This window comes from Lagenorhynchus albirostris, chromosome 3 (assembly GCF_949774975.1).
Source record: "Lagenorhynchus albirostris chromosome 3, mLagAlb1.1, whole genome shotgun sequence".
In the NCBI taxonomy this organism is placed as follows: domain Eukaryota; kingdom Metazoa; phylum Chordata; class Mammalia; order Artiodactyla; family Delphinidae; genus Lagenorhynchus; species Lagenorhynchus albirostris.
In genome coordinates, this window is record NC_083097.1 from 160376535 (window position 1) to 160599135 (window position 222601).

Here is a 222601-nt window from a genome sequence, read left to right on the forward strand (position 1 = left end):
CCCGGGCCTCGTTCTGCACTTCTTTCTTCACCCTAAGGCACAGGCATCCTAGCCTCGACCTCGACCCCGAAGGGGGACCCTTTTAACTTCACATTCCGCAGACCTCCCTCCAGCCCAGGATCAAGTGGGCATTGTATGTGCGCGCTGACAGAAGAACCTCATCCGCTTGGGTGCAGAGTTCCCTTCAGTGCCCCTGGATTTGAGTTTTCATGCGGTGGCCACAGACAAATTTAAATGTGTCCAGGTGTGAAGTTTTAACTGGTCCCGGGGGCCAACTCAAGGCAGACGGTCAGGGACCAGGGTTGGGGACACCTTGAAGGACTCCATGATTCTCTGCTGTCTTCCTTCCGTGTAGCCTGAACCCCTGCTCATGCGGGCGAGGTCCAAGGGATGGGGTCCAAGGGGTGGCTGAGATTATAAAGTGGGGATGGAGTCAGTTTGGTGAGGAGTTTCGTAATGGTGCTCCCGGCAGGAAAAAATAGCTCAGGCTTGGGGATGAGCTGCAGAAAGGAAGCACTGAAGGCTGGGGTTGGTGGTGGGGTCATGGAGCAAGGTGGGGTGGGCTTGGGAGCGTTCTGAACAGCCTGGAGGAGGCTGGGCTCCATTCGGGGGCATATGCAAGGGGGCAGGGCTGGACCAGGGAGGGGGCTGCAGGGTGGAGAATTAGGCGGCAACGTTTTGTCAACCCCTCCAAGGAGCCTCGGATTCTTGCCCACGTGGTACTTGTGGGTGCAGGAAACAGGGTGAGCGGTGCCCACCTGTTTCCTGCCCTAGGGGGCCCAGTTTTTTTTTCTGGCCGTGCCATGTGGCTCGCGGGATCTTAGTTCCAGGGATTGAACCTGGGCCACAGCACTGGACCACCAGGGAATCCCCTGGGGGGAAATTCTAACCCTCACATCCCCGCAACTCCCACCGGGCCCAGCCCCCGCCTTCTCCATGGGGCAGTTGGGTCCCATCTCTGAGCCTGGGTGACAAGATGATCTTCTGGCCACTGACCTGAGAGCCTCCTTCCTCAGGTGCCTGTTGCTCATGCGTGAAGCTCAGGTTTCTCTGGGCTGATCTGAATCTCCAGCCTCATTTCTTGACTTTTCTCAATTCTTGTGGTGCCAATACGCTACATGCCTCTCTCCTATCTGCAATATGGACCCTCTCGTATTTCCTCACCCCTTAAAGCAGGCCCCAGTGTCCCCTCCTCCAGGGAGGTCTCCCTGCCACTCCAGCCCCACTTCTCCCCCTGGAGGGCCAGGGGTGTCTGGTGCAGCTCTGTCTACGGGTCTGGCCTCGCATCCTGTATCTGGGAGATACCTGCACACCCACACAGCATTTGGAAGCCTCCTCTTCCAACTGCCCCCGTGGCTGGGGCTAAAGTCCGTGGTCTGAGTCTGGTGAGCCTTCTGGTCACTGAGAATTAAATGGAGGGGTGACCTTGACTTAGTGAGGTGTTTGGGACCGAGGCCCAGGGTCCCCATCACTGGGACCTCTGGCTGCCCAGACCTATACGCTTGTGCTCAGGACTCTGGCTCCCCAGGGCAGGCTCCACCTCACCCCCTTGCCCTGACCTGGGTAGAGCGTCCATGGTGGGGAAACAGGGTAGTACGTGTCATGCCAGCCAGGGGTTTGCTGCTGCGACTTCCAGACCCTGAACTCCCTCACTGAGACACCCCCCAGGCCACCTCCACCACAGGTCCCATTTCCTCTTTATGGCATTTATCAGTCTCAGATTGTGTTAGGGGTTAATGGCCACAGCCCCAGCAGACTGTGGGTGCCCAGGGGCAAATCCCATCCATGTGATTCAGTCAGTGCTCAGTGTTTGCTGAATGACTGTGTGAACTGCAGGCTGGCCCAGGAGCCTGATGCCAGCTTGAGTCCTCAGACCCCATAAGCTCACAGGGGTTGAGCAGGACCTACTGGGTACGTGTATGAGGCAGGGGGATGAGAGGTAGGGGCTCCTCAGTTTGCCAGGCCCTGATACTCCAAGCATGGCTCACAGATTTCCGAGACCCTGCCCAATCTGCTCACTCAGCAGCTGCAGTTGCACAAGATCCCCAGGTGGTTTCTGCACAAGTGTGACGCACAGGCTCTGGAGACGTGGCAAGCTCTCCTTGGTCTGGGCTACCCACTAGCCTCCCCTCCTCCAGGAGGCGTGTGATGTCTTAGTACAGTGTATCCGTCCATGAAGCTGTCCCCCAAAGGCACGAGCCCTAGGGACTCGTGTGTCCACTATACCTGTAGGACCCAGGGCAGCTAGGGTAGCCTGGGCTGCAGGCATCACTAGCCAGGTTTGTTGTGCGTGTGTGTGTGGGGGGCCCTGTCAATGCCACCTGTCAAGAGACGTTGAGGGGCACAGGTGTGCCCTGGGTCCACCTGCCTTGTGGGTCTGAGGGAGGAATGGGCCCTGCCTGGAGACCCCTCCCCAGCCTCCTTCTGCAGTGCAGTGCGCTAGGCTAGGAGGGGAGTCCCTGATGCCCCTGGCCCAGGTGCAGCCAGGTCTTGGCCAGCTGGCCACCCCTCCCCTCTCCAAAGGTCCTCCCCTCAACTCCAACCCAGGCCGATGGGGGACCCCATAAGCAGACAAAAGGTCCAGGTGGTTTTCCAGGATTCCTTGGTGCTGGGCAGCCTTCAGAGCAGCATCCTGTCCCCACCTGTCCAGCCTGGCCCTGATAAGGAACAGGAGGGGTTTCTGGTGATGGCAAGACCAGGCTGCCGTGGCAGGCAAGCACCGGGATTTTAATACACAGCACGACACTCGCAACAATGGGAAGGGCAGGCAGAAAAGCAGGCCAGAACATTCCACAGTCCAGGAATGGTCGGTCTTTTGGAAAGTACATTTGTGCATTTTTCCAGAATACTCAGTAGTAAGGCCGTCTGGGGTTGTTCTGTGGGAAGCAAGAAAGATAAAAGGGGAGGTGGTTATGCTGTGCTAAAGGGAGCTAGCAGTTCCTCCCGTCTAGAACCTAGTGGGGGCAGCTAGCCCACATCCTCTAGAAGGGAGGGCAGGCTTTGGGGAGGCGAGGCAGGCTCGAACAAGGTGGAGAGGTGGGGTGGGTCTGCTGGAGAGCCTAGCCGGACTGCGGAAGGAGGGACACTTCTGTGACCAGCACCACCACCCGCCTACAGCGAAGGAACTGCGGCGGCCCGGCCACAAGCAATATAGGGGGATAGGGACACACGCACCAGGGGGTTGGGCCGGAAGCGGTAGGCCAGCATCATCCTCTTGCGGAAGGCCTCGTACTCGTCATCTTCCTTGGAGAGCTCGGCTGGCCGGTCAATGCCAAAGCCAGCACCATCTACCGTGGTGGTGCCCCTGCATTGGGGCAACGGGTGGTGTGAGCCGGGGAGCAGGCTGGTGCCGGCAAGAGGGGGGGTGAGGGACCTGAGCTTGGGGCAGGGAGGCTTCACCCGCCGTGGCTGGGCTCAGCAGCAGCACCCCAATGCAGCTCAATGTGGGGGCTATGCTGGGCTGGGTGACATCTGTCTGGGACACTCCTGGCACTGTGGGAAGGTGGAGAGCCTAAGACGGCCCAGCCACCAGAGTCCAAATCCCTGACTCCCAGCTCAGTGACAGGGCTGGACCCAGGCCCTGGGCCTATGTCTCCGTGTGGGACTTCTCCTCTCCCCCCTCCCCCCTGGCATGGGAGGCCACACTCACTTATTGACTGGGTTCTTGATGCCCTGGCCTTCTGAGCCCAGGCCATCGCCCTCCTTCCAGCCCATCTTCATCAGCATCTGGTAGCCGATGTTCTCTATCGTCAGCTTGAACTCCTTGTACTCTGAGTAGTCAGGCTCACGGCCCTCCTGCAGGGGGAGGAGGTAGCCGTCATCCACCAGGGCTGCAGCCATCCCCAGTCCCAGCTCTGGCCTGAAACCCCACCCCCACATGGCTTCATTGGCCGCTGGGACCACCTGCCCACCTGCCTCCCCACCACTAAGTCAGACTCCTTGAGAAGAGATCAAGCTGCCCCTTCTCAGAGGCCCCAGGGCCAGAAGCAGTACTGAGCTCCCTGGTGGCCAAGTCAAAGAGGGTAAGGTGACAGGTCACACAGGCCTTGTCTACCATGAGAAAGATTAATGGTTCACCAGTGAAGAAAAATGCCATGTTCCAAGAGCAATTTGTTACACAGAGTGCTAAAAGGAGTGCTGTGGTCACATGAGGTGACCATCACATTGGTGAGATTATGTGGTACAAAGCAGTTTAAAAAAAACCCTCAAAAGACTATGTGGAATGTTCTGTCAGCCCTCTCCTCTTGAGCATGAAAGCAGCATGGGAAGAACAATTTCACTCTGGAGAGCCCAACACATGGGGGCGTCTGCCCGAGAAATGCTTTGCCTGTAAACTGCACATAATTGGCTCCACTGGAAGCAGAATTTCCCTAAAGCCCCAGCAAATGTCTCTAAAGCGGCAGTTGAGATGCTATTTGCTAATTCCCTACACAGATGGCACCTGTCATAAGCAGGTGCCACCCGTGGCAAGAGGGTCCTACCCCTCTTGTGAGCGAGCAGGCCCCTGAGGCCACCGCAGGTGCCTGCCACCTGAGGAGGCTGCAGGAGGGGCTGGGACACTGCGTAGGCTGCCTGCTAGACAGGCTCACAGCAGGGGCTGGTGCCTGGGGCCTCTCCCAGCCTACCTTCAGGGCCTTGAAGGTCTCCATGAACTTCTCCAGCTCATCGGGTGGCAGGAAGTCTCCGATGAAGTGTTTGCCCCGGCCCATCTTCGTCAGCTGCTCCGCCCATTCTGCCCAGAGATGGGGTAAAGGTGAGAGGAAGAAGGAGGGTGTGGCAGCCCCACAGCAGAAGTATGAGTCCCGGGGGGAGTCTGGGGCCGTGGGGAACGAGGTAGCTGGTTGAGACCTCGAGCCCTGCTCTCCCACGCAGCCCTTGTGTACCGTGTTCAAACGCCAGTGAACACTCAGAGGACCATCCTTTTGCCACTGAAGAAACAGGCACGAAGAGGCCAAGTCTCTTGCTCAAGGCCTTACAGGCTGGATAGGTGGCTTAAGACCCCAATGTGGTGTCTCCAGGCACTTCCTGGGCCGGTGAGTGGGCTTCCTGAGCCCACAGCACCCTGAAGAAAAGGGCACCCTCCACCCACCCCTGTAACTCGCTCCTTGGCCCACCCCGAGTCTTGTCCATCTCCATGCGCCGCAGCTGGTGCTCCCAGGTGCCCAGCTCGCTGTCCACCTCCTCGTCGCTGTCGTAGCCATGCTGGTGCTGCTGCAGCGCCTTCTCCCACAGCAGCTGCATGTCCTGCATTGCTCGCTTGTGCTGCATGATCATGTCGTACATCTGTTGCATCTGTGGGTGGCACACGCCAGTGAGCAAGGCCGTGCACTGTGCGTGCAGGAAGCTAGCCCCCTCACCTCCCCTGTGCATGCTGGGCACCCCTTTTCCCCCCTCCCTGGAGCAGGCACAAGAGCAGGGCTCAGAGCAAGTGTTCAGGAAGGCACCGAGTCCTGTGTCAGGACATGCCCTGGGTTCCCTGAATCTCTATTTTGAGCAGGGAGGACCCCGGCCTGGAATCTGGAATATCCTGGGTACCATCACTGTGGACCAAATGAGGGTGACGTGGGCTCCTGACCACTGGGAGGGTCGAGGGTGATGTGATGGGGCTGCCAGCCTGGAGGAGGTGGCCCAGGTAAGCTGTCCCAGCTGTCCATATCCTGGCCACAGAGCTCCCTGCTGAGCCAGCCCTCACTCCCAAACTGCCCAACACCAACTGAACAGCTGTCGCATCGTCCAGGGCACCCAGTGCCAGACAGGCTTATCCTGTACTGAGTGCTGCAGGGAACTGTAAGGAAAACTTAAATGGAGACTATCCAGTCAGGACCAGCCCGCGAGCGCAGTGGGAAGTAGCTGTGGAGCATCAGCTGAGAAGGCTGCCCAGGCAGCATGAGAAGGCTCTGGGCCCAACTGTGGGCTTGGGAGGGCCCTCAGGGGGTGGCTTGCCATTGATGGGGGACCCACCTGCCCAAGAGCCTCTCCCCTGACTGTGGGATTCACCCGGCACAGGGAGGCTCAGGAAGAATACACGTGACCACTGCACCACGGGGCAGGGTGGGAGACGATACTCCACCAGCCCCTCGGAGCCTGCCTGCCCTGCCCCCCAGGGCCTTACCTCCTGCTGCTCCTTCAGCTGCTTCTTCTGGGCATCCGAAAGCTCTGTGACACCCACCAGACCCACGGGCTTCCCCTTCTCGTAGCCTAGACCCTTGAGGTCCTGAACTAGAAACAAGACACAGGCTGGTCAGCAACAGACACGTGGGCTTGGCCGTGCATCTGTGTCCCAGGCAGAGTCCATGTGCTGACGACACCTGACGCACGTGGCCCATGTGGCAGGACACTTAAGTTGGAACAGTTAGTACGCATGTCACTTGATGACCTCGGGGGGCTTTGCTCCGCTCTATCGTGTGTACTCAGTTCCATCCCCACATGACTGCTCCAGGCAGGCTCTGTGACCCCACACTGCAAATGCTGACACCAAAACTCAGGAGGTCTGGGGCCTCACTCAAGGTCACACAGCTAATGGGTGACAAGGCAGGGAATCTGCAAAGCCAGAGATGCTTGCACACAGGCTCTTGGAAGTAAGCCCCACGGTGAGCAGATACCTTATGTAGACACACAGGTCTGGAGTCTGGCAGAAGACTCAGCTGCGTGGTTCTGTTAGCTCCTTCTGGGGAAGCAGCCAACCATCTTTAAAGCAACTGACATTTAAGCTGGCATCCCCTTTGGAGCTTGGCTGGAGCCTGCAACGCTAACTCACATCAAGATGCTGCAATGGCCCCATCTGGGTGGTGGAAACAACCACCCCTCAGGTGGCGGCTTCCTGGGGAAGAAGCCAGGCAGAACGGGGTGCAGAGGCCCCTCTGGGGGGATGGAAAGAGCCAGGTCTTCCCAGCTCAACGGGACTGGGTTGTCGCCTGCAAGAACCACCCGCAGGTTCTCCTGGACCCTAAGATTGCACACCAATCCCTCCTCGGTCTATGGGGGCTCTGAGAGATGTTGGAGAGCCCCATGGAGAGAGCAAGGGAGCCAAGGTCTGAGCAGCCTGCTGTGTGCCTGGATCACGTCCACAGTCCCTTTCCTCCTTGGGCGACTTCACCAGTGAGCAGGCAGGTGGGGGCTGCCCACGCTCCCCTGAGGACAAAGTGGGCCAGTGGGGCTTGAATCTGAGCCTGAGACTTCGGAGCCTGTACTTGTCCCCTAGAATGTGAAGGACCTGGCAGCTGGGGCTGGACCTTGCGGACACGATCTCAGAGGCGGGGGTGTGCGTGCGTCAGAAGAGCCCTCACATCTGAGCACCCTCCTTTACTGCGGGCACCAGGTTTGGCACTTGAGCAGCAGTCCGACCCTAGGCACCCTCAACCCCGGGTAGAAGTGCTATCTAGAGCCCCAGGGAGTACCAGACTTTTCAGTCAGCAGCTTTTCTCTTTGGCCAAGGGAGGCACTCAGCCAGAGACCACTCTCAGAGCTGGGCGGGCAGGGCCAACAGGCCAGGCCAGCCCTGTGACCTGGGGGAGATGCCTTCCCCCTCAGCCCATCCTTGTGTGGCAAATGTGGGTGTTGGCGCCAGGGCATATATGGCTCTTCTTTGTGCCTGTGTGTCCAGCTCCAGTGAAGTCAGGGGTGAGGGAGGTTGAGAGAGTTCTGCCCATGGTGCAGGCTGCGTGGTGAGGAAGTCAGACAGACGGCATGAGACGGCCAATTAACAGTCACCAACATCATCTGCAAAATGTGATGACAACAGACCCCCACCCTTATGGGTTTGTGGTAGAAAATGAGAAATGAGGCCACACATTGGCTGTCCCTGAAACTGTTGTCAAGGAGGGAGACGCTGGAGATCATTGTGCAAAATTGACTGTAGCAATAATTGTTCTTATCACTGTGCGTTTCCTGAGCTTTCTATGACAAAACTGAATCCAAGTACTTTAAAGCTTAAGGGAGAAAACAGGACTATCTATATGCTGTCTGTAAGAGACTTACTTTAGATACAAAGACACAAGTAGGTGAAAGTCAAAGGAAGGAAAAAGAAATTTCAAGCAAATAGTAACCAAGACAGAGCTGCACTAGCCATACTAGTATCAGACAAAATATACTTTAAATCAAAAAAGGTTTATGAGAGACAAAGAAGGATGTTATATATTTACAAAGATTTGATACAGAAAGAAGATATAACAATTAAATATACACACAGACTTAACAACAGAGTCCCAAGATAAATGAAGCAGAAATTGACAAAACTGAAGGGAGAAATAAACAGTTCCATAGTAACTGTTAGAGATTTCAATACCCTATTTTAAATAATGGACAGAAAATCAGTAAGGATATAGAGGACTGAACAACACTATAAACCAACCAGACCTAATAGATATCTTTAGAACATGCAATCCAACAACACCAGAATACACAGTATTCTCAAGTACACATGGAACATTCTCCAGGATAGATCATTTGTTAGGCCACAAAACAAATTTTAATAAATTTTAAAAGACAAATCATACCAGGTGTCTTTTCTGATCACAATGGAATAAAGCCAGAAATCAGTAATGGAAGGAAAACTGGAAAATTCACAAACATGGAAATTAAACACACTCCTAAACAACAAATGGGTCAAAGAAGAAATCACAAGAGATCAGAAAATGCTTAGAGATGAATGAACACAACAGCGCAGCACACACCAAAACTTCTGGGGTGTAGCAAAAGCAGTGCCAAGAGGGAAATGTATAGCTGTAGATGCTCACGTTAAAAAAGAAGATAGGGCTTCCCTGGTGGTGCAGTGGCGAAGAATCCACCTGCCAATGCAGGGGACACGGGTTCGAGACCTGCTCTGGGAAGCCCCCACACGCTGCGGAGCAACTAAGCCCGTGCACCACAACTACTGAACCTGTGCCCTAGAGCCCAGGTGCCACAACTACTGAGCCCGTGTGCCACAACTACTGAAGCTCGCATGCCTAGAGCCCGAGGTCCAGAACAAGAGAAGCCACTGCAATGAGAAGCCCGTGCACCGCAACAAAGAGTAGCCCCAGCTCACCACAACTAAAGAAAGCCCACGTGCAGCAACGAAAACCCAATGCAGCCATAAATAAATAGATAGATAGTTAAATAAATAAAGACCTCTGATCAATACCTAACTGTACATCTTAAGGAACTAGAAAAAGAAGAGCAAACTAATTCCAGAGCTAGCAGAATGAAGGAAATAACGATTAGAATGGAGATAAAAGAAACAGGAAATACAAAATACGAGAGAAAAATCAATGAAACCAAAAGTTGGTTTCTTGAAAAGACCAACGAAATGGACAAATCTTCAGTTAGACTGCCTAAAAAAAAACAGAAAAGACTCAACTACTAAAACAACAGGAGGATACAGAAGTCCACTTTATCTGCAGGGGATACATTCCAAGATCCCTCTAGTAGAAGCCTGAAACTACACATAGTACTGAACCCCGTGTATACTATATATACATACATACGTATGATAAAGTTTAATTTATAAATTAGGCACAGTAAGAAATTAATGACAATAGCTAATAATAAAATAGAACACTTATAACAACATACTATTATAAAAGTTATGTGAATGTGGTTTTTCTCTCCCTCTCAAAATATCTTATCACAAATGTAATGCCTTTTCCATTTTAACTAAGTACTCAGCACACACTGTGGCCATAACTTTCGCAGTTTGAGGTACGACAGCAAAACTAGCACAAACTTCTTTTTCCTTCTTCACAATTTCACGGATAGATGATTTGTTCTCACCATAGATCTTGGAGACTTCAGCTTAAGTCAAGAACTTTTACCCTTTCACTTAAAGGAAATACTTGATGGCTTCTCTTTGGCATGTCTCATTGCCAGCATCACTACTCTGTGCTGTGAGGCCATTATTAAGTAAAATAGTAAAATAAGGATTATTTGAACATAAACACTGCAATACCATGACAGTCAATCTGATAACCGAGTGACTACTGGTGACTAACGGGTGGGATATGCTGGTCAAAGGGATGATTCACATCCCAGGCAGGGTGGAACAGACAGCATGAGATTTCATCGCAATACTCAGAATGGCACAAACTGGATCACCTAGAACGGCACAAACTACCAAAACTAACTCAAGAAGTAACAGAAAACTTGAATAGACCTATAACAAGTAAGAGGACTGAATCAATAATCAACTCTCCCCTCCAGCCCACCAAAGAAAAGCCCAGAACCAGATAAATGCACTGGTAAATTCTACCCAAGATTTAAAAGAGGAGTTAACACCAATTCTTCTCAAATTCTTCCAAAAAGTTAAAGCAGGACACACTTCCTAACTCATTCTATGAGGTCAGCATTATCCTGATACCAAAAGCAGACAAAGACAATATAAGAAAACTACAGACCAATAATCCTTATGAGCATAAATGCAGACAGAAATCTGCAACAAATTATTAGCAAACCAAATCCATCAGCATGTAAATAATTAGTAAACTAATTATTTACTACAACGGAGGGGGATTTATTCCAGGAATGCAAGGGTGGTTTCATCATACAAAAATCAATCAATGTAATACTCCACATTAATAGAATGAAGGGAAAAACCCACATGATCATTTCAATTGATATAGAAAAAGCACTTGACAAAATCTAACACTCTTTCATGATAAAAACACTCAATAAACTAGGAACAGAAGGGAACTTCTTCAACATGACAAAGGTCATCTATTAAAAACATACAACAACATCATACTCAATGGTGAAAGAACAAAAGCTTTCCCCCCTAAGATCAGGAACAAGGCAGGGATGCCTGCTTTCACCACTTCTGTTCAGCACAGTACTGCAAATCCTAGCCAGAGCAATTAGGCAAGAAAAAGAAGTAAGAGGCATCCAAATTGGAAAGGAAGAAGTAAAACTATCCTTATCTGCAGACGACATGATCTTATGTGTAGAAAACCCTAAAGACTGTTACCCCAGTAAATGAATTTAGCAAAAGATAAAAGATACATAATCAACACACAAAAAATCCGTTGTATTTCTTATACTAACAACAAATAATCCAAAAAGGAAATTTTAAAAAAATTCCATTTGCAACAGCATCATAAAGAGTAAATCACTTAGGAATAAACTTAACAGAGGTTCAAGACTTGTACAACAGAAAGACAAAACACATTGAAAGAAATTAAAGGAAACCTAAGTAAATGGAAAGCTGTCCCATGTTCTCAGATTGGAAGACTTAAAATGTTGTTAACATGTCAATACCTCCCAAAGCAATCTACAGATTAATACAGTCCCTATCAAATCCCAACAATGTTTTCTGCAGAAATGGAAAAGCCCATCTGGAAATTCATACAAAAATTCAAAGGACCTCGAATAGTCAAAGCGTGAGAAAGAGGAACAAAGTTGGAAGACTGACACTCCCGATTTCAAAATTTCCCACAGAGCTACAGTAATCAAAACAGTGTGCTACTGGCATAAGGATAGATATATAAACCAGTGTAATAGAGCAGAGAGCCCCAAAATAAACTTTCTATGGGATTTTTGACAAGGGTGTCAAGAGACCATTCAATGGAGAAAGAACAATAGTCTCTTCAACAAATGGTGCTGGGAAAATTGGATCTCCACATTTAAAGAAATGAAGTTGGATACTTACCTTATAACATATATAAAAATTAATTCAATTTAAGAGCTAAAACTATAAAACTCTTAGAAGAAAACATAAGGGCATATCTTCAAGACTTTGGATGTGGCTACGGTTTCTTAAGACCAAAATCATAGGCAACAAAAGAAAAAATAAATTGCACTTCATTAAAATTTAAAACTTCTGTGTATCAAAGGACATTAAGGGGATGAAAATACAGCCCATAAAACTAGAGAAAATTTTTGCAAATCATGTATCTGAATGGGGGTTAATATCTAAAACATTTAGAGAACTCCTACAACTCAATAACAAAAAGACATACAACCCAATTAAAAAATGGGCAAAGGACTAAAACAGACATTTCTCCAACTAAACTATAAACTGACCAATAACACATGAAAAGATGCTCAACACCATTAGTCATTAGGGAAATGCAAATCAAAACTACAATTTGATTTCACTTTATACTTATTAGAATAGCTATACAATAAGGCGAGAATGAGAAGAAACTGGAACCCTTGTGCACTGCTGATAGGAATGTAAAATGGTGCAGCTGCTGCAGAATGCAGTTTGGCAATTCCTCAATAAGTGAAACAGAATTACCGTAAGACCCAGTGATTCCACTCCTAGGTATATACAAAAAAGAATCAAAATCAGGGGTCCGAACGGTATTTGTAGGCCAGTGTTCACAGCAGCACTACTCACAATCGCCAAAAAGTGAAAATAACCCAAGCTTCTAAACAACTGATGAATGGATAAACAAAATGCTGTCTATCCGTACACTGGAATTCTATTCAGCTGTGGAAATAAATGAAATTCTGGCATGTGCTTCAACACAGATGAACCTTGAAAACATTACGCTCAGTGAAAGATGCCAGACCCTCCCCAGGAGGCTGAGGGAGGGGGTCGGCCCACCTGACAGAGGTGAGGGAGAAGCATCCACGTCCCTCTGCACCAGCTCGGCAGGCGGGAGCTCCACCTTGTCCTCTTCAGGACCCCACCGGCTCTTTCGCTTCCTCTTCATGTTGGCTGTGGTGGCTGGCTTCCCTGGGGCAGCTGAAGATGGGTTGACGTTGGGCAAGGGGGCAGATGAGGTAGGGCAGGCAGTGGCGGTGGGCATGGACCCCAAGGGGGTCTCAGGAGGAGATCTGCGCTTCAGTCCGAGGTCAGGTGCCGTGGGGGTGCCCGTGGGACCAGCCTTGGCTTTCCTGAACTCCTCCAGCTTCTGGCGGTAGTACTTGTACCCTTGGCTGTTGGGTTCATACAGAAAGCTGCAAAAGAGAGTGGGGGGCACACCGTCATTGGGCCTCAGCCCCCTACCCCTGATTTAGGGCAGAAGAAGCTTGGGCCTTGTGTAGGCACACTGGGGCCAGCTAGGTCACTTCGGGGTCATGTTAAGATGGAGGTCTCTGTCGTGACCCCTGCCCTGCCAGGCCTCAGTGGCTGCTGGTGCTGGTGGCCCAAACTAGAGGAACAGTGTGACATGGCCACAGTCTGTCATGATGCTGTTCCTGTGAGCTGAGGGCCACTGCAAGCCCCTACCCCATCTTTATTGGATGCCCATCACAGTATCACTGATCCCCTGCTTCGAAGGAAAAGGAGCGGGCTCTCTCAGACCTTCCCCAGGCTCTGCCAGGCTTCTTCCCCTGCTGTCCTAGATGAGTGCACCAGTGCCTACAAACCAAGAAATCCTGAGTTGCGAGAGACACCTGGTGCCAAAAAGGGCAGGATTTGTCCCAAACCTGACCGCTGGGCATATCTGTGCTCCTTTCTGATGCACCCTTGAGAGGCATCAACAGTGGACAGAGACAAAACAAAGACACTAAACGTCAGAACAGACAGGGAGCTCACTAGCAGCCTTGCTGGTACCTGTTGGTCCCCAAGTGCAGAGCAGGAGGTGCTGGGTTCAGAGCCGGCAGAGGCTGCAGCTCCTTCTGCACCTGCCCAGCATCTCTCAGGCTATGCATGTACTGAGCCAACAGTCCCACTTCTAGAGTGAAGAGTCACAGCCCAGTTCCACATAGCAAAACCTGTGCACGGCAGAGATTACAAAGCCCTTGACAAGAAGGGGCTAGACTTGCACTCATGAACCCGGAAAGACAGTCATGGCACAATGCTGTAATACAAAAGCAAAATGCAGGTTCGAGGATGCTGTAAATTCCTTTTGTATAAAAGGAAGTTAGCAGAAAACAAATCCACATACTATTTCTACATGTCTACGTCAGAGATGGGAGAGGGATGGAGGACTCCCAATCCCGCTAACATCCTAGGGTGGGATGGAGGGATGGGGAGACTGTGTCATCTTCTTTGTATTCCTGGGTCATGGTACAAGCATGTACACCCTTCAGAAAACCCAGTGTGGAACATTTGTAAAAGTTAAAAGAAACAAAGATCAACAAAATCGTTAAGCCTCTAGCCAAGCCAAGAAAAAAAGAGAGAGGACACCAACTACTAACAACAGAAAAGAAAGAGGGGCCATCACTACAGATCCCACGGACATTAAAATTACTACAGATTACTATGAACAACTCTATGCCCACAAATTTGATAACCCAGATGAAATGGGCCAATTCTTTGAAAGGTACAATCTGTCAAAACTCACACAAGAAGAACTAGACAACCTGAACAGGCCTATTTTTATTAAATAAATTGAATCAGTAATTAATAACCTTCCAAAAGTTCACTGGTGAATTTCACCAAACATTTAGGGTAGAAATTATACCAATTCTGTACAATCCCTTTCAGAGAATAGAAGCAGAGAGAATACTTCCTAACTTACTCAGTTACCCTCATACCAAAACCAGACAAAAACATTACAAGAAAAGAAAACTATAGACCAACATCTCTCATGAACACAGATGTAAAAATCCTCAACAAAATATTAGCAAACCTAATCCACTAATGTATAAAAAGAATAGACACCACAACCAAGTGGGATTCATTCTAGGCAGGCAAGACTGCTTCAACATTTGAAAATCAAGTAATGTGGGCTTCCCTGGTGGCGCAGTGGTTAAGAATCCGCCTGCCAATGCAGGGAACGTGGGTTCGAGCCCTGGTCCGGGAAGATCCCACATGCCGCGGAGCAATTAAGCCCGTGCGCCACAACTACTGAGCCTGCGCTCTAGAGCCTGTGAGCCACAACTACTGAAGCCCATGTGCCACAACTACTGAAGCCCGCGTGCCTAGAGCCTGTGCTCCGCAACAAGAGCAGCCACTGCAATGAGAAGTCCGCATACTGCAACGAAGAGTAGCCCCTGCTCGCCGCAACTAAAGAAAGCCCACGTGCTGCAGTGAAGATCCAATGCAGCCAAAAACCATAAACAAATGAATAAAATAAAATAAATTGAAAAAAAAGAAAATCAAGTAATGTAATCCATCAGGTCAGCAGGCTAAAAAAGAAAAATCACATGATCATATCAATCACTGTGGAAAAAGCGTTTAATGAAATCTAATACCCATTCATGAGAAAAACTCTCAGTAAACTAGGAGTACAGGGGAACTTCCTCCACTTGATAAAGAATATCTATAAAGAACCTACAGCTAACATCATACTTAATGATGAGAAACCTCAAGCTTTTCCACTAAGAACAGAAACAAGCCAAGAATATCCCACCTCCCCAATGCTTTTCATCATCATTCTGGAAGTTCTAACTAATGAAATAAGATGAGAAAAGGAAGTAGAAGGTATACTGAGAAGAAGGAAATATAACATGATCGTCTACATAGAAAAAACAGATGAAGGACTTCCCTGGTGGTCCAGTGGTTAGGACTCTGCACTCTCACTGCTGAGAGCCCAGGTTCAATCCCTGACTGGGGAACTAAGATCCTGCAAGCCACGCGGTGCGACAAAAAATAAAAATAAAAAACACAGATGGAAGAATAGACCAAAAAACCCTGGAACTTAATAAGGTATTATAGCAAGGTTGCAGGATACAAGGTTAAAATACAGAAGTCAATCACTCTCCTATATACCACCAATGAACAAGCAGAACTTGAAACTAAAAACACAATACCATTTACATTAGCATTCCCCCATATAAAATACTTAGGTAAAGGGTAACAAAATATGTACAAGATCTATATGAGGAAAACTAAAAAACTCTGATGAATGAATTCAAAGAAGAACTAAATAAATGAAGAGCTATTCCTTGTTCAAAGATAGGAAGGCTCAATGTTGTCAAGATGTCAGTTACTCCCAACTTGATTTCTAGATTCAATGCAATTCCAGTCAAAATCATTTATTCTGTGGATACTGACAAACTCATTCTAGAGCTTATATAAAGAGACAAACAACCCACAATAGCCAACACAATACTGAAGAAGAAGAACAAAGTTGGAGGACTGATACTACCTGACTTCGGGACTTACTGTAAAGCTACAGTAATCAAGGCAGTGGGGTATTAGTGAAAGAATGGACAAAGAGATCAACAGAACAGAATAAAGAGCCCAGAAACAGATCCACATACATATAGTCTGTTCTTTAACAAAGGAGCAAAAGCAATACAATGGAGCAAAGACAGTCTTTTCAACAAATGGTGCTGAAACTGGACATCCACATGCAAAAAAACCACAAACAAACAAAGAATCTAGAAACAGACCTCATAACCGTCACAAAAATTAACTAAAAATGTATCACTGACCTAAACGTAAAACATAAAACTATAAAACATAGAAGAATACCTACATAACCTTGGGTATGGCAATAACTTTTTAGATACAACACCAAAGGCATGATCCATGAAAGCAACTGATAAGCTGGACTTCATTAAAATGAAAAACTTCTGCTCTGCAAAGGACAACATCAAGAGAATGAGGAGAAAAAGCCACAGACTGGGAGAAATATTTGCAAAAGACACATCTGATAAAGACTGTTATCCAAAATATACAAAGACTTCCCTGGTGATGCTATGTTTAAGAATCCGCCTGCCAATGCAGGGGACACGGGTTTGATCCCTGGTCCGGGAAGATCCCACGTGCCATGGAGCAACTAAGCCCGTGCGCCACAACTACCGAGCCCATGCACTGCAACTACTGAAGCCCGCACGCTTAGAGCCCATGCCCTGCAGCAAGAGAAGCCACTGCAATGAGAAACCCGCGTACTGCAATGAAGAGTAGCCCCCGCTCACCACAACTAGAGAAAGCCCACGTGCAGCAATGAAGACCCAACACAGCCAGAAAAAAACAAACAAAAAAACAAACAAAAAAATCCAAAATATACAAAGAACTCTTAACACCCAACAATAAAAAAACAAGCCAATTAAAAAATGGGGGCTTCCCTGGTGGTGCAGTGGTTGGGAGTCCACCTGCCGATGCAGGGGACACGGGTTTGTGCCCCGGTCGGGGAAGATCCCACATGCCGTGGAGTGGCTGGGCCCGTGAGCCACGGCCGCTGAGCCTGCGCGTCCGGAGCCTGTGCTCCGCAACAGGAGAGACCACAACAGTGAGAGGCCCATGTACCGCCAAAAAAAAAAAAAAAAAAAAAAAAATAGGGCCAATGACCTTAACACATGACTCACCAAAGATTTACAGATGGCAAGTAAGCATTATGAAAAGATACTTCCCTTCATGTCATCAGGAAAATGCAAATCAAAACAATGAATATCACTACACATCTATAAGAACGGCCAAAATCCAAAACACTGACAACATCAAATGTTGATATGGAGCTACTGAAACTCTCATTCGTTGCTGCAGGGAATGCAGATGGTACAAGCCATTTTGGAAGACAGTTAGGCTGTTTCTTACAAAACTAAATATACCATATAATCCAGCAATCACACTTCTTGGTATAAAAGAGTTGAAAATTTATGTCCACACAAAAACCCTGCACACTGATGTTTACAACAACTTTGTTCATAATTGCCAAAACTTGGGAGCGACCGAGATGTCCTGCAGGAGGTGAATATTAAATAAACTGTGGTACATCCAGACAATGGAAAATTATTAAGTGCTAAAAAGAAATGGGCTATCAAGCCAAAAAAAGACTCAGAGGGCTTCTCTGGTGGCGCAGTGGTTGAGAGTCCACCTGCCGATGCAGGGGGCATGGGTTCGTGCCCCGGTCCGGAAAGATCCCACATGCTGCGGAGCGGCTGGGCCCGTGAGCCATGGCCACTGAGCCTGCGCGTCCGGAGCCTGTGCTCCACAACGGGAGAGGCCACAACAGTGAGAGGCCCGCGTACCACAAAACAAAACAAAACAAAAACAAAAAGACTCAGCGCAACCCTAAATACATATTACTAAGTGAAGGAAGCTAATCTGAAAAAGCAACATACTATGATTCCAATTATATGACATTCTGGAAAAGGCAAAACTACGTGGTTGCCAGGGGTTAGGGAGGAAAAAGGGATGAACAGGCAGAACACAGGGAATATTAGGGCAGTGAGAATACTCTGTATGATATCATAATGATGGATACATGTCATTACGCATTTGTCCAAACCCATAGAATACGCAACACCAAGAGTGAACCCTAACTATAGACTTTGGGTGATCATGATGTGTCAACGTAGGTTCATCAGTTGTAACAAATATACTATCCTGGTGGGGGATGTTGATAATGGGGGAGGCTGTGCATGTTTCGGGGAAGGGGGCACATGGGAAGTCTCTGTAGCTTCCCCTCAATTCTGCTGCGAACCTAAAACTGCTCAAAAAATAACATCTTAAAAAAAATTAAGAGACGAAAGCAAGAAGTCGTTCAAAGAGGGAAGGGAGCAGATGGCTGAATTTAAAAAAGACTCGTAGCAACCAGGACATGGATTTAAAGTGATTTGGTTCCTCCAAGAAAAGCAGACTGGGGAATTCGCCCACTGGGGCAGGGGGGCAGCTCCTAACGGGGTGGGTCTCCTCTAGGCTCACAAGCTTGCCTCTTCCTGGCCTCAGCTGCTGATTCATGCTGATTCTCTGAGAGGCAGCACCCAAGAGCCCCCCATGGGTATACCTGTCTGCGAGGAGCATAACAGCCCACTATGGGCCCAGGGCACAGGTGCAGGGGATTCTACAACGAAGACCCCCTCTGACTGGTGTAATCCCACCCACAGGGTTAACCAAAGTTATCACTTTAGTGTCTTTTCCTTCCAGACTTTTTCCACTGCAGATTTATTTGAACAGAGCTGTGATTCTATTTTCCGTATCCTGATATTTTAAGAATTTCTTAACCCGACAACATAAGGCTTTCCTGTCAGAATGCAGTGTAGCATGGTGGTAAAGGCATCTCCACCAACTGGCCTCCTTGCCTTGCTCACCTGTTAAAGGCCAACACGCCAGGCTGTTGTAAAGAACAACATGGTTCACCCGGGTGATGTGTTAAGAGTCACACGTGGCTCGAGGTGTGCTGGTTGCTACCACCTTCAACAACTTGCCTTCCGATGGCCACGATTCCACTGGGGAGATGCAGTTATAGGAGTTTAGCCCACTGGGGCTGGACTTTCATTGTGTTACTAATTTTTCAAGACTATGACAGTGCTATATATATAACATTATTTCTGGGGATGGCATCTCAGAAGTAGAATGACTGGTCAAAGGAACAGACATTTCCAGCTTCTTTACGGATGAGCACAGCTATTACAATTGTTTCCCAAAACTCACAGCTGCTGGGAAATCAGAAGGGAAGGGTCCAGAGCGGCAGGAACACGGGTGGCTGTTAGATTTGGGGTGAGAGGAGCTGCCTTGCACCTGACCCCATGTGAAGATGAAACAGTCTGCTTGGTATGAACCTGCATGCCTTGCCCAGGTCCAATGTGTGGAGTGCCACCTGTAGTTCAGCTCTGGTGTTGAAATGAGCTCCCCCAGACCACGCTGGTCACCTTCAGCTACTTCTCTGCCAGACACCCCCAGGCTCTGTCCTCATCCGTGGCAGTCACCCTCTAGCCTCCATCAAAGCCACACCCAACAAGCTGGATGCCTGCCAGTAATGCCCCCACAAGGCGCAAGAGCTGCAGGGAGGGCCTGGAGTCACTTGTGGTGATAATGTCTCTTCGCTTTGACCCCAGGGAAAAGGCTCGGCTGGAGCTGCTGAGCCCTGGACCCCTGTGACCAGGGAGAGCCACTTGCGCTGGGGGTTTTGTACAGAATTCCACTACCTCGCCCACTTTGCCTGAGATAGATTTTTTGTCAACTCTTGTCACGCTAAGTGACAGTACATTAAGTTTCCTGTTTAAATAAACTTACTTAGGTAAATGAAGAAGAAAAAAAAAAGACGTAGTGACTTATACCGTAACACTGCAACACTGGTTTGGGTAGTGCAGAGTGGTGGCCGATATCACTACTTTGTGAGGAGATCCTGGGTCTCCTGAACTCTAGACCCAAACACCCCACAGCCCCCATGAAAGCTCCTAGCTACCCAGGTACCAGACACAGGGACACCTGAAACCCTCAGCAGCCCTTCCCCACCCCCGGCCCCACGCGATGGTTCCCTTCTGCCCCCATGTGCCTCAACCTGGTGTGCCTGACCACCCTCCACAACTGTGGCCAGATGATCCTGGAAGAACAGCTGACCCTGTCACTCCCTATGCAGACCCTCCAAAGGCTCTCAGTGGACACCTGAGCCCTCTGCGACCCAGCCCGGCCCGGCTCCAAGGCCCATCTGCACTGCGTCAACGCTCACCCTGCTCCCCCGCCAAGGTGGCACAGCGCCCGCCATCTCTGCCACTTCACTCCTGCGTGGCAGTCCCTCCAGACGCCCTTCACTTTGTTCCATGTCTAGCTCAGGCTGGCTCACATGTAGTAGATGCAACTGGCCGCCTGCCCGGCATCCACACCTTCTTCTTTCTTCCTGAGTCCCTGATGGTGTCTAGAGCTGCAGAATCGACCAGCCCAGATGGCTGCTGCTCTAGCACATTCGTTAAAAGCGCCATCGCATCTCCTCACTGACTGAATGGGGACTTGGGTTACTCGTGGCCAAGTGTCCTCATGGGTGCATCACCTCCACAACAGGTTCAGCGTCCACCTCACAAACCTCTGCCGGCCCCCGCCCTGCAGCAGTGACCACCCCTCCCACACCCCAACATCCAGCCCCCCGACCCGCCTTCCCCCACAAAGAGCTGGGGCTGAACCCACCCAACGAATGACAGAGCGGGGGGAGCACAGACCCAGCCTGAGGGAGTGGTGTGTGACTCTGTGGCTGGGAACAGCAGGGAGGCCAGGATGCTTGTCCCACCCACTCTGTGGAACCTGCACACAGGCTGTGGGTTCCCCCTCCCCAGAGCCTGAGGTATCACATTGCCTGCTTTCCTGCCATTTCCCTTGTCGTAAAGATGAGACCCTCAGGATGCAAACAGTGAACAACAATTCTGTGAGTTTCTGCTCGAGAGCCTGGCCTATTCTGTTACAAGGGAGCAAGGCAAGTGCTAGAGACTTTCTCCATGAGGCACCTGGAAAACACAAGGCCCCAAAGGTCCACACACCTGCCTCAGAGATGATTCAGGGCACCGACGTGCACTTGGGGAATGCCTATGCAGTGGCACGCCTAAACTCTGTGGCCAGAAACTCCTGGACCTGAGTCCTGGCCCTGCCAACTTCTTGCCATGGGACCCTAGCACGTCTCAATACCACACCAAGCCCATTTTCTCAGCGGGGGAGCTGTGACTAGGGTGAGAGGTTACCTCTCCAGTGGGTTCCCCCCCACCGCTTACCTGAATGCCTGGTTCTCGCGGTTGTTCTGGAGGGCAATGGTTTCCACCTCAGGACCCCCATCCGCTATGAACCTGGCCAACTTTTCTGCGAGGTTCTTGACCTCTTCATCCTCTGGGGGTGAAACTTTAAGCAGGCTGTCAGTACTGAGCTCAACTCACCACACCCAACAGCCTAATTTCTGCTAAGAACCCCGGGCAACAAGAGGGGTTTATTTTAGGAACAATACAAAGAAAAACAGGCAAATGGGAATCAGATTACTGCACTGGAACCAAACACCTGAATTAATATAATAATATATCTTGAGCTTCTGCCCCCCACACCCGACCCCTTCCCACCCCATATGTCTGGGGGTTTTGGACCCACACTGGGACATGGGAACAGAATGTGAGGGAGAGTCTGGGTCCAGGCTGGAGGAGAGATGGGAATCCCCACCTCAGTCTTTCTGCTGGCAGCTGTCCCCCCAGGTCACATGGGGAGATGGGCCTGGCCCACCTCTCCTGGGAAGAAGGTCAGGGCAAGGGACTGCAAGTGACAGACATGATGAACCAACGTCTGTGGCCCACATTTGGCTTAAACATCAATCCCCCTGCTGCCCACCAGCACCTGGCTGGGGTTTCACTTCATTACAGCTGGAGACCAGGCAGCATCTTACCCTCCCGACACTCATCCCACCAGCTGACCGTTTTTGTCTCCTGGCCCCCCTCGACCAGTGTCAGTCACTGCATTTGTCTCTAGGTGTCCTCAGTGCCCAGCATGCATCAGGTGCTCATTAGCACTTGTGAAAATGACCATGAACCAAGGGGCAAATGTTCCTCCCCTGTGCCCCGTTTACATGCACAGGGCTGAGCTCCTGGACATGACCTTGACCTTTACCTTGACCCTTAGATTTCGTCTCAGAGCACTGGCAGGGAGGGCAGTGCTGGTCCCAGCATGACCCCAGCTCCCTGGGAGGGCATAGACCTGCACTGTCAACGCCACCCCACACCACGACGGGTTCCAGGAAAGGAACCCCGATTCCACCTGGGGCGTGGTTTGTCCACACGCCTCCCTAGAACCTCCCACCCCCTTCAGCCACCTACCTTTCTGAGAGGCTGCCTGCAACTTCTGTGCTTCCTTTCTTATCTCAGCCACCTTCTTTCTGTAGTAGAGGAATTCCCTGCTATTCTTATCATGCAAAAACCTGGAGAGTTTTGTAAAACAAAGAGTGTAAAATGAGCAACGGGGATGGGTGGACCCATGCAGCTTCTGAAGACATACTGTGCAAAAGCAAGCTGGTGAGCAGAGACACCTCGATGGGGCCCAAAAATAAGTCTCCACACCACACTGGGGCCCCTTGCTACCTCTGGTGTGAATTAGAAAGCTCTCAGAACAGTATCTGGCCCACGCAAGTAAGCACCCAGCCCCGGGCAGCTTCAGTCACCACCAGGGTTTTACAAGAACATTTGCATGTACTAACATGTGGCAAGAACATTAAGTAGCAGTGGTCTTCCCCTCCCAGAAGTACTTACGAAAATGCTGGGTTATCCTTGTAGTTCTCCATAGCTACTTTTTCTAACTCGGGGCCTCCTTCTGCCACAAAGCGGGCCAATTTCTCTATCACTTTCCGAGTCTCGGCTCCCTCTGGGGGTGAAACTTTAAGGAGGCTGTCAGTACTGGGGTTCAACTCACACACCCCACAGTCAACAGGCACACTCTCTCTACGGACCACAAGGACAGAGGGGTCGGGGGAGAAGAGGGTGAAATGCGGGAGGTTGTCGGGCGTCCCGGGTCCATGCACAAAGCACCATGATGAGGGGTGAGTCGGTCTAGACAGCCTTTGCGAGACATGCTGGAGGGAGAAAAGTGTGTGAGCCTCCCAAAGGCCAAGCCAGTCCCCAGGCTGGCAGGGAGATGTTGGAAAACATAGCCACCCTCCCCCTCCTTTTGTGGAATGCTCAATCCCTTTCTTTACCAGTGTTCAGTACAATAAATCAATTCCCTTTCATCCTTCAAAGACAAATTCTTTTTTTTCAAATATCATTACAAACTCTGATTTTAAGATGTCAGTGGGTTTCAATCCAACACAATTAATATCATCACAGAAGCTCAATCACCCCCTCTGTGGCCAGTGGAGCCTCTTCAAGCTGGCTCCCGAGGCCTTTGGACATGACCCCAGTCTCTGATGGCCTCCTTGATACCTGCTGGGACAGGGCACTTCAGGATCATCTCAGACGCTTCCTGCCCAGACCTAGAGCCAGCCATTTCTCCAAGAAGTCCTGGTTTCCATGAGTGAGAACATGTGTTTCCAGACCAACATCTGGGCGCTAGGGACACTCATTGCAATGGGTTTAATTGTTACCTCAGAGCACTTTCAGTGAACACCACTAAAAAATATATTTTGGGGGCTTCCCTGGTGGCGCAGTGGTTGAGAGTCCGCCTGCCGATGCAGGGGACACGGGTTCGTGCCCCGGTCCGGGAAGATCCCACGTGCTGCGGAGCGGCTGGGCCCGTGAGCCATGGCCGCTGGGCCTGCGTGTCCGGAGCCTGTGCTCCGCAACGGGAGAGGCCACAACAGTGAGAGGCCCGCATACCGACAAAAAAAAGAAAACAAAAAATACACATATATGTGTGTATATATATATATATATACACACACACACATATATATGCGTATATATTTTTTTATTAGCCTCCACTTTGAGCCACATGGAACTTGCTTTTGTATTTACTGCTGGCCTGTTTCTGAGACTGTCAGCCACCATACAGCTCACATCCCTCATGAAAACTCCCAGAAGAAATTTCTTGATGTCAGTCAGTGCTTAGGAATGTTTGCTCCTCCTGGCAATGGGGCCAGACACTGAGCCTGTGGCCACTCTTATTCCCCCTGCTGCTTGTACTGCCAGGAAGCTCGCGGGGTTGGGGTGGCGGGGTACAACATGTGGCCTAAGGAGGACCTATAAGAGGTCTCAGAGACATTCTGTGTCCACCTTTTTCCTAAGCCTCATCCTCCTCCCACATGCCTGGCAACGACCCTGACCTGGTCACTTTACAAGCACAGGTGCTTTTCTGAGGTTGTATCAACAGCAGGCCATAAAAGCCTCAAGGGCCTTGAGACACCCACTGCCCCTCATAAAGTAGCAGTTCCCAGCAGGGTACCATTGAACTGCCAGGGCCCCTCTCTGAGGAAACACCACACTCACTGACTCCATTCTGACTAATGCTCCAAGCTTCGAGGTTGGCCCCTGATCTGTTTAGATGCACGGCCTGAAGCCGGCACCCTCATCCAGAACAAGAGGCCTAGAGGCTGTCATGGCATGATTATATGGTCGCTTCAGTCTGTCCTGTCAAGGAGACATGACTGTGCTAGCCATCCTGGAGCAGAGGTGGCCTAGGGCCAGGACTTCACACAGCTCGTTCTCCACACAGCACCGAAGTCTCGTTCTGAATATGGTCATGGCTGGATGCACTAGGAGTGCCACCATCACCACCCTCCTCCGCCCTCCTCCACCATGGGGCTGGAACTGGCTCACCCAAGGCCAATGACTGTCCTTCCCTGGGCAGGAGAGCACGCCCTCCAACCGGCACGCTCATACCTCTGGCCCAAACTCGTGGAGACAAGTACTCGCACTGAGGAGCTCCTCTTCTAGTACTGGATGAGGAGGGCACAAGTGAATGCTCCCCTGAGAACGCCCCCCCGGAGGCCAGCCCCCACACAAGTGGACAGTGGGTCCCACAGCTCCCAGGATGAAGCCCACACTCTGCAGCCCCTCCATGCTCCCCATGCTCTGCTCCCCACCCCTTCCTTCACCTCGCTCATCCTGAAGGCACCCCCTGACCACAGCCCCAAGCACCCCACAGCCCTGGCTGCGCTGTCCCCGGTGCCCGTGGACCCTGCTGGAGCAGCTGGAGGGGCAGCCGTGGAAGGGGGGCAGCAGCCCCGGCCCCTCACCTTTGATCTCCAGCCACTGTTCATAGTCCTCCTCCTCGTCCTCGTCAGGAGACTGGAAGACGCTCGGGCGGCTGGCCACGGGCAGCTGCTTGGCATGCACGTAGTTCTTCATCTGGCCCGGCGGGCTACTGATGAGGGGGGGCCTCTTCCCGGTGCGCGGGAGCACACGAGGCGGGGCAGCGGGCGCACTCGGGCGGGCATCTTGGGATACAAGGAAGGATACCCACACTCAAGGTCTGTGGTGCAGGTTTCCTATCTTCCTGCCTAACCTGCACACCCTGAGCCCCAAGTGGCTGGGTTCTTAACTTCTCGCATAGCACTGGTAGGCAGTGGGTGACCAGAAGCACTCAGGGAGGACGCCACCCCCATTTTACAGATGAGGACCCCTGAGGCGCAGAGAAGAACCTACCGTGGTCACCCAGCCCGGGACTCTGCAGGCGGCAACTCTGGCAGTAGGTGCCTCTGATGCCTATATCCATAGACTAGGGATGCTGCAGCTCTTCCGGATGAGACCTGAACCCCCACGTCCAGCTTACACTCACTCCCTCTGCTTGCCAGTAGCGGGCTGGAGCCAGTCTATTTGGGACTTTTCAAACACGACTCATGGCATGAGACCCTGCAGTGAAGAGCTCATATAGCCCTTTCTCCCTCTCTGTGGGCAAACTTGGCCTTGGGTTAACTGTCTTCACTGTTACCTGGGAAACCTGACAAAGGTTGAAGGTCAGCTGTTTCACCAGTAACTTTCTTACAGTAAAAATGAGACTGGTAAACTGCACAACCACAGATACAGGTGGGCTTCCCACAGGTGGTGATTCTCACACCTGGCGTGTCCCATGGGGCTCCTGTGGGCCAAGCGCACCCGCCCCCCGCCCCCGCCCGAAGAGGGTCCTGTTCCTTGCACCTGGGCTGCCGCTCTGACTCAAGCCTCAGTCCCACAACCCTGGGGCATGCTTAGTCCTGGCCCCTACCCCCTGGATCGAAACCTGGCTTCTTTGTCTCCACTTCTTGGGGGTAAGCATCTAGAGGGCAAGGTCTGCACTCTCCCCTTGGGCGTTTAGCGTGAGGACGAGTAGAATGAGGGCGCTCAATGAACGAGGGGTGAGAGGAACAAGTCTAAGGTGGGACCTGCCATTTCTGAGGTGCTGAGGGACCCTTGGGAGAGAAAGCCAGCAGGGGGAGCTCTAGGAGGAGGTGAGATGGGACAGGGGGGACTGCACTCACCTGTGCTGGTCTGTGCCTTCTGCAACTTCAGAAACTGCTGCAAGAAGCTGCCGTCGTTGGCAAACTTGTTGGAAACATTAGAGTTGTGTGCGTTTGCAATTCTAGACCCGAGACAGAGGACAGACAGCGTAAGCCTTGAGAAGATGGGAGGGAGCACGCCTTGCCGGCCTCAGTCCCACCCCCACCCCTGTATTCTCACCTAAGGGGACCCAAAACAGGCCCCCAAAGATGCCAGGGAACAACTGAGTGCACAGAGCAGTCTTCAGAGTAGTAAGATGGAACAATCTTGTTCTAGTCAAAGCAATCCCACCTGTGCTGGTGTTCTCTCTACCCGCATGTTGACCTTCCAGGTCCAAAGGGCCTCCCCAAGAAGATGGCTCAGAACCACCTGCCATACTTATTGTTAACAAATCATCTGGGCTATCACTGATGCTTACGTCTGTTTTCCCAGCTAGACTGCAGAGTTCTCAAAGGCAGGGCCTATGTCTGTACCTGCGTGTGACTGCAGTTCCATGCCTGGGTCAGCCAGCGCTTCTGTGGGTTTCACATGTGCAGAGGAAAATACCCAAAGCAATTTCTTGGTGGGAGAATTACAGGGGAATTTTATATTTTTATTACTTTCTCTTTTTGAAAAGAATATGTTTTATTTTGAAATAAGAAAAATTTATTTTTAACGAACACAAAAGCAAACCCAGGGGCCTAAATGTTTAATTCAAATTCATCTTTCCTTATCAAAAAAGTGATAGAGGCTCATTATGAGCAAATGGGAACGTGGAAAAAATCAGAAACGTAGAAAGCAAGGAGAAAACCCTAAAAAAGTCTCCTTACCTCACAAGAGCCACAATTAATACTTTGATATACTTCTTTGATTTGCCCCTTAGATTAGAAATAGAGGAAATAAGGCTGTGATCATAGCGTACATTCTACTTCTTTCATCTTTTCCTACAGCATACTATCTTGCTCTAACCTCAGAAACTCCTCGTATGTGCTGCTTTTAGGGGCACATCCATCATACCGACACACCCAATAACTGAAAAAGCTCAGGGAGCCCATAGGTCTGAACTTTTTCCTTTAAAGTAAAGTTTTATCCTCCTAGAAATCCGTTCTAATGAAGTAAAAGTGGAAAAAAACCTAAGTAGTCAACAAGGGGCACTGGTTAAATAAATTATGAGACATCCATAAGGCAGATGGAGTGGCCCTGAAAAGTTAAATTCTTATAAATAAAGCAACCAAGCACAACGTTAAATGAAAAACAAAAAGGCAGGATATAAAACAGTACCTACAGGGTGGTCCTACTTATGTGAAAATATATTTGACTGAAAAATTGTTACAAAAATCCATCAAATGCAACCAGCACTTGCCTCTGGGTTGCAGGGTTACAACTGATTTTATTTCTTCCTCATTTTCTTCTCCTCTACTTCCCAGGTTTTCTACCACATATATGAATTATCTTTAAATTTAAAAAACAAAAGAGAGAGAGAAGGCAGTAAAAGTTATTTTATATGAAAGAGAAAGTTCTGCTGATAACCAGCCTTGGCATTAAACAAGCAGGGCCTTCTAGTGACCCTGGCCTTGTCCTCATGCTGTGTGCACCTCCCTCAGGAGGGACAGAAAGAAGGCAGGGACAATGAAGGACAAGAAAATACTTTGGGGGGAATTCTCTGGCGGTCCAGTGGTTAGGACTCCACACTTTCACTGCCAAGGGCCTGGGTTCAATCCCTGGTCAGGGAACTAAGACCCCACAAGCCACACGGTGCGGCCAAAAAAAACCCCCCAAAAACCACTTCGGGTCAGCAGCATGTCAGCACACGAATCCCACTTGAAAACCACCCATAACAAATGGCAGAGGCTTCCCTGGTGGCGCAGTGGTTAAGAATCCACATGCCAATGCAGGGGACATGGGGCCCTGGTCCGGGAAGATCCCACATGCCGCGGAGCAACGAAGCCCATGCGCCACAACTACTGAGCCTGCGCTCTGGAGCCCGGCCACAACTAATGAAGCCTGCGCCTGGAGCCTATGCTCTGCAACAAGAGAAGCCACCGCAATAAGAAGCCCTCGGCAACTAGAGAGAGCCTATGCACAGCCACGAAGACCCAACGCAGCCAATAAATAAATAAATAAATAAATTTTAAAAATTCATTTTTTTAAAAAATGGCAGGGGTTATCACACAGCTGTTAAATGATGGCTTTTGATGAACAGATAAACAAAACATGGTCCATCCACACAATGGAATATTATTCAGCCACCAAAAAAAGGAATGAAGTACTGACACATGCTACAAAGTGATGAACCTTGAAAACATCACGTCCAGTGAAAACAGCCAGACACAAAAGGCCGCGTATTACATGAAATATCTAGAATAGGTAAATCCACACAGACAAAAAGTAGATTAGTCGTTGTCAGGGGCTGAGGGAAGAGGGAATGGGGAGTGATTGCTAATGGGCATGGGGTTTCTTTCTGGAGTGACAAAACGTTCTGGAATTAGTGATAATAGTTGCACAATGCTGTGAATATACTGAAAATCACTAGGTTGTATAGTTTAAAAAGTCAATTTTATGGCATGTAAGTCATATCTTAATATAAATAAATAAAACTTTAACACTGTGGCGGTTCTAAAGAGTTGTAACGCGGGGGGTTGGGGGGAAGCTTTTCCTTTAAAAAGTGGGGGGCGGGGGAAGCGACATATGAAATTGACCACAATTTAGTGAAACAAAGCAATGACATGGGAAGGGAATATATCAAAATGGTTCTCTTGAGGCAACCTGAATGTTTCTTATTTCTGCAGCACGAAATTCTAAGGTGTTCTAAGCTTTTACAATGGGGAAAACAACCTTATTTTCAAAGCTACCTGTACTCTGCACCCACCCGATGTTCCTTTTTGGCTGCCTGATCCTGGCGCTGAGATCCAGCAGCCTCCAGGGGGCCCTCTTGGAAGCAGTCCTACAGGCCTTTCCCATCTTTGTGCAAGTCCTTCCATAACCCCAGGGGTGATAGTCCACAAGCCCACCCACAGATCACTCAACATCCAGTCCCCATGTTCCTGAACACCCTGGAGGTTCCAACAAGAATAAAGTTTAAGTCCCGCCCTCAAGGAGAAGCCACGGACTCTTAGAAAAGGTGGGAGCTGGAACAGAGCCTTAGTGGAGGGCTAACATGCTCCACACTTCAGACCGCAGAGGAAGGGGCTTGTCTCTGTCAACCTCCAGCCTGAAATTCTTGGATCTTGTCATCCTGATCACACCACCCCTGCTCAAAACTCTTGGGTGCCCTCAGAGCCTCTCAGGACAGTCAGGAGGAAACCCTCTCTCCTGGCTCAGAAACAGCCCCTTTGGTGCAGCAGCTCGAGCTGCCTGACACACAGGGGCTCGCCTCCCTTCTGCCCTTTGCTGTCCTTTCCTGCTTCCTCAAAGGGCTGGCTCTGCCTGGGGCCTTCAGAATGCAGAGCCTCTTCTGCATCCCTACGGCAGCTGCTGCATCTGGGAGCACACTGCCTCATGTTACCTACCAGAGCATCCCTTCACAAGTAGACTGTGAGCCCCGTAAAGGCAGAGATGGAATCTGGGTTTTTGCTCCGTGCTGTATTCTTGGTCCCTGGCCCACAACAGGTCAGCAGTAAATAACCACTGAGTGAAAGAGTTGGCAGCCATCCTCTGGGCTCCCATACACCCCTTGTTTCTCTCCTGCCACACAGCCTCCTGAAAGTGCACCTGCGTTCCTCCTTGCACCATCAGGCTGTGGCTAGATGCAGAAACACCTCGACTACTCTCGCAAGCAAAACCCTCTGTTGGTGACCCTCAAAGACCCTAATCCAGTCTTGGGGTAGACTTACTCGCCAGGATGCCGGGGCTGAGGGCTGGCCACCTGATTCTGCTTGGCTTTCTGCTCCATTTTGGCTTCAATTTCCCGTTTCTTCTGAGCAATGAGCTCCTCCTGGTGAAGAATGTTCATGTTCATTTTTCCAGACTTGGGAGGAGCAACCCCAAACCACCGGTTAGCCTTTCCTGGGGAGGGAAAAGAAGTACATCAGAAATCACCTTTGCTCCAAAAACATGCCCAGCAGCTGCTATGGGAGCAGCCCAGCTGCTATGGGAGCAGCCCAGAGCTGCCCTCTCAGGCAGCAACTAACATTCAGATTGACATTCACACATCTGTTCCTTCATTTATTTAGCAAACATTTACTGAGTTATGCACCAGATGCTGTATTTAGCAAACATTTACTGAGTTATGCACCAGATGCTGTACTTGGTGCTAATCAAGACAGAAGGGGCCTCTGCCCATGTGGGATTCACCTCTGGCTGAGGAGACAAAAGACTTGTAACAAAAAAGTAGTTGCAAAATCATGATAAGAGCTCTCTGCTGGAAACAAAAAAAAAGATGAGAAAGCATAACAGAGGACCACCTATACAGCTAGCCAGAAAATAACCGTTAAAAAAGGGGACATTTAAGCTAAAACCAGAAAGATAAAGAGGTGGCTTCCTGAAAAGCCACATGGGGAGTGATCTGGGCAGAGTAAGAAGCAGAGGTCCAATGTGGTCAGAGCAGGCGGTTCCAGGGGTGGGGCTAGCGGGGGTAGGGCAAAATAGGGAGTCTGAGTTTTACTTAAAGGGTTTTAGGTAGTGACTGGGGAGTATTAAGCTGATAAGATCCAACTGGTATTTTTATTTTTAAGATCATTCTGTCTACTGATTGGACAGACTGCATAGGCAGCAAGGAGACCAACAAGGAGGCTTACTGGCTCCAAGCAAAAGATGATGGTGTCTTCAGACAAGGGTGGTAGTTGTGGAGATGGAGAAGACACCTCGAACGTTCCCCCATGGGACTCAAAATAAAATCCAAATTCTGAAAGCCGATTTTCAAGACGCTGCCAGAGATGGCTCCCCTCCCCACTTCCACTTCATCCCTGACATTCTTCAAAATGACAAGCTCTCAAGGCTTTTGCACTTGCTGTCCCCCTCTGCATAGAAGGCTCTGCCTTCCAGGCCTTCCGATAGTTGGCATCTTCTCATCTCAAGTATCTTCTGCGCAAAAAGGCTTTCTTTGACCACCCAATATCAGCAACCTGCACCTCCACTCTCTCATATCATTATAACTCACTCTCTGTAAATATTTCCTTTTTTGTGCATTGTGATGCCCCAGTAGAAAGTAGCCTTCAGGAAGGCATGGCCCCGTTTTGGTTACACTACATCCTCAGCAACTAGCACAGTGCCTAGCACACAATGAATATTTCTTCAATGTATCCCAGTCTGGGTGAAGGGCTAGGGCTGGGGTGGGGGAAGAATAAGGCTTGTGCTAAAGTAGGGGCTCTAAAGACCCAGGAAAATGTGTACAGGGAGGCCAAGTGCAGTTCGGAAAAACAGCTTTTCCAGAAAGCGGGATACAGGCCAGTCAGGAGCTGACACGAAGAGAGGCGCAGGACAGCCCAAGGTTGCCACTGGCTCGGGGAGCGGAGGTCTGAGCAGCCCTGAAGGCGGTTATTTCGGAAAGCAGGCGCAGGGCAGATCCCGGTGGCGGCCTTTAAGGAAAGCCTGGCGTCCTCAGCAAACCAGCGGTTGGGGGGTGGGGTGGGCGGGGGCGGGGTAACTGGGTCTGGGGTCTCGGGAGACGGGGGTGGTGCAGAAGCCGCCTCTTCCAGCCACCGGGAAGCTGAGGCTAAGGGCCGGCGGGTTGAGGTAGGCCCGACGGTAGGGCTAAGCAAAGACTCATAGCCCGAACACCCAGGCAGACGCTTGCGGGGAGGCGGGGGCTGTTACCTGCAACATCCCGGTTGTCCATCTTGAGACTCATCCAATCCCACAATGCTCCGGCGCCACCGGGGGCGGAGGGGTGGTGGCGGCGGGGGGCGCTTGTTATAATACGCATGGCCTGATGGGAGATGTAGTCCACGTCGTCAAGCCACGCCCTGCCATTGCTTGGACACCTGGGGTCTTCACCCTAGGAATGCAAACCTCAGCCCATCGGAAATCTCCGGTCACAGTCTCGCGGACCAGATGGTGTCGCCTTTTCTCAGACCTTCCTGGAGCCGCGGCCACTCCAAATACAAACTACATGTTCCAGGATGCTTTGTACAGAAGCTCTCGCGAGAAACGCGAGGCGCTCCCGGCCCCGCCCCGTGCGCCTGCTTCCGCCTCCCTGTGGCGGCAGTTTGTTGTTGGGGAGGCCAAAATGGCGGCTCAGGCGGCGGCGGCGGCTCAGGCTGCGGCGGCCCAGGCAGCGCAGGCCGAGGCGGCTGAGTCGTGGTACCTGGCGCTCCTGGGCTTTGCCGAACACTTCCGCACTTCCAGCCCGCCCAAGATCCGCCTGTGTGTGCACTGCTTGCAGGCCGTGTTCCCCTTCAAGCCGCCGCAGCGCATTGAGGCTCGAACACACCTGCAGCTCGGTTCCGTGCTCTACCACCACACCAAGAACAGCGAGCAGGCGCGCAGCCACCTGGAGAAGGCGGTGAGCGCGGGCCGGGCCGCAAGGGTGGAGGTGCAGGCTCTTTTCCGAGCTTGGGCTGAGGGGTCGCGACCCTGGCGGGCGGGGGCCGCCGGCGCCGCTCCTCCGGGACCTGGGGCGTGACTTCCGCACCAGCAGCAAGACCCCGAAGACGTGAGCCTCTCAGGGGACCCGAGGGAACTCGCCCCGTACCGTACTTAATGTTTCTGATGACAGGCAGAGGCCTAGGACTCCGGTCCGGGTACTCCGAGAGTTGCGTCTTTCAGGAGCAACAGGGTTGTGCCCCCATCAATGATGAGGGGAGTCATAGGTGAGAGGCAGAGGCCCAGAGCCTAGAGGCAGTCGTTTGAAGTCCTGCAAAAGGCAGAACTGGGCGGGGGGTGGGGGGGGTGTCTGGATTCCAGGGCTCAGGGCTCCTGCTTTCTCCGTATCTACCTGTGACTTCTTTTTCTCCCACCATCCACTCAACCGTCCCCTTCAGAGGGCAGGCCCTATCTTCCCATGTTGACCTGTGGGATCTTGGTGCCTCAAAAAATGTGGGAAAGTGGCCATCATTCTGCCCTTTCTGACTGTGCAGTTGTTTCTACTCAGAGCAACACTGCGCTCCTGTCATACGATGTGTCCAATTGCCGTTCACCCAGCTTTATTCTGCTTAGAGGAAGGACTTTTTTTTTTTTTTTAATGGTTACTTTCCTCTCTTCCTGCCAGAGGTATGAGGTGAGTTTTTTCTTGTTTTTTTTTTTTGATGTTGGGAGTAGGAGTTTATTAATTTATTTATGTATTTTTGCAATGTTGGGCCTTCGTTTCTGTGCGAGGGCTTTCTCTAGTTGTGGCAAGCGGGGGCCACTCACTATCGCGGTCTCTCGTTGCAGAGCACAGGCTCCAGACGCGCAGGCTCAGTAGTTGTGGCTCACGGGCCTAGTTGCTCCGCGGCATGTGGGATCCTCCCAGACCAGGGCTCGAACCCATGTCCCCTGCATTAGCAGGCAGATTCTCAACCACTGGGCCACCAGGGAAGCCCAAGACTTCTTGAATACAGTCAACTTCGATTTTAAAAATGTGTTGATCCTGAGGTAAATCTGAACCCACCGGTGGCTAGTAACAAATTGCCTTTGGTAGGATAATCAGATCTTTGTTTTGCAGACTGTAAAGAGTTGGAAGGGGACTTTAGTTCTTTCTTGATCCACTTCCTTGTTTCACGAATGAGGCAGTATGGGCCCAAAGAGGTAAAGTGATTTGCCCAAAGCCACACAGCAACTTATTAACAAAATTGAGCTCAAACCTAGGCTCAAGGGCTTCCCTGGTGGCGCTGTGGTTAAGAATCCACCTGCCAATGCAGGGGACACGGGTTCGAGCCCTGGTCCGGGAAGATCCCGCACCAAAGCCGGTGCGCCACAACTACTGAGCCTGCACTCTAGAGCTCACGTGCCACAACTACTGAAGCCCGTGCACCTAGAGCCCGTGCTCCGCAATGAGAAGCCACTGCAATGAGAAGCCCGCGCACCGCAACAAAGAGTAGCCCCCTCTCGCCGCGACCAGAGAAATCCCGTGCGCAGCAATGAAGACCCAACGCAACCAAAAATTAAAAAATAATAATAATAATAAATTTACAACAACAACAAAAAATCTAAGGTCAAGATCGCCAGGGTCCATGCCAAGACGATAAGTCGTGGGTGGTGGTTGTTTTTTTTTTTTTAATTAATTAATTAATTAATTTTTGGCTGTGTTGGGCCTTCATTGCTGCCGCGGGCTTTCTCTAGGAGCAGTGTGCGAGGGCTACTCTTCGTTACGGTGCACGGGCTTCTCGTTGCAGTGTTGTTTTTTTTGTTTTTTGTTTTTTTTTTTGCGGAACGCGGGCCTCTCACTGTTGTGGCCTCTCCCGTTGCGGAGCACAGGCTCCAACGCGCAGGCTCAGCGGCTATGGCTCACAGGCCCAGCTGCTCCGTGGCATGTGGGATCTTCCCGGACCGGGGCACGAACCCGTGTCCCCTGCGTCGGCAGGCAGACTCTCAACCACTGCGCCACCAGGGAAGCCCCGCAATGTCTTCTCTTGTTGTGGAGCACAGGCTCTAGGCGCGTGGGTTTCAGTAGCTGTAGCACATGGGCTCAACAGTTGTGGCTCACAGGCTCTAGAGCGCAGGCTCAGTAGTTGTGGCGCACGGGCTTAGTTGCTCTGCAGCATGTGGGATCTTTCCGGACCAGGGCTTGAACCCGCGTCCCCTGCACTGGTAGGCAGATTCTTAACCGCTACGCCACCGGGGAAGTCCAAGTCGTTGTTTTTGTGAAGTTCTTTTCTTTCATTCATTCAGCAGATATTTAATCAGCTCACACTGGGTGCCAAGACCTATTCTAGGTGCTGGGGATCAACAGTGACTAAAGCAGTCCTTGCCCACAGAAGCTTATGTTTTTGTGAGGGAGACAAACAATGAATATATAGTAAAAGGTTAGGCAGCGATAGAAGAACCATGAAAACCAGGGTGAGGGTTGGAGTTGACAGGGAGCTATTTTTAGCAAAGGTAATGAGGGAGTCTCTATTTGTGGGAGTCACATTTGAACAGAGTCCTGAATGAGGTGGGGGAGCAAGCCTTGAGAAGCGCTCAGAGTTTCAGGTCAATCCCTAGGAGTGCCTGAGCTGTTGGTGACTGGTTGATATCAGGGTCTCTCCTGAGCAGTGATGAGGCTGAAATCAAACGAAGTGTCAAGCTTCCTTGGGTGTGGGAAGGGTGGAGGCTGTGACTGCCCGGGCCTGACTCCCAGTGCCTTTAGTGGATGTGCTGGTTCTGAAGCTCTCCCTTCGCTCAGTTAACAACAAATCCTGCCACCTCCTTTCCCTTGTCTTCAGGCCATTCAGCCTGTTTCTTTTTTGTTTTCTTTTTTTAATTTGAAATATTGTAGGGTCTTTTTTAATTTTTATTTAATTAATTTATTTTTGGCTGCATTGGGTCTTTGTTGCTGTGCGCGGGCTTTCTCTAGTTGTGGCAAGCGGGGGCTACTATCGTTGTGGTGCACGGGCTTCTCATTGCGGTGGCTTCTCTTGTTGTGGAGCACGGGCTCTAGAGCACAGGCTCAGTAGTTGTTGCGCACGGGCTTAGTTGCCCCACGGCATGTGGGATCTTCCGGACCAGGGCTCGAACCCATGTCCCCTGCATTAGCAGGCGGATTCTTAACCACTGCACCACCAGGGAAGCCTTATGGTAGTTCTATTTTTAATTTTTTGAGGAACCTCCATACTGTTTTCCATAGTGGCTGCACCAATTTACAGTCCAACAGTGCACAAGGGCCCCCTTTTCAGGGCTTCCCTGGTGGCACAGTGGTTAAGAATCCGCCTGCCAATGCAGGGGACATGGGTTCGAGCCCTGGTCCGGGAAGATCCCACATGCCATGGAGCAACTAAGCCCGTGCGCCACAACTGCTGAGCCCGCAAGCCACAACTAGTGAAGCCCACGTGCCTAGAGTCCATGCACCACAACGAAGAGTAGCCCCCGCTCGCCACGACTAGAGAAAGCTCATGTGCAGCAACGAAGACCCAACACAGCCAAAAATAAAATAAATGAAATAAATAAAATTTTTTTTTAAAAAGGGACTTTAACTTAAATAGACGTTTCTCCAAAGAAGATAGCCAATAGGCGCATGAAAAGATGCTCAGCATTGCTAGTTATTAGAGAAATGCAAATCAGAACTACATTGAGGTATCACCTCACACCGGTCAGAATGGCCATCATCAAAAAGTCTACAAATAATAAATGCTAGAGCGTGTGTAAAGGAAAGGAAACCCTCCTGCACTGTTGGTGGGAATGTAAATTGGTACAGCCACTATGGGGAACAGTATGGAGGTTCCTTAAAATAGAGTTGTTGGGCTTCCCTGGTGATGCAGTGGTTAAGAATTCACCCACCAATGCAGGGGACATGGGTTGGAGCCCTGGTCCGGGAGGATCCCACATGCCTCGGAGCAACTAAGCCCGTGCGCCACAACTGCTGAGCCTGTGCTCTAGAGCCCGTGAGACACAACTGTTGATCCCACGCGCCACAACTACTGAAGCCTGTGTGCCTAGAGCCCACGCTCTGCAACAAGAGAAGACACCACAATGAGAAGCCCGCACACTGCAACGAAGAGTAGCCCCCACCTGCTGCACCTAGAGAAAGCCCATGGGCAGCAACGGAGACCCAGTGCAGCCAAAAATAAAATAAATAAAATAAATAAAAATTTTTTTTTAAATCTAAAAAAAAAAAAACGAAAGATGCCGGCAGCAATGTATATATTAAACAACAAAAAAAAGTGGAGTTGTCATATGATCCAGCAATCCCACTCCTGGACATATATCGGGAAAAGATGAAAACTCATTCAAAAAGCTACGTGCGCTGAAATGTTCATAGCAGCACTGTTTATAATAGCCACAACATGGAAGCAACTTAAATGTCCATCAATGGATGAATGGATAAAGAAATGTGGTATATATATACATAATAGACTACTACTTATCCATAAAAAAGAATGAAATAATGCCATTTGCAGCAACATGGATGGACCTAGAGATTATCATACTAAGTGAAGTAAATCAGACAGAGAAAGACAAATAGCACATGAGATCACTTATATGTGGAATTTAAAATATGATACAAATGAACTTATTTCAAACAGAAAACAGACTCACAGACATAGAAGACAATCTTATAGTTACCGGGGGAAAAGCAGTAGGGGAAGGATAAATTAGGAGTTTGGGATTATCAGGTACAAAGTACTATATATGAAACAGATAAACAACAAGGTATAGCACAGGAAATTATATTCAGTATCTTGTAATAAGCCATAATGAAAAAGAATATGAAAAAGTATATGTATGAATATATGTAACTTAATCACTTTGATGTAAACCAGAAACTAACACAGCAGTGTAAATGAACTATACTTCAGTTAAAAAATAAAAATATATAAGCGCTTGAGCATTTGTGGATTTTGGCATCCTCAAGGGCTCCTGGAACCAATCCCCTGAGGATACTGAGGGACAATTGTATCTTCTCCCATTCTCTCCATTCTGCCTTTTTGTTTTGTTAATAGTTTCCTTCCTGTGCAAAAGCTTTTTAGCTGGGTGTAGTCCCATTTGGTTATTTATTTTTTAAATTTATTTATTTATTTAAGTTTGGTTGCATTGGGTCTTCGTTGCTGCGTGGGCTTTCTCTAGTTGCAGCGAGCGGGGGCTACCCTTCATTGCGGTGCGCGGGCTTCTCATTGCGGTTGCTTCTCTTGTTGTGGAGCACAGGCTCTAGGTGCGCGGGCTTCAGTAGTTGTGGCTCGCAGGCTCTAGAGTGCAGGCTCAGTAGTTGTGGCACACGGGCTTAGTTGATCCGCGGCATGTGGTATCTTCCCGGACCAGGGCTTGAACCTGTGTCCCCTGCATTGGCAGGCGGATTCACAACCACTGAGGCACCAGAGAAGCCCCCATTTGTTTATTTTTGCTTTTGTTTCCCTTGCCTGAGGAAACAGATCCAGAAAAATATTGCTAAGGTTGATATCAAAGAGTACACTGCTCATGTTTTCTTTTAGGAGCTTTATGGTTTCAGGTCTTTAAGTTTTTCATCCATTTTAAGTTTATTTTTTTATATAGAGTGAGAAAGTAATTCAGTTTGATTCTTTTGCATGTGGCTGTCCAGTTTTCCCAGCACCATTTTTTAAAAATATTTATTTATTTATTTATTTATTTATTTATGGCTTAGTTGGGTCTTCGTTGCAGCACGCGGGATCTTTCATTGCAGTGCGTGGGCTTCTCTCTAGTTGTGGTGCTCAGGCTTCTCTCTAGCTGTGGTGCGTGGGCTCAGTTGCCCCACAACATGTGGGATCTTAGTTCCCCGGCCAGGGATCGAACCCACGTACCCTGCATTGGAAGGCTGATTCTTAACCACTGGACCACCAGGGAAGTGCCCCAAACACCATTTATTGAAGAGGCTGTCTTTTCCCCGTTATGTATTCTTACCTCTTTTGTCATAGATTAATTGGCTGTATAAGTATGGGTTTATTTCTGGGCTGTCTGTTCTCCATTGATCTATGTGTCTGTTTTTGTGTCATTACCATACTGTTTTTATTGCTGTAGGTTTGTAGCATAGTTTGAAATCAGGAAACATGATACCTCCAGCTTTGTTCTTTTTTCTCAACATTGCTTTGGCTACTCACGGTCCTTTGTGTTTTCATAAAATTTTTAGAATTATTTGTTCCAGTTCTGTGAAAAATACTATTGGTATTTTGAGAGGAATTGCATTGGATCTGCAGATTGCCTTGTGTAGTATGGTCATTTTAACAATATTAATTCTCCCAATCCATGAGCACAGTATAGCTTCCATTCGTTTCTGTAGTCTTCATTTTCTTTCATTGATGTCTTAGAGTTTTCAGAGTATAAGACTTTTACTTCCTTGGTTAGATTTATTCTTAGCTACTTTACTCTTTTTGATACAGTTGTAAATGGGATTGTTTTCTTAATTTTTTTTTCTGATAGTTCATTATTAGTGTATGGAAACACAACAGATTTCTGTATATTAATTCTGTATCCTGCAACTTTATTGAATTCATTTATAAATAATATTTTTTGGTGACATCTCTAGGATTTTCTGTATATGGTATCATGTCATGTGCAAACAGTGATAGTTTTACTTTTTCCTTTCCATTCAGCCTGTTTCTAGCAGTGGTTCATAGTCACTGTATATATATGTATATATATATATATATTTATAAACTTACTTAATTATCTTTGGCTGCATTGGGTTTTCATTGCTGTATGCAGGCTTTCTCTAGTTGTGGTGAGCGGGGGCTCCTCTTTGTTGCAGTGCATGGGCTTCTCATTACAGTGGCTTCTCTTGTTGCAGAGCACGAGCTCTTGGTATGCAGGCTTCAGTAGTTGTGGCTCACAGGCTCAGTAGTTGTGGCCTACAGGCTTAGTTGCTCTGTGGCATGTGGGATCTTCCCGGACCAGGGCTCGAACCTGTGTCCCCTGCATTGGCAGGTGGATTCTTAACCACTTTGCCACCGGGGAAGTCCAGTCACTGTGTATATTGTCCTTATCATATTTTGCCCACTCAGTGCTGTTAAGGAGAAGCAGCCATGCCTCAGATTGCTTCCTTGTAGCTGCTTGGCTTTTGGACCCATAATTTAAATCCTTATCATCGTGGAGAGTTTTCCCTCGATTTTACAGAACCCTAAATCTTGTGGGGTCTTCCATAGAGCCACAGGGTACCCTCCGTAGGTCGCACTGTCGTTACACCTGGAAATACCTTTCTTTCTGTCAGGTGCATCCCCACGTGCAAGTTTGTCCAGATTTCAGTTAAAGTGCCATTCTTTGTAATGTTTTCCTTCTTTGGTTGTTTCTGATCTCCTTTTGTGTTGCAATGCAAGCATGCTTTTTTTAAACTTCATTCTTTATTAGCTGTGCATTTTCTCCAAATCACGGAGCTGTCAACTTTTATTCTTTCCTTTCCTTTCATTCTTTACTAGGTAAAGAATCATATAAGTGCTATAGATAAAACTTTTAATTGACCTCTGAACTTAGTATTACATTCATCTTCCTTAACTATTATTTTCATCATCTTTTGCTTTCCCTATGAGAGACTCTAACCTCGTTTGTAATCACTTTTTTATATATATATGGGTAGATTATTATTTCTGTTTCCTCAACTGTATTTGTAAGCTTTCCAGAAGGAATGTGTAATATACTCACCCATCTGCTTCATCAGTTCATTTGTTAAGGGTTCCCATCAGAGGGACGGAGGGTATTTCTCCCTTTCCTCAGCAGCTTTATCCAAGTTGCAGCCATTGGTCTCTCAGTCATACCTGCCTCTGCAGGCCTTCGGAGTACCTGCTGGCTGCCTCATTCCCTGGATCTGTTCAGCAGGTCCTGTAACTATTACAGTGCATGACAAGACACTTCACCAGAGAGCCTTCTCTTTTTGCTTATGGTTTTGGCAGGGATGGGGATGTATCTACAGAATTCTTCTTTTTTTTTAATTTATTTATTTTTTATTGTGTCAGGTCTTCATTGCTACACACGGGCTTTCTCTCGTTGCGGCAAGCAGGGGCTACTCTTTGTTGCGGTGCGAGGGCGTCTCACTGCGGTGGCTTGTCTTGTGGAGCACAGGCTCTAGGCACGTGGGCTCAGTAGTTGTGGCTCACGGGCTCTAGAGCGCAGGCTCAGTAGTTGTGGCGCACGGGCTTAGTTGCTCCACGGCATGTGGGATCTTCCTGGACCAAGACTCGAACCCGTGTCCCTTGCATTGGCAGGCAGATTCTTAATCACTGCACCACCAGGGAAGTCCCCTCAACAGAATTCTTGACTCCTTTGGGACTCTGACTAAATCATTCATGATTATAAGGAATGTCGCTTTACATCAAAATCTCTTGGCTAGATACTTTGTGAAGCTATTTCTACAGGTTTTGTCAGATTGTGTTCTTTTTAATTTCAGTTTTGCCTTGTTGTCTTTCCTCTTGCTACATACTATTCCTGTGTAAATTTTCAGTCTTCTCTTATATTTTACTGTTTTTCAAACAGTTCCATTTCAGTCATTTGTGCTTCCACTGTGGAACTGAGAATCTTTATATCTGTACTTAGATGTGTATTTATTTCCCCCTTAACTTTCTTAATGTATCTGGAAAGTGCATCATCATCCTTAGATTTTGCTGATTTGAAAGCCACAGAGGAATAAATGCTACTTCTCTGGAATGGATTGTTCGTTATTTGCTATAATCCAGACAGTCATTCTTTGGACAGTGGTCTTTAGTGACTGCAGCATCTGTGTTGATGCCATGTTTGCTTTCTCTGTGTGTTTGCAATGGGGCTACTTTTTACTGGTTGTTCGTCTGACTTAGAAAGCAGCTCCAAACTGCCAGTCAGATGCTCCTTAATTGTGCTTCCAGGTTTAGCCCGAGAGTCTATGGCTACCTTCCCAGCAAGTGATTAAAAGCTTCCCTTTCTTATTTTAAGGCCTAAAAGGGCTCAATTCTGGGCCTTTCATCATCAGGCACAGATGGAGCATATCTTTCATCCTTTAGGATCATGGCTGTGTCCTGGTAAATTCCATGCCACATCAGCTGGGAGCAGAACCTGGTACAGAAGCTGCATTTGCAGAACTTGCTGTTAAGCATTTTCATGGAAGAGTATCTGTGCTTCCTCCTGTTCGCATTTCCATTTTCTTCACTCATTCTCTGAGTCTCCCCTGACTTCAGGAAGTGAAATGTGTTTAGGAACCTTTACTTCATGATGCTACCAACTTGCCCCCTGTCTCCCCTGCAACCCCTACTTCTTCCGGTTCCTGCCTGGGAATTATTATAGTATTCTTGGTGCTTTCCACATGCCAGGCCTTGCGTTCATGGTTCTTGGAGCACTGTCTCTTTGGATCCTCACCAAACCCACAAGGTAGAGACCACTTCCGACTTGCCAATGGCAGTACTGACCGGGATGCTTGTAGCCGTGGTCACATGGCAGAGAGAGGCAAGGCTGGCTCCTAAATGTTGTGCTTCCATCCCAGAGGAGTTTCAGTTGATAACTATTTTTACACATTTTGGTGACTTAAAAAAACCTGATTTTTAAGAAAAACTTACCTTGGTTATGAGGTACAAGAAGGCTTGAAACACTCAGCCCTGAACTGAATGCCCTAGGAATGAGAAGTGTGCTGATCCCAGCCCTTCCACCCCTCAGGGTGCATACTAGCCCTGTGGTGACCCTTGCTTTTCCTGAGAACCCCAAGGTGACCCCAGAGGCTTCTGGTAGGGTCATTCACATCTCTGCCTCACACCTGCAGGCTTCCTGGCAGTGACGGGACTCTCACTTTGGCTGCTTTCGCATGACAGGAAGAAGACATAAAAGCTATATTTTAATGTTACGAAGTAAAACATAGGTTGAGGTAGCAACCTTGGGTAATTTGTGAGATGGACGTATTTTCTAATATCTAGATTTCTGATTATGAATTTATGTTGCAAGTTAAAAAAGGTACAAAAGCAAAGTGATTTGATTGGCTTCTGACTGACAATCCTGGGGAAGTGACTGGCTCTCCATGACATGGAGCTAGTCCTACAGCTTCAGAAATGGGTCATCTTGGGGACGGCTCAGGTGTCACTGACACTGATGCCTGAGCAAGAAACAGTGACGTTTAAAGACAAGGAGATGTCTGATGCCACTTAGGAATTAGAATTTTGTGTTTAAAAGACATAAGCCTGGGCTTCTCTGGTGGCGCAGTGGTTGGGAATCCTCCTGCCAATGCAGGGGACACGGGTTCTATCCCTGGTCTGGGAAGATCGCACATGCCACAGAGCAACTAAGCCCGTGCGCCACAACTACTGAGCCCACATGCTGCAACTGCTGAAGCCCGAACGCCTAGAGTCCGTGCTCTGCAACAAGAGAAACCACCACAATGAGAAGCCCACACACCACAACGAAGAGTAGCCCCCACTTGCTGCAACTAGAGAAAGCCCTCGCGCAGCAACGAAGACCCAATGCAGCCAAAAAAAAAAAAAAGGGCATAAGTCTCAGTTCTGTGGCCATTTGTGCATGAGGAAGCCCTCATTTCCTTGTGATGATAGATAAAGTCATCATTCGTGCAACAAATGTTTCCTGAGAGCCTCCCATGTGTCAGCCCCTTCTAGGCACTGGGGACACAGAATCATGATGAGGCACATTATGGGGCTTTATCCAACATCCCCAATTTGTGTGCGTGTTGGGGGCTGGTGCCCCACAGTGCATGCATGAGAGAATGGTGGCAGATCATGGCTCTGGGAAATGGATGCTAAGGACCACTAGGATCCAGCTCCTCCAGGAGTTGGAGTGTTGCTAACTCCCATGTGGGTCCACACCTCAAACTTTGTCCTCTGGCCCCTAGAGCAGCGCTCCTGACAGCCTCTCACACTGACAGACAAGGCCTTCCAGAAGATTTGAGTCTTCAAACTTTACACGTTACTTTACAGCTCTCCCCGTGGTCACTAAAGGCCCCAGGGGGATGTGATGCTCTTTCTCCAGCCCTCAGGTCAGAAAACAGAACTGTCAGAGACAGAAACTGATCATTAACAGACACATCTGACTTATAGAAAAGAGATGTTAGTGGGGTCCAGCCCAAATGTCTACTGAATAGATGTTAACCACATAAAATCCCCACATGAAGAGACATTTGATGGGCCCATGTGGGCCTGGGCCCAGCAGCACAGGCCAAGGCGCTGGAGAAGTCGGCATAGTGGGGCCCTCCCCAGGCAGTAGGCAAATGGCTGTGTCCCCTCACAGTCTGCCCACCATGGACATACTTCTGTGGACTGTCCTCACGTGAATTTGGAGTATGCCTTGTGCAGTGGGGAGAGCATCCCTGGGCCACAGACTCATAAGGAAGGCTTCTTCGCCCCACTGGAGGAGTTTCACCTCTTGTTGCCCTCTTCACCTCTGTTGGGGAGCAGTGACACACAGATGTAGTCAGCTTTACGCCAGGTCCTGAGGCATGGCCAAGCTTGACTTGGAAACTCAGCTGTAGGTGGTGGATTTACTGAGCCCACTCCGCCTTGGCTACCAGGCTGGGTTGTTGAGAGCAAGCCACACGGCGCTCCGAGTGGAAGGCAAATGCTTCTCATGTGTGTCTTTATCCATCCTGTACACTCTCTAAAGGGCTCCCCTTGAGTATGGAGGCTTTGCCTGAGATATGTCTTGCATGTGGAGATTAAGTCATGGAACTACAGAATCTTGAGGTGGGACCAGGTCTTAGCTTGTCCCTAACCCAGCTTTTTAGTCACAGTTTCCTACACGGTATCTTGTCCCTTCTCCCAGTTGGTGGCCTTCAGGAGTGTCTCTAGCTCGACTGCCCTTCCCAGTGAGGAGGAGTGGCTTCTATAGAAAGCAAGCCCCTACTTATGTGTTTACCAGCTTCATGACGTCACACGAGGCTGGAGCTAGGCCTGTCCCCACTGTCCATGTAGGTGGTATTCAGCCAAGGAGCCTCACTTGGGGCCACACTCCTGGCAGCAGGCACTGGCCGTGTCCCTCTTGGGACCCTGAGCTCCTCCTGACCCTGTTGCAGGGGAGCCTTGGGAGGGGACACCCAGGCTGGCTGCGGAGTGCCTTTTGCCTGGGCTCTATGTGCACGTGCACTTGTATGTGTGTATGACAGACACAGGAGCCTGGTGGCTCTCCATGTTCCCTCTTTCTCTCTGTTCTGTCCCTCTCCTCTACTCGCATAGCTCCCCCTCCTGGCCCACCTGTGTCTCTGAGGCAGCTGGTCTCCAGACCAGCTCCAAGTCTTGCCGAGCCTCTTTGGTGACTTCCCTGGCCACCACTCAGCCCCAGAGACATCTCGAGCTCCAAGGCTGTCCCGCTGGCGTCACTGGCCTTTCTCCCTGGCGGCCAGCAGACCGATGGGCCTTCAGCCTCTTTCCTCTTTCTCCTCCCTCTGCGTCCTTTGCTGCATATAAGTTGCTCTTAAAACTTGGATCTGATTGGGTGCTTTTGTTTTATGCGTCTGACTGGGTCAGGCTCCAGGGGTGACATCAGGGCATTCTTACCCACAGTCACATGAGTGGCACAGAGACCAAATGGGCCTTCCAGCCTCACCTCCCTGGCCCTCTGCTCTTTGCCTGGAGCACCTCCCCTTCCTTCTTTGCCTGGTAACACCCATACTTACATCCTCATCCTTCAAGGCCCAGCCCCAGACACCCCAACCCCCACCACCTCCCTCCACATGCGCGTGCGTGCACACACACACACCATACACACACACCACACACACATACACACCACACACACTGTTCTCCCACAGAGCATGGCAAGTAAGAGTCTTCTTTTGGGCTCTGGATCTGCCTTCCAGCAACTGCTGAGGCTCTGAGAATGTTTGCAGGACGAGTGGGTCAGCAGGAACAGCGTCAGGTATATGCTTGAGTCCTTGATAGTCTGACAGACTGTGGTCAGTGTGGTGGTGTGGCGGACTGTCCTGGGACCTCACCACCTCCTGTTGGAATGTGAAACTCCAGGGCACAGTTATGGCCAAGTGGGAGCATGTCGTTATCTGAACCATGTCCCAGCCTGTGTACTAGCAGAGAGGGATGGTGAGCTCAGAACTCAGAATCATCCCTGCTACCCCTGGCCAGGTGCTGCCCACACCAGTCCTTCCTGGAGTACTCTTCCCTCCCCTCTGAGGCTAACTTTGCTCATTTCCAAACATCTTTTAAATGTCACTTCTCCAGGAAGGACTGACACCCACAGACCTACTCTCTAATTGTAATTAATTCCTCACGTCATGATTTGCTCTTGGCCTACTACAGTGAGTGTCATGTGGTGGCCCCTCTGTGCTCCTTCCTTGTGAAGCATTGCTGCTGTAGTGGGAGAGGGCTCCAATTCTGACTCCGGAGCCTGGCAGGACGGGAAGCCTGTGAGTGGGGGAGCAAGTTCCTGTTCCCTTTCCCCCAGACACGCCCTGGTTGCTGGATTAAAGGAAAAGCAAGCCCACCCTCTTAGGCTGAGCAGTCCATCTTCCCACTTAACCGAACACCTGCAGCCTCTGGTGACAAGGCAACCTGTGTAAACCCCAAAGTGGAGCCAGTTAAGCAGGTGCAAAGCGTATGGTTGAGAATTAATGCTTTTTTTCTTTCTCTTTCAGTGGTTGATATCACAGCAAGTATCCTTTTCTTGGTACTGTTCCCTTTAAGGAAAACTCTTTCTAAATAAAAAAAAATGTGTTATAAACTTGATTCCTACCTATAATGCACACCTTGGGTTTGGGCTTTGCCCCACAGATTACCTGGAGCATCCCTTCAGACCAGTAGCTTCTCCCTGGGTGCTGTGCTCCTCTTCATGCCCCAGCCTCTAGCTCCACACCCAGCCAGCAGCAAGCTCAGGGATTACTGGGGGAATATGTGAACTAGGGGTTTTAGAGCGGGTGGGGATATGCCCGTCCGGCCAGCCTCTGCAGTGTAAGAACGCTGAGCTGTCTCCGGACGCACAGGCTCAGCGGCCATGGCTCACGGGCACAGCCGCTCCGCGGCATGTGGGATCCTCCCGGACCGGGGCACAAACCTGTGTACCCTGCATCGGCAGGCGGACTCCCAACCACTGCACCACCAGGGAAGCCCTGTGGCCCTTTTAAACTGACCATTTTGCAGTGTCTCTACTTCCTTAACTGGACGTCATTAGATCCCGCAGTTTGAAGATGTTAAATTTGAAGCAGCAAGTCTTTTGTCTGAATTATACTGTCAAGAGGTAAGAACATGTGAAGGTTTCTGAAAGCAAACTCCCTCTCCCTGTAGCAAAGCACAGTGGCAAACTGGGACTCTCAGGAGTGGATTCCCTTCCGGCTTTTAAGACTTCTCATAATTTTCTTATCTCCCACGCCTGGCATGGGGCAGCCATGGGTGATCACTTGCTAACAAAGACTAGCAGAATCTTTTTCTACCGAGGACTGTTGGAAAACAGCCTTGTTCCTAGGCTAAAGATGATTAGTTCCTGAACAAGTTTATATAGTTTAAGCTTAGACTAAAGATGATTCCTAGGCTAAAGATGATTAGTTCCTGAACAAGTTTATATAGTTTACCTTAAGCTGGTTCCTGATGTCAGGTGTAGCTGAAAATTGCCTTTCCCAGCTTTGAGCAGTGACCCCTTTTCACGCCCCTGACCCCTCTCTCTGGTTGCAGAACAGGAAAGACAGCAATTGTTATCAATTTGACTATTCAGGATTTTGAACTAAAGCTAGTTTCTGTTTAGTTGAGTGGGGAGTTATTTTAAGGTCGATACAGAAACTTCCCAGCCAGTGAGTCTAATAAAATATCTTTTCTTCTTTAATCAAGCACATTGGCAACCCACAAATCCTTTGGTAAGTGTGAACAGGAATGGCCGCCTGGCTCCGCAGCTGCTGCATAAGGAATCCAGCTTGTTTTTTCCTCCCCAAACTTCACTGTTTCCTTTCAGAATTCCGTTGATGCAGCAAAGCCACTGCTGCGGAAAGCAATCCAGATCTCACAGCAGACCCCGTACTGGCACTGCCGCCTGCTCTTCCAGCTTGCTGTGAGTACTGCGGGCCTGGCTGAGATGCGTGGGTGCCTGTTGGGGGCCGTGACCTTGGGGCACAGCTGCCTCAAGTACAAATAAGCAGACTCTGGGACACACGGGTCTTCCTCAGGCTGCTGTACTGAGCGGATGGGGACACAGGAACGTTTCTTTGACCTGCTCACAAGTCCCCTCCAGACTGTCGCCAGGAGGCGGTACTCCCAGGGTGGGCCTCTCACTCAGCAGCACCTGGGGTGATTGGTGGGAGTGTCCTTCCCCTGGAGCTGACTTGGGGCCTAGTCTTCATGTTCCCCTCCCTCCTGTTGCTCCCTTTGGCCTGCATTCATCAAAATTTAGGGAGCATTTCTTGCCAGAGGTCCACTCTGTTTTCTGAGAGCTGCTCAGAGATTCCAAGGGACTGCCTATTGGGCAAGAAATGCTGGAGTCAAGCCTTTTCTCCTAGAGCCCACTTTTGGGGCCTGCTGGGGTATAGCCTCACCCTGGTCTCCACACAGCCCCTCTGCCCTCAGCCTCCCTTAAGCTCCTCAGATGTAGGTGGTGCCTCGTCCCTGCACTCTGAGATGCTCAGGTGGTGAGGGGCTCTCTAGGCTGGGCTTTCCTGGCTACAGTGGAGGAGTCTGCAGGCCGGGGGCTGGGTAGACTCCTTCATGAGGAGTGCCTCTTCATCCTGGGGTCTGCCCACACCTCCCCAGCACTGGCCATCCTCTATCCTCTCCTGACCCTGACACAGCCTACCCACCAGGCCACCTCTCGCCCATCCTCCATGATAAAGCTCCATCACCTGCCTGAACACACAGTGGGTGCTGGGCTGCAAGTGTCCCCTGCTCCCTGGGGGAGCATTAATGCCAGGAGGATTTGGCTCAGAGGGTCCCCTGCTGAGAAGAGCTCACCTAGCCTGGGCCCCTGCCTTCCCTCCAGGCTTTTTTCTGCCCTGCACGTGCACTGTCCTCCTTTTATCCTCCATATGCTTTTGTGCCTGCTGGCAGAGGAGGAAGCAGGCCAGGCAGTGAGTCACCTGCCTCAGGTCACAGTATTGGTTTGTGCTGTGAGCACGGATCCCAAGATCTCAACCAAGGCTCCACAGGTGTCCCTGCCTTTCAGCCTGTCAAGGCTCCTGGGTTTGAAACTCCCATAGGTACTTACCCCTGAAAGAGTCCCTCCTTGTTTGAGGCTCCTCTGGCTGCTCCCCTAGTGACCACCCCCTGAAGGTGACCTGGGAAGCATTCAAACATACTCGCACAGCCTTGGAGGGGTCTGCACCTGTGAGTGTTAACTGCTGGCTGTATGCACCATTAAGCTTAGATGATGTACACTATAAACGAAGTGGAGTTCTGTACCCAAACACTGTTGATGAGATAATATGCTTAGTTTAGCTGGAAACTGACACTGAGGCAATTTTGTTGATGTAGGGAGGTTCAGTTTAACTCGCCAGCCATAAGGTCAGGTACTGTAAAGCAAGTGGTTTGGAAATGAGGGTCATTGTTCTTTCTTCTTTTCAGCAACTGCACACACTTGAGAAGGACCTGGTGTCAGCCTGTGACCTCCTGGGTGTGGGGGCCGAGTACGCCCGGGTGGTGGGATCTGAGTACACACGGTAGGCTCTCTCTCCCTGGCCCCTCCTCCTCTTACTTGGAAAGAATTTGGCCATCTTGATCCTGGACAACAAATAGAAATGACATTTCAGCATGAAACGATGGCCACCCTTATACATAGTAAGAGACATGCAAATTAAGGCAGCACCGAGATGCTGTTGCCCCATCGATTCATGAAGTAAGAAGTTGAGTTGACTGTGAGGGTGAGGGGCAGCTGGCATTTTCAGCACCGTCAGCACTTGCACGTTTCTAGTATCTCTTGAAATAAAAAGGGCTCGTATGATTTTCTGGGTTGATCCCCTTCCTGGTGCAGTGCGAGAGTGGTGCTTGCAGAGAGTGTGGGCAGCGTGCTTGGCAACCAGTGTCCCCACTCAGGGGACACCCAGGAGTTTTTAGATACATAACAGGAGACAGAGTAAGTGGACATTTGTGTAAAAGAAGGGACATCGGTTCATGTTATGCGTGAAACTGCTTAGACTACCTGGAGGCTAATGCCCTGGGGTTGGGGTCAGGGGTCAGAGGCCACCAGTGCTTCACTGTGTGCCCTCTAAGAGAGCCTCCAGTCTGTCTCTTTTTCCCCTAAAGAGAAGAATCCTCTGTAGTAGGATTCCAGACTCCAGGTAGCAGCGCTCTTATTCTATTGTGCATTGGGATTCTGGAAACACAAAATCTAAGCTTGTCCCATGGGGTTATTGGGACAGAACAGTCCCTAACTCCATTCTCTAAGCTCTGGACTTGCAAGTGCTCACAGGGGTCCACACAGTTCCCCACAGGCTGTCATCCCTCGACCAACCTGCCCTGGAATGGACACTGTCACACAGTCTGATCTGTGTTCCTGGCCCGTCTTATCCTCCTCGTGCTGTGGCCATCACTGGATTCAGGGTGACACTCATGCCTTGCAGGGCATGGGGATGGCCACACACTGCACATGTTCAGTCACAAGTGTCCTCAAACAGGTCTCTGTACCACTGTGGGCGGGGGACCTGGGTGGGCCTCACTAGGGCATGACGCCTACCGGTCACCTGACACAGAACTTCTGATCTTGCGCATATGGCCTAGTGATGTGACAATATGGGAACCTTGACGTGAAGTTCGAGACCTTAGATTTCAGCAGTCAGACAGTAGACCCTAGAGTGTCCACACCGTGAGGTAACAACAAGGAATGGCGAGGTGGCTGGAAGTATAGACATCTCTCACTGTGTGACTGGGACCCCCCTCCACCTCAGTCTACTCACCTGGAATGATGCCCATTTGACGGGGTGTCAGCTGCAGCACATGGGGACTCTGCACAGACTGGCAGGACAAAGACTTAGATGTTGAACAAACTGACGACAGCCCAACAGCCAATCCTAAAAGCCTGTCCCAACGCCAGTGCCGTGAGCAGCCCCTAGGCACTGGGGTGAGGCTGGGCTGCCCTCCTCTGTCTTTTGGCAGTCTCGTAAACCTTTTAATGTGTTCATTTTATTATTTTTCTTGCTGATGACAGCAGTACGTGCTTGTTTATTAGAACGTGCAGAAAGATTTAAGAGAGACAGTAGAAATCTCCTGGCCACGCCACCCTTGAGGGTGGGGACGGCGGGCAGCGAGGCTGCTGACATGCCTAGGCTTCCTGAGTTTCATCCCCTTAACCCTCAGGAGAGCCCAAGGGGGCTTGGCTGGTTATAGGCAAGGAGGTGGGGGCACAGAGGGGCCACGGTGAGGTGCAGATTTCGGTTCGGGCACCTGAGACTGATTACTTACCCCCCCCCTCCTTGCCTCACCCTGTGCTGTCCCCAGACATGGAACCTGTGATCTGCTGTGTCAGCGAGAGTAAGGTTATGGTGGATGTGCTGTCCTGTACCCTGCCCCTCTGTGCTTTCTGAGCACATGTTTCTGCTTTCTGAGCTTTTGAACCACATGAGTGTCTAAACGGGAAAAAGCTAAAGACAAATAGAATAGAACAAAATAGAGCCCTCTTATAAATAAAACAGACCTAATTGGCCAGGGTCCATTGTCATCCATTTAACTGTCCCAGAGGTGGCTCGCTAGGTTCCTGTGAATGTTGAGATGGCACAGTCATCCCAGGGGGTGCCTGAGTCTCCCAGACCTGACTACCCCTCTCTTTTCCAGGGCACTGTTCCTGCTCAGCAAAGGGATGGTAAGTGGAGGCTGGATGGGATGGGACTGGTATGGTGGACGTGAGGCCGGGTCCCCGTGAGGTCTGCCAAAGCCTCGCCTGCTTGCCATGTTGTGGCCCCTCAGGCGCCCAGACCCTCACGCATGCCACGAGGGGCAGGCCCGTGTCCCCCAGCTGGATTCAGAGGTAAAACTCAGGTTCCAGGTTGTGGGATCTGTGCTGATGGAAGAGCAGCCTGGGTTGGAGCTGCCTAGACCTGGGTTCCAGCCTGGCTATGCACCCTCCCTTCGTGGTGCCAGCAGTCCCACAGCGCGTGGGCAGGCGGGTGGCAGTCCTTCGTACCAGGAGGGTCTCCCAGCACGTGCACCTCTCCCTCCCCAGCTATTGTTGATGGAGCGCAAGTTGCAGGAAGTCCACCCACTACTGACCCTCTGTGGACAGATAGTTGAGAACTGGCAAGGGAACCCCATCCAGAAAGAGTCTCTGCGTGTCTTCTTCCTGGTGCTCCAGGTGACCCACTACTTGGATGCTGGGCAGGTATGTAGTGCCTCTCACCTGAGGGCTGCTGGGGAGGAGGCAGGTGGTGGGTGGGCCTGTAAGCTAAGACATCAGCTCTGTGATTTCCTCCTGTCCCTCACCACTGGGCACATCTGTCATTCAGGGCTCGATTCCCCCACAGCCCTGTCGTGCTCTGGCATGAGTACTGTGCCTCTGTGGACAGAGGGCACTCAAGGAATGGGTCTGTCCCATTTCTGCCCTTATAGCGGGAATAACTGTGGCCTCACACACATCTACTCAGTGTGTGAATGGTCAAATGACCTTGAGGGCAGTTTGGGGAATCCAAGAAAATACACTGGGGATTCTGGCATGGTGCCTGGCATACAGCAGGTGCTCAAGCAGTGTCTGTCCACCACCCCCCAGTTAATGACAGCTTTGTGGGAGTTGAGAAGGGACTAACAAAATCAGCTGTGTTTGAGGCACATACACAAAAAGCCCATAACCCTCATATGGTTGAGGAGCAGCTGTACCTGTACGTGGGGGAACGTCTCAGCCTTTTGGACAGGTGCTGCTCCACGCACCCTCCCCACCCTGTCACGCTTCCTCAGTTCCCCCACGCGCACCCACCTTTGCTTGTTGGGGCGAGCACTTCAGTCAACACATAGGAGCACAGTGCAAATTCTCACAGGGTGCTGACGGCTGTAGAGATGGCCTGTAGGGCCTCGGGATGGGGCTTCCTGGTGCAGAAAGGCCAGTCTGTATAAACCACGGCACCTGCAGGACTCCGAGTGGCCATTTCACACCCCCCAGGATAACCAGCCGTGTCCTCCTCTCTTGGGGTCACTGCAGGAAGGAGAAAATGTGGCTGGAGCAGGGTCTTTGAACAGGCCTTTCCCAGGCCTCGGTGTTGGGCCCTGCGCTGGGGGGGGTGGAGCCTCAGTGCCACAGATGACCCTCCTGGCCCTGCCCTGTGCCTTGAAAGCTGGCTGACCCATCTGGGGGGATGGGCTTCCTGCAAGTGGTGGGTGTGGTAGGAGTTCCCGGGAAGGAAGGGCTGAGGGGCCGATGGGCAGGCAGGACCTGGCTAGCTGCCACTGTGGGGATCTGCCTCCTAAGGGTGGTTGGCACCTGATAGGAGCAGACGGGTGCTCAGGTGTGCATTGCTGTCTGCCTGCTGCAGGTAAAGAGTGTGAAGCCATGCCTGAAGCAGCTGCAGCAGTGCATCCAGACCATCTCCACACTGCACGATGATGAGATCCTGCCCAGCAACCCCGCTGACCTCTTCCACTGGCTGCCCAAGGAGCACATGTGCGTGCTTGTCTACCTGGTGAGTCCCTGGAGGGGCCGGGGCCTGGTGGCCCAGGTGAGAGAGGAGAGGGCCCCAGTGACCACCACCATCTGATCTTGTCACCAGGTGACTGTGATGCACTCCATGCAAGCCGGCTACCTAGAGAAGGCACAGAAGTACACAGACAAGGCTCTCATGCAGCTGGAGAAGCTCAAGAGTAAGTCAGGCTCTGTGGGGCTCAGTGGGTCAAGTAGCCCCCTGGTGGGCGGCCCGATCACCACCTCCTATGCTGGGCCTGAAGGACCTTTAAAGACTGCAGCACAGGTCCCTGCCCCATGGGTCTTGTTACGCCAGTTGGCAGATGGGGACGATCCAGGTTCGGGCAGAGCAGGCCAGGCCTGGACTGGATCCTTGATCCCCAAGGGGTTGTGTTGTGGGGTGGTTGTGCCGTCTCTGTCCTGTCCCCCTCACTGCGCAAGATAGCCACGAGGGTTAGTGGGACTCCACTGGGGGCTGCTGGGGCGGCAGTGCTCAGTTGAAACAGGTGTTGGCTGCTTTTGCTGTCTATTATCAGTATCGTGATGTAGATTGTGTTCAGGGTGAGGTTGGGATTGGAACTGACTGACAGCAGGTCCTCTGGAGGCCCTGGGTTCTTCCTGGATGCTTGACTAATCCATCCTGTGAGATCAAGGACCTTTGACTAGTAGGAACCCAGGGCCCCACGCATCCCTGGCTGGCTCGTGCGCCTGTTAACCTCATTCATTCCCTGTGCCCTTGTCAGTGCTGCTGGGGAAGAGCCTTAGAGCCAGAGAACCAACGACGCCCGCGAGGGCTGTGGTTCTTTCCCTTCAGATGAGTTGGGAAAGTGCTGTCTGGTTCCAATGTGAGGACAGCCGCTTGGGGCAGCCAGAAGCTAGGGTCCCCCCACTGTTGCCTGAGGCCTATCACGTGGTCTCAGTCTCCCAGACAACTTCAGCATTTCTAGAATGTGTTGTGTCCAGAGTGCCCTTGAGCACTCAGCTGGGTCTGGGTGTGGTGAGGATGGAAGACAGATCCCTCCAGAATTTCTTGCTCTTACCATACTCTGGTCACCAAAGCCTGCTATGAGCCTGTTTCCTCACCTAGACAGGGAGATGCACCCCCTCGCTTAAGGGTGCTGTGGACACCGAGCAAGGTGACAGACTGGGTGCTGGGCCAGTGTCCAGCGGAGCAAGTGGGCTCAGACCCAGGTAGCTATGGGCCCGGTGTGGCCGGAGGGCTCGAAGCCCCTAGGAGGCAGGGGTCAGTGTCTCCTCAGTTGTCTCCTCTGCCCACGCTTCGAATGCTCACCCCTGCCTCTCACCCCCAGTGCTCGACTGCAGCCCCATTCTGTCCTCCTTCCAAGTAATCCTGCTCGAGCACATCATCATGTGCAGGCTCGTCACAGGACACAAGGCCACAGCGCTTCAGGAGGTGAGGCCACTGGGGGCTGCACACACACAGGGTGGGAAGGCTGAGGGGTAGAGTGGTTTGAGTTTGCTGGATCTCGGAGGGTGTCATGTGGGAGAATGTAAATGTGTCGCCAGTGCGTGTCAGCAGGACGTCATCTGTCATATGACTATAACTTGGCAGTCCACGACCCTGTGTGGACACAACTGATCAGAGCCTTTTACCTAAAAGTTGGCATGCCAAGGAACATGGGGTCTGGAGTTTTAGGGTCCCCTGACGGCAGTTCTAGCACTCCTCCTGCCCTGTGATCTGTAATCCCTTATGCCCACCTTCCTGAAAGGGCATGGGGGCCTTGATAAGGGTGAAGGTACTGTACATCTGAGACACAAATTGGAAAGGGAGACGGTGGGTAATGGACAAGGGTCACCATCCTCAAAGAGGTCAAGGCTGTGCCTAATCCTCACAATGGGCACATCCGCTGGGACTTTGTGCCCAAGTTACAGTGGGCACGACATGGGCACACCCACCGGCTTTGGGGTCTCTCCTCAATGCTACGGGGACACTGGCGCCCACATTACAGGCCAAGTGATGTCAGACATGCTCTCTCCCGGCAGATCTCCCAGGTCTGTCAGCTGTGCCAGCAATCCCCCCGGCTCTTCTCCAACCACGCAGCACAGCTGCATACACTGCTGGTGAGTGCATGAGGGCTGCCCGCCCCCAACCCCACCCCTGCGAGTAACCCTCTGACCACCACCCCCGGCAGAATTCAGAACCTTCCCTGTGGACTTCACTCTGACAAGCATGTCATCAAGTCCAAGTTGACTTAGGTCCCGGGAGGCAGGAATAATTAAGCATGCCATCTTTCTCCCTGTTTGTCAGGGTAAAGCTCAGATATAGCCAGCTCAGTAGAGTCACTTGTCAGGCTCGCCTGGGTGCAGCTGTGCAGCCCCGGGCAAGCTGCATGTGGCTCTGAGCCCTCAGCATCTTCTTCTTCCAGGGCCTGTATTGTGTCTCTGTCAACTGCATGGACAACGCTGAAGCCCAGTTCACCACAGCTTTGCGGGTAAGGTGCCGGCCCTCGCTTTATGGGGCAGGCAGTGCTTCTCAGTAAGGAGTCGGGCGTGGTCTGTGATGAGGACAACAGCCATACAAAACCATGGTCAGCGGGTGACTCCACCAGCATTCAGCCTGATGCCAGTGGTGACAGTGATGCACCATTTATCCAGGGCTTTCTGTGTCACGTCTTGTGCTGCTCAGCTGCAGACAAGGCCAGCACTCGCAGCACAGTTTAATGAGGGATAGCTGTGGGCAAGGGGGCTCCTGGCTAGCCTGCAGCAGGGCTTCCCCAGCTAACTCAGGGCTGGTGCCATGGCCTGTTCAGCCACTTTCGCTCACGATTCCCAGTCTTCCTGATAGCCTGCCAGGTGGCGTTGACTTGTGTCACAGCTGTGACTTGTGTCACAGCTACTGGTTGGCTGGTGCTGCTCACTACAGTGGTGCCAGGACCACCCCACCTTGCCCGCGGCCCTATGGAGGTCTCTTGGACCCTCCTTCCCCATCTCAGTTCCTACACAAGTGGCTGCTGCTTGTTTGGTTCAACATCAAAATTCCCGACGGATGGTGTGTTGTCCCAGGAAGTCCTCCCCACTGGCTGGGAGAGGGGTGGTGGTGCAACCAGGACTTGGGCCCAAACCCCGCGTGACCCCCAACCACACGCTGTTCCTGTGGTCCCATGACAAACATATTGGAGCATCTTTGCTCAGATCAGATGACCCTCTGGACCTCCTTGGCACCTGCCAGGGGCCTCCAGGTGGAGTTTGTGCTTCCCAGGCACCCTTGGCCTCCTTCACAGCTGCGCTCCCTCAGCCCCATTGGGAATGCTCAGCCTGCTCAGCTTGGTCCCTCTTGTGGCCGTTCTTGTTCCCCCAGAAGAACTGGGGATCAGGGTCTGTCCACCACCAGCCGTTAGAAGCATTTCTGGTCTCTAACAGCTTCGGCTTCTTCCAGGCAGGATCCCTGCCTCCCCGAGGATCAGCATACTCCTCTGCTGTGTCAGCACACGGGTCCTGGGGTTACCACTTGTGGCGTAGAGGGAGGGCCCAGCCAGGTCTCAGACCGAGAGACAGCAGAGAATAGACCAAGCTGTGGTGTGTTCTGAGGGCAGGATCAGTGTGACTGGCTTTTCTTTTCTGTTTCCGGAATTTCCCATAACGTGGGTGATTGTTTTATAATGAAAAGAACTAACAGTTTTGTTGTCCTTGGGTTTAGGAGGCAAGGGGTGTGTGTTTGAATGAAAATAATAAGGAGATTCCAAGGTAGCCACTGTGGAGCGTTTGGGTGGCTCTGATGCCGCCAAGCGGCCCCCATGTGACATGACTGCCCAGCCCAGCCCCCTAATGCCCTGTGTCTCCCATTCCAGCTCACCAATCACCAGGAGCTGTGGGCCTTCATCGTGACCAATCTGGCGAGTGTGTATATACGGGAAGGAAATAGACACCAAGAGGTAGTAGGTGACATGCTTCATGTTTGGTATCCTTTGTTTCAACTCTTACTTGGAGGGGGGCGTGGGGGGAGTGTTGTCCTGGGCACCAGCAAATCTCAGCAGCCCTGGCGTATTTGCCCTCCAACAAGGTGTCCCACGCAGCGGAGTGTAGGCATGGCTGGGGGAAGGCCAAGTCTAGGACAGAAACGTTCCCATAGCCAGTTAGCACTTTTCCCTACTGAAAACGAGCCAAGCTTTACTGAATCCCTCAGAAAAAAAACCCAATTTCTTGTACCCTGAGATGTCTGTTCCAGAACATTGGTGAGGCCTCATGGCTCAGTTATGAGGAGCAACAGCTTGGGCAGCTGTCTGCACTAGGCCCCTAGGTTGTTCTGGTGCCCCAACCTGCTGAGGCGGGGAGGTGGGCCAGAGCTTGACCTCGCAGGATAAGTCCCTCCCACTAGGTTCCCCTTGCAACACCCCCTTATCCCTGCAATCCCCCCCAGCCCTGACTTCTCTAGAGTATCTCAGATTCAGCCGCTTGTCTCCACCCCTGTGGCCTTCATTTCTTAGTTCAGTCCACTATCACCTCTTGGCTACAAAAAGCCTAGCTGACTTCCCAGGTGATTGGTTAGCTTGAATGCTTTGGGTAGAAAGCCCAGTGCAGGACTTCCCTGGTGGCACAGTGGTTGAGAATCCGCCTGCCGATGCAGGGGACATGGGTTCAATCCCTGGTCTGGGAAGATCCCACACGCCACAGAGCAACTGAGCCCGTGTGCCACAACTACTGAGCCCACCCGCCTAGAGCCCGTGCTCCGCAACAAGAGAAGCCACAGCAATGAGAAGCCAACACATCACCATGAAGAGTAGGCCCCGCTCGACGCAACTAGAGAAAGCCCACGCGCAGCACCGAAGACGCAACACAGCCAAAAAAAAAATAATTAATTTTTTAAAAACACCTCATTTATTAAAAAAAAGAAAGAAAGCCCAGTGCAGTTGCTCCAGTAGTCAGGAAGCACAGTGGGCAGGGTCATGAGGGCCTGGTGTGGCCTTGGTGGTCTCGGAGGAGTTTGCTTCCCTTGTGTCTCCTCCCCACCCCCACCCCATTGTCTGCCTCCTGAAGGGACTGTGTGGGTACTGGGTGAAGCCTCAGCCCACTTCAGCCCTCATCCACCAGCACACCCTCCATATGACAGCCAAAGGGCACCTAAGATGTCAGTGATGTTGCAGGTCCTGCCCCTTCTCCCGGCAGGTTGCTTACAGGCATGGGATTTGGGGTACGGGAACGTTCCTCAGGAAGTTGCAGGCAGCCCTAGTCAATTTACTAGCATATCTGGGGCCGAGCTCTCATATTTAGAAATGTGGAATTATCCTAACTTGCAGACATTTCTTTCACAGCTGTACAGTTTGTTGGAGAGGATCAATCCAGACCACAGCTTCCCTGTCAGGTAGGCTGCCCCAGGCCCTGAGTTCTACTTTACTAGCTATCTTATGTTTTCTCTGCTCTTTGGGGTGGCGTGAGCACCTGTGGGGCCCTAGACTGCCCCATGTACCCCAACACCTCATACACCCCCACCCACTCCCCTTTTGTAAATCTGCTGCTTTCACAAAAACCCCACCAAGGTGTGACGCTCCGCTCTCCCCTCAGCTCGCACTGCCTCCGAGCAGCAGCTTTCTACGTGCGTGGGCTCTTCTCCTTCTTCCAGGGACGCTATAACGAGGCCAAGTGAGTACTGGGAGAGGGCAGGTGGCCTCGTGCCCGGCACCTCCCGGTGTTTCTCTTCCCCCAGCAGCATGTGCCCAGGTCCCCTGTCCCTGCCCTTCCCACCCACTGCCCGATGGGGTGGGTGGCCCTCTGCTCAGGACCTCAAGGCCACTGCTGCTTTTTCTTCCCCAAAGGCCTCCCAATGGGGCCTCATCATCTGTTCTTCTCATGAAGGCGATTTCTGCGGGAAACCCTGAAGATGTCCAATGCAGAGGACCTGAACCGGCTTACAGCCTGCTCCCTTGTGCTCCTGGGCCATATCTTCTATGTGTTGGGAAACCATAGGGTGAGTGTCAGGGGTCAGGCTGAGGGGCATGGGGCCAGGGTGGTGCTTAGTGGGGGGAACCTAGCAAGGAAGTGCCTCCCATTCTGTGCCCCACAATGATCGCGTCTCACTGACCCCTCACCCACCATTGCTCCGTGAGGCTCAGCCAGGGCAGAGGCACTCTGGCTCAGCCAGCCTGGGCAGGCAGGGCTGGGGGAGCTTTGGATCCCTGGAGGATGCATCTGTGGGGCAGACAGGGCCAGTGTTGGTCATGGGCAGTCGTCAGGCAAAGCCCCAGGGCTCAGTGGAGCTAGAGCTGGTCAGGCTGCCCAAAACTGGCAAGGCTGAGGGCAGGTTCCCTTTCCTGTTAATACTTGGGGAGAAGGAGTGTGTCCTCTCAGTCACAATCCCAAGGATTCCATCTCTGCCCATCACACATGGTGTCTTCAGTGCACTCTGTGTTTTTACCCTCACCAACAGTGCCCCCCTAGGCCTGGTCCCCACCCATGCCAACTGGTCTCTGGTGGGATCAGTTGACTCCGAGTCTCCCCATCTGGGGGTGTATGTATATCTCACCTGCTCTAACCCATCGACCATACAGGGTCTTTAATTTTTTAAAGAAAATATTTGTCAGTATAAAATACGGCATGTATTTTATTTCTCATAGAAAGTCTGAGAAGCAAAGGAGAAAGTCATCGCATGTCTTGTGTCTTCCAGCTCTTTTCCATTGCCTGCCTCTGCCCATGCATAGGTTCTGTTTATCAGGCTGTTTTATAATTTTATGTCTGGTCTTTCTGTGCACCACTGTGTTGGAGCTTTTTTCTAATGGCAGTGAGAATTTTTAAGCTGCATCAACTCCGTAGTTTAGCCAAATGCACTTCAGCTGTTTTTTGGGGACAGATAGTGCAGGGTACTTGTCTTGGCCCATAAAGTTCTATCTGATCAAGCCCCGGGGCTTCTGAAGGGTGCGTGCTTTTAAGGAGCCTGTGCATCCCCTTCCCCACAGTCATGTGGTAAGCATTTGCCAGGCCAACATGCCCTGTAGCTGTGGCCTGAACCCTGTGGGGTATCATCACCCTGAAAGGAGGAGGACCAGTACTAAGTTCTCCCTTCTGAGTATAGCTCCACTCCTTCTACAATACCTGTCACACTACTCACTGAGCACAGTGAGGGCAGTGGCCTCAGTGTGTATCTGGGGGTTAGGCAGGGACAAGGTGCTCAACGTGAGGCTCCACTGAGTGTAGGCCAACTGCCTTGTGTCTTGGTGCAGTGGCTGTGATTACCTCGTTGCCAGATGGGGAGACTGAAGGCACAGAGCCCCAAATTTTAAAAAAATAATAAAAATTTTTAAAAAGGGACTTCCCTGGCAGTCCAGTGGTTAAGACTCCACTCTTCCACTGCAGGGGGCACAGGTTCAGTCCCTAGTTGGGGAACTAAGATCCCGAATGCCGCATGGCGTGGCCAAAAAATAAATAAATAAAGTTAAAAAAAAAAAAGTGACACAGCCCCAAATTGCAAACCTAGGCTTAGAACCCAGACCTTGTTGGCTCTTGTTTGTCCAGAAGCCGCCTTTAGGATGGGCAGAGCAGCTCTTCAGCTGCAGCTTCTGGTTCATGTTTGGGAAAGTCCCGGAGGAAATTATAGAGCTTATTTGGGAACCTCTGCTGCTCCCTTTGTGCCTGGGCCCACGTGGGGTAACATGGGGCCACCAAGAGTCCTCAAACCCAGGTCCCGCCTCAAGCAGCTCCAGGTCTGGGGGAGACACTGCCTGCCCCGGGCCTGCCAGGCCAGAGTGTCCTTAGGCATTACAAGTTTGCGGGTGGTGTCATACAGGACCGCTCTCAGGATCACACCGCTCTTCAAACCCAGGTTTTGTGGGGCAGCCCCAAACTGTCATGGGGGAACCTGAGCCAAGGGGGACTCTCCCTCCTAGAAGCTCCCTCCCAGCCCCAGGCCTAGAGGAGGAGAGTAGTTTTTCCTGTTCTGTGCATTCTGAGGTCTTAGAAGGGCTTGGTTCAATTTTGAAAAGTTTTGAGACCCACCTGGAGCTTATCTTCAAGGTGCTGGCCACAGGGCAGCATAAAGTCACTGGGCTTTTGTGTCTGTGTGGTGGCATGTCCTGCACAACCGTGGCCATGTTGAATCTGGGCCTCAGGAGTTGGTTTTGAGGATTTGTACGTGTCTGGGCTACATGCCAAGTGTCCCCCAGGCTGCAAGGTATTGCTGCATTGGGAGTTTTCCCAGTGTCACCCTGAACCCAACATTTAGGCCAGCAGGCTGTGGTCTCTGGACTGGGTGGAGTCAGAGCAGTGCTGCTGGTCACTGTGGGGTCAAGGATGGGTGTTTACAGCCCCCAGCGGCTCTCACTCAGCTCCTCCTGGGGATTAGGGGCTGGGGGCGCTGTTGCAATCACGTGGTGGAGTCAGGGTTGGAGGGTTTAAACATCCTGCTGCCTCAACAGCCCTGTGTGTCCCAGGTGACGTCGCACAAGAGCAGGCTCGTACATAGAAGAGAAACTTCTCTTCCTGTCTCTTTTGTCCGTTCAGCCCTTGTTGCTCCTGCCAGGACAGACTGCTGCCTTTGCCCAGCCCTGGGACCCCTGAATCTGTATTTCTAATCAGCTCCTGATATGGGTCCAGGGCTGACTGCCGCCAGTGCCTTTTCCTCTGGCTAGAAAGACAAAGGCACATAGAGTTGCCCATGGCCGTACCCCAGGGAGGAGGCACATGCAGAGCTGAGGCGTGGGGGCAGTTTATTTTTCCAAGGTGGTTGAGGAGTACTTCGGAGAGGGTTATTTGAGATAGGCTCTGAAGTAGGAGTGGGTATATGCCAAGCAGCAGGAGGTCACAGATGGGGCCCACGCTGTCCCTGCCACCAGCCCTTTCTACCACCAACCCCCGCCCTTGACTCCTCTACTGCTCTCGATCGACAGGAGAGTAACAACATGGTGGTGCCGGCCATGCAGCTAGCCAGCAAGATCCCAGACATGTCAGTGCAGCTGTGGTCATCGGCCCTGCTAAGAGGTGAGTAAGAGATTGGGGCTTCTGGGTAGAGCCAAAGGCTAGAGGATCCTAGGTAAGCCTTGCTAAGCCTCTGCTTCAGACTGGTCCTCTGCAGGCCATAGCCCCAGTTCTAGCACATTCTCAGGCTTCTCAGGAGGCCCTGTTTGAGGGCAGTGGGCTCGTTCACATAGATCTATGCAGAATCTGATTCTGTCTCTCTGGGACCCACAAGGCTAGTTCTTGGCATCTGAGTGAAGAATTGAGCTGTGAGCCCTGGCACTTGGCCTCAGTTTCTTTCCCATGAATGGGGATGGCAGTCATTTCTGTCAGGCAGGACGAGCCGGGGTGCTCAGCAGGTGTCATTGTTGTTACTGCTGCTCTCCCATTTACAGGTTGTGAAACTGAGGTCCATAGACTCACCCAGGGACCTGGGGAGGAGGTAGAGGGCAGTGGACTATCCTATCTGCAGTGGACTTCATGCACCCATTCAATCCTCCTGCCTCAGAAGTGAGCATTGGGTGCCTTGCTCCCGGTTGGCTCCTGGGTGCCCAAGAGCTAGCTGGCCGGGAAATCCCTGGGAGTGCTGAGTGCTGCATCCACAGGGAGCCCCAGGGACTTTCAGTGCCCTACCAGCCCTTATATATGCCCCTATGGGCCTTGTTGCTCATCCACCTCCAAGGACAAAGGACTCAGGAACATAGGAGGGCACATGTGAGGGCTGCTGGCAAGTGGGCTTTGCTGACCTTGACACAGGGCTCAGGGCAGGTGATGTGCCAGGCACACAGCAACCCACTGGCAGAGCTGGGGTTTGACTTTAGGGCTCCACCCAAGGGGAGGATGTGGGGGCAGTGGCAGGCCAAAGCAGGCCCATCCGTTGTGCATATCCCACCCTCAGACCTGAACAAAGCCTGCGGGAATGCCATGGATGCCCATGAAGCCGCCCAGATGCACCAGAACTTCTCGCAGCAGCTGCTCCAGGACCACATCGAGGCATGCAGCCTCCCTGAGCACAACCTCATCACGGTACGGGCATAGGGTGGGAGAGACAAAATGAGGGTGCTGGTTGGCTCCTTGGGGCCAGCTCACCTGGTCTGTAGCCCCTGGGGGACACGCTTCCTGAGGAGGGAAGTACACACTTGGCTACCATTTCCTTCCATCTCTCCAACAATCCCTAACTCAGCCTGGCCTCAGGAGCCCCCTTGGATGGGCAAGATAGCACCAACCCAAGTGGGTGATGCAGGCTGCTTCCTGGGGGCCCATCTGACTCAAGTGTGGAAGACGCAGGGTCGTCGCTGGTGACCAGCCCGAGGAGGGCAGCATTCCAGGTGCAGACATGTGGCCCAGCACACCCCTGCTTCTCTCTAAGAAGGACCTCACTTGTGTGTCCTCTTCCCCAACAGTGGACAGACGGCCCCCCTCCTGTGCAGTTCCAAGCTCAGAATGGACCCAACACCAGCCTGGCCAGCCTCCTGTGAGACCCCTGGACAGGGCCACTCAGCTTCTTTGGGCCTCTGTGGGGCCTGGTGTGTCCCCGACTTCCACCCAGATGGCACTTGAGCTTTCCTTAGAGACGTGCTGGCGTGGCTGTCCCCAGGCTTCTTTCCCGACTGTTTCCAGAGCTTCCAAGTCCCTGGGGAGTGTGGAGGGCCAATTCCCATCTTCCCAGGAAGGGCCGGCTGGCCGTTCTTGCCGAGTACCAGGAGTCCAGGTGCTGAGGCTCACAGGTGGGATTTTGGAGCCAACTTTCCAGAGCCATCCTTCAAAGTGGACTTGAGCTGCCAGTCCTGCTTCCACGACTGAGACATCTTCAAGAGAGTGTGTCTGGGCGGGAAGTGGAGTGCCAGCCACCGGCCAGCTCCTGATTCTGCATGCAGGGGTGGTCCTTACCACCGAGGTGCCACATGACTTCCATCTCCTGGGCCTCTATGCTGCGCTGGAGTGTTTCCTCTGCTCATGGCAGCTTCCAGTGCCCAGAGGCAAGACACCAGTTTCTGGCCCAAAATTAGAGGGAAGAAGTCGTTGCTCATGTCATGGACAAAAAATGCACGTCCTGCCACAATGCTTTTCTCAGCTTGCCTTTCTGTCCAGCATCCATCCTTTTGGCAGCTGGGGCCTCTAGCTGGGGGCCCTGGGGGACCCAGGAACTTGGCTTCCAAACATCTGAGCCTTGACTGGATTCACTGTCCAGCCGTGGGGGAGCACGTGTGTGCATGCGCGCGTGCGTGTGTGTGTGTGTGTGTGTGTGTGGCTTCACAGAGCTGGCGCCCAGAGCAGAAACTCCTGTGTTTGCACCAGCCACCCTCCCCCTGTCAGCATCCATAGTGCGGGGCAAGAAGCAGGGCAGAGGGACCTTCCTCAGCCCAACTCAGGGTGCCGGATCATAGGGGCTTGCTTCCTGGCAGCTCTGCAGCCTCCTTGGCGGAGAATGTTTGCAGACACCTGAAGCTCCACCAGCCTGCAGGCAGCCATTCCCTTGGCCCCCTGCCCTGTTTTCAGAGGGAAGGAGGGGGAAACCTACCTGCCTTGGGTCTCAGAACAGCATTGAAAACTTTTCCTGAGCTGGACCCCAGGAGGCTCTGCCAGGCCCAACCAGCCATTCTTGGTTCTGTGCTCCTCTTGCATAGTTGAAGAGGTGCCCCAGGTGATGGTGACGTTGGGGGTAGTCAAAGCATCTGCCGCCTTTAGCTTCCGGCACCTGGGATCATCTCCCTGATGAGGGGTGGTGAGTGGTTTTGCTAGTCACACCTGCTTGTTGGTTCAAGTCTAGTCACCCAGCACCGTGAAGGCTGTTTCTCGAAGCCTCGGTGTCCGTGAAGGAAGGAATGTTGGGATCGCTCAGGTCAGCTGCCTGGGCCCTGAGGCCTGGGTGTGCCGTAGCCATAAGCAGGCCTGTCAGCAGACCTCCCTGCTGTGGGCCACTGCCCTCTTGGGGGCCCGCAGCAGGCATGCAAGTGAGCTACTGGTTGAAGGGACAGGCTGGTTGAAGGGACGGGCTGGCAGAGTTTTGTCCTAAGAGGACCCGTCCTCTCTGTGTCATCCTGCGTCACTCGAAAGAGTCTGGTCCTCTCCCATGCTCCCTGGGGCTGCCCCCTTGATGACACCACTGGGCCAGTGAGGTCTGCAAATGTGGGTCTGACATCTGGTCATAAGCTGTCCACATCCTGTCTTCCTCCCCGCTCAAGGGTGCCCCCCAGGTCCTCCCCTCCACCCGCAGGACAGAGCACCTGTCTTGCTACAAGCTGCGCCTGCAGGCCAGGACCCCACACTGTCGAACCTCTCCAGACCCACATTTCTTCAATCACACTTTACATCATGCTTGTCTCTGTGTATTTATTTAAACCTTTCTTTGCTTCTAGGACATTTTGTATGTAGAGCAGTTGAAATAAGAACCTCAAGACTTAAAATCTGTCCTGATGTTAAAGTGCTTTTAGTGACCACTTTGTTATCTATGTATATGTAAAGTTAAGGTTAAGTTCTTAAGTTTACAGTTAAGAATTCAGTACTCGATGTTTAATATTCCACTCTAGCTTTATGGAAGCCAACCCGCGTGTACTGCTTGCGTGCGTGTGTGTGAGCTTTGAATGTCCCCTTCACTGCAGCACCTTTCAATTACATAAAGCTGTCATAAATACCTTCCTGTGAGTCCAAATTCAGTGCCTCACAGTTTCTCAATCATAAGAACTCAAGACAGCGCAAACAAGCCCCCAGGGAGACATTATAGCTAGTGTCATATAGCTAAGTGTTCAGGAAAAAACAGATAAATAAAACTCCAGGGCTTCCCTGGTGGCGCAGTGGTTGAGAGTCCGCCTGTCGATGCAGGGGTCACGGGTTCGTGCCCCGGTCCGGGAAGATCCCACATGCCACAGAGCGGCTGGGCCCGTGAGCCATGGCCCCTGAGCCTGTGCGTCCGGCGCCTGTGCTCCGCAACGGGAGAGGCCACAACAGTGAGAGGCACACGTACCGCCAAAAAAACAAAAAAGCTGGTCAAACCCCTTGTGTGCGCCTCCCACTTCCTCCTATGAGCAGTGGTGGCCCTCAGGGCCTACGGTTCTGGGGACGTTGGTCCAGGAGTTGCCAGCTGCCTTCCCCTGTTGGATCCCCCCAGTCGCCCATGGGTGAGGCCAGGGTCCTCCCCCTTGGGTAAGCACTCCCCATCCCATTTATTGGGAGCACAGGCAGGGAAATCGGAAAGGGCTGCCTGGCACAGTTGGTAAATTTGTTGGTTGCATTGTCTTTGTTTCCTTAAAGGGTTTTCAGTAAGTATGTTTGGCATACCGTCTTTTAATGGGTTTGCAGTGTCTTATGTTTTTAGCAGCCTGTATCTTCAGCTGGTGCTTTTAATCAGGAAAAAAAATTCTATAAATACAAGAATTGTTTAAAAGACATAACCGTAGAACATAGCTTCTCGTTTGTAGATTTCTTTTCCTATATATTCAAAGTAAAATAACTTGCGGGAACCATCACTCACTGTGTCTTTGTTGTGCCGTCTGCCCCTCACATGTGCCATCCCAAAGACTAACCTTCCCCGCCCAGCCAGTGGGGCCACAGAGACTTCTGCTATAGACTACAGAGTGTGAGGATGCAGAACCCGATGCCCTGGACTGGAGGACCTGGTGGAAACCTGCATCTTTTCCCCTCTAATGATGATGTTCCTCAGTCCAGCCCTGCCTAGAGGGGAGGAAACCCCTGAGACATGGCATGCGAGGCCCACAGCACTGTCTGTCTTGGCCCTCACTACAGGCAGACTTTCTTGCTTGCCTGGTGTTCTATTCCCTGTGTTCTTAGAAAACTCATGGGTCAGCCTTCATGTGCCTAGGTTTTTTTTTTTCTTCCTTTTTGAGGTGAAAGTCACATAACATAAAATTAACATTTAAACATCTACAATTCAGTGGTACTAAATAATTCACTATGTACAACCAGCACCTCTGTCTAGTTCCAGAACTTTTTCATCACCCCAAAAGGAGGCCCCATCTCCATTAGCAGTCACTCCCCATTCCCATTACCCCAGCCCCAGAAAACCACTTATCTACTTTCTGTCACTCTTGGATTTAGCCTCTTCTGGGTATTTCATATAAATGGAATCACGTATCATGTGTCCTTTTGTGTCTGGTTTCTTTCACTCAGCCTGACGTCTTCAAGGTTTTTCCACGTTGTAGCGTGTATCAGTGCTTCATTTTTATGGCTAAATAACGTTCTGTTGGATAATGGATGGACCACATTTTATCTAGTCATCCATTGACGGGCTTTGGGTTGCTTCTCCCTTGTGGCTGTCGTGAGCAGTGCTGTTACGGATGTGCCTGTGCATTTTGTTTGAACACATGTTTTCAATTCTCTTGGTTTGTGCCGTGCTTTAAGGTGCTTTTAAGGTGCACAGGCTGCCACTCATGCTGCATGAAGGCCCTCGTGTTGCTCTTGTCCCTGTGACCCGAGGTGATGCCCACGTAGCCTTGACTGCTGCCTTCCAGGGGCACTTCTGAAGGCTCCTTTGGGCCGTCATCCCAGGGCAGAACTGCTGGCCACTGGATGTGTGAGCGATTCCACACAGTGACACAGTGCAGGGAACATACTTGGGAAGTAGATGACAGGAACTCAGCCAGGAGGCCGCCACAGGACTGAGGGGAAGACAGGAATGGGCCTCACAGAGGCTAGCAGGTGGCCAGGGCAGCTGGCCCGAGCATCAAATGCCTGGGGAAGGGGTTGTTACTAGCCTTTGACACCTACATCCCCAATCCTCAGAAATCCTGCCGGTCACTCTTCCTATTCCTGGCCATCTTCTCCGTCTGTCTGAGGCCCAGTCATGTCTCCCACTTGGCTGCTGCCCAGCCTCCTCCCTGAATGGTCTCAGAACATTGTGTGCTCACTCCCACCTGTCCCCCTGCCAGGGGCACTCTCCTTGTGGCTGCTGGGTTTCACTGGGGAGACGTCCTGGCCCAAGCCTGACATAGGGTGTGTAGGTCCATGGGGCATCCCAGAGGGAAGAGCGCATGGGCCAACCCTAGACAGGTCCAGCAGATGCCACTGTGGACACCTGCCCACAATGTGCCTGTGTCAGAACACCCAGTCACTGTGGCCAGTCCCACCCCTCCACCACCAAAATGCCAACAGCGGGTCCGTGCTGTCCTGCAGGGGAGCCTGGACCCTACACCCCCAGGCTGATGCGCTCCTGGGGGCCTGGGAATTTAAAGTATTCCCCGTGTGTATTGGCTTCCCCCTTGGCTTCCTTGAGCTCTTTGGGTTTACAATTCCCCACAAAGAAAGCTATTCAGGGAGATTCCTGCCATGTTTAGTCTGTGCAGCACCTTGCATCGCTTCTTCCATTTGAACCACGGTGGCTTCTTCCCCTAATAAAATCCCAGTCAGCTCAGAGGTGCCCAGTGGAGGCTGACCCCAGGTCAGTGGAGGCCCCTCCCTCCCAACCCTCTCTACTCCCCACCGCCCTCTCTGCTGGTCCTCAGAGGGTCTGAGAGGGGAAGGGGGGATTGCCGACAATTTAAAAAGTATTTCACCACACATTCATGCTCACTTGATGAGATTACAATGCAGTTCGTTCGGAAAAAAAAAGGAAAAGATTTGTTTCTATGTGAATTTGATTTTCTTAGCACTTTGATATTCTTTGATACTTTTTTTCAAGGGATATTTTTTGATACTTTTTTCAAGGACTCGAAAATAAAGGGAGTATTACAGTCCCTTTGTGAAAAATATGATACTCTCAATGCATTATGGCTGCTACAACAAATGTCTTTTTTTTTTATTGGGGGCTTGATGTTTTTAAATTAATTTATTTATATATTTATTTTTGGCTGTGTTGAGTCTTCGTTGCTGCACGCAGGCTTTCTCTAGTTGAAGCGAGCGGGGCACTACTCTTTGTTGTGGTGCGCAGGCTCTAGAGTGCAGGCTCAGTGGTTGTGGCTCATGGGCTTAGTTGCTCCGCGGCATGTGGGATCTTCCTGGGTCAGGGCCCGAACCCGTGTCCCCTGCATCGACAGGAGGATTCTTAACCACTGCACCACCAGGGAAGTCCAACAAATGTCATTTTAAAAATCACAACATTCTTACACTAAATTAGGAGTTTGTGGGAGAGATCAGCACTCGTTCGTCCTATCCCTGTTGTGTATGCAGAAAAGCTCTCTAAGACAGATCCTTAGAAGAGGACCACTTTGTCAACATGTGTTTGTTTTGCTTTGCGTGTTGTTTCTAACCACAATTCTGAGCATCATGTGTCTGTGCAGCTTGGAGTTCAGGCTCCATCTGCAGTTAGGCATGCTCCGCCCAGAGCGAGTGTCTGTGTGGCCCTTGGAGGATGTCCTGCTACTGCAGGGTTCTGAACGCAAACGCTCCCCTAAAGGGTTAAGTACAAACTGCTCAGAAGTAAAGTGAACCGGAAGTAAATCTCCCACTCTGTCATCTGTGTGTCACCAGCAGCTGCCGGTGGCCCAGCCTGCTCCTCAGCCGCCAGGGGGCGCAGACACCCCGGGCAGTGTTCCCATCAGGCAGGACAAGCAGGCGGGGAGGGCTGGACTGGATGTCACCAGACCCCAGTGTACCCTGGCTCTGTCCTTATCTGCAAGTATGTGGGCTGACCTTTACCTCAGGGCCTCTCAATTCCCCTCCTGTAACATGTAGGTCAGAGACGCTGATCCCCATGGTTCTCTAGGTGTCAGGGCTGCACCATTCATTCCCTCATTTACTTGCCAGGCATTTATTTGGCACGTACTGGGTGCTGGGAACACAGCAGGAACCACACCAGATAAAGTCCCTGCCCTCAGGGAGTGGACATTGTACCAGGAACTCTATGATGGACCTCAAATAGGAGTGATTGCTGTCCTGCCTGCGAGAGAGGAGGAGTGCACTGTAGGATGGGACAACCAGGGGACCTGGGGGGTGGGGGAGCTCTGTGACAGGACACAGGGGAGAACTCCCTCAGCCAAGCCAATCAGAGCTGGGCAGCTAGACGGCGTTTCCAACTTCTGCTTACGTGGCCACCAAGACTGTGGGAAGGGAATGGGCAGCCCTCATGTCTGGCCACCCCAGAGAGGATGCTGGGTGGGCATCTGGGCTGCCTGTGGCATTCTGGAGGGCAGCGGCTGCCACCTGTGTCCACCACCACCTCAAGCACAGCTGACACCTGGGTCATGTCCAGGAGGACATTGATGGATGGAGAAAGTGACTGAGCCCCCCTAGTCCAGGGGAAGGATCAAAGTCTCCCGGTCTCCTCAGGTTCTTCTCCCCCTACCACACTTAGGCCTACATCCCAGAAGTGAACTCGGGTGGCGGTGATGCAGACAGGGCTGAAGTGAGGCAAGGGCACGGGTCAGAAGGTGACAATGACAGAGGTGGGGTCACTAACCCCCTTGGATAACATGGACTCCAACAGCAGGTGACCAAGGGCCAGATCCCTCCTGACACCACCACGAACTAACCAGAGTAGATCCCTCAGAGCTGGGTCCCCAGTCCAAGTACTGTACCCCCTACCCAGCAGCCACCACGATGTTTCCTGAGGCACCCCCACCCCAGGAAAAGGGACTTCATCTCTCCAAGAAGTCCTTCATGCCTCCAGAAAGTTCTGTCTTCTGGCGCCAACAGAAGGAAGTCCCCGCAGGACCAGGGCCACACCTGAAACCCTCATTCACAGGATCTGTTTCTCTCACAGCATCTAGTTTTCCTGAGACCCAAAACTTTGACTTAGGGAGGTTGTTTTCCAGGGATTATTTGCCCCTGCCTGACTGTGTTCTGGAAAGGCCAAAGGCCATGCCCGGGGTTGCCCTGTGGAAACACCCACATGCCTTGTCTGCAGAGTACAGGGCCAGGTGGGCTTTGCACACCGACAGACCCCCTGGCAGTGTCAACTCAGTCCCCGTGATGGGACGAGGAGCCCATGGCCACATCATCTCTCTCTGGATCCTTCCAACGTTCAAATTTCACCTCAGGTCTCTCACAGCCACACCCTCGGTGAGGATAATGGGTGAGTGCCGAACACGTTACCCTCCCTTCTCATAATTCTCATGAAAAAGGCCAGAACCTATATCTGGCCACCCAAATAACCTCCCCACACAACACAATACATGTTTGTGATGCAGGGGACGTCGAAAAGGCATTTTCATCAATGCCATGTGGGCATCTAACAAGAGTTGGGGCACCCAAAGGAATCGCCAGTTCAAGGTCACAATTTGGGGCCAAGGTGGATTTTTGAAGCCGGTTAATCTCTCTCTCCCAAGTCACACCAGACTCTAGCCTTCATGTCTGACCAGTTCCTCCGAAGGCAGTAGGCTGTGGGGTTGTGTGAAGAAAATCGTTCAAAGCTGAGCTGACTCCTAGCGGGCCGTGGCACATGGAAGATACTCTGACGCTGTGGGATAGGCTTATACTACATGAGAATTGGTCATTAACCTGAAATTCACCCTAACTGGGCATCCTAGGTTTTCTTTTTCTTTTTTAATAAATTTTATTTTATTTTATTTTTGGCTGAGTTGGGTCTTCATTGCCGCACATGGGCTTTCTCTAGTGCAGCGAGAGGGGGCTACTCCTTGTTGTGGTGCACAGGCTTCTCATTGCAGTGGCTTCTCGTTGCGGAGCACGGACTCTAGGCACGAGGGCTTCAGTAGTTGTGGCACGCAAGCTCAGTAGTTGTGGCTCGCGGGCTCTAGAACGCAGGCTCAGTAGTTGTGGCGCACGGGCTTAGTTGCTCCGCAGCATGTGGGATCTTCCCGGCCCAGGGCTCAAACCCGTTTCCCCTGCATTGGCAGGCGGATTCTTAACCACTGCGCCACCAGGAAAGCCCCATCCTTTGTTTTCATTTGCTAAATCTGGCCACCCTGGAAGCTCAATAACATCTTTGAATAAAAGAACACAGGCATGAAACCAGAGAGCTGGAAGATTACCGAATCCAAACAAGGAATTTTACCAGTGGGAAACAGAGCTCACAGAGCTTTGTAGCGTGCTTACTTCTTCCCATTGGAATAAAATCCAGCTTCCTCCCAGGCCTGCAACATCAGCTCTCCCACTTCATCCTTGCCCACCAGCTCTCCAGTTGCTCTCTGCCCCATGGTCAGTGCCCTCAGGGCTGTGGCATCCACTGCTCCCCTCTGCCCAGAATGCTCATCCCCAGGCTGAGTCCTTGTTAAGATTCAGTTCTCTCCTCAAATCCACCTGCTCGCGAGCTGCCAACTCCTGCCCTGGCCGGAGTCCTTTCCAGTCACTGTGTCACATCCCTGGTTACTTTTCTTCATCAACATCACCAGGGGTTGAAATCACCTTGGTCACTTTGTTGTCAGTCTGTCCCTCTCCATTCGACTTGCTCACTGCAGCATCCAGAACGGTCACTATGACCACAGGTCTCTGACGGCTCCAGTGGAGAACCTGGGCCCTTGCACTGAAATTCCCGCGACAGCCCCATCTCCCCCTAAGCTGCAGACCCCTAGCTCTCAGCATCATTTGGAGCAGGAGTGAAGGTTTCCAGACCCAGGGGCACTAGTGACTCCTGCACTAGGAAGAAGATAAGTTAGTTTCCAGATCTAAGCAAAAGTAGTGATTCAGCCTTTCCTAACCCAAGACACGTAGAAATATGCCTACTCCAAGGATCCAAGGACCTTTTCCCCTCAGGCCCCAATGCGGGTGTTTCTAGGGCTTTCTATACCAAACTGCCATGTTGGGCTAAGGATGCTCCATTCTTAGGAACATTCTAGAACAGTCCCGGTCACTGATTGTGGGTGGCAACTTGCCTCCATGGTGAGAATTGCCCACCAGAACATTTGCTTTCAGTTTAAAAGATGAGAGCACGTGCGCCATGACTCTGTGTGTGCACAAAATCAAAGTGGACCCCATGCATCTGCACATGGAATAGAACCTCTCTGGAGGGACATTTGAGAGTCTGGTGATGGTGGCTGCCTGTGGGGAAGGGAACAGCAGACCTGAGGGTCAAGGTGAGAGAGAGATGCCTCATCCCCGGCACCTTCGCCCACGGCGCTCTACCCCACAGTGCCCAGCCCTCCTTAGAGGCCCATTAAATATTTGTGGAATAAATGAATATATCAATGAATGAGGGAAGTTTTGAAAGGTTACTCGTACAAAAGAACAAAATAAGATGGAAGCACTAAGTATCCTCTTTCATTCCATCCTCACCACTCACCCTGCTACCCACCCAGTGCCAGCCCCATGCCCACCACAGGGGAGGAAGAGGGGAGAATGGTGCTGATCAGACACATTTCTATAGTTTCTATATGTCTGGGGGGATGTCCTTCTCTCCTGGCTCGCTTGTCTATGCTTTGGCAACAATCCAGGAGAAAATTCTCATAAAGAGGACCAGGGTCTTGGTGAGCAGATGCGTGAGAGGTTGAACAGCAACAGGAAGGACGAGCCTGGTCTGGTCTGCGTGGAAGGCAAAGGCAGAGAGCCCTGATGGCTGCTTCCCCACAGACTGGCCTGGAGGCCTTAACATGGAGGCAGGAAGCAGCTGGGCAGTGACAAGGAAACTGCCCTCACAAAGGCACACGAGTGACCCACGGGGCGCGGCCCGCGACTGCCCAGAGCTCCCTGGGGACTCCTGAATTCCACTCAAGACAGGAGACAGGATGCCGCCTGCTCTGCCACTGGGGTTTAACAACCACGAAAGTGCAATGAGTCTCTGTGGCCTTTGAGATTCGGGCTGGCTTTGCCAAGAGACCAGCTCGGCTCTCGCCTTGATGCTGGGCTTGCTCAGTCATACCCTCTCTGCATTTGGGAAATGTTGAAGATGGACTAGCTGATTGCTTAACTTCCTCTCGGTTCTGACAGTCCTTAACACGCTATTATCTAAAAGAAGAGGGGATGTGAAGGGGAGAGATGAGCAGGCATTCAGAAAAGGAGGATGACCCAGGCATGTATGGTTTAAATGTAGTCCGCTGTGTATATATTAAATGTGTGTGTGTATCTACTATGTGTATACTGAAGAATGTAGTTCTATCCTCTGGGAGTGTATTATCTAGTGGAGGAACAGGGGAGAAAGGGAGGGAGGAAGGAAGGAAGGAAGAAAGTAAGAAAGGAAGGAAGGAAGGGAAAGAAAGAAAAAGAGGAAAGAAAGAAAGGAAGGAAGAGAAAGAAAAAGAAAGAAAAAAGAAAAGGAAGAGAGAAGGAGGGAGGGAGGAAGAGGGAAAGGAAAGGAGGAAGGGAAGAAGGAAAGAAGGAAAGAAAAACAATCCAGCCTACCCACTTTGTGTGGTGACTTAATACAAAATGCACAAAAATGAGGATTATAAACAGAAAATGTTAGTTACCAACATGCTCGTAGCCCCAGCAGGTGGAAAGGCTGTACGGGAGTCGGATTTTGTTCAGAATTGGAATTGAAACCTAGGTTCTGGTTTTATTTATTTGTGACCCTAGCTGAATAAAACACCCTGAGCCTCAACTCTCTCCCCTCCAAAATGGGGCAATGTACCTTGATCTCACAGAACTCCTGAGAGAGGGAGATGCAATAAGGGAGGCAGAAGCTGGCTTAGACAGGGGCAACATGCCAAGCCAGCCCCAATCAAGCCATGAACCACATTCTACTGAATGTGAGTTCACCAGGATTTTTTCTTTTTAACTATTTTTTATTGGAATACAATTGCTTTACAATGTTGTGTTAGTTTCCACTGTACAGCAAAGTGAATCAGTTTTATGTATACATATATCCCCTCTTTTTTGGATTTCCTTCCCATTTAGGTCACCACAGAGAACTGAGTAGAGTTCCCTGTGCTATACAGTAGCGCCAGGATATTGATGGGTGTTCTTAGAAAAAAAGGAAACATCATGTGCTCAAGGGAGGGGAATTGTAATATAACATAACAACATGTATTATCAATATTAAACGTTTAGCGAAATCTTCTGGTTGAAAACTTTTTTTTTTTTGGCCATGCCATGTGGCATGTGGGATCTTAGTTTCCTGACCAGGGATCGAAACTGCACCCCCTGCACTGGAAGTACGGAGTCTTAACCACTGGACCACCAGGGAAGTCCTGAAAAAAATTTTTTTAAGCAGGGAAACTCATCACAGAATCTCTACTGATATCTTGAGTCATTCTGATGCCTTGTGGAATTCAGTGTAGGAAATTTTGCACTAATCAACATAAGGTATCATTCCTGAAGAAAGCATCCCAGGAAGAAACTGTAGCGAAGGGAGGGGCAAGGAGAAGGCTTCAAACGTTAGGCCAAGATTCAGTCTTTACATTTTGGTGATGGAATTCTTTTTTTTTTTCTTCCTGATTACAAAAGCAATACAATACAGCCTCCATAAAAATTGAAGTTTTTTTGTGTAGGGGTGTCACATGGTCCATGATTTAAGAGAAATCAGTCTGAGATTTGCACATAATAGTCCAGGCATGGGTGGTAGCAATGGAAATTGAAAAGAGTAGATAGAAAAGTGAGCAGGCGAATCACAACATTTAGCAACTAAGTTTGAGCTTGAAGAATGATGTTAAAACTTCCAAAGATTTAAGAGCTTTCATCCTGGAACACTGGGAAAGTGACATTGGTGCAAGGAAAAAAAGAAGGAAAGAAAGAAACAAAGAGCAGCTAGTTTAAAGAATGGGAGATGGGTCAAAGAGGGAGCTACCAAATTTGGTCCGATATTTGGTCAGGTTTGAGTCACATCTTCGTGGAACCATCTGGAGGCAAAGGAGACCCTGGACAAGGAACTCCAGAAGACTGGAAATACAGATCTTAGAGTTCTTATATAGTCCCACTCCACAAAGGGATTTATTCTCTGATGACACATAGAGGGCAAAGAGTGGCAAGAGATGAGCAGCCTGGCAGAATTTCCAGGTAGAATTTGCACAGAGACTGAACAGGAGACCAGAAAAGTCAAGTTCCCTGAAAGCCAATGGAAGATATTTCAAGGAGGAGGGAGTGTCCTCTAGATGCTAGAGGTTAGAGAAAATACACACCAAGAAGAGTTCCTGGAATGGGAATCGTTAAGTTCTCAGAGAGAACTTAAGTTGAGAGAGAGATTTTAGTGGCAGGATTAGACACCAGCCTGACGAGGAGGAGAGAATGGTGAGGGAATGAAAGCAGTGGGCTGTGACCACAGGCATGACACACATGCCACTTGGAGTCACTTAAGTCCCTGGGCACAGGGCCGTTGTCTCAAGGCAGAGAAAGATCGAGGGAAGGGTACGAAATGCAGCAGGATGAAAGCCCTGACCTGGGTTTTAGGCTCAGGTGTAAATGCATGTCTGGGATGCTAAAGGCCTTCAGATCCAACAGAATCTCAAGGTGAATTCTCTGAAGGCAGCAGTAAGTCTGCGTTCAGCTCCTCCTTTCTGCATACAGAGTGTCTAAGATGAACTCTCCTATTCAGAAATGCTTTCCTTCCTGGTTGGGGAAGTCACCGTTTTGATTTAGAAGTCTTCTAGGCTGTAGGCATGTAGGTGTAGATAACACTTTTTGTCTCAGAAAAGGGTTATCACTAATTTCACTTAATTGTGTCAGTACAAACTGGGTAAGATTTGTTACTAGAGTCCAGCTTTTTGACCCAGAGATCTATAAAAAAAAGTCTGACTGAAAGGACTCCTGAACTCCATCTGGACTTGATTCTAGACTTTCTAGCCAACCAACACCAATAAAGCTACACCCTGCTCCCCACTCCTGGATAATTCAGGTGCTATATGAGGACATATACGCCAACCTCCTGATTTGGTGGTGTCTATTTCTCTCTGGAAACAGGCACTGACTTTTTTTTTTTTAATTGAAGTATAGTTGATTTACAATGTTGTGTTAGTTTCAGGTATACAGCAAAGTTATCAAAGTGATTCAGTTATACATACATATATATCAGGGTTTTTTCAGATTCTTTTCCCTTAAAGGTTATTACTATATACATATATTTAAATATTTAAATATTTATTTATTTATTTGGCTGCACTGGGTCTTAGTTGCGGCATGTGGGATGTTTAGTTGTGTCATGTGGGATCTAGTTCCCCGACCAGGGATCGAACCCGGGCCCTGTGCATTGGGAGTGGAGTCTTAGCCACTGGACCGCCAGGGAAGTCCCTACAAAATATTGAGTATAGTTCCCTGTGCTATACAGTAAGTCCTTGTTATTTATCTATTTTATATATAGTAGTGTTAAATTAGGAGTTTGGGATTAACATCCTCCTAATTTATCCCTCCCCCCAGGCACTGAGTTTTTACCGCTGACAAAGGATGCAAATTTCAGTAGACTAGCAATTCACATATGTGAAACTCACAGTGCTTGTCAAACACAAATGAATTAGGCAGTCCAAGAATCTTAGGAGGCAATGATGGAGGGGCACTTTACTGTTTGTACCTGAACTTCAACTATCATTGAGTGACACTACTGGGCTTTCATATTTGTGCTTAGTATCCTTTCCACTGGTGTTAACAAGCTGTCATTCTTCATTGTCAGTGGGCACTCTTCCTTGTCCAAAGCCAAAACACCAAGAGAATGTCTCTGCAGGCTAGCACCCATCAGGTCATCATTTTTCTAACTACTGTTGAGGCCCTGCCTTCCTTGCTGCCTGTGCATTCACCTGGCTCAGTTCCCATTTCCCTATTTGGATGTGAATGTCACTTAGCCAGTTTGCCCACATGATTTCCCAGACCAGGAAGGGACATGCCTTGATGCAGAAAGATGCAATCGCTGCTACCACCATGGAGAGGAAAGCCCATCCTTGGAATGGGTCATGTGCTCTTCTTTCCTTTTGTTTCTTTTTTTTTTTTTTTTTTTTTATGTCAGAAGCTGTGCTCCTGTCATCCATTTTGGTGGGGTATTTCACTCTCTCTGACAAATGCCCATTTGCCTTTGATTCTTCAAGGATACAATTTTCCAGCCAAATGGGACTTCTGTTTATGCTTAGGATTCTAGACTTCATGGACATCGCTTAATCCAACATCTCTGCCTCCAGGCAATGCTTTTTTCCAGAGAATCAGAGAAATTCTGTGCATTCTTAAAATAAAAAGTGAGATCTAATTATAGGTCCTGACATTTCCAGGGATCAGTCTGGAAATTACATAGAGTAGCTCTGAAATAACCTCACTTCATTTGCAATTTCCCTTTGATAAAGTTAATTTAGGTGGCCTTGACCCTGGTCAGGGACCCCACTTGCCCTTTGCTCTTGAGTTTGAGGACTGTATTAGAGCTGTATCCAGAACCTTCTCCCAGCTTGCCTGAGAGAGACATAAGTAAGGCTCAGGGAATTTGGGGTTCTTACATGACTCTGCTCTGCATGACTCAAGGGCACAGGTCTCCTTCCTTCTTATCTTTCCTGCACAGAGGCCAAAAGTGAGATTAAGACAATGCAAGTTTAGGATCCAGCCATAAAGTAGCAGTAGGATGTGAACAAGTCACAGTTGCCCTCTGGGCCCCTCAGTTTCTCATGTATAAAATGAAGGGGTTGGACAACAAGCTGCTCTTTGATCCCAGTTCAATTCAGAACTATAAAAGCACTGAGGGATTACTTAAATGAATAAGGCTGGATTCTTTTTTTTTTTTTTTTTTTGCGGTACACGGGCCTCTCACTGTCGCGGCCTCTCCCGCTGTGGAGCACAGGCCCCGGATGTGCAGGCTCAGCGGCCATGGCTCACGGGCCCAGCCGCTCCGTGGTATGTGGGATCTTCCCGGACCGGGGCACGAACCCGTGTCCCCTGCATCGGCAGGCGGACTCTCAACCACTGCGCCACCAGGGTAGCCCTAAGGCTGGATTCTTGCTCTCAGAAAGCAACCTAGTTAGTGACTGGAATGAAACAAAAAACTCCTGAGTCCTAATGTGTACCAGGTACCATGCAAGGCACTTTGAGCTCACAATCCTCAGTGCAACCTTTAGAGACTGGTGTTCTCACTCCTGATATGGCTAAGGAAAGTAACTGGCCTGGCTAGGGAGTGGCAGGCGTGTGTTTGACCCGAGTTCTGCCAGTCACCAAAAGTCCAAGGGTTTATTGTCCACCCAGACTGCCTCAGACACTTGCAGAATGTGGCAAGTGCTACAACAGAGGTACAAACAAGGCACTCCGGGAACACAGTGTCTATGTTTCCAGTGGCTTCTTTTCCTATCCAAGGACTCCGTGAGTCTTGCCACTTGGGTCTGGGCTGAGATCACTCAGGGAGTCAGGCCCCACGGGGCTCTCTGCCAACCTCCCATCACTCTGACTCTCAGAATTTATTTTTTACTTTTCTTCCAGGAATGTCAGCCCACTTGTAAAAATAACAATAATTCTTTCTACACAGGAACACTGCTTCAAGGTTTATGAAGCACCATCACATCCATTACCTCAATTTAAAAAAAAAATTTATTTATTTATATTTTTGGCTGCGTCGGGTCTGTTGCTGCACACGGGTTTTCTCTAGTTGGGGCAAATGGGGGCTACTCTTCGTTGTGGTGCACAGGCTTCTCATCGCGGTGGCTTCTCTTGTTGTGGAGCACGGGTTCTAGAGCACAGGCTCAGTAGCAGTGGCTCACGGGCTCTAGAGCATAGGCTCAGTAGTTGTGGCACACGGGCTTAGTTACTCCGTGGCATGGGGGATCTTCCTGGACCAGGGCTCGAACCCGTGTCCCCTGCATTGGCAGGCAGATTCTTAACCACTGCACCACCAGGGAAGCCCACATCCATTATTTAATTTAATCACTTCCTCCTCTACATTCCTACAACATATTCTGGGTATCTCTTTAGTATAACAGTCTGCCTTGTCTAATAGGCCTATTTCCCTTTATTGTGCTCATCTTGGTTCACAAGTTCCATCCTATAATTCCGGTATCTCAGCAACTTGCACACTTCTGTGCACAAAGTGGGGGGAGATAAAAGTTTGCCATATTGAATCCTCAGAGTGTTATGGCTCTTTCTCATTGCTGCCTTCTTCACCCCTTCAATTCAGTGGATGTCTGGTTGCCTGTGAAGGGTATAACTGGGTTCTTCGGGGGTAAATCATAGGAGCAGTTCAGACCAGCTGGGGGAAGACAGAGGTGAAGGCCTCTGATGCCTGGTAGGCCATGGTGGATGCTACAGCAGAGTTTGGTGACTACTTAGTTTTGTCTCAGGACAGGTGGGAAGCAGGACTACTTCTTGGAAGGGGCCCACTCAGAGAAGAAAAGTGGGACTGAAGAGCCCGACAGGGGACAGAATTAGGAAGGGCCACGGATTTGACCCTTGGGAAAGAGTGGACAGCTGCTTGGAAAAATTCTCCTCAAAACAAACAAACAAACAAAAAACAAAAACAAGGAAGGAGAGCTAAATGGGTAACTTTTCTGGGGCACAGGAATTAAATGGTTGCCGTTCTTAGGAAAAGAGGAACTCTTCCTGCAACACTCAAACACTGCTTAGAAAAAGCGCAGGGAGCATAGCTCCCTGGCAGTTCTTGACTAAGAAGGGTGAGGGGCCATCTGTTTCCTGCAATTCCTCTCTGGAGAGAGGAGAGGTGCTTTAAATCCCAAATTTCTCCTCTGGTTGGAGGAGGTACATGCAACTTAGAAATTTCCCAAGTTATCTTTAGAAATGAAGGCTAGGGCTTCCCTGGTGGCGCAGTGGTTAAGAATCCGCCTGCCAATGCAGGGGACACCGGTTTGAGCCCTGGTGGGGGAAGATCCCACATGCCGCGGAGCAACTAAGCCCGTGCGCCGCCACTACTGAGCCTGCGCTCTAGAGCCCGCGAGCCACAATTACTGAGCCTGTGAAGCCCGTGCTCCTAGACCCCGTGCTCTGCAACAAGAGAAGCCACCGCAGTGAGAAGCCCGTGCACCCGCAAGGAAGAAGTAGCCCCTGCTCGCTGCAACTAGAGAAAGCCCACGCAGCAAGGAAGACCCAACGCAAACAAAAATTAATTAAATAAATAAATATTAAAAAAAAAAGAAACATAGGCCGGGGACATGCAGCCCCCACTGCCCCCCAGATCAGGGAGGAACAAGGCCAGTGGCTCCCACTAGGGCTCAGAAAACAGGCAGGGTATGTTCTCTAAATACTCTCCAGGAAAGGCAGTGGACCCTGAGCTCCCCAAATTCTCCTTAGTAAGGCGGACAGGGGCCCGAATCCCGTCAAATCTTCTTTGAACAGAGAGCGGTGGTGGAGGGTGGTCCTGAACATACAAAATCATTCTTTTCCTGGCAATTCTCAGAAAAGTGGGCAGGGCAAGAATAGCTAAAACTCTTCTCAGAAAGAGGGGTCAGGGGCAAGATTCCTCAAGGTTTTCCTTAGAACGGGGGCCGGAGGCAAGAAACCCAAGATTCTCCTCAGAAGAGAGTCGAACCCGTGACTCTAGTCAGAAGAGAGCCCAGGGCCAACGAAACCCCTCGGAAACAAGGCCGCGCCGCAGCTCGCCCAGTGTCCTTAGAGCGCGCCTCATGAGGCCCCGCCCACTGCCCGGCGTAACCGCCCCACGCCCGCCGGGCCCAGGCCACCTCCGATGCATTGTGGGTGGGGCGCCCCTGCTGAGCACTGCGGGGAACCCCCTGCCCATCCAGTTGTTGGCCGCCGGGCAGCCCGGCGTAACCCCCCGCCAATGTCCGAGCGAGCCGGCCACGGATTAACGCGTCCTCATGCCCCACCCCTCGCGGTGTTCCTACCCTGAAGATAAGCCCCGCCCCCACAGCACCCTGACTGGACCTGAGGCCCGCTACACTCTCCCATTGGCAGGCCGCCTGTCAGTCACCTCGTCCCGCCTCCTTGGGCCCGCCCAGGCCCTCAGCCTTATCCCGAGGGCCAGCCGGCCAGCGCGCTCATTGGCCGTCGCCTGCTGTCCGTCATGAGTATGGCCACGCCCTCTTCGGGGCGCGGATCCCGGGAACCCTGGCTGGACCTCATTGGCCTGCGGCGCCGCCACTCAGTGAGACGCGCCTCAACCCGGAAGTGTGCGAGGCGAAATCTGCCTAGCAACCGGGGAAGCCGGGCTGCGAAGCGGGCAATTTCAGTGTGAGACGGAGCGGCGAGACCGAGCGGCGGCTTCGAGCGCTGTGCGGCGGCTCCTCCCGCCCGGGGTCAGCGCCCCAGCGCGCGCACGCGCACCCCCGCCGCCCGAACGCGCTCCGCGCCGCCCGCTCGGTTAGTCCGTCGATAGTCCGTCGTCCTGTCGCCGCGCCGCCGCCACCGCGGGCGCCACCTGAAGGAGCTGCCGCCGCGGAACCCGAGCGGACTGGATACGACCCTGCCACCCGAGGCCGCCCAGGGCCGAACAGCCGCCCGCAGAGGCGCCGAGCAACTTCGGTGAGTGAGGGGCGGGCGCCGCTGGTGGCGGGTCCCCGGCTTCCGGTGTCCCGGGCTTCTCTGGGGCTTCCGCTTCTCTGAGGGGGCCGCTTCCATGCGTGGACCCCCTTGTCTGAGGAGACGTGCTTCCCTAAACCCCGCCTCTCTGATAGGAGCCTCCCTTCCCTGAGGGTGCCCCATCTCTTTGAGGGACCGCCTGCCTCCGTGAGGGGCGCCTTCTCCGAGGGCCCCCGCCTCTTTGAGACTACTCCTCCCAACTTCTCTAAGGAGATCCCTGCTTCTCCGAGGGATTGCTTTTTGAGGGATCCCCTGCGTTTCTGGGACCCCCATGTCTTCCTTGAGGGACCCCCACTTCTCTCAGGGAGATATCCCTGCTTCTAGGGCACACTTCCTCTCACTTCTCTGGGGGACCCCCACCTCTGCGAGGAGATCCCTGCTTCTCTGAGCTGTTGTCCCACTGTTCTGTGTTCCTTTTTGGCCCTTGCCTTTTTAAGGTGTCCCCCACTTTTCACAGGTCTCCCTTTCCCCCTACCTTTCTGCGTTGCTCTCCCTGCTTTTCTGTCCCCACTTCTTTGGGTGACTTCCTCCTTTTCCCAAGTGCCCCCCAACTAATCTGAGGTGTTCCTGCTTCTGTCAGAATCCTTGTTGGAGGTGTTCCCCACTTTTCTGATTTGACCCCACTTTTGATGGGACCCGCTACTTTTTGATGAGTACCTCCATTTTACTGAGGGGACCCTCTACTCTGAAATGCCCATGCGTCTGACTGGATCCTTATTTACTTGAGGAAATGTTCCCCACTTTTCCAAAAAAGTTCCCATTCTGGGGGGGACTCCTACTAATCTGTGGATGCTGCAGTGTTTGGAGGGGTCCCTGGCTTCTCCAGAGGTCCTCCCCGTAATACGAGATGTCCCACTTCTGTTAGGCTCCTCACATCTCTGAAATGTGCCTGCACTCTTTCAAGATACCTCCTCTCTGATGGAGGACACAGTGGATTTCTTCACTTCTCTAAAAGGTCCCCCTGAATTCCCAGGGGTTCCCCTTCCACTTGCCTGAGGACATGCCTCCTTTCCTGAGGTTTCCCTCCTGATTTGCTAAGGGAGAAACTCTTCCGTCATTTTTCCTTCGAGCCCTCAACTTCAGGGTTCCTGTATTCCTGTTTGTGGTACCCACTTCTCTCTATTCTGGAAGGAGAGATCAGAAATATACCCCTCCCATCTTCAGTCTTCTTTCTTGCCGGATTAGGGGTATTCTCTGAACTTTTACCTCAGCTTCCAGGGACCTGGAGGAATTTGTGATTGGAAGGGAAATTGGGAGACAGGCAAAAATAATGCTGTTTTCTTTCATCCTTTAAGACCTGCTAGATTTGGGGGAGCAGGAGCTGTTGTCGAAGGACAGTCTTGGTTGCTCCATTTTTGAGTCACGGGGCCACCGGAGTGTTGTCAGGCCAGTTTAGAGGCAGGAGGGACAGGGCTGGAGCATTGTACCCCATTATCACACTTTCAACTTCCTGTCCCATTCCTCAGTCCTCCCTCTGCATAGTATAACTCACCCCCCCAAAAAAAGAAAAAAAAAAAAAAGAAGAAAAACGCTCTTTCAGTTCTTCCAGCTGTGTTTTCTCTCCCTAGGCCCTCTGATTTACCCCTTGATCTCCAGTGGATCCTCAATTTGTGGGCCACTCGGGTTTGAAAGGCAGAGCAAGAAGCAGGAAATGGGTCACCTTAGATCCCGGAAGGGTGGAAGGGAGGCAAGGAACAGGGGATTTGAATTCATTTCTCTAAGTTTTAGGTGACTTCAGCTTGGCTCAAAGGAAGTTTTTACGTGGCTTTTACAAATCTCATGTGTACCTTTTTTTTTTAATGGCCCACCCTGGATTCCAAGTTCACTCCAGTAGCTAATTTTATCTGTTTTGCCAAACGCAGAGCTCTCTGGAGCCCAAGTAGATGAATGCTGGCATTGAGAGATGGTCCAAAGGACAGGAATGAACTCAGTTTGAAACCTGAGTAACTTGTAACCACTTCGTGTCCATGCACAAGTCTCAGGCTAAAAATGTGGGGAAAATGTTCCTGAAGTGGAGTTCTGAAATATAGGCTGAACTTGGTTGGTTTAGCATTTCAACCAGTTCTTCCCTCTGATTCTGCTAGAACTGCAGTTCACTTTACAAGTTTGACTTAAGACTGTCTCTCTCCTGTTCATTTCCATCTGGGTCTTGCTTAATTTGAGTCCTTTGTGAAGACTCCTGCCGAGGCTATAATTTGAGTTCTAAATCTGTCGGTGGACCATGTGGACACAAGTTTCAACTCGAGCTATTTTCTTCTGTGGAGAAGCGCTTGGAGAGTTTCCTGGGCCCTCTGCTCCTGGGGTAGTCAAGTCCAGGCAGGAAGCTGCTACAGACCTGGTTGCTCCCCTACTGCCTCTTCCTGGTCAGCTTGCCCTGAGGGGAAGAGGAAATTTGGTGGGGAGCTCGGGGCTTAAGGTGTCCTGAGACAGGGCAGAGAAATGCTGGCACATGTTTGTTATTTGAAAATGAAGCCCATAGGACCAGCAAGGTGAGGTGTTAGGGAAGAGGGAACTTTGAAGTCAGAAGGACCTGATTCAGATTCTGGGTCTGTCCTTCCTAGCTGTGTGGCCTTGGATAAGTTATGGCACAAGATCAGCATGTTACTAAATATTTGAGGGGGTCACATCTCTGTGAATGTGTGTAAAGGCGCCTACAAATGGGAAGTGCTTCCTAGATGTGTGAATGAATGAATCTGAGATAACAAACAGGAGGCAGCCAGCACAGCGCCTAGCACATGGTTGGTGTGCAATAGGTTGGTTGTTGTGCTCAGGAGATTATGGTTCTGGTCTGGACTCCCAGACAGGAAGCACTTGACATTTTGCCAAGGCCAAATATGCCCGCAGAGCGAAGAGAAAGAAACTCGGAGTGTCTCGTGCAAAACCCACTGCCCACCTGGGTCTAGTAGTGTTTTTCTGTGTTCAGATAGCAGACGTGAGATGGATTTGCTGTGTGACAGGGGTTTGTGTTTGCCTTCGCCTTGCTTTCTCCCTCTGTAAAATGGGGTAATTTGTGAGTTAAGGCCATGGAGATATATTACTATAATTAGACCACAGGCGAGATAGAAGATTATTACTAGCTTGAATTGTGGGAAGAAAAAGAAGGTGAACCATAAAGGATCACGGCCATATTTTGGGACTGCTTGACTGAGCGATATGCAGCAGTTACCTGATGAGTGATCTCTTCTTACACGTTAGAACCTTGGAAGAAGAACCGTTCTTTTAGGGTAATGGATCAGATTTGGGGACAAAAGACTGGAAAAGTGATGTACAAAGGCATTTATTGGCACAAAAGAATAGTACATTGAGTGTGTGGCTTAGTGCCCATGAGGAGATCAGGATTCACCTTGAGTTCCCAAGGATTCAGAGAGCTGTGAAGATGCTAACTCAAACTCTGGGGATGGAGGCTGGGGTGGGCAGGACACTTTTTATCTTTTTTGAGAGGGTTTTGTCTTAGCAATTAGTGAAAGCCTTAACATCATGGCTGGTGAGTTGGGTCCAGCCTTTTTCACTTATTCATGTGGGGACAGATGGCACTTGCCCTTGATAGCTAAAACCCGGGTTGCGGGTGAATAGTGGGTGAAAAATCTGAGCTAGGCCCCCACTGCACTGCTTCCAAGTTTGAAGAAAAGGGTTTTTCCCCCTCTCTTGAAATATCCCCTTTCCCTCCCTCTGCCCCCATCCCCCCCCCCACAGAGTGAATTTACTATTGAAGCCAGGAAATATCTGCCAGTCTTAAATTTCTCTTAATTCTTTTAAGGACATTTATTCCATTATATGGGAAAGGAGCAAAGTTTATTATTTTTAAAATATAAAACATAGGGTAAACAACTTTAAGGGGATTATTATCCCTTTCGAAATTATGATGTCCCTTGTGTGCCACAGACTTCACTCTGGTGGATGGTGGCGCCACCACCAAGTCCCTTTTATCTAACGGGAAGTTTTTTAAACTTTTTTTTGAATTGAAAGATCCTTACAGCAATAAAAACCCTCGGATAGTTAGAAACGATATTGATCTAGGTACATTTATTAGATGTAATGTAACGTGGTTATCCGTTGGTGGGCAGCTCTAAAAAGGTATGTGGGTCGCAACACTGCCCAGCTTCTAACTGGACAATAAACTGTTGATTTATGTAACTGAAATAGCTGGGGAAGTCAGGGTTTCCTTCCTGTTGGAGACAGCACTGGGGGCATTAAATCCCTGTGGGATTTTGATGATAAGAAAGAAGCTGACCTCCCTCGGAATTGGGGAATAATTACTGTATGGAGTCGTTCCATCCAAATGAATGGATGTTGTTATTTTGAATTTCTAGTATTAATTTTGGCTTTATCCTCTCTGCAACCTGGCTGCCTTTGTTTACACTGGTGCATTGTTTGAATATGAATTTGTCTCTCCAAACTGGCCTATAAGGGACGTTTAAACACTCAAGTAAGGGCTTAACTTGGCACAAGTTTTCCTGTGTGGCCATAAGGTAGGGTTTTTTTGTTTTTTAATACAACTAAAATTGGATTGAAAAATAGAAAGTGTTAGATTTTCTGGCTCATATAACTTCCTATGCCAGCAAATAATTCAGCAATAAATGTGTGCCAGTGATGTGCTAGGCATACCATGCTGGGTGCTGGGGGCCTAGCAGTGAGCTGGGCCCCCAGGGACAGATGCAGTCAGCCCTCAAGGATCTTACATCCCAGTCACAGACAAGTAAACAAATGAATGAAAGAATATCTCAGGGCTTCTTTGGGCATATTCCTGGATGTTGGGAGTTTGGGGTGGAGTTTCTTGGAGGTTTGGAAGTGAAACCTTACTACCCTTCTAATTTCCTCACTGGACTCCTTGCTTCTGTTTCCTCCTTCTGAAAGGAAGCAGAAATTATGGTGTTTTCCCGGTTGATTGTTGGCTTTTGGCACTAGTTGATCCAGGATGACTGTGGCTGTAGTCTTGGAGAAACAAAAGAGAGTCTGGAATGGTTATTGCCAGGAGCATTTTCAGCTTTACTTTTCTTGAAGTTGGTAGCAGTGTGTTTTTGGAATCCTGTGGCATTTCTTCATGGCAGTGCATATTATGCAAAGAGGTAAACAGCTATTAAAGCCCTTCTCGCCTTGTTTTAAATCTTAAAAAAGAAAAAAAATCAGACAAGGGTAGTGCTTGGCTGTTGTTTATGGCATAGGAAAAGTGAGATTTCAAATAGGTGGACTGCTTTGTCATGTATCAGTAGGTTCTTGGTGCACAGAGTTCCCTCTGCCCTAGGGTTCCCTCTTGTATTGGGACTGGGGAAGCACTATTTTGATCTTCCTATGTTGTGGCCCGGATTTGATGTTAGTCCACATAGATCAATTATGTGACAGGTGCTTTTCTTAAGTAGGTGTATTTTTGAGGGGTGGAGCCGGAGAGCCGGGGTGGATATTCATTCAGGGCCCAGGGCCCAGCAGGGGAGAGAGAGCATATTACAAGGAGAGTTTCTGGTAGTCTGTCTTCTTTTCCTTTCCCTTCACCCAAGTACTGACTCATGAGGTGAAGCGGAAGGCCCAGGCCGGAAGTGGGCGTGGACAAGCAATGCAGCTGTGCACGTGACCAGACTCCCACCTCTGGGCTCTGTTGCCCTTGGGAAGTGGATGCATGCTCTCTCTTCATTTCCTGTTCCCCACACTCCAGGCTGAGTTCTTGGGCTCCAATTTGAGCATAGAAAACATGTTCAGGTTATCGTTTTTTGCTCAGTAAGCTGCTTTGTCAGAACTGGGAGCCACCAGTGGACCTGCACCTAGCAGTTCTAGGGGCTCAGCTAATGTACCCACAAACTCAGGACTATCTGGCAGGGTGGTTAACAGGATGGTTTCCTATTGCATTATCACAGTGTTCCCTGCAGGAGCTTGCCTGCAGAGGGCTGCTCTGGAGATGTGTATAGAACTAAAGGAAGCAGACAGTAGATAGATCCTTCTGCAAGAGTGTGCTCTTGAAGAATTAATTTGTCTTTGTTGCTTTGTAAAAGTGCCCTGTGTGCAGTAGAAACTTTGGAGCCAGAAAGCCAGATTCTGCCACTTGCTGGCTCTGTGACCTCAGGAAGGTGGCCTAACTGCAAGTGGCCTAACCTCTTTGAGCCTCAGTTTCTTCATTTGTTGGGTGGGGATGGTAAGCACGAAGCAAGCAGCTGGATTGTTGTAGGTGCCTAGTAAAGGTAGTTGTTAGCAGAATCATACCAAGGCTGACTATTCCTCTTGAGGTTGGCACCCAAGTTTGGATAGCTATCTATGGCAGTTAATACTGCCCAAGAGCAAACCAGTCCACGTTGGGGCCACAGGCTGCTGCGTATGACTGAGGGCTGATGATCTAGAGGTTCCTGGATTGGCTGATTTTTGACAGTGGGTTCCCTTAGTTCATCATAGCCTTACACTGCTGCTGCTGCCGCTGCCACTGCACCACCTTGGTGTACCATATGGACTTGCAGTGCCTCCTGAAGCATGACAGGGTAACTAGGAAAAAGGCTCAAACCTACACTCTATGTGGCTATAGTATGTTGTAGGAAAAGCCTTACTTTTGAGTGTGATGGAAATATTCATTTAACTTGCTAAGGGTCAGGCACCTGGCTGGACACAGGAGCTCATATGCTACTAGGAAAAAACAAGTTCATGAACTGATAACTGCAGCAAAATGCTGCAGTTGGATTGTGGAAGGAGAGCCTGCAAAGGAAGGGGCGATGGGGAGGGCTGCTTTTTAGGTGGCTACTCATTCCCAGGAGAGGAACAGCGTGGGCACCGTCAGGGACCTGGAGGTAAAGAAACAATCTGGTGAGTTCCCTTGACCTGAGGAGGTTATGCTCATCTAAAAATCAGAGTTTGAACTGAGCACCTTTGGCAAGAAAAGCCCAAAGTTACCTTCAAAGGTAGAGAGTCTTATAAAATGTGCCATAGTAGGATTCAAGATTGAACTCTAAAATAATATTTAAATTGAGCTCTGAATAAGTATTTTCAATCAGAAACCAATGATGGCCAGTGAAATCAGACCATGCAGACTCTATTTATAATAGTATGCAGTCTACATGGAGTTTCAGGAGGACAGATAATGGGGGCTGCTTCTGAATTTTTTTCCTTTGAGAATTGTCATTTAAGCTGGTCTAAAACTCTTAATACAGCAGAACAGTTTTTTTTTTTGGCTGCGTTGGGTCTTCGTTGCTGTGCACAGGCTTTCTTTGCTCTCTGTGGCAAGTGGGGGCTACTCTTCGTTGCAGTGCACGGGCTTCTTATTGCGGTGGCTTCTCTTGTTGCAGAGCATGGGCTCTAGGCGCGTGGGCTTCAGTAGTTGCAGCACGCGGGCTCAGTAGTTGTGGTGCACGGGCTTAGTTGCTCCGCGGCATATGGGATCTTCCCCGGCCAGGGATCGAACCCGTGTCCCCTGCATTGGCAGGCGGATTCTTAACCACTGTGCCACTAGGGAAGTCCCCAGAACAGTTTTTTAACTTGCATGACATTTTCAAGGTTTAGGCTTTATATTTATACTTAACCTCTTAAAGTATCTCTATTGAAGGTTGATTTTTGAGCCAAATTTGAAAAAAAGATTTTACTGCTCCCAAACCAGGAGTTGGTAAAATTATAGGCCTGACTAGGTCAACATGCAAGAGGACATGGTGTTTGTTATCAAGCTGTGAAGGAGAAAACTAGAAAGACCCGCCTCCTGAATTTCCTATAGTGAAATGCTGGGCACCAGTGGAGGAGGGGAGTATTCATCCTATTAGGAAAACTTTGGGGAGGAATGTTTTCCTCTTTCCTATGTTAGGTTGGAAGATCTGCCATTTAATAACTGGGGAGGGGGGTGTGAACTGGATACCAAGTTTTTAAAACATGTTTTTCTTCATGTCTAAACCAAGGATGTTTATTAGCAGGCCACTGATGTGATTAATACTCTTTCTTTGTTAAGCAGGTTTGAATAGGTTGATCTCTAGACTTAAGACTGTCATATAGCATTTTTTTTTTTCTGGTAGTTTTCTGATTTTTTTTCCTGTTAATTCTTTAATTCATAGAAAACATGGTTCACTTACTAACTTTTCAAAGACTTAAAATTGACCTAAATTAGATATGCATATTTTTTTTTGTAAGCCATATATAGACACAAAAGAGATATTCCTTGCCAACTGGTGACACATGCAGATGAAGACAGAGTGGGAGATACACTTCCGGTTCACAATGATACTTCTGAGCAGTTTGTATTTAACCCTTTAGGGAAGCATTTGTGCTCAGAGCCCTGTAACAGTGGGATATCGTCAGGGCCACACAGAGACTAACTGCAGATGGAGCCTGAACTCCATGTTGCATCTACACTAAGCGTTCAGAATTGTGGTTAGAAACGATACTCAAAACAAACACATGTTGACAAAGTGGCTCATCTCTAGAGAGCTGTGCTTCAGAGAGCTTTTCTGCATACACGACAGGGATGGGGCAGATGGGTGCTTATCTGTCTCCCACAAACTCCTAATCTAGTGTAAAAGTGTTGTGATTTAAAAAATGACATTTGTTGTAGAAGCTGTAATGTGTTGGGAGTATTGTATTTTTCATAAAGCATAGTCCCTTTAACTATTTTCTGGTCCTCGAGAAAAGTACCAAAAATATCAAAGTACTAGGGAAATCGAATTCACATAGAAATGAATCTTTTCCTTTCCTTTCCCAACCAATTGCTTTGCAATCTCACCATCTGAGAGTGAATTTGGGGTGAAATAAGAAACTTTAAAATAATCCTCTTAGAGATTGTGGTTATATTGTCCCTAAACTCAATGAAAATAGTTTTAGACTTTAGAGTACTAAAAGTGCAAAGTGTGGAAAGTAGCGCTCTTTTTCATAAAGGTGCTTTTTTTTTTAAACTTGGTACACTTTTGTAAATTAATTAATTAATTTATATTTTAAATTTTTGGCTGCACTGGGTCTTTGTTGCTGTGCGCGGGCTTTCCCTAGCTGCGGTGCACGGGCTTCTCATTGTGGTGGCTTCTCTTGTTGAGGAGCACGGGCTCTAGGTACACGGGCTTCAGCAGTTGTGGCTCGTGAGCTGTAGAGCGCAGGCTCAGTAGTTGTGGCACACAGGCATAGTTGCTCCGCGGCACGTGGGATCTTCCCGGGCCAGCGCTCGAACCCATGTCCCCTGCATTGGCATGCGGATTCTTAACCACTGTGCCACCAGGGAAGTCCGAAACTTGGTACACTTTTGAATGAACAACTTGTTTATTCTTTGGAAAGCTTCTCAGAAAACAAGAGGGAGCCTAGTGTCACTGTTTGATAGCAGTAATCTAAAAATTGGTTAAAGTCTACATAATTAGGTCTGCTTAGCTTGTGAATTGAAGTGGTCCACAGTTCATTCCGTGTTCTGAGAGAGAAAGCCACCTAGAAAGTTTAAAGGTTAATGAATCCATCCCTTTGCAGCCCTGTCTGCCCCAAAGCCCTCACACTCCAGGAGTAGCCAGCTCTGGCCCTTGCTTCTGCTGTTCTGGATGCCTGGGATGTTCATCCATTAAGAGCTAGCTCAAATGTCACATCCATAAAGATCTCCCAGACCCCTCTCCAGGGAGGGGAGCAGCCTCTTCCTTTGTGATTCCTGTCTTTTCTATGAATGCATTTTCTGCATTGAAAGCATTCTATGTCTTTCTGTGCCACCAGCCTGTGAACTTTTGGAGGTGGTGCCTACAGGCTCCCCAGCCTACAAAACCCTTGTGATGAGAGGTCTCTTAGACGGTTCTTGTTGACCGGTGTTTATAATGTAAGATATCTTAAATTTTGTCCACCAGGAACTTTAAAGACATTTTCTGATTAAAACCCCAAAAGTATAGTACCTTAAACATTTAGTAGGTGATGCTACTCCTTTTCAGTTGGTTTCACACTATTGTTGAGCCTTTGACCAATTTCTACTTTATAAAAGAGGACACGAACATGGATTTGGCCCAAATTTCTTTTCTTCAGTCCCTTCAGTTGTACAGGAATTAGCTCAGTTGGTTTTTGGAAGTTTATCTAATAGTACATTAGAAAGATAATTAGAATATTTCTGCAGTGGTTAGGGTGGAAGGAGGCTTGGCTATTATTAGCAAGGATCTGGTCTGAAGGATATGAAGTGAATTCGGCAGAAATTTTTGTTTAACTTAATAACAGAAGTGTTTTTAGAGTATCATGTTAACTGGTACCCATAACTATTAATTGACTGCCTTGTTCTTAGGGCAGAGGGGAAAAACTTCAGGAGAAACATGGTTCTAGCCCTAGTTGTCTCTTAAATTAGGGTTTCTTCAGTTTTAGAATGGCATCTGAAGGTGATTGCATCATATTTCATAATCACCCAGCTGAACTATTTGCTGTTTAGTCCAGTACTATAGGCACAAGGTCTTTAGGCCAAGCAGTCTCAGCATTCACCCACCTGAGCATCTGGTACCCCAAACAGGTCTGGATTCACTATCGCTTTTTCCATCTACACACTTGGCCCTCTCTTCCTATCACAGAAGTAAACTCTATTTCACCCTTTCCCAGCTGGAGAAGTTGGCACTGTCCCCTGGAGCAGCCCACCTGTCACCAGTGCACACCTCAGTCCATGGGGGTGTGTGTGTCATTAATATGTCACAGCTGATGCCTCCCTCTTTATTTTTTTAAATAAATTTATTTATTTATTTATTTATTTTTGGCTGCGTTGGGTCTTAATTGCTACGCGCGGGCTTTCTGTAGATGCGAAGAGCGGTGGCTTCTCTTGTTGGGGAGTGCGGGCTTCTCACTGTTGTGGCTTCTCTTGTTGCAGAGCATGGGCTCTAGGGGAGCTGGCTTCAGTAGTTGTGGCGCGTGGGCTCAGTAGTCGTGGCTCGCGGGCTCTAGAGCACAGGCTCACATGTGGCGCATGGGCTTAGTTGCTCTGCGGCATGTGGGATCTTCCCGGACCAGGGCTCGAACCCGTGTCCCCTGCATTGGCAGGTGGATTCTTAACCACTGCGCCACCAGGGAAGTCCCATGCCTCCCTCTTTAAAACAGGATGGTTGTCACCTTGGTGACTCCTACGGGGTTTGCCAGCTCAGATTCTGGAATCCCTGTGTCAATCTCAAGTCTTGGGTCTCCCACCTGACCACACTTTGCTCTGTTTATAGTTAATTAAGTTGGCATTAATCAAGAGCCAGGTGAGGAGCAGTGAGGTAATATTTTGCTTCTATTGCTTTAATATACATCATCTGATTAATCGTCCAGTAAAGCAGTTCTCAAAATAAACAGCTGCCGAATTAGAGTGAAAATCATTTGCTTTAAACTATCTTTGCATATGGGATTAGGGAGTTTCCTGCATTCCTATACCAAGTTACCTGTTTGAGAATAAACTGTTTTTGTTTGGTTTTTGAATTTGAACATTCGAATTTCTTAGTAGCAAAGCAAATTGCTGACAAATCTGGGTCAGGGAAGGTGTTTGGGGGTCAACAACTTGTATTTTGTATCATTTTTAGTTTAAGGAATGCTTCTTTTTTGGCCCTGGGGAAGTTGTGCCAGACGTTGGCATTAAGCCCTTGGAAGATTTTGGGGGTAGGATTGATTGGGGGTGGAATCAACAACAAAAAGTTGCCAGTTAGGTGTGGAACTCAACACAATTAAAATGGGCTTTCTTTTAACTTCTTATTGTGGTGGGGGCACATAGCAGAAAATTTTACTTGTAAAACTTATTCTGCATTAAGTGTTTTTAAAGTTTGGGGTCAAGACTAACAGTGGGTTAGAATTACATTGATTCTTTTTAAAAAATGAAATAGAAAATATCAGTACATTGCAAGGTATGTTTGGTGAAACTTTTGTTTCACTTGTATTAGGATATGTTATCTAGGTGTCTCATCATGAATTATTTGTTTTAACGCTGTAAAAAGAACATGGAAAGGGCCTTTTCTGGTGATTCTTCAGAACCTAATCTTGATATTGAGAGCTTCTTGTGATACTAGATATTTTATTTTCCCTATTAAAACTGTGTTTGTTTTATGTAGTCGAACATCTCCAAAGCCCATCCTCTCTCAGGTTAGACTGTTTCCCGTGTTTCCTCCAAGTCACTGGAGAGGGAAGGGTGCAGATTTGCTTTCTTGGGGGGTTTCACCTTCTCCCAGAGGCACGGGGGCAGATTGGGAGGTAACTGGAGAGGGAGAGCAGTCATCCCTGAAGTGTCTTTGAAGTGGGTGGGTCTGGAGCTTACTTTGTAGAACTCTCTTTACTGCGCTGTAAGAATTACGGTTTCGCCTATCCCCTGGAGGGGAACTTCTGTGTGACGACCCCGCCGGGGGTGGCATTCTAACCTTGGTTTTCAGAAGCAGTTGCCTGAGGTCTCGCAGCTCAGTTGGAGCGAGGTCAGCAGTGAGCGCGTCATGAGTCAACCCTGGGCGCGGCCCGCCCGGCTCTGCCGCGGGTGAGCTGGCGACGACCCCCCTAACCCTGCGGCAGGAGCCCGCCCGAGCCCTCGTGGGAAACCGGCGCGCGGGGCCGGGCGTCCAGTGGAGTGCGGTCAGGAGGGGCGGTGCTTCCGGGGCGGTGTCGGTCTGCCTGACCCCGCCCACCACTATCAGGCCCCGCCCCAACCGACTGGCCCCGCCCATCCGGGCGCGGGCGGGCGGCGTCGCCTTTAAGAGCTCCCCGGTGTTTTGGGGGCCGCGGGCCGGGCGCGCTGACCTGGTGCGCATGTCCCGGGCGGTGACGCCGGCGCCGGGCTCCATGTGTGCGGCCGAGGGGCGCATTATCTGGCCGGCGGCGCGGGCGGGCGGGCGGACCGGCGGAGCGAGCGCCGCGGGCCCGGGCGGCCCCACAGGCGGAGCGAGCGCGCGCGGCCCGGCGCCCCCAGCCCCTCGGCCGCCCGGCCCCGCAGGCGACCCCGACCCCGGCCCCGCGGCCCCTTGAACCTGCGCGCTGTCCTAGGGCCCGGCCGGCCCGCGGCCCGGTAAGTTCCGGACCAAACTTGGCGGGGGGCGGGGGCTGGGGTCGGGGCTGAGGTCTTGCGAGGGAGACTGGAGCGGCAGGGGCGGTGTGGGTTGGGCAGGGTCGGAGGGTCGGGGGGCTGTGAGGGACCCCCTGTGTGAGCATGGAAAAGTGAGAGCGAGCGAGTACTGCTTTTATTCTGGGAGCGTCTTTCTTGCGCTGCCCTGGAAAGTTCCGCGCTCTGACGCCGCCCGGGCACGTGGGGGCCGGGCCGGGCGGGGGTCCTGGAAAGTCGCGTCGTCGCCCCTCTTCCTCCTGCGCTTCCTCTGGGGTCGGGGGAGGGGTCGGGCCGAGAGGCGCAGCTTCCTAGAGGCCGGGACGGGCTGGGGGGCGGTGGCACGTGGGCGCGCAGGGCGAGGGTCCCGGGCGGGGGTCGCGGGCTGGCCGGGCCGCGGCGCTGAACCCCGCGGCGACGGCGACGGCGGCTGCGGATCCCGTGTCAGAATAAGAGTCCCCGCGCGCCCACGCCTGCAGGGCTGGCCCTCCCCCCGCTCGCGCCCTTCCTGCCTGACCCCCGGGAGCCGCGGGACCCTTCCCCCTCTGTGGGTTCCGGCCTTTCACAGGGCTTTACACTTTAAATTTGCCTCCCCATCTAGGCGTTGGCTGTATTGATTTCTTTTTTCCCACCTGGAATGGGTCGGCATCAGTGACTAGACAGCAGCAGCTGGCCTTTTAAAGGGATTATTGCCAAGAATCGGAATTGATCACTTCAACAAGGAAGGGCTTATGGGCAGGGCCCTAGCCTAGAGCGTGATTGACACTTGGTGTGTGCGCAAACACTGGGACCCAGAAATGAATGGGGATCCCTCCCTTAGGAACTCAATGACACATTGGGTGCACGTTTCTGCCCTGCCCTGGGAATTTTGCAGGGACTGCTTAATTTTGTGTATCCGATCCTATGCCTTTAGGTGTGTAGTTCATCCTTATCCTTAGAGCTTTGGATTCTTTAGATCAAAGTCCGAGTGAGTCACTTGCGACTTTAATTTCCTCTTCCTTACCCTTTTACTTCTTTCAGTTTTCTTGGAGTGCACAGTACTGGTTAAGTCTCTGGTTCTGTATGTCCATTTCACACAGTGACACCTTCTGGCTGTGGTAGCACAGAGAAACTGAGGGACAGACAGCCTTCTGTGCAGTTGCTTTAGTCTTGGACCCACTGTCCTGTTGACGTTTTTCTTTCTTTTGGTAGTGGTTACAAGTTTTCTTTTAAGTTAGATTATGTGCAGTGTTTGCTGGCACCAGATCAGTATGCTGAGTAGCGTGTTAGGCCTGACAGCAAGCTGTGGAGGAAGGCTGAAAGATCACACCGGCCCCGATTTGAATGCCCACTGTGTGCTAAGCTCAGTGCACAGACATATTTCAGTGCCCTTAACAATACGATGGAGGAAGAGAGAGTATAGTCCCCACTTTACAGGTGAGGAAACTGGGGCTTCTGGAGGTCAGGCTGCTTGCCCAAGACTGCTTAGTAGAGAGGCAGAGCTGGGCTTGCGCCTGCCCTGTGGGGCACCAGAGCCTAGGAGCTCCTGTTTGCAAGCCCAGTATGTGAGTATTTTCTGGGAGCTCCTAAAACACAAGGCCATTTATTTGTCCAGGCTCCAGTACACCTCTGCTTGGAGTTGGGGGATGACCTGGTGACACCATTTCTAGCCCTGCTTTGTCCTCGGAGAGCAGAGTTACCAGCTGGCTTTTAAGAACCAAGCCACAGAGTCACCCCTTTGCCTTGCTTCCATAGCCTGTAACTCAGAAAAGTTGGTCCTTTTCTAGAGGAAGCAGTTTGGGTTGGGGATTTTGAGAGTAATTTGCTAGACCCTTTCCTTAGTTAGTCCCCCACCCTTCATCTTTCATCCCCTATTTCTCCCCTAAAATTCTGAAGCTGGGTTTTGCAGAGGATTGCCTCTCATCTTGGATGTGGTGTAGAGAATGGGATTAATGTATTAATGATTTGAATGCATTGTTATTTTCATTCAGATGATGTCATTTTTTTTTTTAATGTCAAGTCATCTCTATTAATGCAGTATCATTTGGCGGATCTTACAATTTTATATTTTGATAGAGAGGAAAGAAATAATGCTGCTTTTGGTAAAAAAAAAAAAAAAAAAAAAGTCCTGGAAGGATTTGTACCAAGATTAGGGGTAGCAGTAGTTTGTTTGTTTGTTTGTTTTCTTAACTTTTTTTCCTTAACTTTTTGATACTTGTGTTTTATGATTTTTTTTTTAAAAGAAGGAACATTTTATTTATTTATTTTTGCAGTACGCGGGCCTCTCACTGTTGCGGCCTCTCCCGTTGCGGAGCACAGGCTCCGGACGCGCAGGCTCAGCGGCCATGGCTCACGGGCCCAGCCGCTCCGTGGCATGTGGGATCTTCCCGGACCAGGGCACGAACCCGTGTCCCCTGCATCGGCAGGCAGACTCTCAACCACTGCACCACCAGGGAAGCCCGAAAGAAGGAACATTTTAAATTTAAGTAAAAAATGACTCCAATTCTCAACTGTTTAGTAGTTCTTCTCACTTGTTTTGTATCACTTATTTTGTGACTTTGTGGCATTGCGAGTAGTGATTTCTGTATTGATTTATTCAATAAATATCAATGTGCTTACTGTGCCTCCGGCACCATGCTAGGAATCCCTGCTCAGTGGAGTTTACTGTGAGATTAATGGGAGAGAAATCGTAACTAATCTCATAAACTTGGGGAAACTTACAAGGGCCAAGGAGAGAAGGATGCTGTGACATGGTGAGCAAGACTTGAGAGGGTCTTTTTTCAGCTGGGATCAGAGGACATGTAGGAGCTAAATAGGTAAAGTGAAAAAGGGAGAGCATTTCTGGCAGAGAGAGTGCTTGGGACTGAAGGAAGATCAGTGTGGTTGGAGCAGAGAGAGACAAATGCGCAGGCTCCAGGGCTGAGGCTTCTGGAATTTACCTTGAGAACAGTAGGACCTCATTGAAGAGGGTAATACAGGGACCCATGTGATGAGGCTGCATTGGGCCTTAGATAGCAGAAGACTGGAAGATGGCGCCTGAAGGACATGAGGGGGAGAGTAGCGAAGCCATTCTGAAATGTTGGCATTTTCTTGTGGTCTGTTGGGAGAAAATCAAGAATGACCTTCAGAGTCTTGAATGTGTCTGTTTCCAAGAGACAGAAATGTAATGCCCTTACCACTGAATCCATTAAGGACTCTTGGTGTGGGTGTGTTAACCTCTGAAAGCGTAGGCAACTCAGATGCTTACCTGGAGAACTACCTGTTTGGACTTGGTAGTCCAAACTACCAAGTTTGGACTTTGGGTGTTTCTGTGGCATCAAATGGAATGGAAAAGATTATTTTCCCTAGGCTTATTTTTTTCTCCCTGATGATTGAGTTAGTTTATGCTCATTGTAGAAAACTAGGAGGATTATGAAACAGGTGAGTAGGTGAGGTCTTCATGAGCAGTCGTCCTGGGGTAATAGAGTATCATTGCGATTTCCTTGTAATAGTTGTCGGGTTAGGAAGTGCAGCAGAACCAGAAGAACGAGTTGGCAGTGTCATAGATTGAGGCTTACAGAACTGTGCAGCCTGCCAAGTGTGGTTGTTTGTTAGAATGGATGCTCTTGAGTTATTTGAACTGTTTTAGGAGGTGAGTTGGACAGCCTGGCCTCAGATTGCTTTTCTTTCAGGTAGTGAAACTTACTTTATGTGCTAACTGTGCAAAGCTACATCTTTGCCTTGAATTAGGAAGGCAACGTGTTAAGAAGGTTGACGTAAAAAAATACAGGGGACCTGAAGTGGTGGCAGTGAGATGGAAGTAGTGAGACTGGTGTTATGAGAAACAAAAGTACCAGCTGGGGACAGATCTTACATACTTGTGGATTCCGGCAAGCAGGATCCAGGACTTCTTAGTCAAGAGGAATGTTAGACCACGGGGTTCTTGCCCCTCCTCTTGCTTTCTAGGCTGTATTTATGACCTCTTTTTGTGTGTGATGAGAATGTAGGTTAGTCTTTTAGAAGACAGAAACTTACTCTAATTGAATACCTGAAGGTAGCTGTAGGAAGTGACTTGAAATCCTCTGGAACCCTCCAGGGTATGTGGGAAAGGGTCTTTGCGGCTTCAGTGCACTGCACTCACTTTCTCTCTCTTGATTTTCACAAAGGTACTTGAATCCTTCAGCCATTCCTTCTGCATCTCCATCTCTAGCCTTGAAACCACTTGACCTGCCTTGCTAGTCAGGTCTTTTGGTTTGAACCTTCAAACCTAATTCATCCTAAATGAGGTAATGCCTTTGAGTACACTTTTAATAAATAGTGCTGCATTATAGGGGCCAGCCAGATCCTCCTGGTGCCAGGGAGGCTGTTGCATATCCAGTACCGCCTGCTCTTTACCATGTGAGGCCGTGGGCCTGTTCCCAGGTAGCAGGTCCCTGTAATGGTGTCATGGGTCAGCCCTGGCTTTGCCTTAGGTTGGGTGTGAGCTCCACCCGGCCACTTCCCTGTGGCTTGACCTTGGTGAACCTTGTCCTCTGTTTCCCATTTCTAAAAAGGGGGTAGTAATGTCTGCCTTAAATGGCTTAGTTGGGAGTGAGATAATAAATGCAAGTGGCATAGCACAGCACCTAGTATGTGTACCTGCTCAATAAATTGGAGTTCAGTGAGTGTACCATCATGACTTTAGCAGATGAGGCAGAGCCCCAAAGCATTAATGACTGTTCTGCTTCTCATGTGTGGAGCACCTCTATGTTTGTGGGACAAACCATCACTGTCTCTGCCCCTTGGAACCACAACCTTGTTCCCACATTTCAGATGGAAGAAGGTGAAGTCCCTATAGAGGGTGATACTTGCCAGAGTCACCTTGCTGATTTTTCTACATCTGGGACTGGGCCCCAACCTTTCCGATTTCAGACTATGAATGTTTTTCCCACCAGCCTTTGTGCCTCCCTGGTGATACAGAATAGCTAGGTTGGTGGTGCCTCATCAGGGCAAAGGAGACACAGCCCCTTTTCCTGATCCTGAGCTTGCTGAACCCCACATTCTGATTTTCAGGGTCAGCCCTTCCATTTGTAAGATGTTTGCCAGGCAGATTCTCATGGGGTCCTGCCTTTGAGAACCCAGAGGCGCCCCTGTACCTCTGGCTTTATCACTGAGTGGACTCTGCTCAGGGATGAGAAGTAGGTTGCTTGATGGTGCTTGCAGTGGCAAACAGGAGAGTTTGTTCCCGAATCCTGTCCTCCTTCCGCACTTACAGCTCTCTAGCCAGTTTGGGAATTTGACAGATCTGACTACAGCTTACCACTCTTCAGCATTGGGCAGGTTTTCTGGCCACCTGGCCTCAGCTTTCCCATCCATAGACAGGGACTGTATCTTAATCTCATGGGATGGCTGTGAGGGCAATTGGGAAATGTTTAAAAGTAGTCAGGGATATCCTAGCCCTTGATCCTCCATTTACCTCTGAGACAGAAATCCTTCTCTGGGGAAATTCCCTGGCAGTCTAGTGGTTAGGACTCCTAGCTTCCACTGCAGGGGGCACAGTTCTAACCCTGGTCGAGGAACTAAGATCCCGCGTGTCTCTAGGTGGGGCCAAAAAAAAAAGAAAAGTAACCAAAAAAACAAAATGCTTCTCTGCCCAGAGGACAGCTACGTGATGATCCCCCTGGGTCTTAACATCTCAGTTATCACGCACAATGAAACACTCAGATTGAGGAGCTAGATTTTCTTTATAACAAAATTCCACCACAACCTAACAATTTGGAGGTCTTCAGAACTTATTGTAAGGAAATCTAACCTAAAAGATCAGTCAGGTTATCCGGAAGGGAAGTGAAAAAACCTTGTGGTCTTAAATCTGCATATAATCCCAATATAACATTTCCTACAATCGCAGTTGTTCTGTGCAATTAGCCTTTGAGTCAGTAGCTGTTAAACTTGACTCAACACATTCTTACCTTAGAGGCAGCTGCTCACCATGACCTTGGAGGTGAGCAGGTTTCAGGCCAGTATCTTCGTCACTTGAGTTTCCATTTGGTGGACTTTGTGGCAGTGACAGCATATTTTTAGCTTTCTTGTGTGTTTTGGGCAGGCTCACTCTGCCAGCCAGTTCTGAAAACTTTGCTGCTACAATCTTCATTCATCCACGGAGGAAACACATTTTTTTCGCAATTGCTCAGTGGTGTGGGGAAAGTAGGAGCATGGCAAACTGAATCCTTGGTTTGAAGGTGTTGATTGAATTGGTTGAGTCACTCCAGACCTGTGATATTCTCAGGACTTGCATATCATTGACAACACCTGAACCTCATTTTGTCTTCTCTCCTGCATGTAAAGGGTTAATGCCCACCCCCTTCAATGGTGGGCAGTTCTTTCAGCGGATTCTGGAGTCAGATCCCTCCCTGGGACTCTCTTACACCCACCGGAACCTGGGGAGATTTCGAGGGTTTGATTAGTATTTTCTTTAACACTTTTGTTTGATTAGCTGACCTTCTCAGCAGTTTGTATGTTGGTCATCTGTCTCTTGCCTCTCTCTGCAAACCTTTAAAGTTTTTATTGTTGAGGCTTTTTGTTTGTTTCAACCTTACAAGTGACATTTCCCGATGCCAAAGACTGGGGAGGTGGTGGGAGCCTCAGGTGTCAGTAGTAGGCATTTGAAGTTTTTGAAGTTTGCTTTTGAAGTTTTCTTGGTTAAGGATATTAAGGGACTGAGTCTGGATTAAAATGTAATTGTAGCCTTACTGTCAATTTATATTTGTCAGGCAGAGCATTAGAAATGTAACTATTTTTGGTCCTTGGGCAGCAGACAAATGTAACATTTACCTGGGACTAGCTTGCTTCTGTGTGCTGTTTTGCTGAACCCAGCAGGCAGCATACAGACTTCCAGATGAACAGGACAGCCCTTGATGTTGCAAACTGGAAACGGAGGCCTGAGAGGAGGAGTGGCCTGCCCTGGGTTGACTTGCAGAAGACAGAACATAGATCTCTGTTCCCTTCTAGTGCTTCCTGGTCTGATCTCTGTTATCCTTATTTCTTTATGGCCTGGTTAGTTTAGAATTTTTTGTTTTGTTTTAGGTTTCTCTTTTATTTATGTAGTGTAGGTCCATTGGCAGGTTTCCTTCCTCAGGGCTTTGTTTTTTGAGGTCATCATGGTATCTCTGGTGTGAGGATGGGACAGGACACAGGGAAGAAGAACTCAGGGCTGCTTCTGGAGTCTCAGGGCTGCCTTCAAAACAAAACAAAACAAAAACTCTAGCTGTGTTTCCTGTTCTGGAATTTAGTGGTTGATGGCTTTCAATTTTAAGAGCATTAAACTGCTTTTCCCCATCTATTAATAAAAAGTAATGACACTTATTATTTAGTCATCCTTCGGGTGATCCATTTTGGGTGTCCATTTCAAGATTCAAAAAAGCTAGCCATCAGATCCTGTACGAGGCTCTGATGATCAGCTGTGCTAGTCTGGGGCAAGAGTGAAGGACCTTAACACTCAGATAAGGATGAGTCTAGGACAGCACAAGCTGGCTGCTAAAAAGCTTCGAGGGAGGTTATTTTTTGCATATCCTTTATATGTGGGGAAGTCCATTCTGCCTGCTGAAGTAGTCTTTAAACCATTTCATAGGAGAACTGGTTAGAGGGATTGATCATGTTCTTGGAAGAGAGAAGATTGGGTCGGGGGGGGGGTGACGAGGGGTTCCAGGAGACCCATTGGTGAGTTGGGATCTCAGCTCAGGATTGGACAGTTGGCCTTTCCTGCTGTTGGTGCCATCAGGTACCCACTCACCCCCCTCAGGGAGGATGGAAGGGGTTCCTCTTACTTTCCAGAGATAAGATCAGGTGACCCTGACACAAAAGGCAGCAAGAGTGGACAGGTCGCCACCTGGGGAAGGTACTTAGCATTGGGTGAGCAGATGAGAAACATGCACCTTCTGTGAAGTTTAAGATGGTGGGAGCATGCCCACTTCGTTACCTTGGTTTATTGCAGAAGGGAGAAAGTAACTTAAATTGCTTAGAAAAATTAGGGTCACTTTGAATCAGTTTAACCAGTCTTCTAAGTCTATGAACTAGGGTTGGCTAATTTTTCTTTTAAGTTATTTTAAAAAGTTAACCCATTGACGTAGAAGAGCCTAAGCTACTCCAGTAGGTGGCCTATGGAGTGAAATGCAGTACAGGTGTCTCAGGCCCTGAGATAGTGGGTCTTCGGTTTTAGGGGTGCTGAGTATGAGCAAAGGTGAGGTGAGCTGGGCCCTAGAGAAGGGTGGTCTGAGATCGTGTTTACTGCCTGGGAGAAGGTGGGCATTGGTGAGACCCAGGGCACAGCCTGTGAGCCTGGATGGCCACTTTCTCCTTCGCTAGGAGAACGTAGTGTGTTGAGGTGTGGCGGTCCTGTGTGACCATCAGGGCTCAGGACCCTCATGAACAGGAGGCACGTGTCTTTGACCCTGACAGATCTCGGCTGGCTCTGGGGGCTAGGTGCGGAACTTGATTTGTCCTTGTGTCTCTTCCTCCCCAAAGAAATAGTGCTTTGTGTTAGATGAAAGTGTGATAAATAATGGGTAAAAGAATAAAATATTTGAGGGACTGTCTTGTATATACGAGTTTGTTCTGCTCTGTTCCCAAGAGTGAAGTAGTGATGGATAGGTAGAAATTAGAAGGACGTGGCCCTTAACTTAGCCTGAAAAAGAGCTTTGTAGCAATTAGAGGGACCAGGAAGAGGCTCCATGTGATTCCTGTGCCCCAGGAGCTGGCTGGTAATCAGCATTTTTTTTTTTTTTGATGTGGACCATTTTTAATGTCTGTATTCGATTTGTTACAATATTGCTTCTGTTTTATGTTTTGGTTTTTTGGCCCTGAGGTATGTGGGATCTTAGCTCCCTGATCAGGGATCGAACCCACACCCCCTGCATTGGAAGGCGAAGTCAACCACTGGGCCACCAGGGAAGTCCCGGTAATCAGCATTTTCTGGATTCTGAGAATTTTCCAGCTTGAGGTTTTGGACACTTTTCCAAACAGACCTAGGGCGATTAAGACACTTCTCTGAAACATCACATGAATTTTTCCAACAGCTGCGGCTTCCTAGTTTGAGAATGTTTCCCTGTTTCATGCATTGCTCAAATGTTTCCAAATCCTGACTCTTCTTGTAGAGTTCAGGGGAGAAGACAGGTGGGTGTCTTACCCAATGACAATACTGGTTTTGAGAGTAGGGAGAGGGGTTGTGGACACAGGAAGGAAAAGGGCCGTGGGGACCTGGCACTTGGAAAAAAAATGACTTGGGTCTGAGAGTGACATCTGCCTGATGATGACCAAGACACCATCAGGGTCCTGATTTTGAGGTCATGGGTGGGAGTGAGGAATCAGGTGAGTTGGGTGAGGGCAGCAGCCTGGTGCCTCATATGCAGAGCTGGGAGGGCCAGCACATGCCCTGGCCACCACCCACCTTAGGAAGCGCTCCCACAGGGCCTGGGCTGTCCCCCAGCTCCATGTCCCTTGGCCATGTGTCTTCTGCTGTCCTTGCACTCTCCTTGCTGTCTTTGGTCAGAGGACCTGTCTCCTTCCCAATGGTCTGTGTCTGCTCTGTTCCCTACCTCATGCATGAGTGCTGTGCTGTTCTGATGGAAGGAAAGAAGATAATTCTGCACATCTGTTCCTTGCCAGGGACCCCCTGGTCTGCTCTGTGGAGTGCTAAGAGTGGTTGGCTTGTGTGTACATCTCACACAATGGAAAAGAAGATGAAGAGGTCCTAGTTTATGACCTAGGCTGGCAGTGTTTTTTTTTCCCTTAGTTTTTTGCTGCGCCCCGCAGCATGAGGGATCTTCATTTCCAACCAGCATCAAACCCATGCCCCCGACAGTGAAAGTGCAGAGTCTTAACCACTGGACTACCAGGGAAGTCCCTGGTAGTGTTGATCAAGTCCTTTAAGCCCCTTCCCTTGACTTGTATGTACCCTGGCATGTAGGGGCTCAGAAATATGTGCTTCGTCAACCTCTGAGGGTTTTAGTGCCTTTTGCAGAAGGTGAAGATGCACACGAGTTATTGAATTTGCTGTATGGTCCATGGAATGAGGGTTTGCACAACAAGGCTCATTCCTCCGGGAGGTTTCTAGCAATTCAGTAAAGGGCTAAGTTAGTGTGCTCTTGTAAGAGGGAATCGAGGGGGTGCTCATCTTTGCTTTAGGAAGTCTTCCCATAGCCTTGGGAAGGATCCAGCCTTAGGATGGCCTTAAGAGTCCGACTTCCCTCGAAGGTGTGGTGGTTCAGATTTGAGCCTGGGTCTGGGAGATGGCTGACCTGCATCTGGATCCCCATTTAACTTCTTAATCCTGTGACCCTGGCCAATCACCTTGACTTATCTTAGCCTCTGTTTTTTTCACCTGTCAAGTGTGGGCATCAATGGCAGTCCCCTGTGTGAAGTGTGGGTGACAGTGACAGTCTCCCAGTGTGAAGTGTGGTTAGTGTTGGTAGTACCTCATTCTGTGGTTATGAGGATTAAATGAAATCAGGTATGTAAAGTACTGGCACCATGCCTGGCACCAAATAAAGAATTTAATAATCATTATCCACTGTTGTACTTTTCTTTTCCTCCTTTAGTAACAAAATCTCTTGTCAACGTGTTAAAGGTGATTCTTTGGATGTTCCTGCCTTTGTCAGCAGTGAGCTTTTTTTTCTGCAGCAGTTTGAATCTGTGTGCCCAGTGGTAGCTTTCTCAGTGGAGAATCAGGCCCTCCCCTTTCCGTGCCACCAAAGTCCGATGAACACTGATGAGTCCTGGACCATGGGGGACAGTGGAGCCCCCACTCTAGCAGTAGTGTGACTGGGGTCTTGGGGACAGACCTGCAGTGCCTGGGGCTCAGGCTGGATCTTGGTGCTGGATGGTTAGGTAGGACCTAGGTCTGTGTTAGGTGGCTGGTGACAGAGCATGGCAGTGGGATAGGCCTCGGAGGAGGACAGAGGGTCCCTGCAAGGCTGGCCCAATAAAGGTGAGGTGAGTGAACACCCCTACCCTTGCCCCTGTGGCACTACTCCTCCTCTCTCCTCCTCGCCCCTTTTGATCTGGGAGGGCTAGGGCTGGGACTCGAGGCGACTTCCCAGGGGATTTCGTGCTTTGGGTTGGGTTGTATTGGCAGGACTGTGCTTTGAGAATATTGGAATGAGGTGGACTTTGTGGACTACTTGGGAGCCTGACCCTACTTAGGACAGTGTTTCTCTGGCATGTGTGGTCTACGTTCTCAACAACTGACAGTTTAGAAGTATACCTTTGCCTGGAAGATAAAGTGTGTGCTGGCCTCGTGTGTGCCCATGTGGTGTCCTGTATATATTGGTTTTGTGTGCACCCTTGTGTGTGCTTGTGCACATGTGCTTATGCACGTGTGTGATGGCTCTATAGGTGCTTGTGCGTGTGTGTATGTGTGCAAATGGAGGAAAGACATTTCAGTCCGTGTTGGACATGGGCTTCGTGTGGCAGAGTCCTGCCTTTTGTGGGGTCCCCGGCCCACTCTGGGGTGAGTCTCAGGTAGAAACAAAGTCCCACTGAGGGCACAGCCCACAGGTTTCTTTGGGCTTCTTATTTTAAGTCAGAGATTCACATGACGTTCGCATTGTACCTCATAGCGCATCAGGTTTAGTAGTAAAATCTGCTACCAGCAAGGAAATCTCCAACTTGCAGCGGAAGCCAAAACAAAGTGTATTTCAAAATTCTGGTGTCCTTGCCGTTGCACCCCAGGAAGCAGGCCTTTCACTCTTCTAAAGCTTTGGTAGGGCCCGGGGATTTGGTCTTTGCTGCCTCTCTCCTCCAGTAGCGGGCTTCTCTATGTGTCTGACTCTCTAGCACGGTTTCCTTCCTGCTTGCTCCCTAGATGCTGGCTCTTCGGCTGAGTCAAGCAGAACTCTTCCCAGCCAGCAAGGCCCTGTGTCTGCCCAGCACCTCTTCTCCCCAGTGGGCCTTCTGTGAGGATAGAGTGATGGGAAGTGTCTGTGCAAGGTGCTGGGAAGCTCTGATGGCCTAGAGAAGCCTGGTGTAGCCCACCCTCCCCTCTTCCCTACCTCCTCTGAGACCTTGGGAAGGCTCTGCTTCTTCCATCTTGGGCTCATTTTACCTTATAAGGGCTGGGGGCAGTGAGGACAGTCCGATGGTTCTCTGAAACACCCTCCCTGAGGAGCCCCTCTGTTCCTGACCTCCTCTGATCATACTTTTATCGTTGGGTACATTGTCAGGAAGATGTGGTGTCTGTTCATGTCATTTCTCAATTTTCTTTTTTTTTTTTTTTAATATTTATTTATTTATTTGGCTGCACCGGGTCTTAGTTGAGGCACATGGGATCTTCGTCGCGGCATACAGGATCTTTTTTTAGTTGGGGCATGCGAACTCTTAGTTGCGGCATGTGGTATCTAGTTCCCTGACCAGGGATCGAACCTGGGCCCCCTACATTGGGAACGTGGAGTCTTAGCCACTGAATCACCACGGAAGTCCCTCTTAATTTGTTCTTAATTGGCTTATGTAGTGTAAGCCACAATTTACTGATAAATGTTGCCATCGTTGCAGTTTCTTCCTTGGAACTTTGCAGCATTTTAATCACTCATGCAGTTTTTGTGATCCTTGTGATACATCATGAGAGTTTGTGGCAATGATGAAGTGTCTGGGGCTGGGAACTGGCTTGTTGGCCTGGACCTTGCCATGAGGCCTCGGGACTCCTGGGCTGAACACGTGGCCTCAGTCACGGCCATCAGTGCTGTGATGTGGTTGTTGGATGGCTCCAGCCATGTGTCAGAAGTTACTAGATGGTTTTGACTGTTTGACCTGGTTCCTGACAGATAGAGAAACTGAATTCTCCCTCTTAGGAAAGCTTGGTTGCTCAGATGGTTGTAGCTTGTTTTGTATTTGAAGACCCAGCATCAGACTGGATTTCCAGAATTCTACCAAGGCCACCCTTCTGTCCAAAACTCAGCTAGGGGGCATCTGGAGGTTTGTGTGTGAACAATGCTGACCTTGCCGCCTGCCTGGGTACTCACTAGCTGCTCTGGATTTGGATCTAGGCGGACCCTTTGGTGTTCTGGAAAGTACCACCTTACATAGACCTCAGTCACTTGTTCTCAGTCTCCTGTTGCCTGCCTGGAGGATGGGACCCTTCATGAGGATCAAGGTGGCAGAGGCCAGCTGAGGCTCCAGGTCCGTCCAGCAGTAGTGGGACAGCTGGTGGGTGCTTTCCTTGGTAGTGAGCAGACAGTAGCCCTGCCTCCCAGGAAGTGCCCAAGTGCCACAGGGGCCCTTCTGGGCAGGGGTGAGGGGATGGGGGAGTAGGGGAGTGCGTTTTAGAGGTGAAAACTGGAGGTCCTCTCCTGGACTGTGTGGTCTGCCAAGTTTACATTTCTTTTTTTTTTTTTCTTTATTTATTTATTTTATTTTTGGCTGTGTTGGATCTTCGTTGCTGTGCACGGGCTTTCTCTAGTTGCGGCGAGCGAGGGCTACGCGTGGGATTCTCATTGCAGTGGTTTCTCTTGTTGTGGAGCACGGGGTCTAGGCACGCGGGCTTCAGTAGTTGTGGCACTCAGGCTCAGTAGTTGTGGCTCACAGGCTCTAGAATGCAGGCTCAGTAGCTGTGGCACATAGACTTAGTTGCTCCTCGGCATGTAGGATCTTCCCGGACCAGGGCTCGAACCCATGTCCCCTGCATTGGCAGGCAGATTCTTAACCACTGCACCACCAGAGAAGTCCCCCTAGTTTACATTTCTTTGGTGATATTTCTGCCATCCTACCTGCTGCTACCTGACCAAAATAGTCTTATCTTGGACCTTACAGGGATAAGCTTTGTGAACTACTTTTAGACTTTGTTTGGATTTCAAGACCATGAAGTTTTTTCCTTTAGGCCCAGGTAGGTCTTCATTTATATACAGTGGGGCCAGCACACAACACTGCTCCCTCCATGCTCCTGAACAGGTTTTCCCTTCTCTATTCCAGTTCTGGAAAGTGAGATACCGGTTCTTAAACTTGTGGGGAGCACCTGCCCTAGTTACCAGCTTGCGCCAGATTGCTGCTTGTTCACCAAGACTGCCTGTTTGAAGATGGCCGGTGAGGAAGTATAAACTCTGGGCTCAGCCTGTGGCCTTCATGTTGCTCCTCAGAGAGACTTGGGGTGATGTGCAGGTCTTTGCCCTGTCCGTGAATATGCAGGTGATGGTTGGTGCCCGTGTCATCACAGAGTTGGGGTCTGTCTTTACGGCATAGAGAAGGTGCTCAGCTGGTGGCTTTGCTTCTGCTTTCTCAGCACACACAGGCCCACGGCCACAGGACCTGGGTTGAGGCAGCACATGGCGCCTGTGGCCAGGGCCGGGACCCCTCAGAGTCAGTGGAGGACACCTAGTCCTCCACTTGGTGAAAAAAGGATTCTTGCTTTTCCGGGAGATTGTGTGATAAATAAGGTGTTGCTTCTTTAAAAACAAACTCAAGAAAACTTGCCACAAGAATGGAATGGCTGGAGGTTTTATTTCTTGACATGAAAATAAATACTGATACAGCTGGTTGACATGCTTTGTGACGTGGAGGCCACCTGGATGGTGCCTTCTTGGCAGTGAGGCCCGCTGCTTTGGGAACCTCCTGTTCAGGCCACCTGCTGTAATGGAGATCTTCTGTGGTTGGGGCTTTTTGTGATCCTCACTCTCAAATTTTTCTGTTCCGAGTGGTCCTGGAGACTCAGTTACCTCCTCAGCCTCCCCCTTGTTAGTCGTCCCAGGAGGACACTATATTTTGCAGTCACAGGCCACACAGGGACATGTCTGTTTGGAAAGGAGACTGCCTGTTTGCCCAAGCCAAACTAGGTGGGGAAGCCCAGAAAATCATTTTTGCCCTTCTTATTCTGGAGCAGTTAACCAAAGTGATAATTGAGGTGCTATGGGCGTTTCTATCTGAAATTATTGGTAATGAACCAAATGTCCTCCTCCTGTTGGAGTTGGGTACCTCATGTGGGGTCATTTGGTGTCACTGTTTTCCCACATAGCATCCATGGACTTGGCCAGTGTGGTGACTGACTCCCCTGGGCCTGGCTTTGTGTCAGCCTCACAAGATAAGTGGGTTTGGTACTCAGACCTTGAGGAGGGGATGCAGTGTTTTCCTCTTCAGTGACATTGATTGCTGAGTGCATTGTTGGGGCTAGTTGTCTGTGTCTCTGTTGTCTTTTGAGTTTGACGTGAGTTTGATGTGTCTGGAACTCAGGGCTCACACCGCCAGTGGGCCTGCGTAAGGGTTTCTGAGTCTGGCTCAGGTGCTCCAAGGAATAGGTTTGGGTTGTGCTGTGATATCTCTGGCTTCCACATATAGGAAAAGATTGTGCCCAAGACGAGTTAGTTATCTTTATCGTTCATCTAACAGGGGTTTCTTGACTCCCTTGGTTCATGGCTGTGAGATGGGGCTGGAATAGGTGTGTCCTGGGGAGACAGAGTGCTCTGGGAGGCAAGAACTGGGGTGATGAGACTTGGCATACTTGAAGTCCATCTGAGGTATAACATTAGATGCTGCTTTCATCTCACTATTGTAAGTCTTTCCAGTATCTTTTTGTGCAATTTATTTGGGGAGTGGAGGGAAGGACTGGTTGATAGTAGAACATGTCAGGGACATGGCTGGTCTGGGAAACAGGGTTCTAGAGCCATGCTTTTTGGCTGTGGGTGTACCAGACCCATGGGCCTCGAAAGGTTAAAATGATTTGTTGTTCTACCTCAAAGAGACATTGTACTGAGTGAAATACGCCAGACAGAAAAGGACAAATACTGCATGATTCTATTTATATGAGGCACCTAGAGTAGTCAGATTCATAGAGACAGAAAGTAGGATGGTGGTTGCCTGGATGGGCATGGGAGGGAGGGAAAAATGGGTAGTTAGTGGGTAGTTAGTTAATGGGGACAGAGTTTCAGTTTTGCAAGGTGAAAAAGTTCTGGAGATGGATGATGGTGATGGCTGTACAACAGTGTGAATGTACTTAATGGCACTGAACTGTACACTTAAAAATGACTAAGGCCAAAATATGATTAAGACAGTAAATTTTATGTTATGTGTATTTTAGCACAGTAAAAAAAAAAAGGAAAAAAACCCAGAACCTTTCTGAATTCAGAAATAGCCTGCATCCTTATGAGAGCATGCATGCATTTTTAAAAATAAATTTATTTATTTTTGGCTGCATTGGGTCTTTGTTGCTGCACGCGGGCTTCTCATTGTGGTGGCTTCTTTTGTTGCGGAGCACAGGCTCTAGACGCGTGGGCTGCACTAGTTGTGGCATGCAGGCTCAGCAGTTGTGGCCCACAGGCTCTAGAGCACAGGCTCAGTGGTTGTGGTGCATGGGTTTAGTTGCTCCGCGGCATGTGGGATCCTCCCTGACCAGGGATTGAACCCGTGTCCCCTGCATTGGCAGGTGGACTCCCAAGCACTGCGCCACCAGGGAAGCCCGGCAGGAGGATTCTTAACCACTGCATGACCAGGGAAGCCTAGAGCATGCATTTTTATCCTCCAAGAGTTAGCTTAGGGAGAAATGAACAGAGACACTCACATTTTGATGGTCTACCTTATGCCAGATACTAGGGGCTTTAAAAAAAAAAAAAAGATATACATGGTTCTAGAAGGCTCATTTTAACATCATCTTGGGAGCGTAATTCCATGGGTGTTCTTTGGTCCCTAGAGCGGTGGGGCCTGGATGCACTTCCTCCCCTCAGTAGAGTCACACAGAACTAGAGTCTGCAGGAGATTTAGGAGGACAGTCCAGGAACATTTGAGATCTTCTCTCCTCCAGTGCTCAGCACAGAGATTGAAGGTGTTCCTTGGTTTTCTGTGGCTCTTTGTTAGAGAATTCCCTTAGTGTGGCACATATTGATGTGTATGCACAGAAGGGGAGACTCTAGTTCGTAGTTACTCGTTACTAACACAGAAGTTATTTCCTCTTTTGTTCTTGTGACATTTTCTTCAAGGTATCCTTTAATATTGTAATGCCCTAATGCTAGACATTTCAAACACCTACCAAAGTCTCAGACTTGTCTAGATGTGAACATTTGATCCCTGGGCTTTTTAAAATTTTATTTATTTTTTTTTATTGTTTTATTTATTATTATTTTTGGCTGTGTTGGGTCAGTTGTGGCACGTGGGATCTTTGATGAGGCATGCAGGATCTTTCGTTGCAGTACGCGTGCTTCTCTCTAGTTGTGGCGTGCAGGTTTTCTCTTCTCTAGTTGTTGTGCGTTGGCTCTATAGTTTGAGGCATGTGGGCTCTGTTGTTGAGGCGCACGAGCTCAGTAGTTGTGGCGCACAGGCTTAGTTGCCCTGTGGGATCTTAGTTCCCTGACCAGGGATCAAACCCGCGTTCCCTGCATTGGAGGGCGGATTCTTTACCACTGGGCCACCAGGGAAGTTCCTGATCCCTGGGCATTTTAAGTATGGGGGTTTATCTGAAGTTCTGAACTGCCGAGTGGACTGCCTGGGCAGCTGCTAGGGATCGAGGGTGGAAACACTGAAAGGAACCTTGTTATAAGGAATCAAAATATTTTGAGGAACAACATTAATCATAGTAGTCAAAGTAAGAACTAGTTGCTTCTCTTTGAGAGCCTGCCTGGAGCCAGGGCCTGCCACTTGGTCCTCAGGATGGTCTTGAGTCCTAAGGGGCTAGGTGGGCTCCCAGGGGCGCAGTTGGATTTGGTCCCAGGCTGGATGGACTGTTTAATTATCAGGAGGGTCGTGGCTGGGCAGCTAGCTGTATGATTCATCAGTAGGATTCTGTTCATTATCATCAGGATGGTCTGATAGTGTGAAAGGGAGGGATGCTCAGAAGAAAGGAGGGTGATGCTGGAGTCAAGCCTTCGAGAGGGCAGGGCCTTCTGTTGGAAGGATTGTTGATGGGTTTTTTAGGGAGGGATATGGAATCTTGGCAATAGAAATGGGGAGGGGAGTGCAGGGTGTGGGTGAATGGGTGCTGGGGTAGGTCACACTTCTTAGTGGTGATAGGGGAGGCCCTTCCAGACACAAGGCCATTGAGGCCTAAGGGAATCTCCAGGCGCCTTTCTCCAAACAGCCATGTGAGGGAGTTGGGGAGAGCTCCCCCCACTCCAAGAAGCTCTGGGCTCTGCAGGGGCTGTGGCGACGCTGTGGCCTTGCCTATCTCCATATTGTTTCTTCCTGATGTTATATTTATATTGTTATGTTTTTGCATCAGGTTGGTGGTGAAAACATAGTGGTTGAGTATTTATAACTCACAGAGGATGCCATTTTGTCATTTCTTCTCCATGCCTCCTTGGGCCTTGGATAAGGAGATGAGCAAGCGCCCTTTCTCTTGTGGAGTGTAGAGCGTTTGGGGGAGAGAACCTAGTGGGATGCTTGATGTCAGATGTCAAGATCAGCCGTGCCACGTGATGGGGCTGTAGTCCTCGGGGATGGAAGCAAGGAGAGGGTGCCTGAGTAACACATGTTTTGAGTTTGAAAGGTGAGTGGGGGGAAGGAAGGACTTTCATGGCAGTGACAACAGCATGTGCAAAGGCCCAGTGGTGGAGGAAGGCAGATATGGTGGGTAAGATGAATTGAAACAAGGCCTGTGTGGTTGGAGCCAGGAGCATGGTGTGTGTACACGTACTATGTGCGTCCCAGATGACTTCATAGGGTCACCTGCGCCTAAACAGTCAGGGCCTTAAAGGCTGTGGTGAGGTGTTGGGGGTGTTGGGAGGTTTTAGCGAGCTTTAGGAACAGCTGCATTGGCATAGTGTGGGGAGTGGACAGTCTGTCTCTTGGTGAGGCCGTGGTTACTGTGGCTGAGGGAGGAGAGTCAGGGGCAGACCCGGGGGTCTGGAGGGCACATACTGGTTGTTACCCTGGTAGATGCTTTGGCTTGACAGTGGAGACCGGCCAGCTCTGGTTGCCAAGGATAGGCTTGTGCAGCTGGCCTCACTGTCGGCTCCTTGGCCCTCATGGGGTTGGTTCTTTGCCTCTCGAGTCTGCCTAGTCATGCTCTCCCTCACTCTGTGGGGATATAGGGTTAATGAGGCTCTTTGCTTTGGGGAGAGCAGGTACTGCTTGGTCCCCTGGGGCTGACGTGGAGCTGAAGCACCCCCTTGCTGTGCCTCTGCCTTGACTTCTTGTCTCAGGCATGCTGCTCTGCCTGAGTCATCTCTGTCCCTTTAATGCTCAGCAGAGCCTGTTAGGGCCATGGTTCCCTCCTGCTCTCAAGGATCAGGTAGTCAGTATTTTCCACCCTTACTGTCTTTGTCATTACTACTCAGCTCTGCCCTGTAGGTGAAAGCAGCTGGAGACAGTGCAAACTTGAGTGGGCGTGGCTGTGTCCCAGGAAAGCCATTCGCCAGAACAGGCCCAGGCAGTAGTTTGCCGACCCTTGGATTAGGGAATTGACTCTGACCCAAGTTAATCTTTCCCTAACCAGCCAGCGCATGTTGGAGCAGTGTGACCTCTGGGCTTCCTTGAGATGATCCACTGTTGCCCTGCCTCAGTTTCTCCCTTTCTCATAGAGCTAGCTGGGGACTTCCTCTCCTTGACAGTTAGCAGTACAGTCGCTAAGACTGTTGGCAGAGAGGGTCTGGGTGGGGTGCTCATTTTGTGTGGAACAAGTGGACTTTGTGGACCTAGGGGTAGGAGAAGGTGAATAGTATTATTGCTGGGTTTCATCTTGGAGGTTTTTTGGCTTAATATGTTCCCGGGATTGGATTAGAGCCAGAGTGGTAAAACACTGGGCAAGTGTTTGGTGAGTGCAGACGGTGGTAGGAGATCAGAAGTGTGCAGCTTCCATAGGGCCAGGCCTCGGAAGGGATGATGGGGCCCTCTGGGGGGCACCTTGGAGAGCCCAGGCTTCCCCATCAGGTGCCCATGGCCTCTGAGAGCTGTCCCTGGGCTGGCCATGGGCATTGCAGCTGAAGCGTCTCTAAGGAACTGGAGCTCCCTAGACAGCAGCCAGTGTCTGGCAGGAGGCTCCTCCCCTCAAGTTAAAAGGGAGCGGACCTCTCTTGCCTGAGCTGGAGAGGATGAAGTGGCAACAGTGGACTTTTGTTGCCCAAAGTGCAGCGACTTGATTTCATGTAAACCACCAATCACTGCCTCCTTACCAAGTGTGATCTCCCTCAGATTGGGAAATTGTTGTTTGGGTAGGTCGAAGATTCGGGGTGTTGTGTGTGTATGCATGTAAGTGGAGTACCCAGGTGCAGGGTCAAAGCCAAACCATAATGATTTATCAAGGGAGTGGAAGAGTCTCTTACGAGTTGGTAATTGTGTACTTAAGGGTTACTTGATACTGTTTTAAATATATGGGTTGGAAATAAAAACAGTAAAAGCTCTCTAAACCCAGCCAGTGTGGGGTAGATGGCACAGCAACCCAAATGATATACCAGTGGAAAGTGATTACAGTTTATTTTAGAGAAATGCTCCCAATCCTGATGGTGCTAAGTGGTCTCTGCTTGGTTTCTGCTCCTTCGTGAATTTTGCTCTAATTGTATCAAGGGGTTTTTGGGGTGTGAACTCCTCAGATTGGTTCTTTCTGCCTCAATGTTAAACCATCTCTGCTCATTAATTCTATAAATATTTATTGAGCACCGGACACTGTTGGAGGTGCTTGAAATGATATCAGGCACCAGGCAGACACCCTTTTCCTTGTGGCATTTATGTTCTTGCCGGGTGAGAAAGTCCATAGATACAGTAGCTGTGTTGTGTGGAGTTTGAGGAGGGGCCAGGGCTGTGGCAGAGAAAGGGCAGGGTGAGCAGGGTGGGCCTCTTTGAGGGAGACATTTGAGCAGTGACTTAGGGGTACACGGAGGAGATAGCCATGGTGGGGGAGAGTGATGGAGGCAGAGAGCAGCTAGCACAAATGCTAGCACAAAAGCTAGCAACTACTGTTAGAACAGGCTGTGTACAGACGTTTTTGGGAAATTGTGTGAAGCTGAATATGGACTGGGCATTTGTTGACATTTAGAGATTATTGTATGGTAGTTATGTTTTCAAAGGTCATTTTCAACTTGGGATGCAAATTGAAGAATCGATTGTTAAAATTACAAAGTATCGGGGATTTTGTTGAAAACCTTGAAGAACCCCAAGGTGGGAGGGTGCCTGGTGTGTTGAAGGCCAGCATGGCTGGAGGAGGGTGGACATGTCAAGAGAGGATGGGGCTTCACTCTGAGCGATTGCAGGGCCTTTGGAAGGTTTCGAACTGAGGAATGAAAGCAGGGGGTCCAGTTTGCAGACCTCCGTCGTATTAAGGGAGGATAGTGTGGCAAGTGGAGGTGTGAGAAGTGGTGGGACCCCAGATGTGTTTGACGGCAAAATCAGTAGGATTTCCTGGCAGACTGGATGATGGGTAGTCCTATCAAGAAGGCAAGTGCAGCCAAAAAAAAAGGGACTTTCTGGCGGTCCAGTGGTTAAGACTTCTCGCTCCCAATGCAGGGGGCACAGGTTTGATCCCTGATCGGGGAACTAAGATCCCGCATGCCTCATGGCGCACACAAAATAGAAAAAAAAAGGCAACTCCAGATTTTAATCTGAGCATTTTGAAAGACTGAATTTACCATGAGCTGAGGTGGGGAAAGCTGTGGTGGAGGGTGAAAGTCTGAGGTGACCTTAAAACTTCTTGTATGTTGCATACTGCCCCATGATGCACTGTATGCATTATGATAACAGATTAAGGTCACCTTCCTCGCAGGTTAACCCTTCAGGAAAATGTCCAGTGTGTCTTGTGGTCTCACGGAGTTAGGGTACTTGGATCTTTGTTGAAAATCATTTGTCCACGTGTGCATGGTGTATTCTGTTCCATCTGTCTACTTGTCTGTCTTTACGTTCATATCATACTCTCTTGGCTACTGTTAACTTTACATACAGTATGTCTTGAAATCAGGTTAGGTAAGTCTTCCAAATTTGTTTCTCTTTTTCAGTATTTCACTAGTCTAAGTCCTTTGCATTTCCATATAAATTTTGGAATCAGTCTGTTTTTTCCGGCAAAACATGCCTGCAGTTTTTTTTCTTAATAAATAAATTTATTTATTTATTTAATTTTTGGCTGCGTTGGGTCATCGTTGCTGCACACGGGCTTCTCTATTTGTGGCGAGTGGGGGCTACTCTTTGATGTGGTGTGCAGGCTTCTCATTGTGGTGGCTTCTCTTGTTGTGGAGCAAGGGCTCTACACGCGCGGGCTTCAGTATTTGTGGCACGTGGGCTCAGCAGTTGTGGCTTGCGGCTCTAGAGCGCAGGCTCAGTGGTTGTGGCACACAGGCTTAGTTGCTCCATGGCATGTGGGATCTTCCCGGACCAGGGCTTGAACCCGTGTCCCCTGCATTGTCAGTCAGAGTCTTAACCACTGCACCACCAGGGAAGTCCCATGCTGGCAATTTTTGATTGGGGCTTTGAATCTATGAATCAATTTAGGGGAGAATTGACACCTTCTGACCCATGGAAAAGTCATATCTCTCTGTTTATTTAGGTTTTCTTTCATTTCTCTTAGCGACGTCTTACTGTAGTTTCAGCTTACAGGTCTTGCACATTTTTTTGAAAGATCAGATTTATCCTTAAGTATTTCACATTTATGGTAGTATTAATTGATTTTTTTTTAAGAGCTTTGAGTTTTGGTTGTTTGTTGCCATTTGGAACAAATGGCATGTGGAACAACATTGCCATGTGGAAATACCACTGACTTTTGTATATTGCCCTTGATCCTGAAGAGAGTAGGTGCTTGGAAAAGCCCAGGACCCCTACTTTCTGAGGCTTCCCCCTCCATGGCAGAGAGAGGCCTTGGCTTGGGAGGTAAAAGAACTCTGATCGCAACTTCCCTGGTGGTCCAGTGGGTAAGACTCTGCGCTCCCAATGCAGGGGGCCTGGGTTCGATCCCTGGTCAGGGAATTAGATCCGACACGCATGCTGCAACTAAGATCCTGCGTGCTGCAGCTAAACGTGCTGCAACGAAGATCCCATGTGCTGCAACTGAGACCCGGTGCAGCCTTACTAACTAAGTAAATATTAAAAAAAAAAAGAGAGAGAGAACTAAGATTCATGGCATCTACTGCATTTCCCAGCCTGAATGGGGCCAAAAAGAGTGGCAGAAAGGGCCCCTCTCCCTAGGAGCTAGCCCTGGTGGTGGCTGTAGCCCTGGCCCTCACTGAGGAGGATGCTGTGTGCTCCTTGGTTCCCAAAGGTCTTTGCATAGAGTTCACTGATACTTGCTTATTTTGCAAGTTCTCCTGTGGGAGTGTTTCTCGCCATCCATGAGCTGTGAATTGCTGTGAACCCAGCTTAAAAATAAAGTTTTCATATCAGAGCAAGCTCCTGATAGTCATGTGGGTGCAAAGAATGACAACAGAGGTGATATTGACAATATTTGGCAAGCTACAACTGACAACTGCCTGGGAGTTTGAGATTTGGCTGGTTCACTGGGTTCAATCTCTGTGCCCAGCGGCCTGGACATCTGATGTCACAAAGGAGGGGAAGTTCTGGGACCATGCTATCTCTGGGACCTTGGGAGAGTTCCTAAACATTCTTGAGCCTTAGTTTTCCTATCTGTGAAACAGGCAGACTCTTTCTGCCTGGGCAGTGTAAGACCTTTGGAGTTGATCCCTGGGTGAAACTTCTAGTTGCCCTGTGGCGGTGAAGCCGCCTCCATGTGGGAGATGAATTTTGTCCATCCCTGGGCACCTCATGCCCTCAGCTTCTTGAGGGCAAACGCTGCACTGCCGGTAATGGTGGGTGGTTTCCTTGGGGTCTATGTTGGGGAGTGCGCACTGGGGAGGGGAGAGGTCATCTCTGGAGAGGGAGACCTGGGTGGCCCTGGGCAAGTTCCTGAATATCAGACATGTCAGGTCCCTTATGTGTAAAATGAGGGTGATTGTGTAATTTATCCCTAAGATTGTCCTGGGGATTCAGAGATACTGAATTGTAGCATAGTACCTGGAACTCACTACTAAACATCTATTAAATGCTAGTATTTCTATTTCTGCTGTTAATGTCATTACCATTATCATCAAAACCTTGAAGTGTTTTCTGTGTGTTCAGTATGTTGGCTTGTGGTTGTGTACCACCTCTTGTCTCCATCCATATTGCTAAAGATGAGATTTGTAGTGTTGAGATGTTAGTATTTATTGGTTAGTGCACCTTATTGGATCATACATCAGAGACTGATAGAAATTGATTTCCTCAGCTTGCCCTCCCTTGGAAGGTAGCAGACACAGAGCTCTGTTTGAAATCTAGAATTTTGCAATTCCAGGGATTGGAGACATTTAAAACTGTCTGTACATTCCAGAAATTTTCCTTGGAAACTCAGTGTTTCTTCCTCTGTTCTTTGCTTTAGGTTGGCCAGCACGTTGACGGAGTTGCCTTTTGACATAGCTCCCACCATGGCCGGCTGGTAGGACCACCGTCCCATGCCCAGAAGCCAGGTGAGTGTGTAGTATCTAGTATCTGTGGAACGGAGGCACTGACTTACCCAGTAGGCCTTATTCAGGTCCTTGGACATTTGAAACAGAGCACTGCTTTAAAAGCTGATGGCCATCTCCTAGAGGAGAAGGAGGAAGACAGGTACCTCTGGGATTGCACATTGGGCCATCTCCACAGGGCTGCCCAGGCCCTGCCTCCTCCAGGATGGCCGTTTGCTCTCCTGTTGCATCTCAGGGGTCGCTCGTTTGAAAAGGCCAGGCCCAAGTAGGATGAACTGTCCTCCGTGAGCATCAGGGGCAGAGGATAATCCTGGCCAAGTGACCTTTGCCCTCTGGCCATTCCTGTGATTTCCCAATGCTGACAGAAACCGTTAGAATTTATCCTTAACCACCAGTGCTTGGAGCTCATTGCTCTTACCGCACCCCGTGCCTATGGGGAAACTGAGCCATCCCCTACTGCTTATAGGGCTCTCAGGTGGAGACTCTGTCCAGGGCTTTCGGGACCCAGCAAGACAGAGCCCAAAACCCAGGTGGGATTTTGTCTGTTACTGTCAGACCAGTGATGTTTTGGGCCAGGGCTGCCTACCTGGAGAAGAATGTAGGACTGAGAGACGTCTCAGAACACGGAGATAGCTTGGAGACCTCCTGGGTTGGTTAGCTGCTTCCTCTTATAGGCCAGCTGGCTGGTGACTTTCCAAGGGGTGTATGCCCTTCAAACAGTGTCACAGCTGCACAGGGTAAGAACTGGCTGCTGGGCTGAGCAAGGTATGTGACAAGGGTTGGGGGTCGGTTTGTGAGGTTTCAGCTCTTATCTGCATATAGCGAGATGATAGTATGGGCATGGTCAGGTAATCCTGGTGTCAGGAAAACATTTCCAGAATGTTTACCCAGCAAAAACAAACTTTACTGGTATTAAAAAAAAAAAAAAAATTTTTAAATTGAGATAATTTGCATACCATATAATTCACCCATTTGTAGTATACAGTTTAGTGATGTTTTTGTATATTCAGGAGTTGTACAAATATCACGTCTATCTAGTTCCAGAACACTTTCATCACCTTCAAAAGAAAGCCCACACCCATTAGCAGTCCCTCTCCAATCTCCCTTCCTCAGCCCCTGGCAACCACTAATCTACTTTCTATCTCTATGGATTTGCCTGTTCTGGACATTTCATATCAATGGAATCACATAATATCTATGACCTTGTGTGTTTAACTTCTCATACTCAGCAAGTTTTCAGGGTTCATCCACTCTGTAGCATGAGTCAGTGCTTCATCCATTTTTGTGGCTGAGTATATTCCATCAAATGGATAGACCACATTTTGTTTATCCATTCATCTGGGATAGATTTGGGCTATTCCCACCTTTCGGTAATTATGAATAGTGCTGTGAACATTTATGTACACAAATTTGTGTGGACTTGTTTTCACTTCCTTTGGATATATACCTAGGAGTGGAATTGTTGGGTCATGAGTCTTTAATATTCTGAGGAACTGCCAGACTGTTGTTATTGTGGCTGCACCATTTTACATGCCCCCCCAGCCCTGCCCCAGGCCCCCAGAGCTCTCTGGAGACAAAAAATGACTCAAAGTCTGTGCCGGTTTCCTAGGCTAGTTGAGGATCATCGGTGTTGACAGTGCTCGTTACCTGGTGCTGGTGGCAGCATGCAGTGAGCCAGCCACCTAGAAAGTGGGTTTGGCGCTTGATTGTCAACAGGCTCTCTTTGGACGTTAGTGTTGGAAAATCGTACTTTACGTCTTGACAAGGTCTTACCTGCAGCCCAGAGGGGTGAGTGATCATCCCTTATCCTATAGCCCAGGGCATTGTCTGAAGGCAGTGGGCTGGCTTAGGGTTCTCTGAGGTCCTCGGCTGGGTGACCCCACCTCTGCCGGGCCCTTTGTTAACTAGGAAGTACATAGTCCAAGCAGTAAGTACTTGCTGAGTGAATGAATGAATGAATGAAAGAAAACTGCTCCTTTCCTATCACAGGGTCAACAAGGAAGACACAGCCAGAGCATTACAAAGCAGTTAGTTTGGTGATTCCGGAGGGAATTTCTGGAAGCCCCCTCAGGTGTTCCCTCTGGCCCTGCCTCTCTGTACCCGGTGAGTGAAGGGGCTTGACGGGAAAGGATGGTCTGTGAATGGTTGTGGCAGATGGTGGTCGATGTCAAACAGGCAAAAACACCCTTGAGCAATTTTATTTTTTGGCTGCGGTGTGGGATCTCAGTTCCCTGACCAGGGGTCGAACCTGGGCTCTTGGCAGTGAGAGCACAGAGTCCTAACCCCTGGACCACCAGGAAATTCCCTGAGCAGTTATTTTTAAGAGATGTATAAATATGTCAGCTTGTGTACTTTTTGTTGTGGGTGTAAGTCAGCTCAGCAGATTGATTGATTGTTCCACTTTCAGTTGAACCATGGCCTAAAGTCAGCTGAGGCCTCCCCATTCCTGCTGCCCAGGACTCTGGGCACAGAGGAAGAGCAAGGCAGGAGGAGGACTGGGTCCTGGGGAGTCTTGAGGCGCATACACAGCCCCCACACGATGCCCCCACAGTGTATGTGGCTGTCAGTGTGAATACTGAGGGTCAGGCTGCCTGCTTGGGCTAATGGAATTGGTGTCCACCCTTGAATTTTGCTTGTCGGGTCCTGTTCGTTCAGCAGCTACGTATACTGCTCGCGTGCTGAGAGACTGGCCTTGTGCTTGGTGTTAAGGATCAAAAATGGGTGTGACTTACAGAAAAGCAAACAGGAAAAGCAAATGCAGATGACCCTTAACCAAGGCATAAAAGATACTCAGTCTTTTCTGATACTAAGAATAATGCTTTTTGGAGCTTCCCTAAGATATTTCTGACCCTTTGTCCTGAAAGGTGGACACCATTCTCTTGGTGGGAATCACGCAGCACCATATGTTGCTTTTGGAGGTTCACAACTCCTCGGAGGGGGATTTGCTTACCCTTTGCTCCAGCAAGTCCACTTCTAGAAATGTATGCCAAAGATAGACTGTCAAAAATAAGGTTTGTGACAAGACTGTTCATTACAACATTCTGAAGTATAAAACTGGAAATAACTTAGATGTTTGTCATTTGGGCCTGGGACTGATGGGGCTGAATCGCCAGTGCGGTGGAGCCGAGCCCCTGAGCAGAGGAAGGAGGGGTGTCTTCTTGTCATGGTGATGGGATTTCTAGGGTGAAATGAGTAGAAAAAATTATAAGGTGAAAGATAAAGAGATGTACCGCACTCACTTTTATCCCTCATAAGGAACGGTGGGGGTGGGATATAGACATGTGTATTTGTTTATATTTTATTTTATTATTTTTTTAAATTTATTTTATTTATTTTTTGCTGTGTTGTGTCTTCGTTACTGCGCGGAGGCTTTCTCTAGTTGTGGCGAGTTGTGGCTTTCTCTAGTTGTGGCGAGTGGGGGCTACTCTTCCTTGAGGTGCGCGGGCTTCTCATTGCAGTGGCTTCTCTTGTTGTGGAGCACGGGCTCTAGGCACACAGGCTTCAGTAGTTGTAGGATGCAGGGTCAGTACTTGTGGCATGCGGGCTCAGTAGTTGTGGCACGCGGGCTTAGTTGCTCCGTGGCACGTGGGTTCTTCCCGGACCAGGGCCTCGAACCCTTGTACCCTGCATTGGCAGGTGGATTCTTAAGCACTGCGCCACCAGGGAAGCCCTGTATTTTATTTTTATTTTTCCTTTTTTTGGGGGGGCCATGCCATGTGGCATGCGGGATCTTAGTTCCTCGACCAGAGATCGAACCCAGGCCCTCGGCAGTGAGATTGCAGAGTCCTAACCACTGGACCACCAGGGAATTCCCTAAATCATAGTAGTTTGATTGTAAGATATGAGATATGCCATAAAGGCAAAAATTAGAAAAAAATCTTTAACTGTTTTTAGGAATCATATTTTTGGTTTCAGGTCAACAATGCCCATAGTCTTACTGTTACATATTGTAGGAGGAAACAAGTAATTGATGTCTTTAAGAACCAAAATTGGGAATTCCTTGGTGGTCCACTGGTTAGGACTCCACGCTTCCACTGCTGGAGGCCTGGGTTTGATCCTTGGTTGGGGAACTATGCCTCCCCCCCAAAAAAAAGAACCAAAATTTTTAGGATGAAAGACCTATGCAAATAAAAGATCAAAATACTTAAGTGAAAATGTTTTAATTCTAAATCTGCATTGGGAATGTCCCAGTTGTATAAGATGGTACCAGGGTTGTGTCAGAAGGAATCCCCCCTTCCACCCCAAGGGTGGGGCAGGTAAATGTGAATGAGAATTAGTCCCTGAGTTGGAGCCTCAAATGTATTAAAAAAATCCAGTGTTCCTATTGGTGCTCAAAGGAAAGGAAGAAACTCACTGGTGCCCTTTGGAAGGTGTTAGGGAATCAACTCATTTTGAAAATTGGTAGATAGAAGGAAAGAAGCAAGCATTTATCTTGCCTCTACTCTACAGACTGTATTTGCAAGGAACAAAAAAGGGGGTAAGAGCTAGTTTCCTTCGAAGATAGATCAGTGCTGCCAGAATTTTCCGGAATGCTCTACTCGCACTGTCCAGTGTGGTACCTGGAATATCGTGATTGAGGAAGTCAAGTTTTAATTTTATTTGATTTAAATCTTTTTAAATAGCCACATGTGGCTAATGGACCGTGTAGCTGTTAACATTCTGGCTAATTAATATGAAACGATGGGATTATAAATTCATACATTTGCAGGCATCTGATGAAATGGTGGGTCTAGACAGTGGACCTCAGTGGCTTCCAGCCCCCAAGGAAGGGTGCACATGCTTCCAGAGGGATGTGTGCTTGGTTGGACCTCAAAATCTTGTTTTGGGACATTGGGGTTGTGTTACATTATACCACAGGGATGCCAACTGGCAAAACCCAATTGTGGGAAACAGGACAAATGGCCTGATTTCTTCAACATATGATTGAAAAGAAAGTGGCAGGGGAACCTGTAGGTTTCAGCCAAGCGTGACTTCAACAAAGATTGAGGAATGATTGTTTAATTGTTGATGGTGTGATCATGGGATTGTGGTTTTGTGTCCTTGTAGTGATAAACGCTGAACTGTTCATAAATGCATGCTGTATGGCATTTGCTTCTTAGAGGCTAGTGGGCGTGAGGTGTGTGAAAGACCAAGGTGGTCGTCTGACAACCATGGAAGCTGGGTGGTGGGCATGAGCAGTTAATTGTGCTGTTCTCGCTGCTTCTTTGGGTATGTTTGCAATTTTTCCGTAATGAAGTTTGGAAGATGGTGTTTGACCCAGGCATTCCCTCAGGGAGCTTTATGATTCATGTCACCCAGGGCAGGGGAAACACTCGTTTACAAAAGTGAGGATGGTGGCCGCTTGTGGTTAAAATTCAAGCAGAAAACCTTCAGCAGAGATTCTGGAATTGCTGTGAGGGGCTGTGGCCAGTAGTAGCCTGTTAAGCGGGACAACCTCTTGTTAACAGCATTCTCATTTTCTGTAATAACAACCCTTACAGTACCTTCATGGAGCCCTTGAAGAACCTTAGTGATAAAGTGGGCGCTGTTCTCATTTCACAGGTGAGGAAGCTGAGGTGTGCAGAGATGAACCAGGCATTCTGGTTTTGACCTAATGTAGTGTGATGCTGATGGCACCTTCTGTTCTGGGAGCACTCCGCCCACCTCCCCCAGTACCCACAGTGCATTTTATCACCACAGTGCATCAACACCCTGATGCTGTAATGTCCCATATGTTGTTTTCTGACATAAATTAATATATTATTCATTAGAAATCAATCTCACCTCTATTGGTGTGGTCTGTACATAGCAGCCATAGCCAATTAAGACTGGATAAAGTAGGTAGTTAGCTGGTCTTCAGTATGACTTCGTCTTATAAAAAGCACTGCTTTGCAGATTTGATCCTTATGTGTGATCTAGGGATTACTGCAACTCCCAGTGTGCGAGGGACCTCAGCCCCATGTCTCAGCCTGCTCTGTCCACTGCCTACCCCACACATCTGTGTGTGTCCCCCCAGTGGCCTACTGGAGCTATGCTGCTATGGGTGGGAAGCCTTTTGTTGAAACCCCAAGGGTGTCCCTGGGGCCCAGTTAGCTCCTGCTCCCTGGTAGAAACTAAGCAGGTGTTTGGGTGAATGCGTGAGTGAAATGTCTGTGAGACTGAGGCGTCTGGCACAATCCCAGTGTGAAGCCTGTGACGGACCTGACTTGAATCCAGATCTGCAGTGCTGGCCCGTGTGACCCCTGCCATCAGAGGTCTTGCCCTCTCTCCAAGTTGGCTCCCTGTTGGTAAATTGTCCCATTTGTGTCCCACGTGGTCACACTCCCATCTGTACCGTGGGCTTGCTCTGGTCCCCTTGGTTGCTGTGAGAAGCTGACAGTTGTTGCTCGTGGAAGGACTGCATCCCAGTGGACAATGGCTCTTCGATTGTTTGGGATCTTGTTACACAAAGGAGTCTTTCCTTGAGGACCCTGTTCGGTGCTCTTGGGGGTCATAGTAAACCTGCTTTTGCGTTTTAGTAGTTTAGCAGCCGTAGAGGGGTTGTGGCTCTTGAGGTTAAGATTATTTTGTTTTTTGTTTTCCTGCTTAAAAAATAATAAAGTAAAATTCACACATTTAAAGTGTACATTGGCATTTACTACGGTCACAACGTTGTGCAGCCATCACCTCTAGTTCTAGAACATTTTCATCATCCCAAAGTGAAATTTGTATGTATTAGCCTATACTCCTGCATTCCCCTACCTCTGTGCTATCCAGTCCCTAGCAACCATTAATCTATCGATACTTTCTGTCTCTATAGATTCGCGTGGCTCTGGACATCTCAGATAGATGGAATCATATACTGTATGGCCTTCTGTGTCTGGCCTGTCTCACTTAGCATGTTTTCATAGTTCATCTGCATTGTGACATGAATCAGAAATTTATTCCTTTTTAAAAATTTATTTATTTATTTATTTATTTTTGGCTGTGTTGGGTCTTCGTGCTGCGCGCAGGCTTTCTCTAGTTGCGGCGAGTGGGGGCTACTCTTCGTTGCGGTGCGTGGACTTCTCATTGCGGTGGCTTCTCTTGTTGCGGAGCACGGGCTCTAGGCGCATGGGCTTCAGTAGTTGTGTCATGCAGGCTCAGTAGTTGTGGCTCACGGGCTGTAGAGCACAGGCTCAGTAGTTACGGCGCACGGGCTTAGTTGCTCCGTGGCATGTGGGATCTTCCGGGACCAGGGCTCGAACCTGTGTCCCCTGTATTGGCAGGCAGATTCTTAACCATGGTGCCACCAGGGAAGCCCGATTCCTTTTTATGGCTGAAAAATATTTCATTGTATGGATATACGACATTTTGTTTATCCATTCACCCATTGATGAACATTTGGGTTGTTCTTACTTGTTGGCTGTTGTGAATAGTGCTGCTTTTTAACATTTATGTACAAGTTTTTGTTTGAATAAATGCACATCTCTTGGGTATATATCTAGAAGTAGAATTGTTGGGTCATATGGTAATTCTGTATTTAACTTTTTGAGGAACTGCCAGACTGTTTCTCACATTACTGCACCATTTTACCATTTTACATTCCCACCAGCGATATGTGGTGGTTCCAATGTCTCCACATCTTCAACAACGCTTATTTTCCTTTTTTTTTAATAGTCATCCTGGTGGGTGAGAGGTGGTATCTCATTGTGGTTTTGATTTGCATTTCCCTAATGACTAATGATGCTGAACATCTTTTCATGTGCTTATTGGCCATTTGTCTGTCTTTGGAGAAATGTCTTTTCAAGTCTTTGGCCTGTTTTGTTGAATTGGGTTTGTTGCTAAGTTTTAAGAGTTCTTTATATATTCTGACACCAGACCCTTATTAGAGATACGATTTCTAATGTTTTTCCCGCTCTGTTGATCTTTTCACTCTCTTTTGCACAGAAGAATTTAGTTTTGATGAAGTCTAATTTATCTTTTTTCTTTTGTTGATATTGAGCTTTTGGTGTCATATCTAAGAATCTCTTGGCAAATCGAAGGTCATGATTCACCCTTACATACTCTTCTAAGAATTTTGTAGGTTTAGCTTTTAGTATTTAGGTCTTTGACCCATTTTGAGTTGATTGTCATATATGGTATGAAGTAAGGGTTTTGTTTGGTTTTGATCATTATGTTTTCTATTGACATGAAGACTTTTTGGCTTATGTAACGAGGAAGGGGAGTGCCATAGCTGGAAGTTCTGAAAGTACTTTTTCTCATCTGTTTAACAAATATGTATTGAACACCTGTTCTGTCCTGGGCCCTGGGATGGTAGCACTGAACAAAGATATATATTATCTGTTCTTGTGGGGGATGGGGTGGGGGGGACAAACACGTAAACGGAGAGATGAGTAAATAGAATGTCAAGTGGTGATGAAGTGGGAAAGGGGTAGAGACCCACCAAAGTGCATGGAGGGGAGATACATGTAACTTTGCTGTTTCGGCTGAAGAAGAGAGTGGTATACAGAGACGTGGGGGAGGACCTTCCAGGTAGGGGGAGCAGGAAGTACAAAAGCTCTGAGGTGGGAGTAAACTTGGTTTTCAGAGAAGCAGCTGGAATGTCAGAGTGGCTGGAGCTGAGAGAATAGGGTCGAGGGGTAGCGGGGACGTGTGGGGGAGAGCAGTACACAGGTCAGAGAGGCCGGCAGGACCTTGGCTGGGGTGAGGCCTTGCTTTTACCTTGAGTAGCGTGTTTTACAAAATGACCACTAATGTGATATGCTCTAGGTCAGCTTGGCTATTTCCTGGAGGTTGTGGTAGGTGTCTATACCCAGAACAACCCCCTGCCCAAGGGGAAGATTTCCACTTACAGGGTGGAGGAGAGAAGCAGGATTTCTGTTCCAGCTCTCACAGCTGTGCAGGAAGTGCTGCAAGAACTGTGCATCAGTAGAAACTGTTTCTTAGGCCCATGGGCTTCTTTGAGACCAGAAACTTATTTAGTCCTAGACGTAGGTTTCCCTGCTGGCTCTGAGCCTTTTGGGGCGGCCTCTGGCCCTGCCTGCTGCAGGATGTGTGCAGGGAGGAGCTGACAAAGGAGCCCAGGCAGTGCTTCCAGGCAGTGGCGTCACCACATTGCTGGGTGTCCTGTTGAAAATGATGAAAGATGCACATTTGGTTCTCCCACTTTCCACTCACATTTCCTCCCAAGACTGGAGAAGGCTTTTCTGGCCCTTCCTGGAATTTTCTGTGTAAAACCTCCTGCCATTTCCAGCTCGATGAAGCTGGTGGTCAGGGCTGCGTTCTTGGCCAGGCCCTGAGGGAGTCAGCCCTGGAAGGGTTAAGCCCTCCCATTTTTGATGTGACGCCCGATTGGCACATTGCAGGTGGCATGGAAATGGCAGGCGTAACCCTTTGTGGGCCGAGGAGGCTCAGCCTAGGAGGCAGCTGGGAGGGACAGAGGACTGGTCCTTTCCCGTGGGAGGGAAACTCAGCCAGACATCCCTCACAGTGACGTCCTACACCAGAGGACTCCTGGTCACCATTTCCCTGTGGACATTTCATATTTTTCAGATTCCCCTCACAGGTGGCACCTTTATTTCTGTGTCCCGTTCTCTGGCACCATTTGTTTCTCTCTCTCCGGGGCTGCAGGGGTTGGGCTTCAGGCACAGGCCACCGCTTTCAGAGGCTCAGACACCCATGTGGAGTCGCTTCCAGATGGGCAGTGTTGGGTTGCTTACTGAGGACTTCTGAGAGTGTAAACACAAAATCCAAGTCCTCATGTGGGGGTGAGCCTGGGGGTGCTATCAACAGTTTTAAAAACACTCGTTACCCATCTCTCTCCTCCCCTCTTAAAACGTGATCAGTTTAGGTGTACTTTGTCCTACTGTGTGCTTTGACTAGGAGGTGTAGACAGGCTTTCATCTCATGTCCCTGGGAAGGGGCACTCAGAGGCCAAGGCATGAGGCTGAGGGGTAGACAGAGCTCAGTGGAATCTGCGTGGCCTGTCTGGTTAGTGGTGTTCCCTGTTTTCAGAAGTTTTTAGGAGATTGTCTATGTCTGGGGGAAGATAAAAACATACTCCCTACTTACACCATCTTCCCCAACAGGATCTGTGCTTTCTTTAGCCACCCCTCCCCCATGACTCCAGGGAGGGAGGATGGTTGTTGAGGTCAGGGGACTTGGCTGTTCCAGGCCAGGCCCTGCATGTCCCCAGGTGAGTTTGAGTGGCCGGGCATGCTACCGGAGGGCTGGCTGTTACTGTGGCATGAGCCTCATTGAAGGCAGTGACCACTGATTTTTCTGGAGGTGACTTGTCCCAAAACCTGCTCTGTTCCCACAAGCGGTACTGGGGTGAGGTGCTTCCAAGCGCCTTTCTCCACAGTGCACGTCTACATGCGATTTTCCTTTAGGAATCTGAAGACCATTCAGGCTTTATTTTTAAAATGTTGGGTGGTTACTACTTGAGTACATTAAAGTTTCTGCTTTCTAGGTTAATTTTATTAAATATATCCCAAGAAAGCATTATTTCAGAGGCTGTATTTACATGTCCTCCACCTTAAAAAAAAATCAGATTGTAAATGTGTGTTTATTTGTAAATGTAAAAGCCTGAGTTTCTGTGTGTGTGGTTTTTTTACTTTATTTTTTTTTACTCTTTTCAGTCTTAACATTCTATATACCTACATATCTGGGTGGTTCTTGAACCAAGGACTGAGGTGACTTTCATAGGATGGCTGATTTGGTCTGACTTTATCTTGCATGACTCCTCTGGGTGGTGATGGCCTTTTAGATGGGTCATTAGCATTTCAGATGGAGTGTGGTGTTTGGGCGCACCGGGCATGATAGAAGTGCCCTGTTAGGAGGAGGTCGAGATGCTCCTGAACTTAACCTTCCCCTTTGACTTCTGTGTCTGAGCTGAGCGCTGCATTTGCAAATGGTGTCTCTCTCTTCCCTGAAGGGTTAGGTAGAGCGCACCTCTGGGGGCTGAGGGCAGAGAGCTCCCTGTGGAGAGCGCCAGTGCTCAGATTGATTTGTTTGATGGAGTGACTGGAGGCACTTCATTTAAGTTGTGTGCGTGCATGTGTCTTTTTGCAGCATACTCTGTGCCGTTTCACAGGTCTCAGCACTCCCCTCCTCTGTCCTTCAGGACCTAATTAAAGGTTCCAGCTCTCCTCACTCTCACAGGCTGAAGGCGGGCTGGTCAGGGCCCCTACCCCACCCCCAGTCCCTACACTCCTGCAGGGCACCCTGAGTCAGAGAAGTCTCTGGGAGGCCCGATCATCACTGTTTAGCCTCTTAAACTGAATATAAGTGGCCTCACTGTAATGGGGGAATGTTTTTTCCTTTTTTTTTTTGCAGTACGCGGGCCTCTCACTGTTGTGGCCTCTCCCGTTGCAGAGCATAGGCTCCAGACGCGCAGGCTCAGCGGCCATGGCTCACGGGCCCAGCCGCTCCGCGGCATGTGGGATCTTCCCGGACCGGGGCACAAACCCGTGTCCCCTGCACGGCAGGCGGACCCTCAAGCACTGCGCCACCAGGGAAGCCCTGTTTTTTCCTTTTAAGCAACCTCATTCCATTTTAAAAAGTTGTTAAAAGTTTTGATCTCCTTTTATTTGGTTTCATCTACTTACTTTGGAGATGGGTTTTCATGCGCCTGTGTATTTCTGCCACTTCACCTTTTGTGCTACCATTTCTTTCTCCCTCTTCCATCTCTATCTACAACTCCAGATTCTACTCTTGGGGCCTAGCTCAAATGAAGCTAGATCCTTAGCCTCCTCCTCTGGTCGGGCAGGGTGGATTTCTTTTCCAGTGTTGATTTGTAACAAAATGGTGATTGACACACATATCTCATAGCCCTTACTGGGTCTTTGCTCCCATGAAGGCGGGGATCCCCCCAAGCTGCTCTTCCTGCCCTCCACAAAGGTGGTACCTGCAGGTCACTGGCCCCTTGGAGGTCACTGTCTGGTTTAGAATCAGTATTTGGAGACTGTCGACGTCCACGTCCTGGGCCAGATGGGCTGTGAACTAGGAGAAGGGTGTCCCTGGTCGTTAGTAACTGACCAGGCTCCTCCCTGCTGCAGAAGTTCCCTTCTGGGTTCAGGCGTCACTCAGATAAACAACAGTAGACAAAAGTCAGTTCTTCGCCTTCTCTGGAAACTTAAATTACTGTGTACACAAAGTAGTAGAAATGAGCATGGTTGCAGTGCTAGTGATTTTAAAATGATCGGCTGTTCCACCCAGGTGCGAAATGATTTGTCTTGGAGGAATTGTGGGTTGATGTGGCGGAGGTGTGCACAAGGCCCTGCAGGTCTCTCTGCAAGGCCCTCTGGGCTCCTTCACTTGCTTTAGAAGTTGGTGATCCTGGACCCTGTGTCTAATCTTATTTCCATACTTAATAGTTTTGCTTCTTCTTGAGATAGTTGGACACTGATCACCCATAAGAACTGCTGTTCTTTTGCTCATAAATGAATAGAGAAGACCCTTTGTAAGGTAATTGGAGAAGGTTTGGAGGTGGGAGGAGGGGATGAAAACTGTGCACACATATGTGTGTGGTGTTCATGTGTACGTGGGCACATGTGTTTGTGTTTGCACGAGTGTGGGTGCACACACACGTGTGTATTTGTGTGTGTGGCGCAAGGTTGCTTGGTGTTCAACTAGCCTGGTGTGCTGCATTTTGGGGAGCAGGGAGGTGTCTGCCGACACCCTGGTTTCCTGCGTCCATCCTCTGCCAGTAGGGTGTCCATCAGGTGGGGTCAGATGCTCCCAAGTCTGGAGCACCCTGTGTTCCTCATCCCTTTTTTACTCCCTTCTCATTGCCTCAGCCTACCCAGAGCCTAGGCACCGCTGGCCACCTTTGGAGGCCAGCAGTGAGATTGCCCACCTTATGAGAAGCCTTTGAAAGAGCAAGTGAGCACCTTCAGCAGGACAGAAGAATTTGTTGGTCAAGTCTTTTATTTTTGTTACGTGGCTGTTTATCTGGCGAGCCAGCATCGGCTTCTCTTAACGCTAGGAAGAAGGCTCAGAAAACTTGCAACAAGTCCCCAGGTCCAGGGAGCTCCTGTGTGGGATGGACACGACGCCACAAGGCTGGGGGTGAGGTGATGTGCCTACCAGTCAGGCCTAGCGTTCACATAAAGGTCAGGAGAATTGAAGGACCAAGGTGCTGACCAGGTGGAGGCTGAGCCTAACTGCTGTTCCCGAGGCTCTCCTGGTGTCCCCAGGCTGGGGCTGAGCTGTGGAGCTACAGTTGCAGGCAGAATGCACTGAGGTTCATTAAGGATACAAGGTGCATGGCTGTGATGGCACTGGAGTGGGACAGTTGGGTGCAGTATGGTGTGAACCTGTGTCCTCCCAGATCCCAACCCCTCCAACCAGGTAGAGTGCACTTCTTAGGGTTTCTGTAGCACAGATGACCCCCCTGTCCCCAGCCCTCAAGGGCAAAGGTGATTTCTGGTTACCTGGAGAAGCCTGGCCCTGTGGCTCTTCCCAGGACCCCCAGGTCTCCAGCAACTCAGCCCTAGTGTGCTTGATTCACACTTTCCTTCCTGGCTTAACCCCTGCGCCCCCTCCCCCCTACCCAATCAGGTCGTTCTCAGCTCCTGTGCTTTTCCTTAGAGCTTTGGTCTGATGCTCAGGCACGTGTGCTTAGGACCTGCTTGTTTCTGTAACTGGGTTAAAGTTTCATCCACTGCAGCAATTGAGTTTATAGCATGTAATTTCCCTCTACGAGGGACCTATTTATCTTGAGAGTGTGTAGGGCTTTTAGGATGGTATAAAATAGACCCACGTAGTGGGACAGACTGACCCTGAAGTAAGCAGTCTGCAGTCAACACTTTTTGAAACTAAATTTCTTCTGACTTGTCAAAAGGGTTAACCTTGAGTTCTGGGCTTGGATTGAATTTACACATTCAGGTCCTTTTTTTGAAATCGATTTTTCTCTGTTGTCAGTTCTGCTGTGAGGCTTGTTTGGAAAAGCAGGTTTGTTCCAACACTATTAATATATTGGGCACACCGTTTGGTTATGTGCGATTTTGTCCAGGAGAAATGCTAGGTCTAGGGGTTGGGAAGCTATGGCCCACAGGCTGCTGGCCTGTTTGGGTAAATAATGTTTGATTGGGACACAGCCGTGCCCCTTCGAGAACGAACTGTCACAGTTGCAGAGCTTGAGTAATCAGGACAGAGACTGAATGACCTGCAGAGCTGAAAATATTTACTGTGTCCCTTTTAAGAAAAAGTTTGCAGACTCCTGTACTATAGGAATCCGGAAAACTGCTCCTAGCTAAAAGAGCGCCTGCTGGTACCCTAAAGGAAAATGCACACGCCTCACATGGGCATCTTGCCCCCTCTGGGCCACACACATCCCCTTCTGGGGTCAGACAACCTCCTTCCAGCATGTCACAGTAACTCAGAAACTGCATCTCACCCACTGTCACAGCAAACACCAGATCTTCCCTCAGGTGAGGCATAAGGCTTCAGGCAGCATTTGTGTATTTCTTAGCTGTTTAACGTGCTGCCATTTAAAAATCAGGTTCCTGTCTTTTTTTTATGGCACTAATGAAGTTTTAGGGTATTGTGCCCTAACCCCATTGTTCCTACAAGCCCTGTGTTTTTTGTTTGTTTGTTTGTTTTAATTAATTTATTTTTGGCTGCATTGGGTCTTCGCTGCACAGGGGCTTTCTTTAGTTGCCACGAGCAGGGGCTACTCTTCATTGCGGTGCACAGGCTTCTCATTGTGGTGGCTTCTCTTGTTGTGGAGCATGGGCTCTAGGTGCGCGGGCTTCAGTAGTTGTGGCACGCAGGCTCAGTAGCTGTGGCTCGCGGGTTCTAGAGCGCAGGCTCAGTAGTTGTGGCGCACGGGCTTAGTTGCTCTGCCGCATGTGGGATCTTCCCGGACCAGGGCTCGAGCCTGTGTCCCCTCCGTTGACAGGTGGATTCTTAACCACTGCATCACCAGGGAAGTCCAGCCCTGTGTTTTTATTGAATGATTTTGCACCATGTGGCAAGTTTTGGGAATGCATATGTTGAGCTCCAGCAGAACTTACTGTACTCTGAAAGCAAACAGCAAAAGGTGTGGTCTCACTCATAACACTCAATAAAATTGTAAACACTTAATATCTCGTCTGGACCCCATTGGGCCAGAGCGAAACTTCCTGCTTGTGAGGAGCTTCCTGTGTCCTTTGGAAACCACGCCTGACTCTAGGTAGTTGACGGGGGTGTTTCAGTGGGCACTGTCTGGAGGAGCATGGGCTTCAGTTCCCAGCAGTGTCCCACCCACTTGCTGTGTGACCTTCACCTGCCTCAGTTTCCCTACCTGTAAAACAGAGGCTGATGATAGCACTCACCTTGCATCTGAGATGATCCATGTGGGGTAAATACTCAGTCAGTGTAAGGTGTTCTGTCTGTAAAGGAAGACCCCACATTTCTGTTAACAACAGAGGAGCATTAAACTTGGGTTGAGATCCAAGAATCCCAGTGGTGAAAGGGAGCCCGTGCTCACCAACCCCTCACCCCACCCCCCAGTCCCTGAGCTCCTCTCTGTAAAACCTACATTTGTTCATTCGTTAAATGTTTGAAGTGCACCTACTATGTGGCTGGCACTCTTCTGGAGCTGGGGATACACCAGGAACATTGATGACAGGGGGCTTGTACCTTTTGGTTGCAGGAGTCTTCCCTGCCCAGGCCTTCCCATGAGTGCTTCCGCAGCCCCTGGCAGGGCAAGTCTTAATTTTCTGAGGTGAGGCTGCCGTGGAGGCATTTGAGGACAGCTGTTCTGTCCTGCTCCTCACTGGCAAGTGTCATTTAAGCCCTACCATGTGCTTGTCTCTCCAGGTGAAAACAAACAATTTAAACATGATTAACAAAAGGGCTTTAGAGTGTATAGTGGAACGTTCCACGGTGGGCAGCTTGTAAGAATGCCAGGTAGAAAGAAGAGTGTTGGACCTGGGTTCCAGACCCACTAGACTTGGATTTCTCCACCTTGTGGGATGACAGGCTGGTCTTCTACCCCCAGAGGCTCTGGGTATATGGCACCTGTCCCCCTGCCCCCACATATATGGGTGTGGCCTGTCCCCTCCTGGATCACAGGACTGCTGCAGGGAGAGTCTGTCCTCCTCATCTTCTCAGTTCAGGTCTTTGAAGGCCCAAGGAGCTCCTAGCCAGGTGGCTGGGTCAGGGGCCCTTCCGATGATGTCCAAGAGAGAAAACACCTGTATTCTGGAGTGTCTTCAGTTTTCAGACAACTAAGGGTTCAGAACCCAGCTTCAATCAGTGAGGAAGACTTAGTTCTCTTTTTCAGGAAACCTTTAGCACAGGACTCAACTGTGGCCTCCCTTCCTTTGCCTGAGACTCACAGCTCAGTGGCTTGGCCCATGCTGTTCCTCTGCCTGGACCATCTCCCTGGATTCCTGTTCCCGCCTTGGCCTCAACCTGTGAGGCTCCATCTCAGTACACTCGCCTCCCAGAAAGTCAGAATGCAGGTTTTTTTTGGTTTTGGCTGCATTGGGTCTTCGTTGCTGTGTGTGGGCTTTCTCTAGTTGCAGTGAGTGGGGGATACTCTTCGTCGTGTGTGGGCTTCTCATTGCAGTGGCTTCTTGTTGCAGAGCACGGGCTCTAGGCTCACGGGCTTCTGTAGTTGTGGTGCGCAGGCTTCAGTAGTTGTGGTGCACGGGCTTAATTGCTCCACGGCATGTGGGATCTTCCCGGATCAGGGCTCGAACCTGTGTCCCCTGCATTGGCAGGCGGGTTCTAAACCACTGTGCCACCAGAGAAATCCCAGGACTTTTTAATGAAAGCCCTTGACTTGCTTGCTACATTTTGCCTTGTAGGGCAACCCCAGGAATCATACACTTTGTGAGGCTAATTTACAGAAATGTAGGTTTAACTCAGTAGCACATTCTGAACCCGTACTGTTGGCTCCACACCGAAAATGGAGATGAATGGGAAAAATCTTCTGCCGTGGAAGAGTTTAACGTTGAGATGAAGCTGTCAAGCTGTATGGGCGTTGTTGCTGTGGGCAGCCCTAGTGAGGAACAGTGTGGGCCGTGGGCCCTCTCAGAATGAGCCCACACTGATGCTGTGGCCTGATGTCCACTTGGGACAGCTATTGGCCCAGGTAGAAGATGGGCTGTGGGGATGAGCTAAGGGGTTTGGGTTTACTGCTTAGAGCCCAGGAGTCGCTGTAGCAAGTGATATAAAGGTGGACTGTTAAGCTGCCAACAACAAATGGGAAAGTGGCAGCGGCATCCCCTTTCAGTCCACTGAAGGTCACGGTTCATCTTGGGTTCTTTGTTCTGCCTGCTGAAGGAGCTGGCGGGGGGGGGGGGGGGTCCTCCTTCCAGTGCAGGGCCTTCTTCCCTCACCCCCACCCAATACCACTTGTTCTTTCAATTCTCAGCCTTTGTAGGTGGGAGTGTTATTTTATCTACAACTCTCCTTTTTATCTTTGTTTTCTTTGCATACAAAGAAACTGATAAATAGTCCCTGTTAAGAGAAGTAATTTAATCCAGAAATGCTTAATACAGACAGTGAAAGTTTCTGAGATGAGTGTTGTGGATTTTAGTCCAATTTCTTTCAGTTTCAATTTTAGTGAACTTTCTTTGAGTATTTTTTTCTGCAGGTTGTAAGCATTTTAAAACTGTGAATGGTATCATATCATTCTGCAACTTGATTTTCTCATTCAAGTTTTTACTAATGTCACTCTGTGCCTCTTCACATAGCGCATCTATGAGGTATGGATGGGGAAGCTGAGGCTCAGAGAGTGACAAGCTCCCCTGGCCAGTTGCTCCCTGAGGTCCATCCTCTGTTCTCTGCAGTGTCTAGTGATGGGGGCTGGCTGTTGAGATCAACTTTCTGTTTCCCAAGTTAAATTTCATCCCTTCTACTTGGCCTTAACGAGGTTTGACATTATTTAAAACTCGAGAGCTGGTGTTTTGGGTGTGATTTCCTTCCAGAACACAGCTGCTCTATCCCTGCCACTGTCACTCAAAGATATGTATCAGGAAGTAGCTCAGGCAGAGAGCAGAGTGAGGTCTCTGGTCTGGAAGGGAAGACATATGCCTGTCGGCCAGGGGCTGTGGAGAGTGTGGAACTTGGCCAGTGGCTAGTGAGGCTGGCATTTGGAACCTGTCGTTACTCAACTGCATCGGTTGCTGCATAGGCCCAGGCCCTTGTTTCCACACCGCCCTGAGGACAGTGGCTATCTCGTGTGCGTGTGTGCAGGCCTCTGCCTGTCAGCAGACACTCCTCAGCCTCTCTGCATGCCAAACAATCCCACTCCCAACGTTCTTCCCCCAGATCTGCTCCTTCCCCATATCAGAAAATCAAATCCATCTTTTTCCAGTTGCTCTGGCAAAAAAACAAACAAAAAAAACAAAGCAACCCTCTCTCACCTGGCGTCCAACTGTTGGTATGTTGTGTTGTCTAAATCCTCTAAAGTACACCCAGCATTGGTCATGTTTCCCTGCTGCTCTATCCCCTTTCCATCCTGAACCACGAGATACAGAACCCCCCTGACTGTTCCCCCTGCCACTTCCCTGCCTCAGTCTGTCCCCAAATCCTTTAGAACAAATTGGATCCCACTCCCCCCCCCCCATCCAACACACCCGCTGCCCTCTGTGCTCCACCTGAGGTCAGTCTACACTCAGCACCCTCCTTTTGCCACCTCATCGAGCTCACTCCCTTCTTTGGGCTCTGGAAAAAGCACCCCACATCATCTCCTTTTCAGAGCATCAGCTCTCTCACTTCTCCCAAACACATGTTCCTAAGCCTCATTTTCCTCATGCCTGAAACAGGAGTATTACTAGTAGTGTTCCTGCTGTTATTTTGTAGCAGTGTGGTATAAATAACATTTCCTAGTACAGAGTATTAATGATAACCTCAGGGTTATGGCTGTATGACTTATGCCTATCTAATCCCCCCTCTCAACCAACCCCACCCCCACCCCCTGTGCAGAGTCAGTGTTAGTCTTCTGAGTTCTGTTTAAAAATACTGGTTCCTGGGACTTCCCAGGTGAAGTAGTTAAGAATCCGCCTGCCAATGCAGGGAACACGGCTTCAATCCCTTGTCTGGGAAGATCCCACATGCTGTGGATCATCTAAGCCCGTGTGCCACAACTACTGAAGCCCACATTCCCTACAGCCTGTGCGCCACAACTACTGAGCGCACATGCTGCAACTACTGAAACCCATGCACTCTACGGCCCATGTGCCGCAACTACTGAGCCCACATGCTGCAACTACTGAAGCCTGCACTCCTAGAGCCCGTGCTCTGCAACAAGAGAAGCCACTACAATAAGAATCCCGCGTACCACAACGAAGAGTAGCCCCCGCTCGCTGCAACTAGAGAAAGCCCGTGTGCAGCAACGAAGACCCAAGCACAGCCAAAAAAACAATACTGGTTCCTGCCACAGCACAATTCACCCTTTTGGAGTTGTCTTAGAACAGATTTTCCACCTGAGGTCCTCAGACCAGTTGGAAGGTGACATTTTAATAAAAGAAAGCATCTTTTGGTAGAAGCAATTGAAATTCACATCCAACCCAAAGCCATGTGTCAGCATTCCGCCTGGGACTTGGTAGCCCACTCATCCTGGGATTGGTCTGTGCTGTGTGCTTGTGAAGCCTCTAGTATGGCTGGAGCCTGCCCTTCTTTGGCCTGAGGAAGACTTGGGTTGCATCCTGCCTGTGCAGCCAGGTTATGTTTGGAGAGAGTGAGGAGGGGCTGAGGCCACCTGGGTTCCAGCCCAGCTCCCCATGTAGCAGCCTGTGTCTCAGGCAGCCTTGCAGCCCTGGTGGCCGCATCTTTACGGTGGGCTTGCTGCTGTTGGGATCTGTCCCTGCAGACAGCAGCCGGCACTGGATCCTGCCTTGATTAGAGGGGGCTGCTCTCTGTGGGCCAGCAGTTCTCCCCTGGCCTGTGGTGGAACTTATGCCATTGTGGCTGCTATCCCTCCCTCACTCACCAGGAGTTTTGAAGCAGATCCTAATTTGTCAGTTGCAGTAATCCAACCTCTTCACCTGCTCTTTAGAAAGTATTCTAATGCACCTCCTCACTGCATTTTGCAGAAATTGTGGGTCATGCTTCATTCCTAGGTCGCACTTCATTCCTCAAGGCTGGTTTCTTCCTGACAACTTTTTTTTTTTGCTGTCCCTGCCTCTGTGCCTGCAGGGCGGTGGCTGCCAGCCCTGATTTGCTAGGTTGGGGCACTGGTCCTTCCTGCTGAGAGGAGGGAGAGGCCACTCCTTACTAACACCTGCCCTCCCCAGGAGCAATTGCCTGGTGGTGTCGGTGTCCGGGATCGGCCAGTGGCGGGCCCCATGTGGGCACTAAGGCAACCGCCTTCCCAGTGGAGGAGGCTCCACCCAAGGAGGGGGAGGTCAGAGCCTGAGGCTCCATCCCCCATGGCTGGCCCCACCCCCTCCAGCTGTGCTCACCCTTTATGTGGTGGGGGAGGGGGGCAAGGCTGCTGCACCCCTCCCCCACTCAGCAGCCTGCCAGAGGCACAGGGCGTGCCTGGGGTTGGCAGAGTTCCAGCCCCTCAGCTTCTGAGTGAGCTGCCCTGACACTGCACACAGAACACAAGCAGATGGTCTCCCAGGTCCTCTGCTAGGGACCCCGACCAGAACTGTGGCCTAGCATGGTCTCTGGGGCTGGTGGGAGCAGCCCCATGGGTGTGAGGCTCTACTCTGGCCCCTTGTGACCGCTTGTCCTTCACCAGTGACAATGAAGTGAGGTCACTGGGGCACCACCTTGCTGGTCTGGTGACCTGATGCACAGCGACCTCCTCATCAGCCTCTCCTCCCACCCCAGTCCATGTGGGCAGTTGGGAGGAAGGAGGGACTTCATGCAGGGTCTGGGGTTCAGATGAGCTTCATGGATTGGAGCCTGGGGTTTACAAGGCCGGAGGCTGTGCTGGGGATGGGGGCCCTGCAGGCTGGGCTGGAGCAGAGGCGAAGTGGGGAAGTATTGGGGGCGGTTCTGAGTTCAGGATTGAGGGGTGCATTCTCCCTGTTCACTTCGGACCTCCCCTCCCACAGTGGGCACCAGGCCAGCCTGGGAGCTTCTCCCTTAGGGACAGAATTTCCTTTGACTCCAGTGGGGGCCCTCCGTGCCTGAGGTCCTGGACTCCCTTCATCTTTTACCCCCAATAGGCTCCTCTCTGATCCTGGGAGCACAGGTACCCACCATCCAACGTGGCCGCTGAAATCATTCCTCTCATGCAATTCCCCATACGTTCGAGCAGCTCCTGTTGTTTAGGCAGTGCCCCAAAGGAAAGTGACCCAACCCTCCCACAGTGAGGGAGAGGAGGGGAGGGTGACTGACATTCAATTCAGGGCAGTGACTTGTCTGCAGCTCATGGGGAGACAGGACAGACAGACTCAGTGAGCAGGCTGACAGCATTTGTGGTGAAAGCATGTTGGAGAAGGACAGAAACTAGAACTTTAGGCTGAGAGGGACATGGGAGCATCCCTTGCTTCCCTCTGGGGTGGTGAGGAGATGACCTCTACAGGTGAAGGAGGGGATGGGGAGATCTGGGTGAGAGCAGAGGGACGGAGTGTGGCTGAGGGCTGAGGTGGCACGGGGTGAGCAGCAGGTGCAGGCTGGGATGCCAGGAGGGGTTGGAGGCAGATGGAGGCCAAGTTGATAGGCTGTGCCCTTGAGCTTCAGACTTCTCAAGCCCTGCCTGGAATGGGGAGCACCCCAGGGGCGGGGGTGACATGGCCACGGGGAAACCTGCTTGATTCAACCCTTTTGGACTGCCCGTGGGAGCAGATGTCTGAGGGTCCAGGCCGGGGCACGCTGGCCTAACACGTGTCAGACGGACGCTCGGCCTCCTGTGCCAGGAGCCCGAAGCAGCTGTCACTTTCCTTCCTTTCAGTTTGAGTCCAAGGCAGGGTCCTGCAGTGTTGCTCATTTGTGAAATCAGCTCCTTTAAGGAGCTTGCAAATGAGTCAGCCCAGGAGTGTGTCCCAAATACAGTGATGGGGCCCCTTCAATGCCCTGTGCTCTCCCCACCCACACCAAGTCTCCAGAAGGTGGGCTGCTTTGGGACTGGTTCTGCTTGGCCATACCCAGGACAGGCCTCCCAGGGTGTTTGCTGGTGAGGAAACTGAGGTGCTGGGTGTCCTGCCTGCTTGGACACAGAGCCAGGAGGTCTTCATCGTAGGCGCACTGCAGGTGTGAATTGGGATTCTTTGAGGGGCTCATACAGTGTGCTCCTCCCCGGGCCCCCACGTTGGTAGATGTGGGCATTGACTGTCCTGTGGAGAACTGGTACTTCAGGAGCCTGGCAGCTAAATTCTTTTTTTGTCCAGTGATGAACTCTTGAATGGCTTTTTAGACCTTGACTGTTGAAGTCTGGTTTCCCATGTCCTGCCCCGCTGGGACATCAAGGCTGGGCTCTGAGCGGCCCCTTTAAGAGCGAGTACTCGTGTCCCAGACTCGGTTGTGGAATGCCAGCAGTCTCCCTGTAAACAGACATCACTGCCGTCTTCCCTCCTGTCTCTGTGAGGGTTAACAACACTTCAGCTTGTTGTCTGGAACCGGTTCAGACTGGTTTTCTGGAAAGTGCTTTGTCTCTCAGACTGAATCCTGGGCAGGGTCATGTGGAGCCCAGTGATGTCATGGGATCAAAAACTGACTCAGCTGTTTTTTTTCTTCTTTTCTTTCTTCTTTCAATCAAGATATGTGTATGCTGCAGGTACAGGGTGCCGGCATGGTGATGGGCCAGGCCTCACCCCACTCAAAGTTCGCCTCATCGGCAGTCAAAGGGTTAAATGTGACCCCCCACTCCTCACCCTCCTGAGGTGAGCAGGGAGTGAGAAGGCTGCCCCTCACTGAAGCAGGAGTAGAAGGGTCAACCCTCATCAGTGCAGTGCAGGGCTGGAGTTGGGCTGTGACCCTGGTCCTGAGACAGCATGGTCCCTCCTTCTTGGATTCCAGATACCTCCAATCCCATGTAGGTGCTCAGGATCCCATAGGCAGGGAATTCAGATCTAGAACAGTTTCCTCTATTTGCTCTTGAGTCTGGAGTGCAGAGATTTCCCCCTTCTTTCTGATAAGCAGCCACCTTCCGTTGTTCCTGCCCAGGCCCCTGCAGGTTTCTGGCCCTGGATGGGGCAATGCATAGCTTGGCTTCCCAGATGCTCTGTTGCTCCTGCCCTCGCCTTCCCCAAGGCAGTGAAGAAATGTCCTGGGCACGCTTTGTGGGCCCTTCATTTGTTGTACCTACTTCTGCCATTGTCACATGGTGAGGAAAACACTCCATGCTGACATTGTGAAAAGTCTGAGAAGACAGCCACTTCGTTGTGCCAAGTTTAAATGTCATGTTTTCTCCATCCCCTAAAGTTCAGAATGACTGAAGAAGCATGCCGAACACGGAGTCAGAAACGAGCGCTTGACCGGGACCCAGCAGAGGACGATGTGGAGAGCAAGAAAATAAAAATGGAGAGAGGAGTGTTGGCTTCAGAGTTAAACGCTGACGGAGACATGAGAGTGACGCCTGAGCCAGGAGCAGGCCCAGCCCAAGGGTTGCTGAGAGGCGCAGAGGCGATGGCCATGGGCAGAGGCGAAGGGCAGGTGGGCGATGGGCCCGTGGACATGCGAACCACACACAGGTGAGCAGGAGGGTCCAGGAACCAGGGACAGGCCTGGGCGTGAGGAGGCCTGTGGGGGTGAAGCCGCCGTCAGGCCTACAGGAAGCAGCTTTCGGTGGCTTATCATGGAGATGGCTGTGGGCTCCAGCCCTGTCACCTCCCCCACCGTCCTGGCCAAGGGACCTCCCTCTTGGGGCCCTGGGGCCCAGACATCTGTAGCATGGGGTGTGGGTCTCACAGGATGGGGGAGTGGTAGCCTCTGTTGGCTCCCCTGCTTGACAGCAGGCCTTCACTAAACTTGTACCTGCTGTCTAGCTCTGTGCTTCTGGTTTATAGGAAAACTTTTTCATTTGGTCCAGCTTCCCTGCTTTTCAGATCTGGGGCATGGGAGGCCAGGGATGATGCTACACCCTGCTTGGGTCACTTGGCCAGGGGCAGAGTCGGGAGCACAGCCCTCTCACGTGCGTCACCACTCCTCCTAGGCCGTGCATCAGGGAGGAGGGGCCCCTGTGTTCGGGACTCCTGTGATGTGCTCTTTCGGTTTCTCCTTCATCGATACTGATTGCTTCAAGAGTAACTTTCCCAATCCTCAGCTTTTAAGGAAAAAGCTTGAAAGAAATAAGACTCGGTGTACCACCCCATGTCTTCACTAAGAAATCCTCTTTTCTCCCTGTAAAGAGAATTGCAGGCCTAGCTCCAGCTCCTGCTTTACCCCTCCCTTCACACCCTGATGTCCCATGAGCCAGCAGCCGGTGGCCATGGCCTCCTGAGAAGCCCCGCGGCCCCTCTGTGTGTGGCCCCTCTGTGGTTCATCCCTTGTCTCCCTCAGTGCCTCCTCTGCAGACTCCCTTCCATGTCTGTTTGCCCGGGGTGGGGTGTAAGTGCAGATCTGGAGAACCTGGTGCTCTTTGCCTCCTTGTGTTGACTGACCCCGCAGAGGGACCCCAACCTGCAGTCTTTGCATTAAATTCATTTGGGCCCCACATTGTTGGCGTCCTAAGGACTTCAGAGATTGTCTGACTCAGTATTTCTCAGCTTTAAAAATTCTTACCGCCTTGAGATAAATGGGAAAATCTAACCCCCTCCTACTGGGGAAGCGTATTAGTCTGGGGTGGTGTGCTTTGTGTTCTTGCTACCCAGAAAGGCCTTTTTTATCTGGCTCTGCTTTCTGCAGTCCCTGTTCTAAAACCAGAGGCCTCTTTTAAAGTTCTAGAAATAAAATTTTAAGTTTGGGTCTGCTTTCCCTTCCCTTTCCTTTCAGAATGTCACAGGTGGGTGAAGAGAAGGAGGAGCCCACACTTGCAGAGATTTACTGGGTCCCTCTTGTGTTCCTGGGCTCCTGGTCTACATTTTTTCCTGTAATCACCATGCTCCCCTGTAGGGCAGGCCAGTGAATTGTGAGGGAGAGGTTAAGTGTTGAAGGAGCATAAAAGAATGTAAGAGAGCAAGAGACAGAGACTAACCCAGGCACACAGAGCAGGGGTCCTCCTGTGGGACTAGGGAGACCCCAGGGCATTCTTGAAGCAGTGTGAGATTGTGGAAGGAGCCCGGCTTTGGCAGAGTGGGGCTCAGATCACACTCTCTGACTGACCTTGGGCAGATGATACTGGCCCGTGCTACTTCATTTGTAAAATGGATGATAATCTGTGCTCTGCATCTCTGGGTGACAGATGCGTGCCCAGAATTGACCCTGGTGCATGGCATGTGGTGAGGGAAATAAGTGCTGGTAACAACTACCCTTCAGTCTTCAAGCTTCATTTAAAATACGACGTCACATATAGAGCTAGTGTCTCCTTGAGTGCTCACATAGAGTGTTCTGTCTAGTTTGTTGAAGTATAGTTGTGAATTTTGACAGAATAATAGGATCAAGTCCAGCCCAGAGCCATTCTAAAACTGTAATCTTTTTTGGAGTGAGTGGCCATGGTTTCTGTGTTAGAAGCAGGCAGTCTTTGGATCCTCATTGAGAGTGTCTGGCTCATCCCTTGGGAACCTCCATATAGAGAATTTTATTTAATTGAGTTATAGCATACATAATGAAAAGTACGCATGTGCCACTTGGTACATTTCACAAACTGAGCACATCCTTGTAGCTCAAATCAAGAAATAGAACGTTACTAGCGCCCTCATGCCCACTTGTCACTACCCTCCGAGTAACCACTTTCTTGACTTCAAACAGCACAGGTTAGTTTTTCCTGTTTTTGAACTTTAAGTAATTGGAATTATGTAGTCTGTACCCTTTGCTTGCTTTCATTCAACATAATGTTTGTGAAATTTACTTATGTTGTTGAATGTAGGAATAGTTACTCTTTTCATTGCTGTATAGTATTTTTCTAGAATTTGTTTGGCTCTTTTTAAAAACTGCTTCTTTCTTTCATGCTGTGCTATTCTTATGACCCAGTTTAGGCATATTGAAGGCTAGAGGGGGGTTTCTGGTGGCTTCTAGCAGAGAGAATTTCCTTTTTCTTTAAGGAAGTGCTGGTGAATTAAAATCACCAAGATACAACTTTTCTTTTCTTTTTTTTTTTAAACGACATTGGGGAGATTTAGAGCATGCGGATATCGATAAAATGGTAGGATCAGTTCTCTCCTTCTCTGCAGTTCCCCTCTTCATCTCTCTTTGGCATTTTTTCTGACTTAGTCTCCCAATGTGTGTGTGTTTTATTTTCAAAATAAATCAGGGCTGGAGGGCAGCTTCCAGCAGTGATTGAATGAGGAGAAATTGTCAAATCCTTTCCCCAAAAAAACAACTATGAAGCAGCACAGAATTGACCCCCAAAATCAGCCATTTCAACACTCTGGAAATTGACCAGAAGCACACAACAATCTGCGAAGTGTTTGTGCTTAAGAAACTGCTGAACTCTGGGTAAAAATGGTGAGAATATGTGGCACTTGACCTGGGGCTCCTCTCATGCCCTCTCCCCAGCTCTCTTGGTAGGGAAGTTCTGCCTAGCCAGTGCAGGCTGTAAGGACCAACAGCTTCCCTGCAGGGGTGAGAAGGGGCTCACTCAATTTAGAGTGGTGGGCAGCAGCCCTGCCCATGGCCTTGTTGGTTAAAGTGACAGTTTTGGAGATGGGTAAGTGGGGAGGGACAGTGGCTGTATTAGCCCAAGGTTGCAGACATGTTTGGGGGCAAGACAGAAAAACAATTTGAAGAAAGAATGGCCAAACATGTATTTGAGCAGAAGCTTATCCAAGAAGCTTAACAAACCTCAAGTAGCATAAATACAAAGAGATCTATACCTAGACACATCAGAGTCAAACTGTTACAAGCCAGAGAAAAAGGGAAAATCTTGAAAGTAGCAAGAGAAAAACAACTCATCACATACGGGGGAAGCATTAATATAATTAACAGCTGACTTCTCACCTGAGACATTCAAATGGAAACCAAAAGGGAACTGAATGGCATTCAAAGTACTCAAAGAAGAAAATTGTCAACCCAGAATTCTCAGTGCATCAGAACTCTCCTTCAGAAACGAAAGCAAAAAGAGATTTTCAGATAAACAGAGACTGAGAGGATTTGTTGCTGGCAGACCTGCTGGTTCTTCAGGCTGAAAGGAAGTGACATGTTGGTAACGTACATTCACAGGAAGAAATAAAGAGCACTGGAAATGGTAAATATGTGGGCTAATAGAAAAGACCTTTTTTTCTCATTTCTTCTTAGTTAAAAGACATAACATCATATGAAGCATTAACCATAACACTGGATAGAATTGACAAAAACAACCATAGCTCTTTGGCAGTTGACCAAAGGCATACAACAATCTGTTGTATTTATAACATATATAGACACGTGATATACGGGTCAACAACAGTACAAAACAGGAGGAATGAAATGGAGCTGTATTGGAGTAAAGTTTCTATATTTTACCGGGATCAGGTTAGTGTTAATCTGAAGCAGACTGTATTGTTAATAAAATGCTTACTGTAATCCCTAGAGCAACTATTAAGAAAATAACTTTAAAATATAGTTTAAAAAAATCAACAGAAGAATTGTGGTACATTAAATATTTAACACAAAAGAAAGCAGTCAGTGAGGAACAGAAGAACAAAAAAGAAGGAAGACATGTAGAAAACAAACAGCTAAAGGATAAATGTAAATCCAACCAGATCAATAATTGCATTTAATGTGAGTAGTCTAAACACCCCAGTCAAAAGGCAGAGATTGTCAGAGCAGATAAAAAAGGCAAGATCCAGCCTAATTTTTTTTGTATATATATATATATATATATATATATATATATATATATTTTTTTTTTTTTTTCCTTTTTTGCGGTACGCAGGTCTCTCACTGTTGTGGTCTCTCCCGTTGCGGAGCACAGGCTCCGGACGCGCAGGCTCAGCGGCCATGGCTCACGGGCGCAGCCACTCCACGGCATGTGGGATCTTCCCGGACCGGGACACGAACCCGTGTCTCCTGCATTGGTAGGTGGACTCTCAATCATTGCGCCACCAGGGAAGCCCCCCTAATTATGTATTGTCTATAAGAGACAACCATTAGATCCTTAGGTAAAAGGATGAGGAAAGATATACCATAAGTAACCATAAGAAAACTAGAATGACTGTATTAATATCAGATAAAATTGACTTTAAGACAAAAAAATATTCCTAGAGCCAAAGAGGGACATTTTTTAACAGTACATGGGAAGATATACCAGTAACAAATGTATATGTACCTAACAACAGAATCGCAAAATATCTAAGGCATAAACTGATAGGATTGCTAAGAGAAATAGACAGTTCATAAATTATAGAGATTTCAGGGGCTTCCCTGGTGGCGCAGTGGTTGAGAGTCCGCCTGCCGACGCAGGGGTCACGGGTTCGTGTCCCGGTCCGGGAAGATCCCACATGCCGCGGAGCGGCTGGGCCCGTGAGCCATGGCCGCTGAGCCTGCACGTCCGGAGCCTGTGCTCCACAACGGGAGAGGCCACAACAGTGAGAGGCCCGCGTACCGCAAAAAAAAAAAAGAAAAAAGAGATTTCAGTACTCCTCTCTCAATAATTGGTAGAGCAACTAAACAGAAAATCGGCAAGATTCGAGAAGAGTCGAAGAGCACTGTTGATCTGTTTGGCTAAAGGGCATCTATAGAATACATCTCATGTGCACATGAAACATTTTCCAGAGTGGACCATATGCTAGGCCATAAAACAAGTCTCAGGGGTAGCTGTAATAAAAAAAGACAGACAAAGGACTTCCCTGGTGGTCCAGTGGTTTAGACTCCACGCTTCCACTGCAGAGGGCATGGGTTTGATCCCTGGTCAGGGAACCAAGATCCCGCATGCTGTACGTGCAGCCAAATAAATAAATAAAAGCTCTTTAAAAAAAAAAAAAAAAGAAAGGACGATAACAAGTGTTGGCGAGGACGTGGAGAGACTGGAACCCTGATACATTGCTGGTGGGAATGTAAAATGGCATAAACGGTTTGTCAGTTTCTTAGAAAGTTAGACATGAACTTACCACATGACCCAAGAGTCTGTCCAAGGAAGGTACCTGTGTGTACCCACACAAAGACAGGTACATGGGTGTCCATAGCAGCATGATTCACAATAGGCAGAAAGGTGGAAACAATCCAGAAGGCCACGGATAAACAAAATGTGCTATATCCATGCAGTGGATTACTAATCAGCAATTTTAAAGAAGCGAGTTACCAATTTGTGCTGCAACGTGGATGAAGCTCAGACTCACCATGCCGAGGGGGAGACACCAGACCCAGAGACTATGTATTGTATAATTTCATCTACAGGGAGTGTCCAGAAAAGCAAACTTACAGAGACAGAGAGCATTCAGATGGTGGTCTGAGGCAGGGGTTGGGGGTGGGTGAGGGCAGTGATTAACTGTTCACAGGCACAAGGGAACGTTTTGGGGTGATGGAAGTGTTCTAAAATTGGATTGTAGGGATGGTTGCACAACTCTAAATTTACTAAAAAATCACTGAATTATACTCTTAAAATGGATGAATTTTGTGGTATGTAAATTATACCTCAATATGGATGTTAAAAAATATAAATGAGGTTAAAATAGTTTGGTTTCCGTTCTGGCATCCGTCAGTGTGCTCAGGGAAAAACAAAACCCCGCAGAGCTGGAGGTTGATCCTGTTGGTCTTGTGAGGCCAACCCAAAGCTCATGAGCATGTGCTGCCCTCCCTCTACCCCAAGTCTGGACTGCTGGATGAGGTCTGGAGCTGGGACAGGCAGAGGAAGCTGTTTTGGGTTCTCTGTTTTGTTTCTGAGATAAATAGATTCCACTCCTGCACTTTCCTATAGAGGAGACTCTCTTTCTGTCACAAATTGTTGATCTTCAGAAATAGTCTAGGCCACACACAGGTGAAAAGAGCTTTGTTTTTCCCCTCTTGGGTAGAGGAACATTTAACTGAGTAAAACATGAGCCTGTTCTCCAGAGGTTCTGCACCTGAAAGGTTAGGGCTGGGTCCCTTGGTTGCCCTGGGCCTGTGTGGGGTGGGAACTTCATGATTAGCCACCCCCATACTTCACTGAAAATGTTTTTTTGTGTGCCTTTTTCTGAGGCGCCAACTCTCCTGGATTGTCTGTGGCAGGTACCATGCTCGTCCCTGGGGGCAGAAATGATGGGACAGGATCTGACTTAGCTGTTTTTCAGGGTACTGGATCTTGAAAGAATATGCAGAGGTGTTGGGGAGCCTCGACTTTAGGGGTGTGGCTCACTAGGGATGGAAGTCACTGGATGCCTAAGCAGTCCATCTCTATTTCCTCATTTTACCTGGGAGGAAACAAGGCTGGGCTCCCAGGGTCTCACGGGCAGGGCAGGGGCAGACTTGGAGCCCCATTTCTGCTGCTCGACAGCCAGCCATGTGGGTCTTGTGTGGACGTGTGGGGCAGGTGTCATGGTGACTTTGTCTCCCTGGCTTCCATTGGTGTGCGTGGTCTTCAGGCAGCTGTCTGACGCCTCTTCCTTCCCTGCTTTGCGTCGTGTGTCTCTTCTGCTGTGGGACAGGGCTTTACTTGGACCAATGGTCTCCCCCATGGTGTGGGTGGGAAGGACTCTGATGTGTGTTCTTATCCCTACCGAGGGACCTGTGGCCTATTGGGAGCTGGCAGTAGCACCTGAGCCATTAGAGCTGTTCTTGGCTTTAGTTTTTCTGGCTTTCTGCCTTCTTGCAAGGTTTAACAGACTGTAAAATGCACCAGAAGTACACCCTCTGTTTACCAAGGCTGCAAAAGCAGGGCACCTTTGTTGAAGCCGGTATCCTTGATGACAGAATCACTGCCCCATCTTTCTTTTCGGACTTTGGTAGTGGAGGGCGACACTCTGTATAGAAGTGAGGATTCTCAATGGCAGATCATTTGCTCTTAAGACAGGGCTTGGCCACCCACAGTGGTGAGTGTGGTGTGTGGGGCATGTCATCCACACCCATGTTAATGCCTGAGTCCTCTTCCAAAGTGAAAATGAACCTGAAAGTAACATGATAGTGCTTCCGCCTGTCATCTGTAATGTTGGATTGTGTGGATGGCCTTGTTTTGTTCTGTTCTGTGTAGAAATGGAGTCCACATGAAAAGGTATGTGCATCACTTAACGTTTCCAAGATGACTCCGTAAGTTATAGAGTCCTTGTTTGGGTGGACATGCTTTACAAGCGGCCTTTGGGAGAAGAAGGATACAGTAAACCCGGGGTTGCATTGCCCCGCCAGGAAGTACTGCTGGTGCCTGCCGTGTATGCCTCTCCTGCTGCGGTTTTCACACATGTATCCACCTGTGTACAGAACCTTATCACCCCAGAAAGTGCCCTGGAGCCATACATACATTTCCTGCCCTCCCTGATTGGGTGTATTCTCCCACTCTCCACCAATCTTGCCTCTTCTCAAACTTCCTAGAAATGGAATCATAGAGTATGTGCTTGGTGGGGTCTGGCTTCTCTCACTCCACGTGATTAGGATTCATCTCTGTTGTGTGTATCAGCATTTTGCTGAGGGACTCCCGCGTGGATGTGCATAGTCGTCCACTCGCCTGTCCACCGATACTGGGCAGTCTCCAGTTTGGGGTGCTGTGATCATTCCCGTAGAAGTCTTTCGCGTGGACATCGATCATCATTTCTCTTGCTAAATACCTAGGGGTCAAATTGCTGGGGTCACAGGGTAGGTGGGTATTGAGCTGTTTTAAAGAAACTGCCATGCCTTTCCCCAAAAATGTCTGGGTGGTTTTACTTTCACAGGCGTGGAGGTCCAGCTAACTTAATCCTCACTTGGTGTTGTCAGGCTTTACAGTTTTAGCCATGGAGTCTTCAGAGAGGTCTGAGTCCAGGTCCTGGCCTGCTTGTGTGACCATCAGCCCTCTCCCTTCCATGACAGAGGGTGAGGCCAGCGATGGTTGCTGCGCCAGCTTCCCGCGTGGGTGTGGGTGGGGGTCCTCCACGGCGATGTGCAGACGCGAGCCCCCCTCCTACCCTGTTCTCCCCACCATGCTCCACTGCAGCTGTGCCTGACCCACCGGCCAGCTGTCTGCTGGAATGTGCGTCCTTGAGTGATTCAGGGGAATGTTACACAGCTGTGGGCGTGATGGCTCTGGAAAGGGCTCTGGTTCTCTCACAGCCTGAGTGAGTGTGATTGTGGCCCTCACCCTGGCTCCTCCTACAGTCGCCAGCGATTGACAGCCCCCCCCCCCCACAGTGTGAGAGCTTCGGAAGTCACGCAGCCAGGAGCCTGTTCCTTCTGTGTGACGATTACTTCCCTCAGTGTGTGTGTGGGGGGGCTTTGGCACTCTGTGGGAGGCTCTTGGGGAGCCCAGCCCCTCCCCAGCACCTGTTGTGGGCTGGCCTTTCACTTGCTAGTTCTCTGTCTGCGGCTTGGCGGCTTCCAGGAGGGGCCAAGCAGCCTTGGGGAGCAGCTCCATCAGTTCCAACTAGAAATCCATAGCCTGCTTGCATTTCAGCACGTAAGAGCTGAACTGAGAGGTACGTTCCTTCAGAAATCGGTTCCTCGTTCTGGATTCCCCTGCCTCAGCTGCCACCTCTCCAGACCTCTGTGACTTCTTTCCATCTCCTCATTCGCTGCCTCTCCCCTTCCCTTGGGGCTCCTCATCCCGGTTCTCCTCTGTCCACCTGTCTTTATTCTGGGCCGTTATCTTATCCCAGGTTTGTAATAATTGTACTTTGAGGGGTTCACCTGTACTTCTGAAAATCATTAGATTATTTTTGGATGGCAGAGTGACAGACTCTGGGTGCCCTGTTTCTAACTCTTAGAGTGACCTAGTTCACATGGGGCATATTGTGAGCCAGCCTGGTGACAGGTAAGGAGCTCCACAGTTTTGCCACTTCCCTGTTGCCTTTACGGCGCCCTCCTCTGGCCTTGGAGGGGATGGTTTCTCACTGGATAGTGCCAGCCTTCTGGGGATATTACTGTGTGGCTGCCCTGACAGGAACCAGCAAGCCACCGTCTACAGTCATCAGGATAGTAGCTGTAAGCACTTGTTTGTTTAACAGTCAGGAACTCTTCTCTTCACACATGTGTGAGTTAAGCAGATTGGCAGATTAAGCAGATCATTTCCTTATTTTGAAATTATTCAGTATAATTCTGCAATTGCAGCTTCTGATATCCTCTTATGGCATGTATTCCTGCTGGTGCTTTGCCACATGCTGACAGGCAATGCCCTCACTGCTGTAGTGGGTTTAAACATTCTACCTATAGTGGTACATGAGGGAGGGTCTCTGGCCAGCCCTCTGCCATGGAGGCTCTGCTTTTATATACATTGCTTTTTATCTTACAGTCAGTTTCTCTGACATGAGGAGAGCAGGTGTACCGGAACCATAACCAACCCTGGGGGTGGGGATGGCGAGTGTGCTGGCCTGAGGGATCCCATCCTGTCCCTCATGGCCACCTAACCTGGTGGAGAAGAAGGATGAAGGGAGCTCTGTTTGTAGAACAGGTAGAAGCAGGAGTGAATACCCAGCACTTCCCACACATACCGTGTGTCACCCCAGGTGGGGCAAGCAGGATTTATACCAGGAGAGGAGTATTTTCTCAGTTAGCAGAATGTGCCCTGGAGGAAAAAGAGAGCTGGCCTGATTGCAAGAGATTTCTGGGTTTTTTCCTCAAGAAGATGAGCACTCGAATTGTAATTTGTGAGCCTGAAAGGGAGCGGGGGATAGCAGGTGGTTAAAAAAAAGAATGTGGGGTCTGACGGCTCAATTTCACTCACACCCCTGTGTAGCCCAGGACAGTTCACCCCACCCTTGGAGCCCACCATCTCCTCTGAAGTGAGGCATAGTCCAGTAAGGTTTGTCACAGCACTGATGGAAAGGAGACTTGGGACTCACAGGTGTCCAAGAATGAGGGAGAGGGGAGCTGAGTTCCCTGTGGCTGATCCAGCTCTGTGGATGGGCCCGCCCGGGGGAGGCAGGGAGTGCGAAGGAGGTGGGGAGCGTCTGATGGGTGGAGAGATGGGAGACATACCAGACGTTACTGTGTGTCCCCTTCCTTGAATCCCAAGCCATAAGAGTGCTTATTTTTAGAGCTTAAATCTTAAAAATAGTTGTGATGTAATCACATTGAAAAGCTTCAGGTCTTAGGGGGCACTGAAATCTGGTGACATGCAGAGTTCCTTAAAGCAGGCCCTTGATAGCTTTCAAAAGCAGCTTTAACACAACAGTGCTTTAAAGAGAACAACCAATCCAGGCACGTGTGGTATCTGTGGGCACTGTGGGAAAGAGCAGTCCGGGTGGCATGTCCTGGGGAGCTCACGGCCCAGAAATAGGGGTGCTCGGGCATCCAGCTAGCTCCCTGGAGCCATTGTGTTTGCCTGGAGTCAGGGCCTGAGAAGACCCATGGCGGTGGGAGCAGAGCCGGATGTCAGGCTGGGAAATGCAGCCCATGGACCACCCTCTGGAGCAGGGAGAGTTGATGCTCTGGATGTGGGTGGAGCTTGGAAGTTTGCTGGATGCCTGCATGTGAGAACAGAGGTAGACATGCTGGAGGAGGGAGGAGATGCCTTTGCCTGCAGTGCGGCATAAGGGGGGAGTGGGGCGTGAGATGCAGGATAGTTTCCTGGCGTTGGGGCCTGGGGTGCCTGACCTGCCTCTATGGGAAGTCTGTGCTTGGCCTGCCCATCTGCATATGCAGGGTGTCCAAGCTGCCCTGGGCAGTGGCAAGTTCTCTGTGAACTGGGTAACTGTGGGGCCTGTACAGTTGCCGCTTTTTAAGGCCACAGGAACAGGGTTACCAAATTTTGTTGTCTTATAATTGAATAGGTTTTATAGGGAAATTACGGCGTATATGTGTGGTGAGTCCTATTAAATTTTTAGTACGTCTTGCTTTTCAAAACTCAACTTTGGCAGCATGAAAAAACCACGTGGATTGCGGTATGTCAGGAGGACTGCACTTGGGAACCTCTGCTCAGACTGGCATCTGTGATGGGGACAGGAAACCCTTTGCTGAAAGCACTGGTGCAGCCCCTTTTCCATCTCTGGACCCCAGAGAACCTTTGGTCGTGTGGAAAATATGTTGACATTTACTGTGTTAGAAAATCTGAAAATAGCTTATTTAGTTAAAGATGACGATAATAAACCCATTACATGTTAGCATAAAGAACATTGCTTATAAAAAAAATAACTGTTTTGCAGATCTCTTTAATAAGTAGACAGCTGGATTCTCATATCTGCTTCTTCATCCAGTCTCTTGTGATAAGTTTTTAGGGATGAAGCATGTGAAGAAAATCCAGCCTGACACAGAGAAGCAGTTTGAGCAGGGAGGAGTATTTGGTTAGTCTTGGATAATTGTGTGTTTCTTCCTTTAATACGACACCAAAACACAGAGTGGCCATTCCTAACGGTTAGTTGCACTGTAGACTCTGAAACCTCGATTATCAGTGAAGTTTTTGTACTCAGTTACATTAAAATCTGTCAGTCTCTCTTGCACCTTGAACAGAACAGTTTTTTTTTAAGTATCATTTTAACTTTATTTTAATTAATTAATTTATCTTTGGCTGCATTGGGTCTTCATTGCTGCACGCGGGCTTTCTCTAGTTGCGGCGAGCGGGGGCTACTCTTTGTTGAAGTGCGCGGGCTTCTCACTGCGGTGACTTCTCGTTGTGGAGCACGGGCTCTAGGTGTGCGGGTTTCAGTAGTTGTGGCACACAGGCTCAGTAGTTGGCTGGTGGGCTCTAGAGTTCAGGCCCAGTGGTTGTGGCGGGCTTAGTTACTCCGTGGCTGTGGGATCTTCCCGGACCAGGGCTCAACCCCGTGTCCCCTGCATTGGCAGGCAGACTCTTAACCACTGCGCCACCAGGGAAGTCCCTGAACAGAAGAATTTAAAAAAAAATTTTAGGATTGTTTTAGATTTACAGAAAGTTTGCAAAGATCGTTCCTGCACACCCTTTCCCAGTCTCCCTCATTGTTAACAGATTACTGTGGAACATTTGTCACGAGTAATTACTATTAACCAAAGTCTATATTGTCTATTCAGATTTCCTGTTTTTTTACATACCTTTTCTGTTCCAGGATCCCACATGACATTTTGTCGTTATGTCTCTAGGCTTCTCTGGGCTGAGACAGTTTCTCAGACTTTCTTGGTTTTGACGACCTTGACGGTTTGGAGTTAGGTGTTCTGTAGAATGGCCCTCAGTTGGAATTGTCTGGTGTTTTTCTCATGGTTGGACTGGGTTTTGGAGAGGAGGACCTCAGAGGGGAAGTGCCCTTCTCATCACACATGTGTCCAGGGCACGTGCCATCAGTGTGACTTGTCACACCTTGATCACCTGGGTGTATGTCAGGTGTCTTCACTGTAAAGTTACTTTCCTTCTCCCTTTCCGTGCTGTGCCCTTTGGAAGGAAGTCAGCTCACACCTAATGAAAGGGATGCGGAGTCATGCTCCACCTTGAGAGTGGAGCGTCTACACAAATTATTTTGGGTTCTTCTGCCTAGATTTGTTTTTTCTCTCCCTGAATGATCTTTTACTCATGTTTGAGTTTGTAATACCATCGAACATTAGAAAATATTAGTTTACTGAGTTACAGAGATCTTTCAAATACTGATATATTTCATTTTACAGTATCGCGGAATCAGATTAGTTAATTATCCGATCTGTTGGGAAGCTCTTGGGCTCACAAATTTTCCAAAATTCTACATTTTGCTTGTTGGAAGCTCAGACATTATCATTAGTGACATATTATCGGTTGTTTTCCTTGAAGTGAACAGGCTTTGCTTTGACCATTTTGGGGAAAGTGTGTGCCAGACACCCAAGTCTGAATAACCACAGCATGTCTGTCCGACCTTCCTTCAACCATCATGAACGCTCAAACGTGTGATTTTTTTCCTGCATATCTGTTCTGCTTCTGTATGCAACAGGAGTGCTTTATCTTGTCACAGAATATTAAAAAGACATGTTCTCAAATGCTTGAGTTTTAATAAAATCAATAGCTTGTACTTCATGCAGGGCGTTGCCTACAGCGTGATGACACTGTGAGTCTTGGCACAGTTTGGTGCAGCTCTCCTGACTTGGTGAAAAAGGCAAATGTCATCTTGATGTTACAACAGCCTGGCAGAGCCCCTGAAGGGGTCCTGAGGACCACTCTGGGAGGACCGCAGGCAGGCTGTCCACAGTGGGCACAAGCAAGGATCCCTGGCAGGACTCTGAGCTCACACTCAGGCAGGACAGTGGTTAATGGCCTGATGGGGTCAGACAGTGAGAGGAAGAGAAGCCCTCAGCCTGGGATCTTGTCCCTAGAGACCTCGGATTGCAGGGAAAGTGGCCAGATGAATCAATTCAGAGCTAAATTATAGCAGAAAAGGTGATGGGGGCTGCCCTGAGTGTGCACATTACTATGTTCTGCAAGGATGGGGAAGAGAGGTGGGGTCATCATCCGTTGACTAGATGCACTTTCTGTGCCCTTTACCATTCACAGCATCCTCTCATGGTCAGTGACATCCCATTCTGCAGATGAAGAAACTGAAGCTCTTTGAGGTTTGGTGACTGGGCCAGGTCCCAGGAGCCACTGACGAGTGCCCAGCCCCCCAGAGTCCTCATGGCTGACCTGGGCGGAGTCTCACAGCTGCTTTGCTTAGAGCAGCTGGGGCAGGTCAGGTGGGGTGGGTGGGGGACACCTGAGCCGTGCTGGGAGGACATCCCCTGGGATTTGCCAGGGCGTGGAGGGGCAGGACCCAGCAGTTTGAAACACAGATATTTAAGAGGGGGCAAGAAAGTTCCAGGCAAATAGAGCACTTTCTATTTATCACAAGAGTTTGTGGTCATTGCAAGCTGGAAAACAGTGTTTGTTTCTCGAGTGAGGTTTCATCTGCACACAGCTGACTTGCTGTGAGTCGGTGAGGAAGCTGGCATCCCAGGAGGTGTGTTTGGGTTCATCTGGTGTAGGGAGTCCCTCCGTGCTGCAGCGTGCTCCTGAGTTTCTCCCTGGAGGAACGTTGGCCTGGCATGCGGGTACGGTGACAGAGCAAAGAGGCGATGCTAGCGATAGTGCTGTGACCAGCAGAGGGGTCCCACACTCCTTTTACCTTAATTCCCCAGGCCCAGGCCCTTTGGAAGCCTGGATTCCCGAGTGCTGAAACCCCACGCAGCTTCCTCAAGCAGGTAGCAGTCCATGTGTAGTAAGAGTTGTTTCCCAGTCAAGTCCAAGGACCACATCCATGTCCTCGCACTGTCATCTCTTTATCACCTCAGAGACTTGGCATGCAGATGCTGGTGGCTATCCAGCATCCTTCAAGTATAAATAAAAATATTTCCCCCTTTTTAACCTAGTCCAAAAATGGTATTTGATAACCTGAGTTAGAGGCCTCAGCTGACAGTTATGTGAGACCTACCCTTTCCTGCCCTGCATCTCCTTTTTGGGATGCCATTTAGCCCCCTTCAGGCTATGGGTGCCCAGCTGGTCTGACTAGGACAGGAGGCCCAGGTCCCAGTGCACTGTGGAGTACACCTGGCAGACCTTGGCGTGCCAGAGTTGACCAGGCCTGCCAGAGGTCCATAGGAGGCTGGGCCTGCTGTGGGCCCAGGTTATCCGCAGGCCATGGGTGTGTGACCTCAGGAAATCACTCTCTTAAGACTCTTTCCACACCTGTGGATGTGGGTGATGTGGGTGACAGTTGAGCAGTTGAGACGATCACATGGAAGCATGCATCTTGGTGGTTGGCACAGGGATGGCCATCAAAAAGGGTCAGCAAATGTCCTGGGTGATTTTCCCAAATCTGACATAAGTCAGCATTTCAGTTCTGACTATGTGGTCATTTCTAATAAGTGCCCCTTTCCAAATTTCTGAGCAGAGAGTGTGCTGAATCGGATTTAACCTTCCTGGTGGTGACCCGACTGGAACATGTTGCCTGCTGGCAGGGTCATGCTGCAGTGACCTCCTTGGGTGGGTGCTGGCCCTGCAGGCTGTCCCATTGCCATTTGATGTCAGGGTCTTTTTGTGGGGCCACTGCCAGTTGCTGGCCCAGGGAACACTCCCTTCTGCCCATTCTTGGCATGTTTCTCCATCGACTCTGCATGCCCCCAAAACTGGCCCCTATCCCTGCTTCCAGTCCCAGTGAGGTCCTCTGGGTCTCCCTAGCCAGGCTGTGTGACTTCTGGGGGCTCCTGTGTTCCTAGAAGGATCCCCAGCAGGACAGGCTGGATGCCTCCTGGCCTTGCTGATGGCACAGTGCTCTTCCACTGCAGCTGCCTCTGCCCTGGGACTGCCCGCCTCTGTGCTGGGGGCCCTGGTTGGGGGATGGGCTCTCGGGACCAGACCCTGGTCACACTTGCTCTCTTCCTTTCTTCCGAGATGTTCGGCTGTTGCCATGGCAGGGTGGGCCATAATGGAGTCCCAGAGAGATAGCCGGACCTGGAGTCTCCAGGAAGAATTATGGCTGGGTTTCAAAAATCCTGTCCCAGCTGCTCACCTCCATGGCCTCTGTGGCCTAGAAGCAAAATGTATTCTGACTTCCTGGCCCCCACAAAGCAGGCTCTGGGCTTTTGTCTTGACATCCCAGCCAACAGGGTGTCAAGTTACAGTGCTGGGAGAAGTGGTAATGGATGCCAAGAAGGGAGTCGAGGGAGAATTGGGGGAATTGCGCAGGGGAGCCCAGGGAGCCGAGGGAGCTGAGGGGCTGGGGCTGGCGGGAAGCAGGTGGGCTCTGGGGGGCGCGGCAGGGACCAGGCACCCGTCAGTGCCTACCAACCCCAAGGGCAAGCAAGTGTTCGGCTTTGGGGCGCACCTGTGTCTGCATGCAGCGGTTCCCTTTCTAATCACATCGGGTGTGTCTGAATGGATGGGGCCCCTTGGGAAAGGAGGGTGGGGTGTCATGGGGTCCCAGTGAGCAGCTCCCATGCCCAAACGGCTGTGAAAGATCCCAGTGGTGTGTGTCTGCGGAGATGCCCAATATGCAACTGGGAACTGTCAGTGAAATGTTACCAGGTAGTAGGACTAACCTGGGAACTGGTGATAAACGTCGTATTTTTCTCTCTTTAGGACGTTTCTAGAAGTATTTCTGGAATGGGAGTGCTCATTGGATTAAGTACATGGAATTGCTTTCCAGCGTTGACTCAGACACCACTCCCGGTAGTGCCTGAAGCCGCTGGTAGTGGCTCCCAGACCTGAGGATGGCCCCCTCCTCTCCTGTGGGACCTTCTGTATATACACCCCCTTTTCTTTGTTGGGCAGCCCTGTGCTCCTGCTGGGCAGCCCTAGAGCTACACTCCAATCCCTTCCCAAGTCTGCATCTGCCCCGGGCAGCCTCTGTGTGCAGAGAAGTACTGCTGGTCCTTTTGGGGGGATTTGAGGTTCAGCAGGAATGGTTACTTGAGTAAACCTTTTCTTTCCCACCTTCTCTCTCCCAGGGTACTGTAGTGTCTAGAGTAGGTGGCCTTGTTGAGTCTGAGGGAGGCCATGGCATTATAGTGGCGTAGGCCAGCTCGCTGGGGGCAGAGCTGGGCTGCCGGCCCCATTAGTTTAGTGGTTTAAAGTAACTGTATTGGTGTAGCATCATCTGTCAGGTCTGCGGGTTCCAGCTGGGTGCAGCTTCTTGGGTTCTCATCTTTGTAGTCCCACGTCAGCTGGATTGGGTGTCCCCAGTGGCTTGGTTACTCATGTAGGATGGCTGGGCCCATCTCTGTGTCTGTGTCTGTGACCCTCTTTGCAAGCAGCTAGTTTGGCATCCTACTCTGGGGTGGTCTCTCAGAGCAAATGTTCCAAGGGCCCAAGCACAAGCTTTTTTTTTAATTATTATTTTTTAATTAATTAGTTTTTATTTATTTATTTATTTTTGGCTGCGTTGGGTCTTTGTTGCTGCGCGCGGGCTTTCTCTAGCTGCGGTGAGCAGGGGGGCTACTCTTCGTTGTGGTGAGCAGGCTTCTCATTGCAGTGGCTTCTCTTGTTGCGGAGCACAGGCTCTAGGTGTGCGGGCTCAGCAGTTGTGGCTCGCGGGCTCTAGAGCGCAGGCTCAGTAGTTGCGGCGCACGGGCTTAGTTGCTCCGCGGCATGCAGGACCTTCCCGGACCAGGGCTTGAACCTGTGTCCCCTGCACTGGCAGGCGGATTCTTAACCACTGTGCCACCAGGGAAGTCACAAGCACAAGCTTTTGAGGCTGTGACCTTGCTTCAAAAGCTTGCATCGTTGCTTCCTCTATGTTCCTCACTCCTGGCCTCAGAGAGTGAGCCACAGAACTAACCCAGATCCTGGGGATAGGACCGGACACGAGGACGTGAGCATGGGGAGGCATGGATCACTTGGAATGAGCTACCTCCACGGTGCTCTTCAGGACTGAATGGATGGCCTCGCAAGGGTGTAGTGCAGTGGTCCTGTGTACAGGGTTTTGTCAACCAGGTGTATTAGGACTCCTCCTTAACATCCACCAGAGTCCTGGACTCATAGGTTAGGAGTTGGACTTCCAGGGCCTAGTGCTTGACAAGACATAATGACACAGAATTCAGAAATCCTTTTTTTTTTTTTTTTTTTTTTTGCGGCACGCGGGCCTCTCACTGCTGTGTCCTCTCCCACCGCGGAGCACAGGCTCTGGACGCGCAGGCTCAGCGGCCATGGCTTACGGGCCCAGCCGCTCCGCGGCATGTGGGATCCTCCCGGACCGGGGCACAAACCCGTGTTCCCCGCATTGGCAGGCAGACTCTCAACCACTGCGCCACCAGGGAAGCCCCAGAAATCCTTTTAAGTGAGTTTGCACATCCTTTACCAGTGCAGCATCTGTGTGCGTGTGGAAAGAGCTGCTCACATGTGCGAGGTGATCGGTCAGTCTACAGGCATTGCAGATTCCTTGTGAACTCATAGGCCCCATCCTGGAACCAGGTGCAGGGAAGAGGAGGAGGTAGGTGCACACCAGCTGTGTCATCTGAGCACCCACAGAGCAGGCCCAATCTCTGTCTTCACCGGGTTTGAGAATATTCATGTGTTACCCAATTGACTGCTGTGTGCCGAGTTGACCTTCACAACAAGCAGCCCCTTACTGCCTCAGGAGAGGTTGGGGCCTGAACTGCCCTGATGGCCTCCTACGGCATCCGAGCCTCCTTGGCACTGAGGTCTCACCTCACGCAGTAAACCCCACCCAGTGGGGCAGGAATTACTGTCCCCATCCTTGTAGGGGGCACAGAGGGGGAAGTGTCCTACCCTGGGCTTCTCACTTGCAAGAGGCAGAACCAAGTGAGAGGTTTTGTAAGGGTGTGACTCTCCCCCTCCCCTCAGTGTGTGTAGGCTTGGTGCACAGTGCCTGCTCTGGGAGGAAGCCCTGTGGCCTGTCCACCACCCAGCATGGCACTAGGAGGAGGGTCCTGTCCCTCTGGCTCTGGGGAGGTGGGAAGCCCTTTGCTTGTCGGGCCACCTTAGGAGCATCCTGGCCCTCACTGGGAGCTGTAGGGCCCCAGCATTGTGGAGAGGGCTCCAGGTGGGACCATGGCTCCCTGGCTGCTATGCCTGTGGTGACCTCTGGCCCCAGCCCTGGGTGGGGGAACCCGCCTATCAAATGCGCAATGACAGCATTACCCTGGGAGGCTGTGGGAGGGTGAACTGAGCCAGCGCAGGGCTGCCATAATGGCACCTTGTAGGAGGGCAAGGCACTTTCTTGGATAGTTTGCTGAGGTGAGGGTAAGTGAGCTGGTCTCTGTCAGGGGAGTGCCTCTGCTCAGGCTTGTGCTGCCCTTGAGTGGAAGCTCCCAGAGTTTTGCCCTAAGCTCCCTGCCTCCAAGATGGACAGTTAGAGGCAGGGCGAAGAAGGCTGCCCCAGACATGCACGCTGTTGCGGGGGCGGGTCCCGTGAGCACAGTGGGGTAGTGCTGACCACGGTCCCAGGGCGGGGCTTGGCCAGCCGGGGCCTTTTCTGAGGGCACAGGTGGTTTGAAGCGCATCTTGAAGTGTGAATTGGGCCTCACAAGGGAGATGAGAAATATGACGGAGGAACATTCCTTGGAGGGGATGGTGGTGAGGGTGGGAGGAGCTCACGACAGGACGTACATGTGAGCAGCAACTTGGAGTTCAGGGGCTGAGGGCTGGAGAGGCTGTGGGCCTGGGAGGGCCTAATGGGCTCTAGAGGGAGGAATGCCCTGGGGGAGGGTCTGGTGGGGCCAAGACTAATGTTTGCTGAAACTGGTGCTGGGTCTGGAAGAGCCTCTCCCCTGCACCTGCCATACCCAGCAAACAGCAACCACCTGCCCCTCCCTGCCCAGCCAGGCCCAAAAGATGAGGGGAAGAGGGAGGGTTCTATCAGGGAGTAGTTGGCCACCAGCGCTGCTTGTCTTCCCTGGGTTAGCCCTGAGGAGCAGTTTGTTGTCCCCAGGCCTCATTTGGCCCACCCTCGTCCCCGGCTTCCCTAGTGTGTGCAGGCATCTTAGGGATCTTATAAAAGTGCAGGCTTTGATCAAGCAGGTCTGGGGTAGTAACGTGCCTTGGTGAAGCTGCTCTGCTGCTCAGTGGGCTGAGGCAGGTGGTGGTCCACTCCCATCTGCCCCTCCCCCTCCTGGTTTTGTGTCTGCCCATCCTGGTCGACCCTAAGGATGGAACTGCTTTTATCCAGGGGTTTCTCCCCACTACCTGACAAAGCACCTGCTTCTTAGGTTGGCTTTCAGCAAATTGGAGTGAGTGAGTAAATGAATGAGTGTGGATCAAGTGTGCCTTCCCCAGACATCAGGCAGGCCCATATTGAGAACAGCAAAGGTCAGAGCTGCATTCCCTTGAGACTGCTTCCCCTGGCACAGGCCAGTGAGACAGTAAATATTAACCTCACACTGACCACTAATTGGTTAGCAGCTGGGATGGTAGTCTGGTGCTGTGAATGGAGGGATCTTGTCATGAGTTAAGTTTATAATCCCTGCCTTCCCTTTAGGAAACTTGGTGAAAGTTCTGGGCAGGTAACAGAACTCTGTTTAGCCACGGCCGGTATACAGGGGAGGAGGTAGTGAGACCATTTTTGCTAACAGCCTAGCCTGCTTCCAGGGATTTTTGTCGGTCATGTAAAATCTCTTCTGATCATAATTTTTTTTAATTTGGCTGAGCCAGGTCTCAGTTGCAGCATGTGGGATCTTTAGTTGCAGCATGTGGGATCTTTAGTTGCAGCATGTGGGATCTAGTTCCCTAACCAGGGATTGAACCTGGCCCCCCTGCATTGGTAGCGTGGAGTCTTAGCCACTGGACCACCAGGGGGGTCCCCGGATCATAATATTTTATATAAGGGTTCCCAAGATGGGCAGGATAGGCTTAATGAATTTGCCCTGAAATCATATAGCTTCTAAATAAACTTGGTGCCCAGGCAGCTGCCCTGGATTGAGGCAGTACACCTGGCCACTACAACTGTTCCCCTGGCATGTTCGGCTAGATTTCCTCTGCTTTGTTCTCCTGGCCTAAATGGTTTTATAATTTAAAATACGTTTTAAAAAAAGAATGCCCACAATAATTTTGAGCCTTTGTCAAATGCGTGTTCTTTTCCCTGAATTAAAAGAACCCTCTGGGAAAGTAATGAGAGCCTTGAAGCACCTTTGCTTTAAAATTGAACTTAGGAAAGTTTTTCATCTTGGAAATTAGCGGGGCTGGTGACCCTTCTGTGTTTGGAAGAGGTGACTCAGGTCCCTGTAACAATCGAACGGGCCGGCACCACACAGGAAATGCCTGCAGCCTGGCAGCCCCAGGGTGAGCTGGCGCCTCCATTTCCTGACAGCACCTGAACCCTACCTCACTTCTCAAAATGAAGGCTGCGTGTCACAAACTGGTTAGAACTGGCTGTTGCCATGGTTTTCACGTTGGAAGGCACAGTTAAAGGGTCACATGACCAAAGAGGGAAATGCCTTTGTCACATGACTTTTTGGTGGCCTGATTAGCATACAGGAAGTTCACTCCCTGCTGGCTGCTGGGATGCTGAGTGATCATTGATGGGAGGTGATGTCATCTCTTGGACGAGTTATTGATTAGTCTCAGTCCAAGATGGGACCTGGGAGTGCTGTGATCAGAGTGGCCATCTCAGGGAGCTTCAGCTTCAACATAGTCCCAGTCCCTAACCCTACCCTCTTCCCTCAGGCAAATTTGAGCTTTATTAGACATCTCACCTTTGGAAGGCGTGCACATCCTCATTGAGGTGATAAAAAGTGATAAATCCCTGCAAGTTACCGTTGTCTCAGAGCGCTCTTGCTCAGGAAACGCCTGTAGTTTGTAACTCCAGATGTGGTTCTGCCTGGGCTGCTCCTCTGCCCGTGTGTAGCCAGCTGCCTGGGAACCCACCTGGGCTGGGACCAGTGGCTGCACTCCTGTGCTGGAGCCTCGTGTCTGCTTAGTGCCTGTGTGCGTGTCCACAGAACCCGGAATTGGAGCCCCGAGGTCTTTTTTTTTTTTAATATTTTTGGCTGCATCGGGTCTTCGTTGCTGTGCGCGGGCTTTCTCTGGGGCTTAGTTGCTCCGCGGCACGTGGGAACTTGCCGGACCGGGGCTCGAACCCGTGTCCCCTGCATTGGCAGGCTGATTCTTAACCACTGCGCCACCAGGGAAGTCCCCCGAGGTCATCTTTAAAATTGATTTTGGGCAGAGTTGGCAGTCAGCAGGGAGACACGGAGACTTGAAAGTGTGGTGGTTCCCGAATTGCGTTGGTTTTTAGTTTGATGAGGCTCTAGTGAGACATCCCGGGTTACTTTATAGACAGCCAGCCAATTTCTGGACTTGAGAACGTGGGCTGCTAACCACAGTGAGGGGATTCTATACCTTGAAATGGAAGCCTTTTTTTGTTCACTCTCCTGGTCTCTTTTCTGGAAGACCATCCAGCAGCTGTGCTGGTTAAATCAGGTCAGGTCTGGGATTGTTGAGGTGCAGCAGCCATGCTGCTCTAGGAGGGGCCTGGGGAAGCACACTGCGGGTTGAGGGGCTACGGGAGTTAGGGAATGCAGTATCTGGTCCTCTGTGCCCATCCTTCCCTGAAGACACAGCTCACTCTGGGAATCGAAAGGGCAGTTGAGTGGGCTGTTAAAACATCAGTCCTCCATCTATAACTCTGTCCCCGCTCAGCCGGAAGGAATGGGACAACTTTGAGGTGTTACTCCCAGTTAACTTCATCGAGTTTGTTCTTTGGGCCACAGTGCCACCTAGTGGACACATTCAGTCCTTGGCTGGTTTTCCTGCTGATAGAAGGATTTGATTCCTTCGACACAAATGCTGAGGCCATATCTCAAGGGAAAGTTTATGTTGTGCCCTCAGCAAACAGAGCTGCTTGGTTCGGGACTAAGCACCGTCTCTGGGACCTGTTGGTCCTTATGTGTGGGGTCAGCAATGCCAGAGCAGAAGTCCAGCATCACTAGATGTGCATATATGTCCTAGGGGACTTGGCTGGTAGGGTTGGCGTAAGAGGGCAGAGGGTAATGGGCAGAGGTGGCTGGGAACTAGTTTGTGAGTGGATCAGGTGGGTGGAAAGTACCCAGATCTGTGAGAGAAAATGTTCCATGTTCCAGTCGGTTTCAAAACATGCAGCCACTACTGCCACATTGCCACTGGCAGGGTGAAGAGGCCACGTGTAGCCCAGGAAGGACTATCTAGCAGGCAGCCTTGGCCACCTTGTGAGGTGGTGGCACCCCATGCTGGGGAGCTAGAATGTAGGCCGGCAACATGTGCATCAGCCCCTCTGTCTCCTGGGACGGGCGTGAGGGCTGTTAGCGAGTCTGGGTTTAGCAAAGAAAGGCTGATTTGCGTGGGAGCTGGACGCCCCATCAGGTGGCTTCCAACACGGGCAGGTAGGAGCCCTAGCAAGAGGCCCAAGATTCAGGACCCAGTATTTTTATTCAGTACTGAGCTACATGGTAGAGATAGGAGCCGTGGTGTTTTTCAAAATGACGGTGTCACCTTCAGACACGTAGGCATCCTCAGCCCGGGGGACACAGAAGTGGTTACCAAGAACAGTCCCGGCTTTTGAAGGGCTCAGCCGCAAACTGGCAGATTTGAGTGCCCCGTGGTGAGTGCGGTGAGAGAAGGCAGCCTGGGTGGGCAGGTGGTGGGGAGGTCTGGTGAGGCAGCCCTGCTTGCTGCCACCTTGTTGTGTCTGCGTCTGAATCCAGGCATCTGCGGGGTGTGGGGGTGGGGCTCTAGGGGACGCCGTCCAGCGCAGTCGGGACGCTCTGGTAGTAACCTGTGACTGTTCCTGTTCCACAGTGACATGAAGTCCGAGAGGAGAGCCCCTTCGCCCGACGTGATCGTACTCTCTGACAACGAGCAGCCTGCAAGCCCGAGGGTGAATGGGCTGACCGAGGATGCCTTGAAGGAGACCAGCACTGAGGCCCTCATGGTGAGCCTTGTCCCCATGCTGGGGAACCATCTCGCAGTGGAACAGCCTGTGTTCGCCGGCCCCCAGCTCTCCCCCTCAACCCTTGTTCTCTTGCCCTTGTAGAAAAGCAGTCCTGAAGAACGAGAAAGGATGATTAAGCAACTAAAAGAAGAGTTAAGATTAGAAGAAGCAAAACTCGTTTTATTGAAAAAGTTGCGGCAGAGTCAAATACAAAAGGAAACTACCACCCAGAAGGTATGTGCGCGTCTGTTCCCTCCTCAGTGGTCAGTGAGAGTCGTTTAGAACCAGGGACAGAAAGCCATGGTCATTTCCTTGGCCCACTGCTGCCCCAGGAGCCAGAAAGACTGGTCATGAGGGGTCAGGTTTCCTTAGGGGCATAGGAACAGGGTCTGAATTGGAAATTTGCAGACTCAAGTTCATGTTTTGGATTTAGCTTAGAGGATATCAGAGTACGTTTTGGTCTAGTATGTTCTGGATCTGAGTATGTAAACCTCATTCCCTGTAGACTCCATCAAGGAAATGGAGAGCAGGCATCTTTGACCATGCTGGAAGCACAGCTAGCTCTGTCTCAGACCCTTTTCAGAAAGGCCTTCTGCCCTGTGGATGAATGTTCTGGCCAGCAGGGGCCGCTGTGGTTTTGTGGACAGATTGCTGAATGCCACAGGGTGCACCATAGCCCGGCCCCAGAGCTTCTACTCCTGTTAACCTCCCCTGATGCCTCAGGCTCCTTGTGCTGCTTCTAAATGCACCTTACCATGTAAGGCAAGGTCAAGTTTGTTTTGTCCTTTTTTGGTGTCTCATTCTGGGAAGGTTCCTGGTCTGTGACAAAACTACCCTTCCTTATATTCTAACCACTCTCTTAGTGAACCAGAAAGTAAATGCACTTCAGGCAGTACAGTGTGTAGAACATGTGTCCCCTTAAGGGAGCAGGACAGGGGGACGCTCACTGGTCTGACTTGGGGATTTGCTTGAGCCCCCACCCCCACCTGGTAAACAAGTGGACCAAGCCTGCCATCTGTTAATATCCCGATGGACAGAGCCTGCTCATTACTTGTTTCCTTGTTGATTGCTTAAGAATTGATGATGTGAACCAAGTCTGTCAGTGTCCCTTCTCTGGTGGAATATGTGACTTTAAGAAGTGCCTGGGGACTTCCCCAGTAGTCCAGTGGTGAAGAATCCTCCTTGCAATGCAGGGGACATGGGTTTGATCCCTAGTCAGGGAACTAAGATCCCACATGCAGCGGGACAACTAGGCCCGTGCACCACAACTACTGAGCTCGCGTGCCTCAACCCTGCATGCTGCGAACCACAGAGCGCACGCGCTCTGGACCCCATGTGCCACAACTAGAGAAGAGAAAACCTACATGCCACAACTAGAGAGAAGCCCCCGGGCCATAATGAAAGGTCCCGCCAACGAAGATCCTGCGTGCCGCAGCTAAGACCCAATGCAGCCAAAAATAAATAAATAAATCTTTTTTGAAAAAAAGAATAAAGTGCCTGGACCCAACATTTTCTCACTAGGGTTGGGATTAACCTAAGCCTGGGGTCCTTCACCTCAGCCTCCACCACCAGCCTTTTTTGTCCCCTGAAGGGCAGAGATGGCACCTGAACCACAGTGATGCCAAGCACCCCCAGGGTGGGGGGGTAAAGGGTGCTGGAAAATCTGTCCTTTGTTTGTTTATTTTTATTTATTTATCTATCTACCTACCTACCTACCTACCTATCTATCTGTCTATCTGGCTGTGCTGGGTCTTAGTTGTGGCACGCGGGATCTTCGTTGTGGCATGTGGGCTCTTAGGTGCGGCATGCGAGATCTTGTTCCCTGACCAGGAATCAAACCTGGGCCCCCTGCATTGGGAGCCTGGAGTCTTAACCACTGGACCACCAGGGAAATCCCCTTTATCTGTTTCAAACATGTCAGTTCCTGCTGCAAGGAACGTGGCAGGCGGGAAGCAGAACGTTTGAGAGCCTGATGCCTTTTGAAGAGGAAGAAAAGCAGTGCTCTTCTGTCAGAATTACGTGTGGGAGGAGCAGGGTTGGTGGCCCTCTCATCTCCTGCATGTCCTGCTCTCTTGCAGCCCGCAGGCTCCACTGGGAGCTCTGTGACCACCCCTCCCCCGCTTGTACGGGGCACCCAGAACATTCCTTCCGGCAAGCCATCACTTCAGGTCAGTGTTCCCTCTGCGTCATGCTCCTGAGCAGCCCTGATCCAGTTTCTGCAAAAGCCCGCTCGTTTCTTCTGATTAGAGGCCGTCTGGTGGGAGCCCAAAAAAATAAAACATGCTTGTGTTCCCATACCCAACCCAGGCCCCTGTTGACATCATAAACAAATCACACAGACTCTCGGAGGGCCCCTCCCATGACCACCCCTAGAGAGACTGGAGAGAGGACCAAGGTTCTAGGCAGACTGGGCTCCCTTCTGCCTGACTCTCTGAGGGCAGTTGGAGGGCCCAGTGGGGCCTTGTCCCAGCCCGGCTCACAGCCTCCTCTGCCCACAGGGTGAGATGGGCAGGTCTCCCACTTCCAGCCATAGGACAGAGAGGCCAGGGGCCCACCTCCCCTCAAACAGGCCTGAGCCCCCAGCTCAGACCAGCAGGCGGGTGGTACTGGTCCCAGTTAGCTGGACTCTTGCTGTGGTGGGGCCAGAGTCCTGAGTAAGCCTGAGTGAGCCCAGGTTGGCGTGGCTCTTGTCAGAGTCTGTTCCTGGTTCTTTTGTGTTTTGAATAAATAGGCATTTTAGCTTTTATTTTCTCTGCCACCACCCTTTTTTTTTTGACATTTTAATTTTTCTTTTAATCTTTTTTTTAAAACATCTTTATTGGAGTATAATTGCTTTACAGTGCTGTGTTACTTCCTGCTGTATAACAGAGTGAATCAGCTATATGTATACATATATCCTCTTATCCCCTCCCTCTTGCGTCTCCCTCCCACTCTCCCTATCCCACCCCTCTAGGTGGTCACAGAGCCCTGAGCTGATCTCCCTGTGCTATGCGGCCGCTTGCCACTAGCTATCTGTTTTACATTTGGTAGTGCATATATGTCCATGCCACTCTCTCACTTCGTCCAAGCTTGCCCTTCCTTCTCCGCCACCACCTTTTTCTGGGTAATGAGTATGTGCTTTTACAAAAACAGCAAACCTGTTTGTTTAAAAAGTCATGTAAGATCTGAGGGTTGGTGTTGTTGACAGACCTCTTCAACTCGGATGCCTGGCAGTGTCATCCCACCACCCCTGGTCCGTGGCGGGCAGCAGACGTCCTCGAAGTTAGGGCCACAGGCGAGCTCACAGGTCGTCATGCCCCCACTCGTCAGGGGGGCCCAGGTAAGCAGAGTGAGGGCTTAAGGGAAGCCCCAGGCAGCCTCCACCTCTCGAGAATGAGCCTTCCTAGTTCTCAGGTTGGGGGCTCTTTCCCTGTGGCGCCCTCTGTCGTCCCTCTCGTTGACTTGTCTCCCCCCACTACACCCTAACAGCAGATCCACAACATCAGACAACATTCCAGCACAGGGCCACCACCGCTCCTCCTGGCTCCCCGGGCATCTGTGCCCAGTGTGCAAATTCAGGGACAGAGGATCATCCAGCAGGGCCTCATCCGCGTCACCAACGTCCCCAACACTAGTCTGCTCGTCAACATCCCACAGGTGAGGGTCATATGTGTGCCCCGCAGCTGCCCCTCTGATGGCCCACAGTCCTGGGACCCAGTCATGTCTCCAGGGTGGCTTGGCGTGACTTGCCTGCTTTCTTGGAGCCAGGTGAGGTCTTGGATAATCCAGCCCCGCAGACGGTGTTACTGTAGCTCCTTGGAGCTAGTTGGTGCATGAAAGTCGTGGGCAGGAGTCTTACGTTGCCAACTGCCATCTAGCAGAGGTGGATAGCTGCCGAGAGTGGGAGGGGTGGAGATCTGAGCTGACATAGGGAAGGCTCAGGGTGGGGCACCAGAGCGCTCCGCACCCTCCCCCTCTATAGGCACAAACGTGCGGAGAAGGTCTGCAAATGTCCTTTCAGCACCAGGGCATCTATTCTTAGCCACGCATCCCTTCACCTCCGTACAGAGCCTCTGAAATGGGGAGGGTTTGTCGCCACCCAACAGAGCGGGGAAGATGGGACCAGGGGTGGGCAGGCTGAAGCATGATCCTCATTGACAGATGAAATTACTGGGTTTGCAAGGGCTTTTGTTGATGTGCAAGTTAGCTTCTCTTCCTCCTTTGGCACGGTGCATCCTTGCCCGCCTTGCTCAGATAAGATCATGGCCAGCAGGGCTCTGGGCAGCGTCCCTGCCTCTTCTAAAGTCAGGTTCAAGTACAGTCTTGCCACCCAAATGGGGACGTCCCGGGCAGGCAGTTTCATCCACACCATAAACTCGGATCAAATTACTACCGTGTGCCATACCCTGTTCTCGTGCCATGAGGATGGGAACCAGGCAGGCAGTGGTGGATGGATCCTGTGGCTGTGCTCCCTGTGGAGCCAGGGGAGCCTGCAAAAGGGGCAGGGAGGAACTGGCTGATCAGAGGCTGGAGTAAACAGGCCAAGGTGCTGTGATGGCATCCTCTATGGTGGGGAGTTTTGCTCCGCTGTGGAGACCCCATGGGCGGGGTCTGGGCAACTGTCCTGGGCTCCCTGAGCCCCATGATGTGTTACATACAAGTTGTCAGGTGTGTGCATTTTCCTGGAGATGGTGTACACAGCTTTCCTTCTATTTCCAGAAGTGTCTTCAGTGCCACAAAGCTAAGGGCACTGGCGTGGTCAGCTCCAAGTTTGGGGGAGAGCATTTGATAACGTTGGGCGACAAGTGGTCTGGAGCAAGGAGATGGTGGAGGGTCAGCCACCGGGGTGCAGAAGATGATAAATGATGCAGGAGCAGTGAGGGTCAGGAAAGGTGAAGTGCAGGGGCACACAAAGATGCTCATGAGGGAAATGCCATTGATGCCACAGTGAGCCACCTTTGCAACCTTTTGAGGAAGGAGGCCACCCAGACCTGTGCTGGGAGGAGAGCCAGGCCATAGTGACAGGAGAGTTGCCATGCTGCCTGGGTGGGGGACAGTTGCCAAGGGGCTACCCACTGTCGTGGTGATGGCTTCATGGGTGTCCTCAGGTGGCAAAGTGTAGCAAATTACAGGTTTTAAAGTTAATTGGATATCAGCTAAACCTCAACAAGTGTATTTATAAGATTGGTCATCTCATAGGGCAATTAGTTTAATGGCGCTTTTCCTGTTGCTTGTTGATGTCAAGCAGCTCTGAGTTACTTTTTACTTAAAAAAATTTTTTTAATTTTTGGCTGCATTGGGTCTTCGTTGCTGCGCGCGGGCTTTCTCTAGTTGCAGCGAGTGGGGGCTTCTCATTGCGGTGGCTTCTTTTGTTGCGGAGCACGGGCTCTAGCTGCGTGGGCTTCAGTAGTTGTGGCTCACAGCCTCAGTTGCTCCGCGGCATGTGGGATCTTCCCGGACCAGGGCTCAAAGCTGTGTCCCCTGCATTGGCAGGCGGATTCTTAACCACTGCGCCACCAGGGAAGTCCTGAGTTACTTTTATAAGGATTTGTTAGCATAGCTAATGGTGCTGATGACCTGGAGCTACTTTCATAAGGACTTAGTGTAGCTAAATGGTGCCGACCTGGGCTGTGGGTGCCGTGGTTGGGCTCTCCTCAGGGTGGGCGCCTCAAGCACCCTGACCAGGTCATTGTCTCCCAAAAGCCCTCCGCAGCATCGCTGAAAGGAACGACAGCCACTTCTGCTCAGGCCAACTCCACCCCCACCAGCGTGGCCTCCGTGGTCACCTCTGCTGATTCTCCAGCCAGTCGGCAGGCAGCCGCCAAGCTTGCACTGCGCAAACAGCTGGAGAAGACGCTGCTTGAAATCCCCCCACCCAAGCCCCCCGCCCCTGAGATGAACTTCCTACCCAGTGCTGCCAACAATGAATTCATCTACCTGGTCGGCCTGGAGGAGGTGGTGCAGAACCTGCTGGAGACGCAAGGTGAGGAGTCCCTGGGCCTGGGGCCGTTTTTATCTCTTGCTGCTGAAGTTTCCATCATGCAAGTTGTTTTCCATGCATAGCTCATGTTGGCATGTCTGCTGTGTACTCACAGCTGTGGGGCGCATTGTGGATGACATCTTGTCATTAGTTATTTGCTTGCTGTGAGGTTTAGATAATTTCTTTCTTTTTTTTTAAATTAATTTTTATTGGAGTATAGTTGATTTACAGTGTTGTGTCCGTTTCAGGAGTATAGCAAAGTGAATCAGTTATACATATGCATATATCCAGTCTTTTTTAGATTCTATTCCCATATAGGTCATTACAGAATATTGAGTAGAGTTTTCTGTGCTATGCAGTAGGTCCTTGTCAGTTATCTGTTTTATGTATAGTAGTGTTTACATGTCAGTCCCAATCTCCTGATTTCTCCCTCCTGCCCTAGATAATTTCTTAAACGTACCATAGGCACCTTCTTTCTGATGGGGCCACTTCTGAGAGTTGGGCAAAGGTGGAACTCTGCAGAGCCTCGAGCACTCTTAGTCTCCAAAGTGGGAGAGGGACACCTATGCCCGGGCCAGGATCATTTTATTACCCTCCTTGGAAGTAGTTTGGAAAGCACACCTGCATGTTAGAGGGTTTTAGGAATAAAAGAGTATAAATAAGGTAGTGAGCAAAAACGATACTGAAAGGTGAGAGGTCAGGTTGGCCCTTTGGGAGCCTCCAGCAGATGCTAAACTGAGGACTTTCTGCCCTTAGATTGAGCTCGTGGTGGCATTTATTAGGCAGCCAGCCTGAATCCCCACCCCACGTGATCTCGTCAGATGCTCAGAGCTGAGAAGGAGGCAGAGCTGTAACCTCTTCAGGGCAGGGGATGACCAGGTGGACTCCACCTGAGGGACTGTGGGGCACCAGAGCCAGGCCCAGTGGGGAGAGGTGTGGGCTCTGACACAGCCTGGATGTGTCTGGATCTCTTCAATGACTCCTTTATGATAAGGTTAAGTTGGCAAAAATGCTGCTATAAGGCCAGTGCAGTGCGGCAGGCAGGAGGCCTGAGTCAGGAGGCGATGCCTGCCCGTCCTACGCTTGCCTGTGCTGGGCACCCGCTCTCCCAGACCAGTCTGTCTCCGCTTGTTCTCATCAGGGGTCTGTCTCCCTCTCCTGTTGTCAAAAAACAGGACCTAACTGTGGGAGGAGGCTCTGAGTCCTGCTTGAGGTGTCTCTTGACACTTCGCAGAGCCACAGGTGGACACTGAGTACAGCCCTGCACTGGTGTGTCTGTTCTGGCACTGGTCACGCAGGCTGCAGCTGCCTGGGAAGCAGGTACCCCATTCTCTGGGGTTGGATGTGTGAAAGCAAAAGTGCCCTTGTTACCAGAGCGTGTTAGCTGTAGGCTGGGGGCTGGAGCTGGGGGCCCAGTGTAGACCCCTGAGCCTTGGGCAGCTTGGGCAGGCAACATCCCATCTGCTCCGTGGAGTGACAGGTCTCCCCCCTAGAGTCAGATCCTGCACAGCCCCTCAGCAGTTAGGGGCAGCTTGGCCAGGCCCAAGGCGGGATGGGGAGGCTAAGGGTCTCTCGGCATCATGGTCCATAATGCCAAGAGGCAACTAAACTCAGGAGTGCTGGACACAGAAAAGACAGGAACAGAGTGCAAAAGGTACCCCTTACTGCACATTGGATGGCAAACATATATACATTGAAGAAAGTATCAAGGGCTTCCCTGGTGGCGCAGTGGTTGAGAGTCCGCCTGCCGATGCAGGGGACACAGGTTCGTGCCCTGGTCCGGGAAGGTCCCACATGCCGCGGAGCGGCTGGGCCTGTGAGCCATGGCCGGTGAGCCTGCACGTCCGGAGCCTGTGCTCCGCAACGGGAGAGGCCACAACAGTGAGAGGCCCGCGTACCGCAAAAAAAAAAAAAAGTATCGACCCCACACCTCAGCAGGTGCTTTTTGTGGCTTCCCCAGTCACCCCTCCTGTAGCTGATCAAGGAGCCACCAAGTTCCCATTTCCCAGGGCAGCCGGGTATGTGTCCTGGCCCTGCCACTGACCAGCTGTGCACAGATCACTTCAGCTCCTTGGCCTCAGTTTCTTCCTCAGGACAGTGGGGTGGGGTGTGCCCCTTAGAAGTTTGTTGTGAGAATTGGACACCCTGATACCCACAAGGCACCAGGCACAGTGTCTGTTGGCATAAGCACTCGCCTAGATGACTGGTCCTCTGTTAACTCACCCACTAGCAAGGGTGCCGGTCACCACAAGGTGGGGGCCTCGAGTGGTCACCATCTCCTCTCCACTGGTGACGCAGTACGGGAGGGTTGGAAATGTCTGCACTGTGGGTAGGAAAGATGACTGGGAGAAGCCAAGCTGACAGCACTGATGTCTTTGAGAGTTGGTATCAAGGGTGCCTAACTCACAGTGTTTTCTTAAGTGCTTCAACCTTGCTTCTGCCAGCAAAGCCTCCCGAGGCTGGCCCAGTGCCCGCACACAGTTGGCACCCAATATGTGTTTGCCTAACGAACACTGACTGAGGCTTTGGTGTCCTGATGCCAGTTGGGCCACATGGCCCAGGGTGCTGCCCCTGCTCTGCCCTCATCCATATCCCACCGGGGGGTAGTCCGGGCTCCTACTGTGGTGTTCCTGTTCCTCTGACGTGCGGCACACCCATCTCTCCCTGCAGCGGGCAGGATGTCAGCCGCCGTTGTGCTGTCTCGGGAGCCCTACATGTGTGCACAGTGCAAGACGGACTTCACGTGCCGCTGGCGGGAGGAGAAGGGCGGCGCCATCATGTGCGAGAACTGCATGGCATCCAACCAGAAGAAGGCACTCAAGGTGGAGCACACGAGCCGCCTGAAGGCCGCCTTCGTGAAGGCGCTACAGCAGGAGCAGGAGATCGAGCAGCGCCTCCTACAGCAGGGCGCCGCCCCCGCGCAGGCCAAGGCCGAGCCTGCTGCCGCCCCACACCCTGCGCTGAAGCAGGTGAGAGTCCTGGTATGGAGCCAGAGCTGTGGCCTGGGAGCATGGGCTGGGTGGCCTCGCCTTCCAGGAGAGGGGCCTCGTTCCCTTGGCAGGGAGTTGTCGCTAGCAGGCAGGATGTTCAGACATTCTCTCCCACACTCGGCGATCATCTGCCTGGTTGTTAACTGTGCGTCTAAATTGCATTTAATGGTGGTGTTTGGTGGTGAACATACTAATTTGCAGTTTCTTTAGATTTTGTAGCTTTCACTTGCAGTGTGCCGGCTGACAAGCATTTCTTGTTTAAAAGGACTTTTCTGAAAGCCACATTGAGATACAAAAGGGGCGTTTGGAAGAAATGTTCTAGCTAAATTAAGGAGAGAAGCAAGTTTGAAATCAAGTTTTTTTGGCTGCTTTTTTTTTTTAATGCTTTGCTTTCCCACCCCCTATAGACCCAAAGCTCCCTGTTGGCAATTTTTTGTGTCCTTGGAAGTCATTTGTAATTCACTAATAAACACATCTTCTCAAGATCCCTACGTAGTGGGTGGCTGCGCTGCCCTCAGGAAATGCCTATCCTGTGGGGACTGGGCCTCAAGCGGCCATAGCTGCTGCCCTTTGGTCACTCTAGGTCACCCTTGGCCAGACTCTGGACAGTGCTGACCTCGATTTCAACCCCCGTTTGTGTAGGTCATAAAACCCCGGCGTAAGTTGGCGTTCCGCTCAGGAGAGGCCCGCGACTGGAGTAACGGGGCTGTGCTACAGGTCAGAACTGCGGTGCCGGGAGCCCCCTGCACCGAACCACCAACCGGCCCTCACATCCCAGACCGTGACCACGTCAGTCGCCGACTGTCACACTGCCTGTGTCTGTCTGTGTGTGTCTCTCTCTCTTTCCCTTCCTCCTACCCTCCCGCCTCGGTGTAACTTACCTAGTCTCCTGATTTTGGACTTCAGGGATCCCGTGTGGGTGGGAAGAGGTCAGCCAGAGCAAGGAGCGGCTGCGCTGAGCATCTTGCCCTCTGTTGCCCCCTTCCCCACACAAGCTGTTGCACCCTCTCTCCACTGCAGGCCTCCAGCCAGCTGTCCCGGGGCTCGGCCACAACGCCCCGAGGCATCCTGCACACGTTCAGCCAGTCACCCAAACTGCAGAATGCAGCCTCGGCCACAGCCCTCGTTAGCAGGACCGGCAGACATTCCGAGAGAGCCGTGAGCGCTGGCAAGGGCAACGCCACCTCCAACTGGAAGAAGGCGCCCCTGAGTACAGGTGGGCAGACCCCGTGGGGCTCGGAGTAGGGACCTCGCTGGGGTTGGGTCCATCCCTTCCTTATTTTGAACAAAGACGTGCACACTCACAGGTAATGGCACAAAAGGGCCCTGAACCTGCAGACGTGCTGCCTCGGACTCTTCAGCTTCATCTCTTCTGTTCACTAAATAGGATGCCCTGAACAAGTGATAGCCCTGGATAAATACTAATCACCCTCGGTGTCTCCACCCTCTATACCCAGACTCTCAGCCCTTGACCCAAAATGGGGGACAGAACCCGTTCAGGCAGTGCCCCCCACCCCCGTGCCGTCAGTGGACCCTGTGAGCATAGATGCTCATTTTGCCAACTCACCCCCTCTCCCTTCCAGCCATAGAGAATGTCTGATTCTGCTGTTACAGTGTATTGATACCTTTCGCGGCACACTGACTTCATTTCTTGCTCACCCAGTGTCCTTCATTCCCTGCTCTCTGGGCACCCTCTTCCCAGTCCCTCTGGCTTAGACAGGTCAGATGGTACAAAGTGCAAAACAGAATGAGAAAGCAGGCAGGAGGAGGGGGACCCTTGGGCGGGGGCTGAGATTTCAACTGAGGTTGGCAACAAAGGCCTCTGAGGAGATGGCATTTGAGGAACAACCGGGGGAGGTGGAGACCCTCAGGTGGTCACTCCCCAGTCTGCCACAGCCCCACCTTCCCTGGGTTGTCCTTGGGTCATCCCCCATACCATTTGTCCTGTTTTTTATTATTTACGTGCTGGCCTTAGGATGAAAGTTAAATATGTCTTGTGTCCGTCAGTAATTGGACAGTGAAATGTAGGCACAAAGAGCTGAGAGGAGGAGATGGGTGAGAGGTCTCATTGGACCAAGTGTCCCGTCTCCCTCCTCACCCCCACGCTGGGGTTGCTCTAGGAAGAAGAGGCGCCATCATGAGATCCATCTCACTAGTCAGAACTGGGAAGTCTGGGTTGTTGGTGGAAACAAAACACAGAAGCCGGCTGTGCACTCAGCTGACCATGAGTTATAAACATGCCCAAATGTCAGAGCCTTCTAGAGGAGAGTCAGCTCAGGGGAGTTCATCCAACTGCAGAAGAATCTGGCCCTCCTGGAGAGCAGAGAGCATTTGTAAACAAACCAGAGATACTTTTGTTCAGCATGTTTAAGATTACAGCTAAGAACTCATAGACTGGTCAGAAGTTCCTTTTCTGGGAAATTTGAAAGTACATGAGATAAGTGGGGAAAGTCAAATATGAGAGTACACGTGTATGCACAGTGATAGTACCATGTAAAAACTTCGTATTAAGGGTAACATTCGAAAGAGAATCTGAAGGAATAAATAGTTGCTGTGTTCAACGATTTGTGGGATTAGACCTGAAAGTGTCATGGCTTAAGAGCAGCGTTTCTCAGAAGAGTTCTGCTTGGACTCCTGGTTGCCCTGGGTTTCTGGATGGTGGCTTTCTGGGCAGGACCTAGCAGCAGGTTTCTGGAGTGCTGGCCTTGGATGCACAGGGAGGGTTCTGTGGTGCATTTGACTTTGGAACATTTATTCCACAAAATATATTAACCCACCAAAAATACTTCTGGGTAACACAATGACTCTGGTCCCTGCTGCAGCTGAGACTCCAGGGCAGTCCTTTTCCGCAGGCCAGCCCAAAACCTAAGTGTGCCGGTTGGAGGCTGGTGGGGCGGTGGGGGGCAGGGTGGGTGTGGGTGTGTGATACTTGGGGAATTCCCTGGCTGTCCAGTGGTTAGGACTCGGCGCTTTCACTGCTGGGGCCTGGGTTCAGTCCCTGGTCGGGGAACTAAGATCCTGCAAGCCATGCAGCACACTGCCCTCCCCCCCGCCCCAGAAAAAAAGAAGTGATACTTGTTCATTGTGGAAATTTGGAGAATACAAAAAGAGAAGATAATGGCAGTGGCCATTGTCAACCCCAGGAGAACAAATGTTGCACTTCAGGACTTTCTCCTCCCCACCCCCCCTCCACCTCTTCACTCACATGTCACACATGTGTAAATGCCAGCACATATATAATAAAAAATAGGAAGTACCTTACAGAGGGATCATGCTGTATTTAGCATTCTGTGTCCCTCTTAATGTTTTAATGAGAGAATGTTGCCATATCATTAAAAACTTTGAGGACAGGATCAGTTGTAATGACTGCATAGTATTGCATCATACTGGATTGCTCAGTTGCACAGTTCAGTCATTTGCAGTTTTTCAGTGTTGTGTATAGTACTGTAGTAAACAACTCAGTTTTCATAGTTCTGATAGGTGACAGAATCTCTGATTATTGCCCCACGTGTAAGGTTACCATGGCAGAGGCTGGGAACATTGTAAAAGCGATTGAGTTATTAAATTCTCTTCAGCTTCAAGGCTGGTATTTGAACCACCTTTGCTCAGTGGGCCCAGCTGAGGCTGGGGTCCTCCCAGGAGCCTCCCCCTGACTGGGGCTGTTGTGGCCTGTTGCTCTGTTCTGTTGCAGGCGGGGCCCTTGCATTTGTCAGCCCGAGCTTGACGGTGCACAAGACCTCCTCAGCTGTGGACCGCCAGCGGGAGTACCTCCTGGACATGATCCCGCCACGCTCCATCCCCCAGTCGGCCACGTGGAAATAGTGCGAGCCGGGCCCAGTGGAGAACAGGCTCCCTCCTCCCTCCCACCTGGCCCCACCACCCTCCACTCGGGAAGACACCCTGCTGCCCGAGAGGGCGAGTAAGCGCCGGCCGTGCTGCGGAAGTGAGAGTTCCGATCTTGGCTGCAAAGTCTCATCGACGTGGGGGGACCACTTCACAGGTGGACCAGGATTATTACTGGGGACCTTTCCCATGGGCTTTCTTCCTTTCTTTGCCTTTAGTTTGCCCAACACCAGCAGAAAAGCGGACCTTGGGGGCTGGTTCTGCTCCTCGCCCTCTCCTTCGGCCCCCTGAAGGGCACATGGATGGCTCACCCTAGACACTGTGACACGCTCGGGCAATGGCGCCCGGGGCTTCTGAAGTTGAGTGGAGCATTCTGTTTTGTTTTTGCTTTTCCCTCTGTCTTAGCCTCCTAATCTTTGACTGCCTTCCTTCATGGCAATCTCTAGGTTGACAGATTTTTTTAAATCACCTCACGATGATGGAGTTTAATGTAAACCGTGCAGACCTTCCCTGCCAAGCACGGCCCCCATGCCCTGGAGGGTGGGCCTCTGACCACCCAGCCCTTGCTCCAGCAGAAGGCCTCTGCTGCTGCTCGTCCCAGAGACCCCCGACCTTCCACACTTAAGCAGAAGAACAAACTGCAACCCGGACCCAGCCAGAGAGCCCGGGATCCTGGAAGCTGAGAACCGTCAACAGAGTAGGGAGGAGAGAATCGGCAGCAACATCCAGAGCCTGAGCGGGAAGTTGGAGGGGCTGGCTGTTGTGTTTTTTTGTTGTGGTGGTTTATTTTATTAAATCCTTTTCTTTTCCTACTTACTTTGATGGACAACATCCTAAGCCCTGGCCTGTGCTTCTGTCAGGTGTGTCTGGGTGGGGAGGCGCCCCTGCACCCCCACCCCAGACTTCAGGGTTCATGTTTGGGTCTAGTTTAGAACCTTCCCTTAAAGCAGGGCCATGCTGCCAGGGTTTGCCTTCAGACTTTTTTTTTTTTTTTAAGCCCCCCCCCTAGAGTCTACAGAAATGTCTTACAAAGGATCAGGTCTGCTTTTAGTTGTGTTGTGTTTTGGTTTCTCCCACTCCTTAAAAATCGGTCCATGAGGAAAGGCAGAAGCTGTTGTGTGTGTGCTGCACATGGGCCAGCTCTGTGCAGGTGTGAGGGTGTCATGTGTATGTGCACACGCGTGTGTAGATGGGGTATGCTGCTCCTCACTTCAGCCCCAGCCCTGGTTTTACTATCCATGCAGTTAGGGACTTAATTTAAAATCCTTATTTTGTAGGGCCACCTTCTTCGAATACACTGCTGCAACATTCTAATAAAGGCTCATTTAACCGCCGCCGCGCCCCCCCCCATGTTGTGTGACTATCAGTGTTTAGAGGACATTTTTGACATGCCGTAGAACTAGTTTTCCAAAGCATTCTAATTTTTTGTTGTGTAAAATCCTAAATTTTTCATTGATTTTTGAGTACATAATGTAGATGGGCTGAAGGAGGGGAGGGCAGGAGAAGGGTGGCTTTCATTCCAAGATCCAGGGATTTGGGGGAAAGGGGAAATTGACCTTCAGGAGGGGTGGGGGAGCGGGGAAGGGTGTGTTTTTACACCAAAAAATCAAGAGTATGCAAGCATTTCTATTCCTCTCATTTTTCTGTGTGCCTGGCAAATAAATACCTGTCTTATACTACTCTGAGCTGTTAGCTCTCTCTGTTCAATGACATGGGCCAAATTTTCCAAATCCTCCAAGAAGGAGTGCCCGCTGGCCTCCCCTGCAAACTGACCTCAGTCCTATGCAGCAACTCAGGCGTCTGGGCCAAGGTCACCTCTGCACTGGGGGTGCACCATCGTTGTTGCACCCCCGCGGGGGCTGACTGGGTCTGTGACTCCAGGGCTCAAACTGAGCCACTTGCATTGGCCCCGAGCCCCGTCCCCATCAGAACCTCACTCTCCACTATGCTCAGGAACCACCTCTCCTCACCTCACCTGGCCAGACTTCTCCAGGCTGTTGAATAGGCCTCGTGAGTTCAGTACAAACTGACCACCACAGGCGGAGGATGGGATGGCCGGGCCCTGACCCTGTCTCTGCCTCCTGCAGCCCAGCATTTGCAGGAACATTCCCATAGTAGGACATACTGTGACATAAATGTAGCTTTTTAAAAGGGGGTCAAGAACGTGAGATGCCTTAATCTTTATTCATTTCTACTGTCTCAAAACTTCTATCTCCCCCCTTTTTTCCTTTAATTTCCCCTTTGCAGTGTAACTTCTATAAGCCTCAAGTGCATGGTTCTGTGATGAAATTTATAATGTCGCAAGAAAAGGCATTAAATACCTCTCTGAATACGGGAAGGATATTAACATTAAGGGTATTCTCCAAGCCCCAAAGCCCACGCCTCAAAATTGGCTACAGTTCTGGGAGTTTGTAGGCTGAGAGGATCTGGTTCCCAGGAGAACCAGAGAATGTGGGAGCCTCCAGTCCCAAATGACAATTGTAACTGCCCGGGAATCTGTGACAGGAACCCCCGATGGCAACTGGAAACTATTCAAAACGTCAGCTGTTCTGTGGACTCGGGTGTGGGGTTCACCAAGCTCACTTCCCCATCTGAAGTGGCTGCCTGTGTGGGCCCGAGTGTGCACGTGGATGCTCTCACAGATAACTGTGCGTCCACTTGGAGCTGCCCACGGCTCTGGCCATCCTGACCATGTCATGGGGACTCCAGTCCTCAGTGTCCCATGTGTACTGTTGGGACCCACACCTTTGACAAGGTCAACAGTGGCCTCTCCTCGGGAGGCGGGGAGTGGGGGCCGGGGGTGGGGCAGGGCGCGGCTCTGGTCCTGTCTGTACTATAAGATCTTCAGGAAGCAAAAGCTCACTCCAGTGCAGAGGGAATGAAAGAGGCGACAGTACACCCCTGCTGCATCCTGTGGCTCCTGTGTCCCACAAATCACTCTCCTGTGGGCGGAGAGACACGGGGAGGAGTTTTCTATATAAATAATACATTATCATCACAGGGGTGTAAATAATGGGAAAGACAGTCCTTGCTGCTCTGCCATAGGGTTTTTCTTTGATGCCTAGTTATGCTGCACATGGCGTTTGCCTAAAGAACTTGGACTGAGCTTTTTTTTTTCTTAAAGGACAGCTAAAGTTTTATAATCCTTAACAAAGAAAAGTATAATAGTCACACTAGTGTAGGGTATTTGGGAGGTGGTTTGTTTTGGTTGGGGGGAGGAGATTGTCACTTGTATTTATTGTGACTCTAAGTCTTTGATAATAAATGTTTAAAAAAATAATCTCCCACCAAACCGGAACAGAAGTTCCAGTAAACAAAGACGCTGGAATCAATGGCTATACATTGTGTCATGAGGAAGTTTTAGAATCTGAAGGACAATAAAGAAATGGATGATGTGTTGGCTGTATTTTTTTTTCGTCCCCTCAGCCCTGGTATCCCACGTTTTTGTCGCGGCTTTGGGGCAGCTTGGAAACTTGGGAAGGGACAGCAGGGTGCTTGGTTGACGGGGAGGCAAAGGAAAGGAGAGGACACCTGCTTCTTGGGCTTCTTTCAGGCCTCACTTGTCATGGGTATTTAGTCTTCCCCTAACTGGGTTCCGCACCCTTGCTTCTGGGCCTCCATTTCCACCAGAACCTGGGGCTTTGTGGCCCGTTTACCCACAGCGCTGGGGGAGTGCAGTGAGAATGTAGTGGGTTTTGCCCATCGGCCTGGCTCCTAGCCATCACCAGCCTCCACCCCAGAGTGGTGGGCTTTTCTGGATTGGCACGGCATTGGGTGTCTGCTGCAGGACATGATGTGCTTAGATTCTAAGCACAGAGGGTGGGAGCCACCCGGCTGGCTCCGAAATGAACAATTTCTGGTGAAAATTTGTTTTCAGAGGTTGACACACTTTCAAAATTTTATTCACAAAAATGAGACTTGTAAGCACTTTGGTGAATTCCAATGTGCAGTAAATGTCACCCTGTTTTCCTAGGTGCTTTTATTTACTTATATGTTTTTTCTCTTCTTTTCTTTTTTTGCGGTACGCGGGCCTCTCACTGCTGTGGCCTCTCCCGCCGCGGAGCACAGGCTCCGGATGCGCAGGCCCAGCGGCCACGGCCCACGAGCCCAGCCGCTCCGCGGCACGTGGGATCCTCCCAGACCGGGGCACGAACCCGCGTCCCCTGCATCGGCAGGCAGACTCTCAACCACTGCACCACCAGGGAAGCCCTACTTATATATTTTGCTGTTTCTTGTTATTGGGGCATCTCTGCCTCCAGCCTTCCCCGTGGCCATGACTAGCCTGGGCAAGGCATAGAACTGGTACAAGACATGACTGAAATTAAACGCAACCCTGTCCTCCACCCGTGACACATAATGACTGGTGCCCCACACCCCGACACTGGCTGAGAGAAGCCCGCTTCCGGGGTTCCACGGCCAGCCTTCAAGTGAGTCTTTGCTGGATTAGGCACAAGCTCCTCCGTGGACAGAGGGCAAGTCTCATGCATCTTATCCAGCTAACAAATGGGACACCAGCCCTGGTCCCTGAGACCTTGTCCCCTCTGAACTGAGTTGTGGGTGTGGCCATGAGGCAGGAGGACCCCAGGCCCATTGCTTACACAGATCAATCAGTGGACAGAAAAAGGCATGTGCCATGCCCCAGGCATTGGGATCACACCTTGAGACAAGGGTGAGGAGGGAAAGAATGGGGTATCACGGGAGGTGACCTTTTTAGGCCAAGTCTCGCGTGAAGGGAGGGGAAAAGTGGTGCAGGGAATGGGAGCAGCTTGTGCAAAGCCTCAGAGGTGAGACCAAGCAGGTTGAGGACAAAGGAGAGTAGTGTGGCTGGACCTTAGGGGCAAGGGGAGAAGGATGTGGCTTTTATTGAGTGAGCAAGTCATTTCCCCTTTTTAGCCTGTTTCTTCCTCTGCAAAATGAGGGGGTTGGGGCCACAGCCTATTTGAAGGGAGTGAGGGGAGAGGTGGCACACAATCCCCAGGACACCTGAGAGCCACGGAGGGTGAGGGAGCAAGGGGTGGGGCATGGTCAGACCCATAAATGACCACCCTCCTCAGGTACTGTGGGGCTCTGGTGGAGGCAGGTAGGAAGGGCCTAGGGAGGTGTTTCCCATACACCCCAAATGACAACAGCCACTGTCACCAAACCCAGTAACCTCATCACAGGCAAAATAACCCCCAAGCTCCCCCAGGCCCTGTGGGGTCCCTCTCCAGATACCAGACACACACCTTTTACCTCTCCACCTCCTTTCCCCCTCCATTCCAGCTACAGGAGTCCCTAGCATTACTCAAACACACCAGCTCCATCTTGTCTTGGGAACACTTGGAACACTCCTTTTGCTGTTTCCAGTGTTTGATTCCTTCCCGGCTCAGCTCAAATGGCGTTCCCTTCAGTCCCTCCTTGCTCACCCCCACCTGGCATTTAGCAACAACTTACAATTATTTTATTTTCACGCCATTCTTTTATTTTACTTTTCACTTGCTCCCTTCACTGACAGCAGGGATGAATCCAAGCCATTTGGCTGAGTCCCAGAGCCTGGCACACAGCAGGCGCTCAAAAAAAATGCATGAATGAACAGAGTAAAGAATGAACCCTCAGACAAATGCCCCACCCTCGACTCTTCCCCGAAGCTCTTAACCCTCACCAAAGAAGGGACCCTCACTAAGGAGAGCTTCCACCACCTCCCCACCCCACTTCAGACATATCTAGGTGCAAATCCTGGCTGTTCTTGGGCAAGTGATACCGGTGTGGGCATCAATTTTCTCTTTTGCAAATGCTGTTTCTGTAGGGACAGGCGACCCCCGCCCCTTGCTGTACCATCCTTAAACACCAGAAGGGTGCTGGGGTTCTTGCTCCCTAGTCCAGCACCTCCATTCCCAGGAGCATTACGACGCCGGGGACGACTCAAAGCCCCTTCGAGTCTGCCCAAGATGGGGAGCCCGAAAGGTCTGGGTTCGAATCCTTCCAACTCCCTTTTCAGACCTGTAGCAAGAACCTCTACAAACCTTTCTCTAAAATGGGGCGCCCGCGCCTGCCTTCTCCCAGGGAGCGATCCCCTCCCCCCAGCTCCGTAAAAGGGGGCGTCGCTAGAGCCAGGTGCGAGAAAGAGCGAGTTTATTCCAAGTTCCAAGGGGGGCAGCGCCTGGAGCGCGCCGTCCCTCACCGGCATGCGCGGCTGGCTGTGGACAGACGCCCTCCGCGCGCGTCCGCTCGCCAGCAGCTTCTCCAAGCAGCCACTGCCGGCCGCGTAGCGGTCGCTCATTCCGCACGGGGGCAACGTTTCCCTCTCCTCTCGTCCTGCCCCTTCCCGGGGGCCTTCCCTCGGGGAACCGAGGAAGCTTCTTCTCTTGGGATCGTGGCGGAGGAGCTGCATTCCAAACGGGGTCGACTGCCGCCCACGGCGTCGAAGTGGCAAAGAGGAAAGGGCGGGTGCGCAGTGTCGCGCGGCGGCTTCGCGGAACTCCGGAAGCGCGCTTCTTGCGCGTGCGCTGCGCTTGCGCAGTGCTCGGGGCGGCAGGAATGGTGGGAGCCCCGGCTTCTAGCCGGAGTCCTCCGAACGCAGCCAGCAGTTGCGCGCTACTTGGCTCGCGGAGGGCCTGGCCGTCGGGCTGAACTGCAGCAACTCGGCTATTAGGGCCTTGCAGTGCTCAGACAGCTCGAGGCCATCGGGGTAGAGAACGCCGCGCTTCTGACGCCGGGGCAGGCCGGCGATGTCGGAGTCGTCGAAGGGCATACACCCGGTGACCATGACGTAGAGCACAACACCCAGGCTCCATATGTCGTACTTCTTGGGGTCGTAGGGGATGCCGAGGAGTACCTCGGGCGACGCGTAGGCGGCCGAGCCGCAGTAGGTGGTGCTCAGGTCGGGGTAGCCATGCGCCTGACGGCCGAAGCCGAAGTCAGTGAGCTTGACGCGGCGTTCATCAGGGCTCAGCAGCACGTTTTCGCACTTGAGGTCGCGGTGCACCAGGTGGTGGTCGTGCAGGTAGCGCACAGCACCGGCAATCTGCCCGAAGAGGTCGCGTGCCTGCCCCCCGGGGATGCGCCCGTTTCGCTGCACGGCCTGCAGTAGGTCGGTGGCGGCCGCCTCCATCACGATGTACAGCTTCCCGTTGCACACCTCGATGAACTCGAAGACGTGCACGATGTGCGGGTGCCGCACGCCCCGAAGGATGGACAACTCGCGTGGCAGGAACTTGTTGACGAAGTCTGGCGGCGCGCGCCGCCGGTCCACCACCTTGATGGCCACCGGGCCCTTGTATTTCTTGGACGTGGCCACCTTCACCTTGGAGTAACTGCCCTCGCCTATCGTGCGGCCCAGTTTATAGCCGAGTTCGCTCAGAAGCTTGTCGCCCGACATGGTGGCGCCTGAAGCGCGTGGGGAGCAGGAGGCGGCTGCTGTCGGTGGGCAGCCGGACTCCTATCTCGGGCCTAACCCATGGCACTTGGCACCTGCACACCCCCACCCCCATGTGCCCACTCCCGGGCCCCCACCGCCGCGGTGCCCTTTATTGCCTAGGTAACAATTTCTGCCTTGTGAAGTGAACGCGGGCGTCACCCCGCCTCGGGGTGGGGCCCCAGACCCCGCCCCGTGGTGCCCCCCAAGGCCCTAGCTAGGGCTTTGTGACTCATGATCACGCTGAATGGTCCAGTTCCCGATGAGAGGACACTAGCAAGGAGTCCCGACCACCACGGGGAGTGGAATCCGTGCCTGGGATTGGGGCGGCTCCTCATGAGTCCGAATCTGAGTAGCAGCCGTCCCCCAACTTCTGTACTCAGCCCTGACCCTGTGAAGCCCTGGGCTGCCCACAGGGCCCCCCGAGGGGGAGAAAATGGGGAAGAGATCTGAGGGTTTCTAACTGGCCTGCACATCGCCCCAGAGGTAAGGTGAATGGGTGGTCCTTTGGTGCAAGGACCCTGGCGACCGGACGGGCTGCAGGCTTTGACACCGACTAAGCCACGCCCCGTGTGGGAGAAGAGAAAATAAGGACTCTACGGCCGCAGCTGGGGCGTGCAGTCGATCCCGGGCCCAGCTATCCGAGCTCTCTCACGCACTGGGGTAGGTAGGTGCACCGGGGTAGATAGGTGCACCAGCGCCCTAGGTTTCGCAGCCGTGTGCGAGACCGGCGCGGCAGCTTCCGCCACACTCATTATGGCGTTGGCCGCCGTTGCGTAACTTCCTCCCGCGACCGGAAGTGCAGGGTCCTGTAAGTATGGCGGCGTCGAAGGTGAAGCAGGACATGCCCCCGCTGGGGGGCTACGGCCCTATCGACTACAAGCGGAACCTTCCGCGTCGGGGACTGTCGGGTCAGTGTCGCCCTGCGCCGGGATGTCAGGGTCTGGGCCTTCTGGGTGCCTCGGCGGGGTCGGGACGCCGGGGAGTCTAGCGGGCCTCAGTTTCCCTCTCCATATGACGGGAAGCGGAGTTCCAGGATCCCCAACAGCTTCAGTACTAACAATAACGACAACTGCTGCAGTTTGTCGAGCATTTACTAAGCCCTTTGCCTCCTCGGAACAGCCCAAGAGGTCGGTCCCGTTAATTATTCCCATTTTACAATTGATGAAACTGAGGTTAATTTAGCCCGCGCCGCGATCCTTCCGCCACGTTCCAGTTTCACAGGTGGGGAAACTGAGGCCCGAGAGAGGATGCGACCTCCCCACGGGGCCACCCAGAGCAAAGCTGGGGCCGAAACCCGGAATACCGAGGGAATTTAAAAGATGGTCTGAAAAAAAAAAAGAGAAGATGTTCTGTGCAGTGGTTCCTCTCTGGTGGCCCCCAACTTCAGGCTATCCCAGAATTATGTGTTCTTAAAATTGTCCAGGGTTCTAAGTAACGTTTTAAAATTTTTTATTGGGTTTAACACAAAAAAATGTAAGCGAGAAAGTAAAAGGCGCCCATACTCTGCACCCAAGTATAACAGAGAAATACAAAAAATGTAAAACGAGTTAAGAATGAATACTTTGTTGCAAGTCATTGAACTTTACATTTAACCATGCGCATGTTGTGCAAATTATGCCTCAATTAAAAAGCAAAAAAATTCATGGGCATGGTTTCAAAAAAAAAAAGTTATAATTCAGACAGTAGAAAAGTTACTGTCAGGTGAAAACTCAGGTCTTCTCCTGCCCCTTCTTGGCTTTTTTCTAATCCAGAACAAAGGTTGGCAAACTTTTTCCGTAAAGAGCCGGCTAAATAGTTCGTGCTTTCTCTGCCAGATGGTCTTTATCCACTATTGCTGCTTTTTTTTTCAACTTTGCAAACCTAAAAGTGTTCTTAGCCCGAGGGACATACAAAAACAGGTTACAGACTAGATTTGGCACCACATGGGCACTCGACTCTAGACTCATTCCTAGATTCAACAAATATAAAGCAATCTTTGAGTCTCTTCTTGACACCCAGGTCAGTGCACTTCTCGGGTGTGTGACATGAGGTCTTTTATACATGGATAGTTCTGTGACCAGGCTGCAGAAGGACCCTAGCCCTTGGGTCTGCCTGGGCTTCCCACAGTCAGCATCTCTTTCATTTTTAAGTGACAAATGTGGCCCATATCCCGGTCCTCTATCAGTTAATAATACAGCAGTGCCTCCTGTGTGCCTCAGATACCACCAGTTGGGGTTGGGTCTCCCATCACAGCCCTTGACACCAACTTTCATTGCAGCACATACAGACCCACCCCAGTCTTTCCTGGTTGTAGAGGGGTGAGGAATATAAGACCACATTCCTTTCTGGGATGTGGTCTTCGTTTATGTACCTGCATTTAGTAATTGTTAAGTGCATCCGTGGTGCTGGGCTGTGTCCTGAGGAGTTCACTGTTTAGCTGAGGAGACAGACACATCACTCCATAATTTCCCATTACGGTCAGTGCCGAGGCCTAGGATAACTGGGGCTTGCTTTAGCCAGAATGGGCGAAAGGACCTCTCTGAAAAGGATTTCCCCAGGCAGAGGGAACAGTAAATGCAAAGGCCCTACAGTCTGTCTTACACCCTGCCCTTGTCCTCTGTCCTCCAGCCTTATCCACAGCTGCCCTCTCCCAATCAGTCTTGCTCTTGTCAAGGCACTGTGGCCCCAAGCCTGGCACCGACTCCCCTTTTCTCTGCGTGGCCCACTCAGTGCCAACATCCCAGAACATGCCAAGCTGGCTCAGGCCGCCTTTAATCCATGCTGCTACCGAAGTGACTGCTACCCCCACCTTTTCTCTTTATCTCTCACCCCCAGCTCTCCTCTCTCCACTCCCACCTGCACCCAGTGAGTGGCCCTTTCTTTTTTTCTGGTATCTTTAACATTTTTATTGAGATTCACATGCCATACCATACAGTTCACCCATTTCATGTGTACAGATCACCAATTTTGAGTCTATTCACAGGTATGCAACCATCGCCATGATCTAAATTTACAAAATTTTCATCACCCCAAGAAGAAATGCTCTACCCGTTAGCAGTCACTCCACATTCTCTCCCAGCCCCTGACAAGCTAGTGCTTTCTGTCTCTGTGGATTTGCCTCTCATATAAATGGCATCATTCACTCTGTGTCCTTTTTGTGTGACTTCTCAGCACGTTTTTAATGCTTATGTTGTAGTGTTTCAGTGCTTCATTCTTTTTTATGGCTGAATAATACTCTTGTATGGATGGACCACATTTTGTGTGTCCATTTACCACTTGTTGGACATTTGAGTTGTCTCCACCTTTTGGCTGTTACGAACAGTGCTGCTGTGAACATTCCTGTACAGGTTTCTGTGTGAACATATGTTTCCTTTCTCTGAGGTGGAGTGGAATTGCTGGGTCACATGGTAACTCCCTATTTAACATTGTGAGGAACTGCCAGACTATTCCCAAGTTGGCTGTACCATTTTACGTTCCCACCTGCAATGTACGGGAGTTCGAATTTCTCTGCATCTGGACAACACTAATTACTTTCCATTTAAAAAACTTTTAGCCATCCTAGTAGGTGTGAGGTGGTATCTAGTGTGGCTTTGATTTGCATTTCCCTAGGGACTAACGATGTTGAACATCTTTTCATGTGTTTATTGGCCATTTGTATAGCTTCCTTGAAGAAATTTCTGTTCAAATCCTTTATGCATTTTTAATTGGGTGGTTAGTCATTTTATTATTGAGTTTTAAGAGTTCTTTATATATTTTGGATACCATTCCCTTATCAGGTATATGATCTGCAAATACTTTCTTCCAGTCTGTGGGTTGTCTTTTCAGCTCATTGATGGTGTCATTTGCAGCACAAAAGTTTTAAATTTCAACGAAGTCCAGTTCTGTTTTTTCTTTTGTCACTTGTGCTTCTGGTGTCATATCTAAGAAACCATTACCTTATCCAGGGTCACAGAGAATGACTTCTCTGTTTTCTAAGAGTTTTATGTTTTAGCTCTTAGTACATTGAGGTCTTTGATCCATTTTGAGTTAATTTTTGTGTATGGAGGGAGGAAGGAGCACACTTCTTTTGCATGTAGCTATCCAGTGGTCCAATTTGCTGAAAAGACTGTTCTGTCCCCATTGAATTATCTTGGCACCCTCGTCCAAAATCAATTGACCATAAATGTGAGGGTTTATTTCTGGACTCTCAGCTCTGTTCCATCAATGTACATGTCTATCCTTATGCCAGGGCACACTGTCTTGTACACACAGCTGCGTGATAAGTTTGAAGAGTCCTCCAACCTTGTTCTTCTTTTTCAGAATTGTTTCAGCTATTCTGGTCCCTTGCATTTCCATATGAATTTCACGATCTGCTTGTCAATTTCTGTGCGGGGGGGGGGGGGGGGGGGCGGGGGCGGCCGGGAAGGTTGGGATTCTGATGGGGACTGTTGAATCTGTAGCTCAGTTTGGAGAGTGCTGCCATCTGAACAATGTTAAGTTCTGATCCATGAACACAGGATGCGTTTCTATTCATTCAGGTCTTCTTTACACGTGGCCCGCACCCCCTTCTGGGCATGCCCCTCGTTGGCCTCTCCCACCAGACTGGCAGCTCTGGAGGCACAGACACCCCCTGAAGGCCTGGGGCCTCGGCCTCACCACTGTCAATGAGGAATAGATGAGTTAGAGCTGCATCATCTTAAAGGCCACCTTACCTTAGTCTTGGAATTTATCTTACAGATGGGCCCACACATGGGTGCCCAATGTTGAGGGCAAGAGGTCCTCACAAAGACAGTCTCTCAGTCTTTTCCCTGGGGCTGGGTCGGAAGAAGCAGCCCCGGGCCTCTCTGCAGCTGTTGCAAATAACGGGCAGCTCTGATGAAACACTCCCACCCAATGGAAAGAACGTTGAGTGCCCAACACAGGTGGTCAGCCATTGTGGGAGAGCCACGAGTGCACTACGGACCGGTCCTGGGCACTCGGCCCTCTCAGGAGAGGTCCTACTTCTGAGCACAGGAACCAGGGTGCCCTCGCTACCTTGTCCCCCATAACATGGAAGTGCCTTACCGTGAGCTCATGTTTTTAACAGGTTGAACTAAAGGGATTAAAAAATTGAGCCAGTTTTTCATTTATCTCTGGGTCCAACAGAGGTGCCAGAGGAGCCTTGTGCTGGAGACGAGCTGAAGAAGAAAGAGCCCCCACTTTGTCCCCCCACGAGTCCCAGGAAGTGGCTTTACCCACCATTTGCCGGTCCTTTACTGGGTGTTAAATGGAGCTCGGTCTGGCTGAGCTTGTCAATTCATCCCAGCAACCACGACTTCTGTCCAGAGGAGAGACTGAGGCTTGAAAGATGAGGTGGTGCAGGACAAGCCAGCCCCAGCCAGGCCCCAAGCGTCCAGACCTCCCTGAAGACCCCAGCAGGCCCACGGCCTGTCAGTCAGAATTACAGCACAGGTGCCCACGGGTTCTCAGTAAATATTCATTTCAGCCTCTGTCTCCTGGGGTCCCGGGAAGGGGATCCACCCTACTGGGACGGGAGGAAGCAGCACCTGGGAGCCCAGGGGGTGGCTGGGCAGCCCCTGCAGGGCACTGCCTGCCTCCAGCAGCCCCATCCAGCCCCCTGTGGGCAGCACACAGGGAGGTGGCCCAGGCAGCCGGGACCTCCGTGGAGCTGGGACCCAGCATGGATACCGTCCTTCCCCACGGGGACCAGCTGGCTGAAGGGAACCAAACGACCTTCTAGTCAGTGGCGGGGCCAGGGCCACCCAGCCATAAACGTTTAGGCCCTCAGGCCCTCTCATAGTCTCTGCGCGTCCTGTACCTTCCAGGAACCCTGGCATGGGGGCAGAGGTGTAGCAGCCTGGTGCCCCTGCCCGCAGAGTGGGTGAATGGGATAAAGAGTGGGCTGCAGCTGTGGGGGAGGGGGTGTCCAAGGGAGGGGGCCAGTGGACTTTCCACAGAGACAAAAAAAAGTAGTCTGAAAAAATAGGCATTAGAGATGGTACCGGCCATCTCTGGCAGGGGGTTCGTGAGGGCTTTTGCCTTCTCCCTCATTCATGTTACTGGACTGTTTGCACAGTGAGTGGGTTATGCTTCCGGAGAAGAAAGGACAAGGTGGCCTGTCCCATGTGCAGGTGCTGAGCAGCGCCCCCTCTCCCCACAGGCTACAGCATGTTCGCCGTGGGCATCGGGACCTTGCTGTTTGGGTACTGGAGCATGATGAAGTGGAACCGCGAACGCAGGTAGGCCCTGCGCTGGTGAGGATGGGAGGGTGGGGACGTGTGCCTGTGGACTTAGTGTACCTCGGGGCCCCTTGTCAACTCCTCAGGCCTCAGTAGGTGCAGGCCCTGACACAGCAAGTCGATTTCTGGGCTTTACCCTCAAGGAATGACTGACTAGTAAGCAAGAAGCTCGCCGCCAGATGTTTACTGGGTGCCCTTGACCTCCACCACTGGGTACCCGAGGGTCCACGTTAGCATAGCAGACGTGGAGGTGGAAGGACAGGCCCGTGATGCACTCTCTTAGGGGGTTTTTGTCTTTTTGTGGGTGGTGACCGGGCAATGGTGATATAAAGGCTTAAAAAGCAGATCATGCAAGATAGTGGCCGGGCCAGCCGTACAGGGCCTGAGGGACCCAGGTCTGCAACGGCCTTGGTTGGGACTCTTGCCGCCTCTGAGCTTGCCGGACGCCCTGCCACGTGGCTTCTTCTCAGTGGCTCCCAACGAGCTAGGCCCCTCCACCCTCTCCCCCTCTGTGTCCTGTGTCCTTAGCACCCACCTTGAGCTTGCTCACCCCCAGCACAGGCGGTGCTGGAGAAGGCCTAGCAAGTGGAGGGAGCTCAGCATTGTTGAGTGAACTCAGGAGCACCTGGCGGGTGCTGGACGCTAGGGCCGCCACACTGGACAGGCAAGACCAGGCCCAGTCTCCCAGAGGGACCCAGTAGTAACCACGGTGTGTGACTGTGGTGAGGGCAGCAGCCTGGAGCGGGGCTGCTACCCTGGGTCCTGGGGGATGGGGAGGGGGTGGGAGGGTTGAGGTGGGGGCTGAAGTTCACCCAGACCCTTCCTTGTGCTGCTGTGAGATTTCTGGTGATGAGGGGACAGGGCCGGAGGCCATTCCCTGGGCCACATCATTGGGCATCGCTCTCCCCACACCTCCCAGCACAGATGGGGCTGGTGGCTTGGAGATGCCAAAAAGCAGGGAGAAGAAAGGAGCTGCCCATGATTCTTGCTCCCCCACGGCTATCTTGCAGTGAAAGTGATGTGATTTTGTAAAGTCCAGAACCCCATGATGAACGTTCCCCACGGTTCACTGCAGTCATCAGGCCCGGGCTATTTTTAGGATTTAAAAAAAAGTTTTGAGCTGAAAAGAAAGTGTGAAGCCAGCAGTCTTGTGGACTGACGCCGCCTGTGTCAACTGCATGCCCCCCCCATCCCCCGTCTCAGGCTGTCAGTGGGCAGAGCCCACTGCCCAAGCCCTTCCCCCTTGCTTGCCTCTCCCCCAAACCCCTTTCCAGGGTAATGCATGTCCAAGGGCCTCATCATCTGCCCCGCATCCCACCATGGTCTGACCTGAGTGTTGGTTTCGGGGTTTCACAGGCGCCTGCAGATTGAGGACTTCGAGGCCCGCATTGCACTGATGCCTCTGTTGCAGGCAGAGAAGGACCGGAGGTGTGCTGCTGGGGCCAGGGTCGGGAGGTTACAGGTCTGAGTGCTGCAGCCTGCAGCGTGGGATAAGGCCAGAACACACATGGGGACCGACAGCCATGACCTTGTACGTGGCTCCAGGGGATGCCCTCGTCCTTGGAGAGGGCCCCAAACTTGATTTGCAGCAGAGACCCAAGAGAGAATGGAAGGGCTTCTGGAGGAGGGGGCATTGGGGCCGGGCAGGAGGACAGTAAGAGTCTGCCAGTGGAAGAAAGGAAAGAAGAGGGGTCAGCATGCGCAGGGTTGAAAGCTGCAGGAGGTGATGGGGAGGTGGGGCAGGGACACATTTGGCAGGTTTGTTCGGCAGGGGCCCCTCAGGGTGGTCAGGCCTGTCCCCCACCTCCCACCCTGTCCCTGCAGGGTTCTCCAGATGCTTCGGGAGAACTTGGAGGAGGAGGCGATCATCATGAAGGACGTGCCGGATTGGAAGGTGGGTCCTCAGCAGGGAGGGCGGGTGTCTAGGCCGCTGCAGAAACGCAGCCTCCCACAGAAAGCCTGGGGCCGAGGGGTAGTGGGTGTCAAGTGCCAGAAGGGGAAGGCAGTTTTGGGTGTAGGCACAGTGGCTGCCAGGCCTGGTGGGGTCCCAGCAGGCTGCATGGGCCTAAGGGGTTAGCTGCACCACCACCCATACCCTTCTGTCCCCTCAGGTAGGCGAGTCTGTGTTCCACACAACGCGCTGGGTGACCCCCATGATGGGTGAGCTCTACGGGCTGCGCACGAAGGAGGAGATTCTCCGCTCCACCTATGGCTTCAGGTGGTACACGTAGGCACCTGTGCCCTTCAGACCACTGGACCCCTACTCCCTCCCTACCAGGAGAGAATAAACGCTCTGGAGACTGGCCTGCCTGTGTCCTAGGGACTGAGTGATTGGGGGTTGGGGGCTACGGGGTGTCACAGGAGGTGCAGGGACTAAGCAGAAGATGCCAATGGGATGGCCCCTGGATCACCCTTTAGCATCGGCTACCAAATATGCCTGGACTTTTTCCTACCTTTTTTGAAACCCTGCTTGTCAGCAGCCAACACCTTCAGACTGGGGGGCTTCTCCACCTGGGTACGGGGTGGGTGGGTGACCTGCATAGGAGAGCACCGGGGTGGAGAGGGGCGCAGCACAGGCGGGTCCCCGCGCTCCTAAGCCAGGATCCCATAGCAGGGGTAACCGGCCCATCGCTGCCCCTCCAGACTTTGTTTTCTTGCCAATATTCGCAACTCTGGGATTCCCGCCATCCTCTGAGGCAGCAGTGGGGTTAAGTCCACTTGCACCTACCGACCAACGGCTGTGCACAGCGCCTTCGCGGCGTCTCCTGATTGGCGGACACACGGTGGGCGGGAGGAGAGAGGACGCCCCCTCTGCCCAGGGATGCACTTAAAAGGCTGTGGTGGTGGTGGCTGCCTGCGCGCCCAGATCACCTCCGCCATGAGCAGCGCGGCTGGCCCGGACCTAGCGGAGGCACCCGAGGAGCGGTGTTTCCTCAGGTCAGCCGGGGGGAGAGGGACGGGAGGCTGGGGCATGGCTGGAAGAGGGCCTGGGGGACCAGGGGCTGTAGATCAGAGGCAAAGGCATGGCCGGGATGGGGGGGCAGGGAGAATCCCAGGCCCATCCGCATTTCACTGGAGAGACAGCCTGCAGCTGCCAACACCTCCAAAGCTGCGTTACCAGGGAAACGGCATCTGCAGCAGGCCCGCCCGTCATGAATTACTCATCAGCACCACTGGTCGCTCCCCCATTACCCACAGCCTAAGCAGGGCCCGCCTCCCCTTTCCATCTTTCCCAGGGACCCTGGAGCCCATGCCCCTTGTCTCCCATCCGGGAAGAGCTGAGCTCTTTTAGCTCCTCAAATGCTCACACCCTCCTTGATAGTGTACCTGCTACTAACCCCTTGTTCAGAGAAGAAAACTGAAGGCTGGGGAGGGAAGCCACTGGCTGAGCTAGGGCTAAAGTGAGTTTTAAATACATGGGGCCACTTGCCAGTGGGCTGATGAATTTGGGGTCTGGAGCTGGCAGCTCTGGTTGTGCCTTCCACCTTGTCCTAAGTCATCCTCTTGTGTCCTCTAAGCGCTTGTGACATGGGACCCCAAGCAGGGCTGTAGACCTCACTGTAAACCAGACCCCACAGTCCTTTGTGCGGCCACCTGCCCACTGTCCACTCAGCCCCTCTTCTCAAGGCAGATCCTGTGCAGCGACTGGCTGATGTCCAGACTCAGCGAGAGACCCAGCACATGCTAGGCAGGGGGAAGAAAGTGTTTTAGAAGCTGGAGCTGTGACTTCACCTGGTGTGGGGGATGGGGGGGCCTCAGATGCCAACTAAGGAGTGATGGGGTGCTGTGTGTTGGGTGGGAGTGGAACACGGGGAGAGGAGGCTGAGATGAGAGACATAATGGGGGGCATGTAAGGTGAGGAATTTGAATATTCTCTGAACACTGGGGACCCATAAGAAGGTTTAGGACAGGGGGTGGTGAAATCTGGTGTTCAAGTTTTCAAAGCCCCCTCGGCTTGTGTTGAGTTTGGGGGGATGTGACTGCAGTAGGCAGCCAGGTGAGCAATGATGAAGGGCTGGTGGGCAGAGTCACGAGGGTGGAGAGAAGCAGATGGAGCTGAGAAAGCAGGGAGTGTGTGGCACAGGCACCTTAGCCTCAGAGCTTCATCTCTAAAAAGCCCCCTCCTGGAGCATTTTGCCCCTTCTGGGGCTGGTGGGCAAATCCCGGGACCTCACATCTCCTCTCATCTGGGGGCTGAGGTTGGGAGAAGCAAGAGGCACCCTCATAAACTGAGCACCATCCCCCAGTCCCATAACAGTTCTGCCCTATCCCCTTCCCTGCCCAGAGCAGCTGCTGCCCCTACCCTCAGGCTCCTAAGCCTGGACTGCCCTCTGCCTGTGGAGTCCCGGTTATCTCTCCAGTGACCGGTTAGGCAGGAAGATAAGGTTCCAAGTGGAGGCCAGAGGCCAAAGCTTTGGAACAGAGAAAGAAGAGGAGGAATGCATGATCCTCCCCCAGCCCTCCTGCGGGGGCAACAGAGCTGTCACAAGGTGAAGATAGAGGAATGAGCCATATTCCTCCTGCCTGCCTGCCTGCCTGTGCTGGGTCTTTGTTGCTGCTCACGGGCTTTCTCTACTTGCGGCGAGCAGGGCTACTCTTCGTGGAGGTGTCTGGGCTTCTCATTGCAGTGGCTTCTCGTTGTGGAGCACGGGCTCTAGACACGCGGATTTCAGTAGTTGCGGCTCGCGGGCTCTAGGGCTCAGGCTCAGTAGTGTGGCACATGGGCTTAGTTGCTCTGCGGCATGTGGGATCTTCCCAGACCAGGGCTTGAACCTGTGTCCCCTGCACTGGCAGGCGGATTCTTAACCACTGCACCACCAGGGAAGCCCTGCCACATTCTTAAAGCACCTTCGACATTCTTTCTCAGGAGCTGGGCCGGCCTGTCCTGTGGGTGCTCTTCATCTGGCCCCACCATGAGGTCTGTTTCCCCACGCGGTCCTTCAACCTCCTGCAGCTTCAGCCGCAGACAACCTGGGAGTTGAATCTGGCTCTGCTCGCGGGGGTGACAAGGCATGTCACCTTGCCCTAAGCCTCCATCTTCCCCATCTGTGTGGGACCCTGAAGTATCTTTCCGACCAAGTTTCTCAGCCTCGCTCTCTCTGCCTCTCTTCTGTCCCTTGAACCTGCCAAGTTCATTTCCACCACAGGGCCTCGGCCCTCACTGTTCTTGCCACCTAGATTACCTCCCACAGCACTCCAGGCCAGCTCCTCCAGGAAGCCCTCCCTGACTCCCCATCGCATAGCAATGCTTGCTTCCCACCTCCACCCCTCCTGCTGCCTGGCCTGGTCACACTGCACAATTGGCTAGAAGGTTGTGGTCTCCTGCTCACAGAATCAAAAAAAGGAACCTCAGGATTCATCCCAACAAACCTCTGCCCATCTGTAGGTCTCCCTCTGCTTTGCTCACACCCCATCCGTGGCTCTGGAGACAGACACCAAGGGTAGAAGGCTCAGTTTTCCAACTTGCTTCCTACATGACTCTGGGCAAACCATTTTATTTATCTGAGTTGTTATATGTTCTTCCAACTCTTCTGGGCCTGGTCCTTTTACGATAATAATAATAATGATAATATCCTAATAACAATTATTATTATTATCACTATACTCTAGGGTGTGCTGAGCTGGGGGCAAGTGCAGTTCCCCAGCTGGAAGGGGTCCTGGCTATGGGAAGCTGGCATCAGGCTATAGACCCTGCCTAGCTGCTCCAGCCCCTGATTCTGGAGTGAAGAACGTCTTCCAGTCCTCAATGCCAGCCAGCTCTTCCTCTCTGTAGCCACCAAGCCCAGACCAAGGCCAGCCTGGGCCCTGCTCTTAGAAGGGCCCAACACTTGGTTTAATGCTCTGCCATCACCATCTTAAAACTCTTAATAATTATTGATCAAGGGGCCCCACATTTGCATTTTGCACTGGACGTTGAAAATTAGCCTGTCCTGCCTTCTCTTTTGCAAGGCTCAGAGAGATGAGACGGACCTCAGTCACTCACTGAGCTGGGGGCTGAGCTTCACCTCAAGCACTTTGGCTCCATTTCTCTGGCCACAATTATTGAATTTTATCACTGTCCCTGAAAGAGGGATCACCAATGAGTCTCATAGCTGCAGGCGCCACAGCCACCTCCCCATGTGAGCCATCAAACTCTGCTGCCTTGGACTTCCCTGGTGGCGCAGTGGTTAAGAATCCGCCTGCCAATGCAGGGGACACGGGTTCTTGCCCTGGTCCGGGAAGATCCCACATGCCGCGGAGCAACTAAGCCCATGCGCCACAACTACTGAAGCCCCCGCGCCTAGAGCCCGTGCTAGGCAACAAGAGAAGCCACCACAATGAGAAGGCTGCACGTCGCAATGAAGAGTAGCCCCTGCTCGCCGCAACTAGAGAAAGCCCGCGCGCAGCAACGAACACCCAACGTGGCCAAAAAAACAAAGCAAAACAAAACAAAACTCTGCTGCCTTTAAAACCCTCCTCCCCACAGGCACCCCCAGTCCAGTTGACCTCCAGTGTCCTAGAATCCTTTCAGTGGTTTTCACTGCCTGAAATCCACGCGTCACCCCCAACAACTAAGTCCTTCATGCTCTATTCCCCCCTCTGGGTTCCTCTTGCCTTGGGGGCTGGGGGCATCTGGGTGAGGCTCTATATCCCATGCTTTGGGGCAATAGAACAACATGCACGGCCATGCACTTCTTCTACCACCAGAGGGCTCCCGCGCCTCAGGCTTGTGCTCAAAACTCCCGCAGCCTTCCAGGCTTCAGTTCAACGGTGTGCACGATGGATGAGGAAACTGAGGGTCTTCGGCTCTGGGCACGGGGTGGGGGTGGCATCCGGGCCTGGCTCAGAGCATTGGTGGCACATTTCTGGCTCCAGCTGAGTCTCTGTCTCTAAGTCTTTCCGTGTCTCTCTGTCTCTGAGCATTTCTCCCCACTCTGACCCCCAGCACAGCCGAGGCAGCTGCCCTGGAGCGGGAGTTGCTGGAAGATTATCGCTTCGGGCGGCAGCAGCTGGTGGAGTGGTGCGGCCATGCTAGTGCCGTGGCTGTGACCAAGGTACCTGACCCCTGATCCTCAACCTTGACCCCAACCAGATGGCCAGCCCACCAGAGTGGAGGCCTAGCTGCATGACCCCCATGGCCAGGAAGGTCATTTCTGCCCTCAAGAAGCCCCTCTTTGCTTGGGGCCACCCCAGCCCATCACTCAGATGGGGAAACTGAGGTCCAAAGAAGATCATCACTGGCCCAGGCCAGTGTGTTAATGAGCGTCAGGACAGAGACGGGGGTCCCCACAGATGTGGAGGCAACCACAGAGATGGGTCTGGGGCCCTTGACTGCCTGCCTCTGCCACCTCCTGGGTCTTGAGCAGAGGGGACGTCAGTTCCTGAAGTCTGAGCACCCGCAAACAACTCCCAGCCACAGGTGGGGGAACTGAGGCCCAGAGGTGGGGAGGGGTCTGCACAGGGCCCTGGGGGGTTGGAAGTAAAGCTATGTTTGGCTCTGGAGCAAACCCCCAGGCCTCAAGGTGCCTGCAAGAGATGCAAGAATAATAGCAATGACGATACTACTGTCCAGTGTTTCGTGTCATGTTGCCAAACCACGCTGGGCCTCAGTTTCCTCCTCTGAAAAAGGGTAATAAACTGACACCAATTAATAAACACAAATGCCTTAAGAAAGTGCCTGATTGAGTCAGGGCTCCAGCAGGTAACCCTTTTCCTCTTCCTCCCCTTCTTCCTCCTCTTCTTATTACCACTGTGTACTTTTTTTTTTTTTTTGCGGTACGTGGGCCTCTCACTGTTGAGACCTCTCCCGTTGCGGAGCACAGGCTCAGTGGCCATGGCTCACGGGCCCAGCCGCTCCACGGCACGTGGGATCTTCCCGGACCGGGGCACGAACCCGTGTCCCCTGCATCGGCAGGCGGACTCTCGACCACTGCGCCACCAGGGAAGCCCACCACTGTATACTTTTTAAAAAACTTAATAGTATCTTTCTTTATGGGGCCTCAATTGTCTTTTAACTTAAATGTTGCTAGTTCCAAGTGAAACAGATCCTGAGTGAGATGCTCAGAGGAAAAGAGAACAATGAAAATCAAAGCCACAAAAGCAAACCCAGTGTAGTAAACTCATGCCTGGCCGTTGATGACCAACCGTCCAGTTTTTGCGCTGAAAGCTCTGTGTTTGTCCAGAGGCCCCTTGGTCCTAGCCAGCTGCATGTTATCACTCTCCCCGACTTGGTTGTGGGTCTGGGGCTCTGGGCATGGCGTGGTGGGGTCATAGGTAGGACCAGGTTGGGTCAGGACCTTGCTGAGGCCCTGGGGAGGAGACTCAAAAAGGAACTAACTTTCCCTCTGTGTGGTTGGAGGTTAGAGTAGAGTTGGGCCCCCTGGAGCCACCCTGGGCCTGGTAGAGACCCCACAAGCATGTCGGAGCCATTGTTACTCCCATTCCATAGAGGCTGGGGAAGGAGAGTGAGCTGAGGCCAAGCAGAGAGTCAGGGTAGGGCTGAGACTCTTCTGCATTAAAGAGAGGGAGATACACAGAGACAGAGAGGAGAGTCTGAGAGATACAGAGATGGAGAGAAAGAGAGACACAGAGGCAAAGACAGAAATGAGAGAAACAGATGAGGAGAGACACGTAGAGAGTCTGAGAGATACAGAGAGAAAGACAGGGAGGTGAAGACAGAGGCCAACAGAGAGGGACAGACGGAGAGAGACAGGGTATGGCGCGTTGGAAAAATACCCCCCTCCCCTACTCCCTCCAGCTTTGGGGCCTCCGGGAGGGACGGAGGCCTGGAAACATGAGCAGTGGGAGGGGCAGCCACTGCGGTGGAAAAAGGTGGAAGAATGTCTGCAACTCAGGCCGAGAATAAACAAACCGCACTCTGGGCTCGGGTGGTGGCAGGAGGCACGTTTTTCTGCTTGGGCTTGGCAGAGCCTGAGGCAAGGACTCTGGGTCTCCAACAAGGAAACTGAGGCCCCCAGAGGCCCCAGCCCCTCTCCTCCCGTCCTGTCCTCTTGCCTCCAGGGCCGAGCCCTATCCCATCCTCTACTCCAGGCCTCAGTTTCCCCACTGGAGTATGAAGTTCCGAACGCCATGCCTTTGCCTTTGCTGTGCCCCTGCCAGGTGTTCCCTTTGCCTGCCCACTCCCGGAAGCAGAGGACGGTGCTAGTCGTGTGCGGCCCGGAGCAGAATGGGGCAGTGGGGCTGGTCTGTGCCCGGCACCTGCGGGTGTTTGTGAGTAGCAAGAATTTCCTTGGCCTCTCAGGGTCACGCTCCCAACCCATCCTTGAAAAAAAATTGCTTCCTCCTCTTATTAGTGTCCCAGGGGGAGGATGAGGCATGTCAGGTTACAGAATATGCCCAGTGCTTGTGCCAGGCAGTGTCTGCTGCCTGGTACCCAGATCTGGGGACAGAGGCCCAGTGGGGAGCCTGGGAGGGCCCCAGTGCTGACCCCTTCCCGCTCCCCACAGGAGTACGAACCAACCATCTTCTACCCCACACGCTCACTGGACCCGCTGCACCGGGACCTGACTACCCAGTGTGAGAAGATGGACATCCCCTTCCTGTCCTATCTGCCCACGGAGGTCAGCGCGGGTGGCAGCTGAGGTGGTTGGTGGGGGACAGTGCCCCAAGATCGCCCCCTGACCCTGCCTGCCCTCCCAGGTCCAGCTCATCAACAACGCCTACAGACTGGTGGTGGACGCCGTGCTGGGCCCCGGTGTGGAGCCGGGCAAGGTCGGGGGCCCCTGCATGCGTGCGCTGGCCACGCTCAAGCTACTGTCCATCCCCCTTGTGAGCCTGGACATTCCCTCAGGCATGTCAGGTGGAGTGGGGGGCATGAGGACCTGGAGGGCTTGGGTGGAGGCCCCTGTACCCTGGCTTCTGGTGGTCCCAGCCTGTCTGCCCACTCTGAGCCTCAGTTTCCCCAGCGTGGATGGATCCTGCACTCCGGGTGAGGCTGAGGGTCATGTCCATCCCTCGGATGGGGAGTACCCAGGCTGGTGCCCGTGTGACCCTGGGTCCCCTCCCCCCTACACCCAGCACAGTGTGCCCGCTGCCCACCCTGGCCCAGTCACCCGGGGCAGACGTGAGCTCACTCGGCAAAGGCCCCGCTCATCCTGGCCACCGCCCCAGGCCTGTTGGAGCCATTAGGCAATGGGCAGAACGGAACAAACAGCTGCTGGCCAGCCAGACCCTCCATGGGGGTGGCCAGACTCAGGGGGACATCACCCGGCTTACAAGACCCCAGGGTCATACCAGCAGGATGCCACAGAGCTGGGGGTGGTGTCTAAGGGAGGAGGTGGTCTGGGGGGACAGGCTGCAAGCTCTTGTCTGAACAGATAGCCTTGGACAGAGAGGGTCTCCCTGTTAGGTCAGAAGGGCTTATTAGTGGCCCCTAGTCTGAGGGTGGAGGCTCATTTGAGGGATGGCAGAGGCTACAACCCAATGAGGGAGGGGGTCAGGGTCCTGCCAAGTCAAAAGGCAAGATCTAGTCTGAAGGTGAAGGCAGGGATGTCAGGTCAGAGGGAAGAGTCTCTAGTCAGAGGGAGGAGGCTGGCTGCTCAAGTTGGGAGGGGCGGGGGGCACATCTTGTCAGAGGCAAGAACCTGGGGCAAAGAGACAGGTCTAATGGGGTAGGCTTGCCTGAGGATGGTGGCAAGTCTGTCCCCTGAGTAGAGAGTGGGGATCTGGGAGGAGGCTGGGAGGTCTGGGTGGAAAGAGACTTTAGTTTAGGTAGGGGAGCTCAGGATTGATAGGCAGGGAGGTATAGAGATGGCAGACGCATAGGTCTGATTGGGAAAGGGCAGCAGGTATAAATGAGGTCGTCTGAAGGCAGCAGCTCTGGTCAGAGGAGGAGGGAAACATCTCCGGGGAGTGGGGAGAAACTGGCCTGAGGACAGAGGCTCAGTTTTTTGTTTTTTGTTTTTTTTGTGGTACGCGGGCCTCTCACTGTTGTGGCCTCTCCCGTTGCGGAGCACAGGTTCCGGACGCGCAGGCTCAGCGGCCATGGCTCACGGGCCCAGCCGCTCCGCGGCATGTGGGATCTTCCCAGACCGGGGCACGAACCTGTGTCCCCTGCATCGGCAGGCGGACTCTCAACCACTGTGCCACCAGGGAAGCCCCCAGAGGCTCAGTTTTATGGGAGGCAGGTCTGACCAAACTCATGGGTCAGAGCAGAGGCTGTGTCTGATGGGGAAGGGGAAGTGGGTGATGGGGCGGCAGGTCTCTTGTCTGACAGCCTGCACCCCTCCCAGCTCCTGATCCCCGCCTCCCATCCTTCCTCCCTCAGGCTGGGACCCAGAGACCGGCGGCGACGCCGAGGACGGGCTACGACCCGACGTGCTCGTATCGCTGGCGGCGCCCAAGCAATGCGCCGGCCGCTTCTCCGGGCGCCACCACTTCGTGGCCGGCAGGTTCGTGCCCGACGACGTGCGCCGAAAGTTCGCTCTGCGCCTGCCGGGGTACACGGGCACCGACTGCATCGCGGCGCTTTGACAGCCACCCGTGCCCACGCGGCTTGGGCCCGCGCCAATAAACACACGTACCACCGCCACCTCGCCTGGGCCTCCTCTGTGCGCGGGGTCTGGCGCGGGGGTGGGGAAGCTCAGGGAGGAACTTCCCACGGGTCCCCTGGTGGCCCCAAGGCGGGAGGGATGGAGGGCAGACGTAAATGGACTTCTTGCTGGCCTCGGAGAAAACTGGAGCCAGAAGAGTGGAGGGTAGATTCAAGGTGGGATTTCCAGGCTGCTCAGGGTGGCCTAAAGCCAATAGAATCGAAGTTAGACCCGATGGAGGGTTTCTAGCCGCCTAAAGGGCGGCTTAAACATTGAAGTTTCGGACAGCTTCAGGCTCGATTCCAGGAGGCACTTCCCGACGTGGAGAACAGAGGGTGGGCTAAGGAGGGGACTTCCAGCCGGCGCCGAGGGGACGCAGGCCAGCCCGAGGGCGGAGGTACAGCCAGATGCACCGAGGGGGGCGACCCAAAGAGGTTGCGCACCGAAGTCACCTCAGGCCCGGGAGCGTTGCTTGGACGGGGAGTGGCCTGGACGGGGCGTGGCCTGCGGTCGCGTCCCTCCCCCATCCACAGCCCCAGCGGCCGCCAGACCCGCGGGAGTCCGACCCGAGTGCACAGCGGAGCTGGGACCCTCCCTCCGACTTTCGGACCTGGCCATGGCGTCACTGCAGATACTGCTCTGCCTCTGTGTCGCCGCCGCGCACCTGGCGGGAACCCGAGGTGAGGCGCCCCCAGACCCCAGACCAGCCCCCTAGGCGCCGGACGTCTGACAGAGGGCGTGGCAAGCAGCCGGAGCCTGGAGACAGAACCAAGGGACCCACTTGCTTCCCCAGGCCTGCATTCCCTTTGCCAGCCTCGGGGGTGGAGTGAGGGGGCAACGAAGAGATGGAGCTCTGGGACCACCTGGGGCAGGAGGGGATCTCGTCCACTGTCTTCCCTCCTCCAAGGGACGATAGGGGCACCGGGAGTGTGGCTATGAACTTCAGGCTCCTCTGGATTCTCAGGACTGCAGGGTACCCATCTCAGCCACAGCATTTGGACCCTGAATCATCCAGTCTTGGTCACACTATGAAGGGGCCAGAGCTGTCCCCTCTCACCTAACTCCTTCCCTCTTCCACACACACACACAGCACTCAGAAAAGAAATTCCCATCTCTGGAACACTCAGTGGAGTGGGGAACTGGGCCCATTTCTCAGATGGGGAGACTGAGACTCCAAGAGGGAAGGGACTTGTCTGAAGTCACTGCCCAGCCCAGTTATCTCAGACAACTCGCGGCTGGAGAAGCCAGGCTAGATTCCAAGGACTTCCCACTGGCAGCTTGGGCCCCAAGTGCAGGGATGAAAGGTAGACTGAGGGAGGGACTTCCAGTCAGCAAATGGATGAAAGAAAATTCAGATCAATATGACAGCAGGGAGGGGCACAGCCAACTGAACTCATGGCCACTGAGCACAGTGGGAGAACTGGGTCTGGGAAGCAGAGTGGACACAGACTTCCCCAGCCTAAGGGGCTGTGTCAGAGTGAGGGACGGGACTGTGGGAGACTGGGGGTGGGGAGGTCATGGGGAGGCTTCCTGGAGGAGGGGGTGCTGCAATTCTCCCCTGGATTCCGGCTTCTCCCCTGTGAAATGGGGATGATCGTGGCAGCACTTTGCATACCAGGAGTTCACAGAAGTCCTTCCCCCTACCCCTCACCCCTTTGACAGGCACCACCTCTGAGGAGCCCATGGTGACTGCGTGGGGCCTTGAAGGTTCATTGCTGCACCCTGGCCAGCCCTCACCAGCCCTGGAGGACTGGGAAGGTGAGCCAGCTTGGGTCTGAGTCCTCGTTCTGCTGTGGACTCTGTGTGAGCTCTGGCTGGTAGGGTCTTGTGAGGAGGGGATACAAGCTGGGTGAAGAGCCCAGGACTGTCCTGGTCCCTGGGCATGGCAGCCCCTGGAAGTGGTGCCCCAAGAGGTCTAAGTTTTAGGAGCAGGGAGATGAGAGCCCAGGCTGTTTGTCCAGGAGGAAACCAGGGTGGGGTGGGGCGGGGCGGTGAGACAACAAGCTCAGTTCAGTCAGGGAAACAGGAGTTCTGGAACCCAAGTCTCTAGCTTCCCAGCTAGGAAGGTTCTATTTGACTTGCTCTTGAATGAGGAAAGGAGTGAGCGCCCCTTGGGGGGTTGATGGAAACAGAAGCTAGCCTGTGAGAGGCCAGACCCTTCCCACCTCTGGCTTCTGTGAAAGGGAGGGTTGCCTGATAGGTTCAGTGGGCAGCGAACAAGGTCCCAGCTGGCACTGATGCGAGGCTGCCAGGCAGTGGAACAGCTGGTCTCAGGCCTGGCTCCTCGTGCTGCCTTTATATCTCCTTACACCTCAAGGGTTCTGAATTCTGAGAGTGGGGGCTGGTGAGACAGTGGCAAGATCTCAGCGTGCACTCATGGGCCAGCTCAGATACTGAGCAGCAGAACTAGGGCCGGGGCAAGCGCAATCCAACCTCCCCTGATCCTTCTACAGCTCCTTCTGCCCTCGAGGGCTCTGGATCTGGGCAGGCTGGGCTTGCCCATGCACTTTTGTGGGGAGGGGGACCTGGCTTAAACACGCAGGTGGGGGTGGGCGGGCCGCAGCCCAGGCTCCTGCCTGAACTGATGGGGCCCGACCGGCTAAGGCCCGGGTCCCAGCGCGTGCGGTGCCCGCAGAGGCCAGCGAGTGGACGTCCTGGTTCAACGTCGACCACCCGGGAGGCGACGGTGACTTCGAGAGCTTGGCTGCGATCCGCTTCTATTACGGGCCGGCGCGCGTGTGCCCGCGGCCGCTGGCGCTGGAGGCGCGCACCACAGACTGGGCCCTGCCGTCAGACGTCGGCGAGCGCGTACACTTGAACCCCACGCGAGGTTTCTGGTGCCTCAACCGCGAGCAGCCCCGAGGCCGCCGCTGTTCCAACTACCACGTGCGCTTCCGCTGCCCGCTCGGTGAGGGCGGGGCTAAGGGAGCGGCGGGGATTGGCCATAGGTGGATGAGGCCTGAAAGGATGGTGTCTTGTGGGGGGGGAGGGGGAGGGTGCAGGGCGTGGCTAGGAAGAGGCGGGGTCTTTTAGGAGCAAGGCCGCAGGAGAGGGCCGGACCGGATAGGAGAGGAGCTTTGGAAGGGAGGGGCTCAGAATGGCCGGGGCCCAGGTCGGGGTCAGGAAGGGGCCCCCAGGAACATAGCTCCCTCTCACTGCCCTCTTTTGCTCATCTAGAACTAGGGCCGTTCTGTGGAAGTGTGTTTTGAGCCCCAGATGTGGGTGAGACGCAGGGAGAACAGCAGGGTTTATCTTGGCGGGGGCGGGAAGGTACCTCAACTGCACATTCGACTGGTGCGCCTGGGGGAGCACCGATTGAGGCAGTGGGCAGGACTTCTCTCTGACTCGGATGCACGTGACGAGAGCACCCTCCAGTCCCACACTGTCAACAGAGTTCCAGGTTCCATCTGACGCCCCCATCCCTGCCCTCTCCCCAGAGGCCACGTGGGGTGCGTGGGGCCCGTGGGGTCCTTGTTCGGGGAGCTGCGGGCCAGGCCGTCGCTTGCGCCGCCGCCGCTGCCCAAGCCCTGCTGCGGATGCGTGTCCTGGGCGTACCCTGGAGGCGCAGAATTGTGTGAGGCCTACATGTCCAGGTAGGAGGGGCGGGGCCTGGAGGAGATAGTTGGGTTAGAGGCGGGGCCTGGGTGTAGGGGCGGGGCCAGTTGAGGGAAGTACCTAGAGGGGCTAGTTGGGGTGGAGCCTGATGGGGCGGTGCCTGGAGGGAGGAGGCGGAGCCTGAGTGTAGGGGTGGAGCCGGGACGACCAGAACTTGGACCACTTGGGAGACGCTTTTCCTTCCCTTCCGGGCCCCCGAAGAGCATTGGTAAATGTGTACATCTGGACGGGTGGACGCCATGGGGGTCGTGTCCAGTCATGGGCAGATCTGAGGAGGCACTTCCTCTGTGTGCCTGTTGGAGTGTGCGGATGTCCTGGTGGACGTGGATACACACAGAAGCTGGCTCACACACTCGTGGTGCACACACGCGTGGCATTCGCAGGCCACGCCCGTCCCCCACGCCCACGTGGACATGCGCTCACACCCTGGCAGACATGATGCCCAGGCCCTCCCTGGTCCAGACACCAGGCCAGCCAGGAGGCGACTGGAAATTCCAATCAGGCCTGGTCTCCACAAACATGGTCTGGAGACTGCCCCAGCAGAGCACGCAGCAGGGTGGGGGAGCACAGTAGCCAATGGGGTGGTGGGATTCCCCACCCTACTCTGCTTGGCTCTGCCTTCTCCGTGCCTCTGCCCTGAAGTTTCCAGTGGAATTTTCCATTTTATGGAGAAACCGCAGGATTGTGTCAGGAGGGAGATGTTCTGGGCCCAAGACCCATCCCCTCGCTGGGCCCCCAGCCCCTGCCTGAACATTTTCTCTCATGCTAGAAGGAGCCTCTCTGCCCTGTGAGAGTCACCTATCCTGTCCTCTCCTCCAGGGCATCTCCTTCACACCAGGATCCCAGGTCCCTCCCCTTGGCCCAGCCCTGACCACTGAGCCCCATGTCCTTCACACCAAGGGCTGCTGCAAGCAGGTCCATGATGAGGACTCTCTGAGGGGAACAAGGTGGGGAGGGTGTCTGGGTACCTTTGCTGAGTGACTGATAGAGAGGATAGCCCTCCCCAGGAAGGGGTCAAGAGTCTTCTCTGCCTCCTGTGCCCACCCCCCAGGGTGTGGTCCCAACACCTGTGGGTGCCCTGACCACATCCTTCTGGGCTCGGTGGTCACCCCATCTGGGTGTCCGCTGCCAGGAGCCAGGGTCTCCTTGCGAGACTGGCCTGGCACCATGGCTACTAGCCATGCCCACGGAACCTTCTGGGTGCCTGGAGTCTGTGCCAGCAGCCGAGCCAATGTCAGTGCCCGAATGGATGGCTTCTCTGCAGGCATGGCCCAGGCCCAGGCCAACAGCTCCATCTCTGCTGTGGTCAGTGTTGTCCTTAATAAGTTGGGTAAGTGCCTCATGGTAAGAGGGATGAGGGGGCTGAGGACCTGGGGAGGAAATTCTGGGTGACGCCAAGCACTTGGGATGATGTGATGTACAGTGAGGCCAATGGAGCAAGAAATAAGATGTAACGGTCATTGGAGAAGATGTGAGGTGAGAGGTGGAGTTGCAAAGGGAAGCATTAAGATTAAGCATGGGCTTCCCTGGTGGCGCAGTGGTTGGGAGTCCGCCTGCCGATGCAGGGGACACGGGTTCGTGCCTCGGTCCAGGAAGATCCCACATGCCGCGGAGCGGCTAGGCCCGTGAGCCATGGCCGCTGAGCCTGCGCGTCCGGAGGCTGTGCTCCGCAGCGGGAGAGGCCACAGCAGTGAGAGGCCTGTGTACCACAAAAAAAAAAAAAAAAGCATTAAGGGCACAGTCTCCAGCAGATGTGAGGTGAACCTGAGTGGGGGGAGGGTCATTAGAAAAGGCCCAAGTGAAACAGGGCATCACTGTAAGGGAAAGGATGGGGCCCTGCTCTTGGGAAGGGTCTTTGGGAGAAGCTGGGGTGGGGCAGGGCCCTGACCTTTGCTGCCTCTGCCCCCAGAGAAGCCCTATCTGGTGAAGCACCCTGAGTCCCGAGTTCGAGAGGCTGGCCAGAATGTGACCTTCTGCTGCAAAGCCTTGGGCACCCCCATGCCCAAGAAATACTCCTGGTGAGTGCCTTGCCCCATGCTCAAGGGTCTCGCGCCCAGCTTTGGGGTTGGAATGGGCTTCCCATGATATGTGGTGCCTCAGAGACCCAGAGGAAGCTGCTCTGCAACCTCCCTGTGCTCCATGTGGGGCGGGACAGATGCAGCCCCTCCCCCGTGCCAAGGGCATTCATGGTGCTGCTCACCCGCCACCCAGGTTCCACAACGGGACCCTGCTGGACAGGCGAACGCACAGGTACGGGACCCACCTGGAGCTGCATGGGCTTCACCCAGACCAGGCAGGCACCTATCACTGCAAAGCGTGGAATGATGCCGGGGCCGTGCGATCGGGCACTGCCCAACTCACCGTGCTTGGTGAGCGTCCTCAGCAACCCTACCCACAACCCTGAGTGAGCCCTGACACCAAACTGAGCCCCAATCCCAGCTAAAACGCAACTTCAAATGGAACCCCGACTTCAGACTGATCTCTGACCTTGCTCAGTCGGATCCCAGGCTCCCACTGAGCCCCCGGGTTGAGCCTCTGATCCCAATCTAGGCCCCCAACCTTGGCCTCCATGGAGTTTCCCCCCCCCTTACCCTGATCTGGCTGATTTCTTGCTCCACAGCCCCAGGCCAGCCAGCCTGTGACCCCCAGCCCCGAGAACACCTGATCAAGCTTCCAGACGACTGTGGTCAGCCAGGCAGCGGCCCCATCTACCTGGACGTAGGCCTTTGCCCTGACACCCCCTGCCCCAGCCCTGCAGGCTCGAGGCCCCGATGTGGGGACGCAGGCTCCCGCTGCTGCTCGGTGCACCGGCTGGAGAGCAGGAAGATCCACTGCTCTGGTTACATCCTCCCAGTCAAGATAGTAGCTGAATGTGGCTGCCGGAAATGTCTGCCCCCTCGGGGGCTGATCCGGGGACGTGTGGTGGCCGCTGAGTCTAGGGAGCCCTTGCGCTTTGCTCGGATCCTCCTGGGCCGGGAGCCCATTGGCTTCACATCCTACCAGGGTGACTTCACCATTGAGGTGGCACCTTCCACTCAGCGACTGGTGATTACTTTCGTGGACCCCAGTGGCCAGTTCGTGGACACTGTCAGGGTCCTGCCTTTTGACCCTCGAGGTGCGGGCGTGTACCATGAGGTCAAGGCCATGCGCAAGAAAGCCCCTGTCATCTTAGATGCCAGCCAGAGCAACACGATATCCCTCGGGGAGCTGGAGGACGAAGCCCCCTTAGGCGAGCTGGTCATCCCTCCGAGAGCCTTCCGCAGAGCTGATGGTGAACCCTACACAGGGGCTGTGGAGGCCCGGGTGACATTTGTTGACCCCCGAAATGTCACCTCGGCGGCTGCCGCCCCCAGTGACCTGCGATTTGTGGACAGTGACGGGGAGTTGGCTCCACTGCGCACCTACGGCATGTTCTCGGTGGACCTCCGTGCTGCCGGCTCCGCAGAGCAGCTGCAGACCGGGCCGGTGGCCGTGCGTGTGGCCGCCAGCCAGATCCGAATGGCCGGCCACGTGGAGGCCCTGAAGCTGTGGTCGCTGAACCCTGACACGGGCCTGTGGGAAGAGGAGAGCGGCTTCCAGCGTGAGAGGTCGGCGGCCTCACGGGTCCGCCGGGAGGAGCGGGTCTTCCTGGTGGGCAACGTGGAGATCCGGGAGCGGCGTCTGTTCAACCTGGACGTGCCTGAGCGCCGCCGCTGCTTGGTGAAGGTGCGCGCCTACGCCAACGACAAGTTCAACCCCAACGAGCAGGTGGAGGGCGTGGTGGTCACGCTGGTCAACCTGGAGCCTGCCCCCGGCTTCTCGGCCAACCCCCGCGCCTGGGGCCGCTTCGACAGCGCCGTCACTGGTCCCAACGGGGCCTGCCTCCCCGCCTTCTGCGATGCTGACCGGCCAGACGCCTACACCGCCCTGGTCACGGCCACCCTGGGCGGGGAGGAGCTGGAGCCCGCCCCATCCCGGCCCCGCCCACTCCCGGCCACCGTGGGCGTGGCCCAGCCCTACCTAGACAAGCTGGGTTACCGCCGCACCGACCACGACGACCCCTCCCTCAAACGCAATGGCTTCCGCATCAACCTCGCCAAACCCAGGTCCGGCGACCCCGCCGAGGCCAACGGCCCCGTGTACCCGTGGCGCAACCTGCGGGAGTGTCAGGAGGCCCCGGTGACCGCCAGCCACTTCCGCTTTGCTCGCGTGGAGATGGAAAAATACGAGTATAACGTGGTCCCCTTCCGCGAGGGCGTGCCGGCCTCCTGGACTGGAGATCTCCTGGCCTGGTGGCCCAACCCGCAGGAGTTCAGAGCCTGCTTCCTCAAGGTGAAGATCCAGGGTCCCCAGGAATACATGGTCCGCTCCCACAATTCGGGGGGCAGCCACCCTCGGACCCGGGGCCAGCTCTACGGTCTGCGGGATGACCGGAGTGTCCGAGACCCCCAGCGCCCTAGCACATCTGCCGCCTGCGTGGAGTTCAAGTGCAGCGGGATGCTGTTCGACCAGCGTCAGGTGGACAGGACACTGGTGACCATCATGCCCCAGGGCAGCTGCCGGCGCGTGGCGGTCAATGGACTCCTGCAGGATTACTTGACCCGGCACCCCCCTGTTGCACCCGCTGATGACCTGGCTGTCTTCTCCATGCTGGCCCCGCTGGACCCTCTGGGTCACAACTATGGTGTCTATACAGTCACTGACCAGAGCCCAAGGCTGGCCAAGGAGATTGCCATCGGCCGCTGCTTCGATGGCTCCTCTGATGGCTTCTCCAGGGAGATGAAGGCCGATGCTGGCACAGCCGTCACCTTTCAGTGCCGGGAGACACCAGAGGGCCGGCCGAGCCTCTTCCAGAGGCTGCTGGAGTCCCCATCGGCAGCTCTTGGTGACATCCGCAGGGAGATGGGCGAGGTGGGCCGGGCACAGGCACGAGCCTCAGGTCCCCTCCGCACCCGCCGTGGCAGGGTCCAGCAGTGACCCTGGGCCCCAGCCTCGCTCCTCTGCCCTGCTCCAGACTCCTCTGTCCTTGGCAAGTCTCTTCAGGTTTCTGGGCACTTCCTCCCCAGCCCAGAATTCAGTCAGGTCCGATGGTGCAAATGCAGGCAGATAATTGTTGCTGTGTGACGTGAAATGGAGTTTGTCCTGACTGTGGGAGCCAGCATCCTGGGATGATGGTCGGGGCTGGTGACCGGCTGAGGCCCAGAGGGGATCATTCCCAGCTCACATGCCAGCTCTGATTTCATTTCATATTTTGACCCGGATTTCAGATAATCCTCCCTTTCAGATTTCTGTGCTGAGCTGGATGCTTTTTTGGGTCCTCTACCCTGAGTTTTGTTCTTGGGGTTATTTATTGAATAAATAATAACAGGTGTGAGTGTGGGGTCCGGACGTGGCCCATGGAAGGTCTGGGGAAGAGGCTTCTTGGCTCTGGGACTGAGGAGCACAATTCTCATACGTTTGGTGCTTGGAGATTCCCCAGGGGGTCGGGGCAGGGATTCAATTAAAGATGCTTCATTTCCAACTCCTGGTGTCAGTCTTGGGGAGAGAAGGATGGAGGCTGGGGCTGCTGGATCCAGGTGCACCTTGGCAGGCAGAAACAGGCCTGAAGCACATACGGACATGGGTGTGCAAGCGGCTTGCAGGCCCCCGTGCGGCCCTGGACACTCCTCAGGCAGGCACGTGGGCCCCAACCGATGCCCACAGAAGTGTATCTGCGACATGTGTGTGCAGAGCTGACTCATAAGCAGCCCAGGCTTGTGCAGCCCTGACTGCAAAACACAGTAGTAGCTGCTGCCCTGGCCTTATCCTCCTTGCCTGGCTGTGGTCAGTGGCTCCTATCTGGCCACATGCCCAGGGGCTACAGTGGGCAGGGAGGGGCCCTGGCAGGGCCGTTTGCCCCAGGAGGCAGGAACTGAGGCTTCCCTGGACTTCTTCCACCGGGACCACAGCTGCCCTGCCTTGGGTCACACCCGGCTGAGGCCTGGCCATGCCTTGACCACGTGGTGATTTGGCTGCCCAAGGCCATGGTCCTGAGCCATCACCGGGACTCTCAGTCTGGAGGTGCAGCACCATCGCTTGCGCGCTGTGTGCGCGCGGCCAGGCAAGTTGTCCTGACGCCCCATGGGACAGGCGCTGTTCCGATCACACACCCCCTTTCCAGACAGAGAAACTGAGGTCCCAAAAAGGAGAGGCAAAGGGCTGCTTGGGCCCCAGAGTGAATCCCGGCAGGAGCGGGGGGCTCCCTGGATGGCCCAGCAGTCCCCTCAAGGACGCGCGTGAGACTCCCTTGGCCTGTAGACGTTGGTCCCTGGAAGGCATCAATGTGGCGTTTCTGGGGGCCTGGAATGGGGAGCATTGTGCCTGGCTGATTGCCCCCAGAAAGGGTGGCGGCAGGCAGTTGGAGTGCAGGGTATTATTCCCTTATTCTAGGGCCTGCTCAGGCCTTCTGCACACCCACCCACTTACCCACTCAACTGCCCACTTCCCCTCTACCACCCACCCACCCGCTCGCCCACCTGTCCACCCCTGCCCCTCCAGTCCCTCTTACCATCTGCCTGTCTAGCATGTAGAGGTGTCACCTCTGTGCCAACAAAGGGGGCCCGAAGAGGGCCTGGCCTTGGCGGGAAGAGAGGTTCACGCACACCCCGACACACCTGTGGAGTCAGTGCTCAGCCTACGTGGCCCGCTGGCTCTTGTCCATCTGGAGAACTCTCCATCGGACAACCCCCAGCCTCTCCAGCCCTCACTCACACTTTTGCTCAGCCCATGCCTTTCATGGGACCATCTTCCCCTGCCCAGAGGCCAGACTTAGGGGCCTGGAGGGTCTGGGAGAATCTGGCAAACCCGAGGGTATCAGCCCCAGTCTCTGAGGGTGGGCCCCAGGGCTGTGCTTGGAGACAAGGTTTGGAGGCCCCGGTGCCAGCACCCCAGCCTCTCCTTGGATAGGCTGTGATGGACAAGAGAGGGGAGATGCTTTGAGGCCCCTGGGAGCCAGGGGCATGCGCATTTATCCAGACTTACTGTGTCTACACCCTCAGCTGAGAGGGAAGCTCAGAGGGGTAGGCCCCCGCCCAAGGCAACGCAGACTCTGGGCCTGCCTGTCGGGGTCCTTGGGGGGCAGCAGGAGTTGGGGGGGTTCCCCCTGCAGCTGGCAGGAGAAGCTGGCTTCCAGGCTGGGTGTGATGAGGTGTCAGACGCCACTGCCAAATACCTTTCATTGAGAAAGTGTTGGGGCCGCGGCCACTGCCAGGCCTGGGGCAGCTGAGTTTGGGGCCGGCAGCTGGCCCCCCTTCTCTAGGGTGGGGCAGGGGTGGGTGGGCGTCATCCTGGGGCCCCCTCCCCAGCTGCTGCGGCTGGGCCAGGAGTGAGCAGGGGGTCCTAGAGGGAAGCGGGCCAGGGAGACTGTTCCAGGCAGAGGGCAGAGCCCAAGAAAATGCTTGGCACAGGACGGTGGCTGGAGCCCCGGAGCCTCCTCATCCCTGCTAACAGCTCTTCAAGAGCACAGCACTTGGCCCCAATATTCAGATGAGAAAACTGAGGCTCCAAGAGAAGGAAGCCATGGCTCTGAGCTGACAGCCCTGTGCTTCGTTTTTTGTGGTTTTTTTTGCGGTACGCCGGCCTCTCGCTGTTGCGGCCTCTTGCTGTTGCGGCCTCTCCCGTTGCGGAGCACAGGCTCGGGACGCGCAGGCTCAGCGGCCATGGCTCACGGGCCCAGCCGCTCCGCAGCATGTGGGATCTTCCCGGACCGGGGCACGAACCCGTGTCCCCTGCGTCGGCAGGCAGACTCTCAACCACTGCCCCACCAGGGAAGCCCAGCCCTGTGCTTCTTGACGCTGTCTTGTGACCCCATTCTAGCCTCCGAGCCAGGAGTCTCCACGCCCCCGCTCCTGGAACGTTTGCTATCCGCCTCCTGGTAAATCCATTGCTCTCCCCCTAAAACTGGGGCTGCCAGACCACACCCCGCCAGCTTGGGGTGTGGGGGTCATAAAGTCCACCCTAGAGACCCCAGCTCCAGCCACCCTGGCGTCAGCTCAGGGCACAAGGAGGCCCTTGGTCCCGCCCACAGCATTTTAGACTTATAATTTTAGAACCAGGGGTTCTTAAAATTCCTAGTATTGCGAGTGGGAGAAAAATCTTGGAACAGTGCTTAAAACAAGAGAGTCTTAAACCTGTAGAATCCAAGAGGAGGAAGATAAAAATGAACACACATTGAGCAGTGACTGGATACAAGCCCTCCCTGTCCCCAAAGCCCTAACTCACTTTGAGAGCATTTAATGTATATTTATTGCCTTGGGCCTCAAAATATGCTTTTAGGGAGGGTGGTTTTTCACACACATACCCCCCCATTTCACAGCTGAAGGGACTTGCCCAGGGTCACACAGCAAATGGGGACACCATAGGCTGAAGGGAAGGTCAATGTTTCTCAGAGAAAAGGACACAGGCAGTGGGTCTTGAAGGATGTCTAGGAGTTCGCCAGGTGGGCAAGGCAGGAAGGGCATACCAGGCAGCTGGAAAGGTACATGTGAAGGCTGAGGAGGGAAACCTCAGGCGGGCATGGAGAAGGGAGACACGCAGGGGAGGTGTACAGAGCCTTGAATGCCACACACCTGTGGAGTCAGCGCTCAGCCTACGTGGCCCGCTGGCTCTTGTCCATCTGGAGAACTCTCCATCGGACAACCCCCAGCCTCTCCAGCCCTCACTCACACTTTTGCTCAGCCCATGCCTTTCATGGGACCATCTTCCCCTGCCCAGGGGCCAGACTTAGGGGCCTGGAGGGTCTGGGAGAATCTGGCAAACCCGAGGGTATCAGCCCCAGTCTCTGAGGGTGGGCCCCAGGGCTGTGCTTGGAGACAAGGTTTGGAGGCCCCGGTGCCAGCACCCCAGCTCCTGCCAAGCAAGGAGCTGGAGAGTCTCCGGTGGGTGATGGGGAGCCACAGAAGGTGCTGGAGCTGGGAAAGATCACACAGTTTCTCATAACAAAGACTCCTCTATACCTGGGGCAGCATTCAGCATGTGGAAAAGTGTTTCCTTTATGGAACTGGGTCTGCCCCCTCCCACGTGGCAGACCTTCGGGGTCCAAACCTGCAGCCCAGCGCCCCTTCCTCTCCAGCTGCCTCCTGTTTTGGCTGAACACTGCTGGCTCCTCCACTTGGGCCTCGTGTCCCTGGCATGGCTACCCACCACTTCCCCAGCCCTGTCTGTCTCCCTCATCAGCCCTCAGAGTTGGGTATGACCCAGTCGCAGACCCCAAAGACTGGAGCCAGCCTGGCGGGGAGAACTGGCTTCAGTCAGGTAGGAGGAATGCTTGCATTTTAATGGTGGAAACAGAAGCAGGAGGCCAGCAGAGAAGGAACAGGCCAGCTGAGCGCCAATGTCCTGTCCAACCCCTCCCAGGGCAGGAGCTGAGGCCAGACCCCAGGGCCTGGGGTGGGGGATCTGGGCAGGCAGGAGGGAGGAGAGCCCAGGGATCAGGGGAGCAACAGACACGGACATTTGGTGATGGATGCAGGGAAACGTCCACCGCCCTACCCAGGGTCACAGGTGCCGTGCCAAACAGCGGATGTGGCGCGTGGAGTCAAGCGTCCTTATCATCAGTCCTGAGGCCACACCGTCCTGGTCACTCACTGTCCCTGTCCTCCCCAGTCAGACACTCCCTCCCACATCACTAGGCCCCCTTCTTGTCACTCATTCAGCTACACCGTCACTCTTAATTGCAGCCCCACACGCAGTCATCCCCCCCCACCCCCCGCCAAAGTGCACACGGCTGGATTTGCCGGTTGTTTTGGGTGTGACAGCCTAGCTGGTCACTGTGCCAACCCTCACAGCAGCCCAGGCGGATGAACCCTGACACACAGGCAGGGTCCTGCGAGGGTGCTGGCAGCCAAGAGCACCTGTGTACAGTGGAGCATCAACACCCACAGTGGCCCTTTGTCACCCTGCACTTGGGGACACTCAACCCTCAGACACCCAGATCGCCCAAGTCAGGACTGATTCTGACCTGCCATGAACCCCCGCAGTTCAGTCCCTCAAAGCACACCGGGTGCAGCCTGGTGCACGTGGCACCTCCCACCGTCCGGTGGCCCTGGGGAGGCCGGGGGCTGGGGGCGCCTCGAAGTCCCAGATGCTTTTCCTAGGAAGTCCCGAGTCCCTTCCTGCTGACTCAGCCCTGGGGACTGGCTGCCAAACTTCAGGTATGTCCTCGAAGGCTGCCTGGCGAGGCCTCCGTCAGGGCGATCGGGGGAGCCCACTCAGGACTCAGCCCTCCCCCGAGCCCCAGCCCCTCCTGTGCCCCAGACGGAGATCGAGCTTTAACGATGGGTCATAAGGCAGGCTACTGGCATGGTGGAGGAGGCTGAGGTCGCCTGCTCACACCTCCAGTTCTTCCAGGCTGAGGGTCGGTAGACAAATGAGCTCCAAGCCAGGTCAGGCTCCCTCATAAAGGGGCCCTGCTCAGCTCACGCTCCTTGCTTTGTAAAGATGCCTCTGTCTTGGGTGGTCTGGGGAGATTTGCCTTGGCTGCCCCTCCTGGGGCCCGGCATGGGGACAGCGACACACACACACACACACACACACACACACACACATGTGCACACGTGTGCTCTCATGTGATGTCTACATGCAGACCTGTGGGTACAGATATGCTTGATCATGCCCAGACTCAGCCCTGGACTGGCCTTTCCACAGCCCCATTCTGAAGAGGGAGGCAGAGCCAGGCACAGGTACCTCAGCCTGTGGGGGTCAGATTTAGGCCAGCAGGAGGGCCAGGGGCTGGAAAAAACCAGAGAAGGGCCGAAGGAAGGCTTTCTGGAGGAGAGGGCATTTGCTATGGGCTCTGAAGAGAGAATAGGAGTTTGCCAAACCAAGATCAGATGTCCAAACGTCTTGAAAGCTGGTTTTAGAGTTTACCTTTTGTCTGTGAGGATTTTGAGCAGGGGAGGGACACAGTTAGATGAACTGCAATTCACTACCTCCTCTTGAAGACCCAGCCTCTCCCCTCAGGGGGCTTTCAGTCAGATGGGAGAGGCAGAGCCAGACCCAATCTGGAGGCATAGAAGAGTCCTCAGGTTTGTGAAGCACCTGCTAGGCATTGGGTTGGATCTTGTCAACAACCTTTTAAGGTAGGTATCATCTCTAGTTTTCAGCCGAGGAAAGCAAGGCTGAGAGAGGGAGGTACCTTTCACAGGGTCCCACACGGAGGCAGGGCTGTTCACACACAACCCTGGCTTCTGACTTGCAGTTGTGTCTGCTGACCTGGTCCCAAGCGGACCCTAAAGTTCGAAAGGCAGGGCAGTGGGGCTCCAAAAAGTCAGCTTTGCCAAGGGCCATGTTTTTGCATCTTGGGTCCTGGCCTGTGGGGGAGGCCCCTGCTCACGGGACACACGAGCTCCCCCTGGGCCTCAGCATGACTGTCCCTCTCCCACATCCCTTGTCATTGGCTGCTGAGTGGCTTTGATGAGCAGCCTCTAGGCAGAGGGATGTCTGAGTAGGAGGCTGGCGGTGCTTTTCCAGGCCTCCTGGGAGGCCAAGGCCACAGGCCCGACGTCTGGCCCAGGTGAACACAAACACTTGGAAATGGCTGACCCGACGGAATCTAGGCTGTGGCTGAAGAAGCCACTGGAAAAACACGCAGTCCACGCGGCCAGATCCAGCTTACGTCTCACCAGACAGGAGTGGCCTGCCCAGTGCCTGGAGCTGAGGAATGTTCGTTCCCTAGCTTTTTGGAACCTGCTGTCTCTGACCGGGGAATCCAGCCGCCGGGCGGTGCCACCCTCGGTCTCCTGTGGTCAGGCTGTGACCCGCCTCCTAATGTGTCCTTGGAGAATTAGGCCTCTTGTCTTGTCCCCTGGCCCAGATGCTGTTGGAGACCATTTGCTTGCTTGCATGCCCCTGACAATAGGAAGCTCACTCCTTTACAGCTGTCGTACCTGGCAGCCAGGAGCCTGTAACTGGACCAGTTTCCTACAGGAAGCGCTGGCTCCTTTGACCACGTGGAGGGGAGGTCACTGCAGCCTGAGCACCGCACCCCTCACACCCCCTCCGTGGGTGCAGCCCCCTCCTGGGCCTCAAGACTTCCCCCATGCTCTTTGCATTCAGTGTGTCCTGAGTAGACCCAAGTGTCTCACCCCAGAATGTGCTACTTGCCCCATGGCCATGCTTTAGCACTAATTTCTCCGTCCGCCTTCCTGAGCCACGGCCTGGGCAAGTGGACCACACATCCATTGAGCACCTACTGGATGCTGAAGCGCTTTACTTGCATCTCTTCACTGACCCCTCCCAGTGAGGCTGTTCCTATAATTGCTCTACTTTACAGGTGGCGAAACTGAGGCTCAGAGGGTTTACTTGGCATCCTGGGGTAGCAGGGGCAGATTCTGGAAGTAGGAGCCATTCCCCTGCTGGAACCAGGATAGGGACCTGGTGGCCTTGTCTTTTGGGCTGGGGCGGCCCCTGGAGGCCAAAGGGGGAGCCGCAGCCTGAGCCACACTCTTGGGCCTGAGAGCCCCCGGCTTCCCATAGGCTCTGGCCTTTCCCCTACACACAAATCCTCCATGGCTCTGACGGTCTCTGTCAGTAAGAGCAGGAGCTCTGGGTGAACTCTTGCTGGGTCACCACGGAGACGCCTAAGCACAAAATCCAGCCTCTTGTATCAGACCCAGGCTGGAACCAGGGATGGGGAGGGACCAAATGAGGGGAGGAGCCAGAGTCAGGGTCTGAATGCGGGTGACACACCGAGGTTCCAGGGAGGGGGTGGTTCAGATGAGGGGTGGGGTCCAGCTGGACTGAGAACAAGTGCTGCCCGGTCTCCCAATTCTACCCTGCCCCAGGAGACACTGCGAAATTAAACTAGGAGCTTCGGGGGGCCTTTGACGAATGACCAACGTGGGGTGAGTGGGATGGCAGATCTCCCCTCCACACAGACCACAGCTCTCCTCACCTCTCAACCCTCCCCAGGACTCGCTTTGGTCCGGAAAATCCCCATCGGCCAGGACCAGAGGGAGTTCCCTGGCGGTCCAGTGGTTAGGACTCCGCGCTTTCACTGCCAGGAGCATGGGTTCAGTATCTGGTCGGGGAACTAAGATCCCGCAAGCCGCGAGGCCAAAGAGAAAAAAAAAAACAAAAAACTTGAGGACCAGAGATGGGTAGATCCTCCCTGGGGACATACAGCCCAGTCCCCGTCCTGTCCCCGGTGGCTGGGCGGCGATTGGGTGGGGTGTGTGGGTGATGGGCCCAGAGCGAGATTAACCGGAGCCACGCCCACAGCTGCGGGGTTGCCCCATCACCTCTTTTTTTTTCTGGCCGCGCCACCATGCTTTCGGTATCTTAGTTCCCCAACCCGGGCCAGGGAATTCCCTTTTTTTTTTTTTTTTTTGGAGTTGCCCCATCCCTATTCCAGGGGAGAACGCGGTTCCAGGAGGAGAAACCAAAACGCCCTGGCTCCTGAGGTGCCCCCAGCCCCTGGACGCTGGCTGGCTGGCGAGGACGGGGCGGCTAGGGGGAGAAGAAAGCCGGGGAGGGGGCGGTAGTGAGTCAGGGACCCTGAGGGGTCAGGTCCTGGGGAGTGGGTCTGTGGGAGTCAGGCTGGGAGCAGAGGAGAGGGGTGGGGTTTGGGGGAGGGGTAGAACAGTTTGCCGGGCATAGAAGGGAAGAGAGGGTGCTCCGGCAGAGGGAACGGCCAGTGCAAAAGCCCTGGGGTGGGAACACGTTTATGGGAGGGGTAGCCAGGGGGCCAGTGAAGAGGGAAATGACGTCAAAGACACACCTTGTAGGGCCTGGAGGGGGAGAAAAAGGGAATTGGAGTCTGAGAGGGAAGGGAAACCAGTGCCTGGATCCACTTCCCGTTGTAAGATTGCCCCCTGGCGGCCCAGTGAAGAACAGGCAGGGAGACGGTGGGGTCCGTCCATCCTCAAATCTACCCTCTGGCCCTCACAGGCCTTCACAGAAATTGTGGCAGCCTTAGGCTGCCCTTGGTCAAACCACCGCCCTCCTGTCTTCCTGTGTCAGTGTCCCCCTCGGCCGAACGGGGACAAGGTAACCCCAGACTCTCCAAGAGCATGGACACCATGCTCGGTGCTTTGGGTCCTCAGTGCTCCCGTGATTCCCACCAAGCCTACTGGGGCAGGAGCTACTTCTGTTTCCACTTCACAGCGGGGAAAACTGAGGCTCAGGGAAGGCAGCACATGC

At 51.6% G+C, this 222601-nt stretch overlaps 7 protein-coding genes across 19 annotated transcripts; 5 read left to right on the forward strand and 2 right to left on the reverse strand.

The window, feature by feature from the left end:
• Positions 1-2677: 2677 nt before the first annotated feature.
• On the reverse strand, positions 2678-32316 carry SUGP1 (SURP and G-patch domain containing 1). Of its 2 annotated transcripts, XM_060144868.1 has the most exons (14): positions 32137-32261; positions 30216-30387; positions 26385-26485; positions 25164-25364; positions 22744-22867; positions 22315-22415; positions 21235-21358; positions 12521-12876; positions 6113-6219; positions 5115-5292; positions 4626-4732; positions 3650-3795; positions 3175-3304; positions 2678-2876 (listed from the first exon to the last, which is right to left on the reverse strand). In XM_060144868.1, exons 1-14 carry the CDS (start codon positions 32243-32245, stop codon positions 2850-2852), a joined length of 1983 nt encoding a protein of 660 aa, XP_060000851.1. In that variant the 5' UTR covers positions 32246-32261; the 3' UTR covers positions 2678-2849. The 2 variants fall into 2 exon arrangements, with proteins under 2 accessions (XP_060000851.1, XP_060000852.1); XM_060144869.1 differs by lacking the exons at positions 2678-2876; positions 3175-3304 and having other exon boundaries at positions 3658-3795; positions 6113-6214; positions 32137-32316.
• A 213-nt stretch (positions 32317-32529) lies between these two features.
• MAU2 (MAU2 sister chromatid cohesion factor) lies at positions 32530-66716 on the forward strand. Of its 2 annotated transcripts, none has more exons than XM_060144870.1 (19): positions 32530-32824; positions 46421-46438; positions 46954-47019; positions 47725-47820; positions 49323-49417; positions 51525-51552; positions 51913-52068; positions 53210-53356; positions 53444-53534; positions 54666-54769; positions 55360-55437; positions 55743-55808; positions 57165-57251; positions 58626-58675; positions 58876-58953; positions 59167-59278; positions 62190-62280; positions 63155-63282; positions 63660-66716. In XM_060144870.1, the coding sequence occupies exons 1-19, from the start codon at positions 32549-32551 to the stop codon at positions 63732-63734; spliced, it is 1842 nt and encodes a 613-aa protein (XP_060000853.1). In that variant the 5' UTR covers positions 32530-32548; the 3' UTR covers positions 63735-66716. The 2 variants fall into 2 exon arrangements, with proteins under 2 accessions (XP_060000853.1, XP_060000854.1); XM_060144871.1 differs by having other exon boundaries at positions 57165-57248.
• Positions 66717-82124: 15408 nt separating this feature from the next.
• GATAD2A (GATA zinc finger domain containing 2A) lies at positions 82125-180517 on the forward strand. Of its 10 annotated transcripts, XM_060144877.1 has the most exons (14): positions 95346-95362; positions 119619-119706; positions 142299-142421; positions 142963-143231; positions 166781-166913; positions 167016-167147; positions 168992-169081; positions 170101-170232; positions 170382-170549; positions 172596-172875; positions 175543-175841; positions 176505-176687; positions 176883-177078; positions 179554-180517. In XM_060144877.1, the coding sequence occupies exons 4-14, from the start codon at positions 142969-142971 to the stop codon at positions 179682-179684; spliced, it is 2007 nt and encodes a 668-aa protein (XP_060000860.1). In that variant the 5' UTR covers positions 95346-95362; positions 119619-119706; positions 142299-142421; positions 142963-142968; the 3' UTR covers positions 179685-180517. The 10 variants fall into 10 exon arrangements, with proteins under 10 accessions (XP_060000857.1, XP_060000855.1, XP_060000862.1 ...); XM_060144874.1 differs by lacking the exons at positions 95346-95362; positions 142299-142421 and adding an exon at positions 82125-82416; XM_060144872.1 differs by lacking the exon at positions 142299-142421 and having other exon boundaries at positions 95234-95362.
• Positions 180518-186102: 5585 nt separating this feature from the next.
• Positions 186103-187831, reverse strand: TSSK6 (testis specific serine kinase 6). The gene has a single exon (XM_060144885.1). It carries the CDS (start codon positions 187060-187062, stop codon positions 186241-186243), a length of 822 nt encoding a protein of 273 aa, XP_060000868.1. The 5' UTR covers positions 187063-187831; the 3' UTR covers positions 186103-186240.
• Positions 187832-187870: 39 nt separating this feature from the next.
• NDUFA13 (NADH:ubiquinone oxidoreductase subunit A13) lies at positions 187871-195603 on the forward strand. Its single transcript, XM_060144886.1, has 5 exons — positions 187871-188009; positions 193220-193298; positions 194655-194726; positions 195123-195192; positions 195410-195603. Exons 1-5 carry the CDS (start codon positions 187916-187918, stop codon positions 195527-195529), a joined length of 435 nt encoding a protein of 144 aa, XP_060000869.1. The 5' UTR covers positions 187871-187915; the 3' UTR covers positions 195530-195603.
• A 326-nt stretch (positions 195604-195929) lies between these two features.
• YJEFN3 (YjeF N-terminal domain containing 3) lies at positions 195930-204821 on the forward strand. 2 transcript variants are annotated; one of them, XM_060144883.1, is made up of 7 exons: positions 195930-196235; positions 198166-198216; positions 200224-200332; positions 202398-202508; positions 202745-202858; positions 202938-203088; positions 204565-204821. In XM_060144883.1, exons 1-7 carry the CDS (start codon positions 196120-196122, stop codon positions 204768-204770), a joined length of 858 nt encoding a protein of 285 aa, XP_060000866.1. In that variant the 5' UTR covers positions 195930-196119; the 3' UTR covers positions 204771-204821. The 2 variants fall into 2 exon arrangements, with proteins under 2 accessions (XP_060000866.1, XP_060000867.1); XM_060144884.1 differs by lacking the exon at positions 198166-198216.
• Positions 204822-204945: 124 nt separating this feature from the next.
• Positions 204946-213927, forward strand: CILP2 (cartilage intermediate layer protein 2). The gene is made up of 9 exons (XM_060146408.1): positions 204946-205005; positions 205118-205226; positions 205363-205509; positions 206492-206587; positions 207465-207737; positions 208267-208422; positions 210354-210462; positions 210656-210813; positions 211065-213927. Exons 1-9 carry the CDS (start codon positions 204946-204948, stop codon positions 213398-213400), a joined length of 3444 nt encoding a protein of 1147 aa, XP_060002391.1. The 3' UTR covers positions 213401-213927.
• The last annotated feature ends 8674 nt before the right edge of the window (positions 213928-222601 follow it).

Coding starts and splice junctions, on each gene's coding strand:
- SUGP1 (XM_060144868.1), bottom strand. CDS start 32,245: ATGCGTATTATAACAAGCGCCCCCCGCCGCCACCACCCCTCCGCCCCC. Junction 12,877..21,234: donor CGCGAGAACCAGGCATTCAG/GTAAGCGGTGGG, acceptor TCTCTTTTGCAG/CTTTCTGTATGAACCCAACA. Junction 2,877..3,174: donor GCTTCCGGCCCAACCCCCTG/GTGCGTGTGTCC, acceptor TGCTTCCCACAG/AACAACCCCAGACGGCCTTA.
- MAU2 (XM_060144870.1), top strand. CDS start 32,549: ATGGCGGCTCAGGCGGCGGCGGCGGCTCAGGCTGCGGCGGCCCAGGCA. Junction 62,281..63,154: donor GTCATCGGCCCTGCTAAGAG/GTGAGTAAGAGA, acceptor TCCCACCCTCAG/ACCTGAACAAAGCCTGCGGG. Junction 63,283..63,659: donor CTGAGCACAACCTCATCACG/GTACGGGCATAG, acceptor CTTCCCCAACAG/TGGACAGACGGCCCCCCTCC.
- GATAD2A (XM_060144874.1), top strand. Junction 170,550..172,595: donor TGCTCGTCAACATCCCACAG/GTGAGGGTCATA, acceptor GTCTCCCAAAAG/CCCTCCGCAGCATCGCTGAA. Junction 176,688..176,882: donor CACACTGCCTGTGTCTGTCT/GTGTGTGTCTCT, acceptor TCTCCACTGCAG/GCCTCCAGCCAGCTGTCCCG.
- TSSK6 (XM_060144885.1), bottom strand. CDS start 187,062: ATGTCGGGCGACAAGCTTCTGAGCGAACTCGGCTATAAACTGGGCCGC.
- NDUFA13 (XM_060144886.1), top strand. CDS start 187,916: ATGGCGGCGTCGAAGGTGAAGCAGGACATGCCCCCGCTGGGGGGCTAC. Junction 194,727..195,122: donor CAGGCAGAGAAGGACCGGAG/GTGTGCTGCTGG, acceptor CTGTCCCTGCAG/GGTTCTCCAGATGCTTCGGG. Junction 195,193..195,409: donor AGGACGTGCCGGATTGGAAG/GTGGGTCCTCAG, acceptor CTGTCCCCTCAG/GTAGGCGAGTCTGTGTTCCA.
- YJEFN3 (XM_060144883.1), top strand. CDS start 196,120: ATGCACTTAAAAGGCTGTGGTGGTGGTGGCTGCCTGCGCGCCCAGATC. Junction 200,333..202,397: donor GTGCCGTGGCTGTGACCAAG/GTACCTGACCCC, acceptor TGCCCCTGCCAG/GTGTTCCCTTTGCCTGCCCA. Junction 202,859..202,937: donor TGTCCTATCTGCCCACGGAG/GTCAGCGCGGGT, acceptor CTGCCCTCCCAG/GTCCAGCTCATCAACAACGC.
- CILP2 (XM_060146408.1), top strand. CDS start 204,946: ATGGACTTCTTGCTGGCCTCGGAGAAAACTGGAGCCAGAAGAGTGGAG. Junction 205,006..205,117: donor GAGTGGAGGGTAGATTCAAG/GTGGGATTTCCA, acceptor AGTTTCGGACAG/CTTCAGGCTCGATTCCAGGA. Junction 206,588..207,464: donor AGCCCTGGAGGACTGGGAAG/GTGAGCCAGCTT, acceptor CGGTGCCCGCAG/AGGCCAGCGAGTGGACGTCC.